This window comes from Euleptes europaea, chromosome 3 (assembly GCF_029931775.1).
Source record: "Euleptes europaea isolate rEulEur1 chromosome 3, rEulEur1.hap1, whole genome shotgun sequence".
Taxonomy (NCBI): Eukaryota; Metazoa; Chordata; class Lepidosauria; order Squamata; family Sphaerodactylidae; genus Euleptes; species Euleptes europaea.
This window is the reverse complement of record NC_079314.1, coordinates 89,989,559-90,277,916: the sequence shown is the minus strand read 5'-3', so window position 1 is coordinate 90,277,916 and position 288,358 is coordinate 89,989,559. Positions and strand designations below refer to the sequence as shown.

The 288,358-nt window shown below is 43.4% G+C and overlaps 1 protein-coding gene across 1 annotated transcript; it reads left to right on the top strand.

Moving 5' to 3' along the window:
- The first annotated feature begins 96,045 nt into the window (after positions 1 to 96,045).
- CACNA1I (calcium voltage-gated channel subunit alpha1 I) lies at positions 96,046 to 279,955 on the top strand. Its single transcript, XM_056846177.1, has 35 exons — positions 96,046 to 96,150; positions 97,480 to 97,613; positions 127,298 to 127,395; positions 174,295 to 174,454; positions 176,535 to 176,850; positions 178,925 to 179,017; positions 182,164 to 182,470; positions 184,996 to 185,402; positions 198,919 to 199,070; positions 201,369 to 201,554; positions 204,899 to 205,016; positions 205,486 to 205,641; positions 205,998 to 206,079; positions 212,722 to 212,894; positions 214,258 to 214,677; positions 216,281 to 216,381; positions 217,681 to 217,804; positions 219,557 to 219,625; positions 221,070 to 221,254; positions 222,928 to 223,054; positions 224,193 to 224,318; positions 235,114 to 235,203; positions 238,277 to 238,469; positions 239,668 to 239,819; positions 242,102 to 242,211; positions 243,600 to 243,733; positions 245,626 to 245,696; positions 258,498 to 258,576; positions 263,345 to 263,466; positions 265,620 to 265,940; positions 266,552 to 266,698; positions 272,002 to 272,115; positions 273,230 to 273,395; positions 275,754 to 275,950; positions 279,242 to 279,955. Exons 1-35 carry the CDS (start codon positions 96,058 to 96,060, stop codon positions 279,953 to 279,955), a joined length of 6,237 nt encoding a protein of 2,078 aa, XP_056702155.1. The 5' UTR covers positions 96,046 to 96,057.
- The last annotated feature ends 8,403 nt before the right edge of the window (positions 279,956 to 288,358 follow it).

Sequence of the window (288,358 nt, the reverse complement as noted above, 5' to 3'; positions counted from 1 at the left end):
GTAAAATTGCCAAAGCGGCCATTTTCTCCAGGTGAACTGATCTCTATCTACTGGAGATCGGTTGTAATAGCAGGAGATCTCCAGCTTGTACCTGGAGGTGGGCAACCCTATTGACTTAGTGGCAGAAGAATCACATTTGTTGAAGGGGGCAACTGTGAGCCTGTGCACTGGAATTTGGTAGCAGGTAGGAATCTAAGGCAGCAAATGTCTTACTCACCCAAATGTAAAAAAAAAACAGAATTCTCTACCACTGCACACAGCTCTCATTGATAGTGAGTATACCATAGTGGTTAAGATAATGAGCTGAGAAGTCCTTGGTGACTTCTTTGTGGTCTCTGTGCATCACGTTGATTAGTGTAGAATAGCAAACTGACCTACCTGGAGGTGGGTACTGATATATCTAGGAGAAGTGAGTGTTGAGCACTGCCCTGCCCAAAATGTGTCTGCTGTGGCTCTGGTGTCAAGGGAGTTCTTGTCATGGTGGTGGTGGATGGCTCTCACATCAGCCAGCTCTTTGGGTGGCATTGGGTAAGGCACCATCGCTCAGAACCTTAAGAATCTCAGCTTTCATTATTGTATTTTTCATGAACAAATTTTTGATCCTCTTGACTATGATGGAAATATTGAAAAATTGTTAGCATTGTCTCTTGATGTCTCTTATCTAGCTTGGTCCATTGTCTCTTGTCTAGCTTGGCCCTAAGTGTGGGGAAATGACAGGGGTTTATACAGTTATGCATGAGGTGAAGAAAGTGGATAGAAATAACTTTTTCTCCCTCTCCCATAATAATAGGACTCAGCAGCACTCAATGACATTCATGGCCAATAGGTTTAGGACAGTCAAAAGGAAATATTTCTTTATATATGTAAGTGATTAAATTGTGGGATGCAGTGCCGGAGGCCATAATGATGGCTACAAGTGTAGATGGATTTAAAAGGGAGGAGAAGGTAGACAGATTGTTGGAGGGTAGGTCCCTCAGTGGCTATGAGCCATAGTGAGTTTAAGGGAACCTCCATATACAGAGGCAGCAAACCTCTGAGTACCAGTCTGGGAGGCAGCATCAAGGGAAGGCCTTGAACTCTGTGCCCTGGGTGTTGGCCTCCAGGTTGTCCACTGTGTGAAACAGTATGCCGGACTAGATGGACCACTGGTCTGATCCAGCAGGGCTCTTCTTATATTCTTATGTTCTATAGAAACAAAAGCCATCATGAACAGAGACACTCTTGCAGCATCACTGGAGAGTCAGGATCCTTTACTGCAACAGGAAACTTTTATTATAAACTCACCCTGTATTCATTGTGTGGGAGGACATCGCTACCATGTTTTGTAAATGAGGACTGTATAGCCAGAATACAATTATTACTAATTGCAGGAGGGTATACACTTTGTGGCCCCTTCATGGAAGGATGGGAGATAGATGAAGGAGGTGCAAGAAACCACTTTGAGGTATGGGCTTCCCTTCTGTGGGGATCCTTCTCTATTATTTATCTATATGTGGAGCCATGTTTTTGTTGTGACCCTCCAGTGCTAGTGCAGAGGATGTGTGTAGGAGGCACTGAATCTGGAAAAGTCTGAAGATGTCAAGGGCTCTTAATCTCTATTTGTTCTCCCTAGGTATGTTGGCTGTTTGTACTCCCTGTTCCCTACTTTTGCGCTTCATTAAAGTCCCCATCACAAAGGTCCTACTGCTTTGTTTCTAGATATTTGGCCATGCCAGCAGCATGAGATAGCCTTATATCACAGGGTGGTTTGCTATCATTAGCTGCAGAGTTAGTTGGACTTCTGTCCTTAATTGTAGCTATGGGGAGGGAGAGGGAGAAGATGAGGGGACATGATTTGGCCTTTCTCCATTTGCTTTGGTGGGAGTGTTTTGACTTACACCACCTCGTTTGCAGGTGTAGCTTTATGCTGTTGTCAGTAGAGAAATCCAATACACCATTGAACAAGCATAGCCTTTCTACTAATTTGCACTCTTCCACTGTCATGCCACAAACTTTGCTCAATGCCCCCCTTGTTTTATTTATGTTCCACTACTTTAAGGGTTCAGCGGATGGTAGGTTCCTCTGGAGTAATAATGGCACCGTGTCGATGTAGATTGCTCAGATTGTCTCTGCCCGGTATTGGCACAAAGGAGTGTAGGAGTGTAAAGATGTCTGCCCAGAAGTCACATTGAGACCTGAAGCACAATTAGTTATGACTTGACTTTTGCTAGGACTCCGGCCCAGCAATTTTTATTTATCTCTATGTTTCTGCCTACCATTCTATTTTCAGTTCCAGATTTTCTGCACAATTTGGGAGACCAGGAAGGTAGAAAATGAATGTTCGGAATATTCACACAATGTTAGTCCTGATTTTCCAGATTAAGATTTAAAAGAGTCTAAAGGACATGCTATACTTGAGGCACCTTGAACTAACTGTCATAATGTATAGCCTAGCTAGCAATGCTCTGGAGTTTTGTGCCAGTACTCTTTTTCACTAATACCAAAATAACAACAGCAGCTTGTCAGCTTAAGAGTATCCTTCACCACCTCTGCTCACATTATGGGAGGGAACGGATTTTCAAAAATAACAGGAAGGCAGAGAGGTCTATTTGTGAAATGACAATGTGATTCACAGTGTGCATCAGAACCGCATTGCAAAACAGCATCAACTATCACTGGAAGAGGTTCACTGGAAGGGTTCCAAAGCTCTTTAGGAAGAGTTTTAAAAACCATAAAATGACTCTGGTTTGATTAAGCAGTATCTGATGGGAGAACATGGCAACCTGTCTCAAGTTATTGAGGAAGGCATAGGCAATGAGAGATAAGACTGATTTGAGAAGGATGTGAGGAAAATCTCCTAGGAAAAAATGTAATTTTGATACAGTAAGAAAAAATCTTAGGTTTTACTTTGATGCTGTGAAATAGACCATTGAGGGATGTACTGGAAGCCCTCTGATTCTGTTTTATAAGCATCTGCCATTTGTGTTGGTTCATTAGCCTTAACTGCCCGAGCAACAGCAATACCGGCTGTTTGGAGGAATCAGGGCCGTTCCTCCTTGGTTTTGGTAATCTTTCCTGCATACTGTATGTGTTTTCAGTTATACCTGTTAGTGAACACATTATTAGCGTACACGCACATGCATGCAGTATTGGCTATAAAATAAATGGAAAGCAGCTGGGGAGCATGATCTAAAAAGTTCTTATTTTGAGGGGTAAAAACAGGATGACTTCTGATCTGATTGCCACTGATCTGTCCATACTGCCATTTTATCGCAAGTACCTTGTAGACACCAAAGCTAATACTGAGACAGCTGAGGACCATATTACCATCATGTGGCATGGACATAGACATGGAGTGTGACTGGGATATTAGGATGAGGGAGACTGATAAAACACAAACCACGCCCCCCAAAAAATAGAATGTGCATTATCTTTAACTTTAAATGTATAATGTGCAACTTCTCCTCCTCAAAGCACCCTCAGCTTTTACTAGTTGATCTGTGAATGCTTTGCTTTATTGACCAGGAAGAATATGATGTGCGCAACATAAGGAAAAAGGCCTTTGTGAGAGTAAAAGCGAGCACTACCTCAGTGAGAAAAGTCACTGCCTGTGTGGCAGGTTTTCTCCTCATCTCCATTGGCTGTTATCCTATATAAAAAAAACTTTCCATCTATTTTATCTGACCAGGCAGCTTCCCCTTCATTCTTATCTATTTCTTTAATGCTGTCTGGATATCTTAGGCCATTAAAGCCTCTCTCTTTTATCGCTGCAATCTTTCTCTCCTCTGTGGGAGGATGTTTTCCGCTCCCATATCCCCACCCCTACATCTCTCTTTTATTCCATGCCTCCCTTGTCCCTTTGACCCCATATTTTCTCAGTAGTGACTGCAATTGGAATCAAATGAGGCCGCAACTCTGTAGGACAAGGAGAACTGGCATAACTGGAACTCCCTCAGCACTCTTTAAAGATGTGCAAGTAACAGCAGTAGAATTAAGGACCTAAAGTTATACTCTACATTGCTAATACATGTTATGAGGCAACTAAGGTCAAGTGTACTATATTTTCGCAATCCTATGCCATATATTGCATATGAAGTAATCTATTACTAGGGTGATACTGAACCATCCCAGATACAATCCACAGGGTGAGGAGTTTCCAATTCCATCTTGTGGTTGCACACATCAATATTTTTGCATTGCTGAAGTATCGCTTTTCCACATTCAGCTGCTAGCAGAATGAATATGGTGGTTCCATATATTACATGTATTCTCCATATATGCACGCTCAGTGACTGGAATGAGCCAGGATGAACGGTTTAATTCGGGCCAGAAGAGGAATGGGAAAAGCCAGGTTCGTTTTGTGTCGAAACAGCGTTGAGCTTCCAAGGAATGAGATATCGTGCTTACTGAAAAATTCGATCCTGACTGAAATGGGGAATAAAGGAGGTTAAAGCAACCATGCATAGAACACCCAAGTCAGGGCAAAGGAACAGTAGTCCTGATAAACCTCAATAGGGTTCTGTCTCAACAGTGAAGCACAGCAACTGCATTTTAAGTTAAGCAAAATCATACAAATCAGATCTGGAACATGATGGAAAATAGCTCAGTAAATACTAGAATGCAGCTGGTTGCTAATGATGTCATCTAGATTGTCCATTGGAACTGAGTGAACAAATAATGGCAACTTCACAATAAATGGCTGGCATGGAACCACCCCCTTTATTGCTCTCTAATGCTGACCCTTGCAGGCATGTCAAAAGCTAAGCAGTATGTTGACATTCCATTACTACACCTACAGGCAATATATTTCCAAAGAGGGTTTATGTTGCTGTTGTTAATCTAAGGGTTTCATTCCCTCTTTTGCCCTTTGGTTCCCTCTGGAAGGTGAACTTCCTCATCTTTACTTTTTGCTACTGAAATATCCTCCGTGCTTGCTTCCAACAGTAGTGTTACGGGGACCAGAATAGGGGAAGATGCAACAATAAAGGGTTTACACAGAAGCAGAAATTAATTTTAGGGACTTTTCCACAGTTACGTTGACGCACGAAAGGATTGCAGCTTGAAAAAGATGGAAAGGGGTTGGGGTTGAAATCTCATCAAAGAGAGGGTAACAATATGTGGACAGTTAACCTGCTGTTCTTGCAGAGAGTACTGAAGGATGAGTGCCCTCCCATTTGGAAAGGAGTAATCGAAAATGTTATTTCCCCAGAAAATTGAAAAATAACATTCTTTCTGAACCGATTCTGATGTTTGGTCCCCACCATGTTTCTAACGACATCACCGGGAGGATGTCAGGGCCCACTTGCCACTCCTAGCCTCTCATGAGCTTCTGAGATCCTTCCGCCATCCTTTCCCTCCCCCTTCCCCTCAACTTACCTGATAATGGTAGTGATAAGTCAGGAATTGTTGAGTAGGAGAGGGAGGACTTGGTTGCCTTCCATACCACATGCCTCAGTTCCCCATCTACCCACTGGCAATTTCCTTGGGTGTTTGCACTTTTAGTTTCATCTGTTGGAAAGATAAATGTAGCCACCGCAACAATCTCATCTATATTATATACAGAGTTGAATGTGGAGTCTATCTGCAGTTTCTGTTTGCTCAGTCACCATGTGCCCTACCTGAGATCCTGCAAAGAGGAATACCGCAGCAGGGTAAGTGAGAGTACCTTGTGTTCTCCCACCAAAGTGCCCTGTGCTCCTCATTGCCTTTGTATGGTGATAGCTGATTGGCAACTGGGGTTTCTGCTAGCAGATATGTTTGATTAAACTTACTTTTTTACCATTATACCCATCACCAAGTTACCACCCATAGTGCTCATGGGCAGAGGAATGTTGCTCCATGCTTTTGTGCCTTGATATAAGAAATCAGAGTTCCTTGGCTAGACCTTCTGTGTCTCTAGTGCAGTGCCATGGTTGTAGAATTAGTTCAGATTTTATCCTCTTTTGCTGCTATGGGGAGGAAGTGGTTGGGCAGTCAAGTCAAATTTTATTAATACAGTAGAATCACCAATCACATATTAATACACCAAATGTCTAAGCTCAATAGTATTATACAGTAAAATTACAGGATACTTGTATAGGTGAAGGTACAAGAGCAATAAAAACAACCCATGATTAAAATTATTGCCTTAAAATTTAAAAAATTGTGAAGTATTTTAACAATCTTTCTCTAATGAAGTTCTGCGTATTTTAATAACAACAGCGCAGAACTTGGCAGTTTGGAGCGTAAGCTGTGGATTTTCTCCCAGTAGAAGCTTCTTTGCCAGAAGCTCAGCAGACTCTTTGAGGAAGATGCCAAGCAAACGGACTTCACTGTAGAATGGGCAACGTATCAGTACATGTTCAAGGGTGGGCAGTCATCTGGGGCTGTCCTTTGACTTCAGTGGGTATTTTACCTCATAGTATACCTCTCTCATTACAGCACTGTAGGGGGCAGGACCAAGCCCTAAGCATTGTGTTTCACTGCAAAAAGGGAGTTTACAAAGTGATTCTAACCTGCCTGGTGGGCATAACTTGAGGATAGGATCATTATTACTTACCAAGCTCTTCAAATCAGCATCAGACCACTTAATTATACCCACGGAGTAAATCAGAGCCAGGACTGCCCAGGTGTTAATTGCATTTATTTTATTCTTAGCTGTAAGCACAGTTTTCACTATTTTAAGGAGTCTCTTTCTCTCTGTGTATAGATATGCCAGTAAGAGGATTTTAAACTTCAGTGGGCTATCAGGTTGTTCTGATGGATCCCCAGATACTCATAGGAATTACAATCAAGAAAGTATATTAAGAATAGGTAACATATTAATGACTTACCAGATGTTTTTATATAGAAGATATTAACTTTTACTTTATTTGTGTGGAGAGTTGCACATTTCTGAAGGACAAATGACATTTTTATATCTTTGCTGAAAATGAAGTTATGAGACTGTCAAGTCTACTTGAACTTAGTAGGTGATTTTATATCATCTGTATACTACTGTATGATGATTCGGTGTATTATTTTCACTCTTCCTCTGCCTTTTGGGGATTAATACCCAGTGCTGAAATTTTTTTTAATAGAACTGAGAGCTTAACGAAACCATCATGATAATATCAACTTTGATAATAATATAAACATATACGAATACCATGAGAAAGCAAAGAAAATTATTCCACCAACTAAAACTTGTATACGTTCATTTATGTAACATTATCTCAGATTTCAGCAAAATGAGCTTCACCTGTTGCGCAATGTAAAAATTGCTGGCTTCGATATTAGATCTGGCTAGGATAAGGCCAGCCAACAAAGGGCTTGGGAGCCATATCTGATCTTGATTCTGACGCCATGTGTAGCACATGGGCTGGTTATTCCAGAGAATAACTCATGCAACATGATTGTGTGTGTGTGTGAAGGGCAGTCAAGTCGCAGCCGACTTATGGCGACCCCTTTTGGGGTTTTCATGCCAAGAGACGAACAGGTGGTTTGCCAGTGCCTTCCTCTGCACAGCAACCCTGGCATTCCTTGGTGGTCTCCCATCCAAATACTAACCAGGGCTGACCCTTCTTAGCTTCTGAGAACTGATGAGATCAGGCTAGCCTGGGCCATCCGGGTCATGGTGCAACATGATTAGCTGTTTTTTATTCCAATGTGAGCTTAGCCACCAAGCCCTCAAATGTCTTTAGGTAACTCCATTCCATGTCCCTGTGCTGTATTGGCAGAATGATACTGAGGTTTGTTGGAGGGATTGCTGAGAGGACGTATGTGATACACTGGGAGCATTGTCATTTCTGAATACGTGCATTTTGTAGCATCCATGTTCACCACCACCACCCATCAATCATGCAACGAATAAGTGTGTCGCAGATTGACAACAACAACTGTTGACAATATCTTAATTATTGCATCTCTGAGTCAGCTTGTTGCATGTTTTTCATAATTAGCTACAATAAATATGTTTATACTGTCTATTGTTTTTCTTAAGCATTTGAAAATGTCATCAAAACTCCAAAGGCTATGCTTTAAATATTACCAAAAATAATTACATTCTCATTAGCTTGATCACTGAATGCTTTGTTTCTTCTTTTGCAACTTCAGTTATAGTATTAATTGGGGACAAAAAGCAAGGAAATGAGTGTTTATTGTTTGGGCCCAGGGCATTACTGCTGAGTCTATGTTAGTGCTTTTGTTCACATCATAATTCTGTCTTATAATGCTTGGGTGATCAGTCCTGTCGCAGGTAGCATAGCTAAGCTGAGCCCGGGAATTTGTGCTGTAGACTAGTACAATCACTATTTTGCATAAAGAAGTTGATAAGTTTGACCTGGGCACAGTCAAGAATGCTTCAATGATTTCCAGACTGGACTATTGTAAAGTTCTTTGCATTCGGCTGCCCTTGAAAAGTTCTTAGAAGCTTCCAGTCTTCTAGACTGTGACTGGTTCTTAGCAGGGGCAAGCCTGGTCAAGCATATCACCCCCATTTTGCTATGCCTTAATTGGTCCCCAGTTTGTTTCTGAGTCCAATTCAAGGTGCTGCTCTTGACTTTTAATATCCTGGACAGTTTGGGAACAGGGCATCCCCCAAGATCGTCTTGTCCTATGTGAGCCCACCCTTACACTGAGATCATCTAGAGAGGTTTGCTTTGTCCCACCATCTTCAGAGCTTCAGCATGTGGTTACAGACTTCTCAGCTGCAGTGTCAAGATTGTGGAATTTCCTCTTCTAGGAAACATGCTTTATTTATTGATTGGAGAATGACCATGCTGCCTTTCAAGGCAGCATGGTATAGCCCAATCTCATTAGACCTCAGAAGCTGAGCAGGGTTGGTATGGTACTTGGAAGGGAGACCTCCAAGGAAGACTCTGCAAAAGAGGGAAATGGCAACCCATCTCTGCTTAATCACTTGCCTGGAAAGCCCCTTGTTGGCATCACCATAAGTCAGCTGCAACTTGATGGGACTTTACACTCAAGCACATGCTGCCTTTCCACCCAACTAGGGTCCCCAAGGCAGCAAACATCAAATATTAAAACATTTCAGCATTAAAAACATTAAAAATAAAGTTTATACACAATAATTCAATAAACAGACATAAACACACATAACACCAAAAGCCAGAGAGGAGGCAAATAACATTTACTGGGAGTATGCCAAACAGAACAAAAAAGTCCTCACATGCTGGCAGAGGGAATAATAAAGGGAAATAGATTATTCTCTCTGGGGAGGGAGTTCCAGAGGTCTGGCACCATGGCCAAGAAGGCCCTTTGTTGGGTTGCCTCCCATCTAGCCTTTGATGGCAGAGACATCCGAAGCAGGGCCTCAAAAGATTATTGGACTGGATGGGTATGTTCATATGGAAGAATGTGGTCCTTAAGGTATGATGACTCTAAGGTGTATAGGGCTTTAAATGTCAATACCAACACCCTGAATTGGGCCCAGAAACAAATTGGGAGCAAGTGTAGATGAAACAAGATTTGACTGATCTGGCCCCTACAACCCACTCCAGTCACCATTCTGGCCACAGCATTCTGTACCAGCTGTACCTTCTGGACAGTCTTCAAGGGCAGCCCCATGTAGAGTGCATTGCAGTAATCTAATCTAGACGTTACCAGGACATGCACCACAGTGGCATTGTTTTTAATGTTTGTAGGGTGGTGGTTGACTTGTATATTTGGTGTATTTTTATATTGATTCTAATTTTGTAAGCAAGTTTGGGAGTCCACAGTGGCTAAAAAACAGAGTGTAAATGTTAAAGTAAATAATTTGTATTGAAGTTGAGTTGTCTTACACAACAATTTCCCTAGGTTTTAAGAAGTACAGTTCCTTGTCATGGATGTCTAGGATATTATTTTGTCACAGAAGGAACATGTAATCATTTCTCAGAAGTTAGAGTGAATTAAAATATAATAACCCGAAAGGTAAAAATATCTTTCTTCTAATGAGTACAGCTATTGCAGGGAAATCTCCCACCCCTACAAGCATTTTAACCACAAAATATGTGTCCCCCCCAGCTAACATCTGTAACAGATGAAAACCTAGCCTTCACTGTTTGCCATTCTAAATGTGGTGGTCAAGTTTCATTTTAAAGCTTGGCCAAAGCCTCTTTGTTTACTAGAGAACCTGTTTATTTAATGTTGAATTTTCCTTGTCTAACGCACTCCATGGTGGCTGGGAGTTCGCTCCCTCATTTATTTGGTGGCTATGTGTATAGGTTTTAACACTGTTGCAGGTCCTTGATAGATGCAATTGGATAATAACCTATCTCAATCATATGGGTGGACTAGCAGTTCCCAAGTTTGAAATTGCTTGTTGTGATTGGTTGTGATTCTTTTGCTCATTGGCTAAAAATACACTACTAGCCAGTCCAAAGTGTGGAATTTAACTTTGTTTGAAATATAAATCCTTTGACTTTCTAGGGAGCTAGTGGGAGAAGATTTCCTTGGGAATTATTAGTTGGTTACAGAGGTTGAGTGTGAAGATCTTCAGAGAGATAGCAAGCATGGATGAACCTCCATTTCTCTGAGTTAGAAGAGCTACATGGCTGAAGCCATTTTGAGAAATGTTTTGAGAACAAAGGACTGAAATCTATATATAAGCTTTAAGGTCTTTCTCTGGATTTTTAAGCATCAGGCAATGTAAGAAAGTTTTGAATGTCTTTTATTTTGCTACCTTTTACATTTTATCCCTCTCTCATTATGGCACTGTTTTCTAATGTCCTAAAATTTTTTAGATGTGCTTTTATATAATAAATATACTTTCTTTTAGAATGTAAAACTGTGGATCCACCATTCTGCCTTCACAAGCTCACTCCATTATGCTGTAATAGTTTGTTCCCTGATGATAAAGGAGTTTCTTTGCTCCTTATTTAGGAAGCTCAGAATATGGTATGCGAATCACCTCAGAAGAACTACCTAGTGTCAGCTTAAAGTAAAAAGGTAGGGGGAAGGGTTGTAAAATTTTAGGAGAGGAGAGGCACATACAGGGTGTGAGTGCAGGAAAAGCTCCCTTCATACCCCCAAAAGCCAGAGGATCCAACCCCTTTCTGATTCACGATGCCTTCCTTGTCAATTTGCAGTTTTTTTATATTCAACGATTGCATAGATGTCACAGGCCTTTACCAGCTAGTACCCCTAACATCATTAGTGACGAGTAATACATCCTTCCTTCCTTCTGTATGCAACTGCCACTTGGAGACCTTTCTGAAACTGTCATTTGTTCTTCTGACAGGTTTAGTTGCTGAGTTCTCCCTTCTGCATCTGTCCAATTGAAATTTTAGATGGCAGAAAGGAACTCCCATCATGCGGCTCCTCTGCTCCCCAGCCATTTTGTGATTCATTTGTCTCTCTCCACTTCCCTTGTAGATCTAAGCTGTGCACCCCCTCAAGAGTGATCCCTTTGGAGGGGCCAGAGTGGGAAAGTGCAGCTTTACACTCTCTAGCTACTTTACTAGGCAAAATGATGCTTATTATTAGTGAAGCTCAGAAAATTTTGAAAAAGTTTCTGTGTGTCTGACCTGCTGAGACCCTAATCTACTCCATCAAGGAGGAAAACCACAGGATACTTGTTGATTGGCTGTCATGGCACTGATGACTGTGGATGATAAAGTGGGCTGTAGAGATACCTGGTATTAACACATGATCAGATGCAAATAGCTCTCTTAAAGGGCTGACTTCTTGATGGGAATTGGGTTTGTTAGATGGATGATTAACTTGTGTTCCACTGTGAGGGCACAGCTTTGTTTTCGGTTGTTATGGACACTCACCTTTTCTAAACAGTGCTTCGTACTGGCTAGAATATTTTTAGACTTACAGGTTGTGCAGATGTTACTACTGGCCCTGCGCTTTGAGAAAACTGAGAGACAGCTTCGTGCATGCAACTATTGTGGCTGTACATATAAACAGCAGTTTTCCAGGTTCACATCAGCAACATTTTGTTTTTCCTTTTGGTGGAAGAGTTTATGCAGACGACATATGCTGAAAATATTTGGTAATTCAAGAGCAGACAGTTACGGTATTTGAGTCTCTGTGGTGGTTGAGGAGGTATGGCTGTTCTGAAACTGAGATTTTGACACCAAAAGCTAAAGTCCACTGATAAAATTCAGAAATATAATCTTGCATTCACAGTTTTACAATTTTAGGATTTTCAGACAGGTAGATATAGATGTCTATTTTTGAACAGGTAAATATCATGATGGGGACATCTATTGAGTTAAATTAATAAATAATATGTGTGTGTGTGTAAAGTGCCATCAAGTCGCAGGCGCTCCTTTTGGGGGTTTTCATGGCAAGAGACTAACAGAGGTGGTTTGCCAATGCCTTCCTCTGCACAGCAACCCTGGTATTCCTTGGTGGTCTCCCATCCAAATACTAACCAGGGCTGACCCTGCTTAGCTTCCGAGATCTGATGAGATCAGGCTGTACCATGCTGCCTTCCCTCCTAATAAATAATATAGTCGACAGAATATCTTGCGGTGTGACCTCTTTCAAGTTGAAATTTGATGGAAAGGAGAGTTAGGAAGTGAGGAAAGTGTTGTGAATAATTATGCTGAAAGTATCTCTGATATCAGCGAGAGCCAGTGTAGTGCAGTGATTACAATGCCAGACTAAGACTTCAGAGACCTGAGTTCAAATTCTTCACTCGCTCATGAAGCTTACTTGGGGACTGGGGGCCAGCTACTCTCACTCAGCCTAACCTACTTCACAGGGTTGTTGTGAGGATAAAAAGGAGTGAGAATCATGTTTGCCACTCCAGGATCCTTAGAGGAAGGGTGGAATAAACATGATGTATAAGTAGATATCACAATGGAGGTACACCAGATCTAAAAAGCAATTTCACCGCCTCCAGCATGGTGTAGTGGTTAAGAACGCTGGTTTGGAGCGGTGGAGTCTGATCTGGAGAACTGGGTTTGAATCCCCACTCCTCCACATGAGCGGCAGAGGCTAATCTGGTGAACTGGATATTTTCCCCCACTCCTCCACACGAAGCCAGCTGGCTGACCTTGGGCTAGTCACAGCTCTCTGAGAGCTCTCTCAGCCTCACCTACCTCACAGGGTGTCTGTTGTGGGGAAGGGAAGGTGATTGTAAGCCGGTTTGATTCTCCCTTAAGTGGCAGAGAAATTCAGCACATAAAAGCCAACTCCTCCAACTCCTCCTCCTCCTCCTTCTGCTTAATGAATTTCATTGCACAAAAAGGGAATTTGATTAAAGTGTTTTTTAGGGGGGGCTGTTTAGTTCTATTAGGGATTTGAGGGGATATGCATTCATTTTTTTAAAATAAAATTTTTATTATTTTTCTATAGCAATCAAACAAAGTATTCAACAATCAAGACAAGTAAACATCAGAGTATAGATTCTAATTAATAATTGTTGAAAATACATCCATATATAGATAATAAAAATAAAATATAAAAACTTCCCCTACACCTTCCTCAATCTTATCATTTATTTGTTATCTCCTTTGTTTAAGATTCTAATCCTAATATTATTACAAACATTTATAAACATTTACTATTTCATTTACCTATTTTAAAATAAAGAGGGGGAAAAGAAAAAACAAAAAACAAAAAGAAAAAAGGAACAGATATAAAAAACAGAAATAAAAATGGATTAGATAATATGTAACATTTTTAACTTCCTTTAGAAATGAATATTCTAATTTCTCCGTTTCTCCCACATATCTAATAACTGTCAATTATGTTAATATTATTAATTAAGCTGTTTTTATCAAAGCCAAACCGTATCAGACATTTTTAATTAAGTCCCCCCCAAAAAAACTAAGCCCTTTGACCCAGTCTCTTTATCTTAAATTTCCAACATCTTCCTCTCTTTCCCAAAAGCTTTGAACGATGAAGGGCATCCATGGAAGTTGTTAATGCAGTTCCCTCTGTAAAAATTGATGTAAGATAGTGAATCTGCAACAGATTTTCTTCCATCCCCAAGGTGAAGAGAAAAATCCCGGTGTTTCCAGCTGCTTGCCCTTTTAAGTTCTCCCAGTTAACTTTGAAAAGTTCATCAGGTAGTACATACAACCAAAAATCCAAGTCGCTTACATTTATCTCCATGGTTATCAATCGGGTAGATTCAGTTTCTTCTTGAAGGTATATATCCTTCGGAAATCCTCTCTCCATCTCCTTTGCGGTGTTTAATTCTTCATTTAATGGTTTATCATTTGGGGAGCTTCCTTCTTTCATCTCAGATCTCATTGTCATAATCCGGACTTTAATGTCCTTAAGATCTCCCAGAATTTCATCCAATTTCCGAATAGCAAGTTCATAGGTGTCGTTTGTCAGAGAGAAGAGACGATCCATGCATTTAATCTCACTTTCCGTGGTTGCCACTTCTGGTGGTTAATTGAAGTTTAATTTGTAAGATCTAGACAGGAATATGTTGAGTTGTAAAATGATGTTGCGGGGGGTAGAGTAAAAAGTTGCACGTCTGCCTCCTTCCTTTTGCCTAGGAACTGGGGAAGTATTTGACAGTTACACAACGCCACACATCCGGTCTCAAATCCCGTAGTATTCTCACGATGGCAGACGATAGCTGATTTCTGATTGGTGGCTATGTGTGTGTGTGTGTAAAGTGCCGTCAAGTCGCAGCCGACTTATGGCTAACCGTCATTCAAATAGTCCCGATTGTTGTGTCTATCCACCAATCAATTTGATTAGGATCCTGTCGGCTTATCGAATGTTTTTAAATGTCAAAGAGTCAACCAAATCTCAGATGGGAGGATTCGGATTCTTTAGATATTTTTTCCACTCCTTCAGAGCTTCCAATTCCAGGTAAAACAAAAGAGTTCTTGTTACTTACTCAGATTTTAGAAGTGCAGGTATTCTTGCTTTAATATCGTTGCTTAGATGGTAATAGATAGGGGAGAGCTGAGCCTAAATTCCAAGAAAGACGTTCACGGCAATGGTTCCTTCTCAAGCCAAACGGGACCTCGTCCAGGATTCCAAGAGTCGCACGATGGCTCTCTTGGCAAAACTGGGGGTCAAACCGCACTTCGTGGGCAGCAGGAGAAATCCTGTTTCCCAATCCACTGTTTAGGATCAGGTAGGGGTGCAGGATTACACCCCAGATTTGAACGAATCTTGGTTCTCTTGGGAGCCCCCAAGAGACGTGGCACTCAGTTCAGCTCCCTAGCGGAAGTTCTCAGGGCATATGCATTCATGACAGCCAGCATAGTGTAGTGGTTAGAGTGTTGGACTAGGTTGTAAGACACCCCAGGTTTGAATCCCCACTCTGCCACGGAAGCTTGCTGGGTGATGGTGGGCCAGTCACACACACTCAACTTAATTTACCTCACATGGTAGGTGATTTGAGGATAAAATTGAGGAGGGAAGAATGTTTGAAGCCCTTTATGTCCCCATTGTGGAGAAAAGTCGATTGAAATAAATAAATATCCTTGTGGCTGTGACATTGGGGAGCAATCTTACTCCGGAGCTTACCTTGCAAAGTTTGTTACTGACAGCAACTTTAGGCAGACTAAAAACAAGTGATTCCCAAACTTTTCTTGCTGCAGTACACTGCAGAAATTTTTATCCACTCCATCACCCACTTAAGAATTTTCCATTTTATGTTGACATAGGGTGAAACTGTTTGTTTTATCTATCTGGACTAACAGCACCTCAGATGTTCTTACATTAGGGATTGGATTATTTTTACAGTGCATCCCCACAGTCTCCCTCAATTAGGGTTGCCAACCTCCAGGTGGTGGCTGGAGTTTCCCGCTATTACTGTTGGTCTCCAGGTAACAAGAGATCCGTTCGCTTGGATAAAATGGCCATTGTGGAAGTCCCCTCACCCCATTCTCCTCAGGCTCCACCCCCAAATCTTCACGTATTTTCCAACCCGTAGCTGGCAATCCTTCCCTCAATCCACATGTGCTAAATTCTTCAGTCAGCAAGGCCAGCAAGTATATGATACAGTCTTGCATAACCAGCTTCCTCCTGTGGCGGCAGGTTATCACTGCAGCAGTGAGAGAGAGATCTGTACTGCCCGAAGGTCCTTTCCACAGTTTGAGTTGCACTCCAAACCAGTGATGTGGGACAGAAAATTTTCCAAAACAAAATTTTACAATGCTATATTTTTCCTTGGAAAATTTTCTGCCCCACATATTTTCTTTTATCTATAGTTGTCAGGGCTGTTATGCTTCATATCAGTGTGAGATATGAAGCATGGAAAAATCCTAGTGCTTGTACATGGTCTAGTTACTTTTGCTAACATTATTTAACCTGACCTGGATATCCTGATCTCATCAGATGTCAGAAGCTAAGCAGGGTTGTCCCTGGTCAGTATTTGGATGGGAGACCACCAAGTGGGGTTGCCAGGTCCCTCTTCACAACCGGCGGGAGATTTTGGGGGCGGAGCCTGAAGAGGGCAGGGTTTGGGGAGGGGAGGGACTTCAATGCCAGAGCTCAATTGACAAAGTGGCCATTTTTCTCCAGGTGATCTGATCTCTATCGGCTGGAGATCAGTTGAATTAGCAGGAGATCTCCTGCTACTACCTGGCAGTTGGCAACCCTACATCCAAGGAATACCAAGATCACTACGCAGAGAAAGGCAGTGGCAAACCACTTCTGAATGTCTCTTGCCTTGAAAACGCTATGGGGTCACCATAAGTCGATTGCGATTTGATGGCAAATAAATAAATGAAATTGAAACTGGAAAATTCTCCAGAATGAACATTTCCCAACTCAGATTTTCCCAGAAAGCCCATATCGTTGTTCCAAACTACATGATATAAGTGGGCACATGGGCAAATATCAGGAGGGTATGCCCTAAGACAAGCATATTTCATAGTTCACCATTATAAAATTGCAATTTTTATTTCTCTTAAAGCTCCCTGTGCATCACATCTATTTGAAGCTTGTTAGCCTATACCCTTCTGGGCAATGGCCGTGAAACAAAAGTACTGGCATCTAGTTGGCCCTATACACAGAGCACTCAAATAGCAGGCAAAGTTCAAGCCATTTTAGCAGCATGCCCATTCTGTTCCCCTCCCTCTGGGTGTTCTGTATTAATTGTGTGCACTCATGTATTCACACAATTGGCTTGCCACCTCTCCTAGAATATGCTCATTTGCGTATGGGGATTTATTTTCAGTTGCTGATTTCAAAATGCTTAAATTGAGCAGAGGCTACTTGAAAAGAAGCCAGATTGCAAATATGCACCCCATCTTGGAGAAACACTCCCCCTCCCCCCATTTCCCAAAGATTGGGTCTTTCAGCAGGACACTTCTTGCAAAAGCTTGTCAACAGAGAAAATGGAAGTCGGAATTTATATGCAGGCATGTTTGCCATCATTTTCAGACATCAGGGGATTTGTAGATGCGTAATCCCTTCTGTGACTCCCTTTCCTTTCATTCCCTTCCCTTCTGTCCTTAGATGTGCCAAAGAAAACTGTGAAGGAAACTGGAAGCGCTTCAGTGTTTTGAATGTGACTCAATTTTCTCTTGCAATCGAGAATGCTAAATTCACTGGATTCTATCAAAATTTTCTGGTCTTTAATTCAAGGCATTGTGGATCCCCCCCTCCCCAGCCCAAGCACCTTGTTCCTAGGATTTTGGTTGCCTCAGTATTTGCTTTGTATTTGCTATTTAATGATGATAGGCCGTCACCCTAAGAAACAGAGCTGGCAGGGATGATATTGTCTCAAATGATATCTGAGAATGTCCCAGATTCTTTTAGGAGTGCTTCCTTCAGTGCCTGGAGTATTTTTGTGACTGGCAAATGCATTGGCTAAGCTGGCAGCTACAATCCAGGCAGGGTCATTCCAATCCCAACAGTGATTGCTTGAAATCCAGATGGAAGAGTGGTTCTTGAAATCTGTGGTTTATATGTAACTGCCATTCTTCTTTACTTGTTCTTTACAGTCTGCCTCAGCTGCTTACATTACATCTACTACCATGTTTTAACAGCTTGAGATGTATAGCTAAATTTCTACATAATATGCACACAACCATGGGGGCTATGCAAATTTTGTATTGTTTTATTATTTATTAAAACATTTACGTCCTGCCCTCCAACCCTCAATGGTATCCACAGATGGTGTATGTGGGTATAAAGTGCTATCAAGTCACAGCTGACTTATGGCAACCCTGTAGGGTTTTCAAGGCAAGAGATGAACAGAGGCCATTTGCCATTACCTGCCTCTGCATATTAGCAACCCTTGACTTCCTTCGTGGTCTCCCATCCATGTCCTAAACCAGGGCTGACCCTGCTTAGCTTCTGAGATCTGACAATCTGGGCTAGCCTGGGCCATCCAGGTCAGGGCCCAGATGGTGTTCAAGAACTTAAAATGATAAATCCAGCTTTGCAGTTTAAATATGGAGATCCCTCTTAAGAAGAACAGTCTTGAGCTGTTGACCAAAAGCTAATAAGGAGGAGGCCAGGCAAATGATTCTTGGCAAGGTGTTGTAGTCATGGTGGAAACACCTCCAGAAGTAGACTTGACAATAACTTCATGCTTGAGTGGGTCTCTATGCTACTTCTGGACACTGGGCTGTCATGGTTAATACCTTTCATTTTCTTATTTAAAATATTTATATCTTACCTTTTCCTCCTGGTGAACAGGTCTCAAAGAGTCTTACATTATTAAAGCCAGCTAACATCACAAAAATGTAATACACATGATAAAAAGAGCTTGTGATGTTTACTCTGTCATAATAACTTTCTTCCTTTTGCAAGTGTCACCAAAAGCTCATTGGAAATGCTCTGCTTTACACAGGCTCTGAAATTTCTGCAAGGTTGGGGACTTTCTCGCATCCTCAGTAGGCCCGTTTTATAAAACAGGTGCTTCCACTGAGGAAGCAGAAGCCTACGCAAAAACAGTTCTGACAAACCCGGGTGAAGGAATTGTTATTATCTCCTTGTCTAATGATTGGAGTTACCTTATGGGTACATATGAGTGGAGGTAGTTCTGCAGATATGAAGATACCAGGTTGTGAAGAGTTTTAAACCAGCACCTTGAACTGAACACATTGGCTGCCAATGTGCAGATCTTCAACCTGGGTTAATGTAGTCAAAAAGGGCAAGAGTCCAGTAGCACCTTAAAGACTAACAAAAATATTTTCTGGTAGGGTATGAGCTTTCGTGAGCCACAGCTCACTTCTTCAGATACAGCTAGAATGCGAAAGCTCATACCCTACCAGAAAATATTTTTGTTAGTCTTTAAGGTGCTACTGGACTCTTGCCCTTTTTGATTACTGCAAACAGACTAACACGGCTACCAACTGTGAATTATCTTCTGGGTTAATGTGTTCAAAACACTTAACCCCTATCAACAGTGTAGCTTTCGACAGTGCAATCCTCTGTGAATTAGTCCAATCTTTCTTAAAACGCCACCACTACTTGTGGTTAATGCTTTAGACCTGGCAGGATTGATCTATCAATGGCTATTAACCAAGGTAGTTAAATGGAACCTCCATGTCCAGAAGTGGTGTGTTGCTGACTACCCTATACTGGGGCCAAACAACAGGGCAGGGCTGTTGCCTTGGTGTCTTGCTTATAGCCCGGTAATGCTGTTAGAATGTTGAAATAATTGGACTTTTAGCCTACTTGAACTAGGCTCTTCATATATTCTTAGAAGGGGAGAATGCTGTTCAGTTTGCATGGAGTGGATTGTATCTAGACATGCATCAAAATGTGTAGTCTGTTGTACTCCTTCTGGCTAGAGATGAGAGGTGCAACTTTTGAATGCTCCCCCAAGTTAAAGAAAAGAACTCTATACAAGGAAACAAAAACAGATTTATCGGGAAGAAGGCTGTGTACTCCAGTTCCCTCCTTGCTAGATTTTGATTGTGTAGAGGAACATTTCAAAATTTGATTCCTGGCTTCCACTCTGAAGTAGTATAGTCCATTCTATCTCATAGCGACTACTGCCTTATTCTACTGCATGTGTAATCCAGGCCACCTGGCCACTTCTGGCATATGCCTGTACCATATAACACATGAAGCTGCCTTATACTGAATCAGACCCCTGGGTCCATCAAAGTCAGTATTGTCTACTTGGACCTGGCGGCAGCTCTCCAGGGTCTCGGCAGAGGTCTTTCATATCACCTACTTGCCTGGTCCCTTTAACAGGAGATGCTGGGGAATGAACCTGGAACCTTCTGCATGCCAAGCTGATGCTCTACAAACTGAGCCATAGTCTCTAAATTAGTATCTCTCTTCATAGTCGAGCCAGTTCTGGTTCACATAATGACTTTTGGCATGGAGGTGGCTTCTCTTATTCTCTTCCATTTCCCTATTGAGTTGGGTCTTTTGCTTCATTCTTTTATAGAAACAGCCACCTAGGATGTTGTGCACATTCAAGAAAATATTGATAGTTTTTGTCATTCCGCTGAACACTTGCCTCCCCATTATATGATTGCAGGCTGCATTTGGGGGCTAACAACTCTTTCTGGTCTCCAGCTGTTATTGTCTGTTCCTTGGCATGCTCGCTGCCTGACTGTCACTTGGAATGACGGGTTTGTATCTGTCATAGAAAAAATGTACTTTATTTTGTCTGTCTTCCAGTTGTACTTGTAAGCTTGGTGTTTACTTGGCTTTAGATAACTCATGTCTTATGGGAAGGAAAGTCCATGTTTGCCTGCTTGTTAGCAGCTGTGCTTTGGGAAATGAATCCTTCTGCATGTTCATCCAGTTGTGGTAGCTACGGATGAATATTGCAGGCATAATATTTTTATGATTTTTTCCCCATAGACCTGTTCTTTATAGACACATTGCAGACTTTGAGTATCTTAGGGATGGAATGAAATGCTCACATTAGTTGGGTCTGCAAAACCATCTCTGAGAATTGGACTCCCTTGTCAGCAATCAGTTTTACAGTGAGCTATCATGTCTGTTATCAGAGTGCTTCTTCCAATGCAAGTACAAAATATCACTAGCTCTTTATCTCTATTTCTTAGCAACTTGATAACTGCTGTGTATTTTAGTGAGCAATTTTTTCCTCCTGCATATTCCAGGGGAAAATTTTTGTCTCCCTGTGGCGTACATATAGAACTGTACTATATTAGATATGGAAATAGGCTTGATTTGTAATGCATTGACCAAACTGTCTACCTCACTGTAAAATTCCACGTTGCTGACTCCATCTGCTTTAGGCTAAGATGCTGTGAAAAGCCAGACTGGGCTGTCTTGTTGATTTGCATATGTTTGTATAAATTCCACACCTATTGTTTTTGCTGCTAGCTTAGACACACAGATACCCTCTTGTACACCTACCCTTCTTCCTTTTCATGTTGACTGTAAAGTCTACTGTAAAGTCCTTTTGTCTTGTTTCATATGTAATAGAAATAATTTGATTGGTTTCTGGAAGGTAGCTGCTTTGAGTGCTTTGAGTGCTAAAATCCTAGTGAAGCCAGCTTGGTGCTGGCATAGGTAGTCAGTATTCACTATAGGCATATTCAGTAGAAATCCTGTAACTGCTTCACTGCTGTGAGCTTTGCAGATTGGGGGGGGGGGGGGGTTGAATCCTATCCTGCAAACATGCTCCCATTTGATACGTGGAAAGATAATGAAGGAAACATGACCACTCCTACTATATCTTCCAGATGCCTCCACAACGCTTGGTAGAAAAACCCTCATGGAAAGCCCATGACCTCTCCCCATCAAGGGTTCAGAACTCAGTGGTGGAAGAATGCTCCTAAGAGAGCTTGCTGCAAGACATAGAAGGCATTCTTGCCATCCCTCTAATAGCTCAGTAATAGCTTACTGGGGCAAAGCATTCTTGTGAGAAACTGCAATGAAGGGGTTTGAATGCCACCAAGAGGAAACTGAAAATAAGATCAATTTCACCTTTGGCCATGAACAAATCAATCTGCAGTAAAATGGGAGGATGAGACAGGACTAAAATCCATACCTCATGCACTACAGACTGTTCTTTTAACCACACACCTAACTGAACACAAAGGAAAATAACTACTCATGGGGTATTTGGAATCCTCCAGTGGACCTCACGTTGAAACCAGCCATGGCAGAAAAGGTGCAGAGAAAGGCACAGCACCACGGAACAGCACATGTTTAGCTTGCTAGAGATCCTGGTTCAAGCACTGCATGTGACCATGTACCAGACAGCCCTAGAAGGTGTGGTAAAGAGTTACAAATAATAATACAGTTAAGAAAGTGTTAATATTTGGAGGAGATGCCATCTTCCTCTTGATGGTGTCTTGGAAGAAGATGTGCTGTTAAGATGATGGCTGGAATGGTTGCAGTTAAGGCCTCTAGGCCCAATACGTAGCTATATAAATAAAACCTGTTCCTTCACAATGGCTGAGATCTGCTTTTTGTGGAACCTAGAGGATCTTCCTACATTCCCATTGTAACAGAAGGAATCCCAGAAACTTTTAAGATCTTGTACCACAATGAGCTTCTCATGTTGATCAGCTATCCCAGGTTCCAAACATTTTTGCGTAGCACCTTGCAATGTAGTCATCCATCCTGAAATGAGCTCAGGGCAGCTGCCAACAATGTATACATACAATATGTTATAACATAAATTAAAAACCAATTTACCATCCACACAATACAGATTAAAATTGCTGTCCAGTTTGTACCTATTACTAGGGCTGTGCATATTGATAAACCTGAAACGAAACCCACCCACCCCCCGAAAAAACCATTTCGGTAAATTTTGGGTTCAGGTTTACTGAATGGCAAAGCCTGGGGAGAAAGCAAAAGCCGAATTTAAAACCCCCCCCCCAAAAAACGGGTAATTATTCGGCCTTTCCGGGTTCAGCTTTGCCCAGGCTTTGTGAAGCTCCTGGGGGGGGGGGGCATTTTTTCAGGTAGAACTCCAAAATTTGCAGTATAGCTACAAGGGGATCCCCTTGCCTGAACTCCCAAGTTTGGTGAATATTGGATCTGGTGGTCCAGAGTTATGGGGTCTGGAAGGGGTTGCCCCATCCTCCTCCATAGAGAATAAATAGTGAAGTGGCCATGGTCAGAATCTCTATTGTGAATTTCACTATGTATCTCTATGGAGGAGCCCTACCAACTTTCCCACCATAGCTTTCAGTAGTGGGAACGTTTGCTGGGCTCCTCCATAGAAATACATAGCGAAATTCACAATAGAGATTCTGACCATAGCCACTTCACTATTTACCAGGAAAAAAATTGGCCCCAATAAACCCGAACCCAAAATTTACGATTTTTTTTTGCACAGCTCTACCTACTACTACATTAAGATTAAGTTGTAAAGATGAGAAGCCCATCCTAGATTGTAGGCAGTGGGCCTACATAAATAAAGAGAAAGAGAAAGAAAAGAGGAAGGGAAGCCAATTTATGTTATCTTTATGATTCCACATAATTTGCTGGATTATGCACTTGATATCTAGTATATCTAGAATGTGTTGAAGGCTGTACAAATTCCTGGACCCAGGTTAACTGTGGTATTGGCTTTCAGCCAGGCTGGTTTTACCACTATTGCCAAATTCACTAGTATAAAAGTTGTCATTAAAAGCAGGTTGGTCCAAGTGTTAAAACTAGAGTTTGTAACTCAGGTGCGGTATTTATGCACAATATTTATTTAGGTGCAGTATTTATGTCTACCCCAGGAGAGCTCTGAAACTTTAATTACTGCACAAAGGTAGCATTGATTATTTGTAAGTTAAATTCAAGATAATTATCATGTTCTTTTATTATTATTATTATTATTCTCAACAGGAATCTTTGTTAGGGTGTCTCTGCTTGATATACTGATTGATTCTGCAGTACATTGCACAGTGGATAAGGTTACTATCTGGCTGGTTTGTTTGTGCTTGTATGTCAGGAGGCCTTAATGTTAGCTGAGGAGAATTTTTTTGTATATATTTAAATGGACTCGGACATGCAAATGAACTCAAGGCAGAATTTTGGTGAAAGATTGTAACCATAATGACTTTAGCTGTTAACACCTTTGCAAAGTGGGTTGTGAAACCTGGATTTATAGAATGAATAATGCATAAAATGTAAATCGTTATAGGCAAAATCATTCAAGCACAGCTCTTCCTAGTGTTGCCCAAACTGCTGTTTATAATTTTTTTAGCACTTGTTGGTAAATGATCCGCTGCATATGAACTGGTATTTTTTATTTGGTTTTCATTTGGGGGGGGGGATACTCCTGCATTATCCAGGGGCTGCTTATTGCTGATCTGTACTGAAGGCAAAATATTAAAAAACCTGAAGGCAGAGATCTGGTTTTTCCCCAATCTTTTAAGTAGCTTGTATTCCATTAAATCTGTTTTCTCTCTCCTTTGATCGTACTGTTGGAATGTAACGCAACTAAGCCAGGGCTGCCAGCATCTCCTGCCTCCCTCCCCACCTCAGTCTGTATGCTGTTTCTTCTGGCTTTTGTTGAGAGATCTTGCTGCAAATGTATCTGGCTGCTGTTCTTGCATTAGCAAAAAGCTCCTTCTGTATGTCTTTTGGAACAAGCATCTGCTGACAGCGCAACTGGCTTAGTGAAATTATACTTTAAAATTGATGGACTGTTGATCAGCATGTTTTAACTGCTCATGTGCCTCTGGATGCCACTCTGAGCCACATAAACGCAAAGCCATTTTTCCAGTCGCTTCCTTAAGGGCTTATTAACCATAGATAAATTTGGAATGAATACCTCATAGTAATTTATCATCCTCATAAATCTTGGTAGATGCACTTTGCATTGTGCTGCACATATTTTGGCTAGCTCTTTAGTGTAATTGTGCTTCTTTTTTTCCATCGATCATTAATGAAACTTCTCTCTACATGTCGGTGGTACCTTGTCTGTCCAAAGCAGCACAGGCTAGCCTGGTAGAAGGCTAAGGAGGATGCATTCCATCCTTTCTCATGGAAATAAAAAAACAGTTGCAGCTGTTCTGAGCCTTCCACAGCCAGTCCATAACCTTTTAGTGTACCTATTTCTGTGTTCAGGTAAATATACATGTAAGTTTAACCTGAGTTAGAGGGGTGTCTGTCAACCATATGCCTACCAAGGCTGTTACAACGTGATCTGATGAGACCCTGGAAATTCAGTGATCAGATCTCTGGTGTGTTTTTCCTTTGTGGATAACAGCTCTTGGAGGCTATTTGGGTCAGGCCTGGCTGGCAGAGGGGGAATTTAGCTCTTTCCCCCACTTCCCATGGCATTATAGAGGCAGCGTGGTGCAGTGGTTAAGAGCGGTGGTTTGAAGCAGTGGACTCTAATCTGGAGAACCAGGTTTGATTCCCCACTCCTCCACATGAGCAGCGGACGCTAATCTGGTGAACCGGGTTGGTTTCCCCACTCCTACACATGAAGCCAGCTGGGTGACCTTGGGCTAGTCACAGCTCTCTTAGAGCTCTCTCAGCTCCACCTATCTCACAGGGTGTCTGTTGTAGGGAGGGGAAGGGAAGGTGATTGTAAGCTGGTTTGATTCTCCCTTAAGTGGTAGAGAAAGTCTGCGTATAAAAACCAACTCTCTTTCTCCTTCCACCCTTTCTCCTCCTCCTCTTTCTCCTTCTCCTTCTCCTGACTTTAAATGGCTCCCAGAGTTCATGTTTGTTCTTTTTTTTGGGGGGGGGGGATTCAGGCTATTTTTCTTTTTTCCACACCAGGGGAAATAGTTCCAGGAAGACATTTGAGGTTGGGAAACTGTTGCAGAGGAAATCTCTGATGCTCGTGTACACTGTGGGCTCAGTGTCAGTCAGGGTCTCTGTTTATGAAGTTAAAATGCGATGGAGGCAGATTTTGGGTTTTCCAACAATTGTGCGTTTCTTGGAGAACCCAGTTTCACAATCTTGCTAGGGTGCATTTATGCTGAACATTTTGCAAATAAGATGTGTTGTGCCATTACAAAAGGACTAACATAAAACATGTCAAAGAAAATAAAATATTGTGGGCTACAGAGGAAATATCTACATTGGGGTTATGAAGCAGGGAGCATGTCATATAACTAGACTCCATAGATATCACTGTCATGTTCAAACTCCAGAGTAAAATAAGGTCTGTGGAGGAGGAAACCCAGGAGGCCAAGAGACTAGAGATTACTACAAATCCTGCCCTTCGGTCTCCCTGGAATCTACATGCTGGGGAAAATCCTAGGGCTGTTGAATTAAAAAAAATTCGGTATAGTTCGGATTCGGCTGAATTCGGCCCGTTTAGATTCGGGATATGCTGAAGTCCGAATTCCCCCGCTTCGGGTCTGTGCAATTCAGCGGGAATTCAAAGTTCAGGAAAAAAATTCGGCAGAATAAAGCCATTAAAAACACAACCACGCCTTTCCGCGGCTCTGGGGGGGCATTTTTGGGGGTAGAGGTCCCAAACTTTCAGCAGAGCTTCAAAGGACGTTTCTTGAAAGACCCCCCAAGTTTTGTAAAGATTGGGTCAGGGGGGGGCTGAGATATGGGCCCCGAAAGGGGTCCCCCCACCCTTAATGTGCATCTCTGAGCAGAGCTTGCCCCCCACGCACAAAGCTCCCAGCCCCGACAAACAGCTGAGAAGTTTGCAAAGCATTGCAACACAACTGCAAAGCAACACGACAGCAACACCTTTGCAACTGTGCAAAGTGACGCCTGGGAGTTTGCAAACCATGGAAAGGGACAGAGGCAGCTAGCTATGCATAATGAGCAAGAGGGGTGGAATTTCCCCTTTTGCATGGGACTCCAAATGCATTCTTTAAGTCACCATTTGAAAACCAGTTTTGAGCAAGCATCTAAATAGACCTAACCGCTCTTATGAATGAGGGAAAACCTGAAGACACACAACTGAAACCCCCCCCTCAAACCAGGGAGAGAGAGACTCAAGGGGGAACACACACCCCAGGCAGAACCGGCAAAAGCCCCCTTTGGCTTCCCCCCCCCCACCCACAGAAACTGCTCCCTCCCCACACACACACAGACTCTGCTTCCCCCCCCCCACACACACACAGGAGAAAAATTATAGATTAAAGCCCCCAAACGGGTCTTACTGAGGCTGTCTTCTGTTCCATTAGGAGGGGCTGGGAGGAGGACTGGGTAATCCAAGACGATTCCATTTAGGCACGGGACGTTTTGCTCTGGAGATGCATACAGGATCCCATTCATCCCAAAAGGGGAAAGGGGAAAGCCCATATCTCGGGACCCCCTGACCCAATGTTTACAAAACTTGGGTGGTCTCTTAAGAAGGCTTGTCTGGAGCTCCGCCCAAAGTTTGGGATCTGCACCCCCAAAAATGCGCCCCCTGCAGCCACGGAAAGATAAAAGGGGGAGCCGATATTTCTGCCCCCACTGAACCCATCTTTACAAAACTTGGGTGGTCTCTTAAGAAGGATTGTCTGAAGTTATGCTGAAAGTTTGGGGGCTGTATCCCCAAAAAAGCACCCTCTGCAGCCACGGAAATGGAAAAAGGGGGGAGGGAAAAGGGGTGGAGCCCATATCTTGAGACCCCCTGACCCAATGTTTACAAAACTTGGGGGGTATCTTAAGAAGGCTCATCTGAAGCTCCACGGAAAGTTTGGGGTCTGTACCCCAAAAAATGCGCCCCCTGCAGCCATGGAAAGAAAAAAGGGGGGAGCCCATATCTTGGGACCCCCTGACCCAATGTTTACAAAACTTGGGTGGTCTCTTAAGAAGGCTTGTCTGAATCTCTGCTGAAAGTTTGGGGTCTGTACCCCAAAAAATACACCCCCTGCAGCCACAGAAAGGAGCGAATGTGCACAAGCACCCCCCCACACACACACGAGGATTTCCCTCTCTCTCTCTCTCCCCCCGGCCGGGCCGCACATCAGCTGATTCCTCCAGTACTCAATCCTGACTGATTGGCCAGAAGAAGACCCAGCTTGGCCACCGATTGGCCGGGGAAGGAGAATGCTGCTTACTGACGGTTATGCTGCTTACTGACGGCCCCGAATTTGCCGGATTTATTCGTGAACTCCCGAACTCGCTGAATTCCGCCCCCCCTTTTCCTGCCATTTTTGAGTTCGGTTCATCCCGAACTAAAAACCACCGAATCAGGGGAAATTCGGCTGTTTTTGAGTTCGGGCCGAACCGAATCAACAGCCCTAGAAAATCCTCACAAGAAATCCACTATAAAAGAGAGCTGATTTACAAGTAGAGATTACATCCTGTTTGTCACTGACCCCCAGGAATGCACTTCCCACTGCATCCTATGATGCTATCAGTTCCCCCTTTCTGGACCCATAATCTGACCCATTCCATCACAGGTAACCCCTGGAGGTGGCAAGAAATTTGCTGGTAGAATAGGAGTATACGGGCCAGAGCACTACCCCACCCACACTTGCCAAAATAATGGAAATTCCTTTGCTTAATAATCCTCCTTTAGTCTACTTAATAAAGAGGAGCATTCTTTATTTACTCCTTAAGGTTCTGCTCCTTGAAATTCCATGACATTTGATGGACGTTCATCATAGTGAAACCCCAGGAGCAAAGAAAGAGCAAGACAGAGCCAGGGAAATCCCTGATGGTTCTAATCTAAGCCATCAAATTGAGCCAGTGAGGTGTAGTAGTTAAAGTATTGGACTTGGACTACGATATGGGAGAGTCAGGTTCCTATCCCCACTCCGTCATCAAAACGTACTGGGTGACCTTGGGCCAGTCACATACCCCAACCTAACCTACTTCACAGGGCTGTTGTGAAGATAAAATAGAGGAGATGAGGAAGTAAGCAGAGAAAGGCAGGATATAAGTGAAGTAAATAAAATAAATAGATAAATACAAATCAGTTGTCAGCAGTACTTATAGGCTCTGTAGGGTAGCTGTGTTTTGCTAGAGCAATATCTATTCTAAGGCCTTTTATGCATGGCTATTTACCTCACGGTCACCCCCCCCCAACTACTTTGGGGCTTTGTTTTGATTATGCATGCATTTCCCAACCTTCAGAGGTCATCTCACTCTCCCTGCATGTATCCCATTTCCCCCACGTTTTCCGGATGCTGGCTAAGCCGCATCCAAAAACCACGGGGGAAACATGTGGGGAGAGCGAGTCAACCTCTGAAGGTCAGAAAATGTGTGCATAATCAAAACAAAAGCCCCAAGGTAGTCAGGGGAAGTGATTGCAAGGAAAACAGCCATGCATAAAAGGCCTTGTTGTTGGCCTTGATCCCAATTCTGGGTCGTTTCTCTGTCCCTGGTCCTGAAACCCTTTTGCTTTCTCCGTCTGACTGAGGCTCAGAGCCACCTAGTTACCAAAGTCTGGAGCTTGACACTGCACTGCCTTGCAGCACTCCCTGCAGATGCCTGGTGGGCTTCAAGTAGAACAGTGGCAGCTGGATAGGGCACGTTGTCATACTATGAGCTCGTTGTTTGTTGCAGTGTGACTCTTTTTCTCTGCAGTGCTTGCCTAATGGGTTTTAGGGCCAGGATACACAACCTGCGTAGTTACATGAGCCAGAATTGATCTTGATTGGAAATGTGGGTCATACTGCAAAAGCATATGACATTATTAGGCCCAGCTCCATGAGTCTCAGGCTTCGGGCTGCTGGAGACTTGGCAATACTTTATCTTCTCGCACTACAGTAATAAAAATAAACATATTAATCATTAGTAGAAAAGGGCAAGAGTCCAGTAGCACCTTAAAGACTAACAAAAATATTTTCTGGTAGGGTATGAGCTTTCGTGAGCCACAGCTCACTTCTTCAGATCTGAAGAAGTGAGCTGTGGCTCACGAAAGCTCATACCCTACCAGAAAATATTGTTGTTAGTCTTTAAGGTGCTACTGGACTCTTGTCCTTTTCTACTACTGCAGACAGACTAACATGGCTACCCACTGTGAATATTAATCATTAGTGTAGCCAGGCCAGAAAGAGGAAGAAAAGAAGCACTTCCAAGCTTTGTGCGAGGGGTCAGCTGTTGTATCCAGCCCTTCAGGAAGCTGGGCTGTCTCCCCAACTGGAATAGGATCAGATTGGTTAGCTCCTTCCCTAAAGCCCACCTGGAAGAGGAGCAGAGCATTCATACCTAGAATCTGTGCACAATTGTGGCTCCTTCCTTTGGATACCCCAGTCCCTGAATATTCCAGGCGGCAGGATTTCTCTTCCTCAGAGCTGTTGCTGCTGTGTTTATACTCTTTGGGTAGGTTGTTCCACCTTCCCCTTCTTATTAGTGGATGCAGGGAGGATGAGACATGCCTGGCCTGGGAGGGTGGAGCAGATACCTGATGCAGGCTAGGAAGGGTGACTGGGGGATGGAGACTTGCTGACCATCTCTCAAGGTGCCATCTCCGGTGCCATTTTGTTTTTCCCCTTCCTGCTGTTGGGGCCCTCTCCATCCATTTTTCTTCCCTCCCTATTCTACTGGTGCCTTCCTCCCTGCAGCCACTGGTGCCGCCTCTCAGCGTGGAGAAGCAGAACATGTCCTTATCAGGCCTCTTTAAATACAGCCATGCATCCTCCTTCAAAGCTCCTGGATCTCACCGGAGTCAGAGTTCTGATGAGAGCTGAGGAGCCAGAGAGGCTACCTTGGCAACCATCCTGGGCAACCAGGTCTCTTAGCATCTGTATCGTACAATGCTGTCACATTAAAGCCCAGTTTCCTGGTGCCACTGAGATGGACCCTCATTAGGTAGCCAGTCAGGGATGTGAAGTGCAGTAATGCCTGCTGATGTACCAAAGACTGCTGTGGGGGCTGCAGCACATGTGCCAGAGGTGCCAGTAATGCACCTCTTGGGCCACATGCTGCACACTCTTGCATTATTTATTTATTAAAACATTTATAGCCCACCTTTCCTCGTGGTTCAAGGAAAGTGCACTCTCAATAGCTTTATCCTGATTTTGTTGAGTGTCCTATCCTTAACAGTGTGAGGAGGGTAGCTGCGTTGGTCTGCAGTAGAAGAACAAGGTTCAAGGCCAATAGCGCTTTAAAGAACAACACGAATCACAAGGTATAAGCTTTCAAGAAGAAGAAGAAGAAGAGTTGGTTTTTATATGCCAACTTTTTCCACCACTTAAAGAAGAATAAAATTGGCTTACAATCATCTTCCCCTCCCCACAACAGACACCCTGTGAGGTAGGTGGGGCTGAGAGAGCTCTAAGAGCTGTGACTAGCCCAAGGTCACCCAGCTGGTTTCATGTGGAGGAGTGGGGAAACAAATCCAGTTCACCAGATTAGTGTCCGCCACTCATGTGGAGGAGTGGGGAATCAAACCTGGTTCTCCAGATCAGAGCCCACCACTTCAAGAGTTGAAGCTCCCTTTGTCAGCTATCTGATGCAGGGAACTTTGACTCTTGAAAGATTACACCATGAAAATCTTCTTGGTCTTTAAGGTGCTGCTGAACTCAAATCTTGCTACCCTTAAAACTGTACTTAAGAAAAAGAAGAGTTGGTTTTTATATGCCAACTTTCTCTATCACTTAAGGGAGAATCAAACCGGCTTACAATCACCTTCCCTTCCCCTCCCCACAACAGACACCCTGTGAGGTAGGTGGGACTGAGAGAGCTTTTAATAGAACTGTGACTAGCCCAAGGTCACCCAGCTGGCTTCATGTGGAGGAGTGGGGGAACAAATCCAGTTCTCCAGATCAGAGTCCACTGCTCCAAGCCACCACTCTTAACCACTACACCACGCTGGCTCTCCAATTAACCAATTCAAGTTGGTCAGGAACAACATGGGGGTATATGTAAATTGGGGTATATAGTTGGATGGGGGAATCAGCAGAAGTTGCCACCCTCCTTTAGTTAGTGGGAAATTACCACAGGATCCAAACCCTAATTTTTTAACTGTATGAAAATTGTTCAGTACGATGAGTAGACATTTAGAGGAGTGAAATCATGCTTTTGGGAAGTATTGAACAGATTCGTTAAAATGTACACTCAGTTTGCCAGGGTGATGCAGCTAAATGGAGAAGAAAGTCCATGTTCCACAAATAGATATTTCTTGAGGAACAGAGAAGGGTTTTGTTTGTTTGTTTTTTGCTTTGGAGTTTTTGATGAAAAGGTACAGGATATGATGCAGTATTTCTATCTAGAGATCTGGCAATGACAGTTCACTCACTGGGATTGATTTATTTGCATTTTTAACCAATATATACAGACAATTATGTTGATAAATATGGCTAGTCATTGAGTCATTTTCATTTCCATAAGGAAAGACATAGGCTTGTTGTCAAATGGGTTATGGATTTTAAATATGCCCTGTCATTTAGAGATGCATCTAACCAGGATGACAGATTGTATGCAATTTTCCAAAAAAGATTTTGAAAAGTGCCAGCGAGAATAATAATAGTATGGGTCGGGTTGACATGCAAGAGGCATGCGGGATTCTATATGTAGCTGATAAAGTGCTGAGCATTGCACATCAAGTGTTACGAATATTAATTCACACTGCCAAAAAAAAGAGGGGGGGAGAGAGATTCCTATGACACAGTGTACCAAAAAACTAGTAGGTGGATCCTATGCATTCAGAGACAAATTCTACTAATTGGGGTTTACTCTCCAGTAAGTACATGAACACTTACTAGCAAGTAAGCACTGCTGAATACAGCAGAATTTACTTTTGAGTAAGTGTATTTCATAACCAAATAATGCTACTGATCCCAAATATCTGCAAGTGATAGGTAGTATCACAAACATATCATTACTGTTGGCATACTAATGAGGGAATATGTGTGATCAGGTAGAAGGTGTTCTCTACTTTTATACGTAGGTGCGGTTCATTTTTTGGCCACGGACATCTCTCTCTCTCTCTGCGAATTCCTGTAGAGAAGGATCTTCTGTGCTTTCCAGATGATTTTTCCAAAAGGAGCCTGGGGAGAAATTGAGACAGAGATCTCTTTTGCATAAACCAAATCTTCCCCATAATTGCTTGTGTGTGTGTGTGTTAAGTGCCGTCAAGCTGCTTCTGACTCATGGCGACCCTATGAATTAAAGTCCTCCAAAATGTCCTATCTTTGACAGCCTTGCTCAGATCTTGCCAAAATAGTTGCTTACTTATGAACAAAAGTCCAGAAAGATTGGGGAGCCCATCTCTATGACCCCCACCTCCAGTGAACAGAAGAACAAAAGGGGCTGCTGGGTAAGGGGAAATGTGGGGAAATATCTTCTTGGGCATGTTTCCTAGGCCTTCTATGCAGGGACGTTTCCTTGTGGTCATCTCTGCTGACTGCTTCAGGGCTTCCTTTTGATTATGCATGCCTTTTCCACCTGTCAGAGGTTGCCTCACTCTCCCCAAACGTTTTCCCCTCATTTTCCAGATTCTGGCTAAAACAGCCTCTGGAAACACACGGGCAAAATGCACAGGGAGAGGAAGGCGATCTCTGACAGGTGGGTAAGGCATACATAATCAAAAGGAAGCCCCAAAGCAGTTGGCAGGGGTGACCGTGGGGAAAAGTCCCTACATAAAAGGCTGTACCCACCAACCCCACGATCTGATGAAGATTGTGGAAGTACAGTCAAGTTAAGGCAACAAGTTAAGATGATGATGATGATGATGATATTCTCCAGGATCAGGAATCTTACATAAAACTTGCACCAGGCCCTTTGTTTGCTTGCTTCAGGTTTTTTGTTTGTTTGTTAGTTAGTTAGTTTTTGCCATCAAGCTGCCAGCCTCTCTGATGTGCAGGCCTCATGCTGGGAATGGTTGATGGTAACTGCATATGTGGCTATCTGCGACCTGCAGAGTGAGTACCACCGGGTTACAAATACGGTAAGTTCACCTTTGGATTAAAAGTTTATTCTGGGAGTTGGGGTGGGGGAGATTCTTTAATCAGAACAGAATTTGTGTTTTGATTCAGAGAGCAATCCCTGTTTCACAGTTTTCATCAGATAATGTTCACAATTACAGATTTCATGCTACTTTTGCGGCTCGAAGCATGTTCATGCTGCTTTGACCTTTCAGTTACAACCACAGAATTGTAATTCGTTATTCTCCTTTTTTAAAAACCACCCTCACTACCCTTTCTGTGTTGCCAAGTTGACTTGAAAGACCTAAATAGTTGAAAGGCGAAAAATAAATATTTTAAAGACGAATAAGTATTCCTCCTGTTGGAGTCAATGGTGATAAGCTTGGTGAATGCTCACTGGCATTATTGATAGTCTGGAAAAGTCTGAGGCTTTTTGGAACCACTAGAGAGGGGTTATACTCTGCCCTCGTTTTTGTGCTGGTCACCTCTCTTGCCTGTGGCTTGTTTGAACATCAGAGGTTTCATGTTCCCATAGACACCTATGTCCCCCCCACCCCCACAGCAGAGGTCTAAAGCTTCAACTCCATATCCACCTGCTCTGATTCAAGGGTCCTGACAGGGTCATTTGTCCCCATGGGTCTCATACTCTACTCGCAGACTATGGGATTGCTTTTTTTGCCCTTTTATACCCTTCCCTTACCAGTTACCTGATCTTTCCTTACCTCCCTCTAGCTTCAAGCCTTCTTGTCCTTTGCTGTTCTGGAACATGAAGCAATCTGTTCAGCTCTGTGCTAGGAATAGAAAAGTGATTTCTTCTGCCACCGAATCAAAAGTTCTGTTTGCTATATAGTACTAGCCTAGGTTGCTGTTGGCAGAGCCAGTGTGGTTACTGCCGGCTGTGGAATTCAATTCAGAAAGTGAGTTTATCTATTTTGATTTTATTTTAAAATGTGTATCCACTCCATTCTCCCCCCCTTTTTTTAAATAATTAAAAATTATTGGATAATAGCAATAACAATAAACAATAACAGCAACAGAAAAAAGCAGGGGGGGGAGAAAGACAATGTTCATGGTTTAAAATACAGTATATCTATATACACGATAAGCTAACAACAGGATTCCTATGTTATAGCTTATTTCTTTGTCTTCATATTCATCGTTCCGTCCTGACTAAGCACAACGCATTCCCCTTTCTCGCCCTTGTTTACAAAATTATCTATTTTATTTATAGTTTGTGACCATAACTCATCTAAAATTATTGTATCTCTATTTTTCTGATATGCTGTTAGCTTAATTAAAACATAAATTTATTTAACTTTAACCAGCCATTCCTCTATCTTTGGAATCGATTTTTGCTTCCAATGTCTGGCAAAGGTCATTCTGGCAGCAGTTATCATATGTAATCCCATACAAAGTTGGTCTTTAGTTAGGTTAGGTACCAGATTTAACAGGAATATCTCGAGTTTACATGGAATATCTATCTCCATTCCAACAGCTAAGCATTTCACTATTTCAGACCAAAATGCTATAGCTCTCTCACATTTCCACCACATGTGTATAAAATCTGCTTGTTTTCTATCACAGTACCAACAGCTGTCATTTTCTGATTTATGGATTTTGCTTAGTCTGAGTGGGGTTATATACCACGTGTATACCATCTTTATTAGATTTTCTTTCATTTGCATACTGACTGTAAAATCTAATCCCTTTGTGAATATGTATTCCCATTCTTGGTCACTCAATGCTCTATCCAAATAAGTACTCCATTTATCTTGATATCCTGTTGTTAGGTTTAGTTTATCTTTCAATAGAATTGTACAAATTGTTGAAGTTGGAATTTTGTCTTGTATCAGTTTCTCAAACTCTGATTTATCTCTAAGTTCGGTTATATCATTTTCTTTTAAGGTATTCCAATACTTTTTCATTTGTAAATACTCTAAAAAAGTAATATTAATTTCTTTCCCCCCAAATTTTACATAGAGGTTCTAGATTATTATTTTTAATCCAATAATTATGTTCATTCTGTTTTTCTATTTTTACTCTATGAGGTAGTTGGAATTCTGGGTACTACCCACTCCATTCTAAGTGGTTTACAGAAGTTCCCCTCCTTTTATTAGCAAAGTGATTTGTTTGGTAAGCACACCTTTCTCCTCATGCACCACTGTGCTGCATTCAGCCCACAATGTACCATAATCTTCATGACATTCCTGAAATTATTAAAAGTGTTTGCAGTTGAACTTTGGACCAGAACTGTATGGTTTTATTATGGTATATTGGGAACTGGTATATTACTGGTATATTCCGATGGAAGTCGGTTTCAGGTAGCCGGCTCAAGGTTGACTCAGCCTTCCATCCTTCCGAGGTCGGTGAAATGAGTACCCAGCTTGCTGGGGGTAAAGGGAAGATGACTGGGGAAGGCACTGGCAAACCACCCCGCAAACAAAGTCTGCCTAGGAAACGTCGGGATGTGATGTCACCCCATGGGTCAGGAATGACCCGGTGCTTGCACAGGGGACCTTTACTTTTTTTACTGGGATATTAAAAACAGAGATGAAGATGTATCATTATTATTTATATACGTAAAAATAACTGTCTAGGGATCTATAAACTTCAAGGTTTAGTTGCTTATTTCAAATTCATATGTAAAAAATGCCTGTTTTCATTTTGTGCCCCTTTGATGCTCCTTTCCCCAAAACCTCCATTACCTATTTTTTTCTTTCCAGTAACATTCAGTCCCTTCGGTCTCTCTAGACCCGTGTTGGCGAACCTATGGCACACGTGCCACTTCCGGCACGCGTAGCCCTCTCTGCCGGCCTGCGCGGTTCCTCCAAGCCACTGGCCTTTCTGGCTCTGCCCCGCCCCGGATGGGGGAGGCTGTAGCCCAGGGGTGGGGAACCTCCGACATCATTGGCGGTGGCCCCCAGACTCTCCCACAGAAGCTGCCACCATTGCCGCCGCTGGGGCTTGAGCGGCTGGCCAGGCGGGTGGGAGAGCGGGGAACAGAAGCCGAGCGCCCACACTCGGCATGGCCGGCGGCTTCTCCGGTGCCCTCTGGGCCTGTGCAGGCAGAGGGGCGTGGCTGGCCGGTGGGTGCGAAGGAGGCGCCCTCTGCCCCAAACCCCGCCCTCCTCAGGCGCCACCCCCAAAACCTCCCACTCATGGCAAAGAGGAACTTGACAACCCTAGCCTCTCCCTCTGGGCCCCCTCTGGGGGTGGTATTCAGGTTAAATTGCCTCATTGGCACTTGGCGATAAATAAGTGGGTTTTTGGTTGCAGTTTGGGCACTCGGTCTCTAAAAGGTTCGCCATCACTGCTCTAGACCCTGACACACTGGTTCCTTGGCCTCACGCTAGATTTATTGTATGTATTACAATGGAATGGTCTGCTCTCTCCCCCCCCCCACACCAATATTTGTTTCTGTTGGTTTAGTCTCATGGGGTGGAGTCCCTGCTTAGTCAGTTCTGTTTGTAGACTGTGTGAGATCCCTTGTTCTTAGGGTTGCTAGGCCAGCACTGGCAACTGGTGAGAGACTGCGTTAGCCGAGACCTGGTGAAACAGCAATGTGAGACACTGCGATGCCCCTTCCAGCTGCAAAACCAGAAGTGATACCATCACATTGTGTGGCACTCTAGGTTTTCCCTGAAACTCTATGGTAAAAATAATAGCATTTGGGGAAATTCCTAGAGAATTGTGTGATATGCCATGTCACTTCCTGGTTCTATCAGGGAATGGGGGAATGCCAGCAGGGGATCCCCCACACCTAGTGGGCATCTGGTAACCTCGCTTGTTCTGAAACCAGTTGTTCTTGTTGCTATATCTCCTTGGTCAGGTCAAGTCAAGTAGAGTAGCCTTTATTGGCATAAGATAAAGCAGATACATAGAAACCGTACAATACAAGAAACTCCATAGTTTTTACAGTAAAATCAATTAAGGTGCATTAGGCAATTTAACAGTACTAGGCCAGCATTATTTGGTGCACAAGCGCTCACGTTCTTGAATCGCGAACTGTAAGAATCTTGCCACCAATTCAATTTTTATGGGGTCCTGGGGGGTCATGAGGAGAGACACCTTAATTTTGGATATCTCCTTGTTAATAAATAGATGTTGTTTTGAGTGTACCTATCCCTGCTGTATGAACCTGAGAGCAGGAACCTGAGTGAGTACCTTAATCCTGACATACAAGTAAAAGGGAATATTACAGGCCCTTCATTTCCTCTATTTCCTGTTTCCCCCCTCAGGCCTCTGCCTCATTTATCTCTCATTTACCTTCTCAACCCCACTGCCTACACTTTCCAGCTTTCCTTCCGCCACCTGGCTCTAGGCGTTCTGTCCCTTAAACTTAGGGTTGTCAGCTCCTGGTTAGGAAATACCTGGTGATTTTGAGGGTGGAGCCAGAGGAGGGCGGGGTTTGGGGAGGAGAGGGACTTCAATGCCATAGAGTCCAATTGCCAAAGCAGCCATTTTCCCCAGGTGAACTGATCTCTATCGGCTGGTGATAGGGTTGCCAGCTTCCAGGTACTAGCTGGAGATCTCCTGCTATTACAACTGATTTCCAGCCGATAGAGATCAGTTCACCTGGAGAAAATGGCTGCTTTGGCTATTGGACTTTGGCATTGAGGTCCCTCCCGTCCCCAAACCCCACCCTCCTCAGGCTTCACCCCAAAAACCTCCCACCGGTAGTGAAGGGGACCTGGCAACCCTACCTAGCGAACAGTTGTGCTAGCTGGAGATATCCAGCCACCACCTGGAGGCTGGCAACTCTGTTTAAACTACCTACCCTTTCGACGTCTTCCAATTCTCAGCATGTGTTCTTGTCCAGCACCCCATTTTCTGTCTCTTCTTCCTAACATGCAGGCCTGTAGTCCAACACTATATACCTATCTACAGTGTTGAGATTGTGTATGTTCATGTGTGGGTGTTAATCCTTTGGGGTATGGATTAGCTTTAACAACTTTCTGCTTCCTTCCCATCCTATAATGAATTGAGCACAGACATCAATGTCTTGAGCTCATATTCCCATGTCAGGGTTTTCTACAATTGGGGGTAGAGTGAAGGAGCTGAAAGAGTCTTTATTTTGAGGAAGAGAGAGAGAGCCAAATTTTCCTCCCCTCCAACTCAAACAATTTAGGATTTTAGGAAGGCTTTGTGAGCATATCTTTATGCCATTAATGTGATCAAGGATTGACATGTTATTGCTGTTCTCTTAATGCACGGAGTGCACTTTGAGCACGTAGTACAATTTGGAAGTATTTCCTAATTGTTGTGTTTATGGCATAACTGATTAAATGCTAGGCATGGATTGTTCTTGGCTCTTGTTCTCGACTCTGTCTAGTGATTGATGCAACTTCCATTGGGAGTCTTTATCCATTCAGTGCCCTGGGAGCTGGATCCAAGTTTCTTTCCATGCTTGTCAGATCGAGATTTTACTCCTGATTTGCTAGCGGTTCTGGGTTTCCTTCATCTCTGATCTCGCCTCTTTGGGGGGGTGGGGAATCACATCCTGCAGTGTTCCGCATCAAGTCACTTAGTACCCACATCTGCATTCCAAAGGCAACCCAGACATTTATAGCCCAGGTAAAGGTTGAATTGCCTTCCCAGGGCATCCTGTGACTTGCTTGATCATTTTGCTTCCACTTCGGATGAATCTTTCATTTAAAAGCCACACGAGATTGGCTGGATTTTCATTGTAAATAACAAACAAATGTTTCTCCTTGGTTACTCCCCCCCCCCTGAGGTTGCATGTGGCTTTCAAGATGTATCTGTAATCTCTCCCTAATCCTCTTTATCTCTTTCTCCCTGCCATGTAAAAAGCCCATTCCACCTGCAAGACTGCTAAGCCTTCAGGCCTTTCTGTGCAATCAGTTTATTACTTAGTAAATGTACATTTCTTTCTCAATTGTTGCATACAGTTCTCATGTTCTCCTTCAAGGCAGTGGGGTGTTGTTCTTGTTGTTGAACATATTATTATGGCTGTTGGCTGGAATTTTTGTTAGGCTAATGGCCCAGAATGGACTGCTGGAATAGGATACTAATGGTCAGGGGATGGTCTCCAAACAGCTCTCTATAGCTTTCTTGTTCAATGACCCATCGGAACTTAGAGAAGGTGACATCCATCCTACTAGCTGAGGAGATGTTTGCATGTATGTGTGTGAGAGAGAAAAAGAGAGAGAGTGAAGAAATAATCATTTGGAAGAGATAGAGAGAAATGAACAAACCTGCAGCTGGTTGAAAGGGGACATGGGGAGGAAGACAGAGGGTTGGTCTTTTTCTCCCTGGGATCTGATGTGAGGTGGCGAATTTCAGCCTCGGGGGAATGCCTCTTTACCCCCACCTGTGCACTTCTTGTATATCCGTAAAAAAGCAGATATGTCAAAGGCTCCATAACTCTGCAGTTCCAAAAAAAACTAGACCTGAGTAGTGCCGCCCCTGGAAGTGGGCAGCATGTAACAATATGAAGCTGCCTTACATAACATCAGATCTTTGGTCCATCTATTTGAATTTTTTAATTTATGCTACCTTTCCACCCAGTTCAGGGTCCTCAAGGTGTAAAACATGTGCTTTATAGACTGACTGGTATCAACTCTCTGGCAAAGAGAGTGTTCCTAGTCCTGTAAGTTGAGATCCCTCGTACCATGATGAGCACCTGTTTTGCATTCATGAACCCAGGTTCAATCTCCAAAATCTCCAGTTAAAGCCGACTGAGACAGTACTGGACTAAATTTGACCACTATTGTGCCTCTAAAGCAGCTTCACATAGCCACTTCCAGTCTTTGTCTAACCCCCCCCACTATAAATATGACAAATGGATATTAAATTAAGCAGATATTCTTGATCAGGATCAGCACCTTATTCTAGAGCACTACAAGTTAGAGTGGTTCCTCAGTGGAACAGGCTTCCTTGGGAGGTGGTAAGCGCTCCTTCCCTGGAGGTTTTTAAGCAGAGGCTAGATGGCCATCTGTCAGCAATGCTGATTCTATGACCGTAGGCAGTTCATGAGAGGGAGGGCATCTTGGCCATCTTCTGGGCATGGAGTAGGGGTCACTGGGGGGTGGGGGGGAGGTAGTTGTGAATTTCCTGCAGGGAGGTTGGACTAGATGACCCTGGTGGTCCCTTCCAACTCTATGATTCTATGAAGTCTGCGATCCCAAAGCATCAGAGTCCATATTAATTTTCTGTTTTAATCTGGCAGTCCTTATTTACAATGCCCCTGTAAGGGATGTCATTTTCATATTAAAAATTAATGAATGAGGCTTAGTAATCGATCCTTGTGAGTTATACTGCCAAAAAATGTATGGCTGTGCAAGGAGCTTCTCAAACTGCACTCCAACAAGCTCTGCTCCCGGCCTCGCTCTGTCTTCCTGCTGCTGGTATCCACACCTACAGTTTGACAGTACTTTCAGATGTTTCCAGGATTGCTTCAACATCATACATGAACACAGAGATAGACTCTGGTATCCAGTACCTGAAAGCCCACAGGAATACAATGTTGGAATTGTGTGTGTGTGTGTGGGGGGGGGGGGGAAATGTTGGACGTTCACAGCTAGGGTTGCCAACCTCCAGGTACTAGCTGGAGATCTCCTGCTATTACAACTGATCTCCAGCTGATAGAGATCGGTTCATCTGGAGGAAATGGCTGCTTTGGCAAGTGGACTCTATGCCATTGAAGTCCCTCCCCTCACCAAGTCCCACCCTTCTCAGGCTGCACCCCAAAAATCTCCTGCCGGTGGCGAAGAGGGACCTGGCAACCCTATTCACAGGACTTGTCTGGACTGCACAGCAAAATGGTTGAAGTCTGCCGAAACATTCTATTGGTGGTCAGAACAATGAACAATCTGTGCTATAAGTCATACCACCACCGTGACCTGTGGAGAATAATTGCCATTTCATTTTTCTTTACCAACAAGATGTTCACTTATTTAGATAATGTGGTATAGTGGAGAGCCAGCATGGTGTAGTGGTTAAGAGCAGCGGACTCTAATCTGGAGAACTGAGTTTGATTCCTCACTCTTCCACATGAGCGGCTGACTCTAATCTGGTGAACTGGGTTGGTTTCTCCACTCCTCCACATGAAGCCTGCTGGGTGACCTTGGGATAGTCACAGTTCTCTCGGAACTCTCTCAGCCCCACCTACCTCACAAGGTGTCTGTTGTGGAGTGGGGAAGGGAAGGTGATTGTAAGCCACTTTGAGACTCCTTAAACAGAGAAAAAGCAGGATAAAAAACCAACTCTTCTTCCTTCTCTGTAGCTCCTCTATCAATCCCTTTGTTACCATTTCTTAATGTATACTTCTGAGGAACCGGCTTTCCTAATCAGTAAGATCATAGTTGCTTTTCAGCTGATGAAGAGGGGCCCAGGAACAAATCAAGTTAGAGGAATACATCAGAGTAGCTTTCTTTCTTTTTTTGTCTTGGAGGAAACAAAGGAATTACTTTTTTTAAAACCTGTGTACCAGAGAACAAGGAGAAGAACGAAGAGTAATGCATTCCACAATGGGGAGGTTACTGCTTCTTTCCTCCTCCTATGTACAGTCTATAATTAAATCCAGAATAGAGCACTGTTGGATGTGGGGAGAGGGAGGGGGCTGGGTTACTCACTTCAAAAATATTCACTCCAGAAATAAAATTCTCTCTCTCTGCTTCTCAAGTGGATTAATTTCCATTTCATTGTTCTTTACCATCTTTTTGTGTCCCCCTTTCCCCCCCCACTGCTTCCATCAGGTTTCCCCGTTTTTTCTCATATTATTACCTAAGAAAGCAGATTCATATTTCCTATATTAAAGAATACAATAAAGGTTTGCTCTTTGCATTGCTGCATCAGTGACAATGTAACTTGTTCTGTGCTTCCAAAACATTTAAAAATAAAGTGTATGTTTATAACACTTTTGGCGCGCTCTTCCCCTGAATAGACCCGTTCACGTACATTTCTTGCACAGATGCAGCTGTTCTATATAGGTGACATTTTTTTTTGCAGTAGGCTGCCGTAGATGCTTTTTGACCAATCTTTGCATCCTTCCCCAACGTTTTGCTGAAGAGACTGATTCCTAGAGTGCTATTATTTGTTTGCATTCCCCCTTGGAAGGACTGGGTAAGGGGACAAAATTCCAGGGGCTCTGGGCAGCCTTGGAGCTGGTCAAGTCATGTAATGTATATTTGGGCTGTGTCATGGCAGTGTGAGGGGTTTTCTAAGTGACTCTTTATTGGGGGGGGGCCTGTGGGGTGCTCAGCAGACCTGGATTCTCCTCCCAGCCCTGTTCTAGTCTTCGATGTGAATGTGAAATTTATCTCTGGCCAGTCTAGTGAATGTTTCAGCACTCTTCTGAGCGAACGTGACATACATTCTGGCTATACCCAGATTTGGAAAGCTTTTCAGGAAAAGATGAGCCACAAAGGCAGTTCACGTAACCATTCTGTATATATAATGGTTGTGAGGGAAAAGAAGAAGAGTTGGTTTTTATACCCCACTTTTCTTTACCGTTAAGGAGTCTCAAAGCGGCTTACAATCCCCTTCCCTTCCCCACACCTTGTGAGGTGGGTGGGGCTGAGAGAGTTCTGAGAGAACTGTGACTGGCCCAAGGTCACCCAGCAGGCTTCATCTGGAGGAGTGGGGAATCAAACCCAATTCTCCAGATTAGAGTCCACCATTTCTTAACCACTGCGCCGGCCCCTATGGATTTGACTGTTCCTGAGAACACCAAGTGACACGTGATTATGTGAACAGAAATGTCGGAGTGTTCCCAAGCTGAGAACATAATGCCAAAAAATGCCATCATAGATCATGCCAACCCTGTCAGGGTGTTGGAATTTCTTCATAATGTTAAAAGGGATGAGTGACTGGCCATCTTGTGGTGGCTTTCTCATGCCACCGCCACGTCAAAGCAATTCAGTTGCTGGGTCCTGTAACACCTACTGCTGGCAACTCGGAGATCCACCTACAAGTGTTCTGAAACTCACCGATGAATCAGAACCAGTATAATTAGGAAATTACTGTGTTATATATTCCTATCTCGGTCTAGTCCAAAGAAAGGATGTAAGGCATCCAGCAGTGCATCTTAACTTTATTAATAAAAGTTCCATCATAAATTATATTAATAGCATCTCTGTTAATTTGAAAACTGCTTCAAAAATTTATATCATCCTCACATTGGCCCTGTCCATTTTTAATTATGATGTTCTGTTTTGATTGTATTAAGAGAGATTGGTAAGCCACCTCTGGGTGAGAAAATGAGGTATGCGTGTTTTAAATAAATAAAAAATTCCATTTTACCTCAGTATTCTGTTTGATCAAACATACAAAGGCAGAAGGGGCTGACAGTTGTGGGTCTTTCCTACATTTCCACACACACACCCCCAATAGCCCTTTTTTGACTCAAGGAATATTTATTTCCAGTGTTGCCGGTCCTGCATGGCCTCATAACTACCTGCACTGAGAGGCTGCATTGGGAGGGGAGGGGGACAAAAACAACCCTTTCTTCCTCCCCACTGCATCTTCCCAAACCGTGTGGCTATTAAACCATGTGGGTCATATGACCCCAGAAATAAATTTTACTGGGGTTCAGAAAGGACCGCTGAGGGGAAGATCCACTATCCTTGCATCTGTGGATTGGGGATCCAGCCCGGTGGACTGAGCACATGGTGGAGTGTATGTGTATGTATGTACTGTATGTATAGGTATACATATACTCATCGAATGAATGAGTAGAGCACAATGACAGGAACCAAATTAAATGGGAAGACATTGAGTATCTATTTTCCCAAAGGAAACCAGTCCAGCAATGGCAGTCTTGAATTTACTGCTTTGGGAAGGGAAAATAAAATAAAATTTAATATTATATGTCTGAACTGATTCCCAGGTGGTCGTCTGAACTGATTCCCAGGTGGTTGTGCTTCCCTCAAAGGAAGTTACCATAATTAAGTTGCGGGTAATTGCATAGTGCCCAGAGAAATGGCTGAGAGCTCAGTTTCTTTAAACCCTCTGGAGACCATGTAGCAGATGAAAGGTTCTTAGCTATGACTTTTTAGCTATAGCTAATATATACAGCTAGTTGGGATATGGAATAGTACAGTGTAGCCCGATCTTGCCAGTTCTCGGAAGCTAAGCAGGGTTGGTACTTGGGTGAGAAACAGGACAGGGTATTCCCCACCCCAGTGGGAACTTGGTAGCCCTAGTTAAGACTGAGAATGCATAAAATAAATAGAAGCCATATTAGTAAATATGGGGATTAATTTACAGAGAACACCATATAAAGAATCAATTGTCCCAATTCAGTGCTACAGTCTAAAGAGTTTGGATCCTTCCCTGAACAAAGGTTCACTAAACGTGCACATAACTTTAGATTATAAAACTCTAGTCACAATTGCACATCCAAGAGTTGGCAATTACAATAAAGGGTTGGGGCATCTTAAAAACTAACAAGTTTATTGTAGGTTAAGCTTTTGTGAGCAACAGCCCACTTCATCAGATGCATGAAGTGAATTTTCAGTCAGCAGATTTGGGGGCAGCAGGCCAGGGTTGTGTCACCCTGATTTAAAAACAAAACAAAACACACAATTCTGTTCTGTAGGGTTGCCAACCTCCAGGTGGTGGCTGGAGATCTCCTGCTATTACAAGTGATCTCCAGCCAATAGAGATCTGTTCACCTGGAGAAAGTGGCCACTTTAGCAATTGGACTCTGTGGCATTGAAGTCCCACCCCCTCCAAACACCACCCTCCTCAGGCTCTGCCCCCAAAATCTCCAGGTATTTCCCAACCCGGAGCTGGCAACCCCTAGTTCTTAGACTGCCCAGACACAATTTTCACAGTTTCTTGTTAGCTTAAGGCAAATGGATATGTAGGGTTGCCAGATCCCTCCTCGCCACGGTGGGATATTAGGGGGCGGAGCCTGAAGAGGGCGGGGTTTGGGGAGAGGAGGGAACTTCAATGCCATAGAGCTCAATTGCCAAAGCGGCCATTTTCTCCAGGTGAACTGATCTTTGTCGGCTGGAGATCAATTGTAATAGCAGGAGATCTCCTGCTAGTACCTGGAGGTTGGCAACCCTGTGTATATGATTGTCCTTTTTGTGTGGCCTCTGTGTTATTTCTCATGTTATCTACTGGCGGCTTTCTGCTTGGGAAGAATGGGCCATTCCATGTGCAACCGAGACAGAACCTGCAGTTCTTTATGCCTTCACCAGGCTGAATGTGGGTTGAATGGTGCTGAGCAAAACAGGTTCCCTTTGTAACGAAGAGTGAGACGACCCATTTGCCACATGCAAGGAGCAGTCTGATCATGTGAAGCCACCTTTCTTGCTTGCCTCTCTCATCTATCCCCCTTCACTTGTCATATTTCATGATTTACTCTTGCATTCCTTTGCTCTGACTGCCCTCTCCTCTTTCCTGTGGGGAATGGTCTGTGTAGATTTTTTCACGGGGCTGATTAGCCTTCATTAAGTATCCACAAGATACTCTTATTAATAATTCAAAGTGCCGTTTTTCATCTTAGCTTTCACCTTCGTCCCAAAAGTTAATGTTATCTGTAAAAGGGCACTCTTCTTGATAATGAGTATATGGGTTTAACACCGGTTGGTTAAATGATATTAACTAATATGAATTCATTAAATGTAACACCCGTGCATAGATAAATCCTTCCCCTAATTTGTTTTTCTTTCTCTTTTGTTTGCCTTCACATTAATTTGATTATTTGGCTCCAGCTGTGCCCACATTCTGCTGGGAGTATTCCAGACATATACATGATCTCTTACCCTCAAATTGCTTCGAATCCAAGGGCAAATAACCAGAGGCAACAAGTGTTGAGCAGCAAAAAGGAGATGGTTAACAGATAATCCTCTTATTCTCCATCCCCTCTTCCGCACTTTCCTGTTTCTTGGTTTTATCCTCCTTCTCATATGCGTTCTCTTTTGCTCTTGCCTAGTTTTTCTAGGGCAGCATAATTATAATATAGCCACAAGGTAAAGGCCAGCAGGCTTACTAAAGAACTCAGTTTGCATGATGTGTGGGAAATTCAGGTTAATTTCATGCAACGAGGTTAAGAAATTAGTAAATCTTTTGTGTGTGCGTGTGCAAAGAGTGGTGATTATGGACCAGGGAGAAAGAGATGGGAAAGATGTGAGCACATGGTCCTGGCTTATCTGTCCTGGCCACTCCTGAGCATTAAAGTATTCTTGGCATTTGGCAAAATGATGTGCAGCTGCTGAAGGCAAGCCAAGAGATGGGAGGTTGCTTCTCTTCAGAGCTTTTCTCTTGGCTAGCAGAAAACCATTCTTGCCAATCTAGAGGAGAAATTGCAGTGACTGAGCGTCAGTATAATAAATGAGAGGAAAGATGTCTATGCTCAAAGGAGTTGGGAGCTGGGGGGGGAGCATAAAAATGGCAAGGGAGGCCTGCATGAAGAATGAGAGGAAGGAAAATTTCCAGCAATTGCTTTATTGATCACTTGTAATTAAGGAATACATTTAAATTTCTGCAAAGCCATCAAAGTTATTCAATTACTCAGATGCCTTTTGGTGGTAAACGTCCAGCTCTACTAGAATGGGTAAGAAGGGTAAGATTGGAGGGAGGGGAGGGGAAAGGAAATTGGCTTGTTGTCAGTTTGCAAGGCAAATGAGCCCTTGTGTGGCTAGAAATATATATTGAGCAACTGATCCCATGCTGATGTCCGATTGGAGTCTATTTTGGTAGACCTCAAAGCACAGAGTTCAGAAAGGAACTCAGGAATGCTTGTGTAGGGGTGATGATTGGGGTGGTTTGGGGCAAGGCTTGAATTTAACCCTTGAGAAAGGGGGTCAAAAGCTCAGTCTGTGAAAAAGGCTACATTCTTAGCTGGAAGTGATTAAAAGTTGGACCACAAGAAATTGGTCTGGTTAGCTGTCATCTTTTTTTTTTCCCTTTTTTTTTCCAGCCACAAAATAACCAAAGGGAAATGTGTGCAGAAAACAGTTCGAGAGTCATGGGAATTGCAAGAGATGAATAAATTTTTATGGTTTTGTTACTTAATTGTCAGGGGATGCAGATGTCTATGTATGGCTGAGATCACCCTGTGGAGCAGAGCATGGCATCTAACTGTCTAAAGGGAAGATGCAAATGTTTGAGAATCTTGGCTTTCATGTAAAAAGTTTCATGAGTAAAGCTGGTTGCTCTTTTTGACGTCTTGTGGATTCTTGCACCCACTTTCCTTCTATATTTTTGCACAGTGTATATGATTTTTGCATTAACTGAGGAATTGGGCAGTTTTGCAAATTTTAATAGACTATTATATCTATATAATATTGATATTTTAATCACGTTTAATGTGATTTGCTTATATGTTAAATTACTGCTCTCACCCACCTCAAAGAATCTTTCTTAGGCTGATATAGGATTTAGAATGAATGTAATGGAGGTCATTTTTCTGGCATTTGTGGGGAAAGACCTGAAAGCCTGTGAGCAATGAGGTGAATTCAGAGAGACACCAGGGGGGACATAAGCAATGCCACACAGTTCTCCTGCCCTCAGAGTGATCCCACATGTCCTTTCATCTGCTTCCCAAATCATTATGACCAGGTTAGGAGAAGGATCTCAGCTATTACCCCAAACCCTTTAAAATAAATCTGATGAAAAGGCAGCTTTACTTAGGAAATTGTATTTAGTCTTCCTAGTTTAATTCATAAATCACAACTAGAAAGATAAGGTATATTTGCAGTGTGATCCTGAGCAGAATTACACCCTACTCTGTCCACTGAAGTCAGTGTGCTTAGGAGGGTGTGATTATGCTTGGAATTGAACTGCGATTCAAATTTAAATATATTCAGTTACAAGATATGAGATAACTGGAAGTTCTTAAAATGCAGACATCTATCTGTGTTTAAAAAGTGTAAGTTCGTACTGATATGCGGTAATGTATTTTTACCTACAGATATGGAGAATACATTTCAGTGGTATATAGTGATCAATTTGTTATTAGCATATAAAGATGAATTTCTGTTAACCAATTGATCTTGATGAGAGGATGCCTTGATTAAAATACATGGCTCAGATTACCCAAGAAGTCAAAATTTTATTATCTTAATGGCCACTTCTGATGTGAGTGGCTATAATGGACCATTTTATGGAAAATCTGAAAGAAATAATGCTACAGTGAGAACTTGAAATGTAGGGTCTTTTTTCCTTTCTGTAGTTTTAAACTTGGAATCTTAATGTGTTGTAAAATAACTGCTTTAGATGGGAATAGGATTGGTTTGAAATAGTGACCCTGTATAACTACTGTGCTTTGAGTGAATGTAAATATAATCTATGAAAGCACTTTCAAATGAGTAATTTGTGACAAAATATTATGGGTGTGCATAGTTTATTGAGTAGTCATGATAGTTATATACAGCATAATTTCAGACAGCTAAGTAGTTACGTTTCCTATATGGCTGAACATGAAACGATGTGGATGAACAGTTCCAAACGTGCTATCTGCACATTTTTGTTAGGAAAAGTTATCTTTGCTGCTGTCCTCTCCTCTCCTTTTAAAGACTTTTTGATGTATGCGCCTTAGTGCAGAAGAAGCTCAGCAACGAAAAGGAAATTGACATGGTAATGGAAAGTAACTCTCTGGTCTGTATCAGCCCCATATCAGTTCCTCAGTCCTGCTAAACTCTTAAGGCCTGGTGACCTGGAATTGGACAAATATTACATTGATAAAGTTAAGTAGGTATGAATCTGAAAGAGCACCAATAGTCTTGTGTAAGAGCTGAATCCTAGTATCTTAGCGCGCCACAGTTATTGTTTCTTGCTGCAACAGACTAACAAGGCTACCACTCAGAATTTTATCAGGGTAATAATGTTTTAAGTGTAGGGTTGCCAACCTCCAGGTACTAGCTGGACATCTCCTGCTATTACAACTGATCTCCAGCCGATAGAGATCAGTTCACCTGGACAAAATGGCCACTGGCAATTGGACTCTATGGCATTGAATTCCCTCGCCTCCCCAAACCCTGCCCTCCTCAGGCTTCGCCCCAAAAACCTCCCGCCGGTGGTGAAGAGGGACCTGGCAACCCTATTTAAGTGTGAAAACTGTTTGCTGGTAGTGCAACTGATAAGGGGCTTTTCCATGTTTTGCTTTGAAGTATCAGTTTCATGTATTTATTTATTTATTTTCTAACAGTCAGAGCGGTTCCTCAGTGGAACAGGCTTCCTCGGGAGGTGGTAAGCTCTCCTTCCCTTGAAGTTTTTAAGAAGAGGTTAGATGACCATCTGTCAGCAATGCTGATTCTACAGCTTTAGGCAGATCATGAGAGGGAGGGCATCTTGACCATTGTCTGGGCATGGAGTAGGGGTCACTGGGGGTGTTGGGGGGAGGTAGTTGTGAATTTCCTGCATTGTGCAGGGTGTTGTACTAGATGACCCTGGTGATCCCTTCCAACTTTATGATTCTATTATTCTATTTCTGGACTTGTATCCTGCCCTCTATCCTGGCCGAAGCTGGGCTCAGAGCGCCTAACATCAAGTAAAACACCATAAAGCAGCAATTTAAAAAATCTAACATGATCTTCCTCTGTGCAGGCAAAGAGCTGGATGTTAGGGTTATAGAGCTGGTGCTGGAGCTTTTGCAAACCAAAGACTATAACCAGCAGCCCCAAGCACCTTACTCTCTTCATCTTCCTAGAAGATGCAAGGAGAGGGGCTGCTGGCCTTGTCTCTACTGCCCTTCAATCCACAAGACATTTCTACAGATATTACCGCATAAACTGCCAGGTGATACAGGTAACCAGTGGGGTTTGACCTGGCATTACAAAACCTCTGACTTGGCTGAAACTCCGCACCAGTTGAGACCAAACACCCTACTCACTGAATATTTTTCCTAATTTGTTTGCATCCCTCTTTGCCTGCTCAGATCTTGCCTTGCCTCCAGACCACCAACCCTGACAAAGGGTCACAACCATTGTTCAGCCATAATAATTCTAGAATGACCATGCTCACCACTTATTCTTCATCAGTACACACAGCATGTGGTAGCAACAGAGGGTCCCCATCCACTGCTGAGCATCTTACAGAATTTTAACCACTAATACAGGAGACTTGTGTTGTTTGCCATCCGTGATCTATTCATACTATCCTGTTTGTATATATTGCTTTTCAGTATCCAATTCAAAACAAATTAAAGACACTAACAATAAAAACGGGTTAAAATTAAATCAGAAGAGTTTCCATCTAGACATTAGGAAGAATTTTCTAACAGCTAGAGCAGTTCCTCAGTGGAACAGGCTTCCTCGGGAGGTGGTAAGCTCTCCTTCCCTGGAGGTTTTTAAGCAGAGGCTAGATGTCAGCAATGCTGATTCTATGAACTTAGGCAGTTCATGAGAGGGAGGGCATCTTGGCCATCTTCTGGGCACTGGGTGTGTGTGGGGGAGGTAGTTGTGAATTTCCTGCATTGTGCAGGGGGTTGGACTAGATGACCCTGGTGATCCCTTCCAACTCCATGATTCTATGATTCTAGCTAGGAAAAAGACGCATTTTCCTAGCAACCATATATTGCGGTTTGAATACTGGGAAAGCTGTGATATCCCTGAAGCAGAAACACTGCTTTGATGGAAGACATTCTAGATCTCCTGCAACAAATATATTACAGTACCGGTTTGTTGTACTGTGAAGTGACTGGGAAGAAGTATGACTGAGGCACCACCAGGGGAACATTGGGATAGAAGCTGAAGGAGAGTGCCTGTCTGTTGCTCCACCAAACAGAAATTCATCTGAATTGCTGGCTCAACAGCAGTGATGATTAGGAATGACTTATGAAGGATTCTAGAATGGCAGCCTTGTAGGGGAAAGTAAAAAAGAGGCTGCAGTGATGCAAAAGTGAAACAAATTCATACAATAACTCAGCTTTGAAATGATATGACTTCTCAGCGTCCTGATACCTCTCTCAGGAACAAAAAGGTAATCCTGTTTGAAAGGTTTCTGGAGTCCCGAGCTGTGGAAACTGAGCAATATATGTGTCAGCCCAATGGGGGGCTTGTTAAGCCTGCAGTAGTCCCAGTGTTTTGCAACATCAAAGACAAGTCCTTCTGTAATAGGTGATAGACGCACAAGTCTTAATGATGTATCGGGACCACGCTGATTTATCTGACACAGGCAGGACCCCTGTTGAGAGATGTGTGGCAGAACCCATCGCATTACGTGAGCGGCTGAGGGCCTAGCATGAGTAGCACTTGGCAGGCGGGGAAGTCCAAGAATAATGGGGCCAATGACAGGAATTAAGCATAAAGAGCTATAATGCTGGAAGGCGAGAAGAGAGGATTTCTGTCTGCGGTTCAGAACTCCCATCTCGTTGCTGAGTCAGAATTGTAAGTGTCTGTGCAGCAGTCTTGAAGTAGAGCAGATGTTCAACAAGCACACTTCATCCCCTGCAGTTTCATCCTGGGTCACAGACATCCTTCATCATCTGTCTCGACCTGTTCACATGACTGGGGATCACCTGGTCTCGTGCAAACTGTATAGCTGGTGATACACATTTAGGCTGGAGACAGACTACTCGTTTTAAGGAGAGATGAAAGTGGCTGGAGAGAGGCTTTGCTTCCTCATATCGGCCAAACAGGATTTGAAAGTATTTGTGTTTGTAAAACTTGTTTAGCAGAGATGAGGAGTGTGCTACTACAAGCAGTGATCTCTCTTTCAAACTCCCTTCAATTCTTTTTTTTTTGGGGGGGGGGTAACTATTGTCAACTGCCAAAAAATAATATATTTTTTTCCAAATTGTACATTTTGTCCTGCTTCCAGTTTAGTGTTTTGCCTGAAACTGCTCCAGGGAGTATTGATTTCTATCACTTGTACACCCCTCTCTTTTTCTCCCCCTCCCCAACATATTCTATCAGGCAATGTAAAATGGACAGGGGAGGTGGTTTGCAAAGCAAGGTGTAGGCAAAATGCCTCTCTGTTTATAATTTTTTGATCTCCTCGATGAAAGGATGTGGGGCTGCTGATGGCAACAGCCTCCATGAATGTTTTAGGAGGATAACCTGTCGGGCAGCTTTATTAATTATTTGTTCATTTGGAACATGAATGTGCTGCCTCTCCAGAGATCTCCTGTGCATAGTTCACTAGTAAAACAGTATAAACAAATCGTAAAACCAGTAAAAAACACAAACAATCATTAAAACCTTAAAGACAAACTATAAAAGCCAAAGTGTTTCCACTCTCATTTCTAAAGCAGCTGGGAAGATCAGCAAGGACATAAAAGAGAAAGTGGGAGGAAAAGAATGGCCACCGTGGTTACAGTTAACAGGTTACAAGGGGGAGGGTGGGGCTTTCTTTGTCACTCCTCACAGCTGTTTAGAGTAGCTTCTTATCAGCAAACCTATTTGCCAACCAGCTTATTGGCTGTTCCTACCCAAGGTAATCTTACAGAGTGAATAAATAGATAACTATTTTCGAAGAGGAGGGGCCAGAGCTCAGCGGCAGAGCAACGGCATTGTGTGCAGAAGGTCCCAGGTTCAGTCCCTGGCATCTCCAGTTTAAAGGATCAGGATCACCAGTTTAAAGACCTCTCTGCCTGTGACCTCCAAGGAAATGCTGTCAGTCAGAAGATACAACACTGACTTTGATAGATCAGTGGTCTGACTCAGGATAAGGCAGCTTTCAGGAGTATGTGTATATCTCTGTTGCTGTACACATCCCAAAGAATCCTCAGGTTTTCTGTTCCTGAAGGGGATGTAAATCAACACTTCTTAGGAAAACACAGCATATAAACATAGCATATAAAGTCAATTAAAGGTAAAGGTAGTCCCCTGTGCAAGCACCGGGTCATTCCTGACCCATGGGATGACGTCACTAGGACGTTTACTAGGCAGACTATGTTGATGGTGTGGTTGACCATTGCCTTCCCCAGTCATCTTCCCTTTACCCCCAGCAAGCTGGGTACTCATTTTACCGACCTTAGAAGGATGGAAGGCTGAGTCAACCTTGAGCCAGCTACCTAAACCCGACTTCCATCGGGATCAAACTCTGGTTATGAGCAGAGCTTCGACTGCAGTACTGCAGCTTACCACTATGCGCCACGGGCCAATTAGGGTACAATTAACAGTATAGTTTGTTTTCAGAAACTGTAAGTAAAGGTAAAGTAAGCAGTATAGTTTGTTTTCAGAAACTGTAAGTAAAGGTGTGTAAGCACCGGGTCATTACTGTCCCATGGGGTGACATCACATCCCAACGTTTACTAGGCAGACTATGTTTACGGGGTGGTTTGCCAGAGCCTTCCCCGGTCATCTACACAAAAACTGTAGGTGATATGAAGAAGACAAAGTCAAATCTTGGTTACACAAAGAAAGAACATAGATAATGCAGTCTGAACCAATAATGCAAAGGCAGTGTGTTGATAGCTGAGCTATCCATCTTCTTGCAGGGGAGATGATTTTAAGTAGTAGAAATAAGGAATTTTCAGGTAATTGGCAACTCAGAAAAGTGCCGAAATCCACCAGAGCTGCAGGCAGTTTCTGTACACTGAGAACAGAAAGAAGCAGGGAATATTTTTGACTTTTCACAACTGTTTTGTTTTTCCTTTGGCATAAAAATTCTGCCCATGACAGTAAGGAGCAAGCTGCTTCAGTGCCCACATCCTACCAGTCTAGAGAGTAGCCTGTGGGAGTTTTACTTTGGAGTTTTATAGGCTGTGCTCACCAAGCCATGCCAACAGAATAGTTTCTGTCCAAGCCCCTCCTTTTGCTCCCTTACATTGGTTTTCTCCATGCACAAGTGTCTGCAGACACAGCCTCTCACTTGACAGCAAGACCCGCTCCAGATTTTTGTTAAAAAATGGCACATTTAACTATTCATCCCAGTATGGTTGTCTTGATAGTCCCATAACCATGAAAAACACATGGGATTGACAAATGTATATTTCATCTATTGACTGAAAAATTGTGTGTGTTTTCATAACCTTGTAAAGTTATTATGTGCCCTGATCTGGATGGCCCAGGCTAGCCTGATCTCGTCAGATCTCAGAAGCTAAGCAGGGTCAGCCCTGGTTAGTATTTGGATGGGAGACCACCAAGGAAGTCCAGGGTTGCTGTGCAGAGGAAGGCACTGGCAAACCACCTCTGTTAGTCTCTTGCCATGAAAACCCCCCAAAAAAGGGGTCGCCATAAGTCGGCTGCGACTTGACAGCACTTTACACACACAAAGTTATTATGAGAGCCAGTATGGTATAGGGGTTAAGAGTGACTAAGATCAGGGAGACCCAGGTTCAAATCTCCACTTGTGCCATGGAAACTCACTGAGGGACCTTAGGCCAGTCACATTCTCAGCCTAACCTACCTCACAGGGTTGTTGTGAGGATAAAATGGAGGAGAGGAGAACGATGTAAGCTGCCTTGGGGAGAAAGGCGGGGTATGAATGAATTAAGTAAAATAGTAAAATTATACAGTCAACTTTTAAGGCACACATAAAATATCCCAGGTTTGGACAGTGTGATTAACTTTTCTAAAACCAGTGTTGTAAAAGTTGAATGGAGAAGATGGGTCCGTGGTGAGTCCCCCGCCCCCCAATTTATAATCCTCTGTACTCCCGTAAAGGTGTGAGAAGACAAGAGCTATTTATGCATGGGAGGTTTTGCCTTGGATTTGCCGCTCTCTAGATGAACATTTCCCCATGCAAATTCTCAGAACTCTGCATGGGGGCTTATTTTTGAGTTCTGAGAATTTGGATGGGAAAAATGTGCATCTACTGAGCGGCAAATCCAAGGCAAAACCTCCCGTGCATAAATGGCCAAGTAAGTAGAAGCAATGTATTCTTTCCATTTAATTGCCAACATTGGCGAATTGTGCAAAGTGCCCTTGTATAGCCATACTCAACTCCAAGTACCTATGTATGTGCTCTTAAGTTCAGAGGATATGGGGACACAGAGTGATGTAGTTCCTACTGTGCATCTTTCCTTGTAAAATCTGTTTTCCCTGGTATTGTTTTGGATGGCAGTAGCATTAAGCCCTGTACAAACCAGCCTAGGGGAGAGAGGAGGAGTGACTGTGCTGTGTTAGGCAGATCAGTCTTTGGACCTAATCTGCCACGTTAAGGGCATCCCATTTTTCACACATGGACAGACTAAATCAATGACAGTGGGGGTAAATAATGGAATCCCTTGGCCTGTGTCTACACAGCTGTTAGTTCTGATGCAATAAACCTCTGGGTGGGGCAGAGAAAGATGGAGAAGAGACAAGATACTTAATAAGAAAATAATTTATTAACCTTACCGATACATGGGAAAATCAGGAGGTTTTTGGAGTGGAGCCTGAGGAGGGTGGCGTTTGGGGAGGGGAGGGACTTCAATGCCATAAAGTCCAATTGCCAAAGCATCTATTTTCGCCAGGTGAACTGATCTCTATTGGCTGGAGATCAACTGTAATAGCAGGAGACCTCCAACTAGTACCTGGAGGTTGGCAACAGCCCTGCACTGTCAGGGAAAGGGCTGCAGGTGGTGCAGGTGGCTGTGAACACAGGTGGTAGGAGGGCTTGCAAGCAGGTGGGGGCATAGGCTGGGGGGCATGAGGGTGGGTGGGCAGGAAGGGAAGTGCAAGCAGGGGGCCTGGTGGTAGGCAGAACAGGAGAGGGGGGCCCTAGGCACTCTTAGCCTAGGGCTTCCCAAATCCTGGAACTGGCCCTCCTTTACTTGATCTTGAAAAGATGTGTCCATGTTGGTGTGGAAGATGGTGGGGAGGACTATCTATCAAGCTGACCAGCCTTTCTTATGCACCTGATTTTTACCTGGGCTTCAATGCTGAACCGTGGCCATTGGTCAAATTGGTTGTGCAACTAGATGATGCAATCCCATTGGACCAAGGGTAAAAATTTGGGGTGTCCATTGGTGGAGTAGGGCTACCAATGAGGATTTATTTTAGAGGATTCAGATTGGTGCACATGAGGACCCAAGACCCTACTGTTGTGGGGATCAGGATCCAGACTGTGAGGGGCTAACTGGGTTAACCTATGAACGGAGGGATACCTGAACATTTATGAGATCACATCCTGGGGCAGGTGTTAAGTTTCATCTTAATGGCTTGATGGTATCTAGAAGATAGGCAAATGGCCCTTTTTGGCAGATAATTGTGCTATCCAGAATGGCTTTTGCAAATCAGATACAAAAGGTGTCTGATTATACTATCTTGCAAACTTGGGTCATTGTATATGAGCCAAAAACTCAGGGGGCTATCAAAGGAGCCTGTGCTGATATCTTCCTGCTGCCCCTGAAGTGTCAAATTGCCTTTCCTGCTGAGGATCCTCATCCTGTTTCCATGCTGGGCTTGTGATCTTTGAGATGTAAAACAAAAGAATGACTCTGCTATCTATAGACTACAGCGGTGTTAGAATTTTACAGAGAGAGAAGCATTCAGCCAGTAATGGAGTGGGTGAAAGCATGTTATTGAGTAGGATCCCTCTTTGGCGCTCTGTTATGATGTCACATATCTGGTGCCCTATAAAAGTGCCTCTACCTGTGCTCAAAATGTATATTTTGAAATAAAGGGAATAGAACAAAGCCACCATAAATCACCAATGCTTGCTCACTCTCCTCCAAAGGAAACCAACCCAGATAAGCATCTCACTTATCCAGTGGTGAGGTTCTGGGAGCCAGTTCTTATCTGGGTTGGTTTCCTTTGGAGGAGAGTGAGCAAGCATTGGTGATTTATGGTGGCTTTGTTCTATTATGACAAGCTGTACCTCAGTAAAATTGGAAGAAACAATAATGTAAAAACCTCCATCAGTATCAAAGGTATAAATCCTAAATAAGAATGACTGAAAAGGTATCAGAGAGGTACAGATTTTTAAAATAAGAGAGTGATTAGATAAAAATAAGAAAATGTAGGTATCTGAATGAATATCCAGCTGGAGAAGTACATTGGAATAGATATCCAGGAGTTCGCTCTGGGAAGAATTACACATGGCTTCCCCTGTGTTTCCAACCACATGTGATAATTCCTCAAAAGCATTTAATCAGTGTTTCTTTTCCATAGTGAATGACTATTGGTGTAAAAATTAAATGTCCATGTACAAGTTATATACCGTATACTAAAAAGTATGTGGGAGACTATTTTTCTGTATTGATAACTTTACCCTAATTACTGTCATATATCAAAGTAATCACAGCAAATGCTCTGGAAGTGTCCGGCTTTTCTTTTGCAGTTTGATCTTGAACTTAAGCAAGAGTGGGCCTTTAAAATCATTCAGATAATCTTGTCTGAACTGAAAGTGCCTTGCCTGCCCTACTGAAACGGTGCCTCTGTGGATGTCCCTTTGCGAGTGACATTTAAAACGAGACTAGACAAGCCAATAAAACGTTTTGCAGGAAGAAATGTTGTTCCAGCCCTATATAGGTGGCTTTTTTTCTTTTTTGTACAGCAGAGTGCAACAGTCTCAGAAAGCAGGCTGGAAAGGATCTGTGAAACAAGAAAGGAGCTGATAAACTTTGGGGAGAAAAAAGTTGACTCATAAACTCATCTAGGAGGATCCCTTTTTTAATGTGGGGGTGTATGATATGTGCTGGTCTAATGCTTATTTTGGGGTGCAGAGCTTTTAAATTGTCCTCAAGATAATTCAGGAACTAGGAAATGCAAGTAAGGAACTGGGAATAGGGAATGAACTGGGAACCAACTTCAGCCTCCTCTTATTTAACCTGTTATGCAGTAAGCCTCATGTCTGAACTGCTTAGCAAAGTTTGGGAACCCTGAAAGAACTCTTCAGATTTCTTTGTGGATGGGCAGGCTGTTGTAAAAAACTTGACAACTGATCATAGTAGGATTTGTTGGTTGTTACCAGGAGGAGCTGATGGGAGCAGACTGTCATGAATATCATACAGCCATGAGACTGCAACCATTTTGGGATGGACATGTGGATATGTGTTAGTATTCAGCTCTTGTATTTGTATTCTGTTGTTTGGCCCTGTTTCCTTTTGATTAGGAAACTCCTCATGGTCACGCCCTAGTGGTCTCTGGGGAGTAGCAGTAACTCCGTGGTAGAGCATCTCCTTTGCATGCAGAAAGTTTCAGGTTGAAAGCCAGTCCTTTCCAGTTAGAGGATTCCAGCTAGCAGATGCTAGTAAAGACTTATCTCTGCCTAAAGCCCTGAGTAGAGTAGACAATACTGAGTAGAGTAGACAATACTGAGCTAAAAGGCCCAATGATCTGGTTTGGTATAAGGCTGATTTATAGGTTTCGTATTGTAAGCAATGATACTTTTGTCATGCCAAGAAACTCAAATAATGCAGATTGTTACTCTGCAAAATAGTTTACAAAATGAATCAGCTCTGAGTGACGCACACTGTGACAATTAAGAAGACTTTCCCATCTCTATTTTCTGCAAAGTTATATGGAAACAAGTCTTGTATTCCTAGATTTTATCTTCTCAGTGTATCTGTCTATTGAAATTTACTGCCTGTGACAGCAAGGCTCAGAGCCAAAAATAGAGAGAGGTAAGAGTCTGTTCCAAATCCACCTACCCCCTCCTCTCACATTGCTCTCCCTGTGCAATTTAAACATGGGTCTCCAGAAGCACTTGATGTTTTCCACATGTGGGGCTTCCAGAGCAACACAGCCTAGTGCATTATGAAGGTACTGTATAATATGCATAGTATTGCAATAAATACAAAATGACCCAGTACTATCATCATCCAATATATAAAGATAGAACCCAAAATGATAAAGACATGCATTTATTATCTTCTAGAGCATGTTTCAGTATAAGACTCTGAATAAACTTCTTTCTGCCACAGGGCAAAAGAAGTGCAATGTTCACCTGCTCAGATGTTTCAATCTCCAGTTGTAAGGCTTAACCATTAAAAGACCAACACTGACATAACTGAATGTGGAGGATGGCTCTTGGCATGCTCACCACATCTGCAAACGTTTTGTTAGAACGCATCCATCTATATCACAAGAGATGACACCTGCCGTCCCAGTGTTCATAGCATCCTGGCAGTATCCCCACAAATCCATTTTCAGTCAGCAGCTAAGAACGTGAAAAACTTGAGAAATATTTGTGGAGAAAGTGAAGCACGCGCTTCTTCCAGATGTGGAACACTGCAGGGGAGAGAGAGAGACCAGTAATGGAAATTGAAATGCAAATTCTTTTTTCTGAGTGGAAAAGGCCCAATAAATCAGGAGTGACAGGAACACAAAGACACCATCAGGATGCATTTGCACAATCAAGGGATGCTTCATATATCAGAGAATACCCAAGCTATGCCTCAGTTCAGCAAATAAACCAAATGCATTCCCCCCATCATACAAGTAGCAGTCTCTGAACTGTTCCTGTTTGAAGAACAACAGGAAACAGATTGGGTTCCATTTCAGTCAAACAACCGTGTTTTTTTAACACAAATGGGATCATATTTAAAGGACCAATTTCAAATGAAACAAGTCAATCCTCAAACTAGTCTGGTAATGGAGTAGGGATTTTAGAAATACGCATTCCTATTACAAGGTATCAATGTAGAAAACAAATAAACAAACCAGGGCTTTATTTTAAAAAGGACCCAACTGAATAGAAATCTAGAATACATTTCGTGTGTATGTGTGTGTTTAGGATTCAAGCTCTGGGAATATGCTGCTTGTACTCTTAGCAAACCTCTCTCTCCATTGCATATCTGTCTCTGTGAGCGTCCCCAGGTATTTTACCAGATACTTTCTGTGCAAAAGGTGAGAAACCCTGCCAGATCTAGGAAGCCAGATAGAGGGAAAAGGTACACCAGGAAAGCAATTTGTCTTTGGGCACTGCTGAAGAAACTGGTGGTAATTACGCTCTGTTTACTAACTCGTCACATTTACGTCTGGCAGCAGCATTTGAGGTAACAGGAATTATCCAGAGGGTAGCCTTAATCTGTTGCAGCAAAAAATAAAAAAGTCTTATAGTATCTTAAAGAATACCAACGTTTTATTCTGTCATAAGCTTTTGTAGACTGCGGGCCTCCTACTATAGAGTTTCCAGCAGTTGCTGTTATTTGATGAGCAAGCCAATTCAGCTACTGTGATGGAAATTACACCTACAGCTGTGTGAACCTGTTTTTACTCCCATTACACCATTATCATAATCATTTTTGCCTCCCAGTATCTGCCTCCCAGTATCTGCACACCCCACTATTGGTGGTGATCCCAGGAATGTATCCCCCAGGAATACTGAGGGTCTACTGCACAGTGGAATTTCTTTCACTTCTTTCAGGAGGCCATTTTACATCTTATTTGCTCTCTGGTAGGGATGAGTTTTTAGATACATGTTCCCAGTGGAACTCATTTATTGAAAGAAATGAATGAATTCCAAAAGTATGCCATCTCACCTCTTTTGAAGTATGCATGTATACGTGGTCTAGGTACTCAAAGAGCAGAATTTTGAGATTTAGGAGGTCTCTGATTTTAAGGAGAGTCACTGTGATGTGGTAAGTAGTTAGCTTTCTGTTACGAAGACTTCTAAGGTTGGGAGATTCCCATTCAGCAGGACTTCTGGGAGGGGCAATATGGGTTAAAAAGAATTCTAGCGGTGGCCCAGGAAGCTGAGCAAGATGCCTCTGGGTCCCACAATATTTATTCATCTAATGCATGTATACTTCACTTCTCCAGATCTAATCTCTTAATCAACAGGCATGGCAATCTTAAACAGACTCACTTTAATTGAAGACAATTGAAAGCGGTTGGTTTAGACTTGAGTAACTCTTCAGGAGATTGTAATGTAAATGCTCTGTCCCTATTCTTGACTGGAAAATCATAATTTCTTTTTATTAGATATTACACTTAATATACAATATATTATTTACATACTTACATAAATTATGTCATGTCTTGTCGAAGGCTTTCACGGTCAGAGTTCATTGGTTCTTGTAGGTTATCTGGGCTGTGTGACCGTGGTCTTGGTATTTTCTTTCCTGACGTTTCGCCAGCAGCTGTGGCAGGCATCTTCAGAGGAGTAACACTGAAGGACAGTGTCTCTCAGTGTCAAGTGTGTAGGAAGAGTCAGGACAATGATTAGCACATTACCTTTGATACTTTTTGCAGGACAGTGACTCAACTCAAACCCAACCCCTTTCTGACTATATATTACTCTTCCTACACACTTGACACTGAGAGACACTGTCCTTCAGTGTTACTCCTCTGAAGATGCCTGCCACAGCTGCTGGCAAAACGTCAGGAAAGAAAATACCAAGACCACGGTCACACAGCCCGGATAACCTACAAGAACCTATGTCATGTCGATTTGCCCAATAACAAACCACCAAAATCAGCTCCTCAGTTTTCCTTTCAACTACATGCTGAATCATCTCATACCAAACCTCAGTATTCTTTATGGTTTTCATTTTTAAAAATAAGTTTCACCATAGGTAAAGGTAAAGGCCCCCTGTGCAAGCACCGTCTCATTCCTGACCCATGGGGTGACGTCACATCCCGACATTTCCTAGGCAGACTTTGTTTACGGGGTGGTTTGCCAGTGCCTTCCCCAGTCATCTTCCCTTTATCCCCAGCAAGCTGGATACTCATTTCACCGACCTCGGAAGGATGGAAGGTTGAGCCGGCTTCCTGAAACCGACTTCCGTTGGGATCAAACTCTGGCTGTGAGCAGAGCTTGGACTGCAGTACTGCAGCTTACCACTCTGCGCCACGGGGCGCTTTTCACCATACAAACTAATATTTTATCGTATTAATCCATTCCTCTTTGTTTGAAGTAAATTCAATGGGAGCCATTGTAAAGGCATTCAGAATCATAATTTCTTATGCCCTTGAAAAGAATGTAATGTTTCTGAGCATATACAAAGTCACATGTGTCATTAATCGCATATTGTTATATAACATATCAAGTGATTGTTGATGGTCTGTATGGTAAGCTTGTACATATTTCATATGAAGATTTTTCTACATAAGATACTTCCTTCGCAGCAAATTATGACACCGTCAATGCTGAGACTAGTGTTATTTCATAATTTCCTTTTACATACCTTCAAGTAAAACTCAGAAAGGCAGCAGTCAGAAGGCAAATGAGAGGCCTGTTCAAGATAAGAGTGACTGCTAACGAAGGAGGCTACTTGACAAAGAGGGGACCTCATTGAAAATGGTCTTAAAGCACAGGAAGACAGGAGCTTTGCAAATGACAGCACAGCCCACATGATAATTACCACACAGAAATTGAGGCTGGAAGTAAGTCTAAAGGTCAGTAGAACTCATTAGACAAAAGGAAGCAGTCGGTACTTGGTTTCCATGAACATTTTTTTAAAATGCTACCACATGTGAAATGAGCCAATATTTGTAAATCCCCCCCCCCCACCTATCCTGCAATGCTTGATGTCATGCAGGTGGGAAACAGAGAGTGAAGAGGATGGGAAATGTCTTATCAGGCTTGGACAGAATGCTGGGTTTTGAATGAGCTACTGGCACTGGGCACTAAACAACTGGCCTGACTTCCAGCTGTCAACCAAGCCGGCAGCTGTCGCCTTGGCAACACTTTATCAGCCCTTGAGGGGTACGGACCTTTGGCCATCTGGTTGTTGACTGGTGATTTGTCATGTTCCATAATGGCCAAGAGGGTTCAAGCTTGGATTGTTCTTTCTGAGAAGACGCCGACAATACCTTTTGCACTTCAGTAACAATTTATTATTGGGGTTTCACTAGTTGTTCCTTCTGCTGCACTCTAATTTCTCTCTTGGTCATTCTGACATAGAATCATAGCTTTGCCTTTTATCTGCTTTCTCGTCACATGTGGTCAAAAAATGTGAAAGTCTTTAAGTACTGAAGCTAGGCTATGTTCAACCACTATTGAGGAAATGTGCTGAAAGCCACTCAGTCTAGTTCTCGTTCACCCGTCCTTGCGAATTTCCATCTCTTCCTTGGGATGGCTGATCGAAAAAAATGTCATAATACAAAATTATCAACACATTTTAAAAAGTTAGTTAAAAGTTAATTAAAAATCTACTTTCTTCCTATTAGCTTTTTTCATTGTCCAGCTTTCACACCCATACATAGTAATAGGGAATATGGTGGCATGAATTAACTTGATCTCTGTTGCCAGTGACACATCCTTACACTTAAGAATCTTTTCTAGCTCCGTCATGGCTAGTGACAACTTAAGGAGGGATGGATTTATTGTGCCATAAATTGTCTTAAGTTCAGAATTATTTTTATTTTGTTTACATCCACCTTTCTCACTGGGACTCGTGGATTACACAGAATAAATCGGTACAATCAACATGGCAGAACACCCAACAGACAATGCAATAGGATTTGACTTGTTGAAATCTGGATGCAACCAGAGGTGAAGGAAAGCATAAGTACTAACATGACATGTTAAATGAATCCAAAAATTACATAGTAGGAACCTATTTACAGCAACAGATAGTGCAAAGTATACAAAGTGGTATAATCTACAGTCCCTGACACTTTGCCCCAAGCTTCTTTCTGAACCACATTGTTACAGATGCTGCTGACAAAGTGACTTACCATGGCTTATGTCACAAGAAATTCCTTAGCTTTTAAGGTGTTACAAAAACTGTTGCTATTTATTTAAATGAATAGATGCCCTGACCTGGATAGCCCATGCTACCCTAATCTTTTCAGATCTTCGAAACTAAGCAGGTTCAGATCTGGTTAGTGCTTGGAAAAGAGACCACCAAGGAAGTCCGGGGTTGCTATGCAGAGGCAGGCAATAAATGGCAAGCCTCTGAACATCTCTTGCACTGAAATCCCTGGTGACAGCACGAGCAAATAAACCAAATGCATACTGATAAAAGATACTGATAAAACAGGCATTCCTCGCTCAGATAAGCATTCCAAAATTGAGATGCTGCCACGAAGAAAAGTATAATTCTACTTAAGATTGCACTGTGAATGCTGTAATGACATTCCTGGTGTTTTTTGCTTGAGCACCTCAAGAGATATATCAGTCCATTTGCATTTAAAAAATTTTAAAATTATTTTTATTGGATTTTCAATTTTTTATTATCAGGCTTCTCTTCTGTTCTAGAAAAAAAATGTAAATCATGGAGACGTGAAACAGCTCCAGTTTATTAGTCTGGGTTTCCACCTATAGAGAAAGATATTGTTTAAAGTGGCTTCAGCAGCAGGGCTCAAGGCAGGTCCTTTGAGGGAGCACTTGGCCATGTCCATTTCTCCTGCTTACTTCAGTGCCAGATGGCATTCTGGCTTTTGGCCACAGCCAACCTGCTTCAGACATGTGAAGGCTAACTGGGGCTAGTAGTTAGCACTGTCTCTGCACAAGCAGAGTGGAATTTACTGTGCTTAAAAAGCTTTGGAGGGACTTGTAGGTTATCCGGGCTGTGTGACCGTGGTCTTGGTATTTTCTTTCCTGACGTTTTGCCAGCAGCTGTGGCAGGCATCTTCAGAGGAGTAACACTGAAGGACAGTGTCTCTCAGTGTCAAGTGTGTAGGAAGAGTAATATATAGTCAGAAAGGGGTTGGGTTTGAGTTGAGTCACTGTCCTGCAAAAAGTATCAAAGGTAATGTGCTAATCATTGTCCTGACTCTTCCTACACACTTGACACTGAGAGACACTGTCCTTCAGTGTTACTACTCTGAAGATGCCTGCCACAGTTGCTGGCGAAACGTCAGGAAAGAAAATTCCAAGACCACGGTTACACAGCCCGGATAACCTACAAGAACCAATGAACTCTGACCGTGAAAGCCTTCGACAATACTTTGGAGGGACGATTATCCTTTCATGTGGAACACAGACAGGCAGCTGGATATTTGATGGCTGAGCATCTCAGAAGGAATTCACCTACTGGAGTTGAGCACGAGCAGTGAAGAAGCCAAGTTTGTGAATGACACCAAAATGAACATAAGGATGCCAGACCAAGAACGCATGGAATTTTTTGAGCCAAGTTGCCGACATTTTGCACTTATAGTGCATTTTTGTGCCAGCAGTGTAAGGGATCTATAGCAGAGTTCCTGGAAACAGATAACCTAATCCTTAACGTTTCTGAAGGGGCATAAACCCAGCAGGGTACATGTATAGCAAGAATAGCAACCTGTATTTAAATTAAGAATGCAAGATCTGCCCTACCAAAATCCATCTAATCCAGTGTTCTGTTTCCAATAGCAGCCATCCAGGTGCCCCCTGGGAAATTCACAAGCAGGGCAGAGATAAACAGTCCCTCCCTAGTGTATTCCCTCTGAAGATGGAAGTTCTGTTTAGCTGTCATGACTAATAGCTGTTGATAGATTTATCCTCCATAAATGTGTCTAATTCTGTTTAATAGGCTTTTAATCTAATGGTCATAACACTTTTTAAAAAATTGTTGATTTGCAGAGTACCTAGGTGCTAAAGAGATACAGTAATATAATTATGAGCTACATCAGGACTTATGCTTATAAGTACCATCTTACACACTGTGGTATTGTCTGCAAATGCAGATATCTTATTGCTTATCCTGGATCAGTTATGAGTCCATTCAAGCATCCAGACCCAAAGCACATCCTGAGAGATCCTTCCTGTTTTTAATATGTTTCTGATACATGATTGCTCAGTTTTCATATTTAGAAGAGCTTTCAGTATAGAACTTTTTAAAAGTTTTTTGAAGGTCCATTTATATAATATCTAGTGAAGTTATCCCCAACATGGTTTCTGTGGGCCCCATGGTGCCTGCTGATGGACTTCCTGTTGCTCATTGGCTTCTTCCACAAAGCATCTCTTCCCCAGAGCCAAGGAGCCAGTTCTGGCATTCCTCCATCTCACTGAAGCAGGAGGTACTTCAGAAGAACCGAGGAGGCATCAGTGATCACCTTTGTGTGTTCAGGGAGCACCCATAAAGAAAAACCTGCCTCTATCATAGGATGACACTTGGCTTGGAAAATCCTAACACTCGGTGACTGGCCCAAGCACACTATGATAGCCATGTTGTAATTGCCTCAGTGGCACCTATTTTGTGATGGTGCCCGGCGCTTCTCAGTCTCAAAATTCCAAAAGTGTCCCCAGGCTTAACAAGATAGGAGACCTCTGATCTTCTGGAAAAAATCATCTACCTGTTTATGACATTCTCAGAGAATTCTAAAAGATTGGTGAGGCCAAGTTCCCTTTGCCAGAGGCAAGAGTTTCATTTGCATAGGCCATACTATTTCCTCTTCAGCAAAGCTTGTTCTTCTCCATTACTTATGGTGGTTTAAATAATGGTTTCCATCCATTTATCTTAGGTAAACCGATGAGTGCAGTTTTCCAACTCCTCTTTGGATTCAGTTTTAAGAATTAACATTCCAGTTCTCTGATAAGGAGACTGCTTTTAGTGAAGCTTCATTTTTTGTTTTTAAAAGACGAACAGTCATATATTTGAACTCTTTAAGAACTCTTAGGTGAATACCATCTGGTCCTTGTGACTTGTTCATTTTTTATTTATCAGTTCTGTCTTCTTTTGGCAATTCTCTTTGGCATAGTTCTTCATATGCTCCACTCAACAACAATGGTTCGGGTGTTAGTATCACTGCAATAACTTCCATTGTGAAGAATGATGCAAATAATTTCATTTAGCTTCTCTGCAGTTTCCCTGCCCTTCTTCTGTAGTCTTGTCACATCTTTGTCATCTAAGAGATCTTGATCTCTTGACTTCTGGTGCACTTAAATTTCTAGCAGTTTGTTTTTACAGCTTGCTTCCCAACTTTTTCTTCTGAGCTTTTGATTTTTTTAAAGGAAGGCTTTTTCATTTTATCGATTCCTTGACTCCGTTCTTTAACCATGCTGGCATTGCTTGGCCTAGTTGGTTGATTTCCTGATCTGTAGCATACCAGGGTTTGAATTGACATCCAAGCTTCCTGAAGGGATTTGACTATACTTCATTTAACCAGTTTCTTTATATTTGAGAAACACTTTCTTCTGAAGTGTTGGGCTTTCTGGGCAGTTTCCCTTCACATTTAATTTGAATTTCAGAGCATTACAGTTACTATTATCTAGCAAGTGCTGTAGTTAAATGTCGAGGAACCAAGCTTACAGATACGTTCTCTAAACATAAAAATAGCATTCTTTTCTGAAATGTTGCCAGATTCATGTTCTGAGCCATCTGGACAAAATGAATTAGAGGCTGGAGTGGAAGCACTGAAAGACAGTGTAGAGAAGAGGAATTTAGCATAGGCAATGGTGAGCCTTCTTGAAAGGGAGTCCCTTTTCAGAAGGAATCTTCGCCTGCTGATAATGGAAAGAATTCTCAAAGAGGATGTCCCTGTTCCTCCTAGAAGGAGAATATCAGATTTTTTGCCAGAGGAGGCATTCTGATTCCAGCTAGAGGCAGTATAGAGTTTGAAGTACACAATAGGCAGCCATAATCCTTTAATGGACTCTGAAAGCAGCATGCAACACAATCTTAAGTATACATACTCAGGAGGAAGGTCCGCTAAGTTCAATAAAATATACTCCCTAGTAATTGTGCTTATTTCAGCTGTAGCAGAATAAGCGTGGAGTGTCTGTGGTTTGGGATGGCTGTTGTAGTACAAAGCCAGTAGAGTGGAAAAGTCACAGTAGAGAGTCACATATACATTTTCCCCAAAGGAAGCCGTGGCATTGCCTTGCCAGCTGCAGAGTTTCTGGAGAGGACTGTACCACACAACAGAGACTGTTTCCACATGGGTTCTTGGGTTCAATACTGCTGTTGGGAAGAAAGTTTGTTTCCTTTTCTCCCAAGTATCGTGGTGCATTTGTGCGCTTCCTGGGGTTTCCCTGATTTTTCTTCAGTCTTTCCCAAACCTGCTTTCCTGCGAAAAGTTGGAAAAGATTGCCGCATAGTCTGGTTGGCTGCTATGTAGATAGGAAAGTTTGGATTTTCCTGGCCCTGTCTACACAGCAGCCATTTCCCCCATCTCTGTTCCTGAAACGGCCATTTCCTCCCTGTGCTACCAAGGGACTTTTTATATTGTTATAATGATATGACTATGTATCAAGTTTTTAGAATTCTCAGCTTTTTTTTTTAGTAAGTATATATCCCCTAGCATTGCAGAGCAAGATGAAGAAAGGCATATCTCTGCAACAAATGGGGATAGAGATTTTTTTTAATTAAAGCTGTGTGTGTGTGTTAAGTGCCGTCAAGTCGCTTCCGACTCATGGCGACCCTATGAATGAAAGTCCTCCAAAATGTCCTGTCTTTGACAGCCTTGCTCAGATCTTGCAAATTGAAGGCTGTGGCTTCCTTTATTGAGTCAATCCATCTTTTGTTGGGTCTTCCTCTTTTCCTGCTGCCCTCAACCTTTCCTATCATGACGGTCTTTTCCAGTGACTCTTGTCGTCTCATGACGTGACCAAAATACGATAGCCTCAGTTTAGTCATTTTAGCTTCTAGGGTCAGTTCAGGCTTGATTTGATCTATAACCCACTGATTTGTTTTTTTTGGCAGTCCACGGAATCCGTAACACTGTCCTCCAACACCACATTTCAAAGGAATCTATTTTCTTCCTATCAGCTTTCTTCACTGTCCAGCTTTCACACCCATACATAGTAATAGGGAATATGATGGCATGAATTAATCTAGTCTTGGTGGCCAGAGTCACATCCGTACACTTCAAAATATTTTCTAGCTCCTTCATGGCTGCCCTTCCCAGTCTCAATCCCCTTCTGATTTCTTGGCTGCAGTCTCCCTTTTGGTTGATGGTGGAGCCAAGGAATAGAAAGTCTTAAACGATTTCCATTTCCTCATTGTCAACCTTAAAGTTGTGTAATTCTCCTGTAGTCATTACTTTTGTTCTCTTGATGTTCAGCTGTAGTCCTGCTTTGGCACTTTCTCTTTTAACTTGCAGCAGTAGTTGTTTCAAATCTTCACTATTTTCTGCCAATAATGTAGTGTCATCAGCATATCTCAAATTATTAATGTTCCTCCCTCCAATTTTCACTCCACCTTCATCTAAATCTAATCCAGCTTTCCTAATTATATGTTCTGCATATAGATTGAAGAGATAGGGAGATAAAATACATCCTTGTCTGACACCTTTGCCAATTGGAAACCATTCCGTTTCTCCATATTCTGTTCTAACTGAGGCCTCTTGTCCAGAGTACAGGTTGCGCATCAAACGATCAGATGTAGTGGCACACCCATTTCCTTTAAAACCAGCCATAGCTTTTCATGATCCACACAGTCAAAAGCTTTGCTGTAATCTATGAAACACAAGCTGATTTTCTTCTGAAATTCTCTCGTTAGGAATTCAGAAAACCTGAAACTCAGGTTGTTATATCATTATAACAGTGTAACAATATGTAACAATATTCAGTTGCCAATTTAATGGGGAAAACTGGGAAGAGCCCTTGTGGTGCAGGGGAGGGATCACCGGCCACTGCTGGGGGACTACTAGGAGCCAAAGTAAATGTTGCATTCCTCAACTTTCTCTCGTGGCAGCCACACTGCAGCTGTGAGTACCGCCTGCTTAAGAATAAAGGATAGCCTCATTCAGCTGGGAACTACGTGTGGGTGGGAGTGTTGCCGTTAAGGTAAACAAGCTCTTAGAATTGACCCCTTCCTGAAAAGGGATATTTTATCTTATTCAGCCTGCTACCCACTAAGCAGGGATCAACACTTTCCACCTCTTGCGAGATAGACTTTCTCTTGAAATGTTCCAGTAAAAATATGAAAAGAATATATGGATAAAAATACTATTTATTTCACATAAAATATAAGCATGTAAATGGTTACAGAAATAAAAACTATATTAGTTAGTTCAACAGGAACAAAATATTATCTTATGTATGCAAGCAATATTAGCAATATCAACAATCTCTATGACTATATAAGAGTTTCCCAAGTATATATTTCATTCAGGAAATAATACAGTTTACAGAAATCTTGTAAAATAATGGTTAGTGCATTGAATAAATATTCTAATTCAAATTATTTAAATATAAGACATACTTTACCCAGTCATGTCATTGCAGAGTTTCTGTAAGGATTCTATAAGTTCACTTAGAATAGTTAGATTTCCTTCAGGTATTCTCTAAGTATTACTCTGTTATTTCAATGCCTTTAGTAGTTGTAGGAGCCCCGTGGCGCAGAGTGTTAAGCTGCAGTACTGCAGTCAAAAGCTCTGCTCACAACCTGAGTTCGATCCCAACGGAAGTTGGTTTCAGGTAGCCGGCTCAAGGTTGACTCAGCCTTCCATCCTTCCGAGGTCGGTAAAATGAGTACCCAGCTTGCTGGGGGTAAAGGGAAGATGACTGGGGAAGGCACTGGCAAACCACCCCGCAAACAAAGTCTGCCTTGGAAACGTCAGGATGTGACGTCACCCCATGAGTCAGGAATGACCCGGTGCTTGCACAGGGGACCTTTACCTTTTTTAGTAGTTGTAAAGGTAGGCGAGATCTCTTTGGTTCCACAGTTTCATGTTAGAGTTGATACTATAGCTCTTCCAGCAGTCTGTTTGTGACTGAAGGCATGAGACCATAGAGTCTCTATATGTTTGAGGTTTATGGGTCTGAAGCCCATGTTCAAATTAGAAAAGGCTATGTGAAAGCCATCCTTGAGTATGCATTGCTGTAAGCATTGCTGTATAGCTAAGAGGTATAGCTTGATGGTTTTCCTATACTGTAATTAGTCAGTATTTGAAGCTATGTGTAAAACTTAACATTATATGTAGAATATAAACTCTATTCTACAATCTCTCTGGCAGTGCCAATCTTTAGAGAGGTACTCAGTACTCCCTCCCTCAGCACTGTTTCTGGTCAGAAAAATGGCCTGGTCAGAGGAAAATGCAAGAGCCCCTCCCCCCACAATGTCAAAGTACCCAGCTCAGTCATGCTCTCCTTTATTTTTAAAAGACAATCTCTGTAGGTGCTGTGTGGCTGCTGGGAGAGAGAGTCAAGTCCAGGCTCCAGTTTGACTCTGGGTTAGAGAAACTGAGGAGAAATCTGCCACATGGAAGCCCCATTGCTGCTGCAGTGTATCGGAAGCGTATCGGAAGCAACAGGAAAACTATGCAAGCCTGTCCCCATGTGGAAAACACCACTACCTCATTTAGTCAGTGAATTTTTCCTTGGCACAGAAACGAGCAACCAAAATAATCAGGAGGCTAGAGCAACTGCCCTATACGGAGCGGTTAAAACGCTTAGGGCTGTTTAGCTTGGAAAGAAGGCTGCTGAGGGGAGACATGATAGTTTTTCTCCCTCTCTCATAATATTAGAACGCGGGGTTTTCTGTTGAAGCTGGAGGGTGAGAGATTCAAAACAGATAAAAGGAAGTATTTCTTCACACAACACATAGTTAAATTGTGGAACTCCCTGCCCCAGGATGTGGTGATGGCTGCCAACTTGGAAGGCTTTAAGAGGGGAGTGGACATGTTCATGGAGGAAAGGGCTATTCATGGCTACTAGTCAAAATGGATACTAGTCATGATGCATCCCTATTCTCTCCAGGATCAGAGGAGCAGGCCTATTATATTAGGTGCTGTGGAACACAGTCAGGATAATGCTGCTGCAATTGTCCTGTTTGTGGGCTTCCTAAAGGCACCTAGTTAGCCACTGTGTGAACAGACTGTTGGACTTGATGGACCTTGGTCTGATCCAGCATAGCTTTTCTTATGTTTTCTTATGTACTTATATCTAATGCATTAATAATACGTAAATTAGCTCAGTGCATTTCAGTGTAATAACACATAACAATGTATTTCACTGTGAAATCCTGGCTTCTCCCAATCCAGTTTCAGTGGCGCAGTATCTGTTCTCCATACAGTGAATAGTGGGATAGCCTTAATGACACTTGTGGTTTTTGGGGGGTGAGGAATAGTGGTAAATGTGTCAGAGTGTTCAGGAGATCATTTTGTGCAACAGAGAATAGGGAAGCTAAGTAAGTACACTAGTTTTTTTGCTGTCACATCGTAGCCTACACATAGCAATCCCATAGGTGAGAGATAGTGAGATAGTAGGTGAGAGATAGTAGTCTTTATATTGAGAGTCAGTGTGGTGTAGTAGTCAAAAAGGGCAAGAGTCCAGTAGCACCTTAAAGACTAACAAAAATATTTTCTGGTAGGGTATGAGCTTTCGTGAGCCACAGCTCACAGCTCACTGAAGAAGTGAGCTGTGGCTCACGAAAGCTCATACCCTACCAGAAAATATTTTTGTTAGTCTTTAAGGTGCTACTGGACTCTTGCCCTTTTTGACTACTGCAAACAGACTAACACGGCTACCCACTGTGAATTATCTTCAAGTGTGGTGTAGTGTTTAAGGTGTTGGACTAGGATCTGGGAAACCCAGGTTCGAATCCCCACTCTGCCATGGAAACTTACTGGGTGACCTTGGGCCAGTCAAACACTCTCAGCCTCGACCCTGGCAAATATTTGAATGGGAGAACTTCAAGGAATACCGGGGGCATGCAACGGCAAACCCCCTCGAACATTTCTTGTCCTGAAAACCCTAGGGGGTTGCCATAAGTCAGCTGTAACTTGATGATAAAAAAATCTTTATATTAGTAGAACAGAAAATGAATTTTAGATGGTGCTGTAAGTGCAGAGTCAATAGAAGTCACATTAAATAATGTTAGTTACCTAACGGTCAACACGGCTACCCTCTGAAACGAGTGGTCAATAGCGTGTCAAGGCCCATTGTTAAAGGTCTGTGACATTGTGGGTGCATTTCACAAACAGAAGATAATTGCAATGAAGATACCAACTTGGGTCAGAGTCATTTTTCCTGATGGCCAGTGTTATCATTCCAAGTGCACACCTACCCAGAGCACTACTCAGAGAGGGGATATGAGGGCCCCTGCAGCGAATAACTAGCAACGGTTCATTTACTGAACTAGAAAACTGATTGTCTGGGAAAGTGTCTTGACGGGGCACAAGAGCGTATTTGCAAACTTGCCTCCTCCCCTCCCAGCATTTAACCTGGATTGTTTCTAGTCTGACCTATGTAGTTTCAAGAACAAAACCTTCAGGGTTAATATGAAAAGGCTTTTCAGTTTAAATACTACGAAAAGCCCAGAAATGCACATTTAACATAAGAAGTTAGTCCAATGCCTTAATTCTTTGTGTTAAAAGAAAATTGACAACGGGGCAGAATTTTCAGAACTGCAGTCAATATTTGTGTTTAGTATTATTCTTTGGTTGTTTTTCTATATTCATTTTTAACAGCTGTCCTTTCCCCCTCAGGATTTCCAGTTTCCTGGAAAAATGTTTGAGTAAAGTGCAGTGTTGGATTAGTTTATGATATAAAAATAGGTGGCACTGAGAAAAGATACGTGCTCCAGGACGCCAGATAGTGATCAAGTTACTGTCAGAATTAATTACTGACTGTAAATCATAAGTGTAAATCATAATATGAAGTCCTCACCTTCTGTATAGGCTTGCCAACTCACCCACGATGGTGGGCAATCTCCCACTGTGGCCTCCCAGCCCCACCCCCACTGCTCGAATGAATGGTGGGGGGGTGGGGGAGACATTGTGTATGTGTCATGGCACTTCCAGCAAAAATCTGGAAATTTTGTTGGTTACATCACTTCTAGGTTTTTGCTGGAGGTGATAGTTGACACATACATGACATCTTTCCCCCGCCCAGCCCTGCTCCCAAAAAGCCTCCACGGGGTTGCAGGCAAGCACATGGCAACCCTAGCTTCATGCCATGCATGGAACATGTCTGCCAGCTGGGTAACATCTTTGCTGAGGACTGGTTTTCCCCTTCCTGTTTCAGGTACCTTATAAAGCTTGGGCGCTGCCAGAAGCTCAAGCCACAGGGCAAGAGAGTAAGCATGTTAAAGCAAAGTTACTATTACAATCACTTTCTCTCTCTTTCTTTATAATTTTATTTTGGGGTATCCATACTGAGATCTTCCCTGATATACACAGACTACACTTTTTGGCTAATTTCCCCTGCTCTGGGTCCATTTTGGGGTAACAGGAGCTCTTGGCATTTTAGTACTTAGCCTGTGGTTCACAGTTTGTGTCTTCAAAGAAGCCAGCCAACATCTCCAGGAAGTACTTGTATTGTTCTTTTGTTGTTGTTGTTGTTTGTTTGCTGCTTACTGCTTTATTTAGTGTTGTGAGCTGCTTTGAGTATTTGGGAGAAAAGTGGGGTACAAGTACTTAGATTAATACATGGACTTTGGCTCAGTTGAAAGAATGGGGAGCAGGTAGTTAGGATAGTGTGATTAGTGGAACCAGGGTCACCAACCTCCAGAAGAGGCCCGGATTTCTCCTCGAATTACAACTGACCTTCAGACTACAGAGATCATTTCCCCTGGAGTAATTGGCAGCTTCAGAGGGCAGAGCTTGGGGGGTGGTATCTAGCGGGAGCACTTGCGCTGGGCGCAAGAAGAGAGAGGGCACCAATGCAGGCATGGTAGGGTTGCCAGGTCCCTCTTTGCCACCGGCGTAAGATTTTGGGGGTGGAGCCTGATGAGGGCGGGGTTTGGGGAGGGACTTCAATGCCATAGAGTCCAATTGCCAAAGTGGCCATTTTTCTCCAGGTGAAATGGTCGCTATCGGCTGGAGATCAGTTGTATTAGCAGGAGATCTCCTGCTACTACCTGGCAGTTGGCAACCCTAAGGCATGGGGAGTGCAGGCATGGGGAGAAGGAGCGCCGCTGCAACACAGGTGCAGCTGCCTGTGGCTGCAGCCCAGCTGGTGTGTGCACCGCTCTCCCTCAGCTCAAACCGGCTGCTGCTCTCCCTCTCTTTCTTTCTGCCAGGGTGGCTGCTGCCCCCCCCCCCAACGCATTTATTTCTGCCCCCAGGGCCACCAGTGCCTGGTTCCACTCCTACACATGAAACCAGCTGGGTGACCTTGGGCTAGTCACAGCTCTCTCAGAGCTCTCTCAGCCCCACCTACCTCACAAGGTGTCTGTAGTCCGGTTTGATTCTTCCTTAAGTGGTAGAGGAAGTCGGCATATAAAAGCCAACTCTTTTTCTTCTTCTCACAGCTCCATGCCTGTCAGAGGGTGGACTCTATGACATCACATCCCTGTTGAGCTTCCTCCCCTCCCCAGGCTCTGCCCTTTCCAGGTATTGCCCCAAATCTCCAGGAATTTCCCAAGCCAGAGTTGGCCACCCTAAGTGGAACCATTACACTGACTAGAAGATTAGGGCTCAGGAATCTTTTTAACCCAAATGAAGCCCCAGATGTGTACATGATCTCTCTCTCACACACACACCCATCACCAACAACAAGACACGCCCATTCATCCTATCATCACTTGCTTAGTTGAGATTTGACTCGCTAAGCATCATCTGTTCCTGAATATGGGAAGATGTTTAAGGGCTATTAATGTAATTTGATCTGGTATGCACTTGAGATGGTCTTATTTGTGGGGTTTAGTCTGTTTCAGTTCTAGTTTGTATGGTTTAGACTTCTTTACAAATATATTTTGTTTTACTGTAACCTGCCTCAGGTCCTTTGGGAGAAAGCTAGCATTGAAAAGTTTAATATAGCCTCTTCAGGAACCCTTCATTAATCAGGTTCTTTTCACCTTTCTTAGAAACTTAATGCAAGATTGGCCCATAGAAATGATGCTGAGACTGGACTAAAGGCATGGTGAAGCTAAACTAACAGGGGGCACAGGTAGGGTTGCCAGCCTCTAGGTGGGGCCTGGTGATCTCCCACTATTGAAATTAAATCAAAAGAGTTTCCGTCTAGACATTAGGAAGAATTTTCTAACAGAGCGGTTCCTCAGTGGAACAGGCTTCCTCGGGAGGTGGTAAGCGCTCCTTCCTTCTCGGGAGGTTTTTAAGAAGAGGTTAGATGGCCATCTGTCAGCAATGCTGATTCTGTGATCTTAGGCAGATGATGAGAGGGAGGGCATCTTGGCCATCTTCTGGTCACTAGGTGTGGGGGAGAGGTAGTTGTGAATTTCCGGCATTGTGCAGGGGGTTGGACTTGATGACCCTGATGGTCCCTTCCAACTCTATGATTCTATTACAGTTGTTCTCCAGGCAATAGAAATCAGTTCCTCTGGAGAAAATGGCTGCTTTGGAGGGTGGTCTCTATGGCATTGTACCCTGCAAAGGTCCCTGTCCTCCCCAAACCGTACCCCCAAAATCTCCAGGTATTTCCCCACCCAGAGGTGGCAACCCTAGGCACAGGAGATTTGCAAAGGCCTGAGTGGCAAAGGAGGGGGAACTGATTTGGCCAGCAAGCCTGTGAATGATTGTAAAGAAAAATGGATATTATGAATGCAAATTCCAGATCAGAAGTATTTAAATAAGGTTAGCAAAATATTTAGTCCTTTGATATTCTAGACCAGAATGGTGAATGCAGAATGTAAAGGGGGTGGGGTGGGAATCTGCTAACTAATGTACTTACTTACATGTATGAATAATGGAAGACTTCAGTTATCCAAATGAGTGGCTTGATGCTGTAAATCTCTTTTTGTAACAGTTCATTCTCTAGGAAGTAACGACAACCGTATATTTTCAAGGTGAATTAGAGTACTAATAAATTTGTTTCAGGTGAGACAGAATAGAGAGCTTTTAGATATCCAGCTGATTTGAGTTGCAGCCTGACTGTGGGAGAAAGAAAGGACATTTTTTAATTTCCTTCCTTCCTTCCGTCCGTGCCTTTCCTTCTTTCCTTCCTTCCTTCTTTCCCTCCCTCCGGCAGCTTCTCTGGCACCCTCTGGGGCTGTGCCGGTGGAGGGGCGTGCAGTACTATGCCACCTTTGAAGTGCCCACAAGCCACCCTCCAAACACCTTTCCATTTGTCTTGATATGTAGAGAGAAAACAGTAAGGAACTAGGGTTGCCAACCTCCAGGTACTAGCTGGAGATCTCCTGCTATTACAAGTGATCTCCAGCCAATAGAGATCACTTCCCCTGGAGAAAATGGCTGCTTTGGCAATTGGACTCTATGGCACTGAAGTCCCTCCCCAAACACCTCCCGCTCATGGCGAAGAGGAACTTGACAACGCTAGCTTCTCCCCCCGCCCCCTGCCGGGAGAACTATGCCCGGTATGGCCCCCGAATGATGTTATAAATATGCAAATGGCCCTTGGCAGGAAAAAGTTTCCCCACCGCTGCCATAGGCTGTCCTGCTTTAAGCCTTTAGTAGCCTTTGAACAGCTCAGACAAAGCTTTCCATGGCGTTATTTCCTGCCAATATTAGCGGATTAAGCTGTTGTTAAAGATACAGGAGCAGGGGCCAGTAGAAGCGGCTGGTAGACTTATAAACTGTGAGTCAGACTCTCACCTTAGATTAGCCATGTGGTAAAGAAGAGCCCATGAGAGACTTGCGAGTGGAAGCAGATCAACTGAAGGAAAAAGGGCCTCAAAAATGACATGGAGCTAGGGTTGCCAACCTCCAGGTAGTAGCTGGAGATCTCCTGCTATTACAACTGATCTCCAGCCAATAGAGATTAGTTCACTTGGAGAAAATGGCCACTTTGACAATTGGAATCTATGGCAATTGGAAGTCCCTCCCCTCCCCAAAACCCCACCCTCCTCAGGCTCCACCCCAAAAACCTCCCGCCGGTGGTGAAGAGGGACCTGGCAACCCTACATGGAGGCTTTAAAAAAAATGACATGGAGGAACGAAATGACATGGAGGAACTGCAGTCGGGAAAGGGCGGGGTAAAAATCTAATAAATAATAAATAAATAAAATTGATTGGAAGCTCCACACCTAAAACTTCAGAAAAGATGTTGGGGGGGAGGGAAAAACAGAATGAGAGAAGAGAAGACTTAGTATCATCCAGGGTACTAAACTTTAGAGGAATACGAAAGTGAAAAGTGGCCTGAAGGGGAAAGCTGAGAACTTTCAAATGCACAGAGTCAGCAAGGAGGTGGTGGAAGACCTAATTAGAGGCATATCTCTGTCAAACTTTGCTGCAGTCAACATAGTTGTGCTGGCACGAAAGAAGGCTTTCAGAAGCCAAACAAGCAAAGCAAGGGGAACCCCCTTCAGCAATTACGTGGGCAGGTACATGTATTTATTCAGGCCAAAATGGGTATCTGTTAAACACTGAAAAGTCAAGAAATATGGCTAATGGAAGAGATTGGCTCTGGCAGCTAAGATACGAGGGGATTTTAAGAAGCTAAAAAGAACAAACAGCTAAAGATACTAGGACAAATCATCATCATCTTTATATAAGAAACAGAAAACCGGTTAGGCTCTAAGGCAGGCAGGCAATCAAAATGGATAAAGATGTGTTTAGGAAGGCAAAAAAAATCTCTTTAGCCTTTGGCCCTCACCAAATAAAATTACAATGGAAAATGAAATACCTTTTCCCATGCTTATGTTTCTGAGGTAATGTCCTCCTCAGTAAGAGGTGGGCTGTAGCTGCTATTCTGATCTCAAAAATGAGGGACCCAAGATAAATTCAAGTTCAGAATGTTGACTGGGCTGCTTACTCATTGCATGATTCTACAACTAGATCCCAGATCAAGGTGTTGATAGAAAAAGAAAGAGCCAGGCTAAGGCATAATGTTTTATTTAAAAGTTTCTTTGAGACAGGATCAGGCTAGGTAGCTACCTGCTGAACACACACCTCATATATTTTGCACTTAGCTTTAACTTCCATTCCCTGGCTTCATATTGATTGCGCTTCCGTCATGGGATCCTAGAACCCCCAGTGTAATTTTCCCTGTCCTCTCCCATCTTATACACTGGCATTGCTGCTATTCATGAGCAATGGCGGATCTACTATGAAACTAATGAAGCTTAAGCTTCAGGGTCCCTAATCGTGGAGGGGCCCTGAAGCAACTTTTTTTTTAATGAGTGAATTTTCCAACAAAATCGATGGAGTTTTTTAAAATGTCTGTTATTAAAATAAGGCTATTTTAGTGATAGAATCAATGAGTTGAAGTACTTAATATTGACCTTAGAATATGCTTAGAATACCCATTTCATATGGCCTCATAATGTCCCTGTAATTGATCAAATTTCAAAATTTTCTCAGGGGCTTGCAGCACCCGAACCCCCAGCTGTATGGCCTTGCCAGAATCTATTCATAGCCTACATTTTGGCAGCTGGATCCTCGAATACTTAGTTGGTGCATGGCTTAATAGTTCTACAGCTCAGCCCTTAGGCTAGAGCCAATCAGAACCATAAAAAGACATCTGAATTCTCAATTCAGGCTGCACTCGTCTCGCTTGTGCATTTTAACACAAAAAATCAGATTTTCACCTCTTTATCCTAATGAGCCCCCTCGGATGACCTTCTACCTCTCTATTAGAGAATGAACCAATACGTTTGCCATAGAACAACCCAATTGAAGAAGTTAACAATGGTTGCTCAGACCTCATTGCTGGTGGGAAGGGGCTCACTGTACGGCCCATTTTCAAGGACTCCATCCCACCACCCTGTTCTCCAGCATTTGGGCCTCGAGATCCTTGCAAGGGCAGCAAGGCCCTTTGGACCTTGTTGGATACTATCCTACTGTTGCTGGTTGCAAAGGGGCCCCCATAACCTTTCAAGCTTCAGGGTCCCAAAAATGTAGGTCTGCCACTGCTCCTGAGCAACCACGGAAAGAGAAGGGGGATTCTGAATTCTGTTTTGTGGGTAGAAGAAAATATTACAGATAATTTAACTCCAGCGGCAAGCAGAAACAACTAGGGTAGACTTTTTTAGGATGAGTTTAAAGTAGGGTTGCCTGTTCCAGGTTGGGAAATACCTGGAAATTTGGGGGTGGGGTTTGGGAGGGGAAGGACTTCAATGGAGTATAAAGCCATACAGTCCACTTTTCAAAGCAGCCATTTTCTCCAGGTGAACTGATCTATGGCACCTGGAGATCAGTTATAATCCCAAGACATCTCCAGCCACCACCTGGAGGTTGGCAACCTTAGTTTTAAGTAATATGCCACTGCATTTGGGACTACCTGAAGTTCCTGAAATGTCTTCAAAGACAAGCATTTTACCAAAATCCCATCTAGATTACAGCAAGACCTTAGTTACAGAGGCAAGATTCCAATAACTGAGAAGAGGGTGCAGCTGGTTCACCACGTGAACCTGGTAAAAGGCACTCCTGGTCACATCTATCACCTGAGAATCCAGAAGTAAATCCAAGCGATAGTATCAAAAGCTGCTGAGAGGCCCAGGAGAACCAACAAGGACACATTATTACCCTGTTTGTGTCATGTTGAATATTACCCTGTTTGTGTCATGTCGAAAGTTATCCACTAGCATGACCAAGCACCTTCAGCTTCAAAATTATCCCAGTTTGTCACCAATTACCACTTCTTTATCTTGGAATCCATATCTCATAACTTTGCTTGTGTGTGTGTGTTAAGTGCCGTCAAGTCGCTTCCGACTCATGGTGACCCTATGAATGAAAGTTCTCCAAAATGTCCTATCTTTGACAGCCTTGCTCAGATCTTGCAAATAGAAGGCTGTGGCTTCCTTTATTGAGTCAATCCATCTCTTGTTGGGTCTTCCTTGTGTGTTAAATTTTTAACTGTGATAATTTTTTAAAATTCAGTAAGCACAAGTAGACCCAACAAGATCCAGCTCTTGGATCTTCCAAGATCCAAGAGATGGATCTTGTTGGGTCTGCTTGTGCTTACTGAATTTTAAAAAATTATCACAGTTTCCAGCTTACATAGAACAAGGATATTTGCTTTCCTCTGGGCAGTATCAAAATGTATGCAATCTTTTTGCTGGAAAATGGGAAGGGGAGGAACCGCAGGATGCAATAACCTCTGATTCAACCTAGAGATTTAAATTAGGTAAGTGATTTTGACCCTTTCTGCTCAAATTTCATAGTGTTTGCTAGGAAGTAAATCCCCCATTATCCATCCAAACAGTGACACAAGTAAGTGTGAGCTCAACCTTATTCTGACAGGGGTTGAAAATGTTGTGTAGGAAATATTGCCAGCTGAAGAAGGGGCTGAGTGAGGAGACCTAATGACTACCAGGGGCCTTTTTTCTCCAAAGTAGGTAGGCAAGCCCTTTGTGTTTGGGAGAGGAACACTGGAGAAGTAAAATAAGTTAGACAACCCTTGTTATCCAGACTGACAGACTAAGACTGCTGCTGCTGCCGGATTTGTCATATGTATTGTGTTGAAAGCCAAACAGTATAAGAAGCCCAACCACTAAAAGACAGATGAGTGAGATTAGGAAAACAGAGGACAAAAAAGAGAGTAAAATGTGGGAAGGCAGCTGAGGAGATGGCAGCGAACTTCATTTCTTAGCATTGTCTGTTGATTTAACATTCATATCGCAAATAATTCCTTCTGCTCTAAATGAAATATTAACTGTCCTACAGCAGCCAGAAGGCATCCTGGCCCCTGTCTGTGTTGCTGCGTGAGAGACACATTAGACCAGGGTCAGTAAGCAAGCCCATGGAGAAATGTAGCACTGCTCTCCTAGGCTACTTCAAGGAAAGGATAGAAAATTGCAGTTGTCATGAATCTGATTAAAATGAAGAGACTGTGAACACAGCAAAACAAAACCGCTCGGAGGAAAAGAAGTGGATAAGAGAAGCACAGGGTGACCAGAGAGGGCAGTAGTATGTTGAGAGAATGGCTTCATCTGGCTGGCAGCGTTCCTAGCCTTAAATGGTAGGTGACAATCATCACAGGCCTGTACGAATGGCAGCAATTCTGAAAGAAATGGAAAAGGAGGTAGATTTGAGTGGGTTGTTGTATATGTCTGGGTGCTATGAAAAGATTGCTTCCAGGACCATTTATTTATTTAATTTGTGATTTGTAGCCTGCCCTGGCCGAAGCCGGCTCACGGCAGGTGACATCATACATTAATAATAAAATGAACCATAAAATCTAAATTTAAAACAATAAAATCCCAATTAAAAACTTAAACTACAGAACTACAGATGGCGCCTAAACACTACTCATGTTGCTGGATATACGCAGCAGGTTACCCCTCAGTTGACATCAGTAATATAACGGGGGGGGGGGGGAATAGGGAGGCCAGCAGATGATATTCGCAGCTGTCTTGTTTATCCTCAACTATTTTAAATGACTATTTCCCTACCCAAGCTAATTTCTATACAGGAAAAAGGTGCATCATCATGTGTGAAAATGGACCTGTGGATGTTCTGCTGAGGGGAATCCATTGTGTGTATTACAGAGGTTTGTTATTCATGAGCAAAAGGAATAGAAAACTTTTCCAGAGGAAAGATTTTAGCAGACCAGTTTCTGCATTACTTATCCCTGGTCCAGTTCATTTTACACTAATCCAATGATTAAAGCTAATTATTCTTCCTATATTACATCTGAGAAAACTGGAATGGAGATCTGGTGCTTTGTGGTGGTCACTTCAAGCTATTCTCTTCGTTTTGAACTTGAGTATGAAACCTGAATACAAAATACTTGCATTGTGAGTTTTATTTGAACTATGCAAATATACATTTTAGATGTTTTGTCTCTTTAAAATGCATGCATATAATCTTGATTGTCCCTTGCCTGTATTTTAAAAAGACAAGCATCTGAAAAAAATACATATGTATAGTTCAAATGATCTGCAGTACAAGTCTTTTGTAGGTAAGGATCCAGTTAAATACAAAAATGAAATGTTTGAAAAGGTACTGTGAAGAGCATGGAGTTAAACCCAGTTTTTTCATATGAAAATACAACATTGGGACTTCTAGAACTTATTGTCCACATCCATGAACCAAGCTACCAGAAATCAAGATTAATAAGATTAATAATTTTGGGTTAAGCATATGCCACAGGATTTAGTGTCAGTGCATTTAGGCATTATCACTATTTTGTGATTGCTCCTCCTCATGACCTATAACACACCTGGCATGAAAGCAGTTCTCATTAACTGCATTCCAGAAGCTATGGCTTTTAGCAGTTAAAAGCCCTAAGCTATTCCACATATTTCAAAATGAACGGTGGTCTTATTAAAGTCACAGCTGGACCCCAGCCAATCAGTAGCCGAGAAGAGGAGGGAGGCACGAACTGATTGGCAATATGAATTGATACTAAAATGGACATGAAATTATGAATCTGGTTCACACTTTCTTTTCCAGATGGAACCAGCTTTTCACTGAGAATAAATTTTAATGGCTCTGCCAGACAATCATTTTATTTGTGTGCTCCCATTATGTGGGGATAGGATATTGTAGTACTGGGGCTGAACTGGTACTAGCATGAGCATAGCTCAAAGTAGGGGGGGGGGGGAGTACTAGTTTTATCATCTAGAAAGAACCTCGAAAGGCTGAGCATCCATTCTGGATTCTTACCGTGAAGGGGAGCAGAGCTTCTCAGGAGCTGGCGTGACCAGTATGTCTGCGTCAGTGCCACTCTGGACCATCCATAATGGCACAGATGCCAGCACAGGGCAACTTACACTGGCACTGGGGTGGGGTGCCGCAGCATGAGCCTTGCACGCTGACGCTGCCTCTCTGGCAGCATTTCTCCAGCGTGACAGCTTGCACTGACGTCTAGGGGGCATTCCCGGGGATGGAGCTGCCTTTAGGCAGCTTTCAAACCCCTTTTGCCCTGGGAACGTGCTATTTTGCAGGTGTCCAGTTACGCTTGCAAAAAAGTTGGTGCAGCCTTGTGAAACTCAATGGGAGAATTTCACAGGGTTTCTTTTTAAATATATTTTTTAATTTCTTTTTCCTGACCAGGAAGCCTCTCAGGAGGCAGTGTGGCAGCACCATTCCTGCCCACATCCTAACTACACCCTGCCCCTTCAGGAATGGGCTGTTACAGCACAATCCTATGCAGAGTTAACTTCAGGCTAAGCCCATTGTTTTCACTGGATCTAGAGTGGAGTAATTCTGCACTGGGTTACACAGAGTTGTTCGTCTTAGGGACACAATGACACAACCACTATTATAAAATAAGGTACACATCTTTTGTGCTTCAGGACATGAACTACCCAGTAAACTGACAGGGCTTTTGGAAGAAACTTCCCCATCCGGGCAGGTGATTACCCAATGGTTCACAACAAGTTTTCTTGCACCTTCCTGTGAACCATCTGGTCCACGACATTACCCAAAGTGGGATGCTGCTCAAAGCAAGACAGCTGGTCTGACCCAGTATGACAATTCTTGTGTTCCTGCTTTGTTTTTTAATAATGCCCGCCCCGGTTCCCAGATCTGTGTTCCTGAGACCTAAAATGGAGACCCTCAATTTCAGCAAGGCAGGAGTAAGAGGACTTTAAGAGAGATTAGCTGCAGAAGAGTAGGAGACCTGGTTGGTGGCCTAAAGAAAGGGAAAGTTCATTGCTAATTAGAAAACTGGAATTGAAGAAAGTTAATTCGTAATGAAACTTCTGACTGAATGATGAGGATTTTGAATACCGGCTTTGTCAGCTGTTGAAATTAATTACACGCTCATACACGGGGAGGAGGGAGAATAGACAAGGGTATGGGGGAGATTACCAGAAGACAGGATTTTAAACCTGTTCAAACCTGTTGCCGTGGTGACTGGAGATAGTCCCTGTGGCTGACAGTGGCAAGGTGACACAGGGAGGCCACAGGTAGATCTAATTAACCCCTTTCTGTAGGCTCTCCTGAATTGTAGTGGAGAAGGCGCAAGTTTCCATTTCCCCCCCCTGACTTCCTGTGTCACTGGACTGCTGGTCATGTGTACCTTGGGGACGTGCAGGAATTGTTCCTCTGACCATTTAAGCCCATGGTTGGGACAGTTTCCCCTCAGCTTATGCTAAGATTCACCTGTACTGCCACAAGCTGGAACCTAGCCTGTATCAGTTCCCCCCCCCCATATACCAATTGCTCACAATCAGTCTAAAAAGGAAACAATCTCCCTAACTGGTGATGCTCGTGTAAACCAGCAGACCCCTGGCTACATAGATCCCTACTGGAAAGTTGAGAGGGGGGATTCAAACTCAATAAAACGACAGCACCCTTGTGGCTCGTAAACAAATGTGAAATTGCTTCAAACAGGAAAACAACAGTCAAAGTAACAAACATTTAATATAAACACAACAAATTTACAACTAAATCATAATGGATATGAACATAGCACAACTGCAGTAGACAGGATCTTCGGTGCCCTTTCGGGTTGCCAGGTCCCTCTTGGCTATCGGTGGGAGGAGGAGGGTGGGGTTTGGGGAGGGGAGGGACTTCGATGCCATAGAGTCCAATTGCCAAAGCGGCCATTTTCTCCAGGTGAACCGATCTCTATCGGCTGGAGATTAGTTGTAATAGCAGGAGATCTCCAGCTACCACCTGGAGTGCCCTTCAGGAAGGGCACTCAGAACAGTGGCAACTAACAAACAGGGCCCAGTAATACAAAGAAAAAGCAAGTCCAAAATGTTAACTCGAAGTGCAGGGCTGCTGCTTCCCAGTTTGCTCTTCTGTTGGCTTCTGATCCAGGCCAGACTGACTCAGGGGTGAAAAGAGTTTTAAACCATATCTTGAACCGCAATGCAACGAACAGCCTGACAAACCTTTTTGTTATAACAATTCCTAAAGGGGAAATTCTAATATGCCCTTTCTCCCTCGTTGGGCCTACCACATATCTGAAAGTTAATTATCAGTTCCTTCAGTCAAGCTGTGGGCCTTCCCTCCTGATGCAGGCCAGACTGACTGTGGTGGTGGTGGTGGGGGGGGCTCTTGCAGTTGGTAGCAAATTTACTGACTGCTTATGCTTAGTGAGCTCCTGCTGCCTAGGCCCTCAAGTCCAAATCTTTCAATGGAAATAAAATGGAAACATGAAAATGGCATGGGTTACACTAGCAACTGCCATGAACCAGCATGCAGACTCCTCCTCCTCCAAGGAAGGAACTGGCCACTTGCCACCACCATAGAGTGAGGCAATTGGGACACCCCCAGAAGCCCCCTTTGACATACAGGAGGAGCTCCAAGAGTCTGAGCCATGGGAAACAGCCCTGCCTTCAGACTCAGACCCTGAATCACCCCAGCCCCTTGACAGTACCCACCAGTGTCATTAGGTGCTGCACCTTTAAGTACCAGCAGCCAATTCATAAGAACATAATTCCTATAGGAGAAGGGCCTGTATCTCCACCCCTTTGCGGTAGCATTTAAGGCCTCAAGTCACCCACAGCTTTTGATGGAATATCATCTGTGGGTAGGGTTGCCAGGTCCCTCTTTACCACTGGTGGGAGGTTTTTGGGGTGGAGCCTGAGGAGGGCGGGGTTTGGGGAGGGAGGGACTTCAATGGGGTATAATGCCATAGAGTCCACCTTGCAAGTGGCCATTTTCTCCAGGTGAACTGATCTCTAACCACTGGAGATCAGTTGTAATAATAGGAGATCTCCAGCCACTACCTGGAGGTTGGCAACCCTATCTATGTGGTGCTGTTGGGTTGGAGTCCTGCCTTGGCTTTGTGCTGGATAGCAACCACTCACATGCCTTTGTGAAGGTATGTGAATCACTGATCCAGGGTTAGGCTTGGCTGAGCAGGTGCAAACAGTTTTCACACAACCAAGTCAGCCGTTGGCAACATAGCAAGAAGCTGACTGCTGTTGGCAAATGAGCTCTAATTGTAAGAGGAAGCAACTGGTAGTTTGAAGGGGGAAGGGTTTTCTTAACAGGGACTCTTGGATTCGTAAAAATGCAGCATTTGGTTTGAAATGTTTCTAAGAAGGAGGGAGAGAAAAAGCTTTTAGAAATGCTCACTCAAGTGAGAGGCAAGTGATTTTGTACTTGGCCCTGGCTGCATACCTTCTGCTTAAATAATAGCACTAAAACATTTGGCAACCTGTGAAAAAATTCAAGCCAAAACTACTTGGGTGTTTTGCGCTTCCTCTTTTGGCTAAACTAGCAAGGCCCTATTACTGCTGATGTTATTGCTGACGGATGCCCCAAACTGGGTAGTCATCTATCTTTCTCACAGGGTTGTCTGAACTTTCATCTAAAGCAAAACTGAAGACAGGCTTGGGGATTCCTGCTCAGGCAAACTACTCAAACAACTTTGAAAGAAGAAGTTAGGTAAGACTAGCAAATTTTTTCAAGGGAGTTCGGTGTGTCCCTAAGATGTCCCTGGATTTCACCCTGTGACACTTGAAGGTAATTCTGAAGTTTCTGCTCAAGTGAAAATCTGAATTGGTGATATTTGCAATTTTCAAACTTGAAATGCAAACTTAAAAAAACAAACATTTCATTGGTTCTTGTGGGTTATCCGGGCTGTGTAACCGTGGTCTTGGTATTTTCTTTCCTGACGTTTCGCCAGCAGCTGTGGCAGGCATCTGCTGGCGAAATGTCAGGAAAGAAAATACCAAGACCACGGTTACACAGCCCGGATAACCCACAAGAACCAATGAAGTCTGACCGTGAAAGCCTTCGACAATATTTTAAAAACATTTCAAGTCAGGCCCCTTTGAATGAAGTTCAGTTTGAAAGGGGATTTAGTCTTGCACCCAGCTAGTTAACCCTCCATGTCAGTTGTGTTCCCCCCCCCCCCCAAGCTACTATGTCTTTGCAAAATAGAGAACTGTATTGGACAGTGAGGAGAGCTCACTAAGACACAAGAGAGGCCTTGTGGCGCTTCTCACTAACTGGCAGTGGCAAATCCTATTCTTCCTTGCCATCAGTGTGTGCTGGAAATTATGAGAATTGTGGTTTTCTCTGCCTCCTGAATTGAATTGAGATGGCAAGAAAACTAGAAAATCCATAATTCATGGCAGGAAAAAATGGACGGGAAATATGGGGTTTGTCGTTGCCAGTTAATGAAATACCCTTCAGGGCCTTCTCAGGGGTAAGCTTCAGTTGCTAGATATGGAAGAACATGCTCTTCGTTTCCCTTCAAAATTATATAAGCATTTCAAGAAAAAAAATGGTTTTTAAGGCAAGTATTCTCCAGATAACAGATCAGTTCCCCTAGAGAAAATGGCTGCTTTGGAGGGTGGACTCCATGGCATTATACCTTGCTGAAGTCCCTCTTCTCCCCAAATCCTCCTCTCTCCAAGGTTCCACCCTCAATTTGCCTGGCGTTTCCCAACCCTGGAGTTGGCAACTCTAGCAGTTAGCATATCACTACCCCCCCACAAATTTAGTAGGATTTGCAGGATCAAGGTGCTTCACATAACATAATTATGTATTTACATAACATGAAAGGTTTAAATGATGCTATTTTTAAGTAGCAGCTGCTAAGAAAATGTTAATGATATTATAAACCTTTATTACTAATGAAGTACTATTAAGAGGCTGCCTTGAGCTTTCCATACTATAGTGGGGGCATAAATAAATGTTAATGTAAAGTAATGAGGCTGTTTAACTTTTTAGGTCCTCATTCTCCTTCATAGTTTTTCCAAGGAACAGATAAAATTACCAAATGATTGAAAGGCCATCCAAATCACAGAAATGAGAACTGGCCTTGTATAGGTTTACAATGTAAGGCCTCACATTTCCCTGTTCCTAGCAAAAGGCAGAGCACATAAAGTGGTGACTCTGACTGCTGAAATATCTTAGCAGAAAAGAAAAATCCATGATCAGCTACCAACTTCTCTTCCCAGATTGCTGAAATGTTTTTTGGGGGGGAATCCACAATCAGTTACCAGTTTCTCTTCCTAGGGTTGCCGACGTCTAGGTGGGGCCTGCAAATCTTCTGGAATTACAGCCAATCTCCAGATTACAGAGATCAGTTTTCCTGGATAAAATGGCTGCTTTGGAGCGTGGACTCTATGGCATTACACCCTGCTGAGGTCCCTCCCCAAATCCTACCCTCCTCAAGTGCCATCTCCAAATATTCAGGAATTTTTTAAGTTGAAGTTGGCAACCCTAGTTTGTTCTAGTTTTGCAAATCCCAGAGGATTTGAAAATGGTGAGACAGTTGGCAGATCTCCTTATTTTAAAGGATCTTATTTTTTAATTTAAAAGTATATAGTATTAATAATATATGATCTTTATGTCACATTTGTACAACTTCCTAGAAATGCCTAATGCATATAACAAAAGTTCACACTTCCCTACATATGTCAGCAAAATGTCCCTCATTAAGATGGACAGGGCAGAGAGAGGCCCTAGATCAGTGATGGCGAACCTTTTAGAAACCGAGTGCCCAAACTGCAACCCAAAACCCACTTATTTAACGCCGAGTGCCAATGCGGCAATTTAACCTGAATACTGAGGTTTTAGTTTAGAAAAAAACTACTCATACATTCACATCTTTTGCCTTAAAAGAAAAACATAATAACAGAGCTTTCTAACCAGTGTAGGCAGGAAAGATCAAGTTCTTCAAATTTGGCTTTATCTGGAGAAGTAAGAAAACACAGGGTTGTCTCCATCTTACGGAACTGTAAAAATCTGTTGCTAAAATTCACCTGTGCAGTTGCTACAAAGTTAGAAAATTCCTTGTAGATTTCCTGATGGCTTGTAGGATTGTCTACAAATGTTGTAGAATTTTCTAAACGCATTTTTAGTTTTGGAAAATATTTCAGCTGCCCACTTTCAAGGTCTCTTTCAAAAACCTGCAGTTTTCTCTCAAATGTTTTGATATTACAAAACATCCTTTCTGCTGTTTTCCCTACGCCTTGCAGTTGTTTGTTCAGTACATTGAAGTGTTGTGTAAAATCTGTAAAAAACATGAGGTTGGTAAGCCAGGCCATATCAGTGAGCTGTGGATATTCCTGCCCTTTTTGATTCATAAACAGCCTAATTTCATCCAAGCAGGCTACAAATCTGAGTTGGACTTCAGCAGCTGCAGCGCCAACTTAAAGACCCCCTCTTTAGGGTGACTGTACAGCAGCAGCAGCAGCAAGAGAGGGGGTGGGGGAAGCTTCCCCTTAGCCCCCCTGACTCTCTGTCCCCCCCCACCGACTGTACCATGGAGAATCCCGCGCCTCTCCCTGGCGGCAAGCAAGGCGCGCTTGGCGGCTTTGGAGCCGGGTGAGCGGCACCGAGAAGAGGAAGGGGGTGGGTGCCCACCGCCCCTGCCAAGCGCGGGCAGCCAGCGCAGGGGCTGCAGCATCGGGCGCGCAGCCTGGAGGCACTGACAGGATGGAGGAGAGGAGAAGAGGAGGGGGTGAAGAGGAACAGGAGGCAAGGAAACGTAGAGTTGAAGACAGAGGGGGCGATCCTGAAGGCGGGCGATGGAGAGAGGAGCGGCGCGCCAGTGAACTGGGGCATTGGAAGGCGGGAGGGACGGCCAGCCTGTTCACAGAGGGCCTGCCCCCTCCGCCCCCACTGGCGCGGACTTCAAGGAGCGAGCGGGCAGCAGACGCACAGCAGGAATGGCTCGGGAAAGAGACGGAGGCGGAGCGCACAGGGGTGTGGGAATTCGCACCCAGAGAAGGAGCAGAAGCGCCAGTGGAGGCAGGGGCATTGGCCCCCATAGGAGCAGTGGGTGGGAGGTCTTCTCCCCCCCCTCTCCCTAGTGATTGTCCCGCAGGAGCCGGCAGGGACAGGGAAAAAAGGGGGAAAGGGGTGATTTGGGGCTTGCGGTTGCAGCCAGGAGAAGCAGAGCTGGCGGCGCGGGCGGAACAGGCGCACGCAAAACAGCCGGCGCCGGCTCTGCCTGCCCCACAAGCCCCGCCCAGAGTGGGGAGTTTGAAAGGGAGGCTGGACAAAGGAGAGGGTGCGGCGCGGCGAGAGCAGAGCTGGGCGAAAGGTGACAATGTGCATCTGCCGGCTCTGCCTGCCCCACAAGCAGCGTCTATGGCTCCGCCTACAGCAGGAGCGCAGACTGAGGGGGGAGGCCACGCTGAGCAACGCGTGCCAGCAGAGAGGGCTACGCGTGCCGGAGTTGGCACGCGTGCCATAGGTTCGCCAACACGGCCCTAGATCTTCCAAGGGTCTACTGGAAGGCATAGCGTGGCTTTATGCACAGATTAATATTGCATTGCTCACAACAAACAATACTGGGGATGCAGAAACTATCACTAATCAATGTGTCAAGTATCTTTATTGTTTCAGTTACACCAGTGGCTGATTTATACTAGTTCTTTGTGGATCTTTTGCTCTGAATTTTGACATAATTTGGCTCTTTAATGATAAAAGGCTGCTTTGTGTGTTTAGGAGTATAAGGCTGTAAACACGTGTGCTTGGAAGTAAGTAAATATATTCAGCAATGAAGTGTCAAATGTATTTGCTCCTCCTTGTACAGGTGTGTTAATTTTGCCATTCTCATTGTCCAGCGAACCCCAGGTATCTTTAATCTCCTTAACATTGCACGTTCAGAGTTAAATCAGTCTGAGCAGGTTCTTTTATGTATACAGATGCTGATAGTAATAGTCATGGGCTTCAGTAGTTTTTTACAAGGAGCAATAATAGGGGTTTTATTCCATTTAAGCTAAATGTCAATGTATAAACTGCAAAATAAAGGGTGTTAAAATACTTTCCATCCAATTTAGGTTTGCTTGCCACTGCAGTAGTAATTTACAAAGCCCTTAGCATCAACGTAAATTTGGATTTAGGTAAGGTTGCCAACAGCATGGAGAAAAAAATGTCCTGTTCCTTTAATAGTGGCTTGATGGGATGTTATTAAGCAGGCAATGTTATTTACATCCATGCCTTGAAAAATTTCAGCTGCCCATTTCCACACATTAAGCCTCTATTAAAGGAACAGGGCATTTTTCTCCTTGTTAAATTTAGGAAAGGAAAAAATGTGGGGGCAGAATTATATAAAATCAAAGTCCCTCAAGCCCTCTAGCATTGTTTTGTGCTTTCTAATACACAAAGTGGAGTGCCATTTGGTGAAACTGAAAAGGCAACAAATTAAAAATAAATACTTTTTTTGGGGGGGGATTGTAACAACAAATGAAGATGAAATATCTTTCAGCTTTGTTATTATAAATGGCACTGCCTGAGTATGCCTTCACCTCTGAACTGAAAGATTTACCATATCTACGGATAAGAAACTGCAGGGACACCATGCATTAGCGAAGAACAGGGCCAGATCTTCATTTTTTTCTGAAGGGGGCAAAAGTACAAAATGATGCCCCCTGTATATTCATATTTTCTTTATATAATCAATGTTTACAATATACACATATAACCAACAACTCTTTTAAATGATAGAATAAATTAGGTAGAGCTCTGTAAATTAATGAATAATTACACTTTTACATTATCTTATTCATCTATTTTTTGTGTGTGTGCTGTCTTATGGCTGACTTATGGCTACCCCATACGGTTTTCAAGGCAAGAGACATTCGGAGGTGGTTTGCCATTGCCTGCCTCCGCGTCATGACCCTGGTATTCTTTGGAGGACTCTCTGTTACTACTGTGACTCAGATATCCTTTCTTTGTCATTTCCCTTTAACCCCTTCTTGTTTTTATCTTGTTGTTCGTAAACCTTTTTCTACTTGTTCCTCCTCTTACACTTTTTGCCATTACTGTCCTCCTCTCTTTTGGTAGGCTAACCATTTCTCTCCTTTTGAACACTTCCTAAAAAAAAGAAATCCTGCCTTTTCCGGAACTCCATGAGTCAGTCAAATCCTGCCATGCATTAACTCCTTATCAGCCCTGACCTCTTTATCAAGTCCTCTAATTTATTTATTCACTTCCTTTTTACACCACTTATCTCCTCAGTAGGGGCCAAAGTGGCTTATAACATTCTCCTTTTGCATTTTATCCTTGCAACAACTCTATGAGGTGGGAGTGTGGGATCGGCGCACAGTCACTCTGTAAGCTTCCATGGCAGAGGTGGGAATTTGTACCTGGGTCTCCCAGATTCTAGTCAAACACTCTAGACACTATACCATGCTGGGTCTCTAATCTCACTCCATCTTCATCTTGTCCCTGTTACCCACTGCATGTACTCGAGTTAATTTACCTTAAGTTAGCCGGTTTGCAAATGGAGTTTTTCTTTAGTCCCCAGCTTTTTTGATGCTTGTTTGTGCTGATATTGTCACTACACAGTTAGGGAGTAATAGTTATTCCAAATCAGTTAATCCACAAGGAAAGGGTGAAATTTTATTTGAGGTTCCTACAGCACATTTGGTAATGATGACTTCTGATTTATGTACTGAATACTTAGAAAATTGATTTAGCAAGTGCCAATGCAAAGAAAAGAAATGAAGGAAATAATACTAGAGAAAGATTGGAGGGGAAATGCATTGGGGAAAATAAGTCAGGGGTTTTTCATTTTGACCACTCTTTCAAAAATAACTAGTTGTCAGGTTGCAGTAGGTGCGTGTGTGTGGGGGGGGAAGGGTTGTGTGCGGAGGCCAAATATGTAAAGTTTGCTTGGCCTGGTGGATCAGCTTCTCCTCTCTTCACCTTCCAATGTTGTGTGTTTGGTCTGCTGGAGGGGATGCTGGGTGGCTGCCCCATCCACGCAGTGTCAATCAATCAATCTTTATTAATTCAGTCGTAGACCCGCGCAAATCACAGCAAAGTTCAGAACAGAAAAAAGAAATAATTAAAAGTAACTCCCACCCATAAGTTAACTTATAATAGACGATTTATTTTGGAGAGAACTGGGGAGCGAACGCCTTCTCTTCTGCTAACAAATATAAGGCTTTGGAGCAAGTGGAAGAGCAGAGCACTCAAGTGTCATCTCCCCCACACCCTCGAGTGATTGATACAGCTTGGGGGAGAGGCTGTCTGCCACCCCGTAGCTAATTTGGAGGCTGTAGATTCAGCCCTGGCTGGAATAAATCTACAGGGCTCTTCAGGCTGGTTTACAACAGGGCTGGCTTGGCAGCAGTGCAAAACTGACCCATTTGTCCGGAGGTGAGAGAAGGAGTTTGTTGGACTTTCTGAGCTTGAGCTTTCACCTTTGACAACCAACAGCAAGGGAAAGCACAGCAGCCGCATGAAGCCATCTCTGTCTCTCTCTCTCTGTATATCTGGCTTCAGGCAGAGGTGGCGACCGTACGGGGAAGCAGGAAGAGAGGGAGGGGAAGCTTTGCCTGTGACTGCAGCCATAGCTGCTGCGAGGATGGGGGGGGGGAGAACAAACAGGCTAGTTGCCTAAGGGCAGAGGAGCAGGGCCTCTTGCCGAAGCTGGCAACCCAGTGGGAGGCAACTGTTTGCCCCTTTGCCTGTTTTACTCAGGGAAGGATTAAGCAGGCTGCCTAGAAACAGCCAGGTTGAACACATGAAGCTGCCTTATACTGAATCAGACCCTTGGTCCATCAAAGCCAGTATTGTCTACTCAGACTGGCAGCGGTTCTCCAGGGTCTCAGGCAGAGGTCTTTCACATCACCTACTCGCCTAGTCCCTTTAACTGGAGATGCTTGGGATTGAATCTGGGACCTTCTGCATGCCAAGCAGATTCTCTACCACTGAGCCACCGCCCCTCCCCAGGATACCCCACCGGGGATGGCCGGCTTCAGCCTCCTCTTGGCTCTGGCGACTTTGGCACTGCCGAGTGGCCAGGCACCCTCCTCTGTCACTCTGGCGGACGCGCCTTCTAGCTCCCCAGATACGCCTTCCAGCATGCCCGGAGGTGCCACAGCGCTCCCAGCTGGCCTGGCCACCGCACATCCAAGGTCTCTTTGCCTTCCTCCCGTGGCCAGGTCATCTTCAGAAGAGGTGCCAACAGGAGGACAGCTGATTTCCTTGCCAAAGTCAGTACCCGCACCCCTGTTGGGGTGCATGGAGGCTTGGGGCTCCTCGAATCTGGACCTCAATTTCCTGAGATCCCCCTTTGAATGATGCCTCCTCTTTGCCTGCACTTGGGGGGGGGGGCAGCTGCTCCTCTTCCTCCCCCCCCATCCCACCCTGGTGAAGAAAACAATTAGGCAATCAGTAGTCATGCTTTAGGATATGTACTGATCTCAAGCTGGGGTAAGAAAACAAATTTCCTCCTAGTTAAAGTGTAGTGTAATTAAGCGCATCATGGAAGTTATATCCAGCAATGGTCACTGTTGGGAACAAAATAACAGTTTAGTTGGGCCACTGATCTGTTCCAGTGTAGCACTGGGAAGAAATTAAAATGCTTAATTTCTTGAACACAGAGAGAATAATTTGAAGACAACAGAGTCATCAGTGACACCCACTGCAGGAGAGACATTTGCCTCCAGATTTACAAATTGCTTACTTATCCAATTGTCATGACCTACTGGCTCAAGTACAGGCGTGGTCCTTTGATGCATACAGACAATTTGCAAATAAAGGCCTCTTCCCTCTTCATTGTAGTGTTAAGTAATGACCCACGGAACTTTGGGTTCACTGTTTTGAATCCTGCTCCCTTTTGTACTGGTGTCCTGTGCAGCTAATATATGCAGAATAGCATAGAAAATCTGATTTGAATGATGTATCAAATAGCTAAAGTAGATGTTTGTGCCTTTTCATGTTTAATATTGCTTGCTGATTTGCAGTATTCACAACGTGTATCTTGACAGCCTTGACTTTGATTATTCCAGGCTAGTAAATGAAGACCAAATTATTTCGCATCAATTTTAGGTGATGGTAGAAGAGTTCCTGGACTGCTGCCACTTCATCCTTTTGTGGGGAGGGCAAGGGACCAATTTTTCTGCATGAAAATTATTTCTTCGCTTGCAAAGCTAACACATCAGGGTAAAATCAAATCTGGGATTCTTTCCCCTGGTATCTGGTTTTCTGTGCGCATGGAGCATCTTTTTATATACAGGAAGCATTCAATCGTTATTTATATCCCACTTTTTTACTCAAAGCGGCATTCAGAAAAGATCATGTGATTCCCCCATGTGCATTCTGAACTAGAAACATCCAGGAATATTTTACATCCCAGGTGGTGTGAATTGAGTGTCTGTAATCTGATGGTTTAGTTGTTGCATAGACTGAGGTTGGGGTGTATGTATGTCTATTTTTTTTTAACCTTTGTTTTTATTTTTATGTTGCCAGATCTTGGTTGTGGCCACCCTGACTGTATCTGATTTTTTTCCTTGACTTTATCTCTTCCTTCCACTTGGTTTGAGTTTGTCAGCATGATGGTGATCCTATTGAACTGTGTGACGCTTGGGATGTACCAGCCCTGTGATGATATGGACTGCCTTTCCAACAGATGCAAAATTTTGCAGGTAGGTAGCTCCCTTCTAGTTGTGGTCATAGATGGTTGGAATGCTGACTTCTTGGTTTGGCTGACACTTTCCATAACAGCATGGTTGTGTTTATTACCAAAAGGGTTAAAATACTACCACAGCCACAAACTAGCATTCTTTAAAAAAAAAAAAAAAAAAGTCTGCCAAACACATTAGAGAGAACATCTGTGTCTGTACATAAGAACATAAGAAAGGCCCTGCTGGATCAGACCAAGGCCCATCAAGTCTAGCAGTCTGTTCACACAGTTGCCAACCAGGTGCCTCTAGGAAGTCACAAACAAGACGACTGCAGCAGCACCATCCTGCCTGTGTTCCACCGCACCCAAAATAATAGGCATGCTCCTCTGATACTAGAGAGAATAGGTATGCAGCATGACTAGTATCCATTCTAACTAATAGCCATGAATACCCCTTTCCTCCATGAATATGTCCACTCCCCTCTTAAAGCCCTCCAAGCTGGCAGCCATCACCACATCCTGGGGCAGGGAGTTCCACAATTTAACTATGCGTTGTGTGAAAAAATACTTCCTTTTATCTGTTTTGAATCTCTCACCCTCCAGCTTCAGCAGATGACCCCGCGTTCTAGTGTTATGGGAGAGGGAGAAAAACTTCTCTCTGTCCACTCTCTCCAAATAATGCCTAATTTTATAGACCTCTATCATGACTCCCCTTAACTGCCTTCTTTCCAAGCTAAACAGCCCTAAGTGTCTTAACCGCTCTCCATAGGACAGTTGCTCTAGTCCCCTAATCATTTTGGTTGCTCTTTTCTGCACCTTCTCAAGCTCTATAATATCCTTTTTTTAGATGTGGTGACCAGAACTGTACACAGTATTCCAAACCATAGGGACAAGCCGATATACCTATCCATTTCTTTTTGATTCTCTGTGTTGTTTTGGTCATTGGTTTCAAGCCATCTAAAATTTGCTGCTGTCCTCATAGGCCATTTTTACCCCATTTATGTGAAATTGACACCCAGTGTAGAAAAATGTGTACATATTTATGGGGAAAGTTCAGCAGCAAGGACACAGAAAAAGAAACTATTGGACTTGTTTCTCACAAAGGAGAAACAGCATCGAAATGGGGGTATTCACATCAAATGAGCAAGCTTGCAGAATCCCCTACAAATCTAGTACTGGTAAAATAGATAAATGCATACAAACATGTCAGGAAAGCAAGTTGTGGGAAATCTGTCCATGTGTGCTTTAATTGTGTTTTTATTGACTCTTGTCCAATAAGTTCGAAAACATAAGACCAAATGGTAGTGAGTGAAGATTAAAATCAATTGCATTTTTCCTCTGGGTCTTTCAGGTATTTGATGACTTTATTTTCATCTTCTTTGCTATGGAGATGGTGCTGAAGATGGTGGCCTTGGGTATCTTTGGCAAGAAATGCTACCTTGGAGACACCTGGAATCGCCTGGATTTCTTCATTGTCATGGCTGGGTAGGTTACCTGCCTTCTTTTGCATACTCTAATAAACAAACCATTTGGATTCTCAAATATGGGAAGTGGGTGTCACCTCTAAGAATTAACTGAACACCATGATATAAGTACAAGAACATTTTGGTTCCCATATATACTTATTTTTGTTCTCTTAGATAAATGCAGCATGTTTGCTTGTCATTGATTCTGCGGCAGTAGAGCAAAAATTAACTCAGGTGACATGATTCCCTGAGCAGCTCCATCTGGTTTGGAAGTCAACAGGCTTCATAGGAAACACTGAAAAAATAGTAGCCCTGTTCAAGTGTATGCTTCAAAAGTACCATTTGTTTGGAGCCTGGTCACATACCCCAGAATGTGAGTTGTCTATAGTACATTCAATCCCAATACCTTGGTAAATAAAAGGAAAGGATATGTGCTTAAGGGCATAGGCAGTAAGCTCTGTGCAAATGATACACTTGTAGGTCTGGAGGAGGGGCCAGCAGGCCTCTCACTGATCAGCCCCTCTGACCCTGGAGAGCCCCAAATGAATGCCTGAACAGGGCTAGTGAAAGAGCTCATTGGGCATTTGTGAGCATGTGACTTGCCGTCAGCCTTAGCTCTTGGTTTGTGAAATGGGAGCCCTCGGTGACTGTTGTTTGAGTAATTAAAATAAAGTTTGTAAGTCAAAAGTGCTATATCTTGTCTCACATAAGCCAGCTGCTGGATTCTGACTCACACTCAAAAATGACTAACAGGAATCCAGGATAGGACTATGTAGTTAGGCTCAGTTCATGTTGGCTCCCATTGAGTTCTGTGTAACACAGTAAAAGGGCTGCACAGTAAAACGCCATCAAGGGGAGTGAAACCTGTGCCCAGTGCTGTGGTCAGCACTGCCTATGTCAGGATGGCAAGTTCTCCCTCCCCACTCCTGCCTTTGTCCTGCATCTAATATTGGATGGTACAGCCTCTCTGAAAAGATTGGGGGAGGAGGCAGTTTGTCTGTGGCTATATTCAGGTGTCACAACAAACCTCATATTTGTTCATGACAAACACAACTGTGATTTGCTTACCAGTCTTGCATGTTCAGTCCCGTCTCCCCACCGTGCACACTCACAGAGCACAATCAAAAGCTTCTTGGCTTAGAAGCCTTCAGCCACACTTCAGTTTGCTGTGTCATCTAAAAGCAGGTGCCTAGGCAAATTGGAGTGCGCTTTCTCCCCAGTAGCCTGGATTTCAAACTGGGATTAAACCATGAGTAAAATCCCAGGTTGTGGAGAAGAAGCAAATTCACATGGCAGATGGAGCTACCTTATTCTGAAGAAGAAGAGTTGGTTTTTATACCCTGCTTTTTCTCTATCTTTAAGGAGTCTCATAGTGGCTGACAGTCGCCTACCCTTCCCCTCCCCACAACAGACACCTTGTGAGGTAGGTAGGGCTGATAGACTTCTGAGAGAACTGTGACTAGCCCAAGGTCACCCAGCAGGCTTCATGCGTAGGAGTGGGAAATAAAGCTTGGTTCTCCAGATTAGAGTCTGCCACTCTTAACCACTATACCACGCTGGCTGAAACAGACCATTGGTCTGTCAAGGTCAGTGTTGTCTACTCAGACTGGCAGCAGCCCTCCAGTGTCTCAAGCGGAGATCTTTCATATCACCTACTACTGATCCTTTCAATGGGAGATGCTGGGGATTGAACCTGGCACCTTCTTCATGCCAAGCAGTTGCTCTACCACTGAGCCACTGCCCCTCTGCAAGCAATTCCAATTTGCTAGGGCCCTCCTGTGTTTGCGCATCACTGGAAATCAGATGTGAGGGTGACAAACAGGCAGTATTTGTGATGCCTGAATGTGGCCACAGTAGAACAGATAGAGATGCATTGCACCCTCTAGGCTCTTTTCAATAAAAAGGCTCATCACACACCCCTCCACTTATAATTGCAGTGAGGGTTGTGGGAGCAAAGGGGGACCTTCTGGATAAAATCAGTGCCTCTTCCTAATACAGAGTTTTGGAATTCAGAGCATCCTTATAAAAAGTATTGTGTGATTCTGCCTCGGCGTCCTGTTGGCCCACCTAAGCACACCTCGGGGACATGATGACATTTGAGTGGGGTTTTTTTTAACAGCGAAGCTGCTGTAGTACAGCTCCAGCTTTTCATTTTGCATGTCTCGCTGCACACCGAGTAAAGTACCCACGAGGAGTTTGCCAGTTGAACACTGTGCATCAAGGGCCAGTTGGGGGGGGGGGGGTATTATTGTGTCCAGTAGCAGACAACTCCTGTGTACTATAGGACCAGAGGCTCCTTATTTGGAACTCGCTTGCCGAACTGGCCTTGGGTTCAGGCTTGAATAGGAACCAGCTCTGCAGGACTGAGTGCAGCCTCGTCTCTGCATTTGTATTCAGTCTAGTAAATCTGGGTAGAATTGCCACTTGGCTTACTTTAAATCAACTTAGATGTTTATTGCCACGTAGGAACTTGCATCATCGCCATCATTTAGTCCGGCAATAACATCAGGCAGCGTGGTCAATTTTTAAATGAAATGTAGTCAAATTAAGATGTGCAGATGAAAAACTGCTTATGGCCTCTGGAAGACGTTCCAGTCTTAAGGGCACCTCCAGCCATTTGTCTATGTGAACATATGTTCCCCATCAAGCTAAACCAGGAGTGAGCCACTGCAGGTTTTACAACCCTGAAAGGGTCAGTTTCATTGGATGACCTCATCTTTGGGAAATGGGCGTTACAACATCCCATGAACTCCCTGCGTAAGGTGGCTGACCTTGTGACTGGCCAAATTTTGCACTTGAGGCAGATAATGAATCCCTCTCCTTCAACAAAACCCAAAAATTATTTCAGTTTAAAACCTCATGAAGGCTGTCACTGTCACTTTCAGTTTCCTTAACAGTTTCCAAACAATCCATAGGAAATACAAAGGTTAACCTAAACAAGCTGCTAGCGCATAGAAAATCCGATGTAAATTAGTGCCACAAAGCCAGGAGCAGCTAATTCTTTGTGTATTCAGATTGCTCTTCATATCTTATGCCATCATTGGAAAGAAATGGGATACACTAGTGTGGTGTAGTGGTTAGAGTGTCAGACTAGGTTCTGACAGGCCCAGGTTCAAACCCCCACTCTGCCATGGATAGGGTTGCCAACCTCCAGGTACTAGCTGGAGATCTCCTGCTATTACAACAGATCTCCTGCTATTACAACTGATCTCCCGCCAATAGAGATCAGTTCATCTGGAGAAAATGGATGCTTTGGCAATTGGACTCTATCTCATTGAAGTCCCTCCCCTCCCCAAACCCCACCCTATTCAGGCTCCACCCCAAAACCTTCTGCCGGTGGCGAAGAGGGACCTGGATACCCTGGCCAGGGAAGCTTGCTGGGTGACACGCTCTCAGCCTGGCCTACCTCACAGTATTCTTATGAAGCTAAAATGGAGGAAAGGAGAATGATAGAAGCTGCTCTGGGCTCCCATTGAGGAGAAACTGTGTGTTTAATATTTTTTTAAAATCAGGACTGACCAAAATATCACAAAATACCAAGCATTTTAGTTCTTCAGAACTCTTCTTCAGCCTGGATGTTCAATGCAGAAATGAAGAAGTGGTGTGGTGAGAAGAGAAAACATATTTCTGGACATGATGGAAAGGCCTGTAGCCTTCATTTTGAAGAGGTAAAATGAAGCATAGGAGGTGTTGTGCACTTTATTGGATTAGGTGGTGTGGAGTTCAAAAGCAACCAAGGACTATTGAGAAAGAGAAGCAAAAAATGGCTGCCCTGCTTTGAGAATATAAACGTCTGCTGTTAATCAGATGTCTCTCCAGCACTAATCAGAAGACACAGGTCCCTTGAAAGGCAGACAGTAGAAGAAAGATGTGGTAGCCTTGTATTAACAAAGCAAATCTGTTCCAGCACACTTCAAAAGTCAGTTGCTTCAGCTTCCTCTGAATGGAATTATATACAAATGAACCTGCTTCTTTACAATGGGTTTGCTTGTATATTGTCACACTGTCATAATGGCATTTTCAGATATTTTGTGAAAGTTCCTGCTGCAAAATCCAGGCTGCCCAGTACAAAACTTCCCAAACAGACAGATCAGCCAGCATCTATTCTAGAGATGTCTTCATGGATGCCAGTCGGCAGTATAACAGTGGTCCCCTCTGACCAACATGAAACCTTCCAATTGCCTTTCCTTTATTGCAGGATAGTGTTGGAAACCATGTGAGTAAACTATGATTGTGTAGGGAGGAAATTTAAATCGCTGTGTTCTAGCACTGTGAATCCAAATTTGATCTCCCATGCTACAGATTCTTTCTTTGGCTGCAAGCTTAAATATACTTTCCTGGGAGCATGTCCCATAGAATAAAATGGGACTTACTTCTGAGTAGACCGGCTTAGACTTGCTCCCTCTGTTACTTTCCAACAGTCCTTTGGCTGTTTCTTGGCCCTTTGTTTGCATTCCTGAGGTGCATGCATATGAAAAGCTTTAGTCAAAATTTGTGATTTCTGCAATGTTCTCACAAATGATCTCAGAAGCTGAAGATAGGTTGCTAGATGTGAGTCTTAGGATCATATGAAAGCAAAAATGTTTACATATAGATGCTCCTGCAGAAACTATTCCAGAAACAATTCCATACATTCTATCAAAATAGGAAAGTCTTAACTCAGAACCATGTAGGTATTACTGCATTCAGAAACAGCATTGTATTCTGACTTAACAGGACCTCAGACTAATACAACATGTTGTTAAGGCCAATCCCCGTGTTTCCTTAACTGCGGTGAAGGCAGGAGGAAGGGAATTCGCTCCAGAGTTTGCAAAAGGATGGAGCCTGAATCCCTGAGATTGGTTCCCAACTTCCTAATAGCTGCTCAGAGGAAGCCAGTGTTGTGTCTACACCAAATCTTATTTCCTTTCCAATGTACTAACTGAGCAAATCCTACTGATTCTATGCATGGATTTTCGGATTTGTTCTGGTGGTAAAATGACTAGGGTTACCAGTCTACCCTCCAAAGCTGCCATTTTCTCCAGGGGAACTGATCTCTGTAGTCTGGAAATCAGTTGTAATTCTGGGAAAACACCAGGCCTACCTGGAGGTTGATAATCCCAAAAAGTGACACCAAGGCTGCAGTTCTGTATCTTCAAATCGCAAAACAGAACACTATAATTTTCTGGTCACAAATACAGCTGTCCTTACAAGCATTTGATAGAGATTAGTGCTGAACAATATCACTTATATTTCACAGAACTATGCTAAAATCTACAGTATGACCATGGTGAAGCCTGAACTGGTTGTGATGCAGCCTTAACTCCAAAACCCAACCTAACCTTGCCTGGATCTATAAGGACACTTCAATAAATAATAATAATACTATTTATTTACAGCTATTTGCCAGATAAAACAGAAGCTAAACTTACAAGGAATAAATTTACAGACAAGGCTAACACGATACTCTAAGGTGATGTATGCAACCATGCAGTATTTTCCGACCTGGGTTGGCACTTCAATAAAATAGTCCTAAAAGAACCTTGCATGGAATTTTCATTTTGCTATCTCTCCATCCCATTAACTGTATACTAAATGCCATTCCTAGGAAGCAGCTCAAAGTAGCTCCCATGTCCACCATACACCTTTACCATACATTTCCTATGTATGCATCTAAGTATGGAAGTCTCTACCCAGTGGTGCAAACCTACATGGCTGAGGGCCAGGTGTGAATGATGCTGTGACATTGTTGAAAGCCACTTGGTTGGTTTTTGCCCGCTTGACGAGCAAGGTACTAATCACATGGGATAGGGTTGCCAGCCTCCAGGTGGGACCTGGAGATCCCCTGGAATTACAGCTCATCTCCGGACTATAGAGATCAGTTTCCCTGGAGGAAATGGATGCTGTGGAGGCTGGATACTGTGGCATTGTACCCCCACTGAGGTCCCTGTCCTCTGCAGGCTCCACCCCCAAATCTCCAGGAGTTTCCAAACCTGGATCTGGCAACCCTACTTGATAGCTGAGTTATTAACTTTGCCTGTGTGGTGATACCATTCGTATGGAATTAGACAATAGGAAAGAGGCTCATACACCTGTTTTGGCTACCTGCTTATTTGTTTTATTCACATATAGTTTGTCTTTCCTGCTGCAACCCAGAGTGGATTATAAAATATGAGAAACAATGTAATAAAGAAAAACAGTGTAAGACGTGCCATAAACAGTGCAGCACCTGGTTTACAAAAAGGAGAAAAACGAACAGTGTAACAACTGGACTATAAAAATTAGAAAACAATATAGTACAAACATAATGCATACAATAAACAGCTCAACAAGCTACAACCCTAATCCCTTTATGAAAGTGCCCTTCTGACCACTTCCATTTACTACAGCTCTATTCCCTTTGTTACAAATGCCCTCCTGAATGTGAAAAGGGACTAGAATAAGAGTGGAGAACCTGCTGGCAGAATAACGGGAGTTACTGGCACCCTGATATTCTTGAGTTGTGTCCTGCAAACTGAAGGGAAGGTAGCATTGCCCTTAGAAGCAAATAGGAAAATGTGTCCTCCTTCAAGAGACTCCAGCATTACAGACCACTGTTATAGTGGAGATTCCTATGTGGTTTAACATGCCGCTGCATCTCTCTTTGTCTGCGATGACAGTATCCACTGTAAAAATAAGGCAAGAAGGAAACCCAGTCATTTGCAGGTATTGTTTCTGCCTCTACTGTAACCCACTCTGAGCCCACAAGACAGGGCAGGCTGTCCTATCAGAGAAATAAAAGCAGTCTACATATCGGCTACATAACAGCAAGTTTGCCTGTTTTGTTGGCTCAGTTGCGCTCCGCTCCCCCATTCCCCCCATGCAAATTCCCCATGACGGTTTCTCCTAACTAAATTCCAGTGTCTGTTCACTGCCCTTCTCGCCCCCACTCCCCGTGCAATTTAGCAGCTTCAAGAGGAAGACTCCGCTGTCACTAAAAATGTACTGTTGCCATGGTGATGAGAATTGACATCACTAGAACTTTATCTCCTCCCCCCAACCCAGCCTGGCTTATGGAGTGGATTTTAAAATAAAAGGCCCTAAATCAATATTTTCCTTCTTTGCTGTTTCCCTTAAGAAATCAGACAGCTCCCTAAACAAATGCATCTTTTTGCTGGGATAAATAAAACATGCAAGTGCAAAGAGAGGTGATGAGTCTCTGTTCCTGGGACTTGGAGTCTCTCTCAAGTCACCTGGTAATCCTTGGCTGCAGGTACTCAGGTGTCTAATGTAGCCTGTATTTGGCGGATGCTTTCCAAGCATCAGATTGTTTTCTCTCCCACTTGTGTGGGATATTTTCTCCTGTGATTACTGGTACGCATTTTAAGAGCTGGCCTTTGATTACTGACACCCAGCTAGTGACATCTTACCTTAAAGGATCTGCTTCTTCCTAAGATTGTTAAGCAGCAAGTCCTTAATGCTGAGCAAACAAAAATCACTTGTCAATTTTTGAAAAGATAAAGGCTATATATACGTGCAACTATAATCTAGGCGGGAGACTGGACGTACAGATCTCAAGAGAACATCGCCAAATGTTTAGGTTATGATTTCCCCTCCACTGGGCTTCATCTGATTTTTGCTGCTTGCAGTGGGTGATTAACTCTACTGGCACTGAGTCATCAGCTAACTGAACTGTCATGTTGTCTAACCTAATTTCAGGTGAAAGTTGCTTCGTGGCAGGTTGGGATGTTTACTTTGTCTGTCTTGAAACTATTCAAAACATTAGTTAAGAGATTTTGCTATAGTTGGGTAACAAGGACATGCAGGAGACAAAGTAATAAACCTGCTTTGGAGCTGTGCCTCTTCAGACTGCAGGTTCTGGCTTGCGTGATTAACATATCCCCCATACAAAGCACATCCTCTGCATGTACAAAACTACACGTGAAGGGGAAGACTCCTCACCTGGTCTTCTCCCTCATGCCAAATGTCACAGTGCAAAATGTTTTTAACACAGAAGCATTCAGTCATGTGAGCCTTTTGCAATCCAGCAACAGGTTTATAAGTAGGCCTAGATCTAGTCTTGCAAGGTCTGGGTTACTCGCTGCTCAGATTTAGGCAAGTTATGTTAATCAATGTGGAGAGAAGTTGAGAAACTTGCAAGTGAATTGACCTGGGCATTGTTTTCTTATAATGTAACAAGCTCAATCCTTTAGAAATTGTTTTATTTTAATTGGTGATACCGTTGCTTAGGAAACTAAAATGAAAGTGTATCAGCAAAATTTGGAGAATAAGCCTCAAAATGGGGAGAACTGCCTTAAAATTGGTCTTTCCCAAGCGGGATGGAGTTGGCAGCTTGTAAGACTGACATTCTTAGTCCTGTATATCCAGAACAATCCAGTTTCTTAGGTCCGAACTACATCTTACAAGGGGCACGTGTCTGCCACTGGCCCACCTCTTCCCAAAGGGATCTTGTAAAAAAATGCATTTTCCATATCCTTTCACTTTTAATAGGTATCACCAGAGAACTGGGACATGGATTGGCAGCCACAATCCCCCTTACAATATCTATTTAGGCTCTGAAATATGACACCTAATCAGTCGAAAACAGTAACCTTGAAGTGCAGACCATCTCTATTCTGCTTGAACTGTGAACCACTTTCCAAATTTAGGTCAGGTTGGAACTGATGATGAACTACAGTCGATAAATTTACAGTACAATCCTATGTAGTTACTCTGTGCTAAGCACACTGAAGTTAATGGGTTTAGATTGGAATATCTCTGCATAGGATTTCACTGTTAATAACCTATTAACAGTTATTTCCTGTAAATAGCTGTATTTGTGGGTTAGGAGGGAATTTCTTTTTTTAATCAACCCATGCACCAAATGGTGCATCCTACTTTCTTGAGTCATTTCAGTGGAAGTTATTGAAACCCTGACTGTCATTAAACCAGCACCTTTGACATTGGTCTGCCCTCGTCCTCCTTGCTCAGTATTTGCAGCACACTGTAATTTGGGTGATCGTAGGCTATAATTTATTTAAGTTTGTACGTAATTGCATCCAACTGCATACGTGCCTTAACCATCGTCTTTATCAGCCTTCCCCTTTTATCTTGTTTCTTTTTCCTTTGTCTGCTTTTTTTTTTGGTGGCACGTTTTTATCAGTAATCTGTGTAATTTAAAACTTTAATGTATTAACGGTATAATATGAGGATGGCAGCAGTAAAATACTAATAATGTAGAGAATGATCCAACCAAAATTAAGCATTTCAAGTCTGCATTCATAAAACTATGTAGTCAGTTTTAAAAGTACTTAAATTTGGCTAGCTATTCAATAGACAATGAACAATCTTTCATCTCCTTGGTTTGAATTTTTACCAGTAAACTTATATAATCATTAGCATGGGTTGGATCCTATGGTTAGTCAAATGGAAGGTACTACTGGTGGTGGATCTTTCCTATTTATTCATTCATACATACATACCCTACCCTTTCCCCCAAATGGGACACAAACTGTGCATTCCTAAGGAGAGTTACTCCGGGCTTAGACTGGAGTAACTCTCCTTAGGAATGAGCTGAAAATGACTTACATGGTTCTCCTCTCCTCCATTTCACAACCCTGTGAGGTAGGTTAGGCTGAGAATGTGCGACTGGCCCTAGGCCACCCAGCAAACTTCCATGGCAGATTTAAACCTGGGTCTCTCCTACATTCTAACTACTACACAACACTGGCGCTCTTCCTGCTGTGTGTTTCCCATGTTGTACCTCAGGAGGTGGTAAGCTCTCCTTCCCTGGAGGTTTTTAAGAAGAGGTTAGATGGCCATTTGTCAGCAATGCTGATTCTGTGACCTTAGGCAGATGATGAGAGGGAAGGCATCTTGGCCATCTTCTGGTCACTGGGGGTGTGGGGGCGGGGGAGGTAGTTGTGAATGTCCTGCATTGTGCAGGGGGTTAGACTAGATGATCCTGGTGGTCCCTTCCAACTCTATGATTCTATGATTCTACCTTTGTGAACCAGAAAAAGGCATTGCTGGAGGATGCAGGATCCACATGGATAACTTATTCTTGCAGGTTTGCCCAGTTCCCCTTCCTATATTTAGTGTGATTTTATCCATGGGATCTCATGCTCCCCCTTCCCCACACTCACACAATACCTTTGCATGGGTCTTAGATGACTGTTGTGGGAAGGGAATGGCAGGGAGACATTTACTACTGCTCGTGCCTTTTGATTACACAACCATAGGATCCAACCTGGGTTAATGACTCCTGTATCAGTGTTCTCAATTAAGAACTGGAGTAGTAGCTAAAAAAACAAAACCCAGCTGTGATCTTGGAAGTTTCCAGTTCAAAACTAACTTCTGCCATGAATTTACTAGATGGTTTTGAGAAGACTCTCTTGAGAAGATGGTTTTGAGAAGACTCTCACCCCCCACTATCAGCCTATAATGGTAGTAATGCTGGCTGATGTTAGAGGGTATTTGTAAGGATTGCAGCTCCCTATCCAAACTGATTTTTATGTTAGAATGAATTTGTATATATTATATATTCATTCATCAATAAAACCATTGTCTGCCTAGAATGTATAAAACCTCTTTAATTTTCATTGTGAAATATAAAGGATAAGAATTACTCGATCAACTGGAGATAAAAGTTGGGTAGAACTTTCCATTTTGATTTCCATTTGGGAGTACATCTAGATGCACAGCAGACATTGTTCAATGTGTCCTAGTTTTATTGAGAATTGTTTCAAATTAATGTTGTATAATTATAACAAAAAATAAATAAAATAAATTGTTTTTTAAACAATTTTATTATTTTCCATAATATCATATTCATACTTTCAACAGTTAATAAAAATCATCAACAAAGAGAAAAAAAAGGAAAATATAATATTGTTGAAAGTATATTTTGTCTTTAAGTAAAAAATTAAACTTCTCCTTCACCCCCCTCCATCTTATTATAAATTTGTGTACTCTTTTGTATAAAAATTCTAATCCAATAATATTTTATATAATTAAATATAGTTTCTTGTTTACTATCAATTAAATTGTAATTAGGTACGATTTCATAACATAGATTCCATTATTTCAGATTAACCATAATACCGTATAGTAATTATAACTATTAATTATTAGTCATTATTTTTAATGGTAAAAATGGATTAGATCAATGAATAACCTTTAAACGTCCCCATTTGAAATTCATTTTCACAGTAAACCCTCCACACCTCCCATTCACCCATAAATTGTACATTGTCTTTTTGGTTTATCAATGCAGTAAATTTTGCCGTTTCCATCAATTCTAACATCTTTTGTATCCAGTCTTTTTTGTCTGGAATTTCCATTGTCTTCCATTTAGCTGCATATATTAATCTTGCAGCAGTGGTGGCATAAATAAAAAATGTTCTTTGAGTTAAAATAAAATCTGGTATCATGCTTAATAACATCATCTCAGGTGTTTTAGGTACATTGTTTTGTATAATCAACCTTATTTCATTATAAATAATGTCCCAATTTTTTTTCGCTTTTTCACAAGTCTACCACATATGATGAAATGAACCTATTTCAGTATTACATTTCCAACACTTCGGGGACATTGATTTGTAAGACATTGCCAGTTTTTTAGGTGTTAGATACCACCTATACATCATCTTGTAGATATTTTCTCTTAATGATTGAGAAAGTATGGGTTTCATATCTCGTGACCAGAGTCTTTCCCATTTATTTAACAGTATATCATGGCCCAACATCTGTGCCCAACTAATCATAGTGGGTTTTATTCTTTCCTGCTCGCAATAAAGTTCTAACAGTAACTTGTACATCTTGGATATTAAATGATCATTTGTATCCAATAAAAGTTTTTGAAAGATTGATTTGTTTTTAGAAAATCCAGTTTTCAAGTCCTGAAGAACAAAAATGAATAAGATGTACTCTTTTACTTATAGCCCTTTTTAGAGGAAATACCACAATGATGACATTTTGATAGACTTGTCTAGATGTTGAGAAATTCTAGAATTGAATTAATATGCCAGGGAAAAAATCTTAGGGATATAATTATTTACTTATTTATGAAAACGTTTATACCCCACCTTTCCGTGTGGTTCAAGGCAATTTACAATAATAGGTTAAAAAAAACACACAGTTAAATAGATAAAACAAACAAACCCCAATTACTTCTTGATCAATTAATTATGTTGTTATCAATCCTAACTTTACCAGTGATCCATTGTGGATTAATTTCATATATAGTTGCTGCTGCAAGAATATGCTGCGTAAATCTTTTCTGTTGTCAAATGAACTGGAAAACAAATTTTATGGTTACTCCAGGACCAACCAGTTTCAATATCACAGTGAAAGAAGCAAGACAAAGATGTAATCACTTTATTCAGAAGTAAACATTTTTATCCATCACTGGGAAATCAAAGTTCACACTTCACTTAATGTGAAATGCAAGTTTATTTATTGTGATTTTATCTTCATATTGAATTATTAAAATATAATTTGCAAGAAAGAAAGAAAGGTCTGGCCGAATAATGACCATACTGTTCTTTTTAGCCTGGAGCTGGCAGCCGTGTAACTTTGAATTACGTGCAGAAGCTGCAGTCCTTGGCATCTGTAGTTAAAAAGATCAGGTAGTAGGTCATGTGACTTCAGTATATGCAAGATCTGTCTATGTATAAGCCAGCATTGTGGCTTATACTGGTTAGAGTGCCAGACTAAGATCTTGGAGACCCTGGTCTGAATCCCTGCATTCAGGAAAGAAACGAGGCCACACCACACCAGTGGGCAGGAGGCCACACCAGTGGGCAGGAGAAGGCAAAGGAGAGCAAGGTGCAAGGCTGAGAGTTGATCTAGCACTTCTAGATCCCTGCACGTTTTGCAGTTCGCTTCATCAGGGGGTCATGTATAGAAATTTGTCAACTCCCACTTTGATTCAGTTGTTCATAATTTCTATAAAAGATCCCCCGACTAAGCAAATCTTGAATCCCAGCATTGCCATGGAAGCTCCTTGAGAGAGCTTGGTTGGTTGGTTTTTTTTTAATATGCTGACTTTCTCTACCACTTAAGGGAGACTCAAACCAGCTTACAATCATCTTCCCTTCCACTCCCCACAACAGACACCCTGTGAGGTAGGTGAGGCTGAGAGATCTCTAACAGAGCTGTAACTTGCCCAAGGTCGCCCAGCTGGCTTCGTGTGTAGGAGCGGGGAAACCAACCCGGTTCACCAGATTAGCCTCCGCCGCTTATGTGGAGGAGTGGGGAATCAAACCCGGTTCTCCAGATCAGAGTCCACTGCTCCAAACCACTGCTCTTAACCACTACACCACCTTGGGCCAGTGAGCCACTCTCAGTGTTGCTGTGATGATAAAATGGAGGAGAACAGTGCTGAGAGCTACTTTAGGTCCCCACTGGGGAGAAAAGCAGGGAACAAATAAATAAAACTAGGGTAGGAGGGACAAAGAGTCAGCAAAATGGGCACAAAAGATCAAATTATTAAAATTATGCAACGTTTTCAGTACAAAATGCTTTCGAGATATCTGTTTGTTGAGATGCTTAGTGAGGGCCCACAGGCTAGGCAGAATGGTGCCACTGCAGTTTCTCCTTGCTTGAACCTCTCACAGTCAAGCACAGTCAGCCACTGAATGCTGCTAAGTGAGGTGGATAAAAATTGAGTTCTATGATCTTGGACAGCAGCTGCTTGCAGGATTTTTTACATTCCGGTTTCTGTGCAGGAGCAGTCTTTCTGAGCAACAAGAATTTCCACTGCAGGACTCTTAAAGGATACAGCCTTAAACCTGCCCCCAGAACCAGTTGCTATGGGAGAGGGAGGTGCCATAGACATGAGTAGTTGTGTCACAAGGGCTGGATGGAAGTGCAGTGTGAAATTTTATTCCATTTATATTCTGCTCTACCTGCTAAGTTCAAGGCTCAGGTTGAATAATGACATTTTATTAAATATAAAATTAAATCTGCATTAAATTAAAATAATCATAGACATGCATGCACACATCCTGGCTAACTTATCTCTACCCACAAATTGCCTTTCCTGACAGAAAAAACGTTTTTTCCTCCCTACATTTTTTAATTTTAAAAAATAATTGTCACCCCCAAACAGAAAAAAAAATTGAAAACATAAAATATAACAACAACGGTAGCATCTATAAACGCTTTCCAAATATCTCAAAATATGTCCTTGTGCAATTGTTTTCTAAATGCCATATGTTCAAATGTTGATAAGGTTGTAAGGTCCTCAATCCACTGGATTACTGGAGGTGAGCATTTATCTTTCCAGTGTAGTAATATAAGTCTTCTAGCAACAGTAAGGGCACAGGAGGTCCTTTTTCATTGACCATCAGTTAGCCCCCAGGAGACAGGCATACAGTTTAAAGGTACACAAGCATTCCTCAAAAACCAAGGAATATTCTAATACAAAATTGATATTAGTAATTACTTCCTCCCCAAAAGACTGAATAACTGATCAGGTCTAAAGCATATGTTTAAGAGATGTGTCTTGTAAAATACAGCATCAATTATTAGACTCTTTATTTTACTTTGCACTACCTTTACACTTTACTTAGTTGCTAAAAACGCTTAAAGAATTTTCCTTCCCACATGGGAAAGCATATCCATGTTCAGATGAGAGGACACATACTGCTTTCATGCTTTTTTCTTACATGAAAGTGCCTTTCTATGTAAACTAGGCATATCTTGTGGCCAAACCCTTACGGCCAATGGTTTGGGGTTAGTGGGACTCTACCTGCCCCAGGGGAGGGAAAATGGGGGAAATGTTGCTGGAAGTCCCCTCAAACATGGGCAGGGAATAAGGGGTCTTGGTATGATTCCAGGCAATATTAGCCTTTGCTTTGCCTTGAGGACAGCTTTGCTGAATGCTTTAGAGCATGTGCAGCAAAAACAGACAAACAAAAACCCAAAGAAGCTGCTTGTCTCTTTAAAATGAAAAGAGTTTGTTCAGGTGCTAGGAAGAGGATAAAAGAATGGGGATTCTAAATAAGGCATTGGATTAGGAGTTAAGGAAATTATCATGCAAATTCCACCAAAGGCAATACACAAAAAGAAAAGCTTAAACCATATCTAAATTGTACTTCCCTAAATTGCTAAATACCTTTTGCTGGAATTTCCCACTGGAATCCTAACTTCCTTGCATTGACTGTGCTGTACCTCCAAACAAAGAACGCCAAACGAAGACTGCTCTTGGCTCCCGTTACTCTTTAAAATCTTAACGCCACATTGTTCAATTGGCTTAGTTTCTCATCGGCATGAAGTTCCTGCTTCAATCCCCTCAATTGTAAGGGGGTATTGTAAAACATCCTGTTGCTGGCTATCTGTTCCTAGAATAGAATTAATCTCTGTACCCCAAAATGGGTGCATTGCTGGCTTTTATGACCTGGCTTATGTTTCACAGACACAGAGATAAGGTTTTATAAGGGCTTATCGAAGGATCTCCAGAGCACCACAGCCCATCTAAATAGTTCTGCATGTAGGGACTGTATTTTGGAAGTCATGCTTTCTCAGATGCATACATAAAAGATTTAAAGTCAGATGAATAGACTTTTATTTTTTCAAGGATCGGTCCAGAATTTTAGGCACTGTTGGCTTCTTCTAACTTTGAAAATAAGTTGGATGCCAGGCTTGCCTTTTAAAAATCTGGCTTGGATCAAAATCCTCAGCTCCCCTGAGAGCCATGCAGTCCACACTCACTCACCACTTGAAATGACTGCTCGTGTCTCCACACATTAACTTCAACATGTCCCCACAACTCTTAATGGGGCCTGACACTTTCGCTCCTTAGGTTTTGATGGAAATGTTAACATAACAAGGGTGTGAAATGATCATAACAATGTGCATCAAGGAATGGGGGTCATAGTTGGGAGGCTTTCAGGAAGCTTTTCCTTGATTAAATAAAAAAATTACTCAATTAAGTTATTCACTACTCGGGGGTGTTGAGTGTCTCTGCTCTAGAACTGCACACCAAAGTAACTCTGTAATTAGTAATTAATTTTTCGCTCCCAGATGATATGTCTTATTCAGTGCTAAGAGAAGAAACAGAGTAAAAACCTCAATTGGTATAAAAGCAGAAGGGCTGAAATTACATCCTGTCTAACTGTTCTGATACCTTCTAGAAAGCTATATTCAGATCAAGAGCTTGGGAAAGAGGGTGGAAGGGACCTTAATGAAAGCTGCTGCAAGCCCTGTGATTAGAATGTTCCGCCAAGGATACTTCTGCAACTTTTAGCTGCAGAACAACACAATAATGAGAGCAGAGCTAGGCAGGTTGGGTAGCTGGGTGGGAGAGACAGTGAAATATGCTGGGGGGACAAGATTAATGCTAGCAAGTTACTGAGAGAGAATTGAGTCTTTGCAAAGGGAGGGCCCTAAGAACTCCTGGGGAACATACATCAATAGAAATGGTTTGTGTATAAAGCACAATAGCATTATGCATGTGCCATAAAGTCTCAGTCAACTTATGGAGATCCCAGCAAGATGCTTTCAAGGCAATTGAGAAGCGGAGGTGGTTTGCCATTGCCAGACACAGAGCTGGGGGAAGGAGCGCCCAGGGGTGGGGGGCATGTCACACGAGCGTGCATGTGCCCGCTGGAGCCAAGCGCTGGTGGCTAGAGGGTCAGTCACCATGACATGCTTGCCCACCCCCTGGCCTCACGCATCTGCTTTAGGCATGGTGCGTACGACAAGGAAGGGCGGGCAGCTAAATGCTGGGTGGCAGCATGCGCACCAGCCACACCACGGGCAGGCAGCCGCACCTGTGCTGCAGCACGGTGGCAGCGCTCCTCTTCTTCATGCCCATGCTGGCGCCCCACCTCCTTGCATCCCCCAGCCGCCCCCCCCCCAAGATCCAGCCCTGGCCATTGCCATCCTTTGCAGAGCATGCCTTGGTGGTCCCCCATCCAAGTACTGACCCTGCCTAGCTTCTGAGATCTGACGAGATCAGGCTATACCATGCCGTCTTCCCTCCCAAAATAGCATTACTTAAGAGCATAAGAATGACCTGACTGGATCAGACCAAGTTCAGAATTTTGCTTCCAGCAGCAGTCACCTGATACCCTAGCAGTAGGCTTACCAGGTTCCCCCTCGTCTGGCGGGAGGCTTTTGGGGCAGAGGTGAGGTGAGGTGAGATTGCGTGCGCGGCTGCGCCAATGCAATCACATAACTTCTGGTTTACACCTGGAAGTGCTACATCGCAAGGGGCCTTTACCATACTTGGAGTTTGAGTGGTAAAAGGCACATTGTGATGCATTTACACCCAGAAGTGCCTCATCGCAACAGGCCTTTTACCACTCACCTTTTACCACTTTTACCCCTTGCAATGTGGTGCTTCCGGGTGTAAACCAGAAGTGATGTGGTGCCGCGGGCAGGCGCTTGGACGCATGTTGCCCGCCGACCCCAGCTGGTTGGCGGGCAGCCAAGTGGATTGGTGGGTGTTTTCCCACCACCACCTGGCACTTGGCAACCCTACCTAGCAGTTTATAGGGAGGGTGTGAAGATGCTGACTTTAGCTTATTTAGTTGGGTATTCAGAAATATACTGCCTCTGTATAGTGATTGTAGTTATGTATCAAAAGTATTGCAAATACTGCTGTATTTATTATATTACAGTGAACTAACCATTTTTCCAAATGCCTGTGGCACCCCCTTTCCCTGTAGAACAACCAGTCTCCAGGTGAGTCAGATGTGGGCACCAGGAAAATCTTTGGCAGTTGGATACTTTAAAAAAATCTCATATTCCAGTGCCAAAATATCCAATAAAAGTGTGGGGAAATATTCCTATTGGGAAGGCATGTGAAGAATTTATATTCTTCTGCACTTTACTGTTATTATTCAAGAGGGACATGGATTCTGAATAGTTATAACTCTTACCTTGTAGGCTGGATGTGTTAGTATGGACCAATCACATTGCCTTCCTCAGTTCCAAGAGAAATCAGTAACCATATTATTAATGCAGGCAAGATGGACCATTCAGGGTGTGCTTTATATAGATTTGGCTGCTTCATTTCTTGCAGCAAAGTTTTAAAATGCAGCATTTTGAGTCTGTGTCGCAAAGCTTACCCACTGTCAGGAATTGGTTTGCTGGTTAATGGATCGTGGGTCCCCTATTGCTGCGTTGCTGTTTCTAGGGCACTTTGCCATTTTGATCTTTGCAGATGAGCCGGGATGCACTTTCCATAACGAGGGCTGATGGCCTGTGCCTTGTGTGACACTCACCACCCACTTAAGCAATTTAGCTGCTTGTTTGCTCTCTTGCCCGCCCTTTGCTTGCTCCACCATGTCATTGCCATTAGCACTAACGGGGCACACTAACCAGACAGTAATTGATTCTTAAAGAGCTAGGAGGCTGAGATGCTGCTTCTTCCCTTTTCCTCTCTATTGCAACAACTGTCAGAAAAGTTTACCAGACTTTGACTAGGACGGGAGTTTTCCTTCCTGAGACAAAATAGCTGCCCTGAACTGAATAGAAGACTAGTTAAAATGACCGAGATTAAGTAAAAAGTCCTTGAAATCTAGAGGGTGACTTGAAATATAAGATAGGAAACAAATGGAGTGCAGCACATGTAGCGCCAAGAGAGACTTCTCTGACAGGGGCAGTCACACATATTTTTTCCGCATGTCTGTTTTGTTACTGTACAAAGTGGTGGTGGTGGGGGGTAGAGATCTGGTTTTTTTCCATCCAAAATGGAGTGTTAGAGTGCAGAATGAAACTCTCCCCATATATTACCTCACTTTGCTGTTTCTTCACACACACACACCCGCAGTCCAATTCATTTACTGTTGTCAGAGCTGAGCTAGGATAAAAATGCTTCAGGCCAACAGAGTATGGTGAAGTGAGGTGGGGGAGAGAGGTTCTCTTTACTGTTGCTTTTTTGTTTGGCAGAAAAGAGACACACACACACCCACATCCCATTCCACTCACATACCTAATATGTGAATGGAGCAGACACTTGAATAAATTATATATGGCTGTCCTTGCGGCATCTAGTTAGATCCACTGAGGAGAAAAAAGGCTGGTTCACATAGCTGTAGTCCTTGCCATTCTTGAACACCCAAAGTACATTTTTTATCTTGCCCTTCCTCTCAGGTTGCCAACCTTCCGGTGGTGGCTAGAGATCTCCTGCTATTACAACTGATCTCCAGGTGACAGAGATCAGTTCACCTGGAGAAAATGGCCACTTGCAAGGTGGACTCTATGGCATTATACCCCATTGAAGTCCCTCCCCAAACCATGCCCTCCTCAGGCTCCACCCCCAGAATCTCCATGTATTTCCCAGACCGAAGCTGGCTACCCTACCTTCCTCTGAGGACCAGCCGCATTCTATGGAGGACACAGTTCTCCCTTCCCATTTTATCCGCAGACCAACCTTATGAGGTTGGTTAGGTTGAATGATAATGACAAGCCCAAGGTCACCCACCAAGTTTCATGGCCAAGTGAGTATTTGAATTCAGATTTACTGGATCCTAGACTGACACTGTAACTTCTACACTACATGTTGGACAGAAAATTGCCTCATGAATGCCATTCATTCCTACCTCTACCAGTAGGCTTTTTGCTGGTTTTTTATTGTTGTTGTTAGTATATTGGATGACCCAGGCTAGCCCAATCTCATCGGATCTCAGATGCTAAGCGTGGTTGGTCCTGGTCAGTATTTGGTTGGGAGACCACCAAGGAATACCAGGGTCGCTTCCAGTGTGGGTATTCTATTGCTGCGCAAATGCCTCTGAGGGCCAAACTAGACAAGATGGGCATCTTCGAGTTTGCCCTGGCAATTCTTTCTGAAATAAAGTTTGTCAAGAACTTGTCAGACTCAAAACAGTGAAGAGGAGGGCTTGGTTAAAGGTTATCATATTACAAGCAGATTTACCCTATGATCCAAGGGAAAGGTAGCGGCAAGTTGTAGAGAAACGCTGCTTGCATTAAATTATCTTCCAAGCCATGTGCTTAGATCCTTTCACAGAGGAGCTTTCCCCTCCACTTTAATAGCGGTTTAGCTTCCTAATCCCTTCCTGTATTTACCTCTCAAATATATTAGCAGCAAGTGAACTTCCATTTCCATATGATGGAGGGTGTTGACATCCTAATGCTGTTGTGGGCAGCAGAAAGGGTGCACAGACTTTGGTAATAGACTTTGGTGACGTCTCAGATTTGGCTGCCTTTTGCCTGTAGGGGATAACCATTCAGTGCAAATGTGCAATTTTTTTGTTTCTTGTAACTGCTACATATAATGTGTGTGTCAATCAAAGTGCATTCTTTAAAATAATAAGCCCAATTATAGAATCATAGAGTTGGAAGGGACCACCAGGATCATCTAGTCCAACCCCATGCACAATGCAGGAAATTCACAACTACCTCCCACACACACATCCCCAGTGACCCCTACTCCATGCCCAGAGGATGGAATTACGTATCACAACCATTTAAAATGTGATCTAGAGGGGATCATGATCTATGTGGTATACTTGTGGGGAGAGGAAGTATACCAAATTATGCAAAGGTGAAAAGAGGTGGTGTGTGACATGCTTTGTAGCATGGTGTGGCTTAGGGGTGGAGTATCTGCTTGGCATGCAGAAGGTCCACGGTTCAACCCCCGGCATCTCCAGGTAAAAGGATGAGAAGGAGGTAATGTGGAAAATCTCTGCCTGAGTCCTTGGGCAGCCAGTGCAAGCCTGAGTAGACAGTACTGACTTTGCTAGCCCACTGGCCTGATTCAGTATAAGACAGCCTTATATGTTCATGTGACTGCACTTTCTACAATAGCAGACTCAGATTATTTGTGTTTGTAAAAAGGCATCTAATCTTCATTTGAAGTATTTAAGTAATACAAAAACATCTATTGCTTAACTTGACAGTCTTATTTGTAGGTCACCAATCTTCTTTATAATTTGTATGTGAAATACTTCTGTGTGTCTGTTGGCATTCCTTATCCACCTTGGAGAGCCAGTGTGTGTGATTATTTATCTTTCTCCAATTCCTGTTCACTTGCCCAGCCTCTGTCCACTGCTGATGGTTCTTATGAACCACCTATATCTTTCCGAGTCATTTTTGTTTAACAGGAGCTCACATATTTTTTATTATGTGCACAAAATCCCATCTGCTTCTCTCTCTGAGCTCCAGGGGGGGTATATCAATGCCACTGCATTTCAAGAAACGAATCATTTCACTCAATTACTCCAAATGTGAACAAACGGGGAAAGGGAGGGGGATGAGAAAGAGCAGGAGAAAACAATCACAACAGTTTGACAGGTTTACCTCCTTGCCTTTCAAAATGTGTCCCTCTGACAACTGCTTTTGTCAACAATTTTGACATATGTGTTTGGCCAGACAGAGCAGCACCGAGTGATAGATCACAGGGAGCAGCCCTTGGGTTAGAAGCACGGAGGGGATGAGACTGGGGTCTAGTGCTGGAGACGAAGGGCTGATTCAGCAGCTAGAGCAAACTTTGATATTTAATAATGCATGAAGCGAATTAGGTGCTGACAGCTTTCAAGCTCGAACCCTTCTATGTGTAATTACCTACTGTTGAACTTACAAAATGTCTTACTTTTGGAGAGGAGTTGGGGGCACATTATGTTTAAGCACTTATGTATAGCTCCTGATCTGCAAAAGGAATGATAATCCTCATTGTATTCATCTTTACAATAACCCTGTGAAGTCGGTCGCTGTTACTCCTGTTTTGCAGATTTATTGCTGAAACCAGGAGATAAATCACTTGTCTAAATGGCTGAGCTGGAAGTTGAACTCCTGTTTCTCAAGTCCATACAAATTTCTCACTTGACTAACTATTGCCCCTTTGCCCAATTTTTGCTCATACTGAACAAATTCCAGAGGGGGTAGCCATTGTTAATCTGTTGCAGCAAAAACAATGAAGGAGTCTTGTGGCATTATAAAGACTGACTAATTTATTGCAGTATAAGCTCTTGGGTTGGATCCAGCTAGTTTTTCTGCTGGTGAAAAAGGCAGGATGGAGTAACCTTTGACCACCAAAAAGTCTACACTAGGGATCATGGGACGTGCATGGGGGAAAGACATACGTGACCAGGGAGGGGGCCTATTTTAAAGAGGGGGATTGAATAAGATATAGCCCCCAACCCAAAAAAAGTTGGCTAGATTCAACTCCTTGTGATCTGGAGCATGAAGCAGTTGCCTAAGTGAGTAGGTCGAAATACTCTGAGTGCTGAGAGACAAAAAAAAATTATGTGAGATGCCAAAAGATTAAGCATCGCAAGAGATAGCTGTAGATTTGCCACAGTAACAGACAGCACAAATGAATTAATTATTCATTCACATAAATTCAAGATTCAGTCAGCATGGGTGTGACCCACTCCTGGCAACCACTTGAGATAAATAGGCATAGCAGCCATGTAGACAGACCTCTAAAGCAGGACAGTTGCTGCCTATAGTGATGCAGCCATTCTCAGGGTTTGTTGCCAATTAATTTCAGTTGCAAATTTGCTAATGGCTTCCAGTTGTGACAATTTCACACTGGATTCTCCTTTAGAAGCCTTTGGTGACTTGATAATTTGTCTATTTTCTTGTTTAGACACTACTGGCTTGGCCTGTGTAAACTGAAGAAGGCCATTGGTTCATTCCATAATAGTTATTACCCAAATGGATATGGAAACATAGCTGGCTCCGGGCTTTGTTCTAAGGGGTTGTTTTGGGGTCTCATCTCCACTATTTATTTATTTAGAAATGTTTTATAAGAATAAGAAAGGCCCTACTGGATCAGACCAAGGCCCATCAAGTCCAGCAGTCTGTTAACACAACTAGGTGCTTCTAGGAAGCCCACAAACAAGACGACTGCAGCAGCATTATCCTGCCTGTGTTCCACAGCACCCAATATAATAGGCATGCTCCTCTGATACTAGAGAGAATAGGTATGCAGCATGACTACTATCCATTCTAACTAATAGCCATGAATGCCCCTTTCCTCCATGAATACGTCCACTCCTCTCTTAAAGCCCTCCAAGCTGGCAGCCATCACCACATCGTGGGGCAGGGAGTTCCACAATTTAACTATGCGTTTTGTGAAAAAATACTTCCTTTTATCTGTTTTGAATCTCTCACCCTCCAGCTTTAGCGGATGACCCCGTGGTCTAGTATTATGAGAGAGGGAGAAAAACTTCTCCCTGTCCACTCTCTCCAAACCATACATAATTTTATAGACCTCTATCATGTCTCCCCTCAGCCCCCTTCTTTCCAAGCTAAACAGCCCTAAGCGTCTTAACCGCTCCCCATAGGACAGTTGCTCTAGTCCCCTAATCATTTTGGTTGCTCTTTTCTGCACCTTCTCAAGCTCTGTAATATCCTTTTTTAGGTGTGGTGACCAGAACTGTACACAGTATTCCAAGTGTGGTCTCACCATAGATTTATACAAGGGCAGTATGATATCAGCAGTTTTATTCTCTGTTCCTCGTCTAATTATGGCCAGCATGGAATTTGCCTTTTTTACAAAATTGTCACCCCAGTGCAGTTACTTAACAAACTTTGTTTTATATGACCAAGGATTTCCAAGGTTTTCAAGGCACAACATTTTTGCTTACACTGTTATCTATTTCTCTAAGGAGCGTTACCTGTTTGTGCTATTTACACTTATTTTTAAATTTATAATCATTCAAGAGTCCTTGATGCTTTTCAGGTGGATCACGTTGCTTGGAGCTTGTCATAAAATGCCTCTTCACCTGTAAAAAGAGAAGGAGGGGGCTGAACTACATGATCTAAGCTGTTACCTTGAGATAGAATGGCTAAATAAGCCTACTTTCACATCCTCCTCCTAAGAATAAGGGGGGGGGGGAATTGTTCAGTCCCTATCCTGGCTTCAATTTAAAAGCAATAGCTTGGTTATGGTGGGTAGACTCTGACTCCATGTGGGACCACATGGTACCAGTGGGGGAGAATTTTGACATGATAGAGACTACAGGCAGGCATATTCCAGGTACAGAAAGCATGTTCAGAATATATGTTCACCACAAAGAAACGGAAAATGGAATGATTACTTACATGTACATATGGGACTAGTCTCAGGCATGAGAGTTTTATCTTTGGTATTATGACGTCAACCAAAAGCCAGTGCTTTCCAAGGAAGTCACTACACGCATTTGGCTGCCGTTCTTCAAGCGTACAGCAATCAAACATAGAGAAATCAAGTGCAAGGTGTTCCAGTAAGACAGACTCAGACATTCATGTGCAGCAGTGGCCATGTTGCCCAGAAATGTTCATTTGCAATGCATATGCCAAAAGCAAGTTCACTCCTTACTGTTCACATGATCATTATAGCGGTCACCCTGAATGCGTAAGAACCAAGCTGGAAGACAATAACCCTACCCTGTCAGAGCTTGGTTCTTGCCTGTCATATGTCTGTTACCAAGGCAGTCCCTAGATTTCCAGGCATCCTGGAGAAAAACTTAGGTGTGCTCCTCTACCTTTTGCAGGTAGCAGGAAGGTACAAATTTTGGATGCTATGTCACCTCTCCTGGGTCAACAGAAGTAGAGTAATGTAGGCAGAGGGAACTGTACCTAATAACTGCCTCCTTCTGGTCCCTTACAAGACAAGACAAATTTCTCTCATCTAACGAATGAGCCTATTCTGACTGTCAGTTAAACGGAACAATTTAATTAATCCTTACAGTATGCTAAAATTTATAAATTTCATTAATTAGACAAAAGTCTAGTTTTATAAAGTAGACAAAAATTAATAATGTTATATAAGCAGCTTCTAGTCTGCCCCATGAAAGAGTAAAACAAACGTCACATATAAATTGAACCTGTTCATTTACTGGTTAAAATATCCATTACTCTGTTTCAATAAATGTGGCATTTCATGTGATTTAATGAAGGGAAAAGGTTCTGTTGTCAGACAAACCATTTATTGTTTGGGGTGGAAATCATCTCGAATGCATCACCTGATTCGAGGGAAGAACATAAATTGTTTATGACAGTGCCATCAGCCCTGAAAATGCTTCCACGGAGACCACTCTGAATTTTAATATGATTCATGAATTAATCGATGAATTATACCAATTAATTCTATCAGCTCTAATCCCTTTTGCTTAATGTGTTCAAGCAAGGCTAAGGAGATTTGGGTTTTGCTTTTGATCTGGTTTTCTATGTCACCGTGCCTCGGTTCTTGCTTTTGTAAACTGCAGCTAGCAAAAGCTAACCAGCCATAAAAAGGACTTATTACAGTTCTGCCATTTGCCCCAAAAGATATAGAAAAATATACAGGTAGCATTCCACCTAGGAAGCTCAGTAAATTTGCTCTTACCTTTCAGTACTCAGGCCACTGAATCTAAACTCACTGAGATGACTGACAAACCCTTGAGTGCTTATATATTTTCATTTTTTTCAATACCCTTAGTTAGCCATTACATTTATTTTAAACAGTCCCATTCTACTTCTGTATGGCTATTCTGCTTTTTTGCATTGGATTATCATGCCATCCATTGGTCATAAACAGTTGAGATAAGTGCTTTTTCATCCCAAATTTTGTAATATGCCATTGATTTCAATGGCTTACATCTAAGAGCGAGTGCTTTGGATTGACAGCCTTTTGAAGAGTACAGAGGCAGTGCTGGATTTACGTATAAGCTAAACAAGCTATAGCTTAGGGCCCCACTCTCTTGGGGGCCCCCAAAAAATTTAAAGGAAAAAAAACTGGATGTACATTTCCAAAATATAAGATAAAAAAACAAATAAAATAAAACCTACATACAGCAACAGTGTTTTGTGTTTTGTAGGATCCTATGATGTAAGTAATGGGCCCCGCCTGCTAGCCTGCTCCCTAAAATATCACTGGTTTGCTCATTTCTATATATAAATTACCATACAGCATATATTCAACACAAAAAACAGTAACAATTTGTTGTTGACAAAGGCCTGCTGGACATACAAAGGGCCCCATTACCTTCAATAACTTAGGGCCTCATCAAACCTAAATCCGGCCCTGTACAGAGGCCACTCATATTTTTAATTTTTTTTAAAGAAACAAAATATTTCCTCTTAGAAGCTCTCAGACTGACAAGGGCGAGAAAGCAGTGCTTGTGTGCCCCCCCCCCCCCTGCAACACAGTCAGCATGCACCCTTCCGTTTCTTAGAACAGCTCTGCTTGAAAGGTCATTCAGGTGGCAAGTTTTTTTTTTTTTTTAACAAGCCCAAGCGCTTGCGTCTTCCTTCACTGGGGCAAGCATGCAGTAGAGACACAAGACGCCTGGTGTGAATCTTTGACTCACCAAAGCCAGCAAAGGATCTTATTGATTTCCAAGAAGCAAACCCAACATTGGAGTCAAATCTCTATAAGGGAGATGCACAATTCATTCGCTCTCTCTCTCTTAATGCTTCCTACATTTAAGGCTATTCTAAGAGCACATGAAACTGTCTTACACTGAATCAGACCATCGGTCCATCAAAGTCAATATTGTCTACTCAGACTAGTAGTGGCTCTCTGGAGTTTTAGGCTTTCACATCACCTACAACCTCAACCCTTCTGAAGATGCCAGGGATTGAATCTGGGACCTTCTGCATGCTAACAGATGTTCTGCCACTGAGCCACAGCCTCTCTGCCCAAGAGTCCAAGGCCTAAGAGCCCTAAAGGCATTTTCACCAGTGCTGCTGCTTAAAGTGACTTTTCTTTTACTGGATTTGTAACGTAAAGCCTCTGATGGCCACAATGCTGATTTGTATTACAAATGCCCGTGTTCTTTCCTCTTATTGTTCTGCATTAACCATTGCTCTGGATAGCTCTGCTCAGGCCTGATTCAGATTTAGGTATGTACTTTACAAACCCTAGGCATCTAGTTAGCTTTCCTATACCAGATCATTTAACTCCTAGCCACAGGTACATCTTAGGTTGTTTATGCATGGGTACTTTCACTCATGTTCACCCCCAGTCTGTCTCGGTTGTTCCTTGGAGTTATGCATGAGTTTTTTGTCCATTAGAGATGACCTCACAGCCAGCCCTCACAAATCCCTGGATCTCCTGTTCCTCTATTAACCCAATTCTTCGATCTCTCCTAAGATCACCCTGGGTGAAATCCCCATGCCTAAGGCAAAGCGCGGGACATGGAAGCTTGGGGTAGGGATATTTTTCTCACAGAAAGCACTACAGCCAATTACAAAGCAGTGTGTCAAGGGGCGCGGATTCAAATGCTTCCTGCTTCCTCGGAGTTCTTCCTGAGCAGAAGAAAGGATTTTAAAAACGAGGCTTGGATTCCCCTCCCCCATTTCTTTTAGAGAGCTACATTTTTTAAAATGTTTTTTCAGGGCACTTGGGTTTCGGGGGGGGGGCTTTCATCTCACAGTAAGCACTACAACCAATTACAAAGCAGCATTTCAAGGGGCGGGGACTCAAATGCTTCCTGATTTGAACTTGGAGACTGCTGGTGCGTAGATCCACAACAGGAAAGTGTGGGTCTAGCGAGCAACAAACGTCAGGTAAAACTTTCATGCATAAACGACCTTAGTAATGTTATAGGTTTGTTCTGGGTATAGTACACAAGCAAATACCATTAGAGAATCTCTGCTTCCATTCTAAGCTTTTTTTTTTAATTAAAGCTTGTCTATTGTACTCTTAACATAGACTAAATCCAGAAAGCATTATACTGTCCATCCATCATTATTACATAGATAATTAAAAGAGAGCAATTAATGAGCCCATAAACGTTTCTTACTCCTAAAGTAAGCAGGTCACAGGCAAAGAGCCAGAGACTCGTCTGAGAAGAAGCTGTCAATCAATATAACTTCCCATATTTATAAGCTTTTAAAATAATCTCCTAACAACAGCTAACTGTCCCACTTGATGTGGTGCACATTTTTGGCTCACTCATTACCTTATAACTTCAAATATACAAAGTTATCTATACTTAAAGTGTCTTCTTAAGATAAAAAATAGCAAGAATGAACTAATATTTTTATATACTCTTATTTTAAAATAATGATTACAAGTTTCTCATACAAATGAATATCTTTCGGCCCTTAACCAATACTCCCATCCTTGAACCGTATCTTCATATCTTTGAAGGTGGACATTCTTCTGATTCTTAGATACTTCTGCACCTGGGCCTCAACAAATTGTATTTATTAATAATGGGTTAGACAGCTTCTAATCTACACAAGGCCATATGGTTGTTACCACTTTGTATTCTTCTTACTGCTCTTCAAGGCTATTCTGTGTCTCTAGACTCCCTTTTTGACATGCTTTCCTGAGAGGCCAGGTGTGTTCTGTTTATATGTGCCACAACATCTCCTATGATCTTTTTGGTCAAGTCCAACTGTTCCCCTAAATTTCTGGACATATCCATGATACCATGCTCATCCACACAAACAGCTGTGTGCCTTCTCCACCACTGCATCTTCTCTACATAAAGCAAGAGAACAACCCAGTCAGATGGCTTGAGGCTTTGCTCCATCTAGACTCAGAATTACCCCAAGCCCCTCTTCCTGCATATGAAGCCTCAGATCTTGCTCGGTCTTTTTTTTTTTTTTAATACAATAGTGAAAAGTTTTGAGCTTGACAGGCAGCTCTGCTCCAAATCAAATCCTTGGACTTCTCCAGCTGCAGTCGCTGTTCTAGCTTTCCTCTTGAATATCTCATCACTGTTCCTTCCTGCACTTATCACCTCCAACAGAGGAGCTTGATTAGCCTTCCCAGGGAGCTGCCCCGAAATAATTTTTGATAAGCCCAAAGAGCCACGTCCTGACACGCCTGCCTCCATAGCCTCATTTCCCTCCACAGTTGCTGTCTGCCACCCCAGTCCTTTCCAAAACCAGGGCTGGAACCAGAATTGTACCATGTATGGAGATGTAGTCTTCCTTCCCTTCTACATAGTTTATTCAGAGCCCAGTGTTTGCTCTGCCTTACCACAGCACATGGATTGTTCTTGCCCATCATGCCACTGGGACAAGAGTACCATCTTCAAAGAGAGAAATGTGATATCTCTCCCTGTACCTTTTCTACAACTCTGTAGGCAGAGGAAGGAAAAGAAGCCAGTGTCAGCTTCTGATTACCTCAGTGACAGCATGTCAGCCAAATCCCACTTCCCATGTTGGTTAGACTAGATGGCCCAGTGATGAAAGGCCTGACACTTGCTCTGCACTTATCTTTCTCCTGTGGGTGAGGAGTGCACTGTTCTATCAGCACTGACACTCTGGTTACAACACAGCACCTTATCCCTTGCGACAGACAAAACAGGTAAATGCCAGAGAGGAAGTGGGTCCAGTGGAGTCTCCTGGCTTGTTCCTGATGACTTGTCAGAGCTGCCCTTTCAGCTTTTCTGTATTCCAAAGGGTATTGATTATGGGGCTAGATGTTCTACCTTGGGACTCTGGTGTCTTCTCTTGTAAAGCACTGGGGGCGATTGTGCTCTCTGCTGAGGATCCCTGGAGGGGATCCATGCTCTGATCAGCAGTCTGATACTGTCAGTCACCAAAGTCCCATAATAAAAATGCAGCCTTAGAAGTGCAGCGCTGAATACCAGTCATTAACTTGGTGTCTCTAGTCTCAGTGTGTGTATGTGGGGGGGAGGCAGACTCACCTATCATTAACATTCATGGAGCGATGTTTCATTTCCAACCCATTCCTACCAGCAGATTCTCAGGGTAGTATGATGGGGAAGCATTGACACACCGGAGGGATTTTGCACCACTCTGCCTATGTGAAGAATTCTACATCCCTAATTTCCATTACTGCTTTAGATGTTTCTCACTTTCTACATCTCTCCTTTTCAGGATGGTGGAATATTCTCTGGACCTCCAAAACATTAACTTGTCTGCAATCCGCACCGTACGTGTTCTGAGGCCCCTCAAAGCTATCAACCGAGTGCCTAGTAAGTCTGTCTGCCTTTTTTTTTACGTATAGCTTACGCCCCTTGCAGATGCATGCTTCTCTCCTGATGTTTTTAGTTTCTTGGGGAACGTTTGCACTGAGCCTTTAAGGGACTAGATCTACTCATCCAGTACATTCAGACTCTACCAGTCATATAAGAGCTGTTTCTTGCTATGATAGAAACATAGAGCTGAAGGGACCTCAAGGGTAATCTAGTCCAACCCCCTGCACAACGATCTCCCCCCTCTCTCATGCACACACACCCTATTTGCACTGCTGTCCAGAAATTGAGTATAACAGACACAGTTCCCATAGGAGAAGGAACACTGTTGATAGAAGAATTTTTATGCTAAAGTATTAAGACAAAACACAGGAACCACAGGAATTTTCCGTAAGAGTGGCTTTCCATGAATGTTGTATTCACCTGCTATAGCATCACAGTCCCTCTGGAAGGACTGAGCATCATTAAGTAGCATTACGCCTCCCAGGCACTCAGAAACATTTTTTACCCATTCAGCCCTCTTATGACCTTGGTTCATTTTTTCCCTCCCTCCCCTTTGCAGCAAAGCATTTAGGGTCTTCCAAATAAGTTGACAATAAGGCAAACAAAAACCCCACTAAAACATTATAACAGTAACCTCTTAAATTTGTAAGAGAAATGTGATCAAGCTATGGCAGAAATCAGACTATTAGTCAACAAAGTTGTGAGGAGATAGATGGAGGACGGAGAAAACAAAAAGAAGCTGAATAAATTATTTGCATCAGTTTCCTAGTGGAAGACATTGGGCATACTCACTCCTAAAATCCCATTTTTGGTGCAGATGTCTGAAGAACTAAGTCAAACAGAACTGACAAGAGATAAAATTCTAAGCTAATGGACAAATTAAAAATTAACAAGTCACTGGGTCCAGAGTATATATCTGAGAGTTCTTAAAGAACTCACGGGAAATACCTTCTAATTAAAAGATTGAACTTGTCACTAAACTGGCCTGCTTACTGGAAGCCTAGAAAGTAACCAATGTAACAGCTTAAAAAAAAAAAAAAGGAATGCAGGGGGAGCCAGCAAATTACTGGCTCTTTTGCATAACATCTATCCTGGTAAATTGTTGGAAAGTTTTATTGAAGAATTAATAACACATGTTGAAGAACAAGCCTTGCTGAGGGAGAATCAGCATGGCTCTACAAATAGAGGTCCTTCCTCACAAATCTTTGGAGTTCTTTGCGGGTGTCAACTATTTGTAGATAAGGAAACATTTATTTATGAAGAAAATATATTTGCTTCCCCTCTAGAAACTGCCCAAGGCAACTCAAAGCATATATATAAAAAAAACCAGCCAACTTTTGTAAGACTCACCCAGCCAGGAAGAAAACTATCTCAGTCCAGCGGTCATAAAACCAACAGTACCGTTAGCACAGAATTTTATTTTTTAACTATATAAAGGCATACTAAAACCGAGCATGAAATAAGCAGAATACTGGCCATAGTCTTTCTAAAAGATATTGAAATACCAAATTAAATGGTGAGATGAAGTTCAATTAAAAGCCTGGGCAAACCAGGGTCTTTTGACCTGGCACATTAAAATTAACAGAGCGAATCTCTGAGAGAGGGCATTTGAAAGACAGAGTGTCCCCATTGAAGAAGTTCCAGTTGCCACTTGCCTCATTTCCATGAGTAGGGGCACAGTGTTTGAGAACAAGATCTTAACTGGCAAGCAGGACAGTACAGGAGGTGGCAATTTGTCAGATGCTCCCATCCCAGGCTGTTTAGAGCTTTAAAGATAGGCGTAAACACTTTGAATTTCAATTCTGTTGTGCCTGGAAAGACAGGCAGCCAGTTCAGATCTTTCAGCACAGGGTAAATGACATTCATTGTAAGTAAGTGAAACATGATGAACATTACAGGGAGGAATCCTAACCTTACACAACTAATGGGGTCTATAGTGGCGAAGTAGGAAAGTGATCTTGGGATCATGTTGGATAGCTCATGAAACCATTGAGTGGAAGTTCAGCAGTGGCGAAAAAAGCAAATAACATTCTAGGGATTATTACAAACGGGTTAAAATAGAACAGACTTTGTATAAATCTATGGTGTAGCTACGTTTGGACTAATGTGTGCACTTCTGGTTATTTCTCAAAAAAGATGTTTTAACAGCAGGAAAAGGTTCAGAGAACACTAGGTAAGATTATCAAGAAGTTGGAGTATGTATCCATGAAGGAAGGCTAAAGTAATTAGGGGTTTTAGTTAGGAAAAAAAGATGACTAAGGGGGAATATAATAGAAGTTTATACAATTATGCATAGTGTGAAAAAGGATAGGCAGAATTTTTTCCTTTCATAACACTGGAACTTTGGATCACCAAATGAAATTGATTGGAAGTAGATTCAGAAAAGACAAAAAATAGAGTCCTTTTTCATACAATGCATAATTAATTTATGGCATTCGTTGCTACAAGATATGGTGATGAACATTGACTTTAATGGTTTAAAAAGGAGACTAGATATATCCATAGAGTGTTAGGTCTTTCGTCAGTTATTAACCATGATAATTAGATGAAAACTCCATGTTCAAAGGTACTGTTGCTCAAATGGTTAACACAATGGCTTTTATAAAGATAAGTGACAACGGATGATGTCCCAACAATTTGAGAGTTTCTGTAGGCATCTCAGTGCAATATACCAGCACTTTAATGTTCTATATTTGTTGAGATCTACTCAGTTCTATGGTGTTGCCTGGGTGACATAATGTTGCAATGCTCCCATGTCGACTCTGCATGGCAGGCTTCTGATTCCTGGGAGGCAAACAACAGGGGTGGGTTATAACCTTCAGATTCTGTTTGTAGGCATCCTACAAGTATCTGTCTCATCACTATTAAAAACATGATTTTGGACTTAGATGTATTCTTGTTCTTATTTAGCAAGTCCCTTCTGAGATTCTTCTGTCCTTATGGATCCACTTTGAAATTTTGTATAGTATTTGTTGATATTTCTTTTTCTGCCTTTCTCTCTGTCTTTGTTTCTGTTTTGTTTTGTTTTTTGCATTTTTCACAAAACAGTCCCTGTGTCACAAGTCTAAGTCATGATCCAGTTACTTAGGTTTTGGGAATGAGGGTTTGAAAACACAAACACTTAAGACTAACACAATTGCTTTATAAAGATAAGTCATTTCCTGTCCACAAGTGATGCCCCAACAATTTGAGAGTCCCTGTATGCCTCTCAATGCAATATGTAACTTTGGTTTTCTATATTTGTTGAATTTCACTTAATGCTCTGGTGCTGCCTGGGTGCGATAACGTTGTAGTGTTCCCATGTTGACTACATGTCATACTTCTCATTCCCTCTGCTCCTTGGAGCTGTTCTGTCCCGCACAGCTTGGGCTTTCTTTTGACTGCCTCACTGTTGTACTCTGGGAAAAATGAATCTCAGGCAACAAGGTGGATCCACTGTTTAAAGACCAAATTTCTTGGACAGCTTCTGATTTTTCTGACCAGCTCATGATTGGTTCCCAGACTGTCCAGTCTCTGTAGTCTCTACTGTCCAAAACAGCACACTGATAACAGTGAGGTTCCAAGTCCAAAACAGTAGCCCTTTTGCCTACTGTCCCCCAATTCAACATCTTTTTCCCCTTTCCCTATTTCTTTCCTCTCTCTTCCTCTTCCACCATTAAACTGCTTCTCTCCTCCTCTCCAGTTCCATGGCAACGGTTGCCTGGAGTGATGCATGCTGTCCTGAGCCCTTCTTAGATACCTACATACACATTCAGTAGTATTGCAGTCCTTTTCCTTCATTGCATCCACCTGAACCTTTCATCATCTGCCACAACCGTAATAAAAGAAAATGGTTGTGTTGCTAGTTGCCTTTTGTAAAACTGGGAGAAACCCTTTGGGAATATGCCCAGTATAGGGTAAGGTAGTAGGGCTTAGTGTGCTCCACCCAGACTTGTCCTCGCTCTTTTGGTAATTACACTAAGGTGTACTTTCTATAAGCCAATCTGGAGAGGGCACCACTAGGAAAGGTGAGTCACAGAGATTTGCAATAGGACCAGGCAGAAGGGACAAGTAAGCTGAGTGCTCTTTTTGTTTCGCCGCATGAAAGATGCCTTTGCTGCTGCCCTTACCACAGTACATGATGGAGGGCTGCTGAGCCCCAGGCCCATCAAAACCCTAGTCAAGTAAAAAGGAGAGAAGGAAGCCATACAGTGCATCTGCCTGACAAGCAATGAGGAGGGAGGTGCCTTGTTTACTAGCACTGCTCAGGAAGCATTTCTGAAACCAGATTGAACATTACGCTTCTGGTGTCACTTTTTCGAACTTCTTGCAATGCTGCTGTACAATTGTGGTTTTAATAAATTTGTCATATGAACACTTGTAGGGCATGCTGGAAATATGTAAATAGCTCTTATAGTTCTCTTTGGAAGTGTAATGTTAGGCACTGAATTCTTAACTTAGAAATGTTCCCTTCGCTTTCCTTACCTACCAAACTAGTGCCCATCTCCCCCCCCCCACTAGCGTTGCCAACTGCCAGGTAGTAGCAGGAGATCTTCTGCTAATCCAACTGATCTCCAGCCGATAGAGATCAGATCACCTGGAGAAAAATGGCTGCTTTGGCAGTTGAACTCTATGGCACTGAAGTCCCTCCCCTCCCCAAACCCCACCCTCTTCAGGCTCCGCCCCCAAAATCTCCCGCCGGTTGAGAAGAGGGACCTGGCAACCCTACCCCACACACATGGTATCTCACAGAGCAGCTTGAAATCTTGTTTTATATTTGTATGTTTTCAGGGCCTCACTTAAAAAGGGCTTTGTAAGAGCAGAATATTATAATTTGTTTTCTTTCAAATAGTTTGGCTAAGTCACAAGCCTGTGGAGCAGCCTGCGGCAAAGCTCCAGGCCTTGTTAGATGAATTAAGTGCCAAATATAAACATTCTCTCTGCAAGTCTATTTTACAAGTGTCAGGGATGTGTATGGACAATGGTTTTCCAGAATTGGGAAACCAAGTGCCTTGAGCAAAGAATTGGGAATTTCCAACCCTTGCCGTGTTTCTTAGGGCTCTCCTAGTAGCATCTGGAGAAGTCACTTTACCAATTTCACTGACACTGCATAGATTCAGGCTGCTTTGGTCAGTGGATCATCAGTGACCTCTCTTCCTTGGCTTAATTGTTTTATCACCACCACCACCACCACCCCTGATTCTCAACTAGTTCCCTCATTCTGGGGGAAATCTACTGCAAGAAATATCCCAAGTTTGCCAGGACAAAACCAAAAAGGTAAAAATGAAAAAAGTAACCTAGGGAGCATTAAGTGATTGTAGGAAAGACTGATTTGAAACCATTCAAATTGATTTAATAAATATGTCAGTGTGAGGAGAACAGGTCATGGGGCAGGAGACTGAGTCATTGGCTCTGGAGCACTGCCATCCGGACTAGAATTGCCAAACTCTGGGCCAGAAGTAACATGACCTTGATGGCCGTGGCATGGGCACCTCTCACTCCACCACCCAACAGCACTATAAAGAGGAGCCAGACAGGGCTATAGTCATAGCAGGCAAGGCAAAGACTGCTACAGCATTCTAAGTTTTTTCACGTAACACGGTTAAAGAGTCTGAAATGGCTGGGCCTGAGGCAGATTTAAAGCAGTCCAGTTTGGCCTTCTGCTGGCTTCCTCCGTTGCACCCAGAACAGCAGGTTAAGGAAAAAGGATTCCTGGAGAGCCTTTGAGAGTGTTGAGAAGGAAAAAGAGACCATGAGACAAGTGTTCCTTGTGAGTATCCACTTAATAGACATATAAAGATAGAGTGACCTGATTGACTATGCCTGTGATGAGTACGTGGTTATACTGTGGTCCAGCTCAGCTATACTGATGCAGCCAGGCTGTGTGATCCTGATTAACTCTGAGGCACCTTATTTACCTTATCCAGTGCACAAGGGTTGTGAATTGCCAAATTAAGAGAAGCAGTAAGGAAATCAACATAATTAACTCCTTGACCACAGGTTTGGGGGTAAATAGCAGAACCCAAGGAAGGATAATAAAAGAGCAGAGAGATTTCTTGTCTATAAAGGTACTGTAGTTTTCTAAGGATGCTGAGAATTCGCTCATAGAATCCTTAGTCTGAACTAAAACTCCCATGATTCTTTGTGGGAAACCTAAGACAACCATTGTGGTGCAGTGGATTAGCGTATTGGACTAGGCGGGAGACTTGAGTTAAAATCCATGCTCAGCTATGAAGCTCACTGGATGATGTTGGACTAGTCGCTGTTTTTTAGCCTAACGTATTGGTAGGTTGTAAAAACAATACTGGTGGTGTGTTTGCCACCTGAACTCCTTGGAAAGAGATGGGGATTAACATATCATAAGTAAATGGCAGAGAAAATCAGTCTCACCTTGATAACATTGTGGTGCAGTGGATTAGCGTATTGGACTAGGCGGGAGACTTGAGTTAAAATCCATGCTCAGCTATGAAGCTCACTGGATGATGTTGGACTAGTCGCTGTTTTTTAGCCTAACATATTGGTAGGTTGCAAAAACAACACTGGTGGTGTGTTTGCCACCTGAACTCCTTGGAAAGAGATGGGGATTAACATCATAAGTAAATGGCAGAGAAAATCAGTCTCACCTTGATAACATTGTGGTGCAGTGGATTAGCATATTGGACTAGGCGGGAGACTTGAGTTAAAATCCATGCTCAGCTATGAAGCTCACTGGATGATGTTGGACTAGTCGCTGTTTTTTAGCCTAACATACCGGTAGGTTGCAAAAACAACACTGGTGGTGTGTTTGCCACCTGAACTCCTTGGAAAGAGATGGGGATTAACATATCATAAGTAAATGGCAGAGAAAATCAGTCTCACCTTGATAACATATGCAACTCTTGTGAGCTGAAAAGTTTGGAGAAAGAAATCACCAAAATGTGTTGTTGTTTTTTAAGATTTCAGGATGTTAAAATAAAATCAAGTATAGTCCCCATCTTTATTGGTGAAAACAAAACTGGAGAGGACAGTCTAGGGAAGTATGAGCCAGTCAGCACAACTTTGTCTAGAAATACATAATAAAGAGTGATTTGTGAAGGCCAACATCTTAATGGGTAATTACTAACTTGAATTTGCTTTTGAAAATGTCAGAGAAACCTTGTTTCTCCTTTTGATCAAGTAACTGCATTAACAGACCAGGAGAAAGCTGTTCACGTAATGCAGCTCCTCTCCAGTAGAGCATTTGACATGACATCGTTAGAAGCAAGAAGATGGAGAATGTCGGCCTAGGAGGGACGGCCGTAATAAGATGAGTGCCCAACTGAATGAAACACTGACCTCACAGAGAGATAATTAATGGATTGTTGTCTGCTGAGGGGCTTCACAGGGTCAGTAAATTTGGGGTCCTCACCTCTTTGGAAGATAGGACTCAAAATGAATTTGTTAAATTGATGTACTGTGCTGACTCCAACAAGGCAAAATTAAGTCGACACAAAGGTTAGGTATTGAACAAACGGCCTGTTCTCACACTTCATAAGCTGTTTAGCACCACAACTACCTCCGCTCCCCTATAAATTCTGCCCTCCATCAGCAACACTAGCCTTACACCACCTCTTCCCATTAGCACTTGGTACAGCTGGTCCCCCCAAAGCTCTACACTTCATGTGAGAGATCCATGATGAAATCTCCTGAGGTTTACCATTAGAGTAACGCAGTTTCCACAATAGAACTTCATACCCACACATACATCCCATGTTTGTTAGTCCTTTGTAGGAGGAGGAGGGAAACAAATACAACAGAGGTGCTTGTAATTTTTCCTTACTGGAAGGGGGAGGAGGGGGAAAACAAATACAACAGAGGTGCTTGTAATTTTTCCTTACTGGAACTGATAGGAACTGGCCCTTTCAACGCTGTTTTCAGGGAAATAGTGCGGAAAGGGTTAGCATACACACTATCTTAATGCCTTGGACTCAACCCACATCAGGACCCACATCAGTACAGCTGCTTTAAAGTAAACATCAGAAGATCCAGTGATGGATCTCCCTCATAACATGTGCTTTGATTCTAAGATACCACTTCCAGGTTTAGAAGCCGTATGCTACTGAACACCAGGTGATGGGCAATAACAGCAGAGAAAGCTATTATATTAAGGTCCGTTGCGTAGGCTTCTTGGATGCATCCGTCTGTCCACTGTTGGAAACAGGATTCTGGACTAAGACGGACCTTTGCTGTAATGCAGTAGGGTCGTTTTGATATTTTGATGTTCAGCATAAGCCATTAGAAAACTCTCAGCAGGAACCTGGCAAATTCACATCTAGCCAGTTCTTTTATTTAGAATGGCCAGTTGGCAATTTGGATATTTGGAGAACCATAGTTGAACTTACTTAACCATGGTTTGACATATTGTTTTAAGCAAACCAGAAATAATTGATTCCATACTGGGCTTTCTGCATCTCAGCCTAGTGTGGTAATGGATGCTTCTTATTTCAGATGTTAAAACTGACAGCTTCACACAAAATGAATCATAAAAACTAATCTTCACTGATAAACAAACAGGGAATAGCTGCTGTCCCTTCACTTTTTAAATGCATAGAATAACCACATAATCTGGTGCTGGTGTCAGTTTGGGAACTACAGTGTAATATTGAACACATGAAGCTGCTTTATAGAAGCCCTGTTCACATGTTATAGGAAATGCACAGGCAGCCTGCGTCTATGTGCGTACGCCTGATTGTAAGAAACAGCCAATACACATTCACTTTATGAATGAAACCATTGACCAGTACCTGGATAAATGTGGGGTTTAAATCCCATGTTGAGCTGTACATAAACTGAAAATTACACCAGAATTACTTAACACGTATAAAGAAAAATCAAGCATACACTGTACATGGATTGTACATGCATTCACTGTAAATTGTTGACAGGGCTACAGAGTCAGGCCATTGATCTGTCGAGGTCAGTAATGTCTACTTTGAAAGGCAGTAACAGTCCAGGGCTTCAAGCAGAAGTCTTTCACATTGTCTACTACCTGATCTTTTTTTAAGTGGGGATTCCAGGAATTGAACCTGGACCGCCTTTTGTATGCAAACTAGAGGCTCTGCCACTGAGCCACAGTTTGACCCCAGCAAAACTTCGAATAACATAGACTGATATTGAGTCTGGTTTGGAGAAAGGTGGGTTAAAATGCTCCAAATAAACAAAGATTAACTAATAAAACCTAAACCTAACAGGCCCAATTCTTTAATTTCATTTATTATAAGTGACTGAAAATCAATAGTATATGAAAAACGACTGGAAAATAAACTACACCCTCAGCCCCCGCTTCAATGCATGGACTCATACATGAGGATCTGTTAATTGTTTCTGTTTCCTTGTGTTGCCAAAGGCTTTCCTGTGCCTGCTCTGAAAGTGAGGATTATAATTGCCTTTCAAATGGGAACACTATCTCCTACCTGCCTGAAATTTGGCAGAAAGGATCTCTTGGATGAGTGGTATCAATCCCTGAAAATTTCACCCCCGTTAACTACGTGGGAGAAAAAAAGTTAGAGCTACAAATGTGTTTTCCACCAAAACCAATGAAAACGAGTAAGAAATCTAATAAAGGAACTCATGCAATAAGCATAATAAAGAAAAATAATTTTAAAAACTTTAAGACTCAAACCGTAAACAAAAAAAGTGTTATGCGTCTCCTTACCATCTGTTCATGTTGCAGCCTTAACTATTGCTAAAGTAGGCCCGAAAAGATGCCTAACTTTCTGCCTTTACCGTGGAGTTTAAACTATCCCTCTCTCCTTAGCCAAGAGCTCAATGAGCAGAGATCACAAAGTGGCCCACCTTCTTCTCCCCCTTCAACAGTGGTGAGGGCTGGGATTTTTTCTAGCCCAGCCCGCGAGCTGCCACTGTCCCTGAGAAAGACTGACTTGCCCAAGATCTTACAATGAATTGCTGGCAAAGATGGGACTGGAGCTTGTCTGGAAACAGTGGGTCTGAAAGTTTTTCCAAGACCATTGTCTGACAGGGAATTATAAGTTCAAGAATGCTTTGCCTGTCACTATTAGTCCAATTTGACAGCTGAGAGAGAACCCCCCAAGGCCACTGCAGGTATTCATACTAGCAAATTCTCAAGTATGTGAAAATAGTTGTTTTTTGTCATCTCTGTTACTATATGCATGTCTCTGATTTGATTGGGCAAGTCTTGACTGGAGGGAATCCCTTGCATAAAGCAAAAAGTAGAATACATGATGAATAATTCTTTTATTTATTTAAACCACATGTATTGTCGCTATGTTCCCGGTATTAAGTCATACCTATGATACATTTGAAAATACAGTTTATAATACTGTTATTATGCTTCACTGACAGTCTACAGATTTCTCCATAACTCATATAGGCTATGTCCCTTGGTTAAACAAAGAAAAATGGTCTGATTAAAGATTTTGGCTGTACTCCAAAGCATGAGTGCAATTTAGTAGGTTCCACTGGTTTCAGAGGGACTTACCACTGAGTAAACATTGTTATGGATGCTGGATGACTTTGTTAAGCTGATTGCTTGCTATGACTAATTGTCAGAGTTGATCAGCTGGTATTTTTTCCTCAGTGGATAGCCCAGAATTGGACAAAAGAACGTTAATGTTCCTTGATGGCTGCAAAAATCTCTCTCCCCTGCTTTTGGAAGGGAATACCCTAGCGCTAAGAAGAGGGGACTGGAGAAACAACTGGGAGCGAGGTTTGCCGCCCAGTGTATGGGGTTTCCATTGTGGAAATGATGGAACACAGTGGTTTGTGCCCTCTGGTCTTGCCATCTTTTGGGGAAGGAGTAAGTACTGAGGGGCATGATTTCTGCAGTCTCCTTGGTTTCCTACCATCTAAAAATACTCCTGACTTACTCTACGAGGGAGGAGTAAATAATGGCCCCCTTTTTCTCCTGCGTGCATCTTGCTTCCCCTTTTGTCCCTACTTCCACTTCTGCGGGTTTGTGTGCATGATATATAAATGTGAGTCAAGCTCCTCTGGGAATCGAACTGTCAGGATTTGCTGGACCGCAGTGTGAGCCTGGATGTGCACACACACTCTGCTTTATGGCTTTCTTAACATGTTTGGTCTAGGGCCGAAAAACAGACATATTTTAGTAGTGCGGTTACAGTGGCAGAAAGGGGAAAGAGAAAGAATACAAAAATAGAAAAACTATTCACCGTACAAATTTAAAATACTGCTGCTCCTATCTGTAGCTAGAGGACTGTGTGGAGTCATAGTTGGTGCACTGTTGCAGTTCCGCTGCACTTTATTAACTCCAATCAAATAATGTCAGCAGTGTTTTCACAACTATGCATCACACAGCAGCAAGTAATGAATTAGTAATTAGTAATAACTTTTCCTGTGCAGAGTCACAGAGAAAGACAGGATTCCCTTGCCTGCTTAAGGGCAAAATAAACATTCCCCGCCCCCCATTCTGATTGAGCAATCTCTGCTCCTCAGTTTGTTGAGTAGGTTGCTCCCATTGGAATGCAAAAACAAAGAGGATCTTCCATGAAAAAGAGTATACAGGCCCATAGGGCTCTGCAAAGGAAACTGCTGGGGGTGGGGGCGGTGCAAAAATAATAGTATCAGTTGAGTAAACAATAAAATGCACTTTTAAGCTCCATCAGGGGAGAAACAACTAAAATGAACTGCATTAATAAAAATTACACATTGAGCACCCTACTCTAATCCTCCCAAAATTTATCTTGGAGTGGTCTTTAACTCGAATACTATTGCCCTACATTAATCAGAAGTAGGGTTGCCAACCTCCAGGTACTAGCTGGAGATCTCCTGCTATTACAACTGATCTCCAGCCGATAGAGATCAGTTCACCAAGAGAAAATGGCCACTTTGGCAAGTTGACTCTATGGCATTGAAGTCCCTCCCCAAACCCCACTCTCCTCAGGCTCCACCCGAAAACCTCCCACTGGTTGCAAAGAGGGTCCTGGCAACCCTATTTGTCAATTGGACTCTGTGACACTGAAGTCCTTCCCCTCCCCAAACCCCACCCTCCTCAGGCTCTGCCCCAAAAATCTCCAGGTATTTCCCATCCTGGAGCTGGCAACCCTATTCAGAAGAGCAAAGATCTTTCCCATTCAAGCCTGACAGTAGGTTTCCACATCCCACCCACCATCCTACCCTCTTGGCTTTTGTGTGATGGGGAGAGGAATTCCATAAAGAATGTGTTCACTTAATTCTGTCCTCTACTTCTGGTGCAATTACTTCCAATGGTAAAAGGAGGGGGGAAATCCTATAGGACAAATGATATAAACAAGAAGACATTCAACAGACAAGTACTGTTTTCTACATCATCTGTGATACTGAAACTGCAATCCTGCCCACTCTTAGGTGGTAGGAAACCCCACTGAACTCACTGAGATAGGCTCAAGGTCTTGAAAGGAGGCTTCTTATTTTTATTCCTCTGGGAAGAATCCATTAAGGTCAATATGTGTCAACCCCTGTCATGCCCCCCTCCTTGTTTCCCGCCTTTGCAGTTTAGCTCCAGAGGCCTTATTAGATGCATTAAACGTATGTTGACAGTCTTACTGTAAGTCAAAAGTATGAGAGAAGGTTTTCACCTTCGTTATCAGGATTGTAGTGCGATTTGATGTGGTGTTGTTGTGACAAGGAGAATGTGCCTGAAGGGAGAGCTTGTATATTGTAGGGATGCTGTAGAGAGAGAGAGATAGCATTCCATGCACTTTAGTCACAGAGGCAGAAGGACTGAGTCCATAGAGTTAGTGTATAGCCTGGTCATTGGGAGTTTGCCTCCACTCTGATGTTGTCCTAAGCATTTGGGGTGGGGTGGGGGGTAATATGAGCGAATAACACCCATTCACTTATATAGGCGAAAGTAAAAAAAAAAAAGCATTTAAGGCCACCACTAAGGAGCAAACTACGTAGTGACCTGTAGTTGTGTCTCCTGCCAAGGGTTGCCAGCTCTGGGTTGGGAAATACCTGGAGATTCCTGAAGGTTGGCAACTCTACCACAGTCCATTCCCCAATGGTGCTAGGCAGTGTATGACTAGGAGTGACGCTGCTGTGGCTGCCAAAACCACCACCACCACCATCACTTGCACAACCTTCCCCAGCAGCACTGGGCAATAGACGCAGCTGAGAGCATGGGTGGCAGAGTGCTCCTAAGTGGATGGGAGGAAAAGGGCACCGATAGGAGGTAAGGCAGCTACATGGGCAGGGAGTTGTCAGCAGTGGGCCCTACTATAGAAGCCCTGTGCCCCAGTAGCTGCCTTACCTTAGGGTATGTTGACGCTGGCTCTGGTGACCCCAACGTTTAGGGGTGAGAATCAGGCTTGCCCCTTTTAATTACAGTCCAGAATGCCGCTCATTCAATTTGTTCTGGATAGCCAAATGCACAATATTGAGAGCTGAGGGGATAGCTCATATCTGCATAGCTCCACTTCTTCTGCATATCCCTGTCTTGGCTTCCTTGCCCTAGATTTAACAGCCATTAGCTATTCATCTGCCATTTTACACTCTAAAAAAGGGAGTGCAATGAAGATTAATTTCTTTGTGACAGGAAAAAGAGAAAAGTTGCCACATCTCTCACACAATTCACCAATCTATTTGAGAGCAGATAACGCAGTATCTTCTGCATATCCCTGTCTTGGCTTCCATTTCTTTGTGGGATGCTAGATGGTAACAGTGTTTGGAGACACACACAGAGAGAATTACTATATTACCCCAGGAACAAATTGTGGCATTTTCTATGGTATTGCTGCCTGTTTCAAATACAGAGAAGCAATTTCCACATAGCTTTTTGTGAGGCGCTTTCAGCCATTCATTACCTTCCTTTTTGACAATACCTTAAGATTTATAGTGATGCTTGCTGCTTCCTCAGGGCTGTCTCGCACGTTATTTTAAACACAGAGATGCACTCTTGGGAGTCCATGCCTAAAGATGTGAGAAAATATAATGCTGGAAAGGTAATAAATGTGTCTATTTTGGAGAAAACTTTTAGACATGTTGGGCAAGCTTCCAGAAGCAGTTTTTGGAGTTCATGCATCCTCATTCTGTAGCTGGCATGCAGGATTTGACAAATCCCAGGTGTCTGGTCTCCAGGGTGCCTAATAATTTGACAGTGGCATCTACAAATCTGAAATATTCTTTTCAGTTCTGTGCAGGCACTGTCACTTAAATGACTGAAGCTATGGACTTTCCCCCCAGTGCAGTAGAAGAATATATTGCTTTTCTGGAATTGTATGTTTTCATTTCTTTCTTTAAAATGTAAATGTGATTCATAGTTATTATACTTATGTTTTGTATAAAAATTAGGTGTCTTGTAGAAATTTGCGAAAACAAACAAAAATATAGTTTGTGATGTATGTTTCAATTCCAGTACACCCGCTCCAAAAATTATAGTGGCCATATCGATGCTTTTTGGTGAATCTATCATGTGTTTAAATTTGACCGCGAAGTGTTTATGTCTGTTTTATGTCAACAATCACATATCTGTATGTGATTTTTGACCTTTTGCATTAAATACGCATGTGTTAGACCTAGGGTTGCCAACCTCCATGTGGAACCTGAAGATCTCATGGAATTACAACTTATATACAGACTAAGGGATCAGGTCCCTGGAGGAAATGGCAGCATTGGAGGGTCCCTGGAGCAAAGAAATATCACATAGGTAATTAAGACCCCAATTTTCAATAAGAGCTTTACAATACAAATATAAGCCCAAATTCTCAATACTCAGTCCTTATAGGACTGAGTATTGTTCCCATGGTTCACTCATGCACTTTATGAAATTATTTATGTAGACTGAATAAGGATTGAGAATTTGGGCTTATATTTGTATTGTAAAGCCCTTATTGAAAATTGGGGTCTTAATTACCTATGTGATATTTCTTTGCTCCAGAATTTTGTTCTTTGTATGTTTCCAATACATATTCTTAATAGCATCAATTGCTATAGTTTGGTCTTCTTATTATAGAAAGAATTGTCTTGTGCTACTTTCTTGATTTCAACCTCCATGTGGTGGCTGGGGATCTCCTGGGATTACAACTGATCTCCAGGTGACAGAGATCAGTTCACCTGGAGAAAATGGCCACTTTGGAAAGTGGACTCTATGGCATTATACCCCCTGAGGTCTTTCCACTCCTAACCCCCCCGACTCCTAACCCCCTCGAAATATCCAACCCAGAGTTGGCAACCCTATTTTTGAGGGACCTGTGTGCTTCATTTGGCAACACAGAGACATATGATTATGTACTGGTGTTTATATTTTCTATTTGGATGGCTTCCATTTTTTGCTTCGTCTTCCCAGAATGCACCCTGATACTAGGCCTGCTGAAGAAAGCTGAGCATCCTACCTCCCCCATAGGGTTGCCAGATCCCTCTTCAACACCGGCGGGAGATTTTTGGGCGGAGCCTGAGGAGGGCGGTGTTTGGGGAGGGGAGGGACTTCAGTGCCATACAGTTCAGTTGCCAAAGTGGCCATTTTTCTCCAGGTGATCTGATCTCTGTCGGCTGGAGATCAGTTGAATTAGCAGGAGATCTACTATATCTGGCAGTTGGCCACCCTACTCCCCCACTCCTTTTAAAAAGAAATGTTTGAACATCCAGCCTGCTGAAGAATACTGGAGAACTCAAGAGCTTGCACAGAGTTTTGTGTTATTTCAGTGGGTCTTGATAAATTATATTACATGGATTTTGCAGCGAACCATCAGAGTACACATAGAAATTGGTTGATTTCTGTTAGCCAATAGATTTTCTGGCAATGCCATTTATCATGTGGGTGTTGCACATGACTAATAGAAAGTATTACGCAATGCATTTAAGGAATTTTCTCTCATTCTCTCTCGTTCTGTCTTCCTCCCACTTCCATTTGTTCCTTACCACAGCTACTTTTAAGGCACTTAGAAAGCTCTTCCTCAGTTGCATAGCTGTATTATTTTTTTTATTTATTTGGTATTTCGATTTTTAGCCCACCCTCCCCGGCCAAAGCCAGGCTCAGTGCAGATAACAACCATAAAATTAACATAGTCCAATATAAATATCAATAAAACATTTAAAAACGTGAAATCCAACAGTCAACCATTCAGCTAATTAAATCATAAATGGCGTTCAATTTCCGTACAATATTTGCTGAGGGAAACAGGTGGCAGGATCCCTTGTACTATCTAGGTCTTGACAATTTTTCAGGTTCAGGCTCCCCTTCTCCGCCCGCTTGAAACTATTTTATCTATATAACGGGGTATTACTTCATCACTTTTCAAAGGGGAAAACCTTGTTGCTTTTTCTGCAGCTTCTGAGGGAAAAAAGAGAACAGAGAGAAACAAGTGGGCGACCAGCAAGAAGTTGTGGGGAGGACATCTCATTTTCCCTTCTGCCGCTGCTTCCTCTTTCTCTTCCTTGAAAGCCCCCATAGCCTTTTCCTTTTTTCTGTTTTCTTCTCTTCTTCCCACCTACCAGCCAACCTATTTTTATCTGCCCACCTGTCTTCAGCTTTCCCTTCTTCCCTCCCCCTGGCAGTCTACCCAAGAAAACCAGTTATGCAGTGCTGGCCAGTGGGCTGGGCCCAGTTGCATGGTGGAGAACCCACAAAGACTTGGGGGGCTCCTCATTTTTCCCTGTATCCCCTTCTGTACAGTATTTCCTCTTTGTTGTCTCCTGGTAACCTCCATACCTTCACTTTCCCTGCTTCCTCCTCTCCTTTCTATCACCAAACAACGTAGCTTTTATCTGCTCCCCCTTCAGCTATATTTATGATTTCATTTATGCCTTGGGGGAGACCCAAAGCAGTCTATATCATTTCATCTAGACATTAGGAAGAATTTTCTAACAGAGTGGTTCCTCAGTGGAACAGGCTTCCTCTGGAGGTGGTAAGCTCTCCTTCCCTGGAGGTTTTTAAGCAGAGGCTAGATGGCCATCTGTCAGCAATGCTGGTTCTATGACCGTAGGCAGTTCATGAGAGGGAGGGCATCTTGGCCATCTTCTGGGCATGGAGTAGGGGTCACTGGGGGTGTGGGGGGGGGGAGGCAGTTGTGAATTTCCTGCACTGTGCAGGGGGTTGAACTAGATGACCCTGGTGGTCCCTTCCAACTCTATGTTTCTATGATTCTCCTCTCCTCCCTTTTATCCTCACAACAACCCTGTGAAGTAAGTTGGGCTGAGAATGTGTAACTGGCCCAAAGTCACCCAGTGGACTTCCACAGCAAAGTGGTGATTTGAACCCAGGTCTCCCAGATCCTCGTTTGAAACTCTAACCACGATACCACACTGGCTTTCATGGAGTCACCACTGCTGAACCGTAACAAGCAGCCAGGCCTGGGCGAGTCATGCAAATTGCATGGTAGCAAGTTGCTCGGTTGTTGTTGATGGCCCTGGCCCTGAAAATTCCTCCCTCAAAAGCCAAAACAACCCTTTAGGGTCCTGCCCCCTCCCATGCCTTTTAGTGACAGAAACCAGGCTATTAGTCTTAGAGAGTTTCAATGTCCATGCAGAATCTGCCTCATCAGAGGCTTCCTCAGACATCATGGCTGCCATGGCAACACTGGGACTTTCCCAGGCTGTTTTGGCCCTCACGCATGAAGCAGGACACATGCTGGATCTCATCTTTTGTGCAGTGGTTGATCTGAGTTCTGCAGTTCTGTGTGAACCAGTGCCATGGTTGATCATTTCCTTGTGAAGGTTGGTTTGAGTTTTGTCCCTCTCTCCTGCAGGGGCGATGATCTTATTTGAACTCACCCACAGAGATGTATGGATCCAGTTGGTTTCCAGAGTGCTCTGTGGGATTTGTCTGGACCTGTAAGCAGTTCTCTCGATAGGGTTGCCAACCTCCAGGTGGTCATAGGATAACAAAGGAACCTATGCTGAAATAGGTAGAGACTGAGATAATTAGCAGCACATGGGCTCAAGAAGTAATGAGAAAGTATGACCGGCTGCACAGCCTTTTGAGTTTCTCATTACTTCTTGAGCCCACATGCTGCTAATTATCTCAACCTCCAGGTGGTGGCAAGGGATCTCCCGGTATTACAACTGGAGAAAATGGCAGCTTTGGCCATTGGACTCTAATGCATTGAAGTCCCTCCCCTCTCCAAACCCCGCCCTTTTCAGGCTCCGCCCCAAAACCTCCCATTGGTGGCAAAGAGAGACCTGGCAACCCTATATCTCGATGAACTGAGGCCTGGAAGGTCCTGGGCCCAGGGTGGCCAGCTTTACCTGCACTTGATGGAGTCCATCAGTGGACTTTATTAGGAGCTTAAGTGTGTGGCTCGATTCTTTGATTTTTCAACCTATGTTTTGTTCCCATACACAAATGCAGAGTGTTTCTGGTTGTATCCTCAATGTTTCTAATTGAGGAAGCACTTTTGCTAGCACGGAAGAAATAATTGTAATTCCTTTGCATATGACCATTGTTGTTAACTATAAAATAGCTAGAGGGTTGTATATTTAAAAGGAATGAAAAATTGGTAAAGTCTGTTGGAAGCAGGTGTCTAGCTAGACATGGAACAGATTAGCAATGGAACATTTGGGCCCTTCCCACAAACCTTATTTAATGTCTTCATTAATAATCTTCATGGAGGAGTCAAGCCTGTTAATGACATTCACAGATGATGCTAAAATTGGAAGAGGCACAGATATTAGCGAGGACAAAGGAATAGTACAAAAGGGTATCGAAAGAGAGAGGACAAACTGAAGAGAATTGTCAAAAACTGCAATCTTTAAGAGTGTATAGGCTCTACCTATTGCATTCATTCTTGTTTTTTTCCCCTTTTTTAAATGATAAGAGCACCCAAATAGTTCCCATGGCAGAATTGTCATTGCAAAGGCAGTTTTTCCTATAACTGACATGTGGTACATAGGAGTAAGCCAAACACTTCTGATCCATAAAACATAACTGAATCCGGTTTGTTTGCCAGCCCAATGAGTAGCCAAAACATTCTCTGCATTTGCTCAAGGTGGTATAAATGATTTCTGGGTTTTGATATCCAGCAGCCTGGGTATGTTTCACATAATTTGCTTATAACAAAAGTTGGCATTCAAGCCATGCTATTGAAGGGCCCTGTGATAGTGTGCTACATTCAGAATGCTTTTTACTAGATTGATCATTCAAAAATACCACCTTCCACCTGCTGTCTACCCCCTCATTCTCTGTACTAAGAAGAATGTCTTCAGAATCCTTCAGTTGTAGGAGGTGGGAATAGGTAAAAAACTGGGAATAGATAAAAAACAGTGGGAATAGGTAAAAAACAGTAAAAAAAAAACCTGTAGGAGGTAGGAATAGCTAGTGATGTGCCTGTATTATTGTATTAATTCCCAATGACAATAACACAGTAGGAGGTTGAGAGATCAAAGCAGTCTGTTTATTAGGCCCAATATACAAACCAGGTGAGAATTGCCCCAAATGCGCAGGACAATTCACACACCAGAACAAAGGATTGCAACAACATTTATAACTTCTGGTCAGGGGTGTTACAAATATGTCATATAGTGCGTAGAAACACAAAGACTCAATAATGGATACATTTGGATGAGCATAACCTATCAGGGTGGTTTTGAGGCGTGGATTTAGGTGGCTACATGATCTGTAATGGAGAACAGAAACTTAACATTCCTATCTGACACTCCTGGTGTCTTTAATCAAAGGTTTAGGCCTCATTAAGGCAGCTGGCTGTACCAGGCCTGCAAGGATGATCTCATTGGCACCTGATTCATAATGGCTGCGAGCTTATGCTAAACCCAGTGATCACACACTAGTGAATAGGAACCAAAGAATAATATTTGACCCCTTATGCATGGGGTATTGCCTTTACACATGTGTGCAGAATATATATGTGCCTGATGTTATGCTCTTATACCTGAGCATAGCACCTCATAAAGCTATGAGTATACATACATGTGAAAGAATATATGTTTTCCCATAAATGAAGTTTATAGGCACTTCACTAGTATGTGAGCCTTCTTGATCTTTTGATCATATAGAGGATTCTCTATGGCAAAAAGTCTATCTTTAGGTAATTTTTGAAACGTATGTCCATTTTTTCAGCTAAAGATGGGCCCTCATTAGCCTCTCTCCTTCTTCATCTGCATCCTGCATTAACATTCACACTTTCTCCTGTTCATGCACAGAAGAGAAAGAGACAATGGGGTTTTCTGCACAGTGTTACTTCATTGGCTCTGGCCCCATACTGCTTCTATTTATCCCCTGGCTTCCACACGATCTCTCGAGCTATTAGTTTCCATATCACCTTTTCCCTGTTTTATTTTTCTGGTTCTTTTGGGACCACTTTTACCCCAAACTTTTTCTGCCAATCAAATTTGAGTCATGTTTATTCTCGTGTGAAATGTTTCCTGTGCTTTTATTGGTTCCTACCACTTCCTGCCCAGTTTCCACTGACTGGGCTGTGCCTGTGGGACAACCCCCTCTACCATTCTCTATTTCTTTTGCCTTGATAATGAGGAATTTTTTATCCCTTGATGTTCTTCCCATGTGCTTCCAGCAACTGGTACTTTTTTTCTTTCTCTGCTTCGATTTTTTTGCCACAGCTATTTGCTTCCTTGTGTTTTTAGAAGGCACAGGAGCACTCATTGCACTTTCCAGCCACTCAACCTTCACTCTTTGCCTTTATGCTGGGTTCTTTTGATATGTCCTGACCCCCCCCCCCATTCCCCTACAGAAACAAGGAAAAAATTCCTCTTGTAGGCAAATCTGTAGGCAAGTCTTTGACTTTTAATTTTTAAAAAACACTCCCCCATGATGCTGTATTGTTGTAAGATGCTCATGTGCCCTGCTCCTTTACAATGGCCGATTATGCATGCTCACTTTACCCTTCTTTATTCCCCGTTTCAGCCAGGATCAAAGCAACCTGGGTTGGGGAAAACTATATGCATTGGCTTAAATGATCAGGGAATAAACTGTGTGCAAATCGGGGGCATGAATACAGGAAAGCCTCTCCCAAGTTCAAATCAAGTCCCACCCCTTTAATTGCTGGACTGTGATTGGCTCACCTTGTGAGAGAAAATTTCCTTCCCCCAGACCCAACTGCCGCAGAAAAAAAGCATTTTAAGAACAAAAAACGGAGCCATTTGAAAGAAGGGGGGGCGAAATCCAAGCCTTATTTTAAAAAAGCCTTTCTCTCAGAAAGAGCTCCCAGGAAGCAATTGAATCCCTGCCTCTTTGTGATTGGCTGTGAGAGATGCCAATCTTCGCTGCTTCCCCTGTATGGCTATCAGCAAACAGAACAGAAGAGGGGTTTGGAAAGGGGGCGGGGAAAGCTCAATGCGAGGCAAGCGTATGCACGCTCTTTGGATCTGGTTTCAGCTAGGAAAGACCGTTTGACTCCGGCAAGAAGAGGAATGGGAAAAGCCGGGTTTGTTTAAGGTTGAAACGGGGTTGAGCCGAAAAGGAATGAGGTAACGTGCATTTTCAAAAACTTGATCCTGGCTGAAACAGGGAATGAAGGAGGATAAACCTACCATGCATAAGTGACCAATGCTTATTTTTCATGGGACTTTGATATTTTATGGGGGGAGGGTGGACTGTTTGTTCTCACTTTTTGATTCTGGTGGGGACTGTGTCACAGACTGGCCCGCTGGCAGGCTTCATTGTTCTCAGCCTGCTAGAGACATTTACATGACTAAACATTAAATACCTGCTGCTTGAAAGCAATTGACTAGAAGGGTAAGCAATTGACTTCTTTCCATTTGCCCTGCCTTTTGTCAACAGGAGAACTTTTAAAAACCAGTTTGCAGCAGATGTCCCACAAAAGATGTCCCAGTTTGCAGCAAAAACCACAAATGTCCAAATATGGAGGTGAATCTTGGAGTAAAGGGCATTTTCCCACAGGGACAATATTTACTTATTTCATTTATATCCTGTTTTTCTTCCCAACGAGGGCCCAAAGAGGCTGACAACGTTCTCATTTCCTCCATTTTATCCTCACAACAACCCTATGAGGTAGGCTAGGATGAATGTGTGTGACTGGGCCAGGGTCATCCAGCAAGTTTCTATGGCAGAGTGGGGATTCAAGCTTGAGTCTCCCAGCTCCTAGTTTGACCCTCTAACCACTACACCAGTGGTTCCCAAACTTTTCAGGTCACTGCCCCTTGGTTCCACAAACTCAACCCCAGCACCCCCTACCCTATCCTATAGAAAGCATTATTCAAAATAGGGGTTTGCATGACTAAAGAAGATAATAACAACATTTCAAAACAGTAACAATTAATTGCACATCTATTCCAAATCAAATTAAAACGTTTTAGTTGAAATTTATTCAACAAAACTGATGATCCAGTGGTACCAGCTCTTCAAAGTCTGGAAAAAAATTCAGATAGTTTCCACCAAATTTGCCAGCATGGTGCCATAGCTCGATCTAATGTAAATTAGTGAACAACACAGTTGAAGGGGCCCACCTCTAGCGCCCCCCTGCTGCCTTCTTGCCTCTTAGTGCCCCCCTCAATAATCCCCCCCAGGGGGTGGTACTGCCCACTTTGGGAACCACTGCACTACACCATGCTGGCTGTCATGGAGATTCTTTATTTTATTTCTACCCTGCACCTTTCTTGGTGAAGCTGGGCTCAGAGCAGCTTCCCACAGTCAGTACGTACAATACACCACATGCACTTAAAAGCATAATTCCACTCTAATATTGTAAAATCCCAGTTTATAATTTACAGGTTCAGATGGCGTTGTATACTACAGAGCCACCTTATATAGGTGGACTGTCTTGTATACATGAGGATGCTCTGAAGATGGTGACAAGTAAGTGGGGACAACCAACCTGTGAGAGCTCACAGACCCAAAGAATACACAGCGAAATGGGAAGAGGAAAGTTAGGGGAAAGGGGAGGCAGCTGATGTATATAATGGTTGCTGTCCTCAACTGAGCTAAGTCCCGCAGGGCCTGAGTCTCATTACACAGAGAATTCCGCCAGGCTGGAGCCAAAGCCAAAAAGGCCCTGGGTCCGGTCGGTGACAGCTGGATAATTTTGGGGCCAGGGACCACTAAAAGGTTGTTACCAGATGAGTGCAATGCTCTCTGAGGGGCATATAGGGAGAGGTGGTCCCTCAGATACGATGGTCCCAGACTGTTTAGGGCTTTAGAGGTAAGTATCAAAACCTTGAATCTGATCCGGTATTCAATCTGGAGCCAGTGCAGCTGGCGGAGCACAGGTTGTATCTGCGCTTTCCGAGTAAGGAACCACACTGCTGCATTCTGGACCAGTTGCAGTTTTCAGAGCAGCTTCAGGGGCAGCCTTGAGTAGAGCAAGTCACAGTAGTCTAGTCTAGAGGTGACCGTTACATGGATCACTGCGGCTAGGTCAGCATGGGACAGGTAAAGGGTCAACTGCCAGGCTTGACAGAGATGAAAAAATGCTGTCCTTGCCATATTTGTGACTTGGGCCTCCAATGATAGGGAGGTATAAAGAGTCACATCCAAACTCCTGATGGAGGCAGCTGAAACCTATTCCACTCAGACAAGAGTTGAGAGCTGCATCTCCCCACCTGACCCTCCCTGCCTCAACCACAGGATTTCTGCCTTCGATGGGTTCAGTTTTGGGCAGCTCTGCTACAGCCATCCCACCACAGCTTCCAAACATCTGCTCAGATCTTCTGGGACAGAGACCGGCTGGCCATCCATCAACAGATATAGCTTGGTGTCATCTTCATACTGATGGTAAGCCAGCCCAAAACTCCTGACGAGCTGGGTGAGGGGGCGCATATAGATGTTAAACAACATTGGGGAGAGGATTGCCCCTTGCAGGACTTCACACACCAAAGGGTGTCGTGTTGAAACTCATGCATGCCCGCATACTAGCTCTTCTTCCAGCAGTATATTGATAGAACACAACAAGAAAAGAAAAAGGGGCGTTGGTGCTGTGTTGTCACCAATGACGGTAGCACCCTCCGTCAAAAATCCTGATTTTTTAAGGCATGTTTGTAAGAAAATAAACCAGCTTGGCAACTGGAAAAATACAAAGCCAAGTAATGACACGCAGAACCCCTGTGCTCCACGTGATTCTGATACTAGCAGATCAACCGCTCAGAAAAGTTGCCCACATAAAAAACCCCAGACATTCCCCCTCTGGTCTTTGTAAGGAGCAGCTCCAGTTCCCTCCAGATAGGCCTAGTTGCCTGTCACTCTGCCAGTTTCTCAATGATGGCCTCTCTGGAAGCAGCTTTCTACCTCTTTGCCTCCTCTAGTTTCTTTCTGAAGTTGCGCACAGTTTTTCTTCGTCCTTCTTGATTGGCAAGACTTTAATTACCTCTCTTTCTTATCCCATCAAGATTTTGACACTGATGGAGAAAATCTTTCTTCTTTTCACTGTTTCTGCAGTCATATTAGTTGCACTGTCAATTCTGTCTCTGTTTCCACTGTGCTTTGCATACTTGTTATTAGCTTATGGAAACTGACTTGCTAGAAATTTTACCTAGTGTCCCTAGTTAGTGTTAGTGAATAAGGATTTGCTTAATGCTAAGAGGAATCTGTGCACTGCTAACTACACTGTAGCATCTGTTGGGGATGCTGAGGGCTCCTCTTTTTTCACCTGTATGCATCCCTCAATTATTTAGGTTTACGACTACTCAGCTGGTCAAATGCCCTTTGGGGTAACATAGCAAATTCTGTTTGAGATTTGGGTTGTGACAGCTGCTCTCGATGCTCAAATCAACAGACTGGAAAGGGCTTGGAATTATACTGAAAATGAAGGAAGGGTGTTGGAATTATATTATGCAGTGGGAGGGTTGAGGTTAGTGCTATTCTTCTCAAGATGAAGCAGTGGAACGGGAGCAGGAACCGGGTCTAGGAAGACAGAGAAAAGGAGGACTTAGTTCCTTTGGCTTGGAAGTTTTGCTGAAAGAAATTACAGGTCTTGGGATGCAAGCAGAGGGGGTCAGCTGGGTTTGTGGGATAATCTCTGAGCAAGTAATACATATGAGTCACATAGAGGAATGGGACTGCAGGTGAACAGTGTGGGAAACCTGTGCTAAATCCTATGTGTAGCAAATATCAGCCAATCAATCTTTTTAGGTATGAATTACATGAAAGTAGTTCTAGGTGGAAAAAGTACACAAGAAGAAGAGGACAACTTTAAAAGAACAGCCCTCCTGGATCTGGTAGTATTTCAGATTGCAAACATGGCTGGCTTTACTACTGCTGCAGCTACTACTACTACCACTACTAGTAGTACTATTAATGCTTTTGTACTACTACTACTACTAGTGGTGGTAGTAGTACTATTAATGCTTTTATACGATCATTCAGCCATGGTGAAACTCTTTACGGCCATTTATGCATGGGAGGTTTTGGCTTGGATTTGCTGCTCGATAGATGCACATTTTTCCCATCCAAATTCTCAAAACTCAAAAATAAGCCCCCATGCAGAGTTCTGAGAATTCGGCTGGGGAAAATGTGCATCTAGAGAGCGGCAAATCCAAGGCAAAACCTTCCATGCATAAATGGCCAGCATTTCACCTGCAGATTTCTGCAAGCTCCATAAAGGTGTGCTTTTACTATTATTAGACTTGTATTCTAGGTAGGGGTGACTGAAATCTAGTGAGTCACTGAGTAAAAAATAGAATAATTCTCTCCTGTTGCTCAGCCTTGTCCTCAACTCACTAAACCAAAAGTAATGCAATAAAAGTGCTATGTAAAGCTAGACCTCAGGTTGGCCAGGAGCATAGGTGATCTCCAGCACTTTTGTTGCCTAACTTTGATGTGTATCCTACTCCTGTGAGATGTATTGCTTGATGTCGAATACATCCCTTGAAAGAGGATGTCCAGCTTCCAGCTCAGAGGATGAATTTTCTTGTGTAGTAATAGGCTTTGAGGGCTTCATACTTCTGGGGAGTACATACATGTTTAAAAAAATCTCTTGGCCAGATATATTAGAGTATTAGACCTCTTTTGAATAAACGGACCTCTTTTGAATCAGTAAATAGAACTATTGTTTTGCCCATAAATATGGCTTGTGTGGCTTCTACATCACCTTTCTAAAAGTCTCTGACTAGGGGGATCAGGGGTGGGGAGATAACAGTCTTTTTCAAGGGCTGGAGAAAAGGCTAGAAGGAAATGCTTTCTTCCAACCCAATCTAGCATGCAAGATGGCCCTCTACATTGACATGGGCAGTCTGGCCACCTGGACCATGCCGCAGTAACATCACGACTAGGTTACTGAGATGCACTCGACATGGGTCTCCCCTTGGAGACCCCAGTTGGTGCAGAATGCCACAGCTTGGTTATTATCAGGAGCTATGTGTAGCATGCATATTACTCTCATTCTGCAGTCACCTGCCATTAGTTACTCATGGCCTTTGTTGTCCATATCTGCAGGACCGCCTTTCTTCCTATGCTCTGTCATAACAGCTTTGCTCATCTGAGCAGGCCCTTCTGCAGGTGCCACCCTGCAAATGGGCAAAGTCAACAACTGCCTGTACACATGCATTCTCAGTAGTGATCCCCACCTTATGGAGTGGCCTGCCTGGTGAGGTCAGGAAGACCCTTACTGTCTTGGCTTTCTGCAAACTATGCAAAACTGAATTGTTCAGGAAGGCTTTTTTACACAGGTAAGGGCTGTACGGTAATGAAATGGTTCAGAAAGATGCTTTGGTAAAAGGATAGGGACTGTGGACTATACTGCTGTCTATACAGCACTGCTGTATACACTCACAGTGCTGTCTATACAGCTCTGTGGACTATACTGCTGACTGTACAGCACTGTCTGTTGCTGTAAGTATGCTCCTACTGCACAATTTCTGCATCCTTTAACATCAAATTTAAGAGCATATGCTTTGTTTCAGTTCTGTTTCAGATTTCTGCTTATTTTCAGATTTCTGCAATCCAAACCCTATTGTATTGTTTATTGGATAGCCCTTCCTGTTGATCGTATTGACTTACGATTGTGTAATTCGCCTTGAGTCTCAATGAGAAAAGCAAACTAGAAATAATGAAAACAAATAAGTAAATGTGAGAAGAAAGGGATTTTTGATGACATTTTTTTCTGACTCCTTACCATTCTCTTCTTATTTTCATAGATATTTTAAGTGCTAATGTTTACAAGGCCCTGACCTGGATGGCCCAGGCTTTCCTGATCTCGTCAGATCTCAGGAGCTAAGCAGGGTCACACTCTGGTTAGTACTTGGATGGAACCGCCAAGGAATACCAGAGTCACTGTGCAGAGGAAGACAATGGAAAACCACCTCTGTTAGTCTCTTGTCTTGGAAAGCCTACTGGGTTGCCATAACGTGGCTGCAACTTGATGGCACTTTACATACACACACAGTTTACAAGTCAATGTTTTCTTCTGTTTTTCACTTGTGGAGTTCTTGATAGAACTGTCAATAAAATAATGCCTCATAAACTAAATAGCTGAACCCCTCTGTATGCTATAGTAAATAATTGGTTAAAACACAGTTGCACACGTGCCATTCTAGTCCACAATAGGGGTGTGCACTTCACAAATTTCCATTTTAATTTCATTTCCAGATTTTGAGAAGGGCAAAGTTTGGGGAGTGCTGAAACCATTCCAGAAATCCAGTGACATACTTTGGGTCTGGCAATGTCACCGTCCAAAAATCATGCCCTTAACAAAAACAAATTAAAAAAGCACTGCCCCCCCCACAGGCAGCCGGTACAGCAGAGGGGAGAGGGAGAGGAAGACTGAGCTCCCGAGATGATCCATGGCCCCTTTAAACACCCCTTTTAAGGGCCATTGTTTTCAAAGAGCAGTCCATGGGCCAATGAAAATAATGGCCCTTTAATTTTTCTGCATCATGGACCAGCTACCTCCCCCAGGCAGCAGGAGTGATGGGGGAGGGAAGAGCACTCTCCAGCTGGGCCATGGCATTGCTGCAGCCCTTTAAACCCAGGAGGCTGAAGTTGGTTCCCAGTTCCTTATTCTTATCTCCTAGTTCCTAAATAATATTGAGGACAATTTAAAAGTCCTGCACCCCAAAGTAAAGGTTGGACCACCACATATCATACACCCCCACATTCAGAAGACTGTGTCCGAGAGGGCGCATGCTGGGTCCTGGTCCCAAGTCTGGTTCTTGTGCCAGCTGCTCCCAAGTGGGGTGCCCCCAGGACAGATGCACGTACAGACACTGAGGCTCAGCTGCACCCCAAAACAATGTTTGGACCACTCCACATTACACATCCCCACACTCCAAAGACTGTCCCCTGCAAGCAGACATGCAGTGGTGCCCGGTCCAAACACGGATTCTGGCACCACTGCCTTCTTTTTGCCCCCCCCCCCAAACCTGTATTGCAAAGATGATTTGAATAAGGAACAGCTGTGTGCCTTCTGTGCCCCAAAATAAAGGTTGAACCCTTTAAAATGTAAAATGCAGTATGATAGGCCTGGAGTCTACCACCCATTGGAATTATTGGGCAGTAAACCTGGTGTCTGGACCCAGGGGGCTGGTCTATCGCACTGTGTGTTAAACTGAAAAGGGTTTGAAGGACTGTGGCAACACTGCGGCTGGAAAATGCTCATTATTCTCAATGGCCTATTGAAAAGAATAGCCATTTAAAGTTCAGAGCAGCTGATGCAGCAGAGACCAGCTGGGGTATGCTCCCTGCTGCCACCCAAGAGCCAGAGATATTCCTGAGGTTCTGGGATATAAATTTTTGTTACTGCTGGATAGGGCTGTCAACAAAAAAAAAATTCGGTACAGTTCGGATTCGGCCGAATTTGGCCCTTGTGGGTTCGGTACGTGCCGAAGTCCGAACTCCCCCACTTCGGATCCGTTCAATTCGGCGGGAATTCAAAGTTCGGAAACAAGTTCGGCCGAATAAAGCCATTAAAAACACAACCGCACCTTTCCGCGGCTCTGGGGGGGGGCATTTTTGGGCTTAGAGGTCCCAAACTTTTGGCAGAGCTTCAAAGGACGTTTATTGAAAGACTCCCCAAGTTTTGTAAAGATTGGGTCAGGGGGGGCTGAGATATGGGCTCTGAAAGGGGTCCCCCCCACCCTTAATGTTGTGCATCTCTCAGCAGAGCTTGCCGCCCACGCACAAAGCTCCCAGCCTGACAACAGCGGAGAAATTAGCAAAACAACTGCAAACACAACCTTGTTAAACAACACCTTTGCAACACACAACTGAAACCTCCCTCCTCAAACCAGGGAGCGAGAGACTCGAGGGGGAACACACACCCCAGGCAGAACCGACGAAAGCCCCCTTTGGCTTCCCCCCCCCACCCACAGAAACTGCTCCCTCCCCACACACACACAGACTCTGCTTTCCCCCACACACACACACATACACAGGAGAAAAATTATAGATTAAAGCCCCCAAAGGGGTCTTACTGTGGCTGTCTTCTGTTCCATCAGGACGGGCTGTAATCCAAGATGATTCCAATTAGGCACGGAACGTTTTGCTCTGGAGAGATGCACACAGGATCGGATCGGCTGCCCTATTCATCCCAATAGGGGAAAGGGGAAAGGGGAAAGCCCATATCTCGGGACCCCCTGACCCAATGTTCACAAAACTTGGGGGGTTCCTTAAGAAGCTTAATCTAAAGTTCCAGTGAAAGTTTTGTGTCTGCACCCCCAAAAATGCGCCCCCTGCAGCCATGGAAAGAGAAAAGGGGGGAGGCGATATTTCTGCCCCCACTGAACCCATCTTTACAAAACTTGGGTAGTATCTTAAGAATAATTCACTGAAGCTATGCTAAAAGTTTGGGGGCTATATCCCCAAAAAAGCGCCCCCTGCAGCCACATAAATGGAAAGGGGGGGAGGGAAAAGGGGGAGAGCCCATATCTCGAGACCCCCTGACCCAATGTTTACAAAACTTGGGGGGTATCTTAAGAACACTGGTCTGAAACTCCGCTCAAAGTTTGGGATTTGTACCCCCAAAAATGCGCCCCCTGCAGCCATGGAAAGAAAAAGGGGGGAGCCCATATCTCGGGACCCCCTGACCCAATGTTTACAAAACTTGGGGGGTACCTTAAGAAGCTTCATCTGAAGTTCCAGTGAAAGTTTTGTGTGTGCACCCCAAAAAATGCGCCCCCTGCAGCCACAGAAAGGAGCGAATGTGCACAAGCACCCCACACACACACACGAGGATTTCGCTCTCTCTCTCTCTCTCCCTGGCCGGGCCGCACATCAGCTGATTCCTCCAGTACTCAATCCTGACTGATTGGCCAGAAGAAGACCCAGCTTGCCCACCGATTGGCCGGGGGAGGAGAATGCTGCTTACTGACGGTTATGCTGCTTACTGACGGCCGAATTGGCCGAATTTATTCGCGAACTCCCGAACTCGCTGAATTCGGCCCCCCCGGTTGCCCGCCAGTTTTGAGTTCGGATCCGTCCAAACAGAAAAGCACCGAATCAAGGGAAATTCGGTTGATTTTCAGTTCGGACCGAACCGAATTGACAGCCCTACTGCTGGAATTTCGGGAGTGTTTAGGTATCCCTGAGTTGAAATGAAACTGGGAAATTCAGATTTAATTTCAGCTCAGCAGTATCTGAATGCACATCCCTAGTCGTGATAGGAATGTTTGAACACACATCCATTGGGCCCACCATCTATATTTATTAGCTGCAAACAAGGGAGTCGATTGTCTGTTGATCGCTGTTTGCAAGCAGATCAAGCCTGTTTGTCAGGTTACTTTTCAAGTATTCAAAATGTACAAAGCAACTGTCAGTTTTTCACACATGCAGATTCTCAAAGAACCCGATGGCAGTCCTCCTTTACCCCTCCCTCCCAGACCTATTTTCATTGGGCACCACTCGGCAACCAGTGCTATAAATAAACAGTGAGCAAATCAATCAGTCAGTGATTACATGTAAAGTTTATTTTTTTAAGACTTACCATTTGGTATTTGTCTGAGTGCATGTTATTTTGCCCATATGCATTTTCGCACAGCCTTATGGGGAGCAGAGTTCCCTACTCACTTTATTTAATGGCCTGATCTGACTATCCATGACCCCTGGCAAGATACGTCTCACTGACTGTGCAGAAGTAAAACCTCTCACAAGGCAATGAAATGAAACTCTGTTATCACTCGGAAGTGAAACTCCGCCAGCACTGCTACTGCATAGTTGTAACATAGGTGTAACTCTTCTCAACAGCTGTCCAAAGTGTCAATGAATAGGAAAACAGATGGAACATTTGGCTCACAGGTGATCATGGCTGTTGAACAAGGTATTCAACTACCAAATGTGTTCATTGCAAAATGCACAGCGTCTCTACTTTACAATTCAGCTTCCATAAGAATCTGCTACATGCCTCTTGATGCTCATAAGCAGGGTATACATGCAACAGCTCCCCCTGTTGTTTGTTTGTTCTCAGTATGTAGTATTCAGAGTTAAAGTGGAAAACTGCATGGTCGCTATAGGTCTAAAACGCACGGTCACTTACTCCGGTTTCTGCCCAGTTTCCTCCCTGTTTATTCCCTGTTTCACCCAGGATCAAATCCTCGCAAACGAAAGGCACCTAATTTGCTGCTGGCTGAGCAATGTGTCAACCCAAAACGAACCTGGTTTTGCAATCGAGGAGCCAAACCGTTATCCCTGGCTCGTCTCAGATAAACACGAACCATGTCTTCCCGCGTCACAACGGCCCACCCGCCTCCAAACCCCTCCCCTCGCAAGGCTGTCGTTGGTCAGTGTGAATCGACCAATCACCAGGGGGAGGGGGCGTTGCTGAATGACCAGGAAGTGTGTGTCTCCTGCATTTTCTGTTTTCACAGACGGATAAGCACACAGTTTCGCCACGGATCAACAAAGCTAATGTGTACAGATTCTCCCCCAGCCCGGGTTCATTTAATCCTGGATGGAATGGGAAGGAAACTGGGCAGAAACCGGAGTAAGTGACCGTGCATTTTAGACCTTAGCCTCCTTTATTCCGTTTCAGCCAGGATCGAACACACGTTCGGCGAAACATGTTCAATCCTGACTGAATCCTGGCTGAAACAGGGAATAAAGGAGGCTAAAGCGACCATGCGTTTTCGCCCAAACTCCCTCTTGAACATAGGGTTTCTATTTAGCTACCAGGGCTCTATTGATTAGCCTAACCTTTGTTCAGCTGATTAAAGCTTGTGGCCATTACGGCTCTTTGTGTTACTGAATTTCATAAGTTCCTTTTGTCAGTCCTGAAACTACTGTCAGTCAACTTGACTGCATGACCAAGAATTCTAGCAGGATTAGAGATACAGTTAGTGTCGGGGAAAGGTTTCCCTATGTTCTTCACGTGGTTTGTAAATCAGTAAACCCATTTTAACGCTCCATCCCTTATTCATTTATTTGCCAAATTTAAAAAGCCTCCCAATATGATTCTTGTCATAACTGTGATAAGCTTATTTGTCCAGGTGTCAAGAATGTCCTACATATGCAGTCCAAACTTTTAAGTAGTAGTGTTCCCTAGTTACCTGTATGTATGTACGCAGAGTAAACCTTGTGGCTTTTCTAACTAGCATGTGGACAGTTTTAATCTGTGAAAAGTCAGGAACAAATCAAAGGATATGTTCTTGGAGTCTGGAGGTCCTGTGTGCAGGGGAAGCTCTGGAGATAGGGATGGGGGAGGAATATTGGCCTTCTTCCAGCTACGGAGATATTTTCCTTGGCCTTGGGAGAGATTCAGTAACAAGCAACTGCCAGTCAGAGTAGACAAGACTAGATAGGGATGGGGGAGGAATATTGGCCTTCTTCCAGCTACGGAGATATTTTCCTTGGCCTTGGGAGAGATTCAGTAACAAGCAACTGCCAGTCAGAGTAGACAAGACTATTTCCTCCCTCCCCCCTTCCTCCCCCTCCCCCCGGCAGCAGCATTCCAATCCTAAACAGCCTCTGTTTTATTTTTTAATAGCTGTTCCCCACAGCGGCTGTGGGGCTGCAGGGAACCAAACCCACTTTTAAAAAGCGAACGTCTAGTTTGGCCCTCTCTCACTTCAAATCCTATCCAAGGATTGCATAAAGGTAATGGGGAATATTTCATACAGAGGAAGGTGTTTAGGGGTAGAATAGAACAGATGATTGGTAGCTTAAAAAATTGACATGAAAACATTGCTTGCTCTGGAAGAGGTGAGAAGATGGGGCAAAATAAATTGTTTAAGAGTAAGAACATAATTGTAAAACACTTCTGTCCATATTAATTGCAGCTCATATCCTCTGCTGTGCTTTTTCTAGATTGCACACTTATACCTGTGCTTTCCCGAGGGTTGGCACATGCTGGTTGCCTCGCTCAAGAAAGTTTCAGCTGTGGCAGCCAAGCTAATGGGGGTTGACAGGAACTGTCTGGAGGGAGTCATGGACTCTCTGAAGTTGAGAGAAACTTGTCAAAAAGGGCCCTGATACACCTCCAGAGAAAGGCAATGGATTCACTCTGTCCAGCTCCCAAAAGAAGTTCAGCAACTCCCTCCCTCCCCCCAAACACCCCCCCCCTCTACATCCTTTAGGTTTGGTGTATTGAGCAGTTTCTTCTCTTATAATCCTCTTCTGCTCTTGAGGTTTGATGATGAAGAAGAAAAGTTGGTTTTTATATGCCGACTTTCTCTACCAGAAAGAATCAAACGGGCTTACAATCACCTTTCCTTCCTCTCCTCACAACAGACACCCTGTGAGGTGGGTGGGGCCAAGGTCACCCAGCTGGCTTCATGTGGAGGAGTGGGGAATCAAACTTGGTTCTCCAGATCAGAGTCCACTGCTCCAAACCACCACTCTTAACCACTGCACCACACCGGCTCATATCATCTACTGTGCTCTTTCTAGATCACACATTATACCTCTGCTGCAGTTAGAAGTGCCACGTTTGAGTGAGATGTTTGCAGTTTGTTAACTATAGCCCTGATGATGATGATGTTACCTTGCAGACTTAGAGTTGCCAAACCTCCAAGTGGGACTTGGCGATCTCCAGAATTACAAGTGATCTTCAGAGTACAGAGACAAGTTTCCCTGGAGAAAACGGCATTTCCTGAGGGCAGACGGTCGCATTGCATCCCTGCTGAGCTCCTTTGCCCTTCCCACCTCCCCCCCCCCCAAATCTCCAGGAATTTTCCAACCTGGAGCTGGGAACCAGTTTCCTCACCACACTAACACTGTCTTAATACATTCAGTAGTTATGAAGTGTTATATTTCCAGATGATAGCTGTGTTGATCTGTGTTGATCTGCAGTAGAATTGTCAGATTCCAGTCCAATAGCACCTTAGAGGCCAATAAGCATTTTTGAAGGGAGCTTTGACTTTCACATGAAGCTGCCTTGTAATGAATCAGACCCTTGGTCCATCAAAGTCAGTATTGTCTGCTCAGACCGGCAGCGGCTCTCCAGGGTCTCAGGCAGAGGTGTTTCACATCACCTACATGCCTAGTCCCTTTAACTGGAGATGCCGGGGATTGAACATGGGACCTTCTGCATGCCAAGCAGATGCTCTACCACTGAGCCACAGCCCCTCCCTCTCAAAAGCTTGTTGGTCTCTTAAGGTGCTACTAGACTGGAATCTAACTATTTAAATATATATTTCACAAGCTTTGTGTTCTCAAGGATATCTGCCAGCTGTAAAACACCATTAGGTCCTCTTTCACACAGTCTTGTCTCCCCAAATCTCCTCAACAAGGGCAAGTGAGAAAATATACAACAGTGTTCCCCCCCCCCCGCCTCAGAGCCCTTACCTGCTGTTCATGCATATTTAATTCTTTGTACTTTTCTTCACTGTGAAGAGTAAATCTTTTCATATTTGATGCCCTTGGTGTTGTTTAGCTGTGTTGCTTCATCGATGTCCTCTTCCCTTCTCTTCGGACAGCCCAGGCCTTCCTCTTTTCTCTTCCCATGGAATGACTGTTCAAAACCTGCCTTCAAAAAGGTCATTGTCCCTTTCAAATCTGCTGCTCCTCACTGCGAGCCATTATGGCTTCTGCTCTGGCAATGGAAAAAGGATAAACAGGGAGGAATAAAGGACAGCGACTTCCAAACAACAGCTTATGGGGAGGGAGATTCAGAGAAGAACAGCAAGAGAAATAGACACACTGAGAGGATGTTAAGAATTTAAGAAAAATTGGGGGAGAAAGGCTGATGCGGGGTGGGGGGGGAGAGAAGGAAACGTAAACAGCAGGAGAGAAAGACCGTAAAGAATCTTTTTTCCAAGGCATTTCAGAAACTATTTATTGAAGAGGCATCTGTTGGGGCCCAAGCTAACCTTTTCTCCTGCTGAGTCGTGCACCATTTCTCTTACACTTCAGACTAGAATGGATATATTTGGGGAAAGTGAGAATTACCTCATTATAAGAGTAACACGATTCTGTTGTGAATTATCCAGCAAGGCTTAGGGCCCATGACCCCAAAAACTACCAAGCATATATAGGGTTGCCAGCTCCGGGTTGGGAAATACCTGGAGATTTTGGGGGCGGAGCTTAAGGAGGGTGGGGTTTGGAGAGTGGAGGGACTTCAATGCCATAGAGTCCAATTGCCAAAGCGGCCATTTTCTCCAGGTGAACTGATCTCTATCTGCTGGAGATCAGTTGTAATAGCAGAAGATGTCCAGCTAGTACCTGGAAGTTGGCAACCCTAAGTGTATGAGAGTGTATAAGTACAGCTGTACTGGCCGGGCAGGCTGGCAGGGCTGCTACTGCAGCACGGTGCAGAGGGAGCTGAGAGTGGGCATGGCAGGAAGTGGTGGAGGGTACAGAAGCCAAGGCTTCTGCAGCCTGAAGGCTGCACAGAAACAGTGGGGTCATCAGTGGTAAGGCAAAGTCTAAGAAGCAATCCAGAAATCAGGCCAGGGTCTCTTACATATCACAGGGCAGGCAGCAAGGGTTGTCGTTAATCAGTCTAAGGTCTGGGTCACAGGCAAGGCTGTATGCATCGTCTTTAAACAGTCCAAGGTTGTTCTCAGGCAAGATAGCGAGCAGAGCTTGGCTGAAACTGGAATTCAGTAAGTTGCTTCCAAGCCGAGGCTTATCTTCGCTGCTCCTTAAATCTGGCCAGCTATCAGAGTGAGGTTGGTCCTGTCATCACTCACTGTCATTCTCTACAGCTGGAATGCCTGTCCGGCCCTGCAGCCGTGCCGAATGTCTTCTCACTCAGCAGAGCTCGGAGTTTCTGTCTTTGATGAACCATGGGGGAGGATTCTTCTTCCAAGCCTCTGGGTGACTCTGGCAATCTGGTTTCCAAGGGGGACTGGAATTCCTCAGCCTGGCTATACGTAGAAGCCTCTGACAGCCCCTTTAATCCAGCATCTGGTTTAGAAGGCTCATCAGCTGCATTCCCAGGAGGGATGGCCAACTGCTCCAGCTCTGCATCCGAGGCCTCGGACTCAGCCACAGGGGGGCCATGACAGTTGTCATTGTGGCACAGTTGTCATTGTGGCACTAAATAGAGCAGTGTGCACGAGTGAGTATGCTTGCCCATAAGCCAATCTGTAGAAACATACATGTGTATCAGGGAGGAGCTGGCACTTTATGACTGCACAGGCCTCTGTTGCAAACCGTGTCCTCATGTGTCCCTTCCCCCAGGGGCTAGTAAATAGAATCCCATGTGTCTCTTACTGATTTTCCCCTCCCATCTATGGGTCTGCAATCTGGGTTAGGGAGCAGGTAGGGAGTAGTTGGGGTGGAACTGGCTGGTGAGGGAAGCATTGAGCAGCCTCTTCCTGCTTCTAGTTTCTGCACTGCAAACTATGCCCTCCCAGCCAGGCATTCAGGACTCTTGGTTGAAACAGGATGGTTAATTCTGCCCTTGGACAGAGGGCTGATCTCAGCTTTTTCTTCGGATTACCAACAGTAGCAGTACTTCTTTCTTCAGAGGTACAGCAGGCAGAATTAATGAAGCTCCCAGAATTTCACTGAGACTCTAGGCTACCCATGTGGTTCATGTAGGGCCACTAGTCCTTCATAATGAGCGCAAGCTAGGCTGCTTCCATGCGGAGGGCATTTTTCCAGCGTGGAACCCAAGAAGCCCTTGATTTAAATGGGAGCATCCACATGACATTGGGCCCATCTAGAGCTGGACTCAGGGGCCTCCCGGGGTTTTCCCCTTTAAACCATATCAAAGGAAAGCCTCCTTTAATATAGTTCAAAGGGTTTCTGGGCTTCCTGGATCTCTGCAATGGAGAGGCATGGGGGTGGCGTCAGCAAGCAGCACAGGGATGGGGCATACGAATGCCTTTCCCGCCTGCTCCCATACAGCTTGCTGCTGCTGCTGTGACAATGCATGTTTTCATGCCCCCTTGTAGTGGCAACCTAGTCTTGGGTTTGAGTCTTGGGTTAACGGCATTGTGTACATAGCACTGCATTGTGCATGGTGCCAAATGCAAAGTACTGTACTATAACAGAGTCTCAGTATTTTTGTTTAAATTCATCCACAGCTGCTAGTGTTATCCAGTGGGTACATTTGCTATAACATAGGGGTAAGAAAGAGTTTACCTTGGCTTTGAGGGCATTCGTACCAGACTTTGAAAAAGTTAACTCTGTGACCATGTGCAGCTCTTTAAACTGAAGTCCTCAAATTTGGGGCCGTCCTTAGGGAAGGGCCATACTCAAAAGAAGTCCTGAATCAGAACAGAAGGCAACAGCATTGTTTCATGGGTGGCTCATCCAGAGACTTCCTATTAAGTGTGGCACCCAGGGAAAAGCAGTAATAACAATGAGATTGATTTTCGAAGTCTTTGGGCATGCTGGGAGGAGGGGGTTTGTCATAGTGGATTTTTTTTTAAAGAAGAAAATTGCTCACAGCCATATTAGAAAACCATTATTAGCTGGAAATTTCATTAGAAATTAGTATCATTAAGAAAAATGTCAGATAATTTGCATGTTTTACTTTGTATGCAGCGAACATAATTTTCCTGAAAATGATGTAAACAGTGGAGGCTAAAGCAAATGCTACAAAGATCATGGATCTCTGTCCATCTGTAAAAAGTAAATTGCACACACAGTCCCAGTTCAGATCAGTGTAGTGGAAGAGGTGAGAGGAAATTTGACCCTGCTCAGTTTTGCTAATTGAAACTGTGCTCTCTGAATTGCTACTAGTGTTGTAAAAAGATGTGTCCTTTCACAAGTACAGTTTACCTTTTATTGATGGGCATCACATCACAGCTGCTTTGGCCCTAAGGCTGTGGGCAGAACCAGTTGTCTATTTGGGCCATTTTCCAGTTTAACATTAAGAATCGTTTACACTGTGTGGTAGCCAGATTCCCATAGTAAAAAGTGTGAAGGAGAGCTACACACCCGAGAGGTCTTAGAGATGAGGCAGCCTTAGGGCCAATTCACATTTTATAAAGTTCTCATGTCCCCCTACATGTCTGCCGTAGTCCTTTCAATCAGACATATTCTGGGTGTTCCATGCTTGGAATTTAATTCTCAGGTGCATACAGACCCAATTTCCAAAAGAACCACAGTACATGAGGATAATTCACAGTGGGTAGCCGTGTTAGTCTGTTTGCAGTAGTCAAAAAGGGCAAGAGTCCAGTAGCACCTTAAAGACTAACAAAAATATTTTCTGGTAGGGTATGAGCTTTCGTGAGCCACAGCTCCCTTCTTCAGATACAGCTAGAATGTGAATCCATCGGTCTTTACTGTTCCTCTACTTAAAGACCAATGGATTCACATTCTAGCTGTATCTGAAGAAGTGAGCTGTGGCTCACGAAAGCTCATACCCTACCAGAAAATATTTTTGTTAGTCTTTAAGGTGCTACTGGACTCTTGCCCTTTTTGACTACAGTACATGAGGGGAGAGATCTTAAGCCTTCCCCCCAGTGCCATTTTCCCAACCAAAATGGCCCCAGGGAGCGACTATTTGACCCATTTGGGAAACTTAAATGTAGCCCATCAGTACGTGGGGAAAGTAATAACTCCTCAAATCCGGGAGAGCTGGCTTAAGCCTGCTGTCCCTGCATGCTGCAGTTCTGATCCGAATTGGGTACACAGGTCCCTGGGAATTAAGTTCCGAGCACAGAACTCCCAATCAAAAAGACCACGGCAAACATTTGGGGGACACAAAGACTCTGTAAATTGACCTAGAAGTGATCTGCAGCTACAGGGCACAAGTCTCCAAGTGCTTGGGAGAACGCATCTGCCCATCCCATTTTACTGTTTGCATAGGAAACACCTGTAGGACCAGCTGCTGTGTAAACTATGAAGGTGTCTTTCTGAGGTATTTTAGGTGAGGTTCATTGGTTAACTGGGATCTCAGTTTATGTTTAAGAGTTAGCGAAGGGAATATTGCCTTATAAATGTTTTCACTGTCAGAAACTTTGAGAAACAAATCCTAGTATTCTCAGAGGTACCTCTTGTATTTTTCTCTTCACACCCTGCTATAGTTGAAGAATCTTGCAGCCTGCTGGGATGAGAAAACGATATGGCATGGCTTTGCCAAATTGTTCAAAATACATTGTGTGGTAGGGACTTAAATATCTGCTGTTTACTCTCGGAGGGTTTAAGACATATAGTTGTCATGTTTTTAGGCTTTTGAACATATCAGCAAGGACTATAAACTTACTCTTTTATATATAAGTAAAAATGAATCAGGCTTTTCAGGATTAAAAGAAAACCCCAGGCTCCACTGAAGCACCTGCTGGGCTGTGTATAGCCTTCATATAAGCAAGGCCATCATTTGAGAGAGTATTGTTGCTGATGGCTATATTCCTATTATCCAACTATACCTATTTAAATAGGTACACAATACCTGCTTTCTCATTATGTGTTCCAGTTGCTAATGGGGGCCTAATGAATATCGGATCTTTCAAATGGATCCATTTGGTTCACACAATAAGATATTTCTTGGCTGTGATACTCGATGTTGCAATTTTTCCTGTATATAATCAGCTATGACATTCTGAGCATTACGGTATATTGGAGCTAAATGTTCATGATGCAATTAAAAACATAGACCCTGAAGTAAAATCCAGGTGTTAAAAATATATGTTCTCCAGGAGAGCATGGAATATATATCTTAAGGTTGTTTTTGCCACTTACTTAACAGGGCATATCAACTAGGGTTGCCAGCTCTGGGTTGGGAAATACCTGAAGATTTTAGAGGTGGAGCCTGAGAAGTAGGGTTGCCAGATCCCTCTTCACCACCGGCGGGAGGTTCTTGGGGCAGAGCCTGAGGAGGGTGAGGTTTGGGGAGGGAAGGGACATCAATGCCATAGAGTCCAATTGCCAAAGCGGCCATTTTCTCCAGGTGAACTGTTGTAATAGCAGGATAGTACCTGGAGGTTGGCAGCCCTACTGAGGAGAGTGGGGTTTGGCGAGGGATATAGTGCCATAAAGTCCACCTTACAAAGTGGCCATTTTCTCCAGGTGAACTGATCTCTGTCACCTGGAGATAAGTTGTAATCCCAAGAGATCTCCAACCACCACCTGGAGGTTGGAAACTCTAATATCAACTATTACAGTCCATGCTATTCTGGATTCATTCTTCTTGCTCTCTTCTTTATGAGGAGGAACTGATTACTCACATCATGCTTGGATGTGCTACTTGATGTAGGCCTAAGCTAGGAAGGTCAGGATTCCTCCAGGGTACATTGTGCTTTTTAGCATTGAAATTTGTCTAGCATTGAAATTTGTCTCCAGAACAAGGCAGGAAGCTCCAATGACATATAGAGAGTGCACTAGGTTGGGGCCTCCCTTCATTGAGACTTTCTTCATTGGTGATGCCTGAAGAGTGCTTTTTACCAGCTTTAGTTGGTACCCCAGCTGCAGCCATTTCTTGAAACACAAGATTTGGCTACAGTGAACCATGCTCTGAGCACATCCAAATTAGATCACTGTAGTGCGCTTCGAAGACTGTTTGGAAACTTCAACTGGTACAAATATCTGTGTCTGTTCTGGTTCTTTACTTTTAAAGTTCTTTATAACTTAGATCCAGGGTACTTGAAGGACCACCTTGTTCCCTATCATCCAGCCCACCAGTTAAGATTATCTACCCAGGGCCTGAGGTACGTGTCCTCACCCACAGAGGTAAGATGGGCAGTGGTCAGAGACAGGGCCTTTTTTGTAATGGTGCCCTTGAACCTTGCCTGATGCCTCCTGTTTTGGCTTTTAGGTACCAGGGTTCTTTTTGGGGGATGGGCAGGCTTTTAATTAACTTTTTTAAATTCTAGAAAATGTTTACACTGCTTCTCCAGAGACTGCTCAAGGTGGCTCATAAGGTACGGTAAATATAATACAACAAAATGATAAAAACTATAGCATAAGAGCTATCAATAATAAAACAATCCATTAAGAACAAGCCAGGGGCATAAAACAGACAAAACAATATTCAGAATCTAAAATGATATTCATAAAATTGGTCTTTGGCTAGCAGTCAGCCATAAAAACAGCTAAAGAAGAGGGATCCCCTTAATTAAAAGCAAGGTTGAAAAAAACATTTTGGCTTGACACCTAAAGGACATTAACGTAGGTTCCAGGTAAGCCTCAAGGGAGACAGCATTCCAGTATGGTGTCAGTACTGAGAAACTGATTGCCACCTGCCTCACCTCTGTGTTCTACTTGCCAATAAAGGTAATGAAGGGTTTTTGAAATGACTACTGATGAAGTTTCAACCAGAAAGTGGCAAAGCAGGATTACTGCTGAATATCAAGAAGACAAAAGTAATGACAACTGGGGAATTAAACAACTTTAAGGTTGATGATGAAGAAATTGAAATTGTTAATGATTTTCTATTCCTTGCCTCCATCATCAACCAAAAGGGAGACTGCAACCAAGAAATCCAAAGGAGATTGAGACTGGGAAGGGCAGCCATAAAGGAGTTGGAAGAGATTCTTAAGTGTTCAGGATGTGTTGCTGGCAACCAAGATCAAGATAATGCATACCATAGTATTCTCCATTACTATGTATGGGTGTGAAACTTGGACAATGAAGAAAACTGACAGAGAGAAAGTAGATTCATTTGAAATGTGGTGTTGGATGAAAGTTTTACAGATGCTGTGGACTGGCAAAAAGACAAATAAGTGGATTGTAGATCAAATCAAGCCTGAACTCTCCCTAGAAGCTAAAATGACTTAACTGAGGCTATCGTACTTTGGTCACATTGTGAGAAGACAAGAGTCACTGGAAAAGATAGTAATGCTGGGAGAAATTGAAGGCAGCAGGAAAAGAGGAAGACCCAACATGAGCTGGATTGATTCAATAGAAGCCACAGCCCTCAGTTTGCAAGACCTGAGCAAGGCTGTTAATTACCAAGAGCACCTCAGTCTTATTAGGACTGAGCTTTAGTTTATTGGCACTCGTCCAGTCCTCCAGCGCCACTTGGTAGCAGATGTAGCAGAAGAACCACCAAGCCATAATGCCACCACTGCCAGTACAGCCAGCATCTCCAGAAGGATACTATGGCTGAAAGTTGCCAAGAAATCCAAAAGAATCAACAGGAACACACACCCCCTTCTGCTCTCCTGGTGAAGAGCAGCAGTCAGGCAACCAAGGCCATTTCTGTCCTATATCCAGGCCTGAAGCCAGATTGAAATGGATCCATCTCCTCCAAGGCTAAGCTGCATAACAACCACACACCCAAGAACCCTGCCCAATAGTAGAATACTGGCCACTGAACAGTATTTACGTCATTTGGGTCTCATGGTTGAAAGTGCACCATCCTACAGAGATGACTTTATTATTTTCTGATCCGAATGGATACTGTCGGTCATTAAGAGCAAAGGTTGAGCCTAGAAGGAGTGGGTCTTAAGCGGCTTCTCTACTTCATTGGGTCTCGTTGACTGAAAGACATCCACGCAGCAAGGACTAGACTGCATTCAGGTAGCAACCTGTGACTGAACTGAACCATGTTTTTTAATATTGTGCATTTTAGTGTCTATTTTATGGCCATGTACAAGTCTGGTTTGTTGGAAGTTTCTTCTGTTATACTGTTAACTTATTATTTAGTTTTGCAGAGTTCTCTGCTGTAAAGCTGTGATTGTATTATTTTATTCTGGTCTTGTTTTTCACTTGCTGCTGTTCGGATTAAGTTGTTTTATGATCTTTTTAGTTGGCTGTTTAAATTATTGATTGCCTTTATACTTTTATGCTGTTTTGCTGTTATTGGAGCTGCCTCCAGCAGCTTTGTCCTTGAGACAGCAAAGAAATATACTAAAGTGGTCCAAAATGCGGTGGCCCAAGTCCTTACGGGGACCCCATGGAGAGCCCACATACAAACAGTGCTCCATCATCTGCACTGGCTCCAAATTGAATAACAGATCAGGTTCAAGGTTTTGGTGCTGACCTTTAAAGCCCTAAACAGTCTGGGACCATCGTATCTACAGGACCGTCTCTCTCGATATGCCCACCAGAGACCGTTACGCTCAGTGGGTAACAACTTACTGGTAATCCCCAGCCCAAAAAGTGTCTGGATGTCCTTGACTAGGGCCAGAGCCTTTTCAGCTCTGGCTCCAGCCTGGTGAAACTCTCTATCAAATGAGACCTGGGCCCTACGGGACCTGACTCAGTTCTGCAGGGCCTGCAAGACTGAGGTGTTCCCCCAGATTTATGGTTGAGGACAGCAACGGCCCCATTCTAGCTGGCCTCCTTGCCCTTCCCTGCCCTTCCATTCACTTCCCTTTTCCTTTCCCTGTTTTCCTTCCCCCTTTTCTCCCTTCCTTCTCCCTCCTCCTTGTTGTCCTCCTTGTTTGTTTTCCCGTTATTAGTAGGGAATTTTAATGTTAACACTGGAAATTATTTTAAATGTTGACCTATACATTGTACAGTGTATCTGTTTTAAACTGCGTGCATTTTATTGGTTGTTAGCTGCTCTGAGCTCAACCTTGGTTGGGAAAGGGTGGGGTAGAGGTCAAATAAATAAATAAATAGTTATTTTTAAAGGTATTTCTGTTTTTCTCTGACCAACTGTGGAGGGTATGTTTGTTTACATGGCTGAAGGTGCGCAAGTGAATGAGGAGCTTTGAAAAAACAGGCAGGACCTAGCCAGATAATAACTAATGACCATTCTTCTTTCTGTTGGCTCAGATCAGAAAGTTAGGACAGAGTGAGGGAATGGCAGGTACAACCTTCCTCAGAAAATATTCTATGAATAATTGAAGCCCCAGAAGCAAACTGTCAAGTGCCCAGTGCTACCTTTTTGATAGGCCAGGAGCCCAAGACTTTGAATTGACCCTCAGAGTAGTGTTTAAGATCAGAAAAGACTATTTGATCATTCATCCTCAAAGCATATTGATGTTTAAACTCTCATGAATACTTGCCAATTGATGTTCCAGAAAGAAGCTCAGCCTTCTGCTGCTGCAACATTCAGGAATGAAGGTTTTCTACTGACCCCAAGAGCTGGGTTTGAATTGAGACGATACTGGACATTTCTCCTCTGAGACCATTTACATTTGCACTCACTCATCCAGAAAAACCGAATCCATCCCAATAAGAATGCATTTATGTCTTTTTCTTTTTAATTTGGAACATGTGTATGTCTTCATATTAGCATTCCCAGGAGTGGAAGAGGGGGTAACTCCTAAATTGCTGTAAAAGGAAAGGTAATCATCACTGATTTAAAATGCATCATTTGGGGGCAATGTAAATTATGACTTATGCTCTCCTTTGTTCTTTTCCCATTGTTTTTGTCTATATATGTATCATATAAATTTGAAAGCCAAGTGTGATGTAACATATAGTAATTATGCACGGATGTTTTGATTTGTTCTTATGAAAGTTGACAAACGAAAGAGATACTGCAGCATGGGTTATTTATGGACTTTTACCTCCACGAGCAAAGTTTTCTATTGTATCTTCCTAGTGGTGAGGTAGTCCTCAGAACCATTAAGTGGGTAACCCCTCATGGAATCACTTCAAAAGGCAATGCACATGGAATCTTATATAAGAATCGACCTAGAGATGTTACAAAACTGTAGTTTGCTAACCGCAACCTGTCCCACAGATCTGTTCAATGAGAAATTTCTTCCTGAAGATTCACTAGGCATTCCCATTTCTTTCCTACCACATTGCCATCGAAGGGCCTGTCGTACACTTCGAGAGCATACCCACAATTGCTCCCTCATTCCTTTTTTATGATACTTGCTTTATATTATTTATAGAAAAATTATGAATGGAGTCTGCATGAAATCATTTTATATTCTTACACAGCTTCTGCATTCTAAGGTCCTCTGTATTTGAGTATGTGTGTGTATATAACAAATGCCATCAGTAGTAAGGTGGATAGCATGTGTAATTTTTTCATTATTAGTTATGTATGTATTTCAAAAACAACAAATCAAGGGTGTTTTAACTCCATACACACAGCAGTAATAATTACTATCCATTTATATTGCTGATAAAAATCAGAGCCCCTGCAGCTAATGCTACTGGTAATTGGCTGTGTGCATAGCGCTGTTCTTTTGCCATTAGTGATATGTAAGGAGTTTGGGGCATCTTACTCCTCTCCCCCCCCCTTGTGACTTGGATGAAAGAAAGAGGGTTATTGTAAACAACAGTTGTTCTGCAAAAGTTCTCAGGATGTCTTCATGGTAATTGATACCCATACCTACACAAATACATTTCCATTTCTGAATGCCCTAATTCCTTTCCCTCCAGTGTACCCAGTTCCATGCGCTCTTCTGAGTCCTCTATTCCCCAAAGCAGGAACAGAATAACAGAGGAAAATGAGGCACAATGTAAAGCGCAACTTGATGTGGCTAATTACTTGACAGTGGGCATAAAAAGGGGATTAACTGGTGCCTCGAGGGATTGCCACTGAATCCTAATCTTATCTTTCCCTCTCCCTTTGCCTTCCCCAGCCATCTGAAGTAATGAACTAGTTATAAATAGCTAATTAGTTAATTATATGCTGGCCTACATGCAGCATCTTGTAACATGTAATTCCCTGGACCCCTGCAGTAGGGAGTCTCAGCTGAGGAGGGAGAAGCAGGTGGGATAGTTTGCGGGAGGGATTAAGGAAGTGATGGATGCTCAGAAAGATTTACAGCATTTAAGTGACCCTGGAGAACACAGGAAATATGATTAATTTTACAAAGCGTGGTGTCTGTTCTGGTATCTAATGGTTTGGCAACCTAAGAGATCAATGGGAGAAAAATGCCCAAAACTTCCTTGTCTGGTTATTTTTAGAAATGTGTATCTTGAACGTTTTTAAAGCAAGCAAGATCTAAAGAAAATAATGTGTGTAAAAACAGAGTGTTTGTTTTTGTTGTTTTTACAAATTCTCAATTCATTTTCAGCTAAAATGTTTGCTAGGAGATAGTTACTTCAGAGACATCCTGTTCCAGAATATGGTTACATAGCTTGCATAAAGGTGCTCTGAATAGGCGCTTTCTCAGAACTTCATCAGATAACGAAGAATCTATTTTAGTGTGAAACCGTTTGGTGACACCTTAAAGACTAATAGATTTATTGTGGCATGTGCTTTTGTGGACTGGAGCCCATTTCATCAAATCAGATGCATGAAGTTGACTTTCAGATAGTAAATATACATTCATTCATGATTATTGAGGAGGGAAAAAAAGGTTAATAGTGCGACTGTGATATTTCTGTATAAAACTCAAATGTACTACAGGTAAGCACATACTATCACAGCTATCCCTCTGGAACAGGATTGGTGGAATTTTAAGAGAGTAATTTTGTTAACTCAACTTTTTCGCTAATAAGTGTAGGGGGGTTTGTACCTTTGCAATCTTGAAATTTTAAAATCCAGTACATTTTCCATTTATTAGAAGCGCTGAGACTGGGCCCCTTCATTTCCCTGAACCTGGTTTTTAGAGAGTGCTTATCTTAGGTGCTATATACATAATATATAAGGATTAGAAAAAGTAGCACACAGGTAAATTTGGGCTGGATTAACTGTTAGGCCAAATATGCTTTTGAACTTCGGGTTTAATCCTAGTTCAAAGTTACAGAACTGTAGAAGGTTTCTCTTTCTGCCTCCATTTGATTTTCCTCCAAGATTTCTTCCTATAAAGTCTTTCCCCCTTTCCCTACTGTTCGTATTCTTACTTTTCTCTTTTACTGCTTTTCTTCTCTTCTTCTTCACCAACCCCCTTGCTCCTTTGCCATGATCTTCCTGGCCGTGTTCCCTCTTGCAGGCATGCGGATCCTGGTGAATTTGCTGCTGGACACCTTGCCCATGCTGGGGAATGTTCTGCTTCTCTGCTTTTTTGTCTTCTTCATCTTCGGCATCATTGGAGTGCAGTTGTGGGCTGGGCTGCTGAGAAACCGCTGCTTCATGAAAGAAAACTTAACAATGTGAGTGAACGGCAGATGACTCTATTTCTTCTAGCTGTGAAGTAGGGTTGCCAACCTCCAGGTAGTAGCAGGAGACCTCCCGCTATTGCAACTGATCTCCAGCCGATAGAGATCAATTCACCTGGAGAAAATGGCCACTTTGGCAATTGGACTCTATGGCATTGAAGTCTCTCCCCTCCCCAAATCCTGCCCTTCTCAGGCTCCACCCCAAAAATCTCCAGGTATTTCCCAACCTGGAGCTGGCAACCCTACTGTGAATCCTTCTCTCTCCTCTTCCATCTTTCTTAGACTGCTTCCACATAGGAGCAGGAGAAGGTCTCTTTCCCCCCCCCCCCCACACACACACACCCCGTGGAGGCAACAGTAAGCAGTATGGGAACAGGCAGGAATGGTATCCACATTCCCTGTTGTTGTCCCACTCACTGCTGACACCTCTTTCTGTCTCTCCCCCTTTCCCTCAGTTGCATCAACATGGCAGTGCTGACATGACAACAATTGTGAGGAGCCCCCCTCATGGCCTAGCAACTCACCCTTTCCCCCTTCCAGCTGTACCATGTAGCAAAACAAGCCTGTTAAGAGCTGGGAGGGGGGCATCCCACTTTCTGTGTGGGGGGAAATCCCTATGGGAAGCCAGCAGCTCTTCTCTCTCCCACCCAATACGTTTATATTTGAAAGGAACATTTTCCACTACCTAAGCGCAGACAAAAGCACCTTTCATTCTTTGATGAGTTTTTTTTTTAAAAATCCTGTCAATATAGGTAATACAGAAATGACCATTTTTTATTTAAATGTTAATCACTAGCAAAATGGGTGTTTAATTGGAATTACCTAGTGGATGTGTGTTAATCGTCCATCCTTTGCCCTACTATGTTTGTGTTCCCCCATTTCAGATGTTGCTTAGCAACCACTCACATGCTTCCCCATGGCGTCTTATGGTGTTGGAATGGGTGTCATGCATGAAGCTTTTGATAACGATCCGCAATAAGACAGTGTACCCGGCCTCTGGCTGGTTTCCTTGGGCACTTTTCTGTTGGGGCTCAGTGATGACTAGCCCTGTCACTTGAGCTCTGCCCACTTCTATAATCCATGTTCCCTCATTTCAAATGAAATAAGTACAGTGTGTGCTAGAGACTACTTTACGCTACTTGAAAAGTTGCAGTCATTTAAGATAATTCCTTCAGCTTTAATTTTTTCTGTGAGTTCATATGAATTGGTTTCCTTGAGTTTTCATCTACAGTTTTAACTTTGAATTCAATATTATGGGAAGCTTTGCTGTCAGATGTTATGAAATAAGTATGTTAAGCGGTTCCATATACTGGCACCACACCAGTATAGAAAAATGCATCTGCTGTTCAGTTCAGAATGATGGGAGAAGAATTCTTCTTGCGTAAGGGGTGGGTATGATTTTTTTAAAGTAAGTTTTTGCACTCTCTAGCCTGTCTCAAAATCTTCCTTCTCCTCTTTCGTTAACTATCTTCTACCCTTTCATTAACGTCTTTCTTTTCTTTTTAACAATAAGGAACATTCAGGGTGGAATTGGTTGCCAAGGGATTTTGTGGGTTCTTCCTTCTTGGGGGTCTTTAAGCAGAGACTGGACCATTATTTGTCAGGGATGCTTTAGGTCATCCTGCATGGTACAAGGGATTGGACTGGATGGTCTTTAGGCCCCTTCCAACTTTTTGATTCGATCATTCTAATTTCCTGTCTAGCTCTAACCACAGTTTGTTGTGGTATCTGAATTAGCAAACAAGTTAGCACTTGCCCTTCCCACTAGAATCAGAAGCCCACTTCAGAGCATGGTTTGCTTTTCTGGTCTAGAGGGCATCTATTAATTAAAGTTTGCCAGCTTGAATGTCACAGTGCTAAGCAGGAAATTTGGTGGAGAATATGGAATGGGCAAGCTTCTAGTGCATTTCCTATGAAACCGGATCTTGACACCTGAGCTTAATAAGCTGTCTACTTTCCCCTGCTGTAATAGATTGTTCAAAAGCTTTTGTGGCACTCCTGGTCTCCACAGATATTATTAGTGTTAATGTTTACCATAACAATCTATTTTGTGTGTGTTTTCTGTCATTGACAGACAAGGTAACATCACCCTTCCTCCCTACTATCAGCCCGATGAGGATGATGAAATGCCCTTCATCTGTTCGCTGTCAGGAGATAATGGTATCATGGGGTGCCATGAGATTCCCCCACTGAAGGAGCGGGGCCATCAATGCTGTTTGGACAAGGATGACTATTTCTACTACATCTCTGTGAGGCAGGAGTTCAACGTCAGCGGCATGTGTGTCAACTGGAACCAATATTACAACGAGTGTCGCACAGGCAACTCTAATCCACACAAAGGGGCTATCAATTTTGACAATATTGGCTATGCATGGATTGTTATATTTCAGGTAATCTGAGTTGGGATTTCTAGGACCCAGGGATAATTCTGTATACCAGGCCTGCGCAACTTCTTCTCAGTGGTGAATTCTCAGTCCTTTATGGAAATGTTAGAGTGCTCTGTTATCCACATGGTAATAGAATAGGTGTGGCCTTTGCAGTCAGGGCTAAGCCTGTAGAGGGGTGGAACACATATTTTGTGTTACAGCTCTTTTCATCTGATTTTAAGTTCCTAAACCTCTAGTTACCCAGGAGGCCTATGGGGAAGAGTGAGCTAGAAACTCAGCTTAATATTAAACAACTGCACCCATGACTTGATAGCTTGCCTGTCTGAAGCTGTCATCATGAACAATGATATTTTATCACCTTGAGTTTTTTATTCATCAGGGTTTTCCCATTGGGAAAGATCAGCCGACTAGGTGATCACCCATATATCTCATCTACCATAGCTATCACTTTAAAGTAATATCTATATTTCCCCATTGGTTCGAAATACGAGAATATCAGTTAAAACTGTGTGACTTCTGACAGTCAGGCTTCATCCACACAGAGAGGATTCTCTGTTTTGCATTCATCAGCACTGCGAATGCAGAGGCATGGGTATTGGCAACAGAGCTCTCACACAGACGTTTTCTGCACACTTTCTTCTATCAGCCCCCATTCTCCCTCTGTTCTTCCCCACCGCATCACCAGAAGGCTTTTTAAAACATCACTAAATGGTATAGCTATAGTGCTATAGCAATTACTGGGTTTTTTTTTAAAGCCCCCCTACACTTTCCAGTGTAGGCGTGCAGAAAAAGTTGGCAGTGAGAGGTGACAGAAGGAAAATGGCGGTACTATTCATGGGACTTTTGATAATGAGCACCTTCCTTTCCAGAAGATGCTGTTCCCAAAAAAGGTTGTATCGAAACAGGTCTGGGAAATAATGGGCTAAGGACAGGAAAATGAAAATTGGAGCATGATTAAAATGTAACATTGTGACGGAGCTCCCTAAAAAAGTGCTCATATTTGGATGTCAAAGAGGAGAAAAACCTCCATGTAGAAGCAGCCTTTCACATCCTTTTGGTGCTAAAGGGACAGCAGCTCTAATTTTGTTGCTGTTAAAGCAATTGCAATGTGTTGTAGAGAAAGACTGTTCTTGTTACTGTCTACCTGGTGTATGTGTCTATTCAAACGTAGGCCACTGGCAATAAAGTAATCATAAGAATGCACTCTGAATCCTTGTGATGATTTCCCTTGATGTTCATAACAGTATGGAATTGGAAGTTATGACTGGACCAGCATCAAGTACTCTCACATTGATTTCAGTGGGAGAGTTAAAGACATGTGTCTGTCTCTCCCATTAAAACCAGAAGGACTTAGAAATTCTTGTGTTTGGTTAGATCATGCACCAAAATTTATAATTCTGATACAAATTCAGAGAGCCCAGCTATTACCCACAACAAAGCTGCCAGTCATCCAGACATACCATGGGGAAAATAATTGAACTGCTGGCCTTACTTAAGTGGCACCAGGAGGAGCTTTTAATGGGTTCCCCTGATCTGGAAAGATTTGTTGGCAAAATCAGAAAAAAAAATTGGGCTTACAGTGGACAAGGCGGTACTTTCCTCCTTTACCCACTGCTGCTGTTGGCTCTCCTTTTCATCTGCTTGCCACTGCTGGCTCTCCTCCCCCCACACCTCCACCTTGCCCCCGTCTCTCTGCTCCTCACTTCTTTCTGCTTGCCACTGCCAATGTTTGTGCACCATTGGGGTAGTTATGCTGCCTTGTTTTAGTTTTGTGTTTGTTTGTTTGTTTTGCTTTGTTTGTGCTACGTCTGTGCTCATCGATATTAAGTTTGGGGGGTTATTCCCAAATCAGGGTGTAGCTTTTTATATAAGATTTTCTGCCAACCTAAGGGTTGTCTCAGGCTTGTCTATGGGGGGGGGACCCTAGCCTATTAGATGCAAAAACTGTCCCCTTCTCTCTGTGAGTTTCTCTGTTTGCCAACATTATTCTATTTTCTCCAAGCTAAGTTTCAGTCTTAATTTCAGAATGTAACCAGAAGACTTATATTTCCCCCATTGTTTTGTTCTCCCCTGGCAGGTGATTACACTGGAAGGGTGGGTGGAGATTATGTACTATGTGATGGATGCTCATTCATTCTACAACTTCATCTACTTCATCCTGCTGATCATTGTAAGTACCAAGTGTCCTTCAGTGGACTAGATCCTATACCCCAATCAAATTGGGAGTCAGGAAAAGTTCAGGATCATTAAATGGTAGCTTTAGAGAGTATACCCTAGATGGCATAGAAGCCTCCCAAATAGCTAGATCATTCTAGTAAGCTGCATAAATCAAATTTAGCTTTGCCTTTCTAGAATCAGGAGCTAGATTTTATTGCAGATTCACAGAAATCTGCTTTCTGTTCCTGTCTTCCTTACGTATGTGATAGGTAATAATTAAGTACAATTGATTTTACTGCATTGTGGCCCCAAGGAGCTTGAAGACCACAGGCATGGCTTATGAGCATGAAGCACAAGGGAAGGTAGAAGAGGAAAAGAAAGTTGGAAAGAGAACTGAGGGATTATGTCTACAAAAAATGTAGCCTTTTTTGAAATTTTTGTTCAGTGTCTTTTTTATTCTATTAATTTTAGAACAGGTAAAATTTTGATGAATCGCCAATAATCTGAATTTACTTTGCAACCATTCCAACTATTATGAATTTGGAGTGCAATCCTAAAAACACTTTCCAAGCCCGAATAGATGTAAGCAGGGCTCTGAGTAGGATTCTATTTAGGATTGCTCTTTCTGTTGCATACATCACTAAGAGTTGGACACACTTAGGCTTACAGTGTTTCTAAGCCACTTTCTGCATGCATGGATTAAGTAGGTGATTAAAATGAAGCAAGAAAGCCTAACAAGAAGATAAAAGTTAGAATACACTATGTGATTGAAGAGTTCCATCAGGAATGACAGGTGAAAAGAATGCCCTTTCCCTGTGCTCACCTGATTTCTTCCACCTAATATAAGAAAGCAGTCCAAAATGGCTGCCTCATGGCTGCCTGTTCTTTTACTTGGCATTCTTTAATCTACATGAATGTCTGTGTCCATGTTCCAAGACCCAATACAACTAATACTGATTTTTTGGAATGGTTGGCAAGGGCCTGGCCACATTTGTAGCTGGGTGCCATAAGAATGTGAGCTGTGCTGTGGACAGTTCAGAGGAGGAGAAAGTAAAAGCTCAGTTGACAAGCATCTCCACTTTGCCTATGTCTACAGGTGACACTGGGTCAAAACCCAGATATACATTTTCCATTCTCAATATTGTGGGATATAATCAGGGTTGCCAGATGCCTGTTAATTAGAGGGCAATTAACAGATGTGCCCGCCACCCCTCAGCTAAAGGGGGGGAAGCAATCCACATGCATGTGTGGTGGCACATGGTACAATAATGTTCATTCCAGGGACGCTCTAGCACATCTGTCAAAAAACTCTGGAAACCATAAAGTTTTTTGAGGAATATCCTAGAGCATCCCTGTCACCTCCAGGTTTGATGGGGATGCTCTAGCACATTCCTCCAAAACCTCTATGGTCTCCATAGAGGTTTTTTTAGGGACATGCCAGAATGACCCCGTCACTTCTGGGTTTACCACAGAAGGGACATTATTGTGTGCTGCGTGCTCGCAAATTGCCCTCCCCACCCCCACATGGAAGCTCCCGCCAGTAGCAAGGGGGGACCTGGCAACACTAGATATAATGGGCCATTTTCAGGGCCAGGGACGTGCGAGAAAGGATGGGTTTTTATCATGGTCTCTGTAAACCAGATTAAATGCAAAGCATTTAGTGCAGTTGTGCTGTCCAAACAATCAACCTCAGTTTCTCATCACAATCCAGAGATGTACCAAAGAGCAGCTGTCATTCTCTTTTCCGAGATTTTTTAATGTGAGCCAAGCTTCCTATGTACAACAAAGGATGCCTTTGCATAAATACCACCCTTTCTTCTTTTGAACTAGCAAAGACTTTTAAATGTTGTCTTCCCTTGGCTGATGCTGGTCTGGAAAGATAAATTATTTGTGCCTCTCCTTGGGAGATGTAGACAGAATCAAATTGATTAGATCAGCCCAGTACTTAGAAGTGAATCTGATCCATCTGCCCAGTCTCGATGATCTTGCCTTGAAGTTATAAGCTACAATTTCTGTTGCTGAATCAGTCTAGAGGTCAGTCTACATTCTCTTTCCACCCACACATGAATTCACAGGAAGGGGGCAGAATGTTCCCTGTACCCTAGAAAGAAACACAGCTAAGGACTCTTACCATTTCTGTTCAATCAGAATAAGGGCAAGAGGGCAGTACTGAGAAAAAGAATATGCAAGATTTTTAAAACCATAGAGGTTGAAAGAATACAAGAAGCATACATGAAAATCCTCAAGCAGCATTTCCCTCCCCCCAAGAAAACATAACAATTCTATTGCTGAAGTGGAGGAAGATAGATAAAGGGGGCTCAGATTTAGAACAGCTTTGAAAGCCATTTTTTAAAAGCCTTTCTATTTTATTTTGAAACACCATATTGTCCTAATGTTGAAGCTGGAAAGGCAAGCATGGCTCAGTTGTTGGAGAGTTTATTCCCCTTTGAAATCCTGGATGCTACTGGCTTGAATATTGACTTGACGGCACTTAACACACACACACAAGGCTACAATAGTATGTGCATGCTTGAAAGATAGCCCCACTGAAATTAATGGGACTTACTTCTGAGTAGAGATAGATAAAATTGAACTGTTAAAAAAAGGAGCTGTATAGTATAAAAGTAAAGAATTTAAAAGAACATAGAATAAAAACAACAGAGCTTTGCCTTCAGGCTCACAAACTAAATGAACAGACACATGAGACAAAGAAAAAGCTAAAAGGCGGTAAGAGAAGACAATGAAGAAAGAAAGACTCCAACTTAAAACACCTCAATTAATTGGAAAAGAGGTGTGAAAATAGTTATGTCCTGAGGCACTTATTAAAATGTGTGTATGTGTGTGGGGCGGATGTAGAAGAGCAATGCAAGAAACTAAACCAAACCAGTTGTCTCATCTCCTACAGTCTTTTGCCAAAAATGCCTCACTCAAAATTACATAATCAGACATGTGACACAACCAAAAATAAACATCCAGTAGCCCTCCCCATGAAATGCAATTGAAAAATTACCTCAAGGGGCTTGTTTCCAAATCAAAGTTGTTCTTAAACTTTGGTAATAGATATCCTACAGTATGAAGCAGAATTTTGGCTGCATCTCCTACTTTCCCCCTCCTGCCTTTTAATCTTTTTGTTTTCTACTTTTCTCCTCTGATTCCTAGGTGGGCTCGTTCTTCATGATCAACCTGTGCCTGGTGGTCATTGCCACACAGTTTTCAGAGACCAAACAGCGAGAGCACCAGCTGATGCAGGAGCAGAGGGCACGGTACCTGTCCTCCAGCACTGTCGCCAGCTACATGGAACCAGGAGACTGCTACGAGGAGATCTTCCAGTATGTCTGCCACATTGTGCGGAAAGCCAAACGCCGCACTCTTGGCTTCTACAACAGCCTGCAGGATCGACGCCTAGGCCGAACAGAGCCAAGCACTGTCAAGCGGAGCATGAGTGGGAAAAATCAGAGGCAATACAGTAAGATCTGTGAGGGGGATTTGGATAAGAACATCTCTGAGTACTAGGATGCTTAAAACATGACCTACAGTGATGGTAATGGGAGCTATTTATGTAGCAGACAGAGCAGAGGCTGACAACATGAAATAGCTTTACGGAGGATAGTCTCTGTTCTTTGAGGCCCTTGATGGAAAGTTGGCATAAAAAATGTCTGTAAATAAATGTCAATAAATTATCTAATGGTGGGAACATTGGCAAGCTATATGTGACGTTTGATTTAGTACAGAAGCATTCAGGTCTCCAGGTTTTAAAAAGCAGAACATTTTATAAGGCAGAATTGCATTAATGGAATATGAGGCTGACAAAATGGACACTCTTTTGTAGAGCCTAAATGGGATTTTATCAGTTAAGAGGAAAAGATTTTACTGGCCAATGAAACTGAGTTTAGTCCAGCATTTCTGAGGGGCATAAGCCTACAGTGAAACATACTGGCAAAATCAGGATAGAAGCGGTAGCTTAGTTGTTGAAGGGGCAGAAGATACAGCGTAAAAGTAACAGAGAGCCAGTGAGGTATAGTGGTTAGAGTATTGGACCAGGATCTGGGAGATCCAGGTTCAGATCCCCACCCTGCAATGGAATCTCGCTGGATGACCTTGGGTCAGGCACATACTTCAGCCTAACGTATATCACAGCATTGTTCTGAATATAAAATGAAGTATGGGCGAATGATGTAAGCTGCTTTGGGTCCCCACTGTAGAGAAAGGTGGGCTATAAATGAAATAAATAAATAATAAAATATTTGTGAAATGCAAACAGACCCTAAGGCCATGTCAAATTATCCTAGAGGATATCCAAAAGACTGCAATAATCAGAAGTGCTTTTTACAAATGGCCCAGTTGGCTTGGGTGGAGTTGAGTCTTTGGCATTTTTGTGCACTAGGTAAAATGTTAAACCAATGCCCTCACATGGGTTTCATGAGTTCCTGAGCCTGGCAGCCCCTCCTTAGCCATCCCCTCTTTCCTGTGCCTTGTCCAGCTCCAGAAGAACTGAGTTGATTTCTCCCAAATCCTGCAAAAATACCAACTAATGGAGAGTCCTGGCTCACTTCCTGCCCTCCACACCCTGAAGTGAGAATGGTGATCCCAGCATTCCAGTGGGCGGGGCTACTCCTGTTCCTCACCCACCCATGCTTTACATTGGGCCCTTCCTGCAGCCGTTATCGTTCACCTACCACTGTTGTTGCCTTGGTCCTTCCTTGCTGCAGTGATTACCAGACTTCCTACCCTTCCTGAAGGACATGCTCCAAGGTAGGACAGATGTAATTAAGCCAAGTAAGGAACTCAGACTTGTAAGTATACACTGTGTTTAGCCATGCAGTTATAGTCTGAGAATGGTGACATTAAAAAAAAAAAAAAACTACCGTGGAGTGCTTAACTTTCCATTGAGATGAATTCTGCAAGGAAAGGAAAGCAATAGCATTTTTCTGCCATGCCAGCAATCTCAGCCTTTTGGATGATAAGAGCAATTTATCACCTGTGGGTGACGATTTCTTTCACTATAACCACTCCCTTTCTGACCTCATGTCCACATTTTAAAAAGGAATCTTGCCTAGAGCTTTCACAAGCTCTACAAGGAACATTGATGCTGTTGAGACTCATAATGGTGTATATACAGAACAATGAATTCAAGAGGTACATATAAAATGTCTCAGGTGTGCATTTCAGAAACGTCTGTGAAGTGGCCTTTAGAGCCACAAAAGAGCATAGTGTGGTACCTACTCACTTCTGCTAGCACCAAAATACCTTTAGGGCTTAGCACAGGGCAGAATTCTGTGTTCCTAAGTGAGCTATCCTGGGATTAATTTTACCTGTAATTGGAGGGCTTTATGATCAATTTTACTGTATCAGATATTTTTGCACTTTCTCCTAATATCCATGTCAGTTCTGCAAACCCATTAGGAATAAGGGCTAATAAAAAAAGAAAGAAATGTTGACAGTAAAGTCAACAGAACCAGTTGGATGAAAACAGAATAAACCTCATGACCACATGGGAAGAACCATTTTTGCAGTATTTCCCCTCCCACAAAAATGTATTTTGGAAGCATTTGTTTGCATTATAAATAGGGTATCATAGATATTTTTTTAAGATGCATCTTTGGTATTTTTAACCTCTTGGATAACACAGGCCATGGCCTCTTATTTAATTATTCCAGCAATATGGAGAACTGTTCAACCCCTGCTATATAACCCAACATAATTGAGTCCGATCTATTGTGGCTGAAGTAGAGCGTGTCTCTGAGAGACAAACAATCTCCATTTAAAGTCTCTCAGTGATGATGAGCTTAACACTTCCCTTGGCAGGCAGTTCCAGTGCTTAGTTTTCCTCCCTCTTAAAATGGCCAGCAACCCAGTTTAGGAGTTGCTTTGCTTAATTAAGGTCTGAGAAGCAAAACTGTTTTTTATATATAAATTTATATATATAAATTTATATATTTATTTATACATATTCATTCCCATTTAAAATGGCTCCTTCTGTGTATTTCACAGGGCGTTGCCGCAAACACAGTTCTGTCGATTACATGCCACAAAGTCTTGGTCAGCCTATTGCCATGACATTGACCTCTGACCCCGGCAATTGTCCAAGTTGTCACAAGACCCAACGGGAAGCAGCCCGAAGACTCTCTGTGCTGGACAGTGCTGATTCGGACAAGGAGGAAGGAGGGGAAGCCTGTGAGGAGGAGGGAGATGGAAGGAAAGGAAGTGAGGGGTCAGCAGACCTGGAGAAGGAAGAGGAGGATGGAGAAGAAGGCGGCCAACTGACACACTGCGGTTATATGTGGCAAGAAGTGAGAGTCAAGTTGAGGGGAATTGTGGAGAGCAAATACTTCAACCGTGGCATCATGATCGCCATCCTTGTGAACACCATCAGCATGGGTATTGAGCACCATGAACAGGTAACTTGACTGCAGACAACAGTCTGAGGTGGTGGTGGTACAGCTTAAGATGGGTATAAATTGTTCATGTTGTAGCTGTAAGGACACCCTCTGTAGAACTGAATGATACCATGTCCAAATCTGTTTGCTACGTCTCTAAGAAATTTGGTATCCTTGGGGGCTGATAGGACATGTGACCAAGGACCCATGAATCAGGCAGCTCCTAGGCATCAACCAAATTTGAGATGGCAGGTTGAGAAGATGTTCACTTGAATCTACCACTTACCTTTGCACAGTTGTCACAATTCACCTATTCTGTGTTTATTTCTTGTGCACAACTCTGGAAAGCTTGGTGCTCCAAAGTTTGTACAGGAAGCAAACTCCATTGGAATGTCAACATATGTCAAAGTTATGCCTAGTCTGCAGTTTGCTAAACAGATCATAATGATCAGAGTGACAGCTAAGTCATGTGATGATGCTGGTCTGATCCAGTTTGTACAGCCAGGAATGGGGATTTCCAGAATGACTCATCTCAGGTGAACTGTGATTGGTCATAAATGTGTATATAAGTCTGTGTAGTGAATGTAAGTTACTTCTTGCCTGAAATATACGTGCTGGCGGAGCATGCTGATGCTCAGAGCTGTGAATGTTAACAGCCAAAGGACTCTGTGTAGATATTGTAAATAAACTGTACATAGCAGAACTGCGTGGTGTGAAGTTGCTACCAGGTAAACTCCTGAAGTCCAGACAAGCTGTGCGCGACATGGAAGGGATGGAAGTTTTGCATGAGCCATTGGTGCTTGAGGGACTGAGGCCTCAGACAAGTAAAGAGGCCGGAGGAAACAGAACACATATGAACATATTGTGTAAGCCAATCAAGCAATTAACCATTACCATGTTTCTCCAATTAATGCAAAAGAACTGGTCATGGGATGGTTGAGATCCTGCAGTGAAGTATTTCAGGTTTTACTTCCACACTGTCCCTTTCTTGTTCTCCTCTTCTCTAGCTTTTCTGTTTTCTGGTCCCTCTCTCATCCTTCTCTTTATATACTCCATCCAGCAAACCATGATTTCCCCCCTTTTCTCTGTGTCATTTCCTTCCCTTGCCTCCCACTGTCTCCCCTTTTTCTGTCTCATTTCTCCTTTCATTAGCTAACTGCATCCATTGTTTGGTTTATTCTAATACAACCCTCTGGAGACAGCACAGGCTCTTCGCCCATAGCTCAAATCAAATCCATCAGTATGCCAGCCTTTTCAACTTAATTAAGAGACATGCCAGTATTGTCTGCTTGTACAGAAGTATTGGAAAACCAGGTAAATCCTACATTATTAGCAGGAGGGTCAAGGAACCCTTTCATCCCCTTAAGGGACAGAGAGGCCAGAACCCATCTGTTAGTGTCTGCCAAAGAATGGGTCAAGACACTGATAGCAGTTGTCAATCTGGAGGGAAATGTGGCTCTTATCACTGTCAAAACCGCAGCATATAATGATCAGTTACAAGTTTCCTCCTCCTAACACTGAGTGGGGTTGTAACCTAAAAGCCATCTGTGGCAAGGCTCAAATGTTTGTACTGTCAAGCCCAAGTACTTTTGTCCCACTGCCATGCAGGAGACCTGTCCATTTACTGTAATGTCACTTGCGGGGGTGGGGTGGGGGTGACCTACAGTTTCCAAGGCTTGTAGGTCTCAGAAGCTCATGCTGGCATTTGACAATTCCAGCCACCGTTTTGCTTTTAAGAGTATATTGCTAGGTCTTGTGGTTGCAAAGATGAGTTGAAAACAGGATAGCCAGCGTACAAAGGAATGAGAGTAGTAGTAATTCTTGTTGTTTTGTTGTTGGTATTGTTGCCTATAGACTGCCGTAGCAGTATTTTGTACAATAATTGAGTTAGAAAGAACAGAGCTGCCCACAGCCTTACAATCTAAGCAATGGAGCAAGTGAAAAATTTTTACTAATCCATTGCGTTTGCTCTCCTTTGGGATTTTTAGTTAAAGTTCTTCCGATGGCTGATTCAACTTTCTTCCACATCAGACAGTTAAAAATGAATATCAGTAGTTTGGCCTCAACAAAGTTCATGAAAACAATTTGCCACTTATGTTAATCACAGGCAATTATTTCATGCAAATTAGTTGTGTTCCTCTGCATGATTTATTCCCAGAGTAGCCCCACCCTGATGTAGGGTGTCTACAGAAAGTTAATAATCTGGTCATTTTAATGAATGTTATACATTATGACTCTGTGGAAAATAATTATATTTCTGAATTAGCTGTTGCAATGCATGAAACAAAGAATTTGCAGACATGTGAGATTGTTTATCAAAAGGCATGTCTACCCTCACACAAAGTGGCCTGATTAGCCTTTTTTGTGGTCTGGATGTTCTCATATGAAAACAAGAGGTGACCGAAGCACACCCATGCACAGAATTTGATTGGGAGGGAGGAGTACAAAAAGGTCACTTATTTGTGAGATGTGTAACATTGCCCAGTGCAGCCTAGGGTTGTCAATCAAGCAACCAGTCAGATTTTATTTCGATACAATATCAGCTCTGAATAAAAATCAAAGTTAGGTTCAAATAATAAAATAAAATAATAAAAGTTGATGATTCTGGGAGGGGTGATTTGAAGAGGAGGAAAGATCTTCTATGGGGAAAGGTTTTCAATTAGCCATTTACAAATCCCACTAGACCGGAGGCAAAATGTGGCTACTTGAATGGTTATCTCCCGAGAGGAGTCTGCTAAGAGAAGGGAAGCTTTAGCTTCTTCTGATCTCCCAGGAAAGGATGACAATACGGGGAGAACGTACTGCGATCTTATGTCGTTGTAAAAGGGCCTAGGGTTGTCCTCATATATGATCCACAGAGGTTAGAGATTCTTCTCTTGTTTTCTAGACAAGTAATGAATGTTCTTTGTGTAGTTTTTGGCCAGGTGTGGTTATCACTTTACTATGAATTCACTTAGGTGGCATGAAAATTGGGGGAAATGGCCTTTTGGAATCTGTGGTTCTGGATCAGTCGCAAGAAGAATCTTTGCATGTGGCAATACTGTTCCCAGACTCATCAAAGCTAACTACATTTTTCCTGAAAGGATACTACCTTTTAGAATGCACACTAGGGTTGGCATCTTCAGCTTGGGAAATTATTGGAGGTTTGGGAGTGATGCCTGAGGAGGGCAAAGTTTGGGGAGGAGAGGGAGGTGAGGTGTCATAGAACGGGTCACCAAGCTTTTTGAGCCTGTAGGCAATTTTGGAATTCTGACCCAGGGTGGTGGGCGCAACCACAAAATGGCTGCTGCAGGAGTGGAGCCAACCACACAGAAGAAGCCCAAGAAATGGGGATATGAGGGGTAGTTTTAAAAATACCAAGGGAAAGAGGAGTGAGAGAGAATAAAAGAACACTACTGTTGAAACAATGTTATTTTAATCTGCACAGACAAACAGATTTCCAATGGGCAATCAGAAACCCTGCTGTTAGGCTTGCCAACTGCCCGGTGGGGGCAGACAAAAGCCTGCCAATCCACTGGGCTGCCTGCCAACCCTCAGCCAGTCAGCAGGCAGAAGAGGGCCGCGGAGGTGGGGGGGAGCAATCGGCGTGCACACAATCCACACGATGCGCCAACGTCACCTCCGGGTTTGCCCAGAAGTGACACAGACGTTCTAGTAATCCTCCCCGAAACTCTATGGAAATTATATGGTTTCCATAGAGTTTCAGGAGAGATTACTAGAGCATCCATGTTGCTTCTGGGTAAACCCGGAACTGACAACGGCGTATCGTGTAGGTTTGTGTGTGTGCCGATCGCAGCCACCAGCCACACCCTTGCAAAGCTCCTGCCGGTGGCAAGGAGCAACCTTGCAACCCTATCTGCTGGGCAAAAGCCCCACTAAGCCCCACCCACATTCTAAAAACACTTGGTGGGCACCAGGAAAGGTATCCATGGGCACCATGGCACCCACAGGCACCATGTTGGGGACCCCTAGAACCTGCCCTCCAAAGATGTCGTTTTCTCCAGGAGAACTGATCTCTGTAGTCAGGAGTACTCCAGGCCCCACACCCATGCACCTACAAAGAGTGCTCGGAGCGGTTTTCTGTCACTGAATTTACTCAGCTCTCCTCCCACACACATACACATTTTTGGACCAGTTCCTTTATGAGATTTCAAGTTATGCCTTGGATTAGGTAAGAGTGCTGCCAAATCCTACATGGAGACAGCGAAAGCAGACAAATGTGTAAAACGGCAACGTTATCTCAGCATTTTTGCTGAAGAGTGGTAATTGCCCACATTCACTGACTAACCTGCTGCATGTTTATGGCATACTCATTGCACAGAATCTGTTGTGAATTAGATCCTGTGGGCATAGCCTTTTAAAGATGAACATGGTTGCCCTGTGTTGATCAGCACCTTTGTATAATGAGGGCTAATGGAGGCGCCTCAGTCTTAGAAAAATGTCTCCTAACTCAGAAGAGAGCAATTAAAAAACATAAATTGCATAAAAACAGAAGGGTCTGGACAGAAAAGGAAAATTAAGTAAGCTGAATCGGTATCACTTTGATTGGTGATGATTAGGGGCAGAGGACAATCAGAATAATCATCTACTGGTATTCAAAAGCTATAAACACACAAGGTTTGCATAAGGGATATGTTATTTGAAAATCACATAGCTAGAGGAAGATGTGGGCGGGAGATCAAGAATTGTTTCTTCAAAATTCGTCTATCTCAGGGATAATGTCAGAGCTATTTATGGAGCAGCATGCACCACAAACAAAACAAGAGTGCTTATTAGGACCTCTGGGAAGAGTTTAATTTGAGCCAGGGTTCAACATGGCTTAGTCCCAGAGCTTGTTCTTTTCAAGGCCAAGCCCTCAGCCCTTGAAAATGTGAAATAATAACAAAGATTAGAGTGGCCTTGGGGAAGTACAGAAGAAGACGTTTGTCCTAACCCTGAGAGACCACAGTGAGATCATACACAGGGGCAGAGGCTGTGGGTTCTAGGCAGGGCTGACCCTGGTGCCTCTCATTTTAGATCAATATGCCCATAAGTGGTTCTGTAATGTTATTTATTAAGGTGATTTAGTATGGAATCAGATTACTGTTCACAGGATGGTCAACATTAACAAATATTCTGTGTGGTTAAGGCTACTATTTGGATGAGTCACTTAAATAGTTGAGACTCTGGTTTCCCCAGTAGTCAGAATACTCCTGGAACCAGCTAGGAGAGGGTGTGGGGTAGGGTTGTCAGGTCCCCACTCTCCTTCAGCAGGAGATTTTTTGTGGGGATCGCACGCACGCAGCCACAAGCGACGCAATCCTGTCACTTTACTTTGTAAGGTGTAAAACTTTACGGTTTACTTCTGGAAATGGCGCAGTGCAATGGGATGATTTATCACTCAAACCCCCATTTGAGTGGTAAATCGTCCTGTCATGCTGCGGCGCTTCTGGAAGTAAACTGGAAGTGAAGGGATCGCATTATTTGCAGCCACACGCGATCCTTGCTGTGAGCCGGCTGATGAATTGGTGGGCAATTGCCTGCTATTATAAGCCACCTGGCAACCCTAGTTGTTAAGGGGCAAGGTAATGCTTGGCTAGCTGCATGCATGGCTGACTCCCACAAAGGACTGGCTTCTGTGTAGTGGTTGAAGCCACCATATCAAACTTTTCAAATGACAGCTACAGAATGAGTGGTTGTCCTACTACTTCAGTAATAACGCTGTGTAAAACTAAAACGCATGCGCTATTAAGGAGGACAGGTTTGCTTTCATGTGGCCTTACAGATCTTTTGGAATTCTAAACCTGAGCACTTCTTGTGTTATGCTACAGGAGGTTTTAAACGGTTACTCCAGTTTTTTAAAAGAGGTTGAGAGGGGAACTGGGAAATTACAGATGAGTTAGCCTAACATCTGTCCCAGGCAAAATGAATAAAAGTTGTAAAAGAGACCTTGGCCACTTTGCCCAGTTGCTGGACCTCCAGAATGGTTGGCCAGTGTGTAAGACAGGATGCTGGACTAGATGGTCTGATCCTGCAGGGCTCTTCTTATGTTCTAAGTTCTTTTGCCACTCTTACAGGTATACATACTGAAACAAAGCTTCTGTGTCCATACTCGGCTTAAGTCACAATCTGGGAATGGATTGTGATGCACATGTTTTTGTCTGTTGCTTTAATATACAGATGGTGTCAAATAATCAGCGCTTGGCCTGAGTACACAGGCTATCCTAGTGGCTGTATGAGATGGCGTTGTTTTTAGGAAGCGGCAACATGTGATATAAAGTGGCACATTCCAGGCCCCCATACAACACTATAGAAGATGTCTAGGACATCACTCTCGGATTATAGGGTGCAGCTGCTAAGGGTCATTCCATGGTTTGGACCCCCTGATACATAGTAGAAAAAAGTGATTCTACCCTATGACATTTTGCACAGGTGGGGATAAACTGAACCTATCATCCTGCCAACAATCACTATTAACTAGCTTTCTCTGTAATGCTTAGCTTAGATTTACATCTCTAAGCTGTTTGTTTTATCATTTCTATTTCTAAGAGGGTTTTGTGTTTGCTGTCCCCCCCTTCTTCTTGTAGCACTTTGATAGTCAATTTGCAGCTTCCTGATGCTTTTAGGTTATTGGGCACAAATGAGCATTCAGTCGTGTTCATTCTCCAATTTTCTGTAATAAATGTTTTCTGTTTTTTTTAGTTTCCACCAGACTCTTTCAGCAGTGCCAATATTTTGGATGTGGGAGAATGATTGTGATTTGTTCCAGAATGAAGTGTCTCCATTTTCCTGTCACAGCCATCAGCTCCATGAGAAGTCAGGCAAACCTACAATGATTTTAATAGTCTCAGAGGTGATAGGGGTCCCTTGGAGGATGTGCCTCCAAGGATCTCCAGACAATGTATAAATGGCACCTGAGGCCCAAAACTCTTTTCGCTCTGTCTAATTTTGCATCTCTGCAGCAACGGCAACAATGTGTGATCTGTTTTACTCTGTTGGGTCTGTTATCTCAAGCTATATGTGTGTACCTAAGACTATTTCCTGCTTTTTTCTTTCTTTTGCTACCTAATAATTTTTTCACCTGGCTTCCTCCCATCTTTCCCCTTCCCTTGTGTTCCTTTTTCTCTTTCAGTCTTCGTCTCTGTTATTCCTTTTCTACCTCTCCCCATGATGTGATTGTTTAAAATTGTTTCTTCTCCTTTGTTCCCCATCTTCAGGCTCCTCTCTTGCATTTCGCTCTTCCTTACCCGTCTCACTGGGTAGGGCCATTCCACAGAGTGACTGATGGACCATTAGAAAAAGATTAACAGGTTTGCACTTGTCTAGAGAAACAGATGTCAGGGAGGAAAGGAGAGTGAGCAGGAACAGGTGACCTTTTCTGTAAGGGAGACAGAAGCATGACTGTTAAAACATCCATCCCTCGCTATGACACAGAAGGAGGGAGAGAGCAAAGGCATCTGCAGGAGTGAGAAGGGCAATCCACTATTATATCCCTCCCCGGCACCACATTACATTTCTCATTATCACTGACATAATCTTTCAACTTAGACTGAAATTGGTGTCTTTGCTTTGCTTCCCCCCCCCCCCACCAGAGTGAATTTGCATTTGCGACTTCAGGTTTATATTTATCTATATGGTGCACATCCAAGTAGGTCAGGCGTGTTCTCTGCTGAAAATAGGCACATTTAACACATTTGAATGTGTGCCTTTGTGGTGGAGAGTTCCTTGAAGATAAACACTGAAATAAACACTGTATGAGAAATGAAAATTTGCCTTCATAATCTTTCTACACAATCAGGTTTGAGGGTCGGAACAAATGATACACTGGGAGAACAGTGATGAGATCTTCCAGTCATTTTAAAAATACTAATATCAGCCATTTGAGGGTCTGATTTTGATTGGGGTGCACAGGAGAGGAAGAGGAGTTTAACTCTTTATTCCTTCTAATTTCACTGAACAAATCCACAGTCGTGCCACCATTCATCTTAATTAACCCTAAAAGGAAAAAGATAGGCAGACGTCTTTTGCCTATCTTGTTGCTTTTTAGGGGTAATTACAACATGTGGGAGGGTTATTTAAATTAAAACCCATCTTCCCTCTACCTTAAAAAATATTAGGTTGATCTGATCACACATCTCCCAATATTTCCTCTGTTTTGACCTTCAGCCCAATAAATGTACTTGTTATGCAGACCACCCATCTTTTTTCAAGGCTGCAGTTCTTTTTTTGGGGGGGGGGTATTGCATTTCCCAAGCATTACTGTGCTATATTTGGTACTTGCTGTTTATTCTCTCATAGAGCATACCCATCATTATTGTGATTCTCATAAGGAATGTAGTTGTGTGAGTGCAGGTGGTGTGTGTGTGTTAAATGCCGTCAAGTCGCTTCCGACTCATGGCGACCCTATGAATGAAAGTCCTCCAAAATGTCCTATCTTTGACAGCCTTGCTCAGATCTTGCAAACTGAAGGCTGTTGTTTCCTTTATTGAGTCAATCCATCTCTTGTGCAGGTGGTACCTTAGAAGATAATTTTCTCTTATCATTAGTGCCGTTCAGTGAATTTTATTTGCTAATGTTTGTATGTTTACATTATATCTTGAGTGATTTTGTGCTTCCCCGTAACCTAATACAGTTCCAGCACTGGAGCACTTCTTATGTAGTCTTACTTTTTTACTAAGTAGGTGAGCTCTCGAGGCTCCCCTTCCCCCACTGCTCTACCTTTTCATAAGCCAAGCAAGATCTTTGGTTTGACTTTTACCCATTCAGCATTTTTTTGTAATGTCATAATTTCCCTAACCTGGCAACCCAGGCTAGCCCAATCTCATCAGAGCTCAGAAACTAAGCAAGGTTGATCCTGGTTAGTATTTGGATGGGAGACCACCAAGGAATACCAGGGTTGTTATGCAGAGGCAGGCTATGTCAAACTACTTCTGATCGTCTCTTGCCTTGTAAACCCTACAGGGTTGCCACAAATTGGCTGTGACTTGACAGCAAAAACAAAACAAAAACCTGATAATTTGGTTTGAACATTGGGATATCAGGATTAAATTTGGCTTGACTCACACATTCAGAACTACATTTCAAGTTTGCATTGTGGCTCAAACCTTCCCCCAGGTTCACATGGGGAGAAGAAAATGCAAATCACAATGCAATATATCTTTTGTGAAAGTTGATATCAATGAACTTTTGAGTCCTAATGAACTTTGGTGTATATGCTCAGGACTACTTTTTGCATTTCAAGGCAAACACCAGCTTGATTTCCACTCCCATCATCCATTTCTCTTGTAAAATACAATGAAATGCAATATCTGCCTCGAAAAACAAAATTATACATTAAAGACATCGTTCTGTATTGAAGAACAGCCTGATTCCCTCCCCCCCTTCATGCATGCACACCTGTGGTCAAGCAGGCCAGGAAACATGAAAAACACAGTCAGTGCAAAATCCTTCTTGAAGGCAGAGGCATTGTGATGAAAGATGATGAACATGTTTGAGACATGATTCTATGTTTCAAGTTCAATCCCAACTCAACCACCACACCCATTTTCAAGAGGACATTATTAAACTTAACACAATGCAATATCTCTGCCTTGAAGGCTGAGATACTAGAATGAAAGCTGATGTGCACATGTTGGAAAACATTCCATATTTCAAGTTCAAAACCTCACCTTGACCCTCCACCCATTTTCAAGAGCTCAAGGAAAAATATGAAACATAACACAGTGCAGTGTCTAGCTTGCAAATTAAGATCCCAGTAAAACATGTGTCTGTGGTTGCATCATAATTTCCAATCAAAGTTAAAACAATAAAAGAAAAGGAAGTATAAAATGCATTGTAAAGTGATGTATTACTTCAAGATCTGAATTATGGCGACCCGTGGTGGGATTTGCAAGGCAAGAGATGTACAGAGGGAGCTTGCCATTGCCTGCCTCCGTGTCACAACCCTGGTATTTCTTGGAGATCTCCCATCCAAATACTTGCTAGGGTCAACCCTACTTGGCTTCTGAGATCTGAAAAGATCAGGCTAGCCTGGGCTATCCAGGTCAGGGCACTTCAAGATCAACATATCCTAATTTAAGTTTATTTGTCTGTTTGAACCATTTCTACTCCACACTCTCATTTAAAAGTGCACAAGAGTAGCTTACAAAAAATTAAAGCTAAGTAAGAGAAAAAAACAGTGAGAAAATAGCAGCAGTTAGTGTACATGTTCAGAGTAAAATTATAGATTTCATCATGATGAAACCCAATTTTGATCTTTGTGCCCATTTTCAAGAGAACCAGGAGTCTCTCTGTGGCTGCAAGACAAGCATTGGTATGAATGGAGCCCATTTTCCAGTTTGAGCTCAAATTTGCACTAAACTAGCCTGATCATAAAGAAGAAAAACATCTTTCTGCCAACTCTTCCTGTGCTAAAGGAGATGCTGGCTTAAATTCTATGCCTAGCTTAAAGGAAAGACTCCAGTCTAGACAGTGACCTGCATAACAACTCTAAGGGACCTTTAACAAAGTGGTGAGGTGCCTTTACAGGCCTGGAAGGATCATGAGTATACAGATAAGAGTAAAAACAGAAATAAAATGTATTTTGGGAATTGATACATGTATCAGCTCTGAGAAATTAAATGTTATTGGCAGTCAAAATCCACATGATTAAGCAGCTACAAAAATGGTATTGGTGGTTTGGAACCACTTGAAAACACTTTGGGAGATACATTTTGGCCTCAGTCATAGGGCAAAATGGCTAGACAAAAGATTTTCCTACACAAAATATTATTTTCTTCCTGAACTTGGAAAGTCACTGAATAGTCAAACCTATGCAAGTCACTACACTTTAGAGGGTACACTAGTGATCAAAAAGATGAGAATGAGAGAGAAAGATAGCTATAGCTATGTATCTTTGCAGGTATGAGCAGCCAATTCCCATGACAGAATCTGAGCATCTTGTGGAAGGAGGCAAATAATCCAAAAGTAAGACACAAAGCAAAAGGGGACATGTGAAATAATCAAAGAGTTCTGGTTCTATGGCCCAGGAGATGGTAAGGAGAGAAATAAAGGGAAGATTGCCTTTGAGGAGACAGCATATATTTCTTTTCTAAAGTAACTTGTCCTTCCACTGCTCAGCAGAGCTATAGTGATCCTGTGGGACTGGGAATGCCGTGTTGCCTGATCCCATATCTGCTTTCTCAAAAGTAATCCCTACTGGATACAATGGAGGCTACTCCAGTGCGAATAGGATTGCAGACTTATTCTCTAACGAATATTGCTGTCTCTGCCTTTCAGTCCTTCCTTTATTGCTTGATTATTCAAACATAATTACAGATGAAAATTGAGTCTTTCTCCTCTCCCCCTCCCCCTCAGATACACACGCACACACAGATCACTCCACCTTTTTGCATTGAGGGGAACTGGCAACTTTAATAAAAATCCTTTGACACAGGGAAGATGTCCCATTTTCCCTCCCCCCACATTTCTGTATTCAAATTAGCATGAGGTCACTGATCATATTGAAGTGTGGGAATGAATTAGGAGGCGGCGGAGAGAAATGGGGTTTGCTTTTTTCAGAACGAAGAAGGGGATTTTTTTGGACAGCCGTTGTCAAAACCACTCGGCACAAGTAAACAGATAATTGTGTGGGACAAAGCTCTCAGGAACTGGAATGGAAACCCAGGAGGAAGCTTTGGAGGGCAGGTGGCTGAGAAGCAGGGCCCCAGTCTATTCACTCAGTCACTTATTAAGGCCAAAGAAGAAGCAGAACTGTATTTTTCTGCCCCAATAAGTGGAAATTGTTTACAGCTGCCAGGGTGATGGTAAAGGATCCAGATTTAAATCCTGATCTCTCTGTCTTAACGCACACAAAGCTGAGCTGTTTGATTTACACATCTTTCCACCTTTAAATGAAAAAGAAGCATTGTTCCATCTACTATGTACCAGTTTGCACAGGTCACCACAGACTTCATTAGGAGGAGTTTGTTCACAGTTGATGATTTGCAACTTTCATCTCAGCTGTCTGGCATGCAGAAGGAATGGGACTTTTTAATATACCTGTTTACATATGTTACACATAAACTGAAAGCAGTGTGGAAGGCTAGCATCTTTGTGCACACCAGTCTATGGAACTTTGATATGGGCTTGTGTGTACGGATGTTTGCTTTTATACTTTTATACTCAAGAACGTAAATATCATGCTATGGCTGTCAGAATGAGGGTCACATATTCGTATCGCTTCCCCTGACTTCTGTGGGAAAAAAATGCACAGCATATCATACTAACAGGTATTTTGCTGGTTGCTTTTATGCGAGAAGACATCACCAGGGTCCCAGGGACCAGGGGCACTTCTGTTCTACTCCTTCTCCCTCTCTCTTTCCTCTTGTTTCTCACCCTTTCCTGGTCTTTCTGTTCCTTGTCGTCACACATTAGCAGGCTGGTCCTCTCTGCCTGCTGCTTAATTCACGCACATTGATACTCCCCCGGGTAATTTAGTTAGACCACGAGAGAGAGAGAGTTATGAGGAAAGATTACCAGAACAGGCCCAGCAAAAAGCTAGTGGATAAATTATGAAGGAAAGAAAAAAACTGAAGCAAAAATTGAAACAAGAAGAAAGAGGAAGGTTCATCGTCTGCATAATTCCAAATGGAATGGGTGTCTCAAGATAGAATAGGGGGCCATCTTTCCAAACTTCAGAACTGATTTTAGTTTTGTTTTTTAAAAAACTACTACATTGTCACAAGCTCCAGATTGGTGGAAATGGCACCATTATCCCCACATTATTCATTCCACTTCCAGTGGTGAGATGCAAACTGAATAGACATGGAATTGGGTTCAAATTACTGCAAGCGTAGGAAAACATTCCCGCTGAGCACACACACCCCAATAATTTTATTCCTGGAGTTCAGAGTTCCCTCAGAAACAGTGTAGTGGGCAAATTAGTGGGCGGAATCAGCCTAAAAAGCCCCACTGCCTATAGAGATGTCATTTTGCTAGAGTAAGTGCTGTTATACTCATGGATCCAACCCAGGGTTCTTCAGTATACATTCAGGTCCTTTCTCGGAGATAGAAACAATTTCAAATTTGCAGTGGGATGCTCGTCTACAGTTCTATTTCATGTTCCTGAATGTCCAGTGTTTCAACACAATAAAAATGGGATATTAGAATGAAAAGTATATTAAATCCTCAGTCATTCGATAGTTTCTTTTGCAACTTGCTTAAACTTACTGAAATAACATTTCTTAATTCCAGAGTGGTAACTCTAAAGCAAGTCTATAAATCATTATTTGGAGGATATAAACTACAGTGACAGTGAGGTCTAAGAATTTAAAGGTCACCAAGTAGTCACCAGTTAAAAATTGGAAGAAAAGGTCACAAAATAGTGGGATATCGTGGTGGGGGGAACCTTGCTGATATACATTTATTGTTCTAGAAAATAATTGTCAAGGAAGCCCCAGAGAGAACCACTGCACCCAGCTGATCCCATTGCTTGCACATGATGTGGGAAAGTATGTGGATGGTTAGTTTTCTTTCCAAAATGCTTTTGATGTTTTTTGTTTGTTTCTGTCTCCTACAGCCAGAAGAACTAACCAACATTTTGGAGATCTGCAATGTGGTGTTTACCAGCATGTTCGCCCTGGAGATGATCTTGAAACTTTCTGCCTTTGGACTCTTTGATTATCTTCGCAACCCTTACAACATCTTTGACAGCATCATCGTCATCATCAGGTGACAAAAATCATTTTTTAAAAAACCCAGTTATGCCATCTGAGAGACTAACACGTTTTCATTCTAGAATAAGCTTTTGTGGACTAGAGTCCATTTCGTCAGGTGCATGAGGTGGGTTTTTATTTGGCAGACACACACAGAGAGACATACATGAGGGCCACAGCTAACTATATGACGCGCTTCCAATAGATCTGTGCATGGCCCTAGCTTTAAGCAAAGTAATGTGATCTTGCCTCAGTCATTAGTTTAAGCTACTCTTAAATACCATTAAGTATCATTATTTGTTATTATGCTTTTCTCATAATTCTAGGTGCTGTTAGGATTTTTTGCCCCAAGTTCCGAAAAGTTTTGGCCTGTCTCTGGCCAGACTGTGCAGTCAAAGATACCCTGTTTGTGCATCCTTTGCCTTGTTTGCAGCCTGCTCCCAAGAGAGCGGTCTCCATGCAAAACACAGCCTTGCCTTGCATTAGAAATCCATCTGCAGATCATGAACTTGATTTGTATTTTCTTGAGAACAAAAAGGTGAGCAGGAAAACTCCAGGGGCTAATGCACAGGGTAAAGGAACTAGGCGATATCAGCCACTCTGCTATCAGCTTTCCTGTGAACTCTTAATTCATTCAAGCGCCATAAATGTTGTTTTCACCTTATGCAAAACCAGTGTATTTATTATTTGTTTATTGACTTCATTTATACCCCTGCCGTGTCCCCAGCAGGGACCCAGAGTGGCTTACATTGATCTCCTCTCCTCTATGTTATCTTCACAACAACCTTGTGAGGTCGGTTAGGCTGAATGTGTGTCTGGCCCAAGGTCATACAGCAAGCTTCCACGGAGGTGTGGGGATTCAGACCTGAGTTTCCTATTCCCTAGTCTGACATGCTAACCCGTACACCATCCTAGCTGTCCAGGGATGTCCTTCTGTTGCCTCTATGAGTCTTTCAGACTTACTGTCCTGTACATAGGTGGTACAGAAGGAATAGTTTGCACCTCCGTACCTACAGATACAGCAGAATCTAAAGAATGGGGGAAGTAGCCCTTAGCCTCTCTTCTCTGCCAATTCCACCCCCTTTTAAAGAACTTGCTCCATGGCAACTCCACTCACTGGATCAATGAGCATGAGTTGGATCAATGAGTTGGATCAATGAGTGAGAAGGAACCCTGCCCCTATCCTGCTTTCTCACTGTCATGCATAAGTTATGTATTCCTATTGTGTGGAAGATTCCTTTACAGTCATTGCTCCTGCACTAGTTTCCATTCTAGAGTTGGCTCCTGCCAATGGAGCAGAACCACAGTCTGTTTTGCTGCACTGGCAGAAAGTTAACAGCACCTAATCCTGCACCAGACAACCAATGGGGTGCAATGGCTATAGTGTTGGACCTGGGTTCAAATATGAGCCATGAAATTCACTGTATGAGCCTGAGCCAGTCAATGTGAGATGGACAATCCGAGCTCCATATAGATTCAAGGAAGGAACTTGCTTTTAGAAGAGTACCTAGGGAAATTGACAGAGGGAAGAGTCAAGATAAAATTGACTAGACAGGGATACTCAGTGGCTCAGGAGCCCCTTGTGTTTGACATGTCACTTGTGGCTCTTATGAGCACCATTATCCAGTGGGGCATCTGCCCCATGTTTTAGGAAAGTGGTCAAGACCTAGCCTGGTGGGGTTTGTGGAATAAATAACTTGTGAGCCTCCCTGGGGTGCAGGCCTCACACCACGGATGGAAGTAAATGTCGCTCTTCTGGTTGATGATAATTGCAAATCTGGCTCTCTGAACCACCAAGTGAGCACCATGGGACTCGGAGAAGTCGAGGCTTTAAAAATTGAAAAACTCCCCACATGAAAAGTGTAGTCTCTCCTATAGCAGGAGCAATCAGGCATGTGCACATTTTCCAGTTAAAAATCTCCTTTTATACATACACACACAACACTGATTCAGAAGATTATCTATTACAGCGATGCTTTGTTCACACATGATTAATTCAGACTGATTTTGTATTACTTATATGAGTGCGCACACAAAATTCTTTCATATAGTAAGACAGACTACAGTGATTGATATGGAAATTCATTATGTCTCTCCCTCTCTCTCTCTCTCTCTCACACGCACACACACACACACACACACACACACACACGGGGACTTTCTGTACCCTAACTGGAGGTCTCTCAAACACACTCCATTTAATTTGCAAACTGTCTTTCATCCTCTCCTTGGATCCTTTTCTGTCATCTTCCTCAATGTTTCACTGTAATCTTTGCACACTTTCTCTCTTGTTCTGTTTGTTTCTTGTCTGTAGTATCTGGGAGATCATCGGCCAGGCAGATGGAGGCCTCTCAGTGCTGAGGACATTTCGGCTGCTGAGGGTGCTGAAACTGGTGAGATTCATGCCCGCCTTGCGGCGTCAGCTAGTGGTGCTAATGAAGACCATGGACAACGTGGCTACTTTCTGCATGCTCCTCATGTTGTTTATCTTTATATTCAGGTGAGAAATGGGGGGAGGGATGGGTACCTTAGTACAACCTGACAAGCTGCCTCGTAGTATATATAAAACCATTTCACCAGTCAGTACAAGACTCGCTTTGCTTATTTAAAATACTGGTGATAACATTATTAGTAGAGACAAAGTTATAAACATGATAGTTAGACCAGATGGATGTACAATTGCTAGCCACTCTCTATGTCATTGAGAAACAGTGAGCAATTATTCCAGGTTTCTGTGCCTTAAACCCAGAAAGGATGTGCAGTAATGCTAGAGATGCAAAACAATAAATCAGGAAATTGTTGGAGGATGAACACTACCTACCTGCTTTTGAAGATCAATGTCCCCAACATTTGATGTCACCCACTTCTTGGCAAGGTGGGAAATATCCATGAAGACAACTGGGGAAATTTCACACATTACCTGATCGGTTTTTATCAACGTCCCATTATCAACATTAGAGAAGCTGTCTGCATTTTCTTTTATAGAGAATCAGAATGTTGAAAGCAGGGAGAATAGTTTAGCATAATAATAATGGACAAAGCAGGAAGAGAAGGCAATCCATATGGGAATAATCAAAAGCTGAGATCTTGATGTTGGGTAGAATGAAATTGCATGATAGAAACTCCCCTGCCAAGCTAACAAATATCAGTATATTACAAGTAACTTTAAAGGATTATGCAAGACAAATATATGGTTATGAATGTAAGGGAATGGTGTTGCCTCTGATTTATGAAATCCACATGAGGGACCTTCACCTTTATACATATGTGGACCTTGAGATACTCTAGCCTCTTTGGAGCAAATAGTTCCCCTTGGTTACCACCAACCATCTATCAATGTGAAACTGAGAGCAGAACTGCACATTCTGTGTAGTTCCATGATTGCTTTTTCAGTCTTAGTTTTTAATACAGTGCAACCGTGGAGGCTACAATTTGAAGGAGGAGAGTGGGGCCTGGGGAGAGCAGCTTCTTAAAAACCCTTCTCCCTGCATGCTGCTTATCTGTCAAACTTTGCCTCCCTCAAATGAAATGATGCCAGTATCGGTATCCTTTCTCTAGGGGTGGCAGCAGCTTGGATGCAACCTATAATACCATACAGAATCCAGTTTATGCTACACCAAGTGGGAAGGAAATAGATACAGTAGTGATGGGACTGAATTCAGAGAGATGCAGTATTGGTGAACAAGAAATGAAAAAATAAACTTAGATCAGTATTATTTACGTTGTAACTTTTCCCAGAGTCTGATTATGGAAGCTTTCAGACCAATGCTGCACTTCAAAGTTTTTCTTACCATGAGAAGGATCAGGACCATTCTGCATTGTTATTAGTTGGCGTTATTTGTGGCATAGTGGTTATGAGCGGGGGACTCTAATCTGGAGAACCAGGTTCGATTTCCTACCCCTCCACATGAAGCCTGCTGGGTGACCTTGGGCCAGTCATAGTTCCCTCAGAACTCTCTCAGCCCACTCAGAGGCAGGCAGTGGCAAACCACCTCTGAACATCTGTTGCCTTGAAAACTCTACGGGGTCGCCATAAGTCAGCTGTGACTTGATGGCATACACACACATTCAAAATTTAAAGTAGGAATGATGACTCATAATTCTAACAGATGTAATTTTCTCATGCAAGTTACAGTAGCCTCATAATTACCTATTATGAAATACACTGTTAGCAACTCCATCCCCAAGGAGTCCACATACTGCCTCATTGCTTCCATTCTAGAATATATAAAAGTTCTTCTGGCCTACTTCCCTTGGTGGGCCTCACACTCTTTATGCTGAGGCCAGCAGGGAGTTTTTGTCACATATGGCCTGAGGGGTGCATTATACTCAGCATTTTTTGTGCAGGGCTACAACAAGAATGCGTATGTTGTCATTTGTGAAGATTGTGTTTCCATAAATTTCACTGTGTGTACACCTGTTGAGAAGCTGTGATCAGGAATGCATTTTCACACAACTAAACATGCTTTCCCCTCTACACCTGTACATGCAAACTTAAAGGGGGGATCATTTGTGAAGCTCTCTCAGACAAAAGACTTGTAAATTGATAGGGGCCCCATTTACGGAAAAGCGACTCAAAAAAAGTTAAACTCACTTGGGGCAGACAAAAATGCATAAACTAGGTGCAGGAAATGCAGTAGGAAGGCAGGTGTATGCACACACATGCAAATACGAAGGAATTTTTAACTGATGAAGTACAAGTTCACAGTTGCGATCACCCAGTGTGGTCTCTGGATAAAGAGGCTCTGCGAGGCCTGGAAAGTTCACTTACAGTGCATTCCTATAGTGAGTTACTCCAGTCTAAGCCTATTCATTTCAATGGGCTTAGACTGAAGTAACTCTCCTTAGGAATGCACTTTTAGCCTCAGTTCTTCAGCTGTGTATTATACAAGGAAGTCAATAGGTTTAGAAGGCTGTACCTCTGCTTAGGATTGCACTGTAGAACAGGTAGCATGATGTAGAATGCTAAATTTGAATGAAGGAAGCCAGGCCTAAATGTGCCATGAAGCTCACTGGGTTGCTTAAGCAGTCATTCTTTTACCAAATCCATTGTGAGAATAAAATGGAACAACTTTGCTGGATGACCCTGGGCTAGTCACTGTCTTTCAGCCTAACCTACCTCAGCGAGTAGGTTGTCAGGATAAAATGGCAGAGGGGAGAATGATGATGAAAGTCCCTTTGGGTCTTCAATGAATAAAAAACATGCATTGCTCTAAACTCCTTTGGAAGTAGGACTGCCAACCTCCAGGTGATGGCTGGAGATTTCCTGCTATTATAATTTATCTCCAGGCAACAGAGATCATTTCACATGGAGAAAATGGAAGGTGGACTCTATGGTATTCTACCCCATTGAAGTCCCTCCCCTCCACAAACCCTGCCCTCTTCAGGCTCCACCCCCAAAATCTCCAGATATTTCCCATGCCAGATCTGTCAACCCTATTTGGAGAAAAGGCAGGATACAAATAAAGGTAAAAGTCCCCTGTTCAAGCACCGGGTCATTCCTGACCCATGTGGTGACGTCACATCCCAACGTTTACTAGGCAGACTATGTTTATGGGGTGGTTTGCCAGTGCCTTCCCCAGTTATCTTCCCTTTACCCCCAGCAAGCTGGGTACTCATTTTACCGACCTCGGAAGGATGGAAGGCTGAGTCAACCTTGAGCCAGCTACCTGAAACCAACTTCCATTAGGATCAAACTCAGGTCATGAGCAGAGCTTAGACTGCAGTACTGCAGCTTACCACTCTGCGCCACGGGGCTCCTAGGATACAAATACATCTAATGAATATGTGAACAAAAACACATGGACATAGAAATGTATTGATAATAAAAATGTTACCTGACAGCATCCTGGGAATGCACATCTTTGGATGTAAATTCAGCCTCAGGACAGACACAGGAGACACAGTTCCTGACCGGAAGAATTTTGACTCTCTGCTTTGGGCCATCGTCACTGTGTTCCAGGTGAGTCCCAGGAAGGGCAAAAGGAGGAAGTGGTGGGAAGGATGTGTCATCTCTCAGAAGTATGGAGTGGTAAGGGAGCACACGGCATGTGAACAGTTTGTCTTCTTGGCCCAGTGCTGTATTTAACACATTGTTGCACACAGTCCATCATGCCATATATTGGAAACCTGCTAAGGAGCTTGAGCCCAGCTGTGTCCACTTAACTGAAATGCACTTTATCTGCTGCTCATCTCCAGTGATCTGCCACTAGATTTCATAAAGCGCCTGTGGCATTGGCACGGAATAGCAAGGCCAGTGTGTCCCCTCCATGGAAACCATCTCAAGAAATACACATATGAATGGACTGTAAAAGACTCTTGAAAACAAAGACCCAAGGAGAGATTTTTTTTTCACTACTCATTAGTACAGTTTCATAAAGCAGCATATTTGTTCTTGCTTGAGGTTTACAAGGTTGGGTTCTGTTTTTCAGATACTTACTCAGGAGGACTGGAACGTTGTTCTCTATAACGGCATGGCCTCAACTTCCCCTTGGGCATCCCTTTATTTCGTGGCTCTTATGACATTTGGAAACTATGTTCTCTTCAACCTGCTGGTGGCCATCCTAGTGGAGGGATTCCAGGCCGAGGTGAGTTGCTATGGTAACTGCTTTCCAAGAGGAAGGGCACCAGTCTATGGAAGATAGGGGCTGGGGGAAAAAATGGTAAGGTGTCCTATGTGGAGCATGGTCTTAAAAAGAGCTCCACAAATTCAGCAAAGTCACATGGCACATCATATTCTGAGAACCATGGGAGGGGCCTGCCTTTCATCTAACAGCATCCAGCCAATGGCAAATAATCTAAATAGTTTCACGAGGAGGTTTGCCAGCCTTGAAGATTCCCTAGTTAGCTATGGCAACAAAATGCTGGAATCACAGGAGAAAGTCTCTTTTGTTCTCATGATGCTCACAATTCCCAGGTCTTTGTATTTATTTTTCCAACTCAGGGCGATGCTAACCGGTCGTATTCCGATGAGGATCAGAGTTCATCAAACATAGAGGAGTTTGGCAAGTGCCAGGACAGCTTGGGTAAGATCAACGGGTCTAAGAGTCGGAACAATCATTATAGCAGTGGGATTTGCAGAGCTGGGGTGTGTCTTGCATAGAATGTGTTGGCATCTAAGACCAAAAGCACATGTACACTGAAAGCTTCAAATATGATTATAAACCAGCTTTTCTGCCATCAGTTGATTTAGACAAAAATCAGCAGGAATGATGGAACAAAGCAGGAAAAGCAAAGAGAAGGCGGGTGAGAGAGAGGTAAAACTGAAGGAGGTAGCAGAAAAGAGGTGGGATAGAAGAAACAGGAAGAGGATATAGTGGAAGGGAGGGAGGGAAATCTCAAGATGGGGAGGAGCAGCTGTAAGTAGGAGAGAAGGAAGTAGAGAAAGGAGAGAGACAGTGGGGCCTACTAGGAAGAAAGAAAGAAGAAAAGGAGGTAGTGTGGGAAGGAGGATACAGGGAAATGAGACCCTCTCTTGTAGTGAGCCAGCATGGTGTAATGGTTAGGAGTGGTGGACTCTAATCTAGAGAACTGGGTTTGATTCTCCACTCCTACACATAAGCAGCAGACTCTAATCTAGTGAACTGGGATGGTTTCCCCACTCCTACACATGAAGCCAGCTGGGTGACCTTGGGCTAGTCACAGCTCTCTTAGAGGTCTTTCAGCCCCACCTACCTCACAAGGTGTCTATTGTGGGGAGAGGAAGGGAAGGCAATTGTAAGCCGGTTTGATTCTCCTGAAAAGGTAGAGAAAATTGGCATATAAAAAACAACTCTTCTTCCTCCTCCTCCTAGTTTAGAACTGTTTTTTTCTGTTTTTTGCATGTGTGTCCCAAGAGTGGGAGAAGGGCTCAAAACTGTTTTATGCAGGACTTGTTAAATCAGCCTCAGTTTGCAATAAGAATGTGTAAATTATTATGTACAGTTAGAAAGAGGTCCTTAGCTGCAGAGCCTTGGCTTTTTAGCATGACCATCTAGTTTCCTTGAATAAGGGAATCACCCAGCTGAATAATCTTGAGTCCCTCCTACAACTTGACTGTATTTTATAAAAGCATTGACGTAGTAAACAGGTGTTCGTGGGGGGAGAGAGAGACCCGAGATCGTTATCAAGAAAAACAGTTTATTTGAAGCTGCTGACTCAGAGGCCCTAGTGGGCAGAAATCTCTGAGTCCCGATCATATTGAGGAAGGGATATTTATCCAAATTCAAGATATGACAACCCATCAACATTCAGGGTAAAGCTGATAGCACTACAGACATAGAGGCGGCTCAATACAGTTGCAGTTTCATCCAGTTTCTCCTATCATTGTTTATAGTTCACTCTGACACTCCATGACTCTTAACCCACTTACTTAAAGCACACAGAGAGCAAGCCTGTATCTAGGTAGACATTCCTTCCCCCAGCTTCCCTAGCAGTCTGGATGCCAATTATTACCGGGATATCTTTTGGGCCACTGTTACATTCCCCCCCTTGTGATGAATGTCCCTGCTAAGGGCATATTAATCACACTTATACCTGTAAATCATCATGACTATACAAAGACATAAGAGCAGTGACAGCTTTCCGTTCCACCATACTTTCTATCACAAAATACACATCCCAGAACCCTCTTATCTCAGTGAACCACTCACTCCACCACTCAATCGACTTCCCAATTCTCATTCTGACCAACCTTCTAATTCCCATCCTGGGCACAATTAATTCAGGTCATTTTATACATTTTTAACAGTTGATCTCACAAATACATCCCATCTCAAAATATGTCATTTCTTGCTACTGAAATCCAACAAACAATTTAACAACATTAAGAAGCCAGCTAGGCTTGGCAACATTATAACTTAAAGAATGTCAGTGTGTGGATGCTTATGCAGACTCTGTCAGTTGAAGACAAGAGGAAAGACAGAGAAAAGACAGAGGAAGAGGACAGATTCTCACGGCTAAAGGTGAGATTCCTGCACCTGCTTATGTACACAGGCAGTTGATAGGGCCACAGGTGAAATACCTTTCTCTGTGGGCAATAATTCCAGGAAATTCCTGGAGGTCCCTAAAACAGCTTTATTGAAAAATCCACAACTTAGGAAAGACAGTTGGAAGAAGCAGGAACACATTTGAACAAGATACATTAATGGAAGAACACATAGACTTCTAAGACATTGCATAATGCATGATACATAGCAGCAACATCAATCCCGCATTGGTACATTTTACAAAACAACAACCCTTTTTCTTTCTTCAAACAACGCATCCCAAAAAACAAAAGTTCTTTGTCAACTTTGAATGGAAACATACACAACCTTTCACAATAGTCATACAGTTGAGATCATTACAAAGAGAAACACCAAAACACCAGAGAATTCAGGCAGTCTAGAATAGGCATGACTGCCACAGAACCAGAACTAAAAATCACCAGTCTTTCCACAGGAGCTGTAAAACAAATGAGTCTGAGACACAAACAGAAACATACTGAAGCCTTTGCTAATGCAGGGCGGGGGAGGCAAATCCACAGTCTCAGGCAGGAGGCAGGAGGCCCCTCTCGAATGACTCCCAGTCTAAGCCACAGGAACAATGTTAACATATAGATACAGTCATTTGCTGGAAAAAAACTTCATCTGGTATCAGGAAAAATAGGGTACGTTGAAATATTTGGAACCAGACTGTAAAAGACAAAAATATCAAGAATCTACACAGAGTTCTAAGGGCCTGTAAGTCTATAGTGGCCTGGAAAAATAAAGTGCCCTTAATGTCTGTAGAGCTTAGCTGAAAAAGTAGAAAAGCACTGTCCTTCAGTGTTACTACTCTGAAGATGCCTGCCACAGTTGCTGGCGAAACGTCAGGAAAGAAAATACCAAGACCACGGTCACACAGCCCGGATAACCTGCCTTCTGTGATCTCCTCCAGAGGTGCTGGGCTGGTTCTTGCGATCCTGTTGGGTTCCGACGACACCCTACCAGGGTGAGTGAGGCCAGGGTGTCCATGCGTAACTCTCTCGACCAAAAAAGGTCATGCCGGCAGAAGGGACTCAAAGGCACCCTGGCCCAGCACCCCGAGCCGGGTGAGTAAGAGGGGGGCAACACCCCATCTCTCCCCCCTTCACGAGGCACGGCACCAGAAATGATGTAGTAAACGGGTTCGTGGGGGGTGATAGAGACCCGAGATCATTATCAAGAAAAAGTTTATTTGCAGCTGCTGACTCAGAGGCCCTAGTGGGGAGAAATCTCTGAGTCCCGATCATACTGAGGAAGGGATATTTATCCAAATTCAAGATATGACAACCCATCAACATTCAGGGTAAAGCTGATAGCACTACAGACATAGAGGCGGCTCAGTACAGTTGCAGTTTCATCCAGTTTCTCCTATCATTGTTTATAGTTCACTCTGACACTCCATGACTCCCACTTACTTAAAGCACACAGAGAGCAAGCCTGTATCTAGGTAGACATTCCTTCCCCCAGCTTCCCTAGCAGTCTGGATGCCAATTATTACCAGGAGATCTTTTGGGCCACTGTTACAGCATAAAACATCTTAAGAAGCTTCTTTTTTCCCAAGGTATGATCTGAATCCACAAAGATGCATTTTTGTATCTGGAGGCTTTGTGCCCTCGCATTTCTGCTTACAAGAGGTAGTGTTGTGACAGTGCACTTCTAAAGAACTTTTGGTGTCCTTTGGCCATGTTGTAGCTCAGAGGCCGTGTTGTTGTTGTTTTCTTCTGTCTGAAAGGAAGGGCTCTTGATTCAGACGGGGACGGTGATTTTCTAGACAGGGTTGACAAAATCTGGATGGTTGGATGATTTGTCTTGAGTTTACAGGAACTAGGATAAAGATGCTGATGGATTTGGCCCCCCACACTGAGGGTTAATCAGACCCCTAGTGTCCAAATTGCAGAAGCAAATCAGACAAATGGGAAAAAATCTGCCTAAAATATTCAGTGGCTACTGTCTTGACATAATGATACCTGGGGTTTAATCACAAATAAAATCAGCCAAGAGTCAGAAGAAGCAGGAAGGATTTGTGTGATAGCTATTCTTTTGAGGGCACTGGCAATATTGCAGGCAACGCTCACACACAATCACAAGATCAGGTCAATGTAGAAACAGAACGTTAATTTAGTACTGGCGGTTGTACAGGCTATTTACAACCCTGAGCATTCTAGCTAAGGGGCTAGAGAGAGAGAGACTAGTTCTACTTTGTCAGGATTACACAGGGAGTTGTCTATGCAGAAAAACGGAGATGTCTATGATGAATAACAATGGAGATTATATGAATCACCAAGAGCCCAAGCTATGGGTTGGATCCCCCAGTGTATTTTGCTAATGAGGGGAGGGGGTGATTTTCACCATTTCCCCTTTCCACTAAAGTACTCTGATTCACCTCTCATGCAGTTCCTATGGATCTCCTCTCCCCCAGGAACAACTTTTGGGGGATCATATCAGGCTGCAGTGGGAGGGGAGAGGCGAGGAAGTCTTGTTCCACTGATGAAACGCCTTTCGTTAGCTGAGTTTTACGACAGGATTCAAGCCTACCAGTGGGGCCAGTGTTCAGAATATGATGGTGAGGAACTATTCTCACAAAATGCTGTAGTTGGCAAGGGATCCCTAAAAAAGGAATCTTAGACTTGGGCCTTAGTAAACTGGTAAAAAGACTTGAAGAGAAAGTATGTTTTGCTGTGTAAATGCTGTGGTTTTTTTAAATTTCTATTTGATGTGGAGTTTTAAATATATGTTGCTGTTATTTAAAACATAGGCCTGTAGAGTAAGAAAGAGGGAAGCTGGCTGGGTGAGCGAAGTGTGTCATGATGGGCCGGGAGCTGTACCCGAAGGGGGGGGGATTTACTGGGTGGTTCAGAGAGAGGCTTTGTGTGAGAATTCATGCTGAGCAGTGTGTGTGTGGAAGAAGGAGCTTGAGTAAGGGGCTGTAGAGTGTGAGAGAAATCTGGGTTCTGTGTGGAAGCTATTAAACGGGGTGGCAAGTTGGGAAGTTAAGCATTGTGGAAGTTACTGGCCTAAGTGGCAAGAGAAGAAAATAAGTCCTCTGTGGAGGTTATTAGCCTAAGTGGCGAAGTTTATTTAAGAAAGTTTAGAGAACTTACTGAAACAATTATGCCTCTGTACCTAACTGAAACCACTAAGCTTTTTTTTTGCTGTCAAGTCACAGCTGACTTATGGTGACCCCATAGGGTTTTCAAGGCAAGAGATGTTCAGAGGGGGTTCGTATTGCCTGCCTCCACGTCAGGACCCTGATATTCCTTGGAAGTCTCCCATCCAAATACTAGCCAGGGCCAACTGTGCTTAGCTTCTGAGATCTGACGAGATCAAGCTTATTAACCTTACAGAAAGCACGACGTTGTTCTACTTATAAATAAACTCTATGTTTAAGAAAAAACAACTGTTTATCTTAGAATAAAGGATCCCCTTTTACCTCAGAGCCACCCCCACGCAATGACCATTCTGTCATTCTGCCATGTACAACAAAGCCGTCCTGTTCTTCGGCTCCAACTAAGAATTCTGAGGTGAGAACCTTTGGCGGCAGCGAAAATCAGGAAAGAAAGGAAGCAGCATAACACACATCACCTCAGAACACTACAGAGAGGTGCCTTTACAGAGATTACATATAGAGGGGTCAAACAGAGAAAGGGAAAAACGTTACAATAGGTAAAGCTTGCGTTTGAGTTAGATGTTGTCTTTTGTTTTCTGTGCAATGCTCTTTGCTTATTTGCCCTGTATTCCCCACACCTGTTGCCTCCTACTGCTTATTTTACTAGCTGTGGGTTTTTAAGAGGGACGTGTGTTCTAGGATGGTGTGTTGAGGTACACTACCTTGGGAGTCCTGGCACTTCAGGCCCTTAAAACCCCTGATGTTTCAAATGTACTCCCATGGTCTGTGGCTCAATGTACAATCTGTTGCCAGGGAAGCTGGAGTGAAACTGGCGGTAGCTTAAATGGTGCCGCTTGCCTCCTAGAGAGACCAAATGAAGGTCAATTGTGCTGGTTTGAGGACAAAAATGGGCCACTCACATCCAGGGGGCACAGCACCCTCCCACAGGGCGGTTAATGCCTTTTCCAGTTGCTCTCTTTGTTCTGTGTTCTGCCTTTTTAATACGTGCAGGCATGCGCTTGCAAAGGGAACAAAGCTACAGCTGTCACCTGTTCTAAAGAAAAAGCCAGGCATTGAGAGTTCACTGGTGTTGGTTTATTTAAATGTCAGATCGCTAACAGCGAGCCCAGCTGTCATTATACCATTGGTTCTGCCTCTGCCACAGTGGAGCACCTATGGCAGGGACCCTCTCTGCACAGGTTAATGCAAAGCAAATGAACCCTGCCCTGTGGGCATTACAGAAATAAGCTTTCTTTCTCCAAAGGAGAGGAGATTAAATGTTTCTAGATTCTGAGAAACTTCTCTAGCAGAAGCTGATGGTAGGTGATGGGGGAGGGCTACATTTTTATTTCCTATTTTTTTCCATCTTCTAGAGGCATTACTGCTGAGACAGCAGAAATGGAGAACCTCCATATCTGGGATTAGTACTTGAAGCCAGTTTCTTCAAGTTCACCACCCTTTGCATACAAAACATTTCTCTGCGTAAACATTGCCAGTAGAGAAGAAGAAAAAGTCCAAAGGGAAAAGAATGTTTTTTGCTCTCTGTCTCTCTCTTTCTTTTGTGTTTTCATGGTCAGACCCAAAGCTCTGTGCAGTTCCTATGACCCCAAATGGACATCTTGACCCCAGCATTCCCTGTCTAAACCAACCTGGGGCAGCTGCTGGAATTACTAATCCTTCCCGCCATACTCTGCAGCCAGACCAAGTCCTTGTTGCACTTCAGTCCAGAAAAAGCAGTGTGATGTCTTTGGTGAGTTAATTCAACCCATGCAAATGTAAAGCTACTTTGCTCAAGACCAATGTGCTGGAATGATTCGCATCCTTAATTCCTGAGATTTTGACTTGGGCGTGAACCTTAGTCCTTTTCCATCAAAGCACCTGTTCTGCTGCTGAGCTGGCCCTTAAAAGCCTGCAGCCAACAGTTTCTGCTTCCAGATCAGCCAGCCCCAGCCAGCCCCACCCATCTCCTACTGCTTATGCAGTCCTTCTGGTAGCCCAGTTCTGGGACACTTCACTTCCCACGTAGCTTAAGCACATCCCAGCATTGTGTGTGTGTGTGTGTGATGGCAAGAATGGGCACAATCCATTTCCTGTTCAGTGCCACTGAAATGAACAGGAGTTGTGCAAGAGAGCTCTTGAAGTTAGTGCTGGAAATATTCCTGGTAGGTAGTATCCAGTATGTGCTGTAGTTTTATTAGAAGAACCAGGCCAACACTATCAAACTTATATCTCCTGCTGTCCTTCCCTTTTCTTATTTCCCAAATAAATGTGAGGTGCTCAGAGTCAGTAGATCATAGCAAATGGGGACCTTGGAAGGGAATACCTAGGCTTGTATCCCTGCCTAGCCAAAAAGCCTTGGGCATTATCTCTCAGTTTAATCTGCCTCACACAGGCTTGTTGTAAAGATAAAATGGTAGGTCATCTCATGTATGCTGAAAGTGGTGAATACCATCTGCAAGGCAGAATATCCATTACATTGTACTACTATGGCAATGAACACCAACGTCAAGTGAGATTTGCTCTTTAAATCTCAAATGCTGAATTTGTTTCATATTTTGATGAACTTTGAAGGAGAAAGGAAAAAACCAAGGGGCACAGTGATGGGGATGTAGCATTGCGTGACAAGATGGCTGAGTGTCCCATGAAGAAATGAGGTCCAACGCGTCTACCAAGCTAGGGAAGCCATGGGTTTTTGTCTACTGATGCTCTCTCTTGTTCCTGTGGAACTGAGTGGAGAAGGCAAATGAGCAAACATTCTTTCCCAGTGTGGTGATCTCCACAGTGGCCTGTAGCTGCTGTTAGATGCAGCTGCCAGGAAATTCAGGGACACCTGATAAGAATCAAGGACCTCACAGGGCTTATAAGGGAGAGAGGGACAATCTTTCAACAGCGACTAAAAATCAGGAATGGCTCTACAAATCAGGGATTCTTGAAAGGTATATTTGTCCTCACTTTCTAGAGGCTTCATTTACTTGCAGTTTTGTGCTTTCCCTTATCTTATTGGCAGCCTATCTCTAGGAGGCATAGGGTGTGAGTCCAAGACTGAAAATACTAGCACATAACCTTCAAACTTGGGCTGAGGCACTGATCCCTTTCTTGGGTCTTTCTTACAGTCTAGCTCTCGTAGTTCTCACTATGGAGCCTGGGGCCGGAGCGGGGGCTGGGGGAGCCGGCGCTCCAGCTGGAACAGCCTTGCGCGGGGACACAGCCTCAAACACAAGCCTCCTTCAGCCGAGCATGAGTCACTCTTATCTGGAGAAAGGCACAGGACTTCTGAGGGAGAAAGAGAAGGGCTGGTAAGAGTTCGACACCATCGACGGACAGTCTCCCTAGATACTAAAGGCTCCTCTGAGCTGGTTGAGTTGGCACCACCTGTCCCATCCGGTCACAGGCCATCACGGAGAATAGGTGTGACGACAGGGCCTAGCGAGCATCAGGACTGCAATGGTAAAATGCCCACTATCACAAAGGACATCTTTCCAGAAATGAACAATCGCAAGGGCCACGGAGAAGATGAGGAGGAGATTGACTATGTGAGTACTTTTCTACCTTCATTAAAGAAATCATAAGAGTTTGCAAAGTTGAAAGTAATGATAGCAGGTATGTGAAGGAACGCTGGGCCCGCCCACAATTCCTCAGTGGCACTGTGCAACAGGAGATCACAGCAAAGCTGAAATACAGTGGTTTCCAAACTTCCTATCTCCATAAAGCCCTTTCCGCATCATTTTGAGTGTCAAGAAACCTGTGGCTATTGCAGAGGATCTTAGGGAATGTTCCAGGACTCATACTCAGTACATTGCTGGCCAGACCTGTTGGGCCTCATGTGAACTGAGAATGCACCCTAGAAACATGAAAAGTCCCCAATGGTTTTGCGTTGCAGAGCAAAACCAGCAGTAATGAACAAGCCTTCCAGGGAAATTTCTCATTGAAGAACCTCCAACAAGCTCCTGGGGAATGCAGGATGTCTAGAAACACAGAATGAAAAACATTGTTTTAATGACTAGTCTGGGTTAGTGTCTTCAACTGGAACAAGTCACACACTTGCTTGCTAATTGCTATGAGAGATTCCATTGCCCAGGCCCTGGATTCCAGCATAAGGTCTGGAGAAGGGGCAAATGGGTGTTAGGAGGCAGCATTTATCTTACATAAGCCCTTTGTTACCCTGGGAAATTCAGCCGCATAAAGATGTCTTTTTCATGTTCTACATAGTCCTGCTTGCTCGTAACTCTCAAAGCCCTTAGCACTTGAGGACCCAGTGGGATTTTACCAGCTGTGGATCCAGTGGGTTTTTAGGAAATGTCTGCTAAAAGGGGGGCCAGTTGGGAGACATCTCAAGCAAATAATGTGTTTCTATTCTGCTCTGAGCTGTTTTAGTAGTCTGTGCTTGTTAGTGGCATTAACTGTGGTACAATCAGCAATGCTTTCAGTCTGATTCAGAAGGCAATGCCGATTCTCTACTTTCTGGGAGGTAAATTAGCTCAATTAGTCCTGCTGTGGTGCAATGGGTTTGGGCTCTGATGACCCTGGAGCTCTCTTTCAGGCCCACCATTCTGTCATTCTAACTCAGACCATGACAGCCCCGGTGAATACTCTGCCCATGCCGTTATCATCCCTCAACTGTGATTTTAAGTCCTTTTCTTACCTTGAATGGGGCATGGCGAATCCTCTTTGGAATTCTGACACAGCATGGCGGGCGCAGTCACAAAATGGCTACCACAATATAGTGGCTGCAGGAATTGGAACCAGCCATCAAATGGCTGCTGCAGCTTAACTTCAGTCACACAATGAAGATTCTTGTGCTGTGATGGCTGCTGCTGCTGCTAAAGCAACGTTTTGAAATATCTGCACAGCCACTCAAATCTCCAGTGGCCAATCAGAAGCCTTGCTGGACAAATGTCCCACCTAGCTCTGCCCACTTTCTAAAAACATTTGTTGGGCACCAGGAATGATATTGGTGGGTGCCATTGTGTATGTGGGCACCACATTGGAGACCCCTGCTCCACAGAGACGAAAAGTCAGTAACTGGGAGATCTCCACATTGGTATTCTAGGCATAAAAGAATCAAAAGCAAGTGATCCTCCTGTGAATAAAGTCAAGAAAACAGCAACTTCTGACATTCTGCTTCCTTGTCCTCAGAGCCTATGTTTCCGTATCAAAAAGATGATAGAGGCCTACAAGCCAGACTGGTGTGAATTACGGGATGACTGGTCTATCTACCTCTTCTCACCCCAAAACAGGTGTGTCTCATGCATTTAGGATGGGGGGTGGGGCAGGAACAGGAACTGGGATGTGATGTTGTTGTACTGCCTTGAAATTTCATCATGGGAATAATTTACATTGCATTCCTAAGTGGAATGCCTGCACTGGGCTTAGGAGGCAACACAGCAGCGCTGCCTCTGCCCGGCGCCAAAAATCCGTGCAATCCTCATAGGGTTGCATGGGAGATACGCCATCTCGGCCTTAAAAAAGGGGGCCGTTCCTAAGCCGTAACGGCGGTCCCGTCCCCAATGGGAATGCCTCCCGGGACGCTGGGACACCCTGGGAACGCCCAAGACAACGATGCTGCCTTTGCCGGCATCCAGACGCTGGTGGAAGGCTTCATCGGTGTCCTGGCCCGGCGTCTGGGCCTTCACACCAGCGTTGGGGCCACAAACTCCGGCATACACTGCCTGGATACCGGCGCTCTGGGCCCTTGTGCCGGCACAGGCCTTCGCCAGCCTCCACGGCACTTTCATCCTGGCCGCCGGCACAGCTCAGGAATGCACGGTTTGTTACTTTCAATCCCATATGAACTGCCCACCTTTCAGAGTGCAGGACAGGCTTTGTCGTGACATTATCAGACACAACATCAAATTAGTAGCAATAATACAATGGCTTGGTACCATGTTAGCCCTCCTGCAGCCATCCCCTCTTTTTTTTCTCTCTCTCATATCTCCCCCTGCCAATCACTCTTGTTTTCTTTCCTTTCTCTTTGCCATTCCTTCCTTTATCTTCCCCCCCTTCCCTGCAGCTTGTTTTCCCAAGATCTCCCTATCCTTTAAACAAAACACTCTGTATCACAGTACAAAGCCTACAGGGACAGAGGATTTTATCCCAACAGTCAGAATGGGAGATTCCAAAAGTCTGTCACGAACTAATGCTGGATAGGTCAGTTACAGCGCCTTCAAGTGTAAACAGATGTCTGGTGGCACTTTTAAAGACCAATAACATTTGTTCCAGCATAAGCCTTTGTGAATCAGAGCTCACTTCACCAGATGCTTGAAATCCTTAGCAGATATATTTATGCTTAAAATTAAAAACAACAGAAAGGCAGGAGTGGGGAGATGTTGCAAAAAAAAAAAAAAAGGCCAGCTTGAAGCAACAACTAATCAAAGAGAAATCAATCCATTCAGTGTTGCCCCTAAGAGATACAGGAGGTTTAACAGGTAACATTGCAGAGAGTATCTGAATTCTCTTCTCTCATTCTCCACTTCCGCTAAACCTTCTCACTCCCTCTATAGTCCTTTAGTGCAGTTATTTTTTAAACTATCTTTTAGGTTCCGCATGCTCTGCCAAACTATCATTGCTCATAAACTCTTTGATTACATCGTCTTGGCCTTCATCTTCCTGAACTGCATCACTATTGCCCTGGAGAGACCTCAGATTGAACAGAGGAGCACAGTGAGTAATCTTTTTCCATAGCCTATTGGGATGGAACATAAGACCTTTGGGAAGCTTTGGTGGCACAGGTGCATGTGTTCTCCACAGCCTCTTAAATAAAGCATGAACAAAAATCCAATATCTTTCTAAGAATCTGTCACCAAAAAAGAAAAAAGAGAGCTTTTACTCTCAGCGTACTATCATACAGAAGATTGCAAAGTGGCTAAAAGAACCAGTGGCAAGTAGCAGCTAATCTCTTCTCATTTTTGCTGTTTTTTTTTTAGTTAGGTACTAGATTGTCTGGAACTTCCTGAGTGATTTCCTCCCATGCTGTTGTTAAAAGAGCTAATGCAGTGGTGATACTCCAGTGTCACATTTGATTACTCTTTACACAATGGTGAAGTCAGTGGACTTCCAGTTCTTCCAAAAAGCATTTAAAGGGAAGAGTAATCTTTCGTATTTGTGTTCATGATTTATGGAATAAAGTAGGATAGTAACGGTGCAGTTCTCTGCAGAGTTACTCTAGTGTAAGCCCATTGAATGAATGGGTTTAGGCTGAAGTAACTCTAAATAGAATTGGGCTGTGAGGATGACATTATGAAAGACAGATGTGAAAGACCAGGGAAGCACACATTCATTTATGCAGACTTGGTTTGTATGACCAAAGGAAGGCTATAGTATGTTCCAGGTTAATTAATGGGCATGCTGCAAGTGATCTTGAGAAAATGCCTAAAACGGAGGGTGGTGGTACTTCCAATCTCTGTTTGTGATTGTGAGAACATAGGGTTTGGATTAATTTTTCTGAAGTAAAATAGCATATGTTTGTTAAACACCTTCCCAGAGTCATGTACAGTCTTTGATTACATATCCAGTCTACCTGACACCTCCAAAACTTCAGAATGGTACATTTGTGCTTTCCTAAGATAGCTTCACAGATATATGGGAATGACAAAAAAACCACACCCCTTTCTTTAATCTTGGGGATCCATACAGCTGCAAAACATCTAAAAGTAGGGAAACAATCTGTGCCCATGACAGCTTTGCAGAAGAGATTAGATGTGATCATTTCTTTGTGATTTTCTTGAAATTAGTTTTTAAATGGGAGAACACACAGAGATAATTTTTCCCCCTCATTCACAAGAGATAGGATGTGAACCTTGGACATGTAGCAGTTTTGAAATCTGAGCATGCAGCATTTTCCAGTTCTTGGCAAGCTGTTTGTGCAAGCCAGACGACATGCATGGACCCCACAAATTCTCCCCAGTGAAGACTCAAAGCAGCTTACAACGTCATTCTCCTCTCCTCCATTTTATTCTCACAGCAGTAATCTGGTGAGGCAGATTAGGCTGAGAGAAAGGGACTGGTCCAGTGTAACACAGCAAGCTTCAGTAGCAGAGTGGGGATTCAAACCCAGGTCTCCCAGATCCTAGGCTGCACTACACTACAGCCACGCTCTTTGATTGTGGTCACTATATACCTGGTGATTCTGTATATCTGTAATATGAGAAGTCATCCTCAGGCATTTATTGGTCCACATACATTTGTATTTGCTTCATCTGTATTCAAACTCCACACAAGAAGTGGATGGAATCAAAAGAGTAGACTGAGAGGGAAGACAGCAAACCAGAACTTATTTGAGATGCTGGACAGAAAGAACCACTTGCCCCTAAAGTAGTCTATATTTTCACTCCTGTATTTTTATTAAAAAGCATAATTTCCCAATGATTTAAACTATCGCCAGGCATCTTGTGAGTCTACCTTTGTTTCTTCTAGGAGAGGATCTTCCTTACGGTATCTAATTACATCTTCACAGCAATCTTTGTTGCTGAAATGACGCTGAAGGTAAGTAACCACTAAGAGCTGCCAAACTATCCCACCCACCCGGTCCCAACTCTTTCAGCCTGCCTTGGAGGCATCAGAATCTAAAGTGCTCTCTCCCTGCTTCTACCAATTTCTCAGCTATGGCTGAGACAAAAGGAGGCAAAAGTGTTCAGCATTCGAGAAGTACTGCCCTCACTTTAAACAGGCTTTGCTTGTCTTCAGTGACACCATCACATAGCTAAATCTGTCTGGCTACTTAGTGTTGTGGTGTTATCCTGTTCGCTACTCCATCCCTGAGGAATTGGGATCACCCATGTGATCCGTAAAGGAATCACATTGCTCTCACTCAGTCATTTGTCCTCAGTGATATTACTATGACCCCAAATCTGTCTGGCTGTGTAGCATTGTGGTGCCATCATACTCACTATGCAGTTCCTGATTGGTTGGTATTGCTTCAGGAATAAGAAAGAAGCCTGACATTGATGCCCCTGCAGACACTGAAAACAGTGGCAGCAATTTAAAAATAAACTAATTGCACATTTAATTCCCCACCCCACACCCCTAGAAATAAATCTCCTTTCCCTTTCCAAAAGCACTCGGTTCAACCCAAAATACTGAAATGGGGGTTACACAGTCAGCATGGTCCTACTTCTTGGTGTTTATACTTCTAGAGCTTCCTTTCATGTGCCAGCATGATGGGGAGTACTAAAAATTAAAACCCTTTCATTTCCAAATCTCAGTTATCTTGAAACATCTAATTGTGAAAATTAACGATACCGATTGAGAGGGAATAGGGAGATAGTCAGGGTCTGGCCAGTTATTAGCGGGTTTCTGAAATGTCGGACAAGAGGCGAATTCAAGACAGGAATGGCTCAAGGCATTTTGCCACCCCAAGCACTCTCTCCCCTTGCCACCCCAGCTGGGTGTAAGACAAACTCTGCAGCCTATCTTGAACTAGGGCCAAACCTTGCGGTGGGAGTTGCACACTTCCTATACCTGTTCTGCTGCCACCCTGGTTGGACCTAAGGCAGACTACGGAGGCATTGCCTTTGGAACCTTCCCTGGATCCAGCCAGAAATGCACAAGGAGAAGGTATGGGGCCTCTTTCCATCTGGTGCCTCAGGTGACCAAATGACCAGTAAACTGGTCCTGATTCATAACCTCTAATTTTCATCTTTTATTCCCCAGCATTTAATTTGAGAAAAGAGACAAAATGCCACAACAGTGTCAGTAATAAATTTCCCACTGATTCCTCAACTGTCAGGGGCTCAAGGGTTCCCGCTCTGAGGGAAGGGCATCTTGCAAGCTTGGGTTTTCCCGCCCTTTTGCTCGGGGAGCTTGCAAGATGCCCTTCTACCTCAGAGCAGAAAGAACCCTCTCGGTGAGTACCAGGGCTACATTCTGTGACTAAGCATGGCCCTGAAGCATTCACCCTGGCTGCTCCATGTTTTCTCATCTCCTCCAGGTAGTCTCACTTGGCCTGTATTTTGGGGAGGAGGCCTATCTCCGGAGCAGTTGGAATATTCTGGATGGCTTCTTGGTGTTGGTGTCTATCATTGACATCGTAGTTTCAGTGGCCTCTGCTGGTGGAGCCAAAATTCTGGGGGTACTACGAGTTCTCCGACTGCTGCGTACTTTACGCCCCCTCAGGTGAGATTCAAGAGCCCAGTTCTCCCTCATCCACTCCTACAGACAATGTCTCAGAAATAATGCAGATGTTTTGTTGAGATAAGACATTGATAAAATTATTGACTACTGTTCAGAGCTCATGGTGGGCATGAATTATTTCACAATAGGACCCATCAAACTGGGAGAGAGGGAGGCAGAGAGAGTGTCCTGTGTGAGAAGTGTGATGAGCTGGCACATGAAGCAGATTTGTCAGGGTCTTTGACAAGTTGCTCAGACAATGAGACAATGAGAAACAGGAAGTAATGCAGGATACATTATGGAGTGGTTGGCTACATGAAGAAGAAGAAGAGTTGGGTTTTATATGCCAACTTTCTCTACTACTTAAGGGAGAATCAAACCGTCTTACAATCACCTTCTCTTCCCCTCCCCACAACAGACGCCCTGTGAGGTAGGTGAGGCTGAGAGAGCTCTAAGAGAGCTGTGACTAGCCCAAGGGCACCCAGCTGGCTTCATGTATAGGAGTGGGGGAAACCAGCCCATTTCACCAGATTAGTGTCCGCTGCTCATGTGGAGGAGTGGGGAATCAAACCCGGTTCTCCAGATTAGAGTCCACTGCTCCAAACCACCGCTCTTTACCACTACAACATGCTGGCTCTCAAGCTGAAGACCATCTAATACTGGTAGTTTGAAGTGGTTGAAGGTAAGTTGCAAAGCAGGTGCAATTCTCTGTTCTGACCCTAGAGGGCAGTGCATCCCTCACCTGGCCAAGTGGTACAGGGAGCCACAGTTCAAAAACTGCAGTGCCCACAAAACATTATTTCTTTCCCATACTGTTTCTTTCGGTCTTAGTCTCTCACACATGCACGCAAACATATATATGCATATTTAGTCTCTCATTACTGGTTCCTTCAGCACAGCAGGTTGGCCAGTGGACAACTCTAGAGATCATTAATAAAACACGATGTTCAGTTACAAGGTTCCTGAAAACTGTCATTCACTAGAGCTGTGCCGCTTCTCCTCCCAGCCACAAGCATATCCAGAGTCTTGCAATGTCATACAGTAACAAATTCAAGTATGCTTATGAGGGCTAAAAACAGCTCTTGTAAGCACTGTGTGAAGATTGCTTAACATGTGGCAAATTTCCTACAAAGTTTTTCTTGCAAATTGCACATATTTGTGTATGATGAATTCACACAGGGTATAGTGCTTAGAGTGCCAGACTAGGAGCTAGGAAATCTACAATCAAATCCCTATTCAGCCATGATGGTCACTAGGTGAACTTGGCCTTCCCTCAGCCTAATCTATTTTACAGAGTTGTTGGGAAAACCATGGGCACTAGCCTGAGCTCCTTGGAGCAAGGGCAGGATTAAAAAAATGTACAGATAGATATAAACAGTCATGTCTCTTTTGCAATATAAATGGAATATATCTATATGCATTTGTGCGTGCAAGCATGTACTGTGAGAACCAGCGTGGCAATTAGGACATGTGCACATGTTCATCAGATCTGATGATAAAGCACTGACAGCTCATAGTTCATACACAGAAGTGATATTCTTTTAGGAAACATGTCATGTTGCCAAGAGTTTGAGGGGCAGCTGTGTCATGATACTTGCCAGACCACTTCTTAGTACACAGGGAAGAGCCATTCAGTCTCCCTTATTGCTGCCCGTCACGGTGCTTTTTTTCCCCAGGGTCATAAGCCGGGCACCGGGCCTCAAGCTGGTTGTTGAGACACTCATTTCGTCCCTCAAGCCCATCGGGAACATCGTCCTCATTTGCTGTGCTTTCTTCATCATCTTTGGCATTCTTGGGGTGCAGGTATCGTTACCATTGTCGGCAGTGAAATGTATCTCTACCCCCCTTTTAGTCTCAACCTACAAGCATGCCTAGCATTTGCTTGCTTTTAAGCTCTTGCCTCTTATAATAGAGTCCTAGGTAAGTAGGCGGGGATGCATCAAGAGAAGCGAAGCAGGCTTTTCATTCACTGTTGCAACAATAGTGCTCCTCCACCCCCCAACACACATTCCCGTGCAAAGTGCTGTCCTTGGCATCCATCTAGGGTTGCCTTGGTTCTCAGGCAGGTTGCTAGCTGTTCTCTGAGAATGCATCCACCGAGAAAGTAAGACAGAACAATGCCCCTCTGAATAAGCTGGGTAAGTAGTTTTCCTTGCTTCCCAGTTGTTCTCTGGTCAGATTCCTGAGTGCTAGATGGAAGGGGTGATTTTTTCAAATGAAGAGTAGGGTTGTGATTCTGAGCTGCAGCAAGATCCTGCCCGTGCTAGAATAAAAAGCTGTTTACCTGTCAGGTTTGAGATGCGTGAGACAGCAGACAACTTACCTGCTTTTAAAAAACCCTGACCGTTGTTATTTTTTGACTCTCCCCCACGTTCTAAGCACTGAATCCACCCATGGCTGTTTGGGGAAGAAAAGGTGACATCCTCTTTATTTTGGGCTTCTGCTGCAGTGGTCTGCAGGCGTGGCTGTTGCTTCTAGCATGGGGAAGGATGTGCTGTACTTCATCTGTATGCAACCTGCTCCAGTAAGGCCAGTTTCCCAATTTTACAGCTAACGTGCGACACCATCCACAGCCTTTGCAAATGCAAAAATCTAGTTTCTGCCATAAGGTAAAGAGACTTGCGGGAAACTTGTAAAAAAGTCACATCATGGAAAATTTATTTGAAAGTAGCTGAGAAGCAGGGAATATTTTCAAGCAATCTGTCAGCCTTTAATAGGCATAAAAACCATTTGGGAACAGGATAATTCTAAAATGGACTGAAGAATGAGTTTGGATGCAGTTGAATCCAATCCCGCTCCTTCCTTTCCCCCTTCCTTCCATATGGATGCTAGGTAGCAAAAGGCTAGGTTGGAGTTAGCAACTTAGGGCTCTTTTCCCCATAACCAGTTTCACATCAGTTCATGCTGGCAGAGGCTATGACCATGTGGTTTCTTCTTGCAGCTCTTTAAGGGGAAGTTCTACCATTGCCTCGGTGTGGATATCCGAAACATCACCAACAGGTCAGACTGCATGGCTGCCAATTACAAGTGGGTACATCACAAATACAACTTCGACAATCTGGGGCAGGTAAATGTGGACCCTCCATGTTACCTTACCCTTGTATGTATTTCCATAAGGCACTGCACGCTCTAGATCTGAAAGGAACAGCCGCACCTGTAAAGGAAAGGCTGTGTGTGTAACAATGGGAGGTGATGGTACCCCGCAAAAGTAGTTAAGTTTCATCTTCAAAACTTACATCCAGTTTTGGTTTCCACGTTCTAAAACAGAAATGTGTTACAGAAGAGAGCAGCTGGAATAGCAAAGAGCACAATCCAGCAAACTAGGGCATGTCTAAGTCTCAGTGATTAGTTGCGCTTGTATGTATTTATTTACTTCCTTTATACTAGGGCTGTCAAAAAAAAAAAATTCGGTACAGTTCGGATTCGGCCGAATTTGGCCCTTGTGGGTTCGGTACGTGCCGAAGTCCGAACTCCCCCACTTCGGATCCGTTCAATTCGGCGGGAATTCAAAGTTCGGGAAAAAAATTCGGCCGAATAAAGCCATTAAAAACACAACCGCGCCTTTCCGCGGCTCTGGGGGGGGCATTTTTGGGCTTAGAGGTCCCAAACTTTCAGCAGAGCTTCAAAGGACGTATATTGAAAGACTCCCCAAGTTTTGTAAAGATTGGGTCAGGGGGGGCTGAGATATGGGCCCTGAAAGGGGTCCCCCCCACCCTTAATGTGGATCTCTCCGCAGAGCTTGCCGCCCAAGCACAAAGCTCCCGGCCGACAAACAGCTGATGAGAGCAAGGGCGGGGAAGGTGCTAAGAACTTTGCAAAGCAACACAACTGCAGAGCAACCCCTTTGCAAATATGCAAAGGGCGGGGCAGGTGTGAAGAATTTTGCAAAACAATACAACTGCAAAGCAACACAAGCACGCAATGCAAAACCTTTGCAACAGTGCATAGCAACACCTGACACCTGGGAGTTTGCATACCATGGAAAGGGACAGAGGCAGCTAGCTATGCATAATGAGCAGGAGGGGGTGGAATGTCTCCTTTTGCATTGGACTTGGGACCAGGCAGATGCATTCTTTAAGTCACCATTTGAAAACCAGTTTTGAGCAAGCATCAATAACCTAACTGATCTTATGAATGAGGAAAAACCTGAAGAATAAAAATGAAGCCCCCCCTCAAACCAGGGAGAGAGAGACTGGAGGGGGAACACACACCCCAGGCAGAACCGGCAAAAGCCCCCTTTGGCTTCCCCCCCCCACCCACAGAAACTGCTCCCTCCCCACACACACACACAGACTCTGCTTTCCCCCCCACACACACACAGAAAAGAAAAAATATAGATTAAAGCCCCCAAAGGGGTCTTACTGTGGCTGTCTTCTGTTCCAGCAGGAGGGGCTGGGAGGCTGGGTAATCCAATATGATTCCATTTGTATCCAATATAAGATCCATATGTATGCATCTCTCGAGGGTGATCCATTCATCCCAATAGGGGAAAGGGGAAAGCCCATATCTCGGGGGGGCCCTGACCCAATGTTTACAAAACTTGGGTGGTCTCTTAAAAAGCCTTGACTGAAGCTCCGCCGAAAGTCTGGGATCGGCACACCCAAAAATGCGCCCCCTGCAGCCATGGAAAGAGAAAAGGGGGGGGAGCCAATATTTCAGCCCCCACTGAACCCATCTTTACAAAACTTGGGTGGTCTCTTAAGAGGGATTCTCTGAAGCTATGACAAAAGTTTGGGGGCTGAACCCCCCAAAAAGCGCCCCCTGCAGCCACGAAAATGGAAAAGGGGGGAGAGGAAAAAGGGGTGGAGCCCATATCTCGGGGGGCCCTGACCCAATGTTTACAAAACTTGGGGGGTATCTTAAGAAGCCTAGTCTGATGCTCCGCTGAAGGTTTGGGGTCGGCACACCCAAAAATGCGCCCTCTGGACTTCCACTTCCGTTGCTGATCACCGTGGCAGCACGATTCTCGAGCCCCGATCAAAGTGGCAAGGGAGGGAGGGAATCCCCCCTCCCCCGAACAACAGCCACGGCTCCCCTTGAAGTAGAGGGGAAGCTGAGCAAGCGGCCGGCTCGCGGCTTGCCCTTGATGCGCTCCCTGCCTTGGAAGCGGCGGGGAGCGTTCGGGCGAACCAGCGGAGAAGCAGGCGCCATTGTTCTCAGGCTGATCGGGACGGCGGTTTAAAGGCACGGAAGAAACAACAGGTTTTTTTTTTACTCTTTTGATGTACAACTAGTGATTCACGGGGGTGTCTGGTGGTATAACTCATAGGGAGAAGCAAGCTGGTTTTTTTTTTCTATACTTGCTAACGAATACAAAAAGAAACTTGGCTTTTTGCCAGACTGTGGCGCAGTTGAATTTCCTGCTCTGTTGACTTTGACAGTTTTAAGAGATATCCAGCAGATTTATGATCACTGAGCTGGCTCTTCAAGATTGACTTTACCAGTTAAATGCTCCATTACTGAGATTCTTTGAACTGATGTTGTGAGACTGTCATCTCTCCCCCCCCCCCTCTCCTCTCCTTTGGATTACAAATGTTGCATTTTTGAGCCCTTCAATGGGAGATAAAGAAGGAAAAAATAAAAAGGACTCAGAAAAGCACCCTAAAGTACTTATTAAAGACCCCAAGACCCTTCAGACTCAATTATCTATGCAAACAAAAAGAAGACCATCTCTCACTAGTCCAGCTATTTCTCCAGATTCCTCCCCAGTAACAGGATCAACTTCTTTGGCAAAAATGACTAAGAAAGCTGATGCCACGCTGAACTCTTTGCAAGAGCTGCTAACAAAAACACTTCAGGAAGTGACATCAGTTAAAACTGAAGTGGTTGAAGTCAAAAAAGAAGTGACAGAAGTAAAATCTGAAGTTGTCTCAATGAAGCAAGATATGGACTATGTAAAGCAAGGTCTTAACCAGAATACTGCAGCTATCTCAACATTGCAGGACTCTATCTCAGCTTTGACTGTGAAGCAAGACAAGTTGGAGGCGAAACAGCAAAAACAAGCAAAGGATAATAAAGAAACCAGAAAAAAGGTTGATACTATGGAACTTGTACTGGAGGCCCGCCAGGAACGTGAAGAACGGCAAGAGGATAATGTGGCGATGTTAGAAATGCGGATAAAGGAGAGCTGGATTCGTATTCGCGGATTTAAAGAACGGACTGAAGGTTCTGACCTGAAAGAATATTTGAAAGTGCTCCTGGCTGATTTTTTGCAAGAAGAAGAAGCAATAGTGGAAGGGATGATAATTACAGCTTATAGAGTCAACTCTGCTTATGCAGCCAGAAACAAAGTTCCAAGGGATTGCTTGGTACAGCTTTTTTCAAGATCTCACCGGGACCTGATACTAAATAAACATTACAACAATCCTTTAACAATAGAAGGTCAACCAGTGAGACTAATGAAGGAGATACCAGGGAGACTACTGAGAAAAAGAAAGGAGTTTGCAGAATTGGTGGCAAGGCTGAGATATAATGGAATACAACATAGATGGGAATACCCTCAAGGAGTCTCATTTATATTCAAAACAAAGAGGTTCAAACTTACTGACATGGCTAAAGTTGATCAGTTCTTTCGGAGATATGAAGGAGAATTAAGTAAACCACCACAACAACCAATTAAAGAACTGGTTGAAAAGAATCTTACAGAGAATGAGAAGGCTGCAGAAGCTTCAGGAGGAAAATCTCTGACGGAAGAAGAGGACACAGACTGAATTAGGGTCTGAGGATTTATGAGAAGGAGATGGGGATACTATTGGGGGAGGAGGGGGGGAAGGGGTATTATACCTGGGGGAAAATTTGAGTTACTAACCAACAAATGATGAAGATACTATCATGGAATGTTAATGGTTTAAACTCTCCAAATAAGAGGAGAAAAATATTCTATCATCTACAGAAATCAAAAGCTAACATTTTTTGTTTACAGGAGACACATATTTTAACAAAAGAGGTTTTAAGATTAGAACAAAATAAATTAGGTAAACTGTTTACTTCATGTAATGATAAGAAAAAGGTTAATGGAATAGCTATGTACATTCCTTTAATATTTGAACCAAAGATGTTGTATAAAGACAGGGAAGGGAGGATTTTGATGGTAGAGGTTCTGTGTGGTTACCAAAAAATAGTATTAGTCGGTATATATGCACCTAATAATAACCAAAAATTATTTTATATGGATCTAATATCGACATTGGCTGAATATGCTACGGAAAATATGTTATGGATGGGTGATTTCAATGGAGTAACAGATCCTCGTTTAGATAGATCAGCAAAAAAAAAACAGGGGAAATTTGAAGGTAAAATACCTGGTATTTTTGATCATTTAACAGAACAATGGGAAATGTTTGATGCGTGGAGAATGAAAAAAGGTAATAAAAAGGGATATACTTTTTACTCTTCAAGACATAAATCTCACTCTAGAATAGATATGATTTGGCTATCTAAAGATATTATATGCAAACTAGATGACCTTGAAATTTTACCGAAGGTTCTTTCAGATCATAATGCACTGTTGTTGCAAATGAATTTGGGAATTAAGAAAAACAAATCTTGGCATATTAATGAATATTTATTAAAAAATAAGAAAATTACAGACAAAATAAAAGTAGAAATACAACATTATTTTCAAGATAACATAAATAAAGGCACATCTGAAGATGTTGTCTGGGATGCGGGGAAAGCAGTGATAAGAGGCATTTTAATACAACAAAACTCGCGGTGGTTTAGAGAAAGAGAGTCAAAAAAGAAAAAAATACTGGAGGAAATTAAACAGGCGGAAATACAGTTAAGAAAAGCACAAACCAAATTACTTAAACAAGAACAGATTGATAAAATAAAAACTTGGCAACAACAATATGAGATTTTATTAACTACCGATATAGAAAGAAAAATATTATATAATAGACAAAGATTTTTTGAACATTCAAATAAACCAGGCAAAATGTTAGCATGGCAACTTAAACATAAAGAGAGGAGAAAGCCAATATTGAAAATAAGGAAGGATGGAAAAATTTTATTAGATAAACAAAAAATTACAGAAACTTTTATAGATTATTATTCTAATCTTTATACACAGGGAATAGTTTTAGAAAAAGAGATAGAAAAATATTTAACACAATTTGTATGGGATAAAATCTCACAGGAACAGAAAGAATTATTAGATGCAGAAATAACATTAGAGGAGTTAAAATCAGTAATAAAGAAAAGTAAATTAAACAAAGCACCAGGAGAAGATGGCTTCACAAATCTTTATTACAAAACTTTTATGGATCAACTATCACCAAATTTATTGAGAGTTATGAATAATTGTATACAGGGAGGATCCATTCCAAATACCTGGAAGAAAGCAAATATAGTTTTAATACCTAAACCAAACGCTGATTTAATGGAAGTTAAAAACTATAGACCAATATCATTATTAAACAATGATTATAAAATGTTTGTGATGATTTTAGCGAATAGATTGAAGAAAATTCTTAATAGTATTATACATGAAGACCAAGCAGGATTCCTTCCGGGGAGGTTAATCAATCAAAATGTTAGAGTTGTGTTAGACTTACTAGAATATGCAGAATTTGATAATACACCTTTTGCAATGATATTTTTAGATGCAGAAAAAGCGTTTGACAATGTAAATTGGAATTTTATGAGGAAAGTGTTAGAATATATGGGTTTTGGTGATAAATTTCAAAAGGTTATTGGAAATATTTATACTTGTCAAACTGCTAAGCTAATAATTAATGGAGAATTATCATCACAATTTGAAATACAAAAGGGCACCAGACAAGGGTGCCCCCTTTCACCACTGTTGTTTATTATTATTTTAGAGGTATTGATGAGAAAAATTAGAATGAATGCAGAGATTGTAGGTTATAAAATAGGGAGAAATCATTATAAAGTTAAGGCATATGCAGATGATTTAGTGTGTTTTTTAACTGATCCTATTACTCAGATAGCTGAATGGAGCAAAATGATTGAGGTTTACGGAAAACTTGCAGGCTTTAAAATAAACAAAAATAAAACTAAAATATTGGTCAAAAATATTACACTCTTGCAGCAGCAGGAATTAGCGAGAGTAACAGGTTTTGGTATAGAACATAAAGTAAAATATCTGGGAATATGGTTAACTCCTAACAATTTTAACCTATTTAAAAATAATTATGAAAAAACATGGCAACAAATAAATACCGATTTGACAAATTGGGAAAAAATACCCTTATCATTGTGGGGTAGAGTATCGGTGATTAAAATGATGGTATTACCCAGGATGCTTTTTTTATTTCAAAATTTACCGATTATTAAGGGGTTCAAAGTTTTTAAAATTTGGAAGAAGGATATTCAAAAATTTTTGTGGGGAAAAGGAAAACATAGAATAGCGTATAAAAATTTGATTCAATTAAGAGAAACAGGAGGATTAGGTTTACCTGACTTGCAACAATATTATGAGGCTTCCTGCTTTCTCTGGTTAAAAACCTGGATTAAATTAGAAAATTATCGATTATTAGAGTTAGAAGGGTATAATCTTCGATATGGCTGGCATGCATATCTGTGGTATGAAAAGGAAAAGGTAAACAGAGATTTTAAAATTCATATTATTAGAGCTGGGTTATTTCAAATTTGGACAAAATATAAGAAGACTTTAGAAAATACGACCCCGGGGTGGATTAATCCAATAGAAGCTTATATGAAGAGGGGAAAACAATTAAACTTAGATATAGAGATATATAGGGGTATTATTGAATGGAAGGAGAGTAAATGGGCTTTAAAAAGCAGGGAAGAGTTAAATATAAAAGACTGGTTTTTATATTATAAACTACAAGATATTTTTAATAAAGATAGTAAACTTGGATTCAGTAAAAATAAATCCGAGTTAGAAAAGATATTAGATAAAGGAAATAAAGGATTGATTGGTAGGATGTATAAATTATTGATGACTATTAATTTAGAACAAGAAAGAATTAAACCAGTCATGATCAAATGGATGCAGGATTTAGGATTCAATATAGACCTGGATAAATGGGAAAATTTATGGAAGAGGGAGTTTAAATTTACAATAACTAATGAAATTAGAGAAAATCTCTATAAAATGTTTTATAGATGGCATATAACCCCATTTATGATATCTAAAATGAACAGTCAAGATAAAGGAATCTGTTGGAAATGTGGAAAAGAAAGAGGAACTTATATGCATGTCTGGTGGACTTGTAAAAAAATCAAAAAATTTTGGAAAAAAATAATAAAAGAAACAAATAATTTGATTAATAGTAAAGTGAAAAGAAAACCATTATTTTGTTTATTGGGAATACCCACAAACGATATTCATGATCGGGATAGGATTATTTGTCAATATAGTTTTGCTGCTGCAAGGATTGTGATAGCGAGAGTATGGAAACAAACAAGTAAACCCTCAATTACAGAATGGAGAGAGAAAGTGTGGTTATATATGAGGATGGCCAGATTAACAGAAATTCTGCATGGAAATGATTTGGAAGAATTTAAGTTAACATGGTTTAAGGCTACCTCATATTGGGATAAGTTGGCAAAAATGGATTTTACTTTGTTATTTAGTGAGCTATAGAAAATTATTCTTTAAGCAATATTAGAATTTAGATAAATAAATAAAGCTACCGGACACTTCTATGGAAGTCATGGTGATGGGTCACTTTTGGTGGGTGGGGGGAAAGGGTATTTTTCTTTTGATGAATGTATTAAAAAATGAAATGTATTCAATATGTTATGTGAATACCCTTTTATATCTATATATGTATCTTTTTTCTTTCTTTTTTTTCTTGTTTCTTTTTTCTTTTCTTTTTTTTTTATATTGTAAAATTCAATAAAAAATTATAAAAAAAAAAAAAAAAAAAAAATGCGCCCTCTGCAGCCATGGAAAGAAAAAAGGGGGGAGCCCATATCTCGGGACCCCCTGACCCAATGTTTACAAAACTTGGGTGGTCTCTTAAAAAAACCTGTCTGAATATCCCCTGAAAGTTTGGGGTCGGTACCCCAAAAAATGCGCCCCCTGCAGCCACGGAAAGGAGCGAATGTGCACAAGCACCCCCTCACACACACATGAGGATTTCCCTCTCTCTCTCTCTTTCCCCGGCCGGCCGCACAGCAGCTGATTCCTCCAGCACTCAATCCTGACTGATTGGCCAGAAGAAGACCCAGCTTGGCCACCGATTGGCCGGGGGAGGAGAATGCTGCTTACTGACGGTTATGCTGCTTACTGACGGCCGAATTGGCCGAATTTATTCGCCGAACTCCCGAACTCGCTGAATTCGGCCCCCCCGGTTGCCCGCCAGTTTTGAGTTCGGATCCGTCTGAACTAAAAACCGCCGAATCAAGGGAAATTCGGCTGATTTTCAGTTCGGGCCGAACCGAATTGACAGCCCTACTTTATACTCCAACTTTCTTCCCAATTGGGGCCAAATGGGGACCCATTGTTCCCCCTGCCTCCATTTTTTCCTTACAACCACCCTGTGTGGTAGGTTAGGGCTGAGGGTGTGTGACTGGTCCAAGGTCACCCAGCAAGCTTCCATGGCAGAGTGGAGATTCGAACCTGGGTCTCCCAGATCCTAGCCTGTGCCACTCTATATGTGCTTATCCATGTGTTGTTTTTTTCAGCTTTGCATAGAAATATCACAAACTGGGCCTTTTAACCCATTGTTCACTCTTTTTTCTTGCCCTGTGTATATGAATGCTGCCGACTGAAAATTCACTTTGTGTATCTGATGAAGTGGGCCCAAGCCCACAAAAGCTAAACAACAGGGCAATCCTGTGTTCAGTCAGGAGCTGTGGCATCAATGGGACTGGAATAGCCCTTCGTAGGATTATACTGTAAATCGGTTAGTCTTGAAGGTGCTGAAAGACTCACGTTTTCTTTTTGCTGCAGCAGTCACCCCACTAGAATTGATTTCAGCTAGATAAAGTTATGTAAATATTTCATCCTCCCCATGAAATCAGTGGGATGGAAAGGGATTAACTTCGGCTTGAAACAGGTCCAAACATTTTAGGACCCATGCAGTGAACATGGAGAACTATGTGTATTCACTTAAGGTCAATTTAAATTTTCCTTGCCCCATATGGCACCTGGAGACTGATGATCAGGCCATTTCCATGGCAGCTCCCCATGCAGCCTGGTATGGGTTTTGTGATGAGCTTTACCCTGCTCTGGGAGGCATCCCAGGCACAGCAACGTTTCTTCATGGCCACCAACAGGGAAGAACAAAGACAGATCACGCAAGAATACTGACACATACAGTATGCCCATTCACTACAAAGGTTATGTCCCACTGCATGGAATGCTACCTCATGGAAGAGTTTTCTGGCAGCCTCTGCATTTGTTTTTTTCATGTATATTCTGCCATTCTTCTCAAAAGGGACCCAAAGGGGCTCAGGTCATTCTCCTGTCCCCTGTGAGGTAGGACAGGCTGAGAGTATGTGACTGGCCCAAGGTCTCCCAGTAAGCTTTCACGGCAGAGTGGGGATTTGAACCTGGGTCTCCTCGATCCTAGTCTGACACTCTAACCACTTCACCATGCTGGCTGTCATCGAATGAGTGATGTATTAATTGGAGACGATAAAATCATTGGGGAAAGCAGGATAACAAAGTTTTAGTGCCCGATTTTTATTGTAATATTGATTTATGGCTTAAGTTGAGAGTTGCCTGGAGAGCCCTGATGTCAGGTTATAAATGTAAAGAAACCCATCAGTGAAAGGTGGAAACAACTGATTCTTAAAGTCAGAGAAAGAAGGAGGTTGCATAAAAACACAGACTAGACACAAGGAAACACTTCCTGGTTACATACACAGTTGTGGGGAAGGGAGTATGTTGTCTAGGTTTTATGTTTCTAATTGAATGATTCACTCTCCCCTGTTTGCATCCATTGTAAAAAGAGTAGAAATTCACTGCCTATTATGTACGTTTTCATATTGGATGCTGTGTACCCTTTCAGTTTACTTTTCACACCCTTGATAGAAAGCTGCCATCTAAATCTTCTTCTACTTCCCATCAAAGGATCAGCTTTTGCACTGAGTGGGACATGGGGAAGCAAGATCAGGCAGAGGGATTGTCAGAGGCAATAAAGGAAGGTCATTTTCTAAGCAGTTGTGTCACAGTCCTCAGACTTTTCATCTGCGCCTTTTTGTGCAGTCCTCTGAATTTGGTAGATTTGTGACAGTTTAGCAAACGAAGGAATTATGTGCATCGTAATTGACTAAGAGCCAAATCACATGTAATGCTGGGGATTTGTGGTCAGACATGTAATTAAGCTGCAAAAAGCTGCTGTGGAGAGGAGCGGTGAAATGGATCGGGCTGCGTTGCCACTTTGCTGTGCTGTCACAGCATTTCCCCAGTGAGAAATGGCTTCTCCAGGTGGCTCCAAAGGCCTAGGAGGGGGAAAAGGCACAATATGAGTGCCTATCTTTTTAAATTTTCTGCCCAGAGAGGGGAATAACTTCTGCCTGGAAAAAGAACATTGTGGGAGCAGGTTAACCACCATTTCCTTAGTTCCATGTTGTCCCCAGCATGTTTGTGTTTGTTTGTTTGTTTGTTTGTTTGTTTGTTTGTTTGTTTGCAACTCAATGACGAGTCTGTGAATCTGAGTATGGATGCCCAGCATCACACGTAGCTTGACCCTAAGTTAACAACCAGATTCCATTGACCTGGTGCTTCTCTGTGGACAGGTTCTCAGAGAACAGTTGCTTTCTCTTTCTCTCTCCTTCTTTCTCAAGCAAACTCTTGCCCCTCCCCAAGTCCCCCCTCCTTTACTCATCAGTTTGAGGAAAGAGAATATACTTTTAAACCCTGAACCCCTCAGAAACCCACCCAAAATGCCTCTTGTCTGAAAAGGTTTCATGTGTTTCAGGCTTTGATGTCTCTGTTTGTGCTGGCTTCGAAAGACGGCTGGGTCAACATTATGTACAACGGACTGGATGCTGTTGCTGTTGACCAGCAGGTATAGAAGTTACTTCCCTACCTATTTGTTCATGTTGCTTTGACCTAGATTGTTAAGTAGGCTGCATTAACTACCTTTGAGAAGTCCCAATAGCTTTGTTTTGCAGCTCCATCCTTATGCCACTTTTGGGAGCAATGAGAAGTTCTAGAAAGAGTGTTCTCTCTCTCTCTTAGATAGATGCCGCTGCAGACTGACATTTGGCGTTTCTCTGATACCTGTTTATTTACAAAAAGACAAACATGAAGCATTGGGGAGTGGGCAGGAATCCAGACAAGCAATACTAGTCTGTAAAGGAGCATCAGTTTCCTAAAAAGCAAGCTGCATCCACCTGGAACCTCCAAGGCACCTTGTTATAGTCTGTTGCAAAACTCAGACCTTCTCTCTTTTACTGGTTACACTGCATCTCAGCAAACTGTTTTTCTTCCGCCATACACACCCACACACATAACCACACATACTGCAGAATGCTGGTAGTAACCAGATGAAGAAATACCTTCCAGCTATTACAGCCTACTGAGGAACATCAGCTGATCGTCACTGACTAATAGCCGGCACTGAAGATAGTCACATAACAGCATTTGTTAATATTTTTGTACTGTCCCTTTCCATCTTCCTGCCTTTTTTTCTGCACTTTTCTGATTTGCCGTATATGCAGCTATCACCTATTGTGCAAAAGTGGGATATCTTTTTGATAACTAGTCCTCACACGTTTATTCATTTTGGGGGAAAAGCAATGATCCGTTTCTTCTCTCTCTCCCTTTTTTTGGTCCTGTGACTGGTTTTTAGTAACTGGTCGTGTCCTTTGGGGCATGATGGTACGCTCTTCAGATTTATAATAACTTGCTGCAAATTCTCCCCTAAGCAGGGTTTTTCACTGCTGGCAGCTGAAACCTGCTGCTGTTAACTTTAATAATGCAAGATCACTTCCCTAATGCAGATGGGCAGTCACACAGGACAATGCAGTGTTGGTGATCTGTTACACCCTTCACTGCAGGTTTTCTTGACAAGGAGGAGAAATTTTCAGCTGGTCTTGTCTGCCTAATCTGGGGAAACCCCGTGTCCAGTGCAAGAGTTCTAAGGCACCCAGAGTATGTGGAGAAAACAGAAGTCTCCACTGGAATATACGTATTGCAGCAGTTACACCAGGCTGCATGAAGGCATGCAGATCAGAGTAGTTTGTCTAAATAAAGATTTAAGACTTCCCATTCTTTCGGCCTTTCCAACTGTCTCTTTGATTGCTGCAAATATGCAGTTCTTTACACAGTTGTTACTGTGGGGGGATTTATCTGTCACTTCTCATGGCAATTCTGCTGCGAGAGGGTTTTTTTTGCACTCAGGGACAATTCACATGATACACAGTCCTCGTGGCCACCACTTTCATTCATGTGGTACAGGAACTCAATAAAGGGAACTTGCTGGGAACTCAATTTCGAGGCCTTCATGGGCCCAATTTAGATCAGGACTACAATGCGTTGGAGAAGGTGCTCAAGCCCCCCACCTCACACGCACACAAACACTATTTTCCCATCCTGAAACAAAAGCACAGTTTGCCACATTGGGGAAATTTTTGTTTACTGATGTCTATTGTACGATTCAGCAGATGGCAGCTAGATGTCAATGGAGATAGGAGAGTGTAACTGGCACAGGATGGCACTATTAGGTGGTCAATTTATCTCTCACAGCCCCAAAATCCGTTCTCGGCCGGATACTCTAATGCCTGTAGTAATTTCTAATGGCACTTTTTCTTTAATGATGATGATTGACATTCTTTGTGTACAGCTAAATAAATTCTTTATAAGATTATTGTAATTATCCTAGACCTTCTGATATAGTAATTATTGTTCCTGTATTCGGCTATCAAGATGTAACTAGCCATCTGTATACTACTTCCATTCCCCTTAGTCTCATACCCCACATTCTGTGCAGATGTCATGTTTAAGGAACTTGCTAAACTCTAACACTATGGTTGTTGTTGTTTTTTAAGTTCAAAGATATGCAGGAAAAGGCACCATTTTAGAGACTGTACATGATCTATGATCCAGTAAATCAAAGAGCCTGTAAAGATTAAAAAAAAAAACATTTGGTGGGGGAGGGGTAAACTGGACTGATTATTTGGATTTTCCCAAGTGCTGTAAGTAAATTGTCATATACATTTTGAACAATCATGCAAGGCAGTGTTGTTATCCTTATATTACAGATGGTGGGCTTGGGATAGGGTAGGGATGAAGAGCAGTGGCTTACTGAAGGTCCTCCAGTGATCCAGAGACTTCCCAGCTCATTGTTCAGGCTCTTTGCATTACACTCTACTAGCTCTGGAATTGGTCCCATATCAGTGAAAGTTTAAAAGAATTGTTTGTGACAGAGAAAGGAATAGAGGATCTCCCCCCAAAAAAACAAAATTCTGTTAATGCTTTTTAAAATGTATACTACAAGTTACACAAATCACTGATTAGAGCAGCAACACAGAGAATATATAATAACTTAGAAAATAAAGGAATGGTTTTGTTTTGTTACTGTTGTTTGTAGACGAGCCACGTCCACCCCAGTAGTTAGAAGGAAGTGGAGAGAGGTCAGTCAAGGGTAGATCAACCCTAAGTTGCCAACTTCCAAGTGGGGCCTGGAGTCCTCCTGGAATTACAGTTGATCTCCAGGCTACCGAGATCACTTCCCTTGGAGAAAACAGAGGTTTCTGAGGGAAAACTCTATGGTATACCATAGAATCCATGTGAAATCCCTCACCAGATTCCCCCTTGCACAGGCTGGTGCCCAAATATCTCCCCAAATCTCTAAGAATTTCCCATGTGGGAGTAGGCAGCCTTACTGAGGACTCTCTCTGATGAGTACCAATCTGTCTCTCTCTGGCTGTCTCTCTACCCCCATATTTCAATGGAATTTATCAGGCCTCCATATTTTCCACAACAGTAATAAATTATTGTTTTTCCTCATTCTTTTCTAAAACCACCCAGAAAACCTATCATCTTGGTCTTTTCCTTCCTCATAATCCGATGTATAAGATCCAACATGCCAAAGGCAGCAGTTTCTTTAATTTCTGTGGGTCTGTTTTTCATTCCAGCCCGTGACCAACAACAACCCTTGGATGCTCCTCTACTTCATTTCTTTCTTGCTCATCGTCAGCTTTTTCGTGCTCAACATGTTTGTAGGAGTGGTGGTGGAGAACTTCCACAAATGTAGACAACATCAAGAGGCAGAGGAGGCCCGCCGTCGGGAGGAGAAACGCCTGAGGCGCCTGGAGAAGAAGCGTAGGAGTAAGGAACAACCTAAGTGTTTGGTTGGTTCGTAGGCTGAGCTTTTCTGAGAAAATCTTCTTCTTCTTTTTTTTTAAAAAATTATCAATACCTTGTGGGTGGGTGGTGGGTAGCTGTTGAGAGTCTCTGCGCTGCTTGCCTCTTGGTGCAATGCCATTGCAGTGCAGCCAGATGCTTTATTAATTTCATCTTTTCACCATCCCTAAACCCGTCACACTGCTGGAAGCCCACTGGTGGGACTATGGGGAATTAGGTCCCTCACTATGACCTGGTAATATCAGGACATATTTTCTTTTTTTAATGCCTTCCCGTTCCTACAAGCTAACAGTAAATGAAGGAGTGTGTTGACTGATCTCTTTTTTCACAAGGATGCAGTTTCCTCTTCACACCTTCAGAGACCCTTTCGAAATAAGTCTGCAACATCAGCTGTCTCTTGGGTTCAGAGGGACCTCTCGCATTAACTACCTTGTGACAGATTAATTCATAGTATGCCAAAAAAAAAAAAAAGAAGAAAGATGATAGTTGTGTCTTGTGTCCTAGCCTTGCTGTTCCTGAAATGGTTTCGCTCATCATGTTCCAAGGCAATTTTGGAAGCAAGAGTATTCTTGTCTTGGTGTGTTACTGATTTATATTGTCATTCCTTGTAACTCAATGAGAGAAACACATAGAATGCACCCAGAACTTTAACTGGAGCCATTCTTTCCTGACCCACTCTCTCCTCTCATCTTCTCCTTAAAATCCATTTGAATGTACCTCCTTCCTGAAAGCATGAGAGAACCCTTATCTTCTCCCTTCTTCAGATTTTCCTCTCCTGGAAGAGGTTGCTCCTTTTTTTCTAATCATTGGGGAACTTAATTTGATGGGGCATGGAATGCTGGTTTAGTACCATTTCCACAAACATAGGACTAACAGATTCTTTCTGTCACTCCCTCCCCTCCTGAAATTCCCATTTGTTCACCTTCATTTCCGTTTTATCTTTCTTTATATTGTATCCCCTTCTACTGTGTTTTTATGTTTCCTTTCCTTACTGCCTTGGTCATTATCATTTATTTCAATTCCTTTTCTTCATCTTCTCTCTCTCTCTCTCTCTCTCTCTCTCTCTCTCTCTCTCTCTCTCTCTCTCTCTCTCTCTCAATTCTTCCTCCTATCCCTTCTCCACCTTCTTCTGGATCTCCCTGCTCCCTCACGCCCATTGAAGAAGCACAGCGCTTGCCGTATTATGCCACCTACTGCTCTGTCCGCCTTCTCATCCATTCGGTCTGCACCAGCCACTACTTGGACATCTTCATCACCTTCATCATTTGCCTCAACGTCGTCACCATGTCCCTGGAGCACTACAACCAACCAATGGTGAGTGAGTTCAAGGGACTTAAATCCTGCCTTTATGCCTTCCTCCCTCTCCCTTGCTCTCCTTCTCCATCTTTCATAAAAAGAGTGCTTCTAGCAAAAATTTTAGAAAATCAGTAAATGTCTAGTGGAGAAAATTAGAACTTGGCAGCTATCACTAAATGTGTTGGAGCAGCCTGAATTGCTGAGAAGGCCAGTCACAGACAGAAGGACAACTGTTCCATTTGCCATTCCTTTGTACCTGTTATTCTTGCTTTCTCCTCTCCAAATCCTTGTATCACACAAACTCACTGGAATGGGACACATGTTCAGTCATTATATTGTTTTACTAGAGCTGCTTACACTGTTTTTTACCCTACTGATTAAAAGGTGGTGGAAATTGCTGTGCAAAAATTTTCTCTAAACTGAGCCAACCAGCTGGGATGATTTTAGTAGATCAGTACAGACTTGTTGTTGGTCCATTTCCTTTTAAACTCCATCTCTGTTTTCTCTTCTTGATACATGCAAGGAATGCTAGCACAGTAAATGCCTTGATCTACAGTTTGCAATTTGCCATAAGGTGGATGAAATTTCTGTTCCTTGATCCAAGATTTTTACTCTCCCCACCCCATGCCCCAGTTAGCTGCCTGCTCAAAGGAGTGCATCACCAAGTGGGGGGGAAATGGCATGAGAGATCTTGAAGAGAAAATCCTGTCTAATTCTTGTAAGCCAGAAGGATGTTCTTACCAGTACACATATATCTGTATTGGACAGGAATTTGAAGGTATGCTCCCAGGGATAAAATATATAATCTGAAACATATAGAAGGGTTTTCTTTCTCTGCCAAACACCTCACTCATGTGCTGTGTTCACATGCACACACGTATCAGCAAACCTTGGCCTCTAAAAATTACCATTCCAAAGTCTTTAATTTATATCTGAAGTGCCAGGACTATAGTCATTAACTCCGCTTCTCTTTTTCTTGGACTTCAAAAGCAAATTTGATCTCAGCTCCTACTGTCTGTGCCTTGTATTAAAGTAAAGGAATTAAGCTAAGCGTACTGTACTCCTGAAACCCAACAATCCTCTTGCACTCCTTTGGTTCATGCTGCAAAGCCTGTGTTCCCCTATCCCTTCTCTTTCTCTCTCTGCATACTCTCCAAATCTTCCACTATGGGAGATATGTCTCTTAGCCCTCCCCTTATGTCACTTTCCTAACCTGTCACTAGAGGGATAATTACACTTTGACTGCATGAGTCTTGCATAATCAAATGCCAGTGGATTGCTATACGATGCTCAGAGGGGAGGAAGGGCAGATATGTAAAATGTAATTATTCAGGCCTCTTTGGTGTATTGCAGAAGCTCCACATGAGTTAACTGCCTTTGATAAACTTCACAACCTGCTGGAGAAAATTTAGTTCTTGATTTCCAAAATAAAGGTCAACCACCAATAGGTTGTGGAACACTCCCTTATTTTTTTAATCTGTTAGTCTGAGAAAGCCATATTATAAACTGATGAGGCGCTTCCTGATTATTTTGACCTTTTACATACTACCCACTTTTCATTAATAGTGAAAGTTGAAAATAGAGTAACTTGAAAGTCTTTTGGTTTGGAATGCAGTATGATTCATCTGCAACTGTGTGGCTACCATCACTAGCATGCATCTTTACTAGCCAACGTTTGCACAATATGTTTTAGTGCTTGCTACTGGAATAACTCACATAGTCCATTAATACCACATCCTGCCCTGGTTTCCACTCTGCAAAATGTTTTGGGGTTTTTTGCTCTAAAATGAGTACTGCAGAAATCTGTTTTACTACAATACTCCTTAGAATTAGCTTTGGTCATTTGGGCAAACATTTCACAATTACTCCTGTATTGGCTGTTCTCATGCCTCTCTTCCTATTTCATGAAGAGCGGTTTCTTTTCATAATGTCATTAGTCTGTTCAAACTGCAGATATGCATGTAATCCTAAGTAGAGTTATACCTTTCTAATTCCATTCACGTAAATGAGCATAGATGGACATAGCTCTGTTTAGAATTGCACTGAAACCGACTAAATTATTTTAAAGGTATAGCCAGTTATTATGAAACAGGAAATCCCATATGAACAGTGAATCAGTTACAACATGCAAAGTTTGTTTAATAAGACACAAAATGGAGGTGAACAAGTATTCACCAATGTTCAAGGATTTGGCTGCAAGGTATATTTCAGCCTGTGTTTTCTCCCCCTAAGTCTTAAGCATTTACAGACCAATCAGGGAGTTTTGATGCTCTCAATGTTCCCTTTCCTTCCATTCCTAGTCTCTGGAGACTGCCCTCAAGTACTGCAACTACATGTTCACTACAGTCTTTGTGCTGGAGGCCGTTCTGAAGCTTGTGGCCTTTGGACTGAGGCGCTTCTTCAAAGACAGGTGAGCAGGAAGGGGTGTAAGCCGTATTCCGTGGGACACACAAAATAAGAGGCAAGCCATTCTGGGCTCTGTGGTTTGAGTAGCGCAGCCCATATCGTATCTGAACAACTACTGCCTTCTAAACAGCAGTGAAAATCTGCAGGGCTCCTTCCCAGTATTCTTTGCAGTTGTCAGTATAGATTTGTTCTTCTGTGTTCTTTTCCCATCTAAACAAGTGATTTGATGGGAAAGCGAAGTAAACTGTTTGGCATAAGTACTGCGGTGTGTTGGAAACTGACTTGAATGCAAAATCCTCAAGGTAAAAAAAAAAGGAAGAGAGAGAAGAGGATGTTTCTGATCCTGCAGTTTTTTATTTTTAAAAAATCTTGAAAACCTGTATTTATAAAGAAGGGCACAGAGAACAAAGGAAGTATGGATGGAGATTTTAGTAGTACTTCTTCACTGAGTAGAACTCCCCTGTCACTTCGCATTACCCAGTCCATTTCTGTACCCTTATAAAATGGCTGTTCCCCAATATTCTGGGTATCTCTCATCTCTTTTGTCAAGCAAGATCAGAGTACAGCACACAGAAGGACCCAACTTAAATCCCCAGCACCTCCACTTAAAAGAATTTGAGGTAGCAGATCTGGGAAAGGCTTCTGAGACCTTGGAGAGCTGCTGCCAGGCAAGGCAGCTAGTACTAGTATTGATCTGGCTTGGTATAAGGCAGCTCCATGTTTTTTTAATATTCAAAAAATCAATTTTAGCCCAAAAAACTCCCACCTCCCAACCTCATCAAAACAAAATAAACAGCTAAATAAAGGATATCAATTAAATAAGACAGTACAGATTTGTATGTTTGATTCCCCCCCCAAAAAAAAATTGTAGAACTCTAGGTTACTACCAAATTCCATATTGTGTACCTAGTACTAAAGTATCTTTATTTAAAGAATAGATTGATTCCCATCTTTCAGTGAAGCAGAAGAACATTCTTTACCTTTACAATTTCTTTTCTTTTAAATATTTTTATTAAAGTTGTTTTTTTAAAGGACACACACACACATGCATGCATAGTCTTGTTGTTCTAACAGGGAAATCGATTATTGACTACTTTTGCTAACATACTCATATCGACCATATAATTGATGTAACTAAATGATGGATTGCTCTATAACACATGTGTGATATAAACATCCTGCTTTTTAACTATTCCGGGCTTCTGATTAACCAGGTTTTATATTATAGAATTATAACCAATATCTGATATTACTGCACTTAGTTATGCTTGTTCTCCCTGCTTTAGCTTAAGTATAATTTATTTCTGCACTTTTTACTGCCTACTACCCCCTATTATTTCCTAATCTTTTGCCATCTTGTATCCTCTACTTTACCTTCATAATTTCTTAAAGGTGGAACCAACTGGACCTGGCCATTGTTCTGCTCTCGGTCATGGGCATCACACTGGAAGAGATCGAAATCAATGCCGCCCTTCCCATCAACCCCACCATCATCCGCATCATGAGAGTTCTGCGCATTGCCCGAGGTGAGAGAGGGACCAGGAAAGGGTATACACTGATCGAAAGCCTTGATGTGACGCAGGAAAATGTCCTAGCAGGAGATAGGTTGCCAACTGTGCTTTGGGAAATTCCTGGAGATTTGGGGGCAGTGCCTGACGAAGGTTTTCAGTTTCTCCTAGACGGTGTGGTATACAATGGAGTTCATCCTCCAGAGCTGCCATTTTCTTCAGGGGAACTGATCTCTGTAGTCTAGAAATCAGTTGTGATTCTGAAGGAACTTCGCGCCCCACCAGGAGGTTGGCAACCTAGAAGGATGGAAGACAGGACATGATTAAGAGGCAACAGCGCCTATGCTAAATCCCACACACATCAAGTACTTCTGCACTTTACTGTCATCTCTGCCCACTCAAGGCTCACCCAGTAGCAGTCATAAAGGGTCTTTTCTTCTATGTTTTTCTCCAACATGACAGTTCAGTGTGTGTAATTATTCTGTTCTTCACACTGTGAAGCCTCCCAATGTTCTACATTTTCTCCTAAGTTGGGAATTTGGCCAGTCATATGATGAGTGAACTGGCATTGTGTTCTGAGCTCTGAATGGTTTTTAAAGGAACTTGTTACAGAGAGCAGGATAGGCCCAGTCCCCACACAGAGGGGCACATCTAGCTAGTTATGTTATGGCAAGACCCCCGTTTTTCAGGCATCCGTAGCAAAGATTCATATGCACCTTTATCATGCAGAAATCCATGGAAAGAGCTAATTGGACTGGAACCAAATGAGAGATGGACTGATTGTCTGATTCAGTATAAGGCAACTTCATGTGTGCTTGTATATGGGTGGTGTCTGGAGCTGATGCCAGGCCCAGACTTGCCCAGACCCCTGCCGGGCCATCCCCAACGATCAGGCAGGCAGGCAGGCACGCACCTGAGGCCAGGAGGAGCACCGACAGTTCAGCTGCCGGAAGGAGAGCCAAGCTGGGAGAGGCCAGTAGCTGCCAAGGGTGGGAGTCAGCCTGAGTTCATCCCAGCAAGGCTGATGATGTCATCAGCTGACAACAGCCTGGCAACGCCCATACTAGCAGCCCCCAAGACTGCCAGGGAAGTGGACCCCACCCCCTGGGAGGCCAACAGCCTTGACAATGGACCCAGGAGCAGCAGCAGCCCAGGCAAGAGACCAGAAACAGGGCCGGGAGAGGACAAGCTGTGGTAGGGTTGCCAACCTCCAGGTAGTAGCTGGAGATCTCCTGCTATTACAACTGATCTCCAGCCGATAGAGATGAATTCACCTGGAGAAAATGGCCGCTTTGGCAATTGGACTCTATGGCATTGAAGTCCCTCCCCAAACCCCACCCTCCTGAGTTTCCATCCCAAAAACCTCCCACCTATGGCAAAGAGGGACCTGACAACCCTAAGCTGTGGTTTGGGGTGGAGACAGCCTCTCAGTCATGGGAGGGAATGGAGAAGCCAGGGCCTGAAGGGTGAGATTAAGAAGTAGGCAGGTGCCAGAGCCTGATGCGCAGGGCCAGGCTTGAACCTACAGAAATAGGTGGTGGGACAGGCACCCTTCATAAGGGAAGCGGACAGGACAGGACAGGACAGGGAGGAAAGGGAGGAAAGATGGGGGCAGGACTTCCTGCTGAAAGGGAGATAGCTATCCAAGGAAGGGTGAAGGTACTGCAACCTCCTCTTCCTCCTATTCTGAGGCCTGGGGGATCTTCCCCCAGCGTGGGCCAAGATGACAGAAGGTGGGAGGGTGGGGCTAGCGAGGGAGGAGCCTCACAGGTGGAAAGTTTCCGACGTTGTTTCATTAGGAAGGCAGAATAGCAACACTGCTGTGCTCTAATGTACTGCTAGTGGATGAAATGCAAAGCACTGCCCTGTCCCAACACCAAATGGACTCTGTGCTTTTTTTCCCATGATAGTCCTGAAGCTATTGAAGATGGCGACGGGGATGCGGGCTTTGCTGGACACAGTTGTGCAAGCACTGCCACAGGTAAAAATTACCATTTTTTAAAAATACAGATGTAATTCTTTACTAGTCTATCCGTTCAAGTCTGAAATTTTAACTATCATGTGGGCTGAAGTGGTCTTAGATGAGCTGGCAGAAAAGTGGGGCCTGAACTATTTTCAACGTTAAGGGTTTTACACACATTTACAAAAAAGTAAACCCAATTGCACTGAAGAGGGCTTACTTCCAAGTTAGTATGCATGGGATTGTAGCCTCTTAAATGTTCTGAAATAATAAAACAAAATGAACTTTTTATCTTCTTGTTTCTGTTCCTTTCAGAGTACATACCGTTCTCATTTTCCCCCAAAACTGGTCTCACAAACATAATATTCAAAAGTAATTTTTAAAAATGTAAAAGGTGTGAAAGAAATAAAGTTACATTTTTCTGCTGGGTCAACTATGTGTAGAAATATGAAAATATCTAGTTTACTAATTAAAACCAGTTGAGATTCAAGTTGTACTGGTAAAAAAAAAACAGTCAAAGGAGAGGTTTGCAGGTTTTGTGGAACAGAGACCTCAAGGTCTGATAGCATCTTCTTATTTTATTCTACTCACCTCATTTCCAGCACTCTCCAGTGGTCATGTTGCTTTTGTGGGAACTCGAATGGCGACATGTTGGTGTGTTACAAGGCACTCAAGATCCCCCTATCAACTAGGCCAATCCCAGCTAGTTCTAATTTACTAGGAGTACCAACTGACCTGGATGGCCCAGGCTAGCCTGATCTCGTCAGATCTCAGAAGCTAAGCAGGGTCAGCCGTGGTTAGTATTTGGATGGGAGACCACCAAGGAATACCAGGGTTGCTGTGCAGGGGAAGACACTGGCAAACCACCTCTGTTAGTCTCTTGCCATGAAAACCCCAAAAGGGGTCGCCATAAGTCGGCTGCGACTTGACGGCACTTTACACACACACACCAACATTAGAGGGTGGTGGGAGACAGCAACCGACAGCGGCCGTCACTCCAGCAGGAGGACCTTTGAACTAGCAGCAGTCAGTTCCATTCCTGATCCCGTGTTTCTGTCACTTACATAAATGCTGCAATTGCTCAACAAAGCTAATGTCCATTAGCTGCTAAGACTTTCCTTTTGCTTTTCTGGAAGAAAGCTGATATTCAGGTAATTAGCTCTTTATCCTTTAGAGCCTATCTTCCATTTGAGCCTCATTTAGCACAGCGCTTGTACCGTTTTTTACTGTGACTTTCTCATTTATTAAAAACCTCATTATGCCCTAGGGCTGGGTGTGCTCTGCTCTAAGAATGCATGCATTTTGTGCTCCAAATAGACTGCAAATATGCAGGAAGGTACTTAATTTTGGATCGTGTATTCTGGTTGCATTATTTTCAGTATTTGAAATGTATTGGCAGGGACTAGCTTGGCAGCAGGCAAGGGAAGTCAGTCAGTGACCATTTTTGTTTTCTCAAGCCTTGAGCAATGACCACCTCTCTGTTTCCAGTATTTTCTCTTCAAACATAAAGACTAGAAACTGGCATTTCAAAATTGAGATGATTAGGTCAGTCAAGACCCTGATGTGCCCCTCTTGAAATTAGATAACCCACCTCCAGAAGGGTGATCAGGGGAGTGGGGAGGCCAAGGAAATAAAAGATAGCAAGAAGGTAAGTTGCCTCCCCCGCCCCACTCCAGTCCTGACTGTGGCCTGCCCTAGGCTTAGGTCTGCAGGATAGACTGGCAGAGTCAAGGCAGATTCTCCACCACCTGCCAAGTCTAGAGCAGAAACCCTGAGGCTGCATTTGACCAAGCAAGACGCTTAAAGACATTGTTCCAGTGAAGGCAGACTGATGAACACATCACCCTCTGCAAGGGTACGTAAATCAAGCCCCGCCTCTCTGGAAGAGCCTGCTGCACTTAGAGTAGGGTTACCAACTGCCAGGTAATAGCTGGAGATCTCCTGCTATTACAACTGATCTCCAGCCGATAGAGATCAGTTCCCCTGGAGAAAATGGCTGCTTTGGCAATTGGACTCTATGGCATTGAAGCCTCTCCCCAAACCCCGCCCTCCTCAGGCTCCGCCCGCAAAACCTCCCGCCGGTGGCGAAGAGGGACCTGGCAACCCCAACTTAGAGGTGGCATGTTTGATTATGGCAGTGGGTTCTCCATCTGGGTTAGAATGCTTTTTTGACTTCTTGGGGCTTGAGAGGGCAAATGAGAGGAGGCCTCAGGGGCTGCAACTGGTTCTGGAGCAGCAGGTTCAGAGGATAAGGATGAGGAGAAAGGCAGGGCTACCTCCTGAGGTTAGAGAGCTGTTCCAGGCACTTGGGGCTTTTCCTAGACACCAAAGGTGGCTTCTGAAGTTACCTTGGGTGCTGCCTCCTGGGATGGTTCTAGGAACTCACCCTGGTCTTTGGGTTCTGCCCCCCCCCCGGTGAGGAAGAGCTGGCGCACTGTTCCATGACAGATTGCCCCTCTGGAAGCAGTTTTTCTAGTTGCAAAAGGGGCATAGAATGTGCATTTGTATGTAATGCGTATTTAGCCCTCAGCATCTATAGTTCCCCAGCAGTTCAGCTTTCACTACTGCCAACTTATTCAGAGTTTCATGAGGTGCTGGGCGAACAGAAGAGTAATGCACTTTCTTACCTGCCCAGCTCTTTCGAGTAACACAAACAGGACAAAACTCGAGTGAGCAGAGCAAGGATCGGGGAGGGATGGAAGACTGACAGCAGTCCATACAGGAAACATGAAGCCAGGGGTGGGGCAAGAGGAAAGCATATTTGTGGAGGTGCATAGTAAGCATAGACCTGTTTAGCCAACAAAAAAAGTGCGTAGCTGTGGGGGCAACTAACTGACGGGTATATTAGAGCTAAGGCAAGACTAAAGGTCTGAGTGACAACTGTGACGCCTCTCACTGATTCTTTCCTCCTACATAAGCCAAAAACACACATGCAAGACTGTTTTGTTCCCCTTCCTCCCTGGCATGGCCAGCAGAAAAACGGAGTCTCTGGTGTTTTCCTTGTTTTGCCCTTCACTTGCTCACTTCCATATGCTTTTACTTGGCTCGTGTATGTTTTTCTCTGAGTTATTTTCACATTATTATAAAACTGGTATACCAAATAAAAACGATTTTGAAAGGAAGAATAAGAACAAGACCTCTCTCTGCATCTAAATCTTCCTCCTCTTTTTTTCCTGTTCTGTTTCCTTCTTCCTAATTCCTATTCAGTTCTAAAGATTCCTGTCCCTTGAGAAGCAACGCCCGCTCCTACAGGGCCTTGCTTTGCGTGGAGAGAAATGTCACCTGAAAGGCAGCAGCTGGAGGGAGGAAGGGGGATTTTCATGATTTGCAAATGGCAGCTGCTCCAGAGGTATTGATGTTCTTGCTGTCACTGGTACCAAGCTAGAAGCCAGCTGAAGAAGTCCCTGTGATGGATTAGTGGCTTGAAAAACTGGGAGTGGAGAGAGCAAACAAACACAGCTTCTTTGGAGATAATTGTTAAGGAGGGAATAATGGCACCAAAGAAGTCTGTTGATCATACATAAGATCGCTCATCCAGGAAGCCCCAAAGAGGCAGGCTATCTTCTCTGTTGCCTCAAAATTAAAGGAATTTGTCAGATAATTTGTCAGTGTTTGTGAGGGAGGTAAAGCTGAGGGCAGAATTTGATGAGACATTGGGGAGCCCATGACAGAGGGAAGATACTAATAGCAATCCAGGGGCTCCCGAGAAGCAGGAGGAGGGGTTAAGTTAACCCTTTTGCTCACACTATTGCCCAGTTCGAATCTCTCTCTCCCTCGTGCTGCTATTTGCCCCACAGGGGGAAACACAGAGGTACCTGTATGGAGAGATCTCCCACTGTTGTGCTCATTGATCCCGTCCTGCACGTCTCGCATTCCTATCTCCAGTGTGCTCCCAGCTAAGTCCCATAATGCAAGACCATTAATCGTTTTCCAGATTGTAGATTAAAGCCCTGGTCTTCTGGGTGTACAAATTGTGTAGTTTGGGGAAGGGCCGCCCGTTGCCCAGACTGCATAACGGAAACAGATAACACAAGATTTCTATCCTCATTTGACAAATGAGGGGAATTATGGCACAGAGTGTCTGCTGTTCCCCAGCTCAAATGTGGCATCTGTGCCAGAGCCCGGAGCTGAACTAAATCTTTTGGATGCCTGCCCTGTGCCTCAGCCACAGAGCTTTTCCTGCTTCATATATTTTCACAGGGCTGACTGACCCGGACATTTCTGAAGTGGTAAAATCCTCAGCATGCCACCTCAGTTTCGTGTGAGGAGCCACTTTAGTGAAATTACCCCATGTCAAAAAATTTCTTAAGTTACCATGGCAAAGAAAACCTTTTAAAACACAGATTTTTCTTTATTGTATAGAAACATCATTATTTTTCACTTAAGGGCAATTTCAGACAAATGGTTCTCCTAATGGCACTGAGATAATTAATCCAACATGTGATGATTGTACCACATCAAAAATGAGTGTGTGAATAGGTTCATATAGCACAGGCTACAGATGAGGTCTGGTTGCCAACTGCCTGGAGGAAAATGTCCTTTCCTTTAAATATAGGATGCTGTTGACCAGCTGAAATTATGTACCTTCATGCCACAAAAAGCTTCAGGTGCCCATTCCCACACAATAAGCTTCTGTTAAAGAATCCGGACATTTTTCTTCAGGTCTATTGGCAACCTTAACACTATATGCAAGTCACAGAATTTTTGATGCCAGTTCACAATCCAATAATTTTGCCAGGTGCTGGAGAAGCCCAGCTTCTGTTTAAAAAGTTTAGCTCTTTTTGTTGCAGAAATAGCCATAGTAGCCAGAGTTAAGGACATTCTTATTAATTACAGTCCTCCAATTGGTTTCCCATTCAAGGGATTTAGATAGTAGTATTGACCAAATTCTTGTGAATGTCATGTATATTCCCCTGCACCATTTGAAGCAGCAACTGACGCAGCCATGAATGTCCAGGTTGTCAAATCAGTATCAAATCTTTAATAATATAGTCAATGACCAGCAAATTACTAGAGCATAGTAACCGCTACATATTTTCATATTACAGGTCTAAAAGATAAGGTTAGAAATGCAAGACATCACAGGCTTAACGATGACCCCTTTATATAATACATTGAACCGCTTATTCTTTTCCTAGCCATGTACGCTGGATTTTAATAGCTGTGGTGCAGAATTTAGCGGTCTGGAGAGAAACCCAAGGTTTTTTGTCTTTTAATAACAGCTTGGCCAGGGATGAATCTGATCGGCCAGTGAAATTTTTGACCAGTGGGAAAATAAATCTTATACGGACTTTCTTTAATATGGGCATCTAATCAGGACATGTTTGTGGTTTCAACATCCCCTGACCCGCAGGGGCAGAACCTTTCCGCTATGGGAACCTTTTTGTATCTTCCTTCCAAAACCGCCAATGGAAGGACCTGGCATCTGGCAAGAGTAAAGGCTTTCCTATGCTTAATAATTTCCAGATGAGTTAGGTAGGCTGCCAGGGAGACAATATATTTAGATTTTTCAGATGACAAAAAGGACGGTGATCTCCAAAGGTCTGTCTGGCATTAGGTGTCATTTATCCTTTGTTTCTGAAGGCATATTTGTTTCAGAAGGCCTGGTCTTTGCCCTGTTCCAAAAGAGATAGTGGAGAGAAGCCCAGCCCAACCATTTTGTTGAAGATCTCCTTAAGCCACATGGACTGAAAATTGTCCTGCAGAATCAATGTCGTCAAGCCTTGGGGGTTTAAATTTAATTTAAGCCACAGAATGGGGAAGCAAGGCAGACTCTTGATTCTGTCCTCATCTTTCCTGTCTCCAGTTGTATGAGTGAGTTGGGCACGCAATGGGGCAAGTGTTAAGACTGCTCTCAGGAATTTTGATTGAACTTGCTCAAAGGGAGCAAAGCATGATGAAGGTGGTCCTAACATGGTTCCAAACAGCATCTGGGCCAACGCTTTGGCCTGGTATAGTTTGAGGGCAGCTGTAATATAGGGCCCTCCTCCAGCTCTTAAGAATGTAATTATTTTGAAGGCAGATTTTTGTCCTAACTGCACTACATAAGAAAGGCCCTGCTGGATCAGACCAAGGCCCATCAAGTCCAGCAGTCTGTTCACACAGTGGCCAACCAGGTGCCTCCAGGAAGCCACAAACAAGACGAGTGCAGCAGCACCATCCTGCCTGTGTTCCACCACACCCAAAATAATAGGCATGCTCCTCTGATACTAGAGAGAATAGGTATGCAGCATGACTAATATCCATTCTAACTAACAGCCATGAATACCCTTCTCCTCCATGAATATGTCCACTCCCCTCTTAAAGCCCTCCAAGCTGGCAGCCATCACCACATCCTGTGGCAGGGAGTTCCACAATTTAACTATGCGTTGTGTGAAAAAATACTTCCTTTTATCTGTTTTGAATCTCTCACCCTCCAGCTTTAGCAGATGACCCCGTCTTCTAGTATTATGGGAGAGGGAGAAAAACTTCTCCCTGTCCACTCTCTCCAAACCATGCATAATTTTATAGACCTCTATCATGTCTCCCCTCAGCCGCCTTCTTTCCAAGCTAAACAGTTCGAAGTGTCTTAACCGCTCCCCATGGGACAGTTGCTTTAGTCCCCTAATCATTTTGGTTGCTCTTTTCTGCACCTTCTCAAGCTCTGTAATATCCTTTTTTAGGTGTGGTGACCAGAACTGTACACAGTATTCCAAGTGTGGTCTCACCATAGATTTGTACAAGGGCAGTATGATATCAGCAATTTTATTCTCTATTCCTCATCTAATTATGGCCAGCATGGAATTTGCCTTTTTTACAGTACCCGCACAGTGGGTTGACATCTTCATTGAGCTATCCACTACCACCCCAAGATCCCTTTCTTGGTCTGTCGCTGCCAGCCCAGATCCCATCAGTGTATATGTGAAGTTGGGATTTTTTGTCCCAATGTATTCACTATGGGCTCCACTTGAACCAGAGGCATGTTAAAACTGTGTGTGTGTGTGTGTGTCAAGTGCCGTCAAGTCGCTTCCGACTCATGGCGATCCTATGAATGAAAGTCCTCCAAAATGTCCTATCTTTGACAGCCTTGCTCTGATCTTGCAAATTGAAGGCTGTGGCTTCCTTTATTGAGTCAATCCATCTCTTGTTGAGTCTTCCTCTTTTCCTGCTGCCCTCAACTTTTCCTAGCATGACTGTCTTTTCCAGTGACTCTTGTCGTCTCATGATGTGACCAAAATACGATAGCCTCAGTTTAGTCATTTTAGCTTCTAGGGTCAGTTCAGGCTTGATTTGATCTATAACCCACTGATTTGTTTTTTTGGCAGTCCACGGAATCCGTAACACTCTCCTCCAACACCACATTTCAAAGGAATCTATTTTCTTCCTATCAGCTTTCTTCACTGTCCAGCTTTCACACCCATACATAGTAATAGGGAATACGATGGCATGAATTAATCTAGTCTTGGTGGCCAGTGACACATCCTTACACTTCAAAATCTTTTCTAGCTCCTTCATGGCTGCCCTTCCCAGTCTCAATCTCCTTCTGATTTCTTGGCTGCAGTCTCCCTTTTGGATGATGGTGGAGCCAAGGAATAGAAAGTCTTGAACAATTTCAATTTCCTCATTGTCAACCTTAAAGTTGTGTAATTCTCCTGTAGTCATTACTTTTAAAACTACTTTTATGTTAAAACTACTCCAAGATATTTAAACTTGGCCACTTGTTCTATTTTGTGGCCACTTTCTCCACACACTTTCAGACGAATGTCCAGGTTGTCTTGTGTCTCTGATGCAGTGATCAGTGCTGAAAAAGTTGCTTACCTTTCTCCTCAGCATGACCCATCTTAGCTAACTGATTTATAATCTCAGAGGAATACTGAGTTTAAGTGAGAGCAATCCCATGTTTAATGTGTAAAGCATTTATTTATTTCATTTATTATATAATTATATGTATCACTTTTTTGAAAAAGAACCATTTGGGACAATTTACAACAAAAAGGCTATAAAACAAATTTAAAAATACTACATAAGCAGAACTGCCTCAACAAACAAACCCAATATGAAAACAAAAGGGAATGTAAAATATGTGGGCTTCACTTAGAAGTTCCAGCTCAAAAGTTAAAGTGTTGAGAAGAGTAAAAATGTCGATGTCATGGCACATTTCAAACAGTGGCGTAGCGTGGGTTGTCAGCACCCGGGGCAAGGCAAGTAATTTGCGCCCCCTAACCCGTGGATTTTAGCACTCAAGTCTCTTCCACTAGATTAGTTAAAGAAACCCTTACCCCCTAAGCACATGTATTGTTTGTTATGAAAATACTGATGTAATTAAAGTAAAATGCATCTAAATACAAGTTTATTTTCAAACACTTCTCAGAAGAGCATCCTGGTGTCCGCAGCCTCCGCCAGGGCTGTAATGTGTTTCCAAGGAGAGGGCCTGTGGGGGGGGGGGCACTGGTCCCCTGCAGAGCATGTTGTGCTAACTGGGGCCTGGGAGGCCTGGGTTCAAATCTTGGCTTTGCTGGGGGGCGCAGAAGGGAGGGCAGCTTGATTTCTGGGGCTTGGGGAGGGGGTCTTGCTGCAGGTCGTGCTCCAGGGGCTGGCTTGGAAGGAAAGGCCGGCGGCAGAAGCCGAAGGGCTGACCTTGCGCCGAAAGGGCGCGTTCCCGTGGGAGCGGGGCTGCTGTGCCGCGCAGGGGCCGGGCCGGCTCCGCTCCCTGTGCCGCGCAGGTGCTTGGCGAGGGGGCCGGGCCGGGCCTCGCCTCCCTGAGCCATCTCTGCTGGCCCCGCAGCAAGAGCAAGAGCTGCCCGGACGCCGCGCAGGTGAGCGGGCCGGGGGGGGTGGGGGGTGCGCGTGCCCCCGGGCTGGTGTGGAGGCGCGGGGCCAGCCGGCCTGCCTGCCTGCCTGCCTGCCTCCCTGCCAGCAAGTGGCCAGGCCGGCTGCGGCGCCAGGAAGGGTGGCTTGGCGGACGCTCGGCTCGGCGGGGCAGGGGTCGAATCCCGGCTGCGTCGTGCACGCGTGTTGGGTGGTCTCGGCCAAGCGCGTTCATTCTCCGCCTGGCCCACCTCACCCGGTGGGGGTGAGGATAACATGCCGCAGAGGGGAACGACGTGAGCCGTCTTGGGTCCCCACTGGAGAGGAAAGGGGTGGCGGGTCGGTTGAAGCGCCCTTTTGCCGGAGGGGAGTCTTCCCCTTGAGACCCTGGCGGGCGAGGCGAGGCGAGGCTGGAGCGGACTCTGGAGAAGAGCGGCTGCTGGGGACGGGGGGGGGGTCTGCCCCCCCTCCCCCAGCCATGGAGACCCGGCCCCTCGGGGCAGAGAGCTGCGAGTGCGAGCGCGCCCCCCCAGATGTTGCGCCCGGTGCGGCCGGGCCCCCCTGCACCCCCCACGCTACGCCGCTGATTTCAAAGTAGGGATTTGAAAGTTATGACCAGATCAATGACCAAATTGGCCCTGGGGATATATTGGCAGATGCATGAGAATTGGGTTAAGATGCTACCTGTATTCTCTTGCTGTTGGAGGCAGGCAACAATATTCTGCTTGCACTGAAGTTTCAAGGTCAGCCCTGCATAAAATGCATTGCAGTAATCTAAAAGGTAAAGGTCCCCTGTACAAGCACCAGGTAATTTCTGACCCATGGGGTGACATCACATCCTGACGTTTACTAGGCAGGCTTTGTTTACGGGGTGGTTTGCCAGTGCCTTCCCCAGTCGTCTTCCCTTTACCCCCAGCAAGCTGGGTACTCACTTTACCGACCTTGGAAGGATGGAAGGCTGAGTCAACCTTGAGCCGGCTACCTGAAACCAACATCCGTCGGGATCGAACTCAGGTTGTGAGCAGAGCTTGGACTGCAGTACTGCAGCTTTCCACTCTGTGCCACGGGGCCTTATAATTACTCATGCTTGGATGGCTGTGGCCAAGACTGTGTCTTTGAGGAAGGGGTACAGCCTACTTACCAGCTTACCAGCTTTAACAGATTAAAAAATATCCCTGGCCACTACTGCTATCTGGGCATTGGATTTTCTGGATCCAGGAGTAACCCCAGATATCTGCTCCTTCAGAGCATATGCCAACCTATCTAGAATAGGTGTGCCCCAATGGAACCTTTTCACTGCCTACTACCAGCACTTCATCTTGTCAAGATTCAACTTCTATTTGGCCATCATCATCCAGACCATAATAGCATCCAGTCACTGGGTTAGAACTCTAACTACTGTCATTGGGTTTGATGCAAGAGAAACATTTGAACTGGGAGTCATCAGCATATTGATGAAACCGAAACCCAAAATGAAGAACAGTCTCACAGTGACCTTATGTAGATATTTAAAAGCATCGGCAACAAGATAAACATTTGAATCTGTCTTACACTGAATCAAATTATTGGCCTATCTGGCAGGTGCTCTCCAGTGTCTGAAGCAGAGAACGTTCTCAACGTCGGCTATCTGGGTCCCTTTAAGTGGATTGAACCTGAGACATGCCCTACCTTGCAGGACTCCCCAGGAAACTTGCTGCTGAGTGTAGCGGCAGTCCCACAATGATAACCCTCCACATTTGCCCCATCAGGTAGAATAGGCACTATTGCGAAATGTTGCCATCAAGTTGTCTGCTACTAAAAGAATGTTTCCCTGATATTTCTAAAGAGATTGAGCTGGATAGTTCTTTGAGCACCAGGGAAGTCTAGCGAGCACTATGCGTTTTTTGTTGTAACTTCTTATTCTTTTAGCAGGCTAAGGGCAGCTTCATTTAATAAAGCTACATTATAGAGGCAGTAAAGATGAAGCCACAGTTAAAGCTGCGTTGAGAGTTTCACTCAAGGCAGTAATAAAATGTTTCACTTGTAAGTGATTGGGTTGCGTCTCCATATTTTGCAGACTGACTCTTCAGGGGACAACGAAATTATCCATAACATTATTCTATTCTCAAAGATTTATTAACTCTGACAGAACAAGTACCGCAAAATTAGTTCAGTTTCTCCAGTACTCCTTTCTCTGAACTTTTGGCTGCGTGTTCTCGCCCCCCCCCCCCCCGCCAGCCTTTGCATTGAGCCATTTTTCAAGGAGTAGATGCGATCTTTTAACATACCCAAACCTTCTAAGCCACACCAATCCCCTACCCACCTGCACTACAAATGTATGGTACTGTGGTACCAGCTGGGAGAGAGGAGGCGGCGGCACCATCTGTACACTGCATCAAACCTGTTTTTGGGGGGAGCTTCTTATGTTTCTGGTTTTAAAATAGTGGCATGGAAAGCCCCTTTTCAAATATGCCTCCAGAGCAGAGTTCAGTAAAGGTACATAGGCGTGAATTTGGACATGATGGAATGTTTCAGACACCACCTTCAGTTTAGTTTCAGACTTTTCAGAGTAAAGTGATGTACTGAAAACTGCACTGTCATGTACAACAGTGTCCAAGGCGGCATTCAGATGTCATCAGTTTGGTTTGTTTAAACTTATGCAACAAACTGTGGTTTGTGCAAAAACCCTGGTTGACTTGCTTTTTGTCTCCTTTCTGCTTCCTATTAGGAAGTAAATCTTTCCTACGATGCTCACTCTATGGCCAAGCTGCAGTAATGGTTATTATTCTTCAACAAAACACAATTAGTACAAACTGTGGTTAATAAACCAGCTACAAACCTGGGTTTGAATCCCAGTTAGATGTCGGATAGCTAATGCCAGTTGTCAGACATGACAATCGGTCAGGGTGCCATCAAACCACCATTTATCAAAAGTAACTGAACAGACATGCCCATTCCATTTGTTTTTCAGATGTAAGGCCCTGTTAATTTTTTTTCTTTGAAATATTCAACATGTTCTTGGATTAAAATAAATCTAGTAGAAAGAGGCTTGCATGTTAATTGTGCAATCTGGGATTGTATGGATACAATTGATTCCATCTTCAGTTTTTGAATGACTAGCTCAGGGCTAAATTCAGCCAACTATTGTGCATGTGTCCTGCCTACTCCTGATTTCTGAATAATAAGTAAGGAGCACAAATTCCTTCACCTGCCTACTTTCCCACAAACATTGACCCTAATATGGGTCAAAGGATTTTTTTAAAAAAAATCACAATTTTTGCTCATGGTAGGAAAAAGATCAGACACTGTGACAGCCCTGATCTTCCCAACATTGCTTAAAAAGCAATAGTAACCATGTGAGGTCCTGATCTCAAGCCATTATGTGGGAAGAGAGGGGGATTAACCAATACTTCCCTATCCCTGAGCACATTACACCTCCATGCGTTCAGTCAATGCACCTAAAGAGTGAGCACAGACACAAACATATTCAGCCATGGGCTCATTTGTACTGTACCTACATATGGAGGAAGTGTTTTTGCATATGCTCCTCCCCATGAATGGGAATGCTGCTTTTCAAATGTTTCTAACAATGGAGAGGAAGAGTAGATGTGTGCATACTTTCTTCACATGTGGGCACAGTATTTACAGACTCTTGTGAAGAGATGGGGGCATATTTATGCCTGCTTTCCCTCTCCACACATTGGAGGGCAGCTGCCCACTCCTTATCTGTCTCTTTTCCTTTCTAGGTCTAATAGCATGGAGATATTTTCAGTCTGTTAAAGCTGATAAAGTAGCTCTACCCCTTCCTCAAAGACAGAATGGGGAGAGAAGGGTTAGCACCCCTCATCCACCACTTTGGCCCCACATGGCAACTATTGTCCTTTGAAAATGCTGAGCAAGCTCATTCATGGGTCGCCCACTGTCATGCTTAGTTTGGCCCTAAGTGGCCCGTGTTTGTCAGTTCTGTGTCCTAATAAGGCACTCTGCTCAGTGAGTCTTGTCTCTGATATGGCTTGATCTTACTTGCATTCTGACAACTAAATTATTTCCTTCTAGGTTGGAAACCTTGGATTACTCTTCATGCTCCTTTTTTTCATCTATGCTGCTCTTGGAGTGGAGCTCTTTGGAAAGCTTGGTAAGTTTTCCAACACAGAATGTATTTAGGTGAGTCACAGAATTCAGGATGAGTGAAGGATTCCCATAGCATATCATGTTTCACATTGATGGAATAATGGATATGAATTTTCTAATTTGTCTTTGTCCTCGCCAAGAATCAAGTGTGACTGAGGGTTTCTCTGGCATTACTTATCGTCCACAGTTAATCTATTTCAAAGATGGGTTGCTCGTGTTTTTTCATACAGCTTCTTCAGTGAATTGTTAAAACAGGCAGTGATCACTCTTCATTTTGTATCCTGGGCAGTGTTCACTAAGAACCTTTCCAGGTGAGTGTTGTATTGTGCAGGGAATACACAATCATTACTCAGTTGCTGCAGGTAATCCAAATGTCTTTCTTTTAGCTACTGCTGCAGTTGCTCAGATAATGTATTTTCCCTGCCCTCAAACCACATGCTGCTCCTGGCCAACCTGCACTTCTTTTCTAGCATTGGGAAGGATCCTTAGTTGCCACTCACACATTATACTGGGTCGTGTTCAGGAGAGAAATTGCTATGAAATAAGTCTGACCCCACCTCTGTCCTCTGGGAGAGTTTGTAGTAGATTCGGACTGTTAAATAGTAGTACTGTACTGTGGTCTGTGGGGGGATTTGGAGGGAGCTCATTCCTTTCTGAAGTCCCTAGAGACAGAGGGGGAGCCAAGAGCAAAAACCAGCCCTGTTGCAGAAATTGCAGGCAGTTTGTTTCTAGCCAACTCTGGGTCAGGAAATTCCTGGAAATAGGGGAGTAGAACCGGGGGGGGGCAGAATTTAGGGAGGGGAGGGACCTCAGTGGGGTATAGCGCCATAGAGTCCACCTTCCAAACAGCTATTTTCTCCAAGAGAACTGATCTCTATAGTCTAGGAGACTGGCAACCCTATCAAATTTGGCCTCAGCTCCTACCTGTGAACAGGAGCACACTATTGTGACCAGTGGCCTATCCTTGAGTAGGGAGGCCTTCTCATGAGGCAGGCAAAGGAAACAGGCATAGCTAGGAAGCTGCAGATAAAGAGCAGGGGAAGAAAGGAGGTTATTGGGTCTCTCTGGCTAGAAAGGGAAGCCTGAACCCAAGAGGAGAAGGAACAGGTACAAGTAGCCCCTTTTCATCAGGCAGGCAGAGGACCAAATGTCTTACGTCTTGTCCTACCCCCTCTGTCCACAGAAGTGTGGTGGTTCAACATACCTCTCTTCCTTCTCTTCCTTCCTTTAAGTTTGCTTTTTCCAAGATTCCTGCCACGAAAACCCCAGCAGTCCTCTTTGCCAACTGAGATGACGCCCAAGGCATATAATACTCCATTTGCTCACATTCCTCCCTTGCTACTTTGCAGATCTATTTAACATATTTTTATCCTACCCTTTCTCCAAGGAGTTCAGGGTGGAATAAATGGTTCTTTTCTCCTCATGGTAATTCTTAGGCTGAGAATGACTGGGCCAAGTTCAGTTACGGAGATGGTTTTAATCCCACATCTCCCCAGTCCAGTGGTCGACAAACCGCGGCTCGCGAGCCGCATGCGGCTCTTTGGCCCCTAAAGTGCAGTTCTCGAGGATGAGGAGGCGGTGCGCTGCGGCTCCTCCCTGCAGGTGGAGGCGGCAAGCGGCCGGCGAGCGGGCGGGCGGTTGTCGCCTCGCCTCTGCTCCCCCCTGGCTCGCAGCCCTCCACCAGGGGGCGGAGGTGTGGGGTCGCGGCCCGGGCAGGCCGGGCCGGCTGGCTGGAGGAAGGGCTGGGGAAGAAAGCCCCCTGGAGCCGGAGGATGAGGAGCTGCGGGGAGCCGGCTGCTGCCGAGGTAGGCTTTTGGCAAAGGCAAAACCCACCACAGCTCCATGTGCGGAACAACTGCCTTGTTCCCGTCGCCTGGAGAGATCACTTCCCCTTTTCCTCATTTTATGGGCATGGAGTAGGGGTTACTGGGGTTGTGGGGGGGGAGAAGTTGTGAATTCCCTGCATTGTGCAGGGGTTGGACTAGATCAGAGGGCGGCTGAGAAGCGCAAGCCGGAGCCCGGCCAATTGCGCGCCGTCGTGTCGCCAAGAGGAAGCCTCCCGCGTGCCTGGTTGTTGTGTACTCTTTGGGAAAGATCTCCAGGGGACCCGAAACACTGGGAGGCAGACGGAGGGAGGTGGCGCGAGACAGCGGAGGCAGGGAAAAGGCTGAGCCACTGCAGATCCCAGCTGGGGAACGGCTGACTCACCAAAAGCGAGGCGCAGACAGGGCAGCGCTGTGCAAAAGCGCTCCAAAAAGAGAAGGCGGCGTAAAGGAGGGGGGAACTACAATTATAAGGAGGGTCACAGAGCGGACAAAGGGGTTTCAATGCTGTTGACATGCGGTGCCAAAACCGTTCTGGCAGATTGGGAAAGCTCCTTCCTTGGGAAGGATTCGTTTAGTCCTTGGAGAATGGATGGACTCTATAAAGGAAGCCACGGCCCTCAGTTTGCAAGATCTGAGCAAGGCTGTTAAGGATAGGACACTTTGGAGGACATTGATTCATAGGGTCGCCATGAGTCGGAACGACTTGACGGCACTTAACACACACACACAGAGAGAGAGATGCACATTTCCCCCCATCCAAATTCTCAAAACTCTGCAGGGGGGCTTAATTTTGAGTTTGGAGGACGCGCATGGGGGAAGATGTTCATCTACGGAGCGGCAAAGCTTAAGTTTAAGTTTAAGAAATTTGGCTTTCAGAAATCTCAATTGTTGTACTGTTGATATTTGGCTCTGTTGATATTTGACTAATGAGTTTGCCAACCACTGCCCCAGTCTGACACAAACCCTGCCACCACCATTCTCCTGGCTTCCCATGCATTTCCTCTTTCCTTTGCCTGTGTCTCTTTCCTCCCTCCATCCCTTTTTACTCTGTAAAGTATAATTTATAGTAAACATTGATAGTATAATAATAGCTGTAATTATATATACACAGCCCTCCTGAAGCTCCTCAGAGGAACCGCTATTAGAATTTTATCTTTGATCTTCTGTCACTGTCTCTTGATCTCAAAGTTACACATTTTTAACGGGAATGTTATATTCTCAACTTTAATATCAGCCTGCAGTATTATTACCACAACCAGGCATTCTGAGAACCACAGAGACATTTAGTCATTTACTAGCTACTTAAAGACCTCTGAATTACACTAATTCTTTCAGGTTCTCAGACTGCCTTATTGAAAAAGGAATGAGCCCATTCACATGAAGATCAGTCCATTTCTCTCTTGAAGACAGGAGAACAAACACAGCCAAGCCTCAGTAGCTCTGCCAGCAGTGCTGGGGTTACTTGGCTCAAACCTGACTAGTGGTGACAACCCTGGGGGTTCGATACATTTCAGATAACAAAACCAGAATTGTTAAACTGCACAATCACTAGTTCCACTGTAACAAGAATATAAAAAAACTGAAATCAGCACCGGCATCTTTAACCTCCATAGATATATCTGAAGACATGAGCTGTGACTCATGAAAGCTCATACCCTGGCAGAAATTTTGTTAGTTTAGACAGACTAACATGGCTACCCATCGTGATCTATCTCCATAGGTACTGCTATAGGAAACTCATCCAGCAGACATCATTATGTGCAGAAAAATATCCATGGCTTCAGCCAAACACAAGAACCTTTTTGCCTTAGGTCTCTTCTAACTTTTGGAAACCTCCAAAAATATACCATTTGGAACAAGCGCAAAAAAGTAAATTTCCTAACTGTGAGGAAGTACCTGTCCCTGTTCTCGTAGCTGGTCATCTTAAGATCTTGGCAAAGCCAATTGCATTTAATCAGAGTTGTTATTTGTTTGTAAAATTAGTGTGATGGTCTTTTTCCTCCAAAGAGCTGCATGGTGGTTTACGGTGCACTCCTAAACAGAGTGAACCCCTTCTAAGTCAATTGAAGTCAATAGTTAGGACCACCCTGCTTTGGGTGGCACTGTTAGCTACATAACAGCCCTGCGGGATTGATTAGGCTGATAGACACTATCTTGTCCAAAGCTACTCTGTGAGTTTCATCACTGAGCAGAGATTTAAAGCTGGGCTTCTCACATGATTCCACTGTGGATTCTGCTTACAGCTACTCTTGTAGACATAATTGTAAAAGAGCTCGTACAAATTCTTTAATTATACTTGTCAATATGATTTCTACACAATAAATTTCAGATGGTTCCCTGTGCAGGGATTCCACTCATGTTCTCAGAAACTATATAGTGTATGTGTACACCAATGTAGTAATGTATCCAATGGGTGTGACCATGCATTTTGGAACTGCTGCTTTAAAGAATACAATAGTGTGTGGTTTTAGTATCATGGGGATAATATGAATACCCCAGTAAAATTGTAGCTAAGAATCTGTTGTCTCTGAGTGGATTAGTATTTCAGTTGCTTATTTTGTCAATCTTGCTGGCTCTAACACCTGACTCTGCAGCTTTGTACCAGCTAATTGTCCATTAATTTTAATAGGCAAAGCAAACACAGAGTTTTGTAGAATCCACAAGCCAATCTCTTTAGGCTTTCCAAAAAAAAAACCCAATAATGAGATAGACCTCTGGAAAGTAGTTATCATTTTTGTATTGCAGGAATGATTTTTCATCCTGGCCATTTCATCCATCCCAGCATGTTGGCTAATCATAGTACACAGAAACTAATGTAGGCTGAAGCACAAAAGTCAGGGTTCCAAGAGAAGAAATGTCATAAAGAGCTACCTTATCAGCTCTTATTGTTCCCTGCAATATAACTATTTGTCTGCTTACTCACCTCTATAAATCCCTTCTTTCCAGTATGCAATGATGAGCACCCCTGTGAGGGCATGAGTCGCCATGCTACCTTTGAGAACTTCGGGATGGCCTTCCTCACGCTTTTCCAGGTCTCCACTGGTGACAACTGGAATGGAATTATGAAGGTAACTTATACCACTGATGGTACATGTCTCTTGCCCCAAAAAAACTGTGTCCAGAAATGGATCAGCACACTGGCAATGTGTGTGTATGTGTGTAAATACATTCACATATATGCATATGTGCCTAAGAGAGAGGGTGTGTGCATTCAGGAAGAGCTAGTGAGATTTGAAATATCCACCTGGATAGCAAGCACAGGCCATTTATACTGAGGATTTCTACAAAAGGTCATCTGATAGTCATGGAGAAGGGAAGTGGTAGAAGAGGGTAGAGATAGGGGAACACTGCAAACATGATCTTTGCCTGCAGATATGTGGTTATGGCAAAAAGGTGACAATTTGATGATGGAAGGACCTCATCAGATCTTGGCAGGTAGAGTTCTCTTCAAGGCCTGTAGTGAATTATCAGAGTTTGTATGAGATTTGAAATTCCAAAGCAGGAGCTGGTGAAAGGAAAGGAAAATAATTTGGAAGCTCCTGGCACAGGTTAATGTGATATTCTTCTTACCCTATTGAACAATAGAAATTTTGTACAATTTTCTGTAGCAATACAAACAGATTTTATGAATTGCTAAAATTTAAAAAAAAATGTACTGCTTTGTCCCATATTTAGGTATTTATTTACTATATTTATAGCCCACCTTTCTCACTAAAACTCAGTAGGATTAGATGTCTAAGAGCTATGTGATAGGACTAGGATTATGGTAATCTGAAACAAAGCATAGCATATTAGACATGATCAGACCCTTTGAAAGATATTGTGGACTCCCATAAGCTCCCAGATAGGATCGCATCCACTTAGACAGCTGCCTTTCTCATTGAAGGTCCACATTTTATGTGGTCACTTTGGCCCATATACTGCCCACAGATGAGCCCTATGGAGGAGTAGCCCCCTTCCTGTTTTACATTAAACTCTAATGCTTTTTAAAATTATTCTGGGTTAAATCCTTCACCCTATAAAATATACTTCACACAGAAGTAAGCTAGGAATTCTTCAGTATAGACTAAGGGCACATAGAACCAACGTGGTGTAGTGGTTAAGAGCGGTGGAGTCTAATCTGGAGAACTGGGTTTGAGTCCCCGCTCCTTTATATGAGCAGCAGACACTAATCTGGTGAACCGGGTTGGTTTCCCCACTCCTACACATGAAGCAGCTGGGTGACCTTGGGCTGATCACAGCTCTCTTAGAGCTCTCTCAGCCCCACCTACCTAACAAGGTGTCTGTTGTGGGTGGGGGGAGGGAAGGTGATTGTAAGCCTTAAGTGATTCTTCCTTAAGTGGTAGAGAAAGTCAGCATATAAAAACCAACTCTTCTTCTTCTTCTTCTTCTTCCTCCTCCTCCTCTTTCTGTTGAAGTGCTTCCCATTGGTGTGTGTAAGAATAAAGAGGTGACCTGTTTAGGGATTAGTTGTTATTTGTTGAAAAATATCAGCCAACCTGATAAACTTCCTGTGGTTGCAAGAAACACTGTGAAGTACAGAAGGAGGGAAGTTCTGTGTCCAGACAGCCTTAAGGGGCCTAACAGTGCAATCCCGGCGGCCGCACTCAAAGGCCTTTGGAAGCCGGCCCCGGCCTATGCCGGCGCAAGGGCCCACAGTGCCGGCGTCCGGGCAGCGCATGCCAGCGTTTGTGGCCCCAGCGCCGACGTGCAGCACTGGTCACCGGTCTACAGATGCTGCCACTGGCGTCCGGACGCTAGCAAAGGCCGCTACGGTGACCCTGGAGGTGTTCCCGGGGCGCTAAAGTGCTGGCCAGGGGCGTGGCAACCGTTAGGCAGCCTCCTAAATGGCTTGGGAACGGCCCATTTTATTTTTGCAGAGATATGTCACCTTTTAGGTGGCGTATCTCCCACGCAATCCTATGCGGGTTGCACGGATTTTTGGTGCCGGGCGGAGGTTTCAGCCGGGCAACGCCACTGCGTTGCCTCCTAAGCCCAGCGCAGGCATTCCACTCAGGAATGCACTGTAAGTCCTTCCTCACATCTCTGTACATTTTGTTGGGGGGAGTGGGGGAGGACAGGCATGTTGCATTTGTTCTTTCAGCCCTTTCTTTCTTCCTCTTTCTCTTTGTATGTATGTGTGTGTTATGGGGGGAATTCTGTTTGGGTTTCTTTTGTCTCCCACACACACATACCTCTTTGGCACAACTTACTCCTCAAGGACACCCTTCGTGACTGCACCCACGATGACCGGAGTTGTCTCAGCAACCTGCAGTTCATCTCACCACTCTACTTTGTCAGTTTTGTGCTCACCGCCCAGTTTGTCCTCATCAATGTAGTAGTAGCCGTCCTCATGAAGCACTTGGACGACAGCAACAAGGAAGCCCAGGAGGATGCTGAAATGGATGCTGAGATTGAGCTTGAGATGGCTCATGGGCTGTGCCCACGTAGCTCTAGCTCGCCAGGCTCTGGACAAGATGGAGGAGGTGGGAGAGTGGACCCTGAAAGACACCTGTGCATGACGTGTTACTCTCCTGCACAGGTAGGTGGGACTTTTTTGCTTGCTAGAAAGACTGTGGCACATTGATGCGGGGATGAGTAAGGTAGCTTAAGTGTTTCTTGGACTGGTGGTAGAAAAGAGGTCTATTGAATGCTAGGTGGTTGAAATGCATTCAGCGGTAACCTAGGTGCTGTGGTACATTGATAGAGTCACATTGAGACAGGACTTGGAATAGTAAAGGCACTGTCTAGGGTCGAGTTCAGGGCTCTAGGACTGGAATGAGAAGGGTTAAAAGCTTGTGTAAAGAGGTCTGTTAGCAAAGCATAGGGAACCCTGCAGGGAACGAGTGAGGAACATGTCCTGAGCTGGCTAGGAAGCTTCTCTTCACACTGTCAATTAGCCGTATGAGCCCCTCCATTTTACTCGGTCACGCTCTCAAAACCACATTCTGCCTCCTTTACTCCTATTTCATAAGATTGTGTACCTCTAATAAATGTCTGAATTTTAATGTGTTTGCTACATGCAGAGTTTAATCGATATGAGTGCGGGTGGCAGAAGCTAGCCCCAAAACACACAGAAGAACTCTGAAACAAACAAAAACATGGAGTTCCTAAAATAATGTCTCCCATCCTCCCCCCTTTCTTGTCCCCTAGGAGAACTTATGGCTGGACAGTGTCTCTTTAATTATTAAGGACTCCTTCGACGGGGAGTTAATGATCATCGATAACCTATCGGGCTCCGTCTTCCATCATTACTCCTCGCCGGCCATGTGCGAGAAGTGTAACCATGACAAGCAAGAGGTAACCTGCGTGCGAGGATATGGGAGGGGGACGCCCCACGAGTGCAAGAACGTACACGCACACCCTTTACTCACTTGAGATCTCCCCAGGATGGTCTCCAGGTTGTAGGTGATTTTAGAAGGCTTGAGTTTTCTTACTGAAGTGTGCTCCTGAAGTGAACTTGGCAATAGGAAAGGCTTATTTGTATTGGCGGAAGTCTGGATGCAAAGACAGCTGGATCAACAAGGATGGCAGAAAGAACTGTAGAGATATACAGAAGAAGGGGGAATCCTTACAGAGGAATCCTTATGGAGGCACACTGCTGCTGGCTTCTTACGGATGGCAGTGTTTAGTTTTGCACTTTGAGGAGAGATGTGTGGGAGAAATATGGCATACCATCCTACAGTTTTTGAAGTTCATCTACCAGAGTACAGCAAGGCATTGGGATCATGTGCTTAGCTTTAAGCACAGGCCTGCGACTTAATTCCCATTTCTGCTGATGGGAGATAGGCATGTCATTCAGCATGCGTTTAAGGGTTTGCTGGTATATATGGAGCACAGGGTTTTGCAGGGGGGGTTAGTTTGACTTAAAATGAATTTTAAACATGAGTTTTAGAGATGTTGGTTAACATCGTACTTTGTCTAGCTAACTAATGGCTTATTGTGAACTCTTCTGGCCTTCTGTATAGTTAAAACTGTTAGTGGAAGCAAAGCAAGTGGTTAAAATGGGAGAAACTGGATTTCTAATCCAGATGTTAGGGACTGTTGTAGGTAATTGCTGTAAAAATGGCTAGGTTCATGTCACTTTTGAATATCATCACAGCAACATCACAGGTAACGCAATCATTCTCTGCCATTGCTCTCCAATTAATTTGCATGGTTTCATTATACACATTTTTTAAAGTCCCAGAAATTCACTAGAAAGCTCCCGAGTCAAGATTCTCATTGGTAGATTGTTCTGCCACATCTGTGCAAGCAGAAAACTAGATTGGCTCTATGTCTCTGAGTTGTGGGTATTAGATTCTAAAATGTTAAAAGAAGCAGTATAGTTTTATCAGGCATTTAGGAAGTCCTTCACAATGTTAATAGTGTCTTTGATCACTTAACAGATTTTTAAAAAAAATTGTTTAATGTGTAAAAAAGGACATTATTATAGGAATTGAAAGAAGCTGTGAAAATATATTGTGAATAATTAAGTTCACAAAGAATCATAGAGCTTTAATTCATCAAACCCCTGGTATGTGTGCTACAAGTTGTTAACCTCCACATAACATTATATACTTCCATTATAGCTCCAGCGGTGCAACAAATCGTATTAGATGGTCAGTGCAGCAGAGCTGGAGAAAATGGGAGGGGAAATAATTCACACTCTTGAACTTTAGTGTGTGTATTCAGGACCTGCAGATTATAGGCACTATAGGCACACCCCGGAGAAAGTTCTGCATCCATAAGCTCCATGGTAATCAAATACTTAACTCTGCACAGTTTGATTTCTGCATGACTTTTCTCTCCATAGGTAAACATGTGTGTACTGTAATGTTTGATATAGCGCAGTAGCATTTCCCCATATGAGTTACATATATTGGGATGTAAATAAGTAGTTACAAAAGCATTGCATGTGTGGAGAAAAAAATTAATGTGCACCATATTTTAAAGGTCATGATGTACACCTATTTTTCTACTTGGAGTTTATCTCCATGCAGAGAAAGCATAACACAGGAAATATTCCTTAACCATGCCTAACTTTATTTGGCTTATATCCCCTATATGTGTGTGTAAAGTGGTGTCAAGTCACAGCTGACTTATGGCGACCCCAGCAAGGGGCTTTCAAGGCAAGTGAGAAGCAGAGGTGGTTTGCCATTGCCTTCCTCTGCAGAGCTTTCCTTGGTGGTCTCCCTTCCAAGTACCGACCCTCCTTAGCTTCTGAGATCTGACAAGATCGGGCTACACCATGCCCCCTTCCTTCCCCTTGTATAACCTAGGTATTTCAGATGGAGGGAGGGCCTGATTGCTCAAACAACCCATGCAGTCACTTAAGTGATATCTTTAGGACCAAATAAAATGGGATACAGTCTGATGTGAGAAGCAGAAAATGTCCTCAGATATCCCAATATAGTTCCAATACGTTCTATCGTAGACAGTCAAGAATAAGTGATATACGAGAAACATGATTTGTATTTAAAACCATGCATATATGTGTCATCCATCATTCTGATTAATCATCTCACCAAAACAGCATTAGCTACTCCTGCAGTGAGCCAACCCATGGTCACAAGATCTCTCCTACCTAAGACTCACTCATGCAGATAGCTAAAGCAGTGATTCAAACTCAGCAAAATTCTTGAAGCTGTTTAAATTTCAGCTGTGAAGTAATCCATCAGGTGCATTAGGGTGACTTCTGATTAAAAAGCTACATCCATTAGGTTCTTTGGCCCACTGAAAGTAGCTTGATTCTGATCCCAGAGAATTTGGACTGCGTTTTCTGTTGCTCTGGGAACTCCAGCTGAAAATGGAATCAGAATAATTGAACAGATTGAAATCAACTGACTTCTTTCCAAACTGCAATTTGTGTGTAAGAAAGCAGCAAGTAAATAGCCAGAGAAGGGGGACTTTGTAGCACAGGAACAGCTAAACCGGAATCTAGCAGTTCCTGTGCTGTGAAGCCAAACTCCTTGAACCTTCTTAGCCGCTCTTGCACCTTGGACCGCAATCTGACCATTCCTTGCTTGTTTGTGTCTAGCTAGCTATTTGAGAAACTTGCATGTAATGATGGTTGTGCATCCCAAACACAGCAAAGAGACCACCCCCACCCCCCGCAAAAGCCCTTTTGGTGGACAAAAATGGCATCAGGCAGGGGAGGCTGACTGAAGTCCCTTCTCTATGCTACAGTCATGATTAAAATACCTGCCCTTGCATTCCTGGGAGTCACAAAACTCCTGGTGCACTTTTGATACAAAACCCATGTGGATCCATGAGGATTCTTTCTCATGTGAATTGGCCCTAATTTTAGTTGTTGGAAGAAAGAATACGGATTTTAACTTGCAGGAAAAGTTATGCTAAACTTATCCTCAGGAAATATTCTAATAGGTAACATACCTATTAACCTAAATATTTAAAATATTTCCTGCCACCATTTATATCAGAAATACACATGGCATTTTATTGGTTTATTTATGCAGATGTCATACCGCACTTTCTCCCTTCCAGGACTTAACACAGGCATGCTATGTTCAGCAGAAGCCCTGGGTTGAGAGTAATAAGTACCGTAGTCCCACACTGGAGAAAAAATGATATTTAGAAAAAAATATTCTCTACAATAACTTCATTTTTCTTGTCCTTTTTAAAAATAATAAAATATTTAAATATTGTGGCGTCTACACAAGCGGGAATGTTAAAATGTAAGACATTGTCTCACAGCACTAACCTCTTTGCATTTTTCATGGCAACATTCTAATCTTATCCGTCTCCATGCGATTTACATATACACGAGCAGTTTGTATTCATGGCATGAAGTGTTTAATTGGCGTCACATGGCCTGTCAACAAATACTGGTGTACTGTAGCTTAGAGCACAATGCTTTTCGCTTTATAGACCTGTTAGATGCTTCCTGTTGTCCTGGACTTTAATTAAACTATTGCCTTATTTTGGAAAACAAGAGTACAACAAAGTGTTCTAGTACATGAAATCACAGGAGATTTGAAATAGTTATAGGGCAGGACAGATTATCTAGTAGTGTTACAGTAGGTATTAATTCATCCTACATCCTTAATGTTGGCAGAGTTAAGGGCAATTTTATATACTATTTGTTTGAGTGTGATATTTGACAGAGCATAGTTGATGTGGCTGTACAAATGATTGTGCTTTCTGTATATGTATAGATATTGTGACTGATTAGTTGTGTTGTGTGTTGATGTGGTGTCATTGTGGTTGTCCTTTTCCTTTTTTTAATTGTTGGGTGTGTTGGTGGTGCTTGTACTTGGTGAAATACTATATTTTATAATAACATTGGACACAACCCAGCATGTGGAAATCCCATTGGTCTCAAGGGATTTAAGTGCACATCATATGCATTGGGTTGTGTCCATAATTCACAATCAGAATAGTTCAGTAGATAGTTTCCGTGGAAGTGTGATGGTGTTTGTGATATGCAGAGTGCAGTCATTGTGTCCTTGTGCTGGATTTCATCACGAAGGTGGATTACCTGTTTGGAAATCTACTTCGGGCATTTCTTCCATTCATTCCAAATGAACTATCGGTCTGAAGGAGTCCTAACATTTGGCGCCGCCACTGATTCTGTTATACTTCCTGTCCAAAGCCATCAGCTCTCCATATCATCTGCTGTCACTATTTACATACACCACATGTGTACACAGTACTGCACAAACACAGGAAAGCAAGTGCCTTGCCTGAGGAGCCCTACAAACTAGGACAAGACAGTGCCGATAGAACACAACTCAAAAAGATCAAATGCCAGAACAAATGAGTGGAAGTTCTCTAGAGACAAGCACTAAGTGAAGGAGGCATATTTTGAAGAAGAGCAATAAGTAGGCTGGGTCAGACGAAAAATATCTGAGGCATGAAGTAGGAGAAGACAAAGGGGCAGAGGCAGGACGTGTAACAGTGGGAAGGGAAATGAGAGGTGAAGATATAGGGACAGACTTGAAAACAAGAAAAAAGAAGTTCTTGTTAAGTGGAATGAACAGAAGATCCGAGGAGAAGGGAGGAAAGAATGGCTGGAGAGGACAGGATAGCTCTGGTACTAACTGGAATTGGAAAAATGAAGAATCAGAGAACCCTGGAGGGAATAATTGAGAAAGGCAAAGACAAGAGATTATCACCTGCCTTGTTTTGGTATGGATAGCATAAAGCATGATGACTGCTGCTCAAGTGAAGGCATCGCTATTATCATCCTACTTAAGCAGGGCAGTAGATAGCTTCCATGGCAAAGAATCTTTTCACCATCTGGCTTCAGGGCAAATCAGATTATCCTCAGTCTGGAGAATCTCTATGTCTCTTCATCACCAGTGCACAATCAGTTACTCCCAGAGTGATGGAACATGGTGCCGAAATCTCTATGGCTGAAGATCTTCTCTCCATCTTCCTGTCAAAGAAGACATTAAAAGTGAATGCTTCCAGCTGGGGTGGTCCATGAGAAATTCCAGACTGGGATGTTTTTGTTTCGTTCCAGAAACAAGCTGTTTCATTGTATGCAGAATTGGGTTAGGACTCCATAAGCCTCGTGCGTAATATTTCTCTTTGTCTTCAGACCCTTCCTGAAACCAGTGTTGGAGTGTTGTGGTGACAGTGTCTTTCCCTTACTGCAGGTCCAGTTGGCTGAAATGGAGGGCTTATCTCTCAACTCTGATAAGTCTTCTATCCTGCTAGGGGATGATGGAGACAACCACAGCGTTGATCAGCTGAGCCCTAAGGAAACTCAGGTAGAAGCATGCTGAGATTTGCATGCATATACTCTGGTGCTTGACCCTTGCCACCTTTCATTGATAGAATCACAGGCCTCCCCAAGAATAAAGATAGACTAAACTTTTCTTCTGAGAGCAAGTTCCTGCAGGGCAGAGAAGGGGAGGTCAGGAGTGACTTGCCCCTCATGGTCAATTTTTAATTATTTCATTAATTTATTATTAATAATATCAATTTTATTAATAATATTTTATTAATTTTATTAATACATTAATAATTTTATTAATTATTGTTGATTTTATTAATTTATTTCTATGCTGCCTTTCAACTCAACTCAGGGTTCCTAATGTGGCAAATCTTAAAACATTCAAACATTAAAAAACAACATTTAAAATACAAATACAATTAAACAAAACACATAAACACACAATTAGGTGGTGTTGGTTGAGTGCCTCCTTGATTCATGATGCTACCTAATGGGGCCTCATTCGTTAAACAGAAGGCCCTGTCTGCACAGCTTGTCTCTTTTGTTGTTGTTGTTGTTGTTGTTTTGCTGTAATTATTCCAGGGGAAGAATTTGGGTGTGGCTTTATTTATGTGGCTGTGCAAAACAAAGGGCCCGAGTGCAGAAGGCCACTGGTGCTCTAATGTACAGGCAGAGGCAACCATACCCCCATAATCTCAAATTTCACTCCCAAACCAGACAGATAGTGAGAATGGCATCTGTGCATGTGTTTGAGTAAGGGAAATGGATATAGAAAAGATACCCTGCAAAAATCTGAAAATATACAGTGTGTGTGTGTTTGGTAGAGTGACAGAATCCTGCAGGTGTTATGGGGGTCCAGCTCCATAAGGAGTGGTTAAAGTGAGGGAATGGTTGATTGGGGGGGTTGTTATCATTCCTTTTGTTGCCCTCTGATCCTAACCTGAGTCTCCAATTCAAAAACTGCACCACCTCTAGGGCCTTCCCTCATGCTCCAGTCAAATCCTACAGTCAAATTCTTAGCTATCAAATAAATCCTGCAAAATGGCCTATTACTCAAAGACTGGGTAGACTCTGGTTTTATTCCTTTTTGTTCGCTTCTTTATGCATGCATTCAAAATTTCATAAGGCATCGTCTTTACTGTAACTAGGATGGCCTGGACAGTCCCAGCTCCCTGGGGATGGGAGATTTGGAGGAATGTCTCCTCCCTTTGGCAAATTCAGAAGCTTCTCCAGCTCCAGAAAGTTATTTATGTGAAATGGAAGAAACACCTTTCAGTCCAGTCCAGTCTTGGCTGAAGAATGAGAGCACCCAAGGTAGGCATCACCCTACTGTTCTCCTGGACTATACCGGTACAACGCAGAGCTACCTAGTTGTTTTGTATTTTAATGATCCTTGGCTACATATAACTGGAGACAAATACAAGCACATTGCACCAATTGTTGTATACAAATGGCTGCTTTTCCCAGTCCTTTTACCTCATTGTATTTCAAAAGGCAAAATGGCGTGCAGCTTTCATAATAGTCACAATAAATGTGTGTTTTGTACTTGGGGTAGCTGTAGCCAAGGAGCAAATGTGTTATAAGATGTGGCCCTGAAAGCAGAGTTGCCTTAGCAAATCTCAGTGTAGAATATGCTGTCGGCAACACAGAATATCATTTCTGCATAGTTAATTTTCATTGATTCTCCAGCATTTCTTCAATGCTTTTAGGATTCAAAATGGTTCTACCCAAGATTTGTTGTGGTCATAACTAGTATGCAAATTCAACTCCCTAGCCATTGTAATATTTATTCATGTATTCCAAGGAGCTCAGGTCAGCGTAACATGGTCCCCCACTGCTGTTTTATCATCCCAACAGCCCTATGAAGTAGGTTAGGGTAGCATATAGTGAATGGCACAATGTCACCCAAAGTGGTACATGACAGGACAGGGATTACTATTTCCTTAGACCTTCTCCCTCTTCCGAGGTTAGAAAGCCCTCAGAATAATGCCACACAATAAATAAAGGTCAACCGTGGACTGTTGCTACCATCCTTCATGTTGATTTGCTGGAGGACAGGTTGTCTGTTAATTAAAGGGCTGATTCACATGTTACCAGCTGTCTTCTCTCCAGCATTGGTTGATCTTCCCTCAGTAGACAAAGAAAGAGTCTTCTCTTCTGCTGACTACTCAGTAAAGATTCATAATCAGATAGAACAAGAAGCACAGCTGGAGCAGTAAGGTTTTGCCCACTCATAAAGAAGGGGTGTTGAACTCATTTGTTACGAGGGCTAGATTTGACATAAATGTCACTTGGTCGGGCCATGCCTCGCCAGCTCAGATCGGGAGCAGGGGGGGCGGCCTTGGCTGGTGAGCCCGTAGCAAGCTCAACAGCCCAGATCAAGAGCAGGGGTGGTGGTTGTCTTGGCTGGCTCATGGGCCAGATAGGATAAGACAGGGGTCAGCAAACTCATTAGTCAAAAAAGCCAAATATCAACAGTACAATGATTGAGATTTCTTTTGAGAGCCTAATTTCTTAAACCTATATAGGTAGGTACACTGTTTATTAACTTAATAAACTTTAATTAAAGTTTTAAGTCTTAATTAAACTATAGGTACACTGAATAAAACTTGATATCATACTTAATAGTGATCTTATTTATTGATAAAAATTAAATTGTAAGTCCCTGCCATTTCCCCCTCCCCGTCTGGAGTCCTCGTCTGGAGGCCTGGTCTACCGCCATAAAAGCCTATTCGTAGACCTGGCCTCCGGCTGAGTCCCATTGGGAAGCCAGGTCTACCCATTGGCTTTCTTGGCAGTAGACCTGGCCTCCGGAGGCCCATAGAAGCCAATTGGTAGACATGGCCTCTGAAGGGGGACTTTTTTCCCCCTCCTCGGAGTCCAGGTCTACCGCCAAGAAAGCCAGTGGGTAGACATGGCCTCCCAATGGGACTCAGCCGGAGGCTAGGTCTACCAAAGGAAGCCCGCCCCGCCCAACAGCTGATAGGTGGGCGGGGGGGGGGCAGGAACTGCCGAGCCGCCCACCCAGCAATCGCACTGCTAGAGGGGAGGGGAGGCTTTAGCCTCCCAACCATTGAGGGCAAGGGAAAGGGGGACCTGGCCATTCTCCATAGCGGGGGGGGGGGGAGAGAGAGACAGCGCACCCGCTCGCCTGCTCTCTCGCGCTTGCTCTCTCTCTCTCTCAGGCGCGCCGGCTCCACAGCCCGAGCTGGCGCGAGAGCAGGGGCTCCGAACCAAGTTCGGAGAGCCGCGCTCAACGGGCCAAAGAGCCGCATGCGGCTCGGGAGCCGCAGTTTGCAGACCCCTGGGATAAGAGCTCTCAAGGGGGTGGATCTGGCCCCCTGGGCCGTATGTCTGACACTCCTGCCATAATGCTATCTGCTCCTGGTGAACAGACAACATTGGGGGAGGGTCTGTCCTTGTGGGAATGCAAAATAGGAGAAGTGAGTGGTTCCAAGGGCTCTCCAGCTGTATTTTCCTGTGTTGCCATCAGGGGGAAGGAGCAATGGCAAGCTTGATCACAAGCACAATGGAGTCTGATTACCTGTGTTCACTCATTAAGGAATTAACATATGAATCAGCCCCCTGTAGGACTCTGACCTTGGATCTGAAAGCTGGACTACTGACCCTTTGTTCTTCTGTGATGATTTCTTCCTCCCCTAACAATGCCAGGTCCTTCCACCCCCTTCTCTCTAGATCCATGCAATCCTCTGTTACCAGTTCCAGCGGAGTTTTACCATCCAGTTGTCTCTGCCAATCGACCAGCTCAGGAGAAAGCTTCCTGCCCAGAGAATCTCCCTAAAATCTCTCTGCAGGCTTCCTGGGTAACACTGCAATCTTCAAGTGTGAACTGCTCACTTATCCACCAGGTAAGATTTCCTATTCCTACCCAAGTTTCTATCTATAGTTGGAAGTTTTACCCTCAGGTGGACATGAGCCAAAATGCTTTGTGGTACGAAAAAGATGCTCTGTGATGCACTGATTTTTGTACTCTCCTGAAATTGTTTCCACGTTTGTGGAGGAAGTATCATGCAGGTACCATCCAATTGTACCTTGCTGCTGTGTTCATCACTTTCATGCCCCACAGGATACTTGTGTGTCATCAGAGGCACTGCCTGCCCCTGCAGCCAGACACCTCAGTGGCTGTTGTTTTGTGCTGCCTTATTTGGCTATCTTGGCTAATAGCAAATGGTAGACATACCCCCCATAAATCTGTCCTTTTAAATACATCTAAGCCACAGGACATCACCACATCATGTGCAATGAATTCCACATGTCTTTTGTGAAGGCCTTTTGTCTGTTCAATCTATTAAAAGTCCAATCCTAAAGGAGGGACTGAAAAGCCTTGGGAGGCAGCGTGACCCCTGCGCCGGCATAAGTGCAACTTGTGCCATCTACATGGGCACTTACATGGGCATTGGACCACTTATGCCGGTGCCGGGGAGTGGTGCAGCAGCACGAGGCAAAGGGGGCATTCCTGGGGGCAGGGCTAACTTTAGTCAGCTCCCTAAACCCTTTTGCCCCAGGAATGCCCTTTTTTGCCTGTGTTAACGCCAACAAAAAATGGGTGGCACAGCCCCATAGAGCAGTTCATTTCAGTGGGCTTAGACTGGAGTAACTCCAATAGGATTGCGCTTTTAGTTCATTATCCCAAGGTGTGATGATGGCCACTAACTTAGGTTGGTTTTGAAAAGCATAGGAGAACTTCATGAAGGAAAGAGCTAACAATAATAACAGCAACCAAGAATGTCACTCTCCATGTTCAGAAGCAGAATACATCTAAAGTATCAAATGGTGGAATAATGGGTGGGTGGGTATGCTCTGCTGGCCACCGTTGGAGATGGAACTCAGTCAGATCCAGCAAGGCAGCCTTTATATTTTTAAAGGGGCAAATGAATGGTTTTGGCCAATGTGATGGTGTTCACACTACTGATTTTAGCTGATTGGTGGCTGAGGATGGGAGTAGTGTCTGTTTATCTGCCGTGTACACCCTCTTAGTTGCTGTTGCCAGGAGATGAGTGGGAAGTTGGGCCCACCCAACAGTGAGCAGCTTTAATATACATGAAGCCACCTCATACTGAGTCAGGCCATTGATTTATCAAGGTCAGTACTCTGTCTACCCTGCCTGGACAGCAGTTCTCTAGGGTCTCAGGTAGAGGTCTTTCACCTTCTACCTGAGCATTCTAAATTGATGCTAGGGTTTGAACCTGGGGCCTTGCCTGCAGAGCAGATGTTCTACCAATCAGGACCAAATAAGCATGACGTTGTTACCATAAACACAGGGTCGGGCTCTGGTGCCATCTGAGCCAATAACCACCCCAAGGGGGTGAAAGGAAAATATTTTATTTGTGATCACAAATAGGTGGCCAAGCATCCAAAAGCCTGTTGTTCTAAACCGCTCACAATCTAAGGCATCCCATTTCCTCCCGTTATACATATTTGGAATTTTACTGATTCTTGACTCCTAATTGGCACACTTGATCACAAGTCCTTGAGCATGAGTCAAGCTTACTGGGTTATATAACTAAACTCCCACTGCGTCTCCATCCTTAGAGGTGGACCACTTTCTTACAAGAGGTGTGTTTTGGCAGTTTCTACGTCATTAGGTAACCAGAGTTCACTTCTTCACAAGGTCGACTGGACCATGTTGTGATTGTCAGCACTTTCTGTGAAACTCCAGATGTTCTTATCTTAATCATTCCCTGCCAGAGCCATGAACGCTACACACAGCATCTTGCAGCTATGCTTAAACTTTCAACTCTTATTCTTAATTTGGGCATGGGTCTTTTAGGCCTTGGTCTTAACATTGTCCTCATGGCTGCTGAAACGACCACCCTCCCCTGCTGCTGTTTCGGCACTTGAAAGGGCATGATGGAGGGGAAACAGCGGGGGGGGGGGACGACAAGTGTTCTATTCTGAGGGCCCAATCAGGAACAGGCCCCCACGGCATTTATAATTTACTTTAAAATGGCAGCCATGAGGACACCATTATGTCTAACTTGTCCCATAATTACCGTCACTTCCTTGTGTCACTGCTTCACACTGGGGTATTATTCACGGTGGATTTTGCTTCGGTTTCGAATCGGCAAACAATAAACCGATTTAAATAGCTTTTTCATGGCAGCGCAGATTCTCCCCCCATCCCGAGGCATTTTCAGTTTTTCACGGGAGAAACAGCGCACTTCTCTGCGCTGCTTACGTCTGCTGCCGCTCATGACTCACCGCTCCAAATCCGCCTAATCCCGCCCACTCTTCCCATGATCCTGTGTGTGTGTGTGTTTTTGGGGGGGGGCATCCTGAGAGCAGCACATCCAAGCCAAAACTCCCATCACCCTTCTGAAGATAGGCAGCCAGTCTGCTCTGGGTCTCCCTCCAGCTGGTGCGATCCTGTGTGTGTGTGTGTGTTGGGGGGGGGGTATCCTGAGAGCGGCAAATCCAAGCGAAAACTCCCATCACCCTTCTGAAGATAGGCAGCCAGTCTGCTCTGGGTCTCCCTCCAGCTGGTGCAATCCTGTGTGTGTGTGTGTGTTGGGGGGGGGCATCCTGAGAGCGGCAAATCCAAGCGAAAACTCCCATCACCCTTCTGAAGATAGGCAGCCAGTCTGCTCTGGGTCTCCCTCCAGCTGGTGCGATCCTGTGTGTGTGTGTGTGTTGGGGGGGGGGTATCCTGAGAGCGGCAAATCCAAGCCAAAACCCCCATCACCCTTCTGAAGAGAGGCTGCCAGTCTGCTCTGGGTCTCCCTCCTGCCAGTGCGATGCTGTTAGAGTGGCAACTCCCCCAGCCAATCACTGTTCTTGGGGGAGGAGAAAGGAGACGTCCCGGGGAGCGAAGCAAACATTTTTTCATGGGCATCCGAGCAACAAAATGCTCTTCTACTGGAAAGTACGGCTCAGAAGTGGTTTGGATTGCCTCTCTTTTAACCTGGCTTATTTTGCTCAGTGGGGGAAAACACGGATCTGGAGTGAATAACCAAAATTTGCCTCCGACACAAATCAGCATCGAAACAGCAGCAAATCTCCGTGAAGAATACCCCATTGTGTTGTAGTTTCCCCATTCCCCTCACCCAGTATTATAAGAACTGAGAAATCGACTGTTTTGTTTTTGTTTGTTTTTGGGTTTTTTTTTTTTTTGCTTCTCTGGTTGCCTCTCGGCCCTGCAGACCACTGAGAGCGACACCTCCCTGGATGACAGCAGGAGCAACAGCTCGGAGGGCAGCTTGCAGGCCACGCTGGAGGACAGCTTAAACCTCAGCGACTCGCCCCAGTGCACGCTGGACCTCCCAGTAGCGCTGTGCCCAGTGCCAGCCGCCGCCACCCAAAGAGCTCTGGTGGCCCCGCTTTCCCCCGCCTCTCGAAGGCAGAGCTTGAGGGGCCGAGGGATTTTCACTCTCCGGAACATCAGGCGGCACCAACGGAGCCACAGCAGTGGCGGGAGCACCAGCCCCGGTTGCACGTACCATGACTCCATGGACCCTTCTGATGAGGAGGGGGCCGGGAACAGCTTGAGGGGGGGCGGCAACAACAACGAGCACTCGGAGACCCTCAGCAGTCTCTCTCTGACTTCCCTCTTCTCACCGCCCCCTCCGCCCCAAGGTCTGGCACTTGTAAAGAAGTGCAACAGCACCAGCAGTCTTCACGCCAACCCTTCTTCCCGGGGTTCGGCAGCAACTGAAGCCAAGCAGTTCTACTCGGTTGACCCAAGGGGGTTTCTATCCATGCCTTCGTGGGTGACGGACTTCTGCAAGAACAGCCCTTCTCCGGGGGAGGGGGAGGTGCCAGCCCTGGGCTCAGACCGACTTGGGACTGTGGATCACAGCTCCCCGGTTCCTCCTGAGTTGGAGCTGGGAAATGGAGTCAGCAAGAGGAACAGATGAGGTTCCCTGGGGGCAGGGAGGAAGAGCAAAATCTGAACAAGAGAGAGCGTGTTTTTGGCTACCGTTTCCTGACAGCAGTTCCACACGGGAGGACTGTGGAAAAGGAAACAAGCAAACAACGCAAAGTATAAATATGTATGTCAGTGTGCGTGTGTGTGCGTGCGTGCGTTTGGAAAGCAAAGACTTTTGTACTATACCTCAGAGACACGAGAGAATGAAAGCAATATGTGAACACCCCACTCACGCATGGGACCACTGCTTCTGCAAAGCAAACAGTGGGAGAAAGGATACCCAGAGACAACAGTGACAGGTTAAAGGGGGTGGAGAACCTCCTGTCGAGTAACTGGCTGGAGGCAGCCATTTATTCCTCTACTATACAAATATATATGTACAGATATACAGAATGATTTATTTTTATTTTTTACAGAGAGCTTAGGACTTTCAGAAAGTGCCAAGCATGAAAAAGGGCAGGGACTTTAAGGGGAAATTAATTTCAACATGAAAAGAGGAGGAACCAAGCTGGGTTTTATCTCTTTGGGGGAAATGTTGATGATTCATGGTTCTGTTTGGAAAATAAAGAACTATTCCCTAGATCTCCAAAAGGTCCATCTAGCTTTGTGACAGAGGTATCTTGGGGTGGGGGGGGGAATACAAGATCCACAGCTGGAGTTTAGGGCAGAGTTGTTCCTCAGGTAGGATAAGATAGCAAAATGATATTCCTCAGATATTTAACTGAGGATCTCGCCACCCAGCTGATCAGACTAGTTGGCCATGGAGTATGGAGGGCCATTCAGAGTTGCTTTAAAAGATGGGGGAATGAGACTGCAAGAAGTCACATGGCAACTACTGGATGCTTCAGTTTTTGTTGATTTTGCCTTTTTGCTGAGAAAACAAGCTGCTAAGGGGAAACCACTCTGTGCTGTTAAGGGGTTTTTGGGGGGAGGGTTATTAAGGGTTCCCCCCTTGATATTCAGTACTTGTGAAGAATCTATTTTAGAAGCCCAGAGGTGCAAAAACCATCTCTAGAGAAAAGTAAGTTTATTTTTTACAAATATATCAAATGAAAAAATAAAATTTGAGAGAATGTTGTGGGGGTGGGGAGGACAGAATGAATCTCAAATGTAAAACATAATCGCCCTTCAAATCCAAGATGGAGCTCCTATTTTTTGACCAGTGAGAATTCAGAGTAATCCTGAATGACTATTCTTTTATAGCCTGATAATCTAATTGAATCTGGTGGCTCTTGGGTGGCATCAGATGCCTGTAGCCAATTGAACAATTCAAAACAATTAGCATTTAGGGGGCTGTGTGTTTGCGTGCATGTGTGTGTGTGTGTGTGTGATTGCACATATGCAATACAATGGGTAATTTATTCACTAGTGAATGTTTGGAATGGTTGTTGCTCACCTTTTCTGTGCTTTGCAAATGGAGGGCGGATTGATTACCAGGGAAGTCCAGGGGATGTAATAGGTGATTTGATGAGATTTGCTCAGTCATACCAGGGTCATCACTCAGAATCCAAAAAGTTTTCTCTCCCTATTATATAACCACCCCCAGTGACTCAGTCCCCCTTTTAGGGTGCCTTTGTACCCAGTCTTTCTTTTTCCACCGCTAACCAAGCCCTCAGCCAGGAAGACTGGTTTCTGGAAAGGATTATCTTTTTTCAGTGTTAAGGCAGGGATAGGGCATTCAGAGGAATAATTTTTTTAAAAAAATCAAGATTGCCAACTGACTAAAAAAAACAAAACAGTTAGGCCTACTGACTAAAAAAAACGAAACAGTCAGGCCTACGTCTTTGACAAATACGTGACCCGCGGGAATCCAGAGGTAAAGCTTTTCATTTTCTCTTGCTAACTGCTACAGATCAAAGTGATGTTAAAGGCATAGTTACAGGGGTCGGGTCAACAGTTGGCAACCTACTTTAAAGGGCTTTGGGGGGGGGAGAACTGACAAAAGGAAATAGCTCCTCTTCCCTTCTAAAAGGTTCCTCTCAACTGAGAGGCACATGGCATGCATAGGGGACGGGGGGGGGAGGAATGTTTGTCCCCGGAACTGAACACTCCTTTCCCTGTGCCACAACAGGTGGGCCGTGCCTGCCTCTGCGGTCCCTTTCTCTGAAGCAGCCATGACCAGTCCAGTTAATTTATGGGGCAAGGGTGTTGTTGTTTTGTATTTTTAAAATGCTGCTTTGTTCTATATATAATGAGGCAGTAAATACCAAATGTGTCAACAGACAGGGGATGGCAAATTCACCTCCTCAAAAGCGATTATGTGTTTCTTAAAAAAACAGAGCCGGAACTGAGTGGTGTCTGGGAGACAAGAGAGAGCAGGAGTTTTCATTGCTTGCAGAGAAGTAATGGTCTGTGTTAATAAAGCAATAACAAGGGTCTTAATTTTTTTAATGTTTATTTTGTGCTAGTTTGTGGTGTGTTCCTTGCCTGTTCTCTCTTGAAGGGGAGGATGGGTGAGGAGAGAAATGACAGTCCCATAAAGTGCATGCTCTTGCCTGAAAGGAACAAGAAAGCAGACTCTATCATAGCATTATAATCAGAGACTGAAATGGATCAAATCAGCTTCTCCATCACCACCTCAAGCTGAGACCAATTTATTCTGCTTGGCCTGGAGCCTCTGGCTGTCTGTGTTTATGGGGGAGCAATCAAATGAGAACTTCAGGCTCAGATTCATAACCAGCATAGTAGCCCATACTCAGACAGTCAAAAGACTTGTAGGGATCTGTTCCATAGGTAGGAATCCCATGTTCCTGTTTGATCCTGCTTAAGGAAAACTTTAGAAAAGCTCCATGGGAAACCAAATCTAATACAGCTTTATCACATATATGCACTCATAAAATACTCCTGAAAACATCTTTAGATTAACTGAAAATTTGGAATGGATCCAGTTGTACTTGAAAAGGAGAGGCAATTAATTTTTTTAAGCCACTCACATTCAGACAACATATGCAACAGTTTGTCGCTAATTACTTCAAATGTAGCCTTAAATGATGGGGAAAGGAGCAATAAAAGCAGCTGGGATATGTGTTGCCCTTGGAATGGCCGAAAAAGGCTGAGGAATTCAGAAAGAGAAGACGGGGGCAGGTTTGAGAGGGGATGCTTTGCCCTTCCAGCCCCTGCCAATTCTCCCTGGCAACAGCTCCTCCTTCCAACCTTGTATTATTTATTTTATTCAATTTATACCCCGCCCTCCCCCAACACTAAGAGCACTTTCACACATGCCGAATAATGCACTTTCAGTCCACTTTGCAGCTGGATTTTACTGTGTGAAATGGCAAAATCCACTTGCGAATTATCGTTAAAGTGGATTGAAAGTGCTTTATTCGGCATGTGAGAAAGTGCCCAAAGTCGGGCTCAGGGCGGCTTCCAACAGTTGTCACATAATGATATACAATTTCAAAATCTTTTTGGGACCCCCAATGATTGTCGTCGGGGGGGGGGGATAAAAGTGGGAGACCCAAGGGGGGAGAGGAAGAAAGGAGGGAGGTCAGCTTATATGTAGATCATTGCTGTCCTCAACCATAGGCCTGGAAGAACATATCTGTCTTACAGGCCCTGTGGAACTGAACTAGGTCCAGCGGGGCCCAGGTCTCACTAGACAGAGAGTTCCACCAGGCTGGGGCCAGAGCTAAAAAAAGCCCTGGCCCTGGTCAATGACAGCTGGATAACTCTAGGGCCAGGGGCCACCAGGAGGTTGTTTCCCTGTGAGCGTAATACAGACATGAGGTTGCAAACCTGTGTTCATCTTGTACTGTGTCATTCAATTCTGAGAGTCATGTACAATCAAAGAAGAGGGCAGGGTCAAAATCTCAATCATTTACAGCCCAATCCTATGCTTCCTTAGCTGGAAGCAAGTCCTGTTCTCCAGTGTTGTTGGGTTAGGGCAAACCTCACATTTTGGAAGAGTGCCTCTATTTGGTTGCAGGTTGAGTCATCTTGCAAAGACACCAGGAGGAGTGGCTTCTCCATCCAGAAATCCATGGCCAGCCTTGCCCAGTTAGCAGTATACAGGGGCTGTATGAAGTACTGGTCAGATCTCAGCAATGTACAAGTTTTCCATACTCAGCAGAGACTGGACTGGGAGGAAGAATTTCAGAGCTGCATGAAGCTTTAACTTCAGTTTGAAAGAAGATGAACTTGACAGGCTGAGTCAAGAAACATCAAGAGGAGGTGTTGGAAGTGAAGGACTTTGCGGTGTCTCTTAACCTCAGACTCCAGAGGGGGACTAGTGAGTCAGAGAGATAGAGGGGACAAGACACTGGGGCATCCTTTCTCTACTGCTCTGACCTATCCCTTTGATATGTAGATTGCTACTCTTAGGGAGACTTCCTTCCTTCCTGTTTCTTCCCCACCTCCTCACACACACTGGCACTCTTCTCCATCTTGCCACCATGAGGGAAGGATGCATGTCCTGGATCTCCATCCTAGTTAGTTAGAATAGATAGGCAACTATAATTTATCCTATCCAGAAATTGATTTCCTACAATAAATTAAGTATATTAGTTAAATCAGTGGTTCCCAACCTGTGGGTCGCGACCCCCAAGGGGTTCGACGAGGCAGATATAAAACAGTGGGAGGGGGGAGTGATGGTGGCGGCCGGAGGGCCAAAGTTCTGCTTCCCGGCAATGAGTGGAAGGGCTTGTCTGGAAAAGAGGGGGCCCAAACCCACGTGCGTGTCTCTTGTCTCTCCCAGCCAGCCCCCCGCGCCCTCCCCCGCCCAGGGTGTTTCTTTCCGGGGCGGCATTAACAGGCTCCCCCAGTCCAGCCAAGCGCGCAGCCACCCGGGCGGGGGTGGGATTCCTCTGGCCGTGATACGGCGCAGGGGAAGGACGGGGTCACCGCGGGCAGATCAGCTTGAAGGGGCATGCGAACCTGAGGGCCATTTCCAGACGGGCGGGAGGCGAGGCGTGTCGGGCGGAGGCGGCTTCCCTTTGCCGGCCCACCGGTGGCTGGCCCCTGCCTCCCTCCCTCCGGCCTTGAAGGGCCAGGCCTGCCGGCTGCCCCTCCTCGGGGTCCTGCTCAAAGGCGAGGAGGCGCCCTTCGCCGGCCGCAGCCTGCAAGGAGCCCCCGCACCGCAGCCGGAGCCGAGGCGGTGGAAGCGGGAAGCGGCGTGATTGGCAACGGAGAGGGCTGGGGAAGGGGGGGCAGCCCTAGGCACGCGGGCAGGCGGCGATCGGCCTCCAGACTACCTCTGTCCAATCTTTCTTTCTTTCTTTCTTTCTTTCTTTCTTTCTTTCTTCTCTCTCTCTCTCTCTCTCTTTCTCTCTCTTTCTTTCTCTCTCTCTCTCTCTCTCTTTCCTTCCTTCCTTCCTTCCTTCCTCCTTCCTTCCTTCCTTCCTTCCTTTCCTTCATCTGACAGCCTTGGCCTTCCCCAAAGAGCCCGATTTTTACACCTAGTGGAGGGCCTGTCCATGTGCACAGTGTGCCATCGAGTAGCCTCTGAGTTCAGAATTAGGGATCTCCAAAATGTCCTATCATGACCAGCCTTGCTCGTGTCTTGCAAACTGAAGGCCGTGGCTTCCTTGATTGAGTCGATCCATCTCATGTTGAGTCTTCCTCTTTTCCTGCTGCCTTCAACTTTTCCTAGCGTTATTGACTTTTCCAGTGAGTCTTGTCTTCCCATGATAGCTTCAGTTTAATCATTTTAGCTTTTAGCGGCATAATCACCCAGGTAAAGCTTTTAATGTGTTTTCTTTATCCTATTGAAAATATCATTTTATGGCTTGGAAATGTGGCGGGGGTCGCAGGTTACTTGGCAATTGTTAAGGGGGTCGCGACTCGAAAAAGGTTGCGAACCACTGAGTTAAATAGACAAAAGGCTCCTAGCAATTTTGTTCCTGGCACACACAGAGGTTTGGATGGGCTTCTCTGCGCACAACAGCCTTTGTGCACTCTGCTAATTTAACAGGGATTTGGGCATAACAAAGCCCTCACAATCCAACAGGGTCCATCAGCTTCCTATCTTTGATAGCCTTCTCAGAGGCATGCTTATGTGTTCCAGTACATTCCTCTCATAGTAAACATCTGTACTTCATCTGGTCTAACAAGCACTTCCAGTATTGGACTTCACCATTCTCATCTGCCCCATCCTGATAGCTACGGATGCTGCTGTGCGCTTACAAGGGGTAGCAGTGTTTCTATCTGTGGGCAAGATCCTCATCCTTTCAAAGTATCATGAATATGTCAGCTATGATCTGCTACTTCCAGTACCATGGCCATATGATGGTTTTAAACAACAACATCCTCACTCTGAATCACAGAATATCTTGTTAATGGGAAGGTGAAGGAAGAACAAAAGTTTAATGAATCAGATCTTATTATAGGCTCATGTGGCATGAACAAAGTTAACCCATTGTTTGTGGGGCATGCTGGCATCCTATCAGGATGTCATTCCTTGTGTAATGGTCTGTGTAAGACTGCTCAGAGTCTTCTCTTGCCTTTTCAGGATCAGATTGCCTGGCAACTTCACCTGATCCCATATCAGAAGCAAATCAAGTGATTCACTGGTGCCTGAAACTAATTTATTTGTCTTTGAGATGCCTGCTCACAGACCGCTTTATGTTGCTCATAAAAAATGTCAGCATCTCAATCTGGGGAGCTCACATTCAGGATCAGATAAGTCAAATAACATTATCTAAGGAAAAGCTGGAGTTGGGGGCACTTCAAAGAATCTTGGTTGGATTCTCTGAAAACCATCAGCTTTACCTTTTATCCACAATAAATGGCCCTTAGTAGATATGGTAACATGACTTGCCAACAGGACCTTTTGTGTACCTTTTCTCCTTTCAGGCAGATGCCCAGAGTCACCCAAAAGATCTGGGAATAATGGTTAAAAGTAGTCCTGATAGCTCCACAGCGCCCAAGGGTCAGGGTTTTCAGACTCAGAATGTTCATGGCAACTTCCTTCCTGACTGGAACTTCTGGCCAAGGACACAGTATCACACACTCATGCGCACATGCCACAACAATGTGAAGGCTTAGTGGCTAAATGTAAATAATAAATAAGTTATTCAGAAGGTGTCTTTTAAAAAATGAGATCCATTATTTTTGTCACATCTGTTTTGGCCCTAAAATTGTACGGTCAGATTATCAGATTCTTGGTCATGGTGGATGCTAACTATTTTATCCACAAAATGCTTAGAAAAATGTCACAGCAAGCTACTGAATGGTCCACATTTACATCCTTGGGACAAGATGGAGAATCCCCTTAACTATTTGGAAGAGTTCAGCAAGATGGCTTTACACAGATGTACACACATGATGCTGCCTTATAATGAATCAGACCATTGGTCCATCCAAGTCTGTTCCGACAGGCAGTGGCTCTCTAGAGTTTCAGACAGAGGTTTTTCATATTACCGACTACCAATTGTTTTAACTGGAGATCCAGCAGGTCAAACCTGGGACATTATGCATGCCAAGCAGATGTTTTACCGCTGGACCATGGCCCCTCCCCAGATGCAACACTTGTGGAGAACTAATGCCACTTTCCTGACAACATTGTTACAGAGCAGTCGTCATAGTGTGCTGTAACTTATGTTCAGTCACATTTTCCTCCAGTCGAGTTCCGCTTGGTATTGTCTGCTGTTATGTGCCCCCTCCCCTCTGAACTTACGGCCATGTGCCCACTCAAGAATTTTAAGTACATCAAAGACTTCCTTGTCACTATTGCCTCTGCTTGTAGGATTTTACTGCTGAAATGTCCTTTTCATTAATTGTATTTTCAGACCAAAAAAATTATGGTACGACTGGTCCTATACTTTCTGAATTTAGTTCTGTAGTTGCCACCGATTACAAGATGCCTTCCTGCAAACTTTCTGCCCTAACGCCACTCATCCCAAGGAGAAGAAATGCCACAACTGAAATATCAAGCAGGCACGTGGTATTCATAGGAACCAAACTACGACTCCTAGAAAGATAGTTTGTTTCATTAAAAGTATCTTCATTAGAGAGCAAGGTTTATTATACCAGATGGCTCAAAGACTGCATCTAGAAAAAATTATCAGGTGTGAAGTAAGTCTTCTCCAGAGGAATGACAGCCATTTCTTCTGGGAAACAGCCACTTCAACAGCCAACTGAAACTTCTAGTCTGTAAGGCAGTTTGGGCCTCTATTCATAAATTTACAAAACATCGAAAGACTAATATATTTTCTCCTTTCAACTGTGCCTTCAGAAGAAGTGCTGTAGTGGGCGGTTGTCTCAACCATTAGAGCATAGAGAAACGCCATACTTGGGATGTGCTGCTTGTCTACATCCCAAACATGAAGACTCTCCCACTCTGGCACCAGTGGAAAGGAAATTTGGCCATTCCATTCTCAGTAGCACCAGGAATGGATAGGCCAGCCTATCCACACAACAACAACAAAAAGAAAATAACCTTTTGTTATTGTCCTTC

Excerpts from the sequence above, each read along its gene's own strand:
- CACNA1I (XM_056846177.1), top strand. The coding sequence starts at position 96,058 with ATGATGGTGATCCTATTGAACTGTGTGACGCTTGGGATGTACCAGCCC. Across the intron at positions 199,071-201,368 it reads AGCATCATCGTCATCATCAG|TATCTGGGAGATCATCGGCC; the intron begins GTGACAAAAATC and ends TCTTGTCTGTAG. Across the intron at positions 263,467-265,619 it reads ACTGGAATGGAATTATGAAG|GACACCCTTCGTGACTGCAC; the intron begins GTAACTTATACC and ends TTACTCCTCAAG.